At 38.4% G+C, this 231,679-nt stretch overlaps 3 protein-coding genes, 2 long non-coding RNA genes and 1 other non-coding gene across 29 annotated transcripts; 3 read left to right on the top strand and 3 right to left on the bottom strand.

Moving 5' to 3' along the window:
- Positions 1 to 46,652: 46,652 nt before the first annotated feature.
- On the bottom strand, positions 46,653 to 191,004 carry ANKRD12 (ankyrin repeat domain 12). 24 transcript variants are annotated; one of them, XM_055238302.2, is made up of 13 exons: positions 190,694 to 190,908; positions 151,030 to 151,167; positions 138,558 to 138,705; positions 129,437 to 129,505; positions 125,186 to 125,332; positions 122,185 to 122,385; positions 117,080 to 117,222; positions 111,981 to 112,128; positions 74,751 to 79,471; positions 69,499 to 69,597; positions 57,303 to 57,446; positions 53,654 to 53,749; positions 46,653 to 49,480 (listed from the first exon to the last, which is right to left on the bottom strand). In XM_055238302.2, the coding sequence occupies exons 2-13, from the start codon at positions 151,114 to 151,116 to the stop codon at positions 49,424 to 49,426; spliced, it is 6,060 nt and encodes a 2,019-aa protein (XP_055094277.2). In that variant the 5' UTR covers positions 151,117 to 151,167; positions 190,694 to 190,908; the 3' UTR covers positions 46,653 to 49,423. The 24 variants fall into 24 exon arrangements, 23 of the variants coding, with proteins under 23 accessions (XP_055094277.2, XP_055094246.2, XP_055094265.2 ...); XM_055238271.2 differs by lacking the exon at positions 46,653 to 49,480 and adding an exon at positions 49,528 to 52,382; XM_055238290.2 differs by lacking the exon at positions 46,653 to 49,480 and adding an exon at positions 49,528 to 52,382 and having other exon boundaries at positions 125,192 to 125,332; positions 190,694 to 190,835.
- Positions 55,209 to 55,309, bottom strand: LOC129461712 (small nucleolar RNA U13). Its single transcript, XR_008650668.1, has one exon. It is a non-coding gene; the product is annotated as a small nucleolar RNA U13 (small nucleolar RNA).
- LOC129488332 (serine/arginine repetitive matrix protein 3-like) lies at positions 177,394 to 192,210 on the top strand. The gene is made up of 5 exons (XM_055290383.2): positions 177,394 to 177,417; positions 179,808 to 179,834; positions 185,857 to 185,889; positions 190,085 to 190,287; positions 190,619 to 192,210. Exons 1-5 carry the CDS (start codon positions 177,394 to 177,396, stop codon positions 190,947 to 190,949), a joined length of 618 nt encoding a protein of 205 aa, XP_055146358.1. The 3' UTR covers positions 190,950 to 192,210.
- Positions 192,211 to 193,313: 1,103 nt separating this feature from the next.
- NDUFV2 (NADH:ubiquinone oxidoreductase core subunit V2) lies at positions 193,314 to 226,063 on the bottom strand. The gene is made up of 8 exons (XM_055238344.2): positions 225,838 to 226,063; positions 210,641 to 210,706; positions 208,858 to 208,920; positions 208,656 to 208,772; positions 205,556 to 205,724; positions 202,916 to 203,025; positions 201,017 to 201,093; positions 193,314 to 193,469 (listed from the first exon to the last, which is right to left on the bottom strand). Exons 1-8 carry the CDS (start codon positions 225,889 to 225,891, stop codon positions 193,376 to 193,378), a joined length of 750 nt encoding a protein of 249 aa, XP_055094319.1. The 5' UTR covers positions 225,892 to 226,063; the 3' UTR covers positions 193,314 to 193,375.
- LOC129460488 (uncharacterized) lies at positions 194,089 to 206,974 on the top strand. The gene is made up of 4 exons (XR_008650240.2): positions 194,089 to 194,264; positions 198,346 to 198,494; positions 205,315 to 205,441; positions 206,782 to 206,974. It is a non-coding gene; the product is annotated as an uncharacterized lncRNA (long non-coding RNA).
- A 47-nt stretch (positions 226,064 to 226,110) lies between the features above and the next one.
- Positions 226,111 to 229,532, top strand: LOC129489713 (uncharacterized). The gene is made up of 3 exons (XR_008660081.2): positions 226,111 to 226,232; positions 228,982 to 229,060; positions 229,349 to 229,532. It is a non-coding gene; the product is annotated as an uncharacterized lncRNA (long non-coding RNA).
- Positions 229,533 to 231,679: the final 2,147 nt, after the last annotated feature.

Here is a 231,679-nt window from a genome sequence, read left to right as displayed (position 1 = left end):
AACTCTGGGTTTTTTGTTGTTGTTGTTCTTTTGAGACAAGCTCTCACTCTGTCACCAGGCTGGAGGGCAGTGACAACATCAGGCTCGCTGCAGCCTCCACCTGCCAGGCTCAAGCAATCCTCCCGCCTCAGCCTCCCAAGTAGCTGGGGCTACGGGCGCGCACCACCACGCCCGGCTAATATTTTATTTTTTTGTAGATATGGAGGTCTCGCTATGTTGCCCAAGCTGGTTTCAAATTTCGGGGCTCAAGCGATCCTCCCACCGTGGCCTCCTAAATCGTTGGGATGACACGTGTGAACCATAGTGCCCGGCCAGAATTTGCTTTTTAAAGAAGATTCCAGGGTGATTAAGTTAGAGCCCACTAGACCAGACCGTCCATGGGGCACCTTCCCTTGGAAATGATGACCTAGTGTCAAACCCTTATGCTGGTAAATCGTAAATGCCTACCACCCACCTTTGTTGATTGGAAGGAAACAGAAAGAATGAAAACAGCTGATTGGCTGGGGGTGGATTGCATTACTGATGCTAGCCCACTTTTGTACAATATATACAGGTTTTAAAAATCATCCTTGAAAATTATCCTAGAGAAATAATTAAGGGTATACCCAAATTTAAGTATAAGAATCTTATTCTTGGCATTATATACTAGTTAAGTGAATTAGGAAACTTCCGATCAATGCACTAATTCAGCGATTAAAAAATGATACTGCAGACCAGAGGTTCTCAAACTTTTTGGTCTCGGAATCCCTTTACACTCTTGAAAATTATGGAGCATGCCAAAGAGGTTTTGTGTATGTGCGCTACATCTGTTAATACTTTCAAAATTAAAACAATTTGTTACATATTCATTATTTCATTTAAAAACAACAAACCCATTATATGGTAACAAATATTTTATGAAAAATAAGTATATATTTTAAAACAGTAGGAAGAACAGCGTGGTTTTAGATTTTTGCTATTGCCTTTAATATCAAACTTAATAGAAAGCCACTGTTTTTATATCTGCTTCTGTATTCAAACTGTTGCAGTATCATGTATTATGTAGTTTCTACTTGTGAGAGAATGAGGGTGAAAAAGTCAAATAATGCCTTAGAATTAAAATTAAAATAATTTTGAGCTCACAACCTCCTGAAAATGTCTTGGGATCCCTCCCTAGCAGCCCCAGATCACACTATGACAATTAGTGTTGCAGATGAATATTGCGACTAGAGATATTCATGATACATAAAAAATTTTAAAGCACTGCATAGTTTTTGAATAATTAATTAAGTTTGTTTGTTTTTGAGACGGAGTCTTGTACTGTCACCTGGGCAGGAGTGCAATGCCACCATCTCGGCTCACTGCAACCTCCGCCTCCCAAGTTCATGAGATTCTCCTGCCTCAGCCTCCCGAGTAGCTGGGATTACAGGCACCCACCACCACACCGGGCTAATTTTTTGTATTTTTAGTAGAGATGGGGTTTCACTATGTCGGCCAGGCTGGTCTTGAACTCCTGACCTGGTGATCTGCCCACCTCGGCCTCCCAAAGTGCTGTGATTACAGGCGCAAGCCACCGCGCCCGGACTAGAGTTATTTTTAAAGTGCTGGAAAGATAATGATGGTATTAGTGGTTATCTCAGTGAGATGGAGTGTTGTCTGTTGTTAATGATGTTTTTTTCTTTTTGCTTGCCTGCATTTTCTGATGTCTTTGCTTGTATTAATTTGATAATAAGAAAAGTAATACAGTTATTTTTCATTTAAATTAAAGATCCTCTTTGAAAGGACCTGGACGGTCAAATGGTAGTTGAGCCCTCAGGTGAATATCAAGTGGTTCCGGATCTCAAATTGTTGGCCATTTGGGAATCTGGGAGCCACGGGGGTCACTGCAGTGGCTATTTTATTTTACCAGAAGACTTTCTGATCATTGCAAGTGAGAGAGTCTGACAACAATGTGATAAAGCTTCTTAGAAGGGTTCGATGAAAAGGTCAAAGGATTCACTCCCAATCCTCAATCGGATACAGATGTGTCAGTGGGTGGAGTCTCTCAGCCAGCCACATTTGCTCTACCAAATTACCTCATGTTTAGTGGCTTAAAATAACACAAATTTGACAGGGCGAAGTGGCTCACACCTGTAATCCCAGCACTTTGGGAAACCAAGTCGGGAGGATGCCTTGAGCCTAGGAGTTCAAAACTAGCCAGGGCAACATGGTACATCTCCAACTCTACTAAAAAAAATTTAAAAATCAGGCAGGTGTGGTGGCATACACCAGTGGTCCCAGCTACTTGGGAGGCTGAGGTGGGAGGATCACTTGATCCTGGGAGGTTGATGCTGCAGTGGGGCTGTGATCACACCATTGCACTCCAACTTGAGCATGGGAGTGAGACCCTGTCTCAAAAAATAAAGAAAGAAAGAAAGAAAAGAAACAAATTTATTACTTTACAGTTCTGGAGGCCAGGAATTCTAAAATCAGGGTGTCAGCAGGGCTATGTTCCTTCTGTAAGCTCTAGGAGAGAACCCATTATCTTGCCTTTCTAGCTTCTAGAGGCCACCTGGAGTCCTTGGTTTGTGGTCCTTCCCTCCATTTCAAGGCCAGCAGCTTTAGCATTTTCAAATCAATACCTCCCTCCTCTTTTTCTCACTGTTTGTCTCAACTCTTCGAACACAGTCACACTCCCTCTACGACTCTGACCCTCCCACCCCCTCTTTACAATGCCTTGGGATTATGTCCAGCCCACTTGGATAATCCAGGATAATCTCCCTATCTCAAGATGCTTGGTTTAAACACATTTCCAAAGGCCCTTTTGCCATATAAGACAACATATTCACAGGTTAGGATACAGAAGTCTTTAGGGGTTGGTGGGACAGCATTATTCTGCCTGCCATGGGGTTATAACAAGGACAATTGTAGTTTGTGAACTTCTGATCTAGAACTCACTTCTCAGGGCTGGTGGATTACACCCTTTCAATTCTAGGCCTTCCTTTGCGCCAGCCAATCCACCCCAGAGAACAAGGAATGAAAAGAGGTTGAAGCACAGGTTAAGTGCTCCCATTGGTCTGTATTCCCCACTTCTAAGCTCCACATTGCTGGTTCTGTATGGAGGGAGGGCAGGCCCCAGCCCTAACCTGCATGAGTCAGGGTGAGGAGTGTAGGAAGGGAGGCTTTCCAGCATGATGCCCTGCAGCCCAGTAGAGGCAGGAAAATCACTGTTTCCCCTGAGTGATCAGCTGACTGTGGCAGGCTGGGATTCTGGTTTAGAATCCATATGCCCATTCTTATCTCTTTCCACTTGAGTGAGTCAACTGAGTTAGCTGATTTGGTTTTACAGATTTGGAATAAAGTGAGCTACACTTTCTCAGCCCGTGAGCCTGCTCTTGCGGGAGGGAAGATGTGCTGGGGGTGGAAGACTATATGAGGAGAAGCTTCCTCCCCTCCTCTGCTCTCCTCCCTCCTCCCTCCCTGCCTTGTTAGGGGAATTACTGCAAAGGGGTCAAAAGAATGAGGAAAGAAAAGGAATTACTTCCAAAGACCTCTACACTTTTCCTGTTTTAAACAAGAAGAAATACAGGAATTATCACGGAGGTTTTGGTTTGTTTTGTTTTGAATTGTGAAATCCCTGTACTTCCCTCTACAATTAAGGAGTTGTTAATCCACCAGGCAAAGGTAAGGTACAGGGGCTTGGGGGCTGTAGGATTCTGAGGTAGATCCTGGGAAAGGAAGCATGCAGGCCCCTCCATACTGCTCTTTCAGCAAAAGATATTTGCAAACGGTTATCAAGAGCTATTGAGATATTTATAAATGTTCTTAAAAACCCCTAAGGCTTTACAAAATCCAATATTTATATCTGGCTCATTGTTGCCTACCAAATTTGGTCCAAACTCTATAGCTTGTGTATTTAAAATATTTAGTAATTTTCATTTTAGCTCCCCCCCGCCCCATTACAGAAGAAATATATGCTTGGCTGGGGAAAATCCAAAAACTATGGAACTTCATAATGAGAACCCCATGCCATCACATCCCCTAGATATTACTCCTAGCAAGAGTTTCAGGTATATCCCTGCTTTCTTTCTTTAGTTACGTATCTTAAGATGTATTTGCAAAAAGAAATTGTCTTAAGCACACTGCACTGCAATTTGTTTTTTCCACTCCATACCATGGAGATATTGTGGGTTCAATTCCAGACCACTGCAATAAAGCTAATATTGCAATAAAGTGAGTCACATGAATTTTTCTGTGTCCCGGTGCATATAAAAGTTATGTTTACACAAGAATGTATTAAGTTTACAATAGCATTATGTTAAAAATGTATATACCTTAGTTAAAATATACTTTATTGCTAAAAAATAATGCTAAAGATCATCTGAGCCTTCAGAGGATTGTAATTTTTTTTGCTGGTGAAGGGTCTTGCTTGGATCTTGATAGCTGCTGACTGATCCAGGCGGTGGTTGCTGAAGATTGGGGTGGCTGTGGTAATTTCTTAAAATAAAACAACAATGAAGTTTACTATATTGAACAACTCTTCTTTTCATGAAAGGTTTCTCTGTAGCATGCAATGCTATCCTATAGCATTTTACCCAGAAAGAACTTCTTCCAAAACTTTGAGAGCCAATCCTTTCAAACCCTGCTGCTGTTTTATTAACTAAGTTTATCTGGTATTCTAAATCCTTTGTTGTCATTTCAATAATGTTCTAAGCATCTTCACCAGGAGTAGATTCCCTTTCAAGAAACTGCTTTCTTTGCTCATCCATAAGAAGCAACTTGTTATCCATTTAAGTTTGATCATGAGATTGCAGGCTCCATTTTTTCACGTTTCACTTATAATTCTTGTCCTTTTGCTATTTCTACCACATCTGTAGTGAAGTCTTGAGCCTCTCACAGTCATCCATGAGTGTTGTACTCAACTTCTTCCAAACTCCTGTAAATGTTGATATTTTAACCTCCTCCCATGAGTCACAAATGTTTTTAATGACATCTGGAATGGTGAATCCTTTCCAGGTTTTCATTTTACTTTGTCCAGACCCATCAGAGGAATCACTATGCATGGCAGTGATAGCCTTACTAAATGTATTTCTGAAATAATGACTTGAAAGTTGAAATGACTCCTTGATCCATGGGCTTCAGAATATATAGCATATTAGCAAGCATGAAAACATTAATTTCCTTGTACATCTCCATCAGAACTCTTGGATGACCAGGTGCATTGTCAATAATCAGTAATATTTTGAAAGTACTCTTTTTTTTTAGCAGTAGGTCTCAACAATGGGCTTAAAATATTCAGTAAACTATGCTATAAGCAAATGTGTGCTGTCATCAAGGTTTTGTTGTTGTTCGATTGTTAGAGCACAGCAGACTAGATTTAGTCTAAGTATTTTATTATTATTTTAATTTTTTTAGAGATAGATTCTCTCTCTGTCACCCAGGCTAGAGTGCAGTGGTACACAATCTCGGTTCACTGCAGCCTCCAATTCCTGGTCTCAGGCAATCCTCCCTCCTCAACCTCCTGAGTAGCTTAGACTACAGGAACACGCCACCATGCCTGGTTAATTTTTTAATTTTTTGCAGAGATATGGCCCTGCTATATTGCTCAGACTGGTCTTGAACTCCTGGCCTCAGGTGATCCTCCTACTTTGGCTTCCCAAAGTGTTAGGATTACAGGTGTGAGCCACTATGCCTGGCCTAAATTTAGCATAATTCTTAAGGACCCTAGAATTTCTGGAATGGTCAGTGAGCATTGGCTTCAACTTAAAGTCACCAGCTGCAATCCCCTAATAAGAGAGTCAGTCAGTCAGTCAAATTTCTTCACATTTTTCTTTTTGCTTGGGACAAGATTCTTACATTTTTCTGGCAACACAAATTCTACTCACTCTTTAAACTCTATTCAAATATCAAATATCATCTTCCATGAGCCGACACAGTGCCTGGCACATAGCAAGTGCTCAATCCATGGTTATTGAATGAATCAATTAACTGAAGGGCCCTCCCAGCTGAAGTCTCCAACAGCCTCTGAGCTCCTAAGCATGTATTTGCACTGGCCTTTCACTACTATTGTATATACGTTTTGTTTTTTTCAGCTAATTTGAGATGCTTCCTCAGAGCAGGAATTGTGTCATTCACATGTCATGTCACTGTGCGCAGGGATTGCTGAGGTACTTAGAGGATCCACAGAGACTAGGACTTGTGGTCTTCCCTGTATTGGCCAAGCAGTAGTCAAGAGGTGGAGGTAAAAGAATTCATGAAAAAAGAAGACTACATAGGCAGAGTCAAGAGCTTAATAGGTACTTTAAAAGATCAGGAAAAACAGAAATCAGTGAAGCTGGAATAATTAGGAAGGCTTCCTCGAGACATGCTTGATCTGAAGGGAAGGTTGAACTTGAAGGGGCAGAGGGGAAGGAGACATTGGAGTGGAGGTGAAGGAGGGGTAATGATGGAAGGATGTTTAGCTAGAAGGAGACCTGAGTTCCCTGCAGCAGGCCACCAGGGCAATCACAGTCCGTGATGGCAGAGCCACATTACTGTGCACAAGTGGGATCATGCAAGTGCTCAATAGACTTAATGCTCATTGTGTGCGCATGATTAAGTTTACATATCATAAAATTTACCATTCTAACCATTTAAAAGTATACAATTCAGTAGCAATTTAGTGGTTCAATTTAATACAGCCACAATGTTAACAACCATCATCACTATCAAATTCCAGGATGTGTTTATCATCCCAAAAGGAAACTCAGTACCCGTTGAACAGCACTCCGCATTCATTCCTCCTCCCCCATCCCTTGGCAACCACTAATCTGCTCTCTGTCTCTAGGGATTTGCGTATTCTGAACATTTCATGTAAATGGAATCATATAATATGTGGCTTTTTGTGTCTGGCTTCTTCACTTAGCACAATGTTTTCAAGATTCCTCCATGTTGTAGCATTTATCAAAATTTCATGCCTTTTAATAGCTGAATAATATTCCAGTGTTTATGTATACTACATTTTGTTTATCCACTCATCAGTTCATGGACATTTGAGTTGTTTCTGCCTTTTGGCAATTGTGAATAGTAGTGTGCTGTGAATGCTCATTTACAAGTTTTTGTTTGAACACCTATTTGGTTGTTTTTTTTTTTAACAGATCAAAGTATATGTATTTATCATGTACAACAAGATGTTTTGAAGTATATATACATTGTGGAGTAGTTAAATATAGCTAATTAGTGAATGCATTAACTACCTCACATAGCTATCATTTTTGTGGTGAGAATACTTAACATCTACCATCTTTGCATTTTTCAAGAGTACAATGTATTATCATTAACTATAGTCACACTGGATTTCTTGCCCTTATTCCTCCTACCTAACTATAATTATATATCCTTTGACCAACATCTTTGACCACGATTCTAGTTCTCTACTTTTTACTATTTTTTTTTTTTTTTTTTTTTTTGAGACAGAGTCTTGGTCTGTCACCTAGGCTGGAGTGCAATGGCATGATCTGGGCTCACTGCAATCTCTGCCTCCCAGGTTCAAGTAATTCTCCTGCCTCAGCCTTCCGAGTAGCTGGGACTACAGGCACATGCCACCAGGCCTGACTAATTTTTGTATTTTTAGTACAGATGGGGTTTCACCGTGTTGGCCAGGCTGGTCTGGAATTCCTGACCTCAGGTAATCCGCCTGCCTCGGCCTCCCAAAGTGCTGGGATTACAGGCATGAGCCACTGCCCCCGACAACTCCAGTCTCTACTTTATGAAACAAACTTTTTAGATTCCACATATGAAAAGATCATGTGGGATTTGTCTTCTGGACCCGGTTTATTTCACTTAACATAATGTCGTCCAGGTTCCTCCAAGTTGTTGCAAATGACAGGATTTAATTCTTTTTTATGTCTGAATAGTATTCCATTGTGTGTATATGTCACATTTTCTTTCTTTCTTTCTTTTCTTTTCTTTTCTTTCTTTCTTTTTTTTTTTTTAATTGAGACAGGGTCTCACTCTGTCATCCATACTGGAGTGCAGTGACACAATCATAGCTCACAGTGGCCTTGAACTCCTAGGTTCAAGTGATTCACCTGCCTCAGCCTCCTGAGTAGCTGGGACTACAGGTGCATGCCACCATGCGCAGCTAATTTTTGAAAATTTTTTGTAGAGACAGGGTCTCGAAATGTTTCCCAGGCTGGTCTAAAACTCCTGGGCTCATGCGATCCTCCCATCTAGGCCTTCCAAAGTACTGGGATTGCAGCATGAACCACTGCACCAAGCCGCATTTTTATTTTTATTTTTATTTTTTTAGAGAGAGGGTCCCGCCCAGGCTGGAGTGTAGTGGCTATTCACAGGCATGATCATGGCTCACTGTAACCTCAAATTCCACACTAACAGGAGTGAGGCAATATCTCATTGCGGTTTTGTTTTGCATTTCTTGAACACCTATTTTTAGTTTCTTTGGGTATATACCTAGGAGTAGGATTCCTGAGTCACATGGTAATTCTACGTTCAGCTTTTTGAGGAACTGCCAAACTGCTTTCCACAGCAGCTGCACCATTTTCCCATTCCCAGTGGCATCGTATGTAGTCTCCTCTCTGCATTCTTGCCAACATTTCTTATTTTTCTGTTTTTTTGTATTGTAGCCATCCTTGTGGGTGGATGTTTGTATCCTGCCTTATTCCATGAAGGATTGGAGAGGCTTACAAAAACACATACAATATAGAAAAGGCCAAGCAAGAAGGGAGCATAAGATTAAGATTCCCTTAATAAGATCTTAATAAGATTGAGGCACAGAGTGACTCATCCAGATGAGTGTAACATATTGGTTCTAAGTATCCTAGCAGTAAAGGCAAAGATAGAAAGCACAACATGTTATAATACACACAGTATTTGTAGGATAAAACTAGAAGTATTACTTTTCTTAATACTGATGTTTGAGAGAAATTTATCCCATGGGTTCCCATGAAAAAATGCATTGAATAATCCAACAAAAGTATATATTTGATCAATAGGTTGAAGATCTATTATATGCCAAGCACTATGTGTCAGGCACTGTCTATTGCTAGTGTGTAATTCTGGACAAGTAACCTAGCATCTCCATGCCTCAGTGTCCTCATTTGTAAAATGGAGATAATAATAGTATCTACTTGTTATGATTGTTTTGAGGATTAAATAAGATAATGTCAAGTGTCTGGCATAGAGTAGGCTCTCAAGAAATGTCAGCTGCTGCCATGGTAATGATGATGTTGGTCATGATAATAAAGAAGATGCTACCCGAACTTTGGAGCTTACATTTCAGTGTGTACTGGGGGAGGAGGGAGACAGATAATAAACAGATAGACAACTAAGCCTATAATTACAAAATAGGATGAGCTCTTTGAGGGAAGTTAACAGCATGCCAAGAGAGAGAATAACAGGGAGAGCCTCACTTAGATAGAGTGATAGGGAAGCAATCTGTGTGGAGACGACATGGAAGCAAGAGCCAGGGAGAGTTCCAGGCAGAGGGAACAGCATGGATTAAGTCTCTAAGATGAGAAAGAAGAAATGAGGTTAAAAAGATAGACAGGAGGCATCAGATCATGCAGACTCTGGAAGCCCTAGGAAGGATTCTATTTGCAACGTGAAGCTGCTGAAGGTTTTAAAGCAGGAAGTGGCATGTGTACATTTATGTTCTTAAAAGATTGACCCTGGCTATGATGTGGAAACTAGATTTGAAGTAGGTGAGGGTGGAGCAAGGAGACCAGTGAGGCTGTTGAGACAAGTCTGGTTTCAGCTGGAGTTATGGCTGTGAAGATGGACAGATATGATGTATATTTTGGAGTGGAAGTGAGACTAGGTAACAGACCAGAACCAGGAGGGTGTAAAGGAGAGAAAGAGGAAGGATTGAGGATGACTCCTAGGTTTCTGGGTTGAATTGCTGGTGGTGCCATTGAGTGAATTGGGGAAGAAGGGGAAAAAAGCAGGTTTCAGAGAGGAAATCAAGAGACTGGGTCATGGCAAGTTTGAGATGTTCATTAGGCGTCCACATGGAAGTGTCGATTAGTTTGCCACATATGGGGTTTGACACTCGGAGGAGAGATTTGGGCTGGTGACTTAAATTTAGGAATGCCTACAATGTCAGTGACACTGAAAGCCCTGGAAATGGGTGAGCTCCCCAAGTGAAAGAGTTATATAAAGAGAGAAGACAAGACAACTAAGCCTTGAGGAAGTCTCACGTGTAAAGATTTGGAAGTGGTCAGAGAAGTAGGAGGAAAACCAACTCTTGATCCCCTACATGGTGTAGGATATACTATCCTTAGCACTATGCTTAAAATAGGAAAGCATTCCTGAATAGAGATAGGGTACAATACGAGACATTTAGCTTTTCTATGAGGAACCAAAACAATGTGGCTCAATTTACTCAATTCTCTGCATTTGAGTTGTCCCCTTTCTAAAGGTCAGTTTCTCAGCTCATTGCAAGTTAATTATTTTTTTTGAAGCCCAGGTCTACATGGGGGAAAAAATGAAAAAGGCAATGGAATGGATATAAGCTGGTGCAAAGCAATGGAGACAGCTGCTTGGATTCACATTTTGCTTTTGTCACAGGTCTTATGTGGTGGCCCTCATTCTCCACGCATGGAGCAGACTCTAGGGTCTGCAGTTACTGTATGATGAGCCCTTCTGAGTATTTTGCTTGGTAAGTGCACACATGTCATGTCCCTGATTACAGCAATGTGATGTTGGACATTTTATCACCAAGAAAAGTGGGTGCGATTGTCTGGCTCCAATCCAAATGCTGGCGTTTGCCAACTAACAGTAGTTTCAACTGAAATTCATTTAACAGGGAAGAGAAGGAATGGCTTTGATGAGATTCCAAGTACAGCACAAACACCAGGCTGACCTGCAGGTTGGGCAAGGCAGGGTCAGAAGCAGCAGGAGAGCCTTGCTGGGACTCCCACTATCATCTAAACAAAACATAGCAGCAGGACCTTTCACAGAGAGTTCCCAACCATGTGAGAACTGTAAGAGCCTGTAGGGTCACACAGTCCTACCTCCTCATGGGGCAGCTGAGGAAGGGGAAGCCAGGGAAGCTGGGGGTTGCCCAGGGATGTGGGGGTATTTTGTAGTCAAAACTCTAAGACAGCAGTGGGGGTCAGGCCCCGAGTGTTGACATATTCATGGGGCAACAGCCACGTGTCCAGCATAGGGCTAGGCACTAAAGATATGTCAAACTTAAATAATGAGATTTAGAAAACATTAGTAAGTATATAGTTTATTTGAGCACAAAGCTTGAGAACAGCCACCCAGGGAAACAGACTCCAAATGAATGGGATCAGCATTCCAAAGTGGAGAAGTTAAAGTTTCACTTATGTAGGCAGAGACAAAGAAGTTTTAGCTGGATTATGACATTTTCCATATGAGACTAGTGCATACATCATAGCTATTTGATTGATTACAGATTGCTACCCTCCAAGGAAGGTTACTTTATTATTTCATGAGGAGGGATTATGGTCTCAGAGGGTCTTATCTCTGGCGCCATTTGATCTTCATAATTATTTACAGGAAAAAAGGGCGGAAGTTGCAGCTGCATGCCACATGACTCAGGCCACATGGCCACATTCCTCTCAAGGCTCAGAATAATCTAAAGTTCCAACAGCTTTAAGTTTCAATTATTAATTGCACAGATACAAAGAGGAGCAAGACCAAGAAGAGAGAGAGAGCTGTAAAGAAATAGCCATAAACAAATAACGAATGAAAGAATGTGACCAAGTTTTCCAACAAAGGTGTCAACACAGTGCTATGGGAACCAAGAGGCCAGCTGGCTGTAACTTTGTTTTTAAATCTAAATCAGAGGCAGACTGATAATTGCCATTTTTTACTACAAATTGAGGATACCGTGTTCTAATCAGTGCTTCGGGCTGAGATGGAATGATAGATAATGCTCCCAAACCTGTAGTGGCCTTGTTTTCTTTTTATCTCTAAGCCTGAGTCACTGTATAGACCAGAATAAAAACGTGATGATATTATACCCCATACTGGGAACTTGACCATTCATGGATAATAGAGCCTGGTGCCTGGCACAAAATAGGTGCTCAAGTATTTTAATTAATATCTCTACAAATAGATACATGAACACTGCTCAGCCCTGGAAAATAAGCTCATAAAAAAACAAACATTGGTAATAGAGCTAGTGATAAAGAAATTTGTAGCATTTCAACTTAAGTTAGATATAAATACTCTCTGCCCAGGTAGCACGTAGTCCTCTTTCTTTACCTTTCAAAATCATCTCAGAAAATTTCCTTGTACATATGTCTCATATTCCGGTTACTATTGCTACATAACAAATTACCCCAAAACTCAGTGGGCTACAACAACAACAATCATTTTCATTCTCTCATGTGTTTTGTGGGTCAGGAATTCAGGAAGGGCTTGGCTGAGTGGGTTTCTTCTCAGCATCTCTCATGCAAGTGCTGGTGGACAGAGGCTAGAGCTGGAAGGGGGAGGGCAGGTGTGCAGTTGCAGCAGCTGGTGATGGGCTGGGCATTGTTCTTGCTTCATGTAGTCTTGGGTCCTCTCAGGTGGTGGCTTGAATCATCTCCTTGGGCTTCCTCCCAATATGGTGGCTTCAGGGCAGGTTTTTTTCTGCTTATATGGCAGCTCAGGACTCATGAATGTCCCAGAAGAACCAGTTAGGAGCTTTTTTTTTTTTTTTAAGGTGGAGTCTCACTCTATTGCCCAGGCTGGAGTGCAGTGGCACAATCTTGGCTCACTGCAACCTCTGCTTCCTGGGTTCAAGCCATTCTCCTGTCTCAGCCCCCTGAGTACCTGGGATTACAGGAATGCACCACCACGCCCGGCTAACTTTTGTATTTTTAGCAGAGATGGGGTTTCGCCATGTTGCCCAGCTGGTCTTGAACCCCTGACCTCAGGCAATCTGCCCGCTTCGGCCTCCCAAAGTGCTGGGATTACAGGTGTGAACCACTGTGCCCAGCCTGAGCTATGTTACCTTTTATGACCTAACATTGGAAGTCACATAGTACCACTTCTGTTGTCCCAACCTCACCCAGATGAAAGGACTGTCATTGTAAGAAGAGTATGCGGAATGGAATTTATTGTCATGGCGAACTTTGGAAAATACAATCTATCACATCCCACAAAAACCGAGATTCTTGTAATGGTTCCTTTTTATTTGTTTTTGTTTTCATTAACTCAGCTCAGAGATAACTTAAAACTTGCCTTTGCAGTTGCCTGCTCTGGGTCTGGTCTGCCAGATAAGATGGCAATAATGAATCAGTGTGTCTCAAAAACTATTTTGTAGAACATAGTTTCAAGAGACCTGATTAGATGTTGCTTGAAAAAAGTTAGAAAAAAGAGGGATTGAATAGGTTTCTTTTTAATAGAACTTTTCAGAGCTCTTAATTTACTAATGAACCTTTTATTATAGATCATCTGTGGAGCACTTGCAGGACTAGAGTTCCAGCAACACTGGCCACTAATTATTTTTGGATGCTTTGCTGGATTCAACTATAATCGAACAATAAGTTTATTTATATTTCAGGGTGGAAAGTTTATGTGTCAGGTATGTGTATTTATAATTAAAATAAAATATTATGACATACGCTTTGCACCTGGCGAGGTAACATTGAGACTAGTTAATCTCTACACTGGAATCCATCTGGAAGACCACTCAATAACTCATCATTAACTGGACCTGGTGGTGCAAGCCTGGAGTCCCAGTTACCCGGAGGCTGAGGTGGGAATATCGCTTGAGACCAGGAGTTTGCGGCTGCAGTGAGCTGTGATTGTACCACTGCACTCCAGCATGGGTGACAGTGCAAGACCTCATCTCTTAAAAAAAACAAACAACTCAAAAAACCTCATCGTTGAGCACCTATGATGTGCCAGCAACTGTACTCAGTGGTGGAGACTCGAGGACAAACAAACCAGGGACGGGACCCTTGAGCAGTCACCATCTGACAAGTGACTGGGAAAGATTAATAATGCCCTTCACCAAGATTCTTCTCTGATCCATAAATTCAATTCCGATGTATTTGTTCACTGCTGTTAAATATTTTTAGTAGGTAATAAAGATATACCAATTTAAACACTCTTGACTTTTAACAATTTCTTTGTAAGTACTGTAATATTCTTCTTTTCCTTTAAAAAGAAAAAATACAAAAAGAAGGAAAGGGAAAATCTATTCAAAATAAAGTATTCCAGATATCTGACATTGCTGCATTGCTGTATCATTCATTAACATTCACAAAAAATAAAATGAGTACCTTCCATGTGTGTGCAGACATTGTTCTAGGCAAAGAAGATTTAGCATTAAACCAAAACTTCTGTTCTCATGGAACCTACCTACTAGCAGATCCAAGCCATGGTAGTTTGTTTGAGAACCTTCAGCTCTTTTCTGCTTTGTTGTCAAAGGCTTCTATAATTGGGTCCTCTCCTCCTTAGTTCTTCCTGACCCCTGACAGTGATCCTGTGCTTCAGTCAGGCTCCAATCCCAACCACCACCACCAAGAAAATCACAAGAAGACACCTAGGCTATTATTCTTAACCTGTTTCCCGGTTTCAATTTGTTAACCCCCTCTGGATTAGGCATTGTTGTCTTTGATCTTGACATGTGCCTCTGTGTGGAGAGGGTATTTTTGCTCACCAAGTTTTTACTCATTAAACTTTACCGGTGCTATGCTTGCTAACTTATTTCAGATAATTAGAGCTTTTGGATGCTTTCTCTAGGACAAACTGTTCCTTTCCCCATCCTCAGCCTTCCATGCTGTTAATGTACAAAACCAGATGATTTAAACACAAATCATCTTGAACTCTAGAATGACCTGGTCCCCTTAGGGAAAAACTGTGGGATTCAACACTACTCCTCAGTGATGATGGTAAGGCTATATGGGCAGTTGTTTAACCATTATCCCCAGGTGCCCTCACCCACAGCCAGCCTGCTCAAAGGACTATTTCCCATTCCAATAATAATGACAGAGCTAGGAGGGAGGCCATGACTAATAAAGATGTATAAGATGTTACTGCAAATTCTTTTTTCTGTCCATATGAATTATAAACTAACTAAAAAATATTGACAAATATTAGCAATTACATTGAAAGAAGGTGGTTGTCAAAAATAAAAACAATTGTTATATTTTATAAATGTTATTGAAGTCCACAGGAAATACATTAATTTGATGGGTGTAAAATTGGAAGAATTTTGAAAAATGTATGCAGTAGTGTAACCACAAACACAATCGTGATATTTCCATCCCTCCAGAGTTTCCTTATGTTCGTCCTCCCAATCTGTTTCCTGTCAACTAATTATCTGCTTTCTATCACTGTAATATTGCCTGTTCTAGGAAATTATATGAATGGAATTTTCTATTATGTGGTCTTTTGTGTCTGACTTCTTTCACTAATTATACTGACTTTGAGATTTATCCATGTTGTTGCATGTATCAGTAATTCATTCATTTTCATTGCTAAGTGGTATTGTATGAATACAGTTTATTTATCTGTTCATCAGTTGGTGGACGTTTGGGTTCATTCCAATTTTGAACTATTATAAATAAAGTTGCTATAAACAATATGCAAGTCCTTATGTTAACATAAGTTTTCCTTTCTTCTGGGTAAATTTCCTGGAGTAGAAATGCTGGGTCATATGGTAAGTATATGTTTAATATTGTAAGAAACTGTCAATGAATTTCCAAAGTGGCTGTACCATTTTACATTTTATCAGCAATGTATGAGCGTTCCAGTTTCTCCACACTCTCGCTGACAGTTGGTATTTTCAGTCTTCTTAATTTTAACCATTCTAGTGGGTATATAGTGGTATGTCACTGTGATTTTAATTTGCATTTCCCTAATGACCAATGATGTTGAGCATCTTTTTATGTGCTTGTTTGCCATGTATGCATCTTTTTAGGTAAAGTATGTTCAAATTTTGGCCCATTTATTGGTTTTTGTAGTTATAAGAATTTATGTATTCTGGAATCAAGTATTTTATCAGATACATGTTTTATAAATATTTTCTCTCAGTATGTGGCTTATATTTTTTATTTTCTTAACAGTGTCTTTGAAGAACATAAGTTTTTAATTTTAATGAAGCCCAATCTGTTAATTTTTCGTTTACAGTTTGTGCTTTTTCTATCCTACTTAAGGAAACTTTGTCTAACTTAATGTCACTAAGATTTTCTCCTGTTTTTGGCCAGGCACAGTGGCTCATGCCTGTAATCCCAGCACTTTGGGAGGCTGAGGTGGGTGGATCACCTGAGGTCGGGAGTTCGAGACCAGCCTGACCAACATAGAGAAACCCTGTCTCTACTAAAAATACAAAATTAGCCAGGCTTGGTGGTACAAGCCTATAATCCCAGCTACTCGGGAGGCTGAGGCAGGAGAATCACTTGAACCTGGGGGGCAGAGGTTGCAGTGAGCCGAGATTGTGCCATTGCACTCTAGTCTGGGCAACAAGAGTGAAACTCCATCTCAAAAAAACAAAACGAAACAAAACAAGATTTTCTCCTCTTTTATTTTCTTTTCCCTCACCTCCTTCCCTCCCCTCCCTTCCTGCCTCCCACCTCCCTCTCTCTCTCTCTCTCTCTCTCTCTTTCTTTCTTTCTTTTGTCTCACTCTGTGTCCAAGGTTGGAATGTTGTGGCCACAATCTCAGCTCACTGCAACCTCCACCTCCCAGGTTCAAGTGATTCTTGTGCCTCAGCCTCCCAAATAGCTGAGATTATAGGTGTATGCCACTGCGCCTGGCTAATTTTTATATTTTTAGTAGGGACAGGATTTCACAACATTGGCCTGGCTGGTCTCGAACTCCTGAGCTCAAGCAATCCACCCACCTTGGCCTCCCAAAATGTTGGGATTACAGACATGAGCCACCATTCCCAGCTGTTTCCTGTTTTCTTTTAGAAGCATTATTCTTTCAACCCTTACAACTGATATCTTGATCCATTTTAGGTTATGTCTTACATGTGGTGTAAAGTAAGGGTAAAGGTTTATATTTTTGCATATGGCTGTTCACTTGTTCCAGGACCATTTACTGAAAGCACTATCCCTCCCCCCATTGAATTTCATTGGCACTTTTGTTGAAAATCAATTGCCTCTACATATGTGGGTCCATTTCTGCATTTCTAGTCAGTTCCCCTAATATATGTGTCTATATTTGTGCCACTACCATACTCTTGATTACTGTTGCTTTTATAGGAAGTCTCAAAATTAGGTAATGTAAATACTCCAACCTTACCCTTTTGCAAAAATTTTAGGGTATTCTAGATTATTTGCATTTTCATATAAAGTTTAGAATCACCTTGTCAAATTCTACAAAAAAAAAAAACCCTGCTGGGATATTGATTTGATTTGTGTACAGACAACTTTCTATATTGATTGGAATTGTACAGTCAGACAACTTATGATTGATTGACATATTACCAATATTGAGTCTTTCAATCCATGAGTATGGTATATCTTTTTTTTTTTTTTTTTTGAGACAGAGTCTCGCTGTGTGCCATGTGCCATGGTGGTTTGCTGCACCCAGGCTGGAGTGCAGTGGCGCAATCTCACCTCACTACAACCTCCATCTCCCAGGTTCAAGTGATTCTCCTGCCTTGGCTTCCCAGGTAGCTAGGACTACAGGCGCGCACCACCACACCTGGCTAATGTTTTGTACTTTTAGTAGAGATGGGGTTTCACCATATTGGCCAGGCTGGTCTTGAACTCCTGACCTTGTGATCTGCCCACCTCAGCCTCCCAAAGTGCTGGAATTACAGGCGAGTATAGTATATCTTTCCATTTATTTCCAGATTTCTCTCAGCACTATTTTTTATGTTTCAGGATATAGAACTTGCACAGTTTTCTTGAGTTCATCTTTATTTCATATTCTTTTTTATTATTTTATTTTAAGTTCCAGGGTACATGTGCAGGACGTGCAGGTTTGTTACATAGGTAAGCATGTGCCATGGTGGTTTGCTGCACTGATAAACCCATCACCTACATATTTTGCCCAGTATGCATTAGCTATTTTTCCTGATGCTCTCCACATCTCTGCCCTCCCCCAACAAGCCCCAGTGTGTTTTGTTTCCCTCACTGTGTCCATGTGTTCTCATTGTCCAGCTCCCACTTATAAGTGAGAACATGCAGCATTTGGTTTTCTGTTCCTGCGTAGTTTGCTGAGGATAATGGCTTCCAGCTTCATCCACGTCCCTGCAAAGGACATGGTCTCGTTCCTTTTTATGGCTGCATAGTATTCCATGGTGTATATGTACCACATTTTCTTTATCCAGTCTATCATTGATGGGCATTTGGGTTGATTCCATGTCTTTGCTATTGTGAATAGTGCTGCAATGAACATACATGTGCATGTATCTTTATAATAGAATGATTTATATTCCTTTGGGTATACAGACCCAGTAATGGGATTGCTGGGCCAAATGGTACTTCCAGTTATAAATCTCTGAGGAATCACCACACTGTATCCCACAATGGTTGAACTAATTTACATTCCCACCAACAGGGTAAAAGCATTCCTATTTCTCCGAAACCTCACCAGGATCAGTTGTTTCTTGACTTTTTAATAATCACTGTTCTGACTGGCGTAAGATGGTATCTCACTGTGGCTTTGATTTGCGTTTCTCTGATGATCAGTGATGTTGAGATTTTTTTCATGTTTGTTGGCTGATGGAACAGAATAGAGAACTCAGAAATAAAACTGCCATCTACAATTATCTGATCTTCCACAAACCTGACAAAAACAAGCAATGGGGAAAGGATTCCCTATTTAATAAATGGTGCTGGGAGAACTGGCTAGCCATACGCAAAAAACTGAAACTGGACCCCTTCCTTACACCTTATACAAAAATTAACTCAAGATGGATTAAAGACTCAAATATAAAACCCAAAACTATAAAATCCCTAGAAGAAAATCTAGACAATACCATTCAGGACATAGGCATAGGCAAAGATTTTATGATGAAATTGCCAAAAACAATTATAACAAAAGCAAAAATTCACAAATGATATCTAATTAAACTAAAGAGCTTCTGCACAGCAGAAGAAACTATCATCAGAGTGAACAGACAACCTACAGAATGGGAGAAAATTTTTGCAATCTATCCATCTGACAAAGGTCTAATATCCAGCATCTACAAACAACTTAAGCAAATTTACAAGAAAAAAAAAACCATTGAAAAGTGGGCAAAGGACATGAATAGACACTTCCTATTTCATATTGTTGATGCTGTTTTCATTTGTAATTTACAAGAGTTCCTATCATATAGAAATACAATTGATTTTTGTATATTGACATTTTTGTATATTGGTTTTTGTATCCTGTGACTCTGCTAAACTCAGTTATTAGTTCTGATAGCTTTTTTGGTGGATTTCTTAGGATTTTTTTTTTTTTTTTTGAGAGGGACTCTCACTCTGTTACTCAGGCTTGAGTGCAGTGGCATGATCTTGGCTCACTGCAACCTCCACCTCCCAGGTTCAAGCAATTCTCCTGCGTCAGCCTCCCGAGTAGCCAGGATTACAGGTGCATGCCACCACCCCCAGCTAATTTTTGTATTTTTTTTTAGTAGAAATGAGGTTTCGCCACGTTGGCCAGGCTGACCTCAGCTGAACCACTTTAGCCTCCCAACGTGCTGAGATTACAGGTGTGAGCCACTGTGCCCAGCCAATTTCTAAGGATTTTCTATATAAGAGACATGTTATCTTTGAATAAAGATAATTTTATTCTTCTTTTAGGCCTGATGCTTGCTTTTTCTTCTTATTGCCTTATGGAACAAATTAGGATGTCCAGTTCAATGTTGAATACAACTTGTGAGAGCAGACATGCTTGCCTTGTTTCTGATATTAGAGAGAAAGCATACAGTGTTTCACTAATAAGTACAATGTAAGCTGTAGGTCATTTTTAGATGCCCTTTAGCAAGTTGAGGAAGTTACCTTGTATTTCTAGTTTGCTGAGTGATTTTATCATAAGTGATTTTTTAATTTTGTCAGGCACTTCCCTTCACCTCTTGTGGCATTTGCATTGTTTTACTTTTTGAGTCTTTTAATATGGTGAATTACATTGATTTTCAAATGTTAAACCAATCTTGCATTCCTGGGACAAACCCCGCCTTGCATTGATGTATTATAATTCTAATATGTTACTGGATTTGGTTTGCAAAATTTTTGTTAAGAATTTTTTTGACTATATTCATAATAAATGTTTTCTTTTCTTTTTTTTGAGACGGAGTCTTTCTCTGTTGCCCAGGCTGGAGTGTAGTGGTGTAATCTCGGCTCACCGCAACCTCCGCCTCCAGGTTCAAGCATTTCTCCTGCCTCAGCCTCCCAAGTAGCCAGGACTACAGTCATGTACCACCATACCCAGCTAATTTTTGTATTTTTAGTAGAGACGGTGTTTCACCATGTTGCCCAGGATGGTCTCGATTTCCTGAACTTGTGATCCACCCACCTCAGCCTCCCAAAGTGCTGGGATTACAAGCATGAGCCACCACGCCCAGCCAAGAAATGTTTTCTAGTTTTTTTTTTTTTTTTTTTTCTGGTTTTTGGTATAGGGTTTCTAGCCTGTTAACATGAGCTGGAAAGCATTTTTTTTCTTTTTTTTCCTCTGGATTTTTCTTCTATTTTCTAATTAGCATAGAATTGATATTGTTTATTCCTAAAATGTTTGGTAGAATTCACTACTTGGGACTGGAGATTCCTTTGTGCAAAGGATTTTAAATGCAAATTCACTTTTTAAAATAGATACAGGACTATTCAGGTTATCTATTTCTTCTTAAGATTTGGTAGATTGTGTCCTTCAAAGAATTTCTCCATTTCACTCAAATTACAGAATTTATGACAGAATTTATAAAATTCTTCATAATATTATGAGCCTTTCAATGACCATAGGATTTGCAGTGATGTCTACTCTTCTGTATATAATATTAATCATTTTTATCTTCTCTCTTTTTTTCCACCTGATCACTGGCTGGAGGCTTATTAATTTTATTAATCATTTTGAAAGACACGGGTTTTGGTTTCATGGATTTTCTGTATTGTTTTCCAGTTTTCTACCTTATTGATTTCAGCTCTTATCTTTATTACCTTTGTTCTGCTTACTTGTGTCTAATTAGCTCTTATTTTTCTAGTTTCTTAACATGGGAACCTAGATAATTGGTTTAAGTACTTTCTTTTCTAGTATTTTCCTTGAAGAAACTATCTTAGCTGCGTCATAAATTTTAATATGTCATGTTTTCATTTTGAGTCTGTTCCAAATACTGTATAATTTCCCTGTGTAATTTCTTCATTGATACAGTGATTATTTAGAAGTGTGATGTTTAATTTCTAAGTATTAGGAATTTTGTGTTATTAATTTCTAATTTAATTATTTTGTGGTTAGAGAATAAACATTGTATAATCCTTTCATTAACACATCCTGGCCGGGCACGGTGGCTCACGCCTGTAATCCCAGCACTTTGGGAGGCCAAGGCGGGCAGATCACGAGGTCAAGAGATCGAAACCATCCTGGCTAAGGCGGTGAAACCTCATGTCTACTAAAAATACAAAAAATTAGCCGGGCGTTGTGGCGGGCGCCTGTAGTCCCAGCTACTGGGGAGGCTGAGGCAGGAGAATGGCGTGAACCTGGGAGGCGGAGCTTGCAGTGAGCGGAGATCGCGCCACTGCACTCCAGCCTGGGCGACAGAGCAAGATTCTGTCTAAAAAAAAATACACATCCTATGGCCTCAAATATAGTCAATTTTGATAGATATTCTATGTGCACTTGAAAAGCATGTATATTTTGCTATTATTGGGCATGTTCTATAAATGTTAATTTGGGAAAATTGGGTTGACTTTGTCCATATCTTCTGTATCCTTACTGATTTTCTATTTAGTCTATAGAATTTTGAGGCCGGGCACGGTAGCTCACGCCTGTAATCCCAGTACTTTGGGATGCCAAGGCGGGCAGATAACTTGAGGCCAGGAGATCAAGACCAGCCTGGCTAATATGGTGAAACCCTGTCTCTACTAAAAATACAATTAGCTGGGCATGGTGGCACGTGTTTGTAATCCCAGCTACTTGGGAGGCTGAGGCATGAGAATCTCTTGAACCTGGGAGGTGGAGGTTGCAGTGAACTGAGATCACACCACTGCACTCCAGCCTGGGCAACAGTGAGCCTCCATCTCAAAAAAAAAAAAAAAAATTGAGATAGAATTGTTGAAATCTTGAACTACAATTGTGAATGATTCATTTCTCCTTTCAGTTTGCTCAATTTTGCCTCATATAATTTGAAACTTTTTTATTAGATACATAAAAATTTACTATTGTTATATCCTCTTAATGAATTGACTCTTCTGTCATTATGAAGTTACCCTTTTAGTGACTGGCAATATTTCTTGCTGTGAAATCTAGATTCGTGTATTAATAAAGCCACTGCATCTTTCAGTTAATTAATATTAGCATGTTATACATTTTTCCATCCTTTTACTTTTTAAAATATAGACTTTTTGGGCTGGGCGCAGTGGCTCATGCCTGTAATCCCAGCACTTTGGGAGGCCGAGACGGGCAGATCACGAGGTCAGGAGATCGAGACCATCCTGGCTAACATAGTGAAACCCCGTCTCCACTAAAAAAAAAAAAAAATTAGCCGGGTGTGGTGGTGGGCACCTGTAGTCCCAGCTACTCAGAAGGCTGAGGCAGGAGAATGGCGTGAACCCGGGAGGCGGAGTTGCAGTGAGCCGAGATCGCAACACTGCACTCCAGCCTGGGCGACAGAGCAAGACTCTGTCTCAAAAAAAAGAAAAAAAAATAGACTTTTTGGAGCAGTTCTATGTTACAGCAAAACTGAGTAGAAAGTACAGAGACTTACTATATACTCTTCCCAACACACCCCCACAGCCTTCCCAACTATCAGCATTCTGAACGAGTATATTCATTATTGTCAATGAACCAACATCCACACATCATTATCACCCAAAGTCCATAGTTTACATTAGGGTTTACTCTTCATATTGTACATTCTATGGGTTTTGACAAATAAGTAATGACATGTGTCCATCATTATAGTATCATACACAAGAATTTTACACCCTAAAAATCCCTCATGCTCTGCCTATGCCTGCTCATCCCTCCCCTTCCTCTAACCACTGGCAACCACTGATCCTTTTACTATAGTAGTTTTGCCTTTTCCAGAATATCAGAGATGAAATCACAGAGTATGAAGCCTTTTTAGTTTGGCTTCTTTCGTGTAGTAATAGGCATTTAAGGTATCTCCATGTTTTTTCATGACTTGATAACTAACTCCATTTTTTTTTTTTTTGAGACAGAGTCTCACTCTGTTGCCCAGGCTGGAGTGCAGTGGTGTGATCTCAGCTTACTGCAATCTCCGCCTCCCAGTTTCAAGCAATTCTCCTGCCTCAGCCTCCCTAGTAGCTGGGATTACAGGCATGCACCACCACGCCTGGCTAATTTTTTTGTATTTTTAGTAGAGATGAGATTTCACCATATTGGCCAGGCTGGTCTCAAACTCCTGACCTTGTGATCTGCCCACCTTGGCCTCCCAAAGTGCTGGGATTACAGGTGTGAGCTACCATGTCTGGCCGATAACTAATTTCTTTTTGGTGTTGAATAATATTCCATTGTTTAGGTATACCACAGTTTATCCATTTACTTACTGAAAAGCATCTTGGTTGCTTCCAAGTTTTGTCAACCATGAGTAAAGCTGTTATAAATATCCATGTGCGGCTTTTTGTGTGGACATAAGTTTTAATTCATTTGGGTGAATACCAAGGAGTATGGTGGCTGGATCATATTATAAGAGTATGTTTGGTTTTCTAAGAAACTGCCAAAGTATCTTTCAAAGTGGCTGTGCCATATTGCATTCATATCAGCAATGAATGAGAATTTCTGTTGCTCCATGTCATCACCAGCATTTGATACTGTCAGCATTTCAGATTTTGGCCATTCTAATAGGCAGGCAAGGTATCTCCTTGTTTTTAACCTTTTAACTTCTCTTTGCATTTTCATTTAAAGTGGGCTTCTTATAAATACCCTATAGTTAGGGCTTGCTTTTTAAAACACTCAATCTTTGCCTTTAAATATAAATTTACATTTAATGTGATCATCAATAGGGTTACATTTAAATTCACACTCTTGTTATTTCTTTTCTGTGCGTTCCCTCTGTTCTTTATTCCTTTTTCCTCATTTACTGCCTTGTTTTTAATAATTCCATTAATCTTCATTATTGTGTTATTAGCCATACAATTTTTTATTTTTTATTTTTCCATAAGTTATTGGGGTACATGTGGTGTTTGGTTACATGAGTAAGTTCTTTAGTGGCGATTAGTGAGATTTTGGTTCACCCATCACCCAAGCAGTATACACTGCACCCTATTTGTAGTCTTTTATCTCTTGCCCCCTCCCACACTTCCTTCCAAGTCCCCAAAGTCCATTGTATCATTCTTATGTTTTTGTGTCCTCACAGCTTAGCTCCCACGTATCAGTGAGAACATACAATGTTTGGTTTTCCGTTCCTGAGTTACTTTACTTAGAATAATGGTCTCCAATCTGGCTGGGCGCGGTGGCTCACACCTGTAATTAGCACTTAGGGAGGCTGAGGCGGGTAGGTCACCTGAGGTCAGGAGTTCGAGACCAGCCTGGCCAACATGGTGAAACCCCGTCTCTACTAAAAATACAAAAATTAGGTGGATCTGGTGGCGCATGCCTGTAATCCCAACTACTTGAGAAGCTGAGGCAGGAGAACTGCTTGAATCGGGAGGCGGAGGTTGCAGTGAGCCGAGATTGCACCGTTGTGCTCCAGCCTGTATTACCGATTTGGATGCCCTTTATTTCTTTCTTTTGTTTGATTGCTCTGGCTAGACTTCCAGTACTATGTTGAAGACAAGTGGTGAGAGTGGGCATCCTTGTCTTGTTCCAGCTCTCGGAGGGAATGCTTTCAACTTTTCCCCATTCAGTATTATGATGGCTGTGGGTTTGTCATAAATGGCTTAAATTACATTGAGGTATGTCCCTTGTGTGCCAATTTTGCTGAGAGTTTTAATCATAAAGCGATGCTGGATTTTGTTTAATGCTTTTTCTGCATCTATTGAGATGATCATGTGATTTTTGTTTTTAATTCTGTTTATGTGGTGTATCACATTTGTCGACTTGCATATATCAAAACCATCCCTGCATCCCTGGTATGAAACCCACTTGATCATGGTGGATTATCTTTTTGATATGTTGTTGGATTCAGTTACCTAGTATTTTGTTAAGGATTTAGCATCTATGTTCATCAAGGATATCGATCTGTAATTTTCTTTTTTGGTTATGTCCTTTCCTGGTTTTGGTATTAGGGTGATTCTGGCTTCATAGAATGAATTAAGGAGTGTTCCCTCTTTCTCTATCTTGTGCAATAGTGTCAAAAGGATTGGTACCAATTCATCTTTGAATGTCTGGTAGAATTCTGTTGTGAATCTGTCTGGTCCTGGGCTTTTCTTTTGTGGGTAATTTTTAAATTACCATTTCAATCTTGTTATTGATCTGTTCAGGGTATCTAATTCTTCCTGATTTAAGCTAGGAGGGTTATATTTTTCCAGGAATTTATAAAATTCTTTTAGGTCTTCTAGTTTATGTGCTTAAAGGTGTTCATAGTAGCTTTGAATGATCTTTTGTATTTCTGTGGTGTCAGTTGTAATATCTCTCATTTCGTTTCTTAGTGGGGTTATTTGGATTTTCTCTCTTCTTTTCTTGGTTAATCTTGCTAATGGTCTATCAATTTTATCTTTTCAAAGAATCAGCTTTTCATTTCATTTATCTTTTGTATTTTTTTTTGTTTCAATTTCATTTAGTTCGGCTCTGATTTTGGTTATTTCCTTTCTTCTGCTGGGTTTGGGTTTGGTTTGTTCTTGTTTCTCTAGTTCTTTGAGGTGTGACCTTAGAGTATCAGTTTGTGCTCTTTCAGTCTTTTTGATGTAGGCATTTAGGGCTATGAATTTTCCTCTTAGCACTGCCTTTGCTGTATCCCAGAGGTTTTGATAGATTGTGTCACTATTATCTTTCAATTTGAATAATTTTTAAATTTCCATCTTCATTTCATTTTTAATCCAGTGATGATTCAGGAGCAGGTTATTTAATTTCCATGTATTTGCATGGTTTTGAAGGTTCCTTTTGGAGTTGATTACGAGCTTTATTACACTGTGGTCTGACAGAGTGCTTGACATAACTTCAATTTTCTTAAATTTATTGAGGCTCGTTTTGTGCCATATAATATGGTCTATCTTGGAGAAAGTTCCATGCACTATTGAATAGAATGTGTATTCTGTGGTTGCTGGATGGCATGTTCTGTATAAATCTGTTAAGTCCATTTGTTCCAAGGTATAAAGTACATTGTTTCTTTGTTGACTTTCTGTTTTGGTGACGTGTCTAGTGCTATCAGTGGAATATCGAGGTCCCCTACTATTATTGTGTTGCTGTCTATCTCATTTCTTAGGTCTGTTAGTAATTGTTTTGTAAATTTGGGAGCTCCAGTGTCAGATGCATATATGTTTAGGATCGTAATATTTTCTTGTTGGACAAGGCCTTTTACCATTACATAATGTCCCTCTTTGTCTTTTTTAACTGCCGTTGCTTTAAAGCTTGTTTTGTCTGATATAAGAATAGCTACCTCTGCTCACCTTTGGTGTCCATTTGCATTAAATGCATTCTTCCACCCCTTTACTTTAAGTTTATGTGAGTCCTTATGTGTTAGGTGAGTCTCCTGAAGGCAGCAGATATTTGGTTGGTGAATTCTTATCCATTCTGCAATTCTGTATTTTTTAAGTGGGGCATTTAGGCCATTTACATTCAATGTTAGTATTGAGATGTGAGGTACCTTTCCATTCATCATGCTATTTGTTGCCCATGTACTTTTTTTTTTGTTTTTTGTTTTTGCTTTTTAAATTGTGTTTTTGTTTTATAGGTCCTGTGAAATTTATGCTTTAAAGAGGTTCTGTTTTGATGTATTTCCAGCATTTGTTTCAAGATTTAGAGTTCCTTTTAGCTGTTCTTATAGTGGTGGCTTGGTAGTGGCAAATTCTCTCAGCATTTGTTTGTCTGAAAAATATTGTATCTTTTTTTTTTTTTTTTTTGAGACAGAGTCTCACAGTGTCTCCCCGGCTGGAGTGCAGTGGCGTGATCTTGGCTCACTGCAACCTCCACCTCCTGGGTTCAAGAGATTCTCCTGCCTCAGCCTCCCAAGTAGCTGGAATTACAGGCAGCTGCCACCACGCCCAGCTAATTTTTTTGTATTTTTAGTAGAGACGGAGTTTCACTATGTTGGCCAGGTTGGTCTCAAACTCCTGACCATTTGATCTGCCTGCCTTGGCCTCCCAAAGTGCTGGGATTACAGGCTTGAGCCACCACACCTGGCCAAGACTGTATCTTTCCTTCATATATGATGCTTAGTTTCACTGAATAAAAAATTCTTGACTGATAATTGTTTTGTTTGAGGAGTCTGAAGATAGAGTCCCAATCCCTTCTAGCTTGTAGGGTTTCTGCTGAGAAATCTGCTGTTAATCTGATAGATTTTCCTTTATAGGTTACCTGGTGCTTTTTTCCCACAGCTGTTGGATACAGTGAGTTCTAGATTTCTCTTCAAAGAATCAGTATGTCAGTATGTTCAGTTCTTTATCCTCTATTTTAGAGTTTAACTTCCTTGTAGTTTCAGTTAACAGCCTTTTCCATCAGTTTTAATCCGTAGTTCACATCTGTTCCCCTGGTCACCTGCTTCATCCTCACTCATCCCAGTCACCTGCTTTGACCTGAGTCACCCCGGTCACCTGCTCTGATTTAAGTCACCTTTAGTTACCTGTTCCTAACTGTCCTTCCTGCCAAATTACTCACCCTGCCACTCTGCTCCCTTTAAAATAGCCAATTGGAATTAGCTTAGACTTTGCGGTCCAACCCTAGCCAATAGGGGAATGACACAGCAGTAGGAACCACCTGCGTCAGGAATAAGAACCCCTTCCCCTCCCTTGTTCAGGTGTGCTGTCACTATTACTCCATTCGTGAGTCATACCCTTCTATAAAAGTAAAAATTGCCTTGCTGAGAAAATTAAATTTGTTTGAGTGCTATTTCGTTGTGGCACTGAGGAACAAGCATTTTGTTTCTAACACAGCTCTTAAGGTTATTTCCTTCATCTTAACTTTAGATAACCTGATGACAATGTGCCTAGGTGATGTTTTTTTTTTTAATGAAACTTCCAGGTGTTCTTTGTTCTTCTTGTATTTGGATGTCTAGGTCTCTAGCAAGGCCAGAGAAGTTTTCCTCAATTCTTCCCCCAAATATGTTTTCCAAGCTTTTAGATTTCTTTTCTTCCTCAGAAGCACCAATTATTCTTAGGTCTGGTCATTTAACATAATCCCAGACTTCTTGGAGGCTTTGTTCATATTTTCATATTCTTTTTTCTTTGTCTTTGTTGGATCAGATTGATTTGAAGACCTTGTCTTCAAGCTCTGAATTTCTTTCTTCTACTTGTTCAATTCAATTGCTGAGATTTCCAGAGCATTTTGCATTTCTATTAGTGTGTCCAATGTTTCCTGAAGTTTTGATTGTTCTTCCTTTATGCTATCTATTATCTTGAATATTTCTCCCTTCACTTCTTGTATCATTTTTTGGATTTCCTTGCATTGGGCTTTGCCTTTCTCTGGTGCCTCCCTGATTAGCTTAATAACTAACCTCCTGAATTCTATTTCAGGTAAATCAGGGGTCCCTTCTTAGTTTGGATACATTGCTGGTGAGCTAGTGTGATTTTTTGGAGGTGTTAAAGAGCCTTGTTTTGTCATATTACCAGAGTTGGTTTTCTGGTTCCTTCTCATTTGGGTAGGCTCTGTCAGAGAGGAAGGTCTAGGGCTGAAGGCCGTTGTTCAGATTATTTTGTCCAAAGTGGTGTTCCCTTGATGTAGTACTCTCCCCCTTTTCCTATGGCTGTGGCTTTCTGAGAGCCAAGCTGTAGTGATTATTATTTCTCTTCTGGGTCTAGCCACCCAGCAAGTGTACCAGGCTCCAGGGTGGTACTGGGGATTGTCAGCACAGAGTCCTGTGATGTGAACACAAAGAACACAAAGACATAAGAATGGTACAATGGACTTTGGGGACATGGGGGGAAGGATGGGAGGGGGCAAGAGATAAAAGACTACAAATAGGATGCAGTGTATACTGCTTGGGTGATGGGTGAACCAAAATCTCACTAATCGCCACTAAAGAACTTACTCATGTAACCAAACACCACATGTACCCCAATAACTTATGGAAAAATAGAAAATAAAAAATTGTATGGCTAATAACACAACAATGAAAATTAATGCTATTATTAAAAATAAGGCAGGAAATGAGGAAAAAAGAATGAAGAACAGAGGGAACACATAGAAAAGAAATGCCTTGTGAATTTAAACTTAATCCTATAGATGATCACATTAAATGTAAATTTATATTTAAAGGCAAAGATTGAGTGTATTAAAAAGCAAGTCCCAACCATATGGTGTCTCTCAGCCATGGATAACAGTATAGTATTTGGAGTGTCTCCTGGGTCCTGCAAGAGCAGTCCACTTCCTTCAGAGGGTCTGTGGGTCCTCTCGGGATTCCTAATTTATTGCTGCAGTCATTCTGGAGGTAAAATTCATGATGGATGCCTCCACACGCTGCTCTGTCTGTCCGAGTCGGGGCTGCAATCTAGTCCTGTTTGATCCCCAAGGCCTTTTTTTCAGAATCCGTAATATTTGGCCTCGTCCACTTTAACATGCCCAAGACGCTTGGAGGGGTCAGTGGGAAGAGGAACTAAGCCTTTCCAAGTAGCTGATCTCTGTCGCCATCCTGCTACTTTCCCCTGCTCTTCAGGTAAATGCAATTTATTACATCTGACAGCTGGCTCTGCAGCTGTGGTGCAAGCAAGCCATCTCTTCTTTCATCTCAGCTATATATTTTTTTCTTGAGTGACTGCTCTAACATTTATAGTATACATCTTACAACTTACCACAATGTACCTTCAACTAATATCATACTACTTCCTGCATTTTATAAGGACATACAACAGTATACTTCCTTTTCCCTCCCCCAGACTTTGTACCATTGTTGTCATACATTTTGTTTCTATACACAGTATAATCCTTACAGTATTTTTTGCTGTTTGGGTACTTCTCATTCCTTTGTGTAGGTGCAAATTTTTATCTTTCCACTTTTGTAAAAATTACTTATTTTGCTTTTATTATGAAAGATGTTTTTGGTAGATACAAATTCTTAGTTGATAGTTTTTTTCCCAGACATTATTTCTTGAAATCTTTTTTATTGCCCCTTCTTTTCCTCTCCTTCTGGGATTCTAAGTACGTGTATGAGGCCAGGCCACTTGATATTGTCTTATAGCTTACTGGTTCTCTGTTCTTTTTTTTTCAGTCTTTTATCTGTTTTACATTTTGGATAATTTTTTATTGCTAAGTTTTAAAACCCACTGGTCTTTACTTTTGCAGTGTCTAATCTGTTTATCTCATCTAGTGTGTTTTTCATTTCAGATATTGTATTTTTTTATTTCTCCAGAAGTTTGATTTGGGATTTTAAAAATTTGTCTCTCATTCTTTTCTCATTATGTTTGCTTTCCTCTACTTTCTGTACATACACAGAATATTTATAATAGCTCTATTAACAGGTTTGCTCATCTCTTTTTAGTTCTGTTTCTATTAATTAATTTTATTCTCATGGATCATAATTCCTGCTTCTTTGCCATGCCTGATTTTTTTTTTTTTTTTTGAGGCAGGGTCTCTGTCACCTAGGCTGGAGTGCAGTGGTGTGATCATGACTCACTGTAACCTTGAACTCCTGGGCTCAAGCAATCCCGACGCAGCCTCCTGAGTAGCGAGGACTGCACACACTGCTATGCCTGGCTAAATATTTTTATTTTGTAAAGATGAGGTCCTGCTTTGCTGCCCAGGCTGTTCTTGAGCTCCCATCCTCAAGAAATTCTCCTGCATCAGCCTCCCAAAGTGTTGGGATTATAGGTGTGAGCCACCATGCCTGGCCCCAGATTACATTTGATTAGAATGTATACTTTGTGAATTCCCATTATTAGTTGTGGTATTGTGCTGTATTTCTTTAACTAGTGGTGAATCTGTTGTTGCCATGCAGTTAAGTTAGTTGGAATCATTTTGATCCTTTGAAGCTTACTTTTACTTTTTAGGGTAGATTCAGGGTTGATTTGACCCCACTACTAACGCAGTAGCCTTCTGAGTACTCTATTCAATGTCCTGTGTAGTAGGAATCTTTCCTTCCTGGCTGATGGGAACAGGGACTAGATTGTTGTGCTACTTCATCCTGGATGGAAATGGAAGTTTGTAAGTATTACATTTAGCATGTAAACAGAATAAGCCAAATGTGCCTCTGTCAAAAGTATGGCATAAAGTAATTACTCTTATATAGAGCTAATAGAGAAAGGGCTGTGGGTTATAATGGAAAGAAACTCTTGAAGTAAGGGCATTAACAAGCTTCCACTAAAACCTGCAACCTGTTTTTTTTGTTTTTGGTTTTGTTTGTTTTTTTTTTGAGATGGAGTCTCACTCTATCACCCAGGCTGGAGTGCAATGGCGCGATCTTGGCTCACTGCGACCTCCACCTTCCAGGTTCAAGTGATCCTCCTGCCTCAGCCTTCCAAGTAGCTGGGATTACAGATGTGTGCCACCACACCCAGCTGATTTTTGTATTTTTAGTAGAGATGGGGTTTCACCATGTTGGCCAGGCTGGCCTTGAACTCCTGACCTTGGGTGATCCACCCACCTTGGCCTCCCAAAGTACTGGGATTACAGGGGTGAACCACCGCACCTGGCCCTGCTTTTTATAAATTGTAGATTAGGGAAAAATATTGGTGCCATCATGTAATGTTGTTCAAAGTGGATGCACAGAGGGGACAGTTTGCTTCAGTAATTTTTTTTTTTTAAGTAATTATTTTTGTTCATGATTAGGAGCCTCAAGATTGGAAAGTTAAACGTATAACCCACTGGGAATATGTTGTATAGTAAAAGATTGTATGGACAGTGTAAATAATCAACAAACCATACTAAACCCCAAGAATTAGAACACTTATACCCTTAGAAGCATGTCTTTTCTAATTTAAGGTCATCAATCTGATTCTTAGGCAATAATTTTCTTCCAGAGTTCAGAGTTTTACATGTGAACTCCAGCTGATCTTCACTATGTATTACTCCCATGGTGGAGAATTTGGGAAAATCTGTTACTGTGGATCATTCCTGTTGGCTAGGGCAGTTTTGTGGATAACACAGGAATATCAAGTTTCCCATGCAGAAAAATCTAATGGCTGTGGGATTCTGAATAAAATTAGATGCATAAGCCTATTCTAAAGTGATCAGTTCAGGTTAGAGTTGTGAAGTTTAGTTGTGTCACTATTTACTCCTAGGGCTGGACTGAAACTATGTTATCCTCTTCATGAAGCTAGCTGAGGAGACTATTTGAGAAGGCTTTTGCACCATGGTATAAAAGAGCTTTTCAGTACCAGATGTTCATTTTCCTTTTAGGGAAAGGCAGCAAAAGCATAACTGCTGAGATGATAATACAATTTTAGCATCAAAAAGTTTATCTCAGTGCTGAATGTTCACTCATCTTTTTTTTCTTCTTCTCTCCTCCTTCTTCTTCTTTTTTTTTTTTTTTTTTTTTTCTAGACAGGATCTGGCTCTGTCACCCAGGCTAGAGTGCAATGGTATGATCTTGGCTCACTGCAGCCTCTGCCTTCTAGGCTCAAGCCATCCTCCCACCTCAGCCTCCTGAGTAGTTGGGACCACAGGTATGTGCCACCATGCTTGGCTAATTTTTGTAGAGACGAGGTCTCAGTTTTTTGCCTAGGCTGGTCTTGAACTCCTGAGCTCAAGTGATCGGCTCACCTGGGCCTCCTAAAGTACTGGGATTATAGGCATGAGCCACCATGCCTGGCCACTAAACATCTTTTCTTTTTGTTTTGAGCAGAGTTTCACTCTGTTGCCAGGCTGGAATGCAGTGATGCAATTACAGATCACAGCAGCCTCGACCTCCTGGGTGCAAGCAATCCTCCTGCCTCAGCCTTTCGAGTAGCTGGGACTACAGGTGCAAGCCACTATGACCGCTAATTTTGTACTTTTTGTAGAGATGAGGTTTCACCATGTTGCCTAGGCTGGTCGCAAACTCCTGAGCTCCAGTGATCCATCCACCTCGACCTCCCAAAGTGTGGGATTACAGGTGTGAGTCACCATGCCTGGCCACATCTTTCTTTAATAATAAAACTTTAGGCTGGGCACAGTGGCTCATGCTTGTAATCCCAGCACTTTGGGAAGCCAAGGCAGGAGGATCACTTGAGGCCAGGAATTCAAGACCAGCCTGGGCAACATATTTGAGACTCCATCTTTACAAAAAATTTAAAAATCACCCAGGCATGGTGAGACATACCTACAGTCCTTGCTGCTCAGGAGGCTGAGGTGGGAGAATCTCTTGAGCCCAGAAATTTGAGGTTATAGTGAGCTGTGGTCACACCACTCTAGGCAAAAGAGTGAGACTTTGTCTCAAAAAACATTTTTTTAATAAAATATCTAAATGTCCAGGAGAGGACTGATTAAATAAATTATGGTACAGTCATAGGATGAATATTTAAGGAAATCAGTAAGTTATTTTGCTACTGAGGCAAGTGAAAAAAATTATAGCAATTTTACTTTTGTAAATTTTTTAAAAAGTATGCCTCTGTGTGTGTGTGTCTGTGTCTGTGTGTGTTTCAGATACTACTAGCTGCCTAACTGATATATACTTCCCACTAGTCCTATACTAACAGAACCTGATTTTGAGTGAGGTGCCTAGGCTATACATATTCACTTGCCCAGACTCTCTTGCTGCAATGTGCCAAGGAATCCAGTTGTGACCAATGAAACAAAGGCAAAGTTGCTGTGTTGGGCTTCTGGGAAAGTTTTAAAAAAGAAAATGAATGCAATGTCGGAGAATGCAGTAATTATTTTGTGTTCTTGAAGATAATAGCCAAATACCAGCGATGATTACTAGAAAGAAATAGCCTGGGTTTTTTGGTTTGTTTGTGTTTGTTTTAGTTTTAAGAACATCCCTGAACAGTTGAATCATCCTTTGACTGTCTACAGAAATGCACAAAGAATAAAATAAAACCATCTGTAATGTCTACCTTCATAAATATCTGCTGATGACTTTTTTTTTGTTGTCTATTTTTTTGAGACAGGGTCTCGCTCTGTTGCCCAGGCAAAAGTACAGTGGTGCAATCTTGGCTCACTGCAACCTCCGCCTCCTGGGCTCAAGCTATCCTCTCACCTCAGCCTCCTGAGTAGCTGGGACTACAGGCCTACACCACTATGTCCAGATAATTTTTGTAGAAATGGGGTTTCACCATGTTGCCCAGGCTGGTCTCAAACTCCTGAACTCAAGGTATCCATCTGCCTTAGCCTCCCAAAGTACTGGGATTATAGGCATAAGCCACTGCACCCAGCCCTGCTGATGACTTTTTAAATTTTTTATTTGATTTTATCTGTATTTAATAGAAGAAAAGGAATTTAATGTTAAGCTGAAGGAATTACAAAGATTTTGGTAAGTATCCATTGAAAATAGGAATTATAAAAAAAAGGTTCGTTCCTAAAATTTTACTCTAAATTTAAAATGGCAGTATGAAAATCACGTGGCTAGAATTACATATTTTTAAATGAATGTTTTAAAGTGAACATAGATGGCCGGGCTCAGTGGCTCACGCTTGTAATCCCAGCACTTTGGGAGGCCGAGGCGGGCAGATCACGAGATCAGGAGATCGAGACCACGGTGAAACCCCGTCTCTACTAAAAATACAAAAAATTAGCCAGGTGTGGTGGCAGGTGCCTGTAGTCCCAGCTACTCGGAGAGGCTGAGGCAGGAGAATGGCGTGAACCTGGGAGGCGGAGCTTGCTGTGAGCCAAGACTGCGCCAGTGCACTCCAGCCTGGGCAACAGAGCAAGACTCTGTCTCAAAAAAAAATAAATAAATAAAAAATAAAATGAGCATAGATGTAGGCTTCCAGTTAGTAAAAATTGCTCAACTGTCTCATAATAATCAGAAAATACCATTGATGTGAGAACAACCTGCTTTTGTAAATTAAGAAAATGAAATAAAGGTTAAAAAATACTAGTCTAGGCCAAGCGCAGTGGCTCATTCCTGTAATCCCAGCATTTTGGGAGGTCGAGGCAGGCAATTGCTTGAGCTCAGAAGTTTGAGACCAGCTTGGGCAACATGGTGGAGCCCAATCTCTGCAAAATCTACAAAAGTTATCTGCGTGTGGTGGTGGCTGCTTGTAATCCCAGCTACTTGGGAGGCTGAGATGAGAGAATCACTTGAACCAGGGAGGTGGAGGTTGCAGTGAGCTGAGGTCGCATCACCACCCTCCAGCCTGGGCAACAGAGGCTCTGTCAGAAAAAGAAGAAAAAAAAAAGCCTTATTTAAGAATAATTCGCTAAGATAAATTTAAAAGAAATTGTCAATCTTTTTTTAGCCTAATTTAAAAATAATTTGCTAAGATAAATTTAAAAGAAATTGTCAATCTTTTTTTTTTTGAGATGGAGTCTCGCTCTATCACCCAGGCTGCCAAGCTGGAGTTCTGCTGCCTCAGCCTCCCAAGTAGCTGGGACTACAAGTGCCCGCCACCATACCCGGCTAATTTTGTTTCTGTATTTTTAGTAGAGATGGGGTTTCACCGTGTTAGCCAGGATGGTCTCGATCTCCTGACCTCATGATCCGCCCGCCTTGGCCTCCCAAAGTGCTGGGATTACAGGCGTGAGCCACCGTGCCCGGCCAGAAATTGTCAATCCTTAAGCAAAATGTCAACTCTCTTTTAGGGGACAAAGCAAGTATGCACACCAGAGAAAATGATTCTCAGCAGTACTATTATACATTTAAAAATTAAAAGTATACATGTGTGAATTCAAAGCATCACATTTGTCTTCTCATCTGAATGAATTACTTTAAGCAATAGAGGTTTGACTTTAGTTTCAAAGTCATTGTTTCTTATATTCCACCTGTTACTTGAAATTGCACCTGCTTTCTCCGTATTTGCAACACAAACAGGACATTTTACTTTACCAGACATGTGCCTTTAGCACAGCCATTGTCTCTTCCAGTTCCTTCCTGAGCTGTGAGTACAATACATATCTGCTGTCTTTTGGAAGCCATTATCATTCACAGACCCTCTCCACTTTTTTTCTTTTTCATTTTTTGCTATAACACATTCTTAAATTTTGTTTTCCAGGAAGGCCACATGGATTTATATGTTGCCAAAAAAAAAGAGGAGAAGATCTGAATTTTAAGGGGAATAGGATTTCAGTTTCACAATGCAGTAAGCAGAATTCTAAAGTGACCTTTCCCCATGTGTGATCTCATCCTTTGAACCTGGGCGGGTCCTGTGAAGATGATGAGATATCGCTCTGTCACTATAGTAAAGGAAGTTTTGCAGATGTAATTACTTGATCTTAAGATAGTGAGATTGTCTGATAGGCCTGGCCTAATCACAGGAGCCTCTCACAGAGATTATGGAAGTCAGAGATTTAATGCATGAGAATGGCCTGAAAATGGAGGAGGCCTTGTGTCAAGTACACAGGTGACCTTTAGGAGCCGAGAGTAACCCTAGCTAACAGGCAGCCAGGCAACAGTGACTTCAGTCCTACAACTGCAAGGAACTGAATTCTGCTAACAAGAATGAGGTTGGAAGTGGAGTTTTCCTAGCTAGGTGGACTCCTTGATTCCAGTCTCAAGATTCCTGAGAGATCCCAGAGAACACAGCCATGCTGTGCCAGACTTTGGCCTCCAGAACAGTTTTTTTTTTAATTGAGACAGGGTCTCACTCTGTCACCCAGGCTGGAGTGCAGTGGTGAAATCACAGCTCATTGCAGCCTCAACCTCCTGGGCTCAAGCAATCCTCCCACCTCAGCCTCCCGAGTAGCTGGGACTATCAGCATGCACCACCAAGTCCAGCTAATTTTTGTATTTTTGTAGAGACAGGGTTTTGCCATGTTGCCCAGGCTGGTCTTGAACTCCTGGGCTCAAGCAATCCACCTTGAGCCATCTGCCTTTGCCTCCCAAAATGCTGGTGTGTCTGGAATTGGTGGGGTCTTGGTCTCGCTGACTTCAAGAATGAAGACGCGGACCCTCCCGGTGAGTGTTACAGTTCTTAAACATGATGTGTTTGGACTTTGTTCCTTCAGACGTTCACATGTGTCTGGAGTTCCTTCCTTCTGGTGGGTTCGTGGTCTCACTGGCTTCAGGAGTGAAGCTGCAGACCTTCGCAGTGAGTGTTACAGTTCTTAAAGGCGGACGTCTGGAGTTGTTAGTCCCTCCCAGTGGGTTCATGGTTTCGCTGGCTTCAGGAGTGAAGCTGCAGACCTTCGCGGTGAGTGTTACAGCTTATAAACGCGGTGCAGACCCAAAGAGTGAGCAGCAGCAGCAAGATTTAGTGCAAACAGCAAAAGAATTAAGCATCCACAGTGTGGAAAGAGACCCGACCAGGTTGCCAGTGGGGCTGGGGCAGCCTGCTTTTATTCCCTTATCTGGCCCCACCCACATCCTGCTGATTGGTCCATTTTACAGAGAGCTGATTGATCCGTTTTACAGAGAGCTGATTGGTCCGTTTTGACAGGGTGCTGATTGGTGCGTTTACAATCCTCTAGCTAGACACAGAGTGTTGATTGGTGTATTTACAATCCTCTAGCTAGACATTAAAGTTCTCCAAGTCCCCACTAGATTAGCTAGACACAGAGCACCGATTGGTGTGTTTACAAACCTTTAGCTAGACACAGAGTGCTGATTGGTGCATTTACAATCCTCTAGCTAGACATAAAAGTTCTCCAAGTCCCCACCAGATTAGCTAGATACAGAGTGCTGATTGATGCATTCACAAACCCTGAGCTAGACACAGAGTACTGATTGGTGCATATACAATCCTCCCACTAGACATAAAAGTTCTCCAAGTCCCCACCCTACTCAGGAGCCCAGCTGGCTTCCCCTAGTGGATCACGTGCCCGCCAGGGCTGCGGGCAGAGCAATCCGCCAGTCCCGTGCCTCGTGCCTGCACTCCTCAGCCCTTGGGTGGTCAATGGGACGGGTCCGTGGAGCAGGGGGTGGCACCCGTCGGGGAGGCTCAGGCTGTGAGGGAGCCCACGGGGCAGGGGTTGGGGGGGCTCGGGCATGTCGGGCTGCAGGTCCTGAGCCCTGCCCCACGGGGAGGCAGCTGAGGCCTGGTGAGAATTCCAAAGCAGCACGGGCCGGCAGGCAGTGCTGGGGAAACCGGCACACCGTCTGCAGCTGCTGGCCCGGGTGCTAATCCCCTCGCTGCCCAGGGCCAGCGGCACCAGCCAGCTGCTCTGAGTATGGGGCCCGCAGAGCCCGCGGCAGATCCCGGAGAAGCTGGCAGGAGCCCCGAGGAGAGTTTTCTTTGTGAAGGGCAGGACGCCCTGGAATGGGCTCACGAGCCAGTGCCCGCCCAGAACTTGCGCTGGCCCACGAGTGCCACACGCAGTGCTGGTTCCCGCCCGCGCCTCTCCCTCCACACCTCCCTGCAAGCAGAGGGAACCAGCTGTGGCCGCGGCCAGCCCAGAGAGGGGCTCCCACAGTACAGCAGCAAGCTGACGGGCTCCTCGAGCGTGTCAAGGAGGGCTGAGGGCTGGGACTATAGGCATGAGCCACTGCGCCAGACCCAGGGTGTTGTTTTAATCTGCTAAATTTATAGTAATTTGTTATTAGTAATTTTTGTTTGTTTGTTTTTGTTTAGAGACTTGCTGTGTTGCCCAGGCTGGTCTCAAATTTCTGACTTCAAGCAATACTCCCATCTCGGCCTTCCAAGTAGCTAGAATTACAGGCTCATGCCACTATGCCCAGTTTATTAGTAATTTGATATGTAGTAATTTGATACTAGTGTAGCAGCAATAGAAATCTAATACAAAAAGCCTTTCAGAACTTTGAAGACTTTCCACTAGAGGCCATAGAGCATAGTTATTATCACACACTCTGGAGCCAGACTGCCTGTGTTTGAATCTAACTCAGCCACTTTTTAGCTGGGTAATGTGTACTCTTCCACAGGCTATTTAACCCCTTTGTGCCTCAGTTTCTTCAACTGTAAAAGGGGCATGATAATAAGAGTAATCCTATCTCATAGGTTTGTTGTAAGGATAAAATAAGTTAATATAATAAAGTGCTTATAATGGTGCTGATGGATATAACAGCAACCACATACATATAGATATGCTTGCTATTTTTTCTTTTTCTTTTTTTTTTTTTTGAGACTGAGTCTCACTCTGTCTCCCAGGCTGGAGTGCAGTGGTGCGATCTCAGCTCACTGCAACCTCCGCTTCCCAGGTTCAAGTGATTCTCCTGCCTCAGCCTCCCGAGTAGCTGGGATTACAGACATGTGCCACCACGCCCAGTTAATTTTTGTATTTTTAGTAGAGGCGGGGTTTCACCATGTTTGCCAGGCTGTCTTGAACTCCCGACCTCAGGTGATCTGCCCACCTCAGCCTCCCAAAGTGCTGGGATTACATGCATGAACCACTGTGCCAGACTCACTTGCTATTATTATTCCATTGCCTTTTAGCATTCTGTTTTAGATGAGAAGTCTATGAGCTGATTTCATGCTCATTCTTTGTAGTTTATCTGCTCTTTCTCCCCAGATGCTTTTAGAATTTTATTTTTCTTTTTAGGGTTTAGAAATGTCATCAGGGTGAGCCTAGCTAGGTATATGTCTTTGCATTATTTCCATTTGCCATTAAGCCCTGTAGACCTGAACACTCAGATATTTATTAAGCTAATAATTATTTTATCTTTGTCTGTGTGTGTGTGTGTGTGTGTGTGTGTGTGTGTGTTTGACAAAGAGTCTCATTCTGTCACCAAGGCTGGAGTGTAGTGGTGTGATCACAGCTCACTGCAGTTTCGACCTCCTGGGCTGAAGTGATTCTCGTACCTCAGCCTCCTGAGTAGGTGGGAATACAGGTGTACACCATCATGCTCATCTAATTTTTAAAATTTTTTGGTAGAGATAGGGTTTTGCCACATCACTCATGCTGGTCGAACTCCTGAGCCCAAGTGATCCACCCACCTCAGCCTCCCAAGGTACCGAGATTATAGGCGTGAGTCACCATGGCTGGCCTTTTGTCTCCTTTAAAAAAAAATTATCCTTTCCCTGTTTCTATGCACAGTCTCTGTAATGACTATTTATAATGGAACTCCTGGTTCACTTATTTATGTTTTCTTTCTTTCTTCCTTCCTTTCTTTCTTTCTCTTTCTTTCTTTCTTTCTTTCTTTCTTTCTTTCTTTCTTTCTTTCTTTCTTTCTTTCTTTCTTTCAAGACAGAGTTTCACTCTTGCTGCCCAGGCTGGAGTGCAATGGCATGATCTCGGCTCACTGTGACCTCCACCTCCCAGGTTCAAGCAACTCTTCTGCCTCAGCCTCCCAAGTAGCTGGGATTATAGGCATGTGCCACCACGCCCAGCTAATTTTGTATTTTTAATAGAGACGGGGTTTCTCCATGTTGGTCAGGTTGGTCTCAAACTCCCAACCTCAGGTGATCCACCTGCCTCAGTCTTCCAAAGTGCTGGGATTACAAGCGTGAGCCACTGCGCCAGGCCTTATGTTTTCTTAATTTTCCATTTAAAATTTACATTTCTTTTGTAGGAGATGGCAAGTGCCCATGGACTCTCATGGATGCTTCAAACAATCCTAATGTACTTTGTTTTTTTGTTGTTGTTGTTGTTTTTTAATTTGAACAAGTTGATGTAAAATTTTGACTGAAGACTGAATATTTAGGAACAGGCATGAGATTTTTTTTTTAAAAAGGATAGTATTGAACTGACATATAAAAGAGTAATAAAAATGATTTCATATTGGTATCAAACAAATAGATTAAATAGAGAGAATCCTAAAACACATTCATATCTATTTAACTTTAATACCATGCTAGAATCAGTATTTCAGATTGGTGAATTTGTGCAAAAAGCAGATGGATTCCCAGATATCCTCCTAATCCAGACTGTGTAGCAATGGAAGTCTCTTTTCCCTATCCTGACAGATAGAGTTTTCTAATAGCTCTTGATTTTCAGAGTAAAAATAGAGTAAAATTATAATATGGCCCCCCAATAGATTCATTTTGCCCACTGCCCATATACAGCCAATTTATCAAGACAGGAGAATTGCTACAGAGAAAGAGTTTAATTCACACAGAGATGGCTGCATGAATTATTAAACTCTTTATGGGATACCAGAGTTTTATTATGACTCAAATCAGCCTCTCTGAATTCAGAGGCTAGGGTTTTTCAATGATAGTTTGGCAGGCAAGGGAATGAGTGCTGCTGACTGGTTGGGGATGCAGTTGCAAGGGTGTGGAAAATGGTTCTCATGTGCTGAGTCTACTTCTGGGTGGGGCTGCAGGGCCAGTTGGTAGATCCAGGTGGAGCCATCAGTTGTCAGAAATGCAAAAACTTGGCCAGGTGTGGTGGCTCACACCTTTAATCCCAGCAATTTGGGAGACTGAGCTGGGTGGATCACCTGAGATCAGGAGTTCAAGACCAACCTGGCCAAAATGGCGAAGCCCTGTCTCCACTAAAAACACAAAAAATTAGCCGGATGTGGTGGTGCACGCCTGTAGTCCCAGCTACTCAGGAGGTTGAGGCAGGAGAATTGCTTGATCCTGGGCGGCAGATGTTGCAGTGAGCCGAGATCATGCCACTGCACTGCACTACAGCCTGGGCAACAGAGCAAGACTCTGCCTCAAAAAAAAAAAGTGCAAAAACCTGAAAAGACATCCCAAAAGGCCAATGTTAAGTTCTATAACAGTGATGTTATCTGCAGGAGTAATTAGGAAAGTTGCAAACTTGTGAGATCTATAATAATGGCTGGTCATTTGTGGCTACCCCTTAGCAGAATTCAGGCTCCTCTCGTTCTCCTAACCTGGTGGTCTTTCATTAGTTTTACAAAGGCAGTTTAGTTTTGGGGAAGAGCTATTATCATTTAAACTATAATCCAAATTTCTCCCAAAGTTAGGTTAGCCCAAGCCCAGGAATGACTAAGGGCAGTTTGGAGGTTAAAATCAAGATGAGGCTTGATGAGATCAGATCTCTTTCACTGTCATAATTTTCTCACTGTTATAATTTTTACAAAGGCAGTTTCAATGGAGTACAAGTCTCTATGATGTTTCCCTTCTCTTCTCACTGCCAGCTCTGTTCTGCACCTCAAGGACCCTTGCATGAATGTCACCTTGTTTGAATGTCACCTTGAATGAATGACACCTTGCATGAATGTCATCTTCCATGAATGATGATCCTGTGAGGACCTCGCATGAATGTCATCTTGCAAGGATGTTGCCTTGTGGGAATGACACCTTCCATGAATTATGTCTTCAGTGAATGACACCTTGTCTGAATGTCACCTTGCATGAACATCCCCTCGCATGAATGTTGCCTTCCATGAATTACACCTGTGAATGACACTTTGCATGAATGTTGCTTTGCATGAATGATGCCTTCCATGAATTACGCCTTCCATGAATGTTGCCTTGCATGGATATCATCTTGCATGAATGTCCCAATACTGTGCACACTCTTCAAAACAGCAGCACCTTGGCCACCACTTGGGTATTCACACCTCCAGAGAAATTCACCCTCAGAGAACAGATCCAGAGGAAGGAACCATATGGACCCTGAAAGTAGCTTCAGGGTTAACTGGGTAGGGAATTAGAGTCCAGGAAACTTGTAGCGTGGTCAAGAAAGGGGCTAGGGAAATGCGTGTGGAGTCAGTGAGCATGTTCCCTTGCCTGGCAGATATCCCATCCTGTGAGGACCTCTAAAGCACAAAGTCTAGGGCAGGTGCCCCTCCTGGTTGGGGCTAAGGCAGCTCTGCCCACACGGTCCAGTTTGCCCCAAACAGACTCTATTTACACCTACTCTCATGATGTACTTTTTAATAGAGCTTCCTTTCACTCATTAAAAATGTCCCAGTTTGGATGACAAATTCTATAGTCACTCTGCATATGTAGACTTCAGCTCTATGAAGGCAGGAACAACATCTATTTGGTGCCTAGCATAACATCTGGCACATAGTCAGGGCTAAAAAACAAAAAAAAGCTGCTGAATGAACAGTTTATCTTTCATCCATATTGCTGACAAAAAGAGTCAAACTCTCCCTTAAAATATTTAAAGAGATTTATTCTGAGCCAAATATAAGTGATGAATGGCCTGTGACACAGCCTTCAGGAGATCCTGAGAACGTGTGCCCAAGGTGGTTGGCCTACAGCTTGGTTTTAAATATTTTGGCGAGACATGAGACATCAATCAATACGTGTAAGATGTATGGTCTAGAAAGGAAGGACAACTCGAAGCAGGGGCTTCAGGTCATAGGTAAAAGATTTTCTGACTGGCAGTTGGTTGAAAGAGTAGTTATTGCCTAACGACCTAGAACCAATAGATGGGAATGTCTGGGTTAAGATAAGCGGTTGTGGAAACTAACTTCCCATGATGTAGAGGAAGCCTCTGGTAGCAGGCTTTAGAGAGAATAGATTGTAAATGTGTCTTGTTTTGTTTGTTTTTGTTTTTGTTTTTTTTGAGACAGAGTCTCACTCTGTCGCCAGGCTGGAGTGCGGTGGTGTGATCTCAGCTCACTGCAATCTCTGCCTCCCGGGTTCAAGCGATTCTCTTGCCTCAGCCTCCAGAGTAGCTGGGATTACAAGTGCATGCCACCACACCCAGCTAATTTTTGTATTTTTAGTAGAGATGGGTTTCACCATGTTGGTCAGTATGGTCTCAATCTCCTGACCTCGTGATCTGCCTGCCTTGGCCTCCCAAAGTGCTGGGATTACAGGCATGAGCCACTGTGCCTAGCCTTTTTTTTTGAGACAGCATTTTGCTCTTATTGCCCAGCTGGAGGGCAATGGCACGATCTCAGCTCACTGTAACCTCCACCTCCTGTGTTCAAGCTATTCTCCCGCCTCAGCCTCCCAAGTAGCTGGAATTACAGGTGTGTGCCACCACGCCTGGCTAATTTTTTTTGTGTAGTTTTAGTAGAGATGGGGTTTCACCATGTTGGCCAGGCTGATCTTGAACTCCTGACCTCAGGTGATCCAGCTGCCTCAGCCTCCCAAAGTGCTGGGATTATAGGCATGAGCCACTGCACCCAGCCTGTAAATGTGTCTTATCAGAGCTGATTCTCTTTCAGATCAGGAAAAAGGCCTGGGAAAGCAACAGGATTCTGTTCAGAATGTAGATTTTCCCCACAAGAGACAGCTTTGCAAGGCTACTTCAAGATATGGCAAAGAAACATAATATGGGGTAAAACACTTCAATTTCTTTCAGGGCCTGTGATCTGTCATGTAATACTATCCTAAAGTCAGGCTGGAATTTGGTATCTTATTGTTACAGAGTCTTCTTTGTCAGTCTTAAGACCTGTTTTAGTGTTAGTGCTGGTCAGCTAGGCCTGACTTCCAAAAGGGAGGAGGGTATAATGATGGGTGTCCAACTCCACTTCCCACCATGGCCTGAACTAGTTTTTCAGGTTATCTTTGGAATGCCCTTGGCCAACAGGGAGGGGTCCATTCAGATGGTTGGGAGGCTTGGAATTTTATTTTTGATTTACAATATGAAGTTATATTTGAATTTGTCATGAAGTAGGGATCTATCATTTTATGTCCTCCAACTGACCCAGTACCATATGTAATCATTATTGTCTGTTACACACCAATTGGAAATACTGCCTATATCATGGTACAAAAGTTCAATATATATGAATCTGTTTCAGGATTCTCTCAATTTGATCTATTTGTTCTGCACTAGTATCATATTTTTTTGTTTAGCCCATTAGAGAATGTATATTTAAACCATTATTATTTATATTATCTGTTTATATAACACATCTGTAGAATATTTTTCTTATCAGAAGTGTTGTTCCAGAGGGCAGTCGTGTCAACATGAGATGGGGGTTGAGGCTCTGGAGGAAAGAGTTTTCTAATAGCCACAGCTGTTTAGAAATAAACAACAGGCTGGGCATGGTGGCACATGCCTATAGGCATGTCCCAGCTATTCGGGAGGTTGAGGTGAAAGAATCACTTAAGCCCAAGAGTTTGCTGCTGTAGTGAGCTGAGATCAGGCCATTGCACTCCAGCCTGGGTGACAGAGTGAGACCCCATCTCTAACAACAAAACAAATTAAAAAAAAAAAAAGACTTAGAAAAGTGTGCCTACAGTGTAAAGCATTAAAGCAAAGTGTCAGATCTCCAACTCAGGAAGCCACGGGGGAATTTAATTCTTATATAGCACCAGCAGCCATCAAGGAATTGGTGTGGGGGTAAATTTAGGTTTCCATTTAAATTTGGCAAAAACCAATCAGCCAACCACATAAGTCTAGTTCCTTTCCCTTCTGTTTTATTTACACAGTAACTCATTGTGCAAATTTATAATATATTTTTAGCTCACCTTTATTTTATAGAAGTGCTAAGTCAGCAGTTCTGAAAGTGTAGTCTACAGACTTTTGAATGATAGGAAAACATTCTTTATTATTCTCAATTGTTAAGTGTTGCCATTTGTACTAAAACAATGGTACATGAAACTGTTGGTGCCTTAGCACAAACTGAGGCAGCTGCAGCCCACTGTACCAGTAATTATTGCATTCTCCATTGCCAAGCTCTCATTGTTAAAAGCAAAAACCAAAACCAAAAAACAAACAAACAAAAAAACACCACCAAATTAGCTGGGAGTGGTGGCACGTGCCTGTAGTCCCAGCTGAGATGGGAGGACCCAAAGAGCCCAAGAATACAAGGTTATAGTGAGCAGTGATTGTGGCACTGCACTCCAGCCTGGGTGACACAGCAAGACACTGTCTAAAAAAAAAAAAAAAATTAAAAACCCAACTTTTGTTGTTGTTGTTGTTGTTGTTGTTGGAGACGTCGTTTCACCTTGTTGCCCAGGCTGGAGTGCAGTGGCATGATCTTGGCTCACTGCAACCTGCACCTCCTGGGTTCAAGCAATTCTCCTGCCTCAGCCTCCCAAGTAGCTAGGATTACAGGCATGCGCCACCACGTCCAGCTAATTTTGTATTTTTAGTAGAGACGGAGTTTCTCCATGTTGGTCAGGCTCTTTAATCACCAGAGAAATGCAAATTAAAACCACAAGATACCACTACACATCTAGGAGAGTAGCTGAAATTGAAGACTGACAATACCAAATATTGATGGGGATTCAGAGTAACTGGGCCTCCTACTGGTTGCTGGTAGGGGTATAAAATGATACAACTGCTGTTGAGAACTGTTTTTTTCTTTTCTTTTCTTTCTTTCCATTTTTTTTTTTTTTTTTTTTTTTTGAGACGGAGTCTTGTTCTGTTGCCCAGGCTGGAGTGCAGTGGCATGATCTTGTCTCGGCTCACTGCAACCTCTGCCTCCCAGGTTCAAGCGATTCTCGTGCCTCAACCTCCCAAGTAGCTGGGACTACAGGCACGCACCACCATACCCAGCTAATTTTTGTATTGTAGAGACGGGGTTTCACCGTGTTGATCAGGCTGGTCTGGAACCCCAGACCTCAAGTGATCCACCCGCCTTGGCTTCCCCAAGTGCTGGAATCACAGGCGTGAGCCACTGCGCCCAGCCGATAACTGTCAGTTTCTAATAAAGTGAAACATGCACCTACTCTATGACCTAGTGTTTGTACTTCATGGTATGTACCGAAGAGAAATGAAAAAATATGTCCACAAAATAGGCTTGCAGATTCACAGGTTTATTAAAACAATAGTCCCAAACTGGAAACAATCCAAATACCAACAAGAGAACGAATAAACAAATTTGTACAATACACTACTACTCATTAATAAATTACGACTCATTACTGTTAGGTGCAACATGGATGAATTTCAAAACGTCATGTTGAGAGAAACAAGGCAGACACAAGAAAGTATGTATGACTCTATTTCTATGAAGTTCAAGGCTAGGTACAACTAATGTATGGTGATGGGAAATCAGCACAGTGGCTGCCTCAGGGATAGTGATTGGAGAGAGGCATGAGTGAACTTTCTAGAGTAATGAAAATGTTTTACAATTATCTTAATTTGGGTGATGGTAACATGAGTGTTTACATTTGTCAGGATTTATCAAACTGCCTAGTTAAGATCTGGGTAATTTTACTGAATATAGACTATAACAATAAAAAAAACTGAGAAAGTTACTGATATTCTCTTGAGTGATGGGTGCACAGGTAGTGCCTTTTAAACTTGTAAACACATGCTACATACGTGATATACTTTTTTTTTTTTTTGGAGACAGAGTTTCACTCGTTGCCCAGGCTGGGGTGCAATGGCGTGAGCTTACTGCAACCTCCACCTCCAGGGTTCAGGCGATTCTCCTGTCTCAACCTCCCAAGTAACTGGGATTACAGGTACCTGCCACCACGCTTGGCTAATTTTTGTATTTTTAGTAGAGACGGAGTTTCACCATATTGGTCAGGCTGGACTCGAACTCCTGACCTCAGGTGATCCGTCTGCCTCGGCCTCCCAAAGAGCTGGGATTACAGGCATAAGCCACCTCGCCTGGCCTGTAATATACTTTTTTAAAAAAAGGTGAGAAAGAAAACATGGCTGCCTGAAAGCTTTATATCTAGTACTAGTCCAATACGTGGATTTGGAATCCAACTTTTAAGAAATGCATTTAAAAACTCATCAATAGAATAAATAAACATACTTTATATATTTGTTCAGTTCTCTGAGTAACTAATGGACCTAATAAAACTGAATCCCCATGCAAGCAAAGATTGCATTCATTTTTAGGTTAAAAATTTTAGGCTGGGCACAGTGTCTCATGCCTGTAATCCCAGGACTTTGGGAGGCCAGGGTGGGAGGATCACTTGAGCCCAAGTTTGAAGCCAGCCATGATTGTGCCACTGCACTCCACCCTAGATGACAGAGTAAGACCCTGTCTTAGAAAAAAAAAATTTATATACTGTTTTTTTTGGAGATGGAGTCTCACTCTGTCGCCCAGGCTGGCACCATCTTGGCTCACTGCAACCTCCACCTTCCAAGCTCAAGCAATTCTCCTGCCTCACCTCCCAAGTAGCTAGGACTACAGGCAGGCACCATCACGCCTGGCTAATTTTTGTATTTTTAGTAGAGAAAGGGTTTCACCATGTTGGCCTATTTTCTTTTTTTTTTTTTTTTTTGAGACAGAGTCTTGCTCTGTCGCCCAGGCTGGAGTGCAGTGGAGCGATCTCGGCTCACTGCAAGCTCCGCCTCCCGGGTTCACGCCATTCTCCTGCCTCAGCCACCCGAATAGCTGGGACTACAGGCGCCCGCCACCACGCCCGGCTTGTTTTTTGTATTTTGTTTAGTAGAGACGGGGTTTCACCGTGTTAGCCAGGATGGTCTTGATCTCCTGATCTCGTGATGCGCCCGCCTTGGCCTCCCAAAGTGCTGGGATTACAGGCGTGAGCCACCGCGCACAGCCTGGTCTATTTTATAAGGATGCTGTCCATATGCAAAAAAACTTTTATTTGCAGTTATTATATAGCATTTAACCACTGGGAAAACCCAACCATTTTTTTTTAGTTGTGCTTTTTGCTATTTTTATACTTAATTTGTTTAAAGCCATTTTGATTAATGGAATTGTTTTAATTTGCCTCAGTTTCTTCTATGAATTCTGCTTTTACTGACTGGAAATACTTTGGGTGACTATCTCTGTGGAGGCTTTAAAAAAACCTCCATTTTAGGTACAAAGACGACTCCCAAGAAGCCACTTAAATAATGAATTACAAGACATTTTAACCACTAAACTCACACAAGCTTTTCCATTACTATCTAACAATAATTTTGCCCTAAATATTTAAAAACAATTTTTACAAATGGTGAAAATGCTTCCTTTAAACTTAAAAAGAGGACTATTTCATTGAGTTTTACAGAGTCAATTTCTTCTATAGAAAAATTTGGGTTTTTATGTTTTAAGATATCAGAGACAGTAATTTTCTTTTTGGAAAAGTATGTATTTAGGTCTGCACTCAATTTCTAGAATAACTGTCTAATTGTTAAGTCTCATTCAAATAAGCTTCATGGGGTCTTTGAGATGTTTCCAGTTATGAAGTTTGTAGCATGTCTAATACAGGCAATCCTGTTTTATTGTGCTTTGCTTTATTGTGCTTTGTACATATTGGCGTTTTTTACAAATTGAAGGTTTGCAGCAACCCTGCTTCAAGCAAGTCTATTGGTGCTCTTTTTCCAACAGCATGTGCTCACTTTGTTACCATTTTTTAGCAATAAAATATTTTTAAACTTATGTACTATTTTTAGACATAATGCTATTGCACACTTAATATAGTATAAACAAAACTTTTATATGCACTGGGAAACCAAAAAATTCCTCCTGACTCGCTTTGTTGTGGTATTTGCTTTACTGAGATGGTCTGGAACCTAAAGTATGCCTGAGGTATGCCTGTACTTAAAAATTCACTTGTGAGACTTATTATTAAATAGGTTTGAACTTGAAAGGCTAATTCTTCAAAGGCTGTTTGTTTTCCCAGGATGAGTATTTCTGCAATTTTGCTAGCTGCCCAAGTAAAATTAAGTAAAAAAACAGCACACATTTCACTCTTATTTTTTCTATAAAAATATAACTCTTTATTAAATAACATGCACAAATATCAACTAGTCATTAAACAGATATTTAGAACAAATTGTAAAGAAATACAAATCCTTAGGTACAATTTAGTATCTTGTTCATGATATTTGAAGAGTTGAAAAAGAATCACTGATTAAACTAACCATCCTTTATTTTTCTTTCTGAATCCAAAACCTTTTCAGGCATATACTCCATTCCAAATTTTTTTCTAGCATTTCAGAGCTTCAGAATATCTTTAATACCAAAAGCCCTTAACTACTTATTTGATTATACATTTCCAATGAGAAGGCATTAACTTTTCTTTTAAGCTATCATTAGCTTTGAGTCTCTTTACAAAAGAAATTTGTAGAAGCATAATCATGGCAGAGAGGCTCCAGCTTTTTGAGGTACCATTGAAGAGAGTGAGAACTGTGGTTAAGACTAAAAAGCTGGGATGACTAAAATTCACCAGATTCCTTCTTGTCGCTTTTATCTTCCAAAAGCTTGTTCTGTTTGGGCCAACAGTGCTATTTCCCAGACCTCTGGTTGAACCATCAGAACAAAACGCCCTATAAACTTACCCCTCTCTGATTTTCTGTAACTTCAAAGTTCAATTATCTGGTTTTTTATTTTTATGATTTGCCACAGTATCCCATCCAATTTCCTTTTTAGGCAAAAGTATAAACAAACTTTGCAGTAAGTTTTCATATTTAAAAAGTATTGCTTTTATAAATTAGCTTTTCATGTTCCCAGGCTTAATAAACTTAACTTCAACAGAACCAGTGCTTCAAAATCTACCCTGCCTTTCTGGCCCAATTTATACAATAAAAAAGGCCAAAATCTCTCACCTAAATTTCTAAAGAAAACTACATCCAACCTTTATAATAAAGTCCTTGCACTGTATTTTTTTTTTTTTTACATGTGCTGCTTTATTGCGCATGCCAAGTACAGTAAGAATTAAAATATAAATTGACTAAAAATTCAAAAATCCCTAAGCTTAATATGTACCTTTGCACTCAAAAACATTTACATTCTCTCCTATTAGCTGGAATTTCCAGCTTGCACTAGATCACTTCATTCCTCACATATTTGCTTCACTTTTCTCTATCGGAACAGAAAACATTCAGTATTATAATTCAAGAAAGTACTGTGGAAAGTTTTGCAAATTTTACCTCATATACTTATGATAAATTGTACGCTAACCTAATTTTCCTTTCAAAAATGTCTAACAAGTTCAGCAGCAGATTTCAGACCTGAAATATTCCTGAATATTTAATTTGCATCATGTTATAGGAGAAACTGGATTTTTTTCTAAGTATATTGCTAATTTATTATAAAACAGCATACCAAGTTTTATTTCAATTATAAAATTTTGCAAATTATGTTTTGCATCTTGATACAAGGAAAGAAATACAACATATTAACCTGTTTTTCATAAACATTTCAGAGATTGACTGGAATATTCCTATATTTCTTTTACTTATTTTGACTACCAAATATCTTTTTTTGATTTGCATACTTGGTTTTTATTTTAAAAGTGCAAAGGCTATTAAGCTTAAAACATTAAGCAATGTAAAAAAGTTTTACAATGATTTAACATGACCAATAAAATTTATTAAACATATTTACATATATTCACAGATTCTTTCATAGGTGAATATTAAAATAGACATTTACAATTTCAGAATTTTCATTCAAAGGCATTTATTTTTTTCCTGGGGAAATAGGCTCTACTGTGAGATGAAAAAAGAGCTAAGTTTCTTTGTATGACTAAGTCTAGATAGTATGTCCAACACAGTAAGTCACAGGTCTACTAGAGGAGACTAGTGTGAAACGCCTTACACTACTGCAGGCATCAATTATGGAGAGTTAAATTATAGGAAGCATGCACTACAACTAAGCCACATCTTCGCAGTTATGGTGATGAAAACAAGCTAACTGAAACACCTGCATGCCATATTTAAAAGTTTTCTACCTGTACACACTACTACTACACTCCATACAAACCACAACTTTGGTCCAATAAAACATGAGACAAAACAGTTTTACAGGTATTTCTTTGTACATGTTTTGACTACCAATCCCTTTGTATACAGTTTGACCATTAATTACAAGATATACATCTGCACAATATGTATAAAATAAGTTATTAAAAAGGAAGACAATATTAAAACTTTCAAAAAGAAAACTGTACAATTAATTTACAGATAATAAACTGAAGAAATTTTGTGCCAAGTTTTTCTCCCACATTAGAAACTATTTGGTAGGAATTGAACCTTTTAGTTTATTGATACAGATTTTTTAATAAAACCTGAAAGAGATTTGAATACTAGTGGTTATCTTATTACTCAGAGTGCTAACAACTTCCAGCGCTGTTAGCAGATTCTCCACTTTTTAAATATCTACCAGTCTGCCAACATGCTCTAATGCAATAGTTACCTTTCCCAATATAAATAATAGTTTTCTATTAGAAACTGTGTTTGGATCTAAGATCCAAAATAATTCTCATTTTTTATAAAATGACAGTGTTTACTACATAACCAACTATAATCGAACTTTACTAACAATTGTAAAGGCATGAGTATTTTTGTCAAAAGGCAGTATTCCACAGTATAATGCTTGAGCATCACCAGTTTAGGACAATACCGTCAGGAAGTACTGACTGCTATATAGGAGTCAATTCAAAGTCGTCATTAACATCAACAAGGGGAACATAAAACTCCTGAATTTCGTAAATGCTGATAGATTTATAGGTGGCAGGATCAAGTTCCTGGAGTTTGAGCTGCCATTCTAATCTCTGGACAGCATTTAAAGCCGCAGCTTCGTGTTGTTGCCTCATTAAAAGACAGGTCTATTTAAAAGAAGAGAAGAGTTACTTGATTATTCTGTTAACTTTGCTTTGTTTAAAAATTAATCTCATCCAGTTTCTTTAGGGACTAAAATGGACACATCAGGAGCATAAAAAGCATTTGAATTACAAGTCCATTTCTTTCTCTTTTTTTGAGACAGTCTCGCTCTGTCTCCCAGGCTGGAGTGCAGTGGCGAGCTCTGGGCTCGCTGCAACCTCCGTCTCCTGGGTTCAAGCGAATCTCCTGTTTCAGCCTCCCAAGTAGCTGAGACTACAGGCACGTGCCACCACGCCCAGCTAATTTTTGTATTTTTGTTAGAGATGGGGTTTCACCATGTTGGCCAGGCTGGTTTTGAACTCCTGACCTCAGTCTGCCCACGTAGGCCTTCCAAAGTTCTGGGATTACAGGTGTGAACTGCCACACCCAGCCTACAAATCCATTTCTGTTTTATCCTGTTTGTACACACATACCAACTATTTGTGGATCTGCAACTTCATTTTCATCCTATACAGCACGGGTCCCCAATTCCCGGGTCACGGACTGGTACCGATCCATGGCCTGTTCAGAACTGGGCCACACCGCAGGAGGTGAGTGGTGGTGAGCAAGCATTACCACCTGAGCTCAGCCTCCTGTTAGATCAGCGACAGCATTAGATTCTCATAGCAGCTCAAACCCTATTGTGAACTGCACACAAGAGAGTTCTAGGTTGCATGCTCCTTATGATAATCTAATGCCTGATGATCTGAGGTGAAAGTTTCATCCCCAAACCATCCTCCCACCCCAACCCATGGAAAAACTGTCTTCCATGAAACTGGTCCCCGGTGCCAAAAAGGTTGGGACTGCTGTTATAGATTTTAATTTGGAAATATTACTTCAAATTATGAGATTTCAAATTATCAAAAGAAACAAGAAAATATGGGGGGGAAAGACTTCTGAAATGATTCAAAATCTCAAATCAAATAATTTACAGATTTGAAAGTTATATTCCTTTTCTTACCATTCTCCTATTCTTTTGTATGTTCAAGCTATAACCAGACAGGTACACTGGATAATAAGCATTTTCTGTGGCAGTTTCCTCTTTCATGCTACAACTAGTCCTTAAAATGGACTTGTGGTCTTTATCTTTCCAACTGTGGCCCAGTGTGAGGATTCATGACTAACCAGTATTTCCCCTCCTAATTATTTCTCCCTAATACAGCTGTAGAGTTTTTTTTTTTTTTTTTTTTAAAGAAGGGGGAAGCATTCATTTAAACTGACTTCCAAACATACATACCTTTAATTTGTCAAATTTATCATCCACGTCTTGTAACCAAGACATGAATTGTCTTGCATTAAAGCGATCCCTCACAGAAGTTTTACTGTCATCAGACTAAAAGAGAAAAGTTGAATATTATAAAATACAATAAATCACTTTAAAATCTATATGCCATTATAGTATTTTTATGGTATATGCCCCTTTCTTAGTAATGATGAAAATATATTTTGAAAAATATATAAATTGAATACTATTGAAGTTGGTAAAACTTTTATTTCCATATTGTGTAGACAGATTGGTTATTAGAATTCTTGGGATGGTAGGTTTAATTATTAACTAAAATAGATTCCTATTGCTCTAAGTCAAAGACATTTCTCAAAAAGGCATGTTACATTAAGTACTGTACCTGTGACATTATTACTGTATAACCAATTACAGATTTAATTTTAATGTTACAGTTTACTATCTGTAGGGACAAAAAGTATCCAGGTGGGAGAGAGCTGCCTTTGAGGCCAAAATTTCTTCCAGAACCAGTATCTGGGGTGCTCATGAAGAAATTCTTTATCAACACTTAAGAATACCAGTTTTGGAATTAACAGACTATATTCAAATTTCAGCTCTGTATCTTACTACGTGATCTTGAACTAATTATACAGTTTCAGTCTTATACTCTGTAAAATGTGGTAACCTCTCTTCAGCTTGTTTTGAGAATGAAAAGTGTCTATGAAGCCCTCATCATAATGCTTAGGTACACAGGAAGCACTCAATGCAGCACTCACTCCATTACTACCGCTCCCAGTGCTGTCAAAGTGACACCCAGGCAGCAGGTAGCTCCCACACTCACATTTTTTTTTTTTTTTTTTTGAGACGGAGTCTCTCTCTGTTACCCAGGCTGGAGTATAATGGTGCGATCTTGAGTCACTGCAATCTCCACCTCCCAGGTTCAGGTGATTCTCCTGCCTCAGCCTCCCAGGTAGCTGGGATTACAGGCATCTGCCACTATGCCTGGTTAATTTTTGTATTTTTACTAGAGACATGGTTTCACCATATTGCCCAGGCTGGCTCGGACTCCTGATCTGCCCACCTCGGCCTCCCAAAGTGCTGGGATTACAGGCGTAAGCCACCGTGCCCAGCCACTACTTACATTTTTAGCAGTTATAATTTCTTCATTGGTCCCCCAAGTTAGACGTTTTGACTATTTAAAATGTTATTGTCGACTCTTTTAAATATTACAAGTTTATTTATTTATTTTTCTTTACCACATTTCAGGTGCTCAAACAAGTTTATTTTGAAAAGGAAGAAGTGATAAGAGAGTAGACTAATGGACGATCCGAGCCTCTACCCAAAGAAAAGTAGACTTTTTTCCCTTTAGTTCCTTCCAAGGCTACTCCCATAGGAAATATGCATGCTACGTGAGACCTTCTACTCTAAAGCCAGCTGTAAAAGAGTGGATAACAGTTCCATATTTAAGTAAGTCACCAAAAATGCAGAAATGTTTTTAGCATAAGTTTCTCTCTGTCAAGAGAATGCACCTCACATTTTGGTATCTCATCAAGCTGAATTTCTTCCCCCATGTCAGACAGGTAATGTGTGCACGATGCAACAAGGTGTGAGAGAGGCCTGTCTCACACAGTGTGAAAACCCAATCATCAGGCTTATGATCCACAAAAGGATCCTAGCAAGCTTAATTTAATCTAAAGTCAGGTGGTCTGAATCATTAGGAAAATCTGGGGCAGGGTAAAATGAATTACTCAAGTTATCAAAATCTCTTTATAACTGAAAATTTATACAGTTCTAGGAAAATGCATTTATTTTTAAAATTCTCTTTTTAACTTATATGATACTGGGCATTCCTCAACTCTGCTGTATTTGATTACCAATATGTTTTCATCTATTTTAAATCTTATCAGAAATTTCTTAATGTTTTTGTCTAACAGTTTCCCACATCAATTTCCAGCTCTGCTATGAATTTGTTTTTATTTTTAATAAATTTAATTAATTACTTTACTTTTAAGAAACAGGGTGTTGCTCTGTCATCCAGGTTGGAGTGCAGCGGGCGCAATCACACCTCACTGCAGGCTTGAACTCCTTGGCTTAATCGATCTTCCCACCTTAACCACCTGGGGTAGCTGGGGCTACAGGCATGCGCCACCATGCCAGGCTTTGAAATTTTTATGTCTTTTGTCATTTCAATGAGTTTTGGGAGAAAGAAGAAATCAACAGGTATGTATATATTTACTCAACCATTCTGAGCTAGAAATCAAGGGACTTTTCATTGTAGCTCAATTATAAACCTCAATTTATATTGCTCTAAAACTGATTTCATTACTCTCTGATTGCTCAAAACTTAAAAAGACCTCAAGATACCACTGTTTAGTCCAGCCTATAAGAACATGGTTAAACTGTTAATTGCAGTTATTAAAAACCATCCATTCTTCCCTTTAAACATCTTTAAATATGAAAGTTCTAGAAAGTCCCTCAGTGGCCTCTCCAGTGCCTATTTCTTTAGTCACACAGTTCTTTCTGAAGAGATACAATTATTCATGTTAATAGCGTCCTCAGATATCTCTGAACACTTTCAAATAAAAGTTGGTGCCTTAAAGTTTTTTTTCTTTTTTTGAGACACGGTCTCACTCTGTTGCCCAGGCTCGAGTGCAGTCATGCAATCCAGCTCACTGCAGCCGTGGCCTCCCAGGCTCAAAAGATCCTCCTACCTCAGCCTCCCTGGTAGCTGGGACTACATGTGTGCCCCACCACACCTGGTTAATTTTTATATATTTTTTGTAAAGACGGGGTTTCACCATGTTTCCCAGGCTGGTCTTGAACTCCTGAGCTCAAGTGATTCCCCACTTTGGCCTCCCAAAGTGCTGGGATTACAGGCATGAGCCACCACGCCCATTCAGTGTCTTAAGTTTGAAACCTACCTATCTAGTTCAATCTTGATTTTTTTATAGATGAGAAAAATAAAGCTCAGAAGAGTCTAAAAATATTTTTCTGTGATATACCCTATTATCCTTTGTATTACTAGCTTACTTCCTTTAAAACAGCATTTCCTAGTCTGTTTTCAGGTGATAATCCTTCACTGTTTATTACAAAAATTTTAATCTTTAAATTTTTTCTTTTCTGGTTTATGAGCCATAAAAAAATTCTGAAAACTAATATGACTGGTTCTGAGTTCATGTAATTTATATGTGGCAGTAAACTTTTATTGAAGATATTTCTCCAGTCTTCCACAATTCATGTATTCCACCACCATTCAAAGTCAAACCAGAAGACTCACTCTGTTTTTAGGACTGTCACAACCTAGAGGTGCCATCTAGCTGCACTATTTTTCAGTGTACAGTAGCTTTCTAACTGCCTGAAGGTCAGAACTAAAGGTATAAACATTCACTTTAGAAACAAATTACGTGTACCTGTAAGGGCACTATCCTAAATGTACAGGTGTTTTGTGATCATCTGCTTTTACAATAGAAACCTAATGTTTACAGTGTTTTAGAAAATGGAGGACCAGTTGATCTGGAAGTACTCTGGCGTGAAAGAGTTTTTTTTCTTCTTTGACCTTTAATGATTGTTGAATTCAAATTCTTTCTATGGAAATAGATTCTAAAAATAGCCAAGTTGCATTTTTTCAGAGCATTCCTTATAAATGTGTCAAAAAACATTTTACCTGAGAGTCCAATGGTACATTGTATACTTCGGCATCCAGCAAAACAGTACAAGCACTAAATGGCAGTGTTTGATTTGCCAATGTTCTTGCAGCTCTGTAATGAACTCGCAAAACTTCTTGTTCGTTGGATACAATGAGTTTTTCCTAGTTGAATAAAGAATTAAAAAAAAGAAATTCTTCAACAAATTTTTGTTTAAGAACAGTCTTACTCTCTCGCCTAGGCTGGAGTGCAGTGGTGTGATCACAGCTCACTGCAGCCTTGACCTCCTGGGCTCAAGCAATCCTCCCACCTCAGCCTCCCTAGTAGCTGGGACTACAGGCGTGTACCATGAAGCACAGCTAATTAAAAAAATATGTACTTTTTACAGACAAAGTCTCACTATGTTGCCCAAACTGGTTTCAAAATCCTGGGCTCAAGTGATCCTCCCACCTCAGCTTCTCAAAGTGCTGAGATTACAGGCCTGAGCCACTGTGCCTGGCCTCTTCTCACTCTGTCACTCAGGCTGGTGTGTAGGCATGATCATAGTTCACTGTAATCTCGAAATCCTGGGCTCAAGCCATCTTTCCACCTCAGCCTTCTGAGTAGCTAGTACTATAGGTGTGGACCACCACACTTGGCTAATTATTATTTTAAATTCTTTTGTAGAAACAGGGGTCTCATTATGTTGCCCAGGCTGGTCACCATCTTCTGGGCTCAAGAGATCCTCCCCTCTCGGCCTCCCAAAGTGCTGGGATTACAGGTGTAACCCACATACCTGGCCAGCATATTTTAAGTGATTTTATTTTATTTCAAAAACAATTTGTTAGGCCAGCCATAGTGGCAAGACCCCATCTCTACAAACAAACAAGCTAAATAACCCAAATTTCAGAGTAGTCTTTTCTTCACAGTAGGCTTGAGAAATTTGAGAACTCCCAGTGTTCCAAAAGTAGAAACACATTTTCTCTCTCCCAAACTACCAGTTTCTCTATTTTAAAATTATTTTTCCAAGTATGGTAGTATAAAATAGTGGCTTTTAATGTATTTACCAAGATGTTCCACCATCACCAGAACATTTCCATCACTCCAAAAAGAAACCTGCTACCCATCAGCAGTCATTCCTTATTCCCTGCACCCCCTTCCTCTATGCTCCTAGTAACCACCAATCTAACTTTTGTCTCTATGAATTACCTATCTTGAACATTTAATATACATGGAATCATACAATACGCAATGTGTGGTCTTTTGTGATTGGCTTCTTTCACTTGGCGTAATGATTTCAAGGTTCATCCATGTTGTAGCATGCATCAGTACTTTATCCCATTTTATGGCTGAAAAATATATTCTACTGCATGGGTATACCACATTTATTCATCAGTTGATAGACATTTGGACTTGAAGGGTGGCAGAAAATGTTACCCCAAAGTATGCCACTTTGGCATAAGCATTATTTTGAGCTAAAGGCAATCTGAAGTCAGCAGGCTCAAGAGTGCTCTGACCTCCCCTTTTCTACCTGAAAGCCAGAGATAAAACTCCCATGGGAAAGATGCTCTCCTGAAACTAGGAGGAAAGAAACATTCTTGTGACCAGTGACAGGAGTCAAGGCCAAGAGAATTCTGTACAAACAGACCTTGTTAAAGTAACTTTCATCTTCCTTTAGCTGTCCAGTAGATTTTAGTTACTTTTCCACAGATGCCTTTCTTTCTTCAACCTAGCATAAAATCACTCAGGTTTTGCCACGTCTTTGGCTCCCATGTGACATAAATCTTAAATAAATCTGCACATTTTTCTCCTGTTAATCTATGTCAGATGAGGTAAGATAAAAATCACTTAAAATATGCTGGCCAGGCACAGTGGCTTTTGCCTGTAATCTCAATGCTTTGGGAGGCTGAGGTGACCTTAACGCCCAGCTGGAGACCTTAAGATGGTGGAGGTTAACTTTTGCCTCCCCTACAGGCTGTTTCCACTTTGAGGCTAATATTTAAAATGCTGCTATAAACGTTCACACTCAAGTTTTTGTTTGGATGCATGTTTTCATTTCTCTTGGTAAATAAGTAGGAGTGGAACTGCTGGGTCATCTGGTGACTCTGTTTAACTTGTTGAGGAACCACCAAACTGTTCCATAGTAGCTGTATCATTTCACATTCCTATCAGCAATGGGAGGGCTCTAATTTCTTCATATCCTCACCAGCACTTGTTACATCTGTCTTTTTGATTACAGCCATTCTACTGGGTGTGAAGTGGTATGCCCCTTGTGTTGGCACTTTTTTATAATGAATATTTTTATAGAAATAAACATACTGTATGATGACTTCAACTACTTGTAAACCTCTGACACACACAATAAAATCCTGTATTAAGTGGGGCCCAAAATTATTATGTAATATGCAGAGTCATTCTACCACAAGGTTCATAATATGATCTAGGCAATCTTCTGCATTTAGCAAACTGAGAATTACTAGGGTCCAGCTGCAGATTCCAACCCATCCTAATCTTTGCTACGGACTTGTGCCATCTGGTCCTAACTATATTATTTGGCCTAAATATCAATGGGGATAACCCTGGGACCTGTGGCTAGCTAGAACTTCATGGAGAGGTAAAGCGAGTCCAGGAACTCACCAGTTTAATAACATACATCATTTTATTGGCCCTGTATGGAAGGCTGGGCTGGGAGAATACAAAGAATGTGCCTAGTCTTCTCCTCCCCACCATGTTTCCCATTCTCTCCTCTCCTCAACTCCCAGGAACTTTGGTCTTCTCCTGATGGAGAAAACAGGCCACATTATATCCAAAAATGTATTATTGCAGAGTTTAAATGTTTTTATAAATTCATGAAAAAAACAAACATAGTCCTAATTAACTTTTTAACTCTTTTATGACAAACGATATTCAAAGAGGTAGGCCTAACACTTTTGATTAATTACAATTTAAAGTGCAACTTGAAGTAATACATATCCAAAACCTTGACGCAAAATTAAAAATAGCTAGATGTGTCTTCCTAAAAAGCTGGTTGTAGTCCTGTAGAGATTAAGAGCAACAGCCAAAAATCCCTCAAAAGCAAACACCATGTGAAAAATAACTTTTTCTTTTTCTTTTTTTTTCTTTTTTTGAGATGGAGTCCCACTCTGTCGTCCAGGCTGGAGTGCAATGGTGTGATCTCAGATCACTGCAACCTCCACCTTCTGGGTTCAAGCGATTCTCCTGCCTCAGCCTCCAGAGTAGCTGGGATTACAGGTGCCCACCACCACGCCTAGCTAATTTTTGTATTTTTAGTAGAGATGAGATTTCACCATGTTGGCCAGGCTGGTCTTGAACTCCTGACCTTAGGTGATCCACCTGCCTCGGCCTCCCAAAATGCTGGGATAACAGGTGTGAGCCACCGTGCCCGGCCAAGAAATACATTTTCTGAAGTCAGAGCCTCTCTCCCTTAAAATAATTGAGATGTTATTTTATTATAAATGTTGCTTACCTGACAATCTAAATAGTACACTTTCGATCAGCATTCTTAATTTTGTGTTTTTAAGCCCCTAGAGCAGAGCCTCTCAAACAGTGTCCTCTAAGGATAGGTTATGGGTGTGCCAATGTATTATTGCTTCCTCTTAGTTTCTTGGGTGATAAAAGAGTGCAGCATGGGGAAGTTCTGAGGAAATGGGCCAGGGACTCTGGCTGTAAACTTTGTTTGTTCATTTAGTACAGCATTCAAATGTTACCATTTTCTGTGGGGAAAATGACCCTTGAACAGTGTAGCTCTTAACTTGAGGTCCTCACACCCTCAAGAAACCTGAGGATGGAATAGGGGTAGGGTAGTCTGTGAACTTGGATTGGAAAAAATTACATCTTTATTTTCACTAACTTCCAACTGGCATTTCTTTCAATCATAAATATGTCTACAAACCACAGCAGAATCTTAAGTATCTGTAGCTTTGTCATTCATAGAAATCACAAACATTTCTAAATTATTAATATATTATAGATGTACTGATATCCTCCCAAATTTTTATACTAATTTCTTCTTCAAAATTCCAGCAGTGGCTGGCAACGATGGCTCATGCCTATAATCCCAGCACTTTGGGAGGCTAAGGCAGGAGGATCGCTTGAGCCCAGGAATTTGAGACCAGCCTGGGCAACACAGTGGGACCCCAACTCTATAAAAAAAAATTTTTTTTTTTTTGAGACGGAGTCTCACGCTCTGTCCCCCGGGCTGGAGTACAGTGGCATGATCTCGGCTCACTGCAACCTCCACCTCCTGGGTTCACGCCATTCTCCTGCCTCAGCCTCCCGAGTTGCTACAGGCGTGTGCCACCACGCCCGTCTAATTTTTTGTATTTTTAGTAGAGATGGGGTTTCACCATGTTAGCCAGGATGGTCTCGATCTCCTTACCTGCCTCAGCCTCCCAAAGTGCTGGGATTACAGGCATGAGCCACCACGCCTGGCAAAAATTTTTTTTAAAAATTAGCTGGGTGTGGTGGTGCATGCTTGTAGTCCAAGCTATTTGGGAGGCTGAGGCAAAAGGATGGTTTGAGCCTGGAAGGTTGAGGCTGCAGTGAGCCATGATGATCACACCACTGCCACCCTGGGAGACAGAGTGAGACTGTCTCAAAAAAACAGAACAAAACAAAATCCCTGCAGTTGTGAGATCTGCTGCTATATGACAACTAACTGCAGTTCTGTGTAGAGATACTTGTATGACACAGCTGGCCAATAACAAGCAATTTTGCAGCTAGTAGTTACTAAGCCACCACACAGTAAAGCTGTTTGTTCTCATATCAGTCAGACATTTAAAGTTGCCCTCGAGTATTCTGCAATTCTAAATTGTTTATTGGTCAAATACAAGCAAGATGTATCATTTTGTTATTTGTTAAAGTTCTACAAATTGCACAATTCAAATAAGAATTTTTAAATGTTTTTTATTATACTTTAAGTTTTAGGGTACATGTGGACAACGTGCAGGTTAGTTACATATGTATACATGTGCCATGTTGGTGTGCTGCACCTGTTAACTCGTCATTTAACATTAGGTATCTCTCCTAATGCTATCCCTCCCCCCGTCCCCCCACCCCACAACAGGCCCCGGTGTGTGATGTTCCCCTTCCTGTGTCCATGTGTTCTCATTGTTCAATTCCCACCTGTGAGTGAGAACATGCGGTGTTTGGTTTATCGTCCTTGCGATAGTTTGCTGAGAATGATGGTTTCCAGCTTCATCCACGTCCCTACAAAGGACATGAACTCGTAATTTTTTATGGCCGCATAGTATTCCACGGTGTATATATGCCACATTTTCTTAATCCAGTCTATCATTGTTGGACTTTTGGGTTGGTTCCAAGTATTTGCTACTGTGAATAGTGCCGCAATAAACATACGTGTGCATGTGTCTTTATAGCAGCATGATTTATAATCCTTTGGGTATATACCCAGTAATGGGATGGCTGGGTCAAATGGTATTTCTAGTTCTAGATCCCTGAGGAATCGCCACACTGACTTCCACAATGGTTGAACTAGTTTACAGTCCCACCAACAGTGTAAAAGTGTTCCTATTTCTCCACATTCTCTCCAGCACCTGTTTCCTGACTTTTTAACGATCGCCATTCTAACTGGTGTGAGATGGTATCTCATTGTGGTTTTGATTTGCATTTCTCTGATGGCCAGTGATGATGAGCATTTTTTCATGTGTCTGTTGGCTGCATAAATGTCTTCTTTTGAGAAGTGTCTGTTCATATCCTTCACCCACTTGTTGATGGGGTTTTTTCTTGTAAATCTGTTTGAGTTCATTGTAGATTCTGGATATTAGCCCTTTGTCAGATGAGTAGGTAACAAAAATTTTCTTCCACTCTGTAGGTTGCCTGTTCACTCTGATGGTAGTTTCTTTTGCTGTGCAGAAGCTCTTTAGTTTAATTAGATCCCATCCGTCAATTTTGGCTTTTGTTCCCATTGCTTTTGGTGTTTCAGACATGAAGTCCTTGCCCATGCGTATGTCCTGAATGGTATTGCCCAGGTTTTCTTCTAAGGTTTTTATGGTTTTAGGTCTAACATTTAAGTCTTTAATCCATCTTGAATTAATCTTTGTATAAGGTGTAAGGAAGGAATCCAGTTTAGCTTTCTACATATGGCTAGCCAGTCTTCCCAGCACCATTTATTTTATTTATTTTTTTTAGTAGAGACGGGGTTTCACCATGTTAGTCAGGATGGTCTGGATCTCCTGATCTTGTGATCCGCCCACCTCTGCCTCCCAAAGTGCTGGGATTACAGGCACGAGCCACCGTGCCCGGTCTTGTTTTTTTTTTTTTTTTTTTTTTGGAGACGGAGTCTCGCTCTGTTACCCAGACTGGAGTGCAGTGGCACAATCTTAGCTCACTGTAACCTCCACTTCCCCGGTTCAAGTGATTCTCCTGCCTCAGGCTCCCGAGTAACTGGGACTACAGGCATGTGCCACCACGCCTGGCTAATTTTTTGTATTTTTAGTAGAGACAGGGTTTCACTGTGTTAGCCAGGATGGTCTCGATCTCCTGACCTCATGATCCACCCGCCTTGGCCTCCCAAAGTGCTGGGATTACAGGCATGAGCCACCGTGCCTGGCCCCCAGCACCATTTATTCAATAGGGAATCCTTTCCCCATTGCTTGTTTTTGTCAGGTTTGTCAAAGATCAGATAGTTGTAGATACGCAGCATTATTTCTGAGGGCTCTGTTCTGTTCCATTGGTCTATATGTCTGTTTTGGTAACAGTACCATGATGTTCTGGTTACTGTAGCCTTGTAGTATAGTTTGAAGTCGGGTAGCGTGATGCTTCCAGCTTTGTTCTTTTGGCTTAGGATTGACTTGGCCATGCGGGCTCTTTTTTGGTTCCATATAAACTTTAAAGTAGTTTTTTCCAATTCTGTGAAGAAAGTCATTGGTAGCTTGATGGGGATGGCATTGAATCTATAAATTACCTTGGGCAGTATGGCCATTTTCACAATATTGATTCTTCCTACCCATGAGCATGGAATGTTCTTCTATTTGTTTGTATCGTCTTTTATTTCACTGAGCAGTGGTTTGTAGTCCTCCTTGAAGAGGTCCTTCACATCCCTTGTAAGTTGGATTCCTAGGTATTTTATTCTCTTTGAAGCAATTGTGAATGGGAGTTCACTCATGATTTGGCTCTCTGTTATTGGTGTATAAGAATGCTTGTGATTTTTGTACATTGATTTTGTATCCTGAGACTTTGCTGAAGTTGCCTACCAGCTTAAGGAGACTTTGGGCTGAGACGATGGGGTTTTCTAGATATACAATCATGTCATCTGCAAACAGGGACAATTTGACTTCCTCTTTTCCTAATTGAATACCCTTTATTTCCTTCTCCTGCCTGATTGCCCTGGCCAGAACTTCCAACACTATGTTGAATAGAAGTGGTGAGAGAGGGCATCCCAGTCTTGTGCCAGTTTTCAAAGGGAATGCTTCCAGTTTTTGCCCATTCAGTATGATATTGGCTGTGGGCTTGTCACAGATAGCTCTTATTATTTTGAGATACGTCCCATGAATACCTAATTTATTGAGAGTTTTTAGCACAAAGCGTTGTTGAATTTTGTGAAAGGCCTTTTCTGCATCTATTGAGATAATCATACGGTTTTTGCCGTTGGTTCTGTTTATATGCTGGATTACGTTTATTGATTTGCGTATGCTGAACCAGTCTTGCATCCCAGGGATGAAGCCCACTTGATCATGGTGGATAAGCTTCTTGATGTGCTGCTGGATTCGGTTTGCTAGTATTTTATTGAGGATTTTTGCATCGATGTTCATCAAGGATATTGGTCTAAAATTCTTTTTTTTGTTGTTGTGTCTCTGCCAGGCTTTGGTATCAGGATGATGCTGGCCTCATAAAATGAGTTAGGGAGGATTCCCTCTTTTTCTATTGATTGGAATAGTTTCAGAAGGAATGGTACCAGCTCCTCCTTGTACCTCTGGTAGAATTCGGCTGTGAATCCATCTGGTCCTGGACTTTTTTTGGTTGGTAAGCTATTAATTATCGCCTCAATTTCAGAGCCTGTTATTGGTCTATTCAGAGATTCAACTTCTTCCTGGTTTAGTCATGGGAGGGTGTATGTGTTGAGGAATTTATCCATTTCTTCTAGATAATTCGTTTATTTGCATAGAGGTGTTTATAGTATTCTCTGATGGCAGTTTGTATTTCTGTGGGATCGGTGGTGATATCCCCTTTGTCATTTTTTATTGCGTCTATTTGATTCTTCTCTCTTTTCTTCTTTATTAGTCTTGCTAGCAGTCTATCAATTTTGTTGATATTTCCAAAAAACCAGCTTCTGGATTCATTGATTTTTTGAAGGGCTTTTTGTGTGTCTATTTCCTTGAGTTCTGCTCTGATCTTAGTTATTTATTGCTTCTGCTAGCTTTTGGATGTGTTTGCTCTTGCTTCTCTAGTTCTTTTAATTGTGATGTTAGGGTGTCAATTTTAGATCTTTCCTGCTTTCTCTTGTGGGCATTTAGTGCTATAAATTTCCCTCTACATACTGCTTTGAATGTGTCCCAGAGACTCTGGTATGTTCTGTCTTTGTTCTTGTTGGTTTCAAAGAACATCTTTCTTTCTGCCTTCATTTCATTATGTACCCAGTAGTCATCCAGGAGCAGGTTGTTCAGTTTCCATGTAGTTCAGCAGTTTTGAGTGAGTTTCTTAATCCTGAGTTCTAGTTTGATTGCACTGCGGTCTGAGAGACAGTTTGTTGTAATTTCTGTTCTTTTGCATTTGCTGAGGAGTGCTTTACTTCCAACCACGTGGTCAATTTTGGAATAAGTGTGGTGTGGTGCTGGGAAGAATGTATATTCTGTTGATTTGGGGTGGAGAGTTCTGTAGATGTCTATTAGGTCCGCTTGGTGCAGAGCTGAGTTCAATTCCTGGATATCCTTGTTAACTTTCTCTCGGTGATCTGTCTAATGTTGACAGTGGAGTGTTAAAGTCTCCCATTATTATTATTGTGTGGGAGTCTAAGTCTCTTTCTAGGTCTCTAAGGACTTGCTTTATGAATCTGGGTGCTCCTCTATTGGGTGCATATATATTTAGGATAGTTAGCTCTTCTTGTTGAATTGATCCCTTTACCATTATGTAATGGCCTTGTCTCTTTTGATCTTTGTTGGTTTAAAGTCTGTTTTATCAGAGACTAGGATTGCAACCCCTGCCTTTTTTTGTTTTCCATTTGCTTGGTAGATCTTCCTCCATCCCTTTATTTTGAGCCTATGTGTGCCTCTGCATGTGAGATGGGTTTCCTGAATACAGCACACTGATGGATCTTGACTTTTTATCCAATTTGCCAGTCTGTGTCTTTTAATTGGAGCATTTAGCCCATTTACATTTAAGGTTAATATTGTTATGTGTGAATTTGATCCTGTCATGATGTTAGCTGGTTATTTTGCTCGTTAGTTGATGCAGTTTCTTCCTAGCATTGATGGTCTTTACAATTTGGCTTGTTTTTGCAGTGGCTGGTACCAGTTGTTCCTTTCTACGTTTAGTGCTTCCTTCAGGAGCTCTTTTAGGGCAGCCTGGTGGTGACAAAATCTCTCAGCATTTGCTTGTCTGTAAAGGATTTCATTTCTCCTTCACTTATGAAGCTTAGTTTGGCTGGGTATAAAATTCTGTGTTGAAAATTCTTTTCTTTAAGAATGTTGAATATTGGCCCCCACTCTCTTCTGGCTTGTAGAGTTTCTGCCAAGAGATCAGCTGTTAGTCTGATAGGCTTCCTTTTGTGGGTAACCCGACCTTTCTCTCTGGCTGCCCTTAACATTTTTTCCTTCATTTCAACTTTGGTGAATCTGACAATTATGTGTCTTGGAGTTGCCCTTCTCGAGGCGTATCTTTGTGGCATTCTTTGTATTTCCTAAATTTGAATGGTGGCCTGCCTTGCTAGATTGGGGAAGTTCTCCTGGATAATATTCTGCAGAGTGTTTTCCAACTTGGTTCCATTCTCCCCGTCACTTTCAGGTACACCAATCAGACGTAGATTTGGTCTTTTCACATAGTCCTATATTTCTTGGAGGCTTTGTTCATTTCCTTTTATTCTTTTTAATCTAAACTTCTCTTCTCGCTTCATTTCATTCATTTGATCTTCCATCACTGACACCCTTTCTTCTGTAGATCGAATCGGCTACTGAGGCTTCTGCATTCGTCATGTAGTTCTCGTGCCATGGTTTTCAGCTCCGTCAGGTCAAGGACTTCTCTGCATTGGTTATTCTAGTTAGCCATTCGTCTAATCTTTTTTCAAGGTTTTTAACTTCTTTGCCATGGGTTCGAACTTCCTCCTTTATCTTGGAGTAGTTTGATCGTCTGAAGCCATCTTCTCTCAACTCGTCAAAGTCATTCTCCGTCCAGCTTTGTTCCATTGCTGGTGAGGAGCTGCGCTCCTTTGGAGGAGGAGAGGTGCTCTGATTTTTAGAGTTTCCAGCTTTTCTGCTTTTTCCCCATCTTTGTGGTTTTATCTACCTTTGGTCTTTGATGATGGTGATGCACAGATGGGGTTTTGGTGTGGATGTCCTTTCTGTTTGTTAGTTTTCCTTTTAACAGACAGGACCCTCAGCTGCAGGTCTGTTGGAGTTTGCTGGAGGTCCACTCCAGACCGTTTGCCTGGGTATCAGCAGCGAAGACTGCAGAACAGCGGATATTGGTGAATAGCAAATGCTGCTGCCTGATTGTTCCTCTGGAAGTTTTGTCTCAGGGGAGTATCCGGCCGTGTGAGGTGTCAGTCTGCCCCTACTGGGGGATGCCTCCCAGTTAGGCTACTCGGGGGTCAGGGACCTACTTGAGGAGGCAGTCTGTCCATTCTCAGATCTCCAGCTGCGTGCTGGGAGAACCACTACTCTCTTCAAAGCTGTCAGACAGGGACATTTAAGTCTGCAGAGGATTCTGCTGCCTTTTGTTTGGCTGTGCCCTGCTCCCAGAGGTGGAGTCTACAGAGGCAGGCCGGCCTCCTTGATCTTCAGTGGGCTCCACCCAGTTCGAGCATCCTGGCCACTTTGTTTACCTACTCAAGCCTAGGCAATGGTGGGCGCCCCTCCCCTTGCCTCGCTGCCACCTTGCAGTTTGATCTCAGACTGCTGTGCTAGCAATGAGCGAGGCTCCGTGGGCGTAGGACACTCCGAGCCAGGCGCGGGATATAATCTCCTGGCGTGCTGTTTGCTCAGTTGGAAATGCAGAAATCACTCGTCTTCTGCGTCGCTCATGCTGGGAGCTGTAGACTGGAGCTGTTCCTATTTGGCCATCTTGGCTCCACCCCTCAAGAATTCTTAACTGTAAGGTGGCAAGACTTTCTGTAACCTGGACAGGTACACAGATAAATATATACTAGGTGGTTTCAAACGTCTTATAGTTGAAATAGCTATTGATGTGTGTTATATTACCTAACTTCTTATTGCTAACAAATTGCTCATTGTCAATGGGTCATGCAATGTTGTAAATTCTGTATTGTGCTTCTTTATTTGTTGCTTCTCTTTGTAATTCTATGATTTTTTTAAATTTAAAAACATTCTGAGAAGAGGTTCCAAATTTCCTAGACTGTTACAGAAGTCCACAGTAGGAAAAAAGTTAAGAACCTGTGCCAGGAAAATCAATCATGTATGAACCAAAGAAATTATGTATAAATTTTGTTTGCATATGAGTATGTATATATTTCTGTGAAGAAGGATTACAGTTTACACCACATTTTCAGAGGTCCTCAACCCTCCCCAAAGATTAAACACACTATATTTTTGTAAATCCAAGTGAAATGACTTATAATTCTTATAAATGACCTGATAAAGGTTTTCCTTCCTGTAATTTCATGCCAAGACTAACCATTGGAAGGCACATACTAAGGCAGACCTACATGGACAAATAAGCATAGCCTTTCTAAGTATTTTGCCCTTTTGCCTTAAAATAGCTGGTACTAAGCAATGATTCTAAAACTTGGAAATCCAAATGTTCCACTAGGCATCTCCTCCTACAGTTCTACAAATTCAACAAATAACAAGAAGTTATTAGAGACTTACATATTAAAAATATACTCAACATAAATTATAATATGGGAGCAGCTATCCCAAAATAGGCTTAAAATTTTTCCATCTAATTAAACACAAGATAAAACCAAACCACTTCTCAAAATGGTTCTAAATTTTAAAAATCCACTAATAAAAAATATAGGCCATTTTAATTTATTGCTAAAAACCAGTTATTTTTAGCATAAGTGTACATTTAAAAATTTCTTACCCTTTCAATACTGTGTTGCAAACGTAGTTTCATCCTTACAACTTCCTGTTGTCGAAAAAGCTCTTTAAGTGGATCTGACAGTGAAGGTGGTGGTGTAATCTAATTAAAAAGATATATATAGTTTAAAATATTAGGTTTTATTTACAACAATGGGCTATTCTTTTAAAATTAAACCCTTTTAGTGCATAAAAAAATCAAATTCTTATGTCCTGTGAATTAAATAATACAGCACTAATTATAGAACTGGTTGTTACTTCCGTTTGAAACACTGAGCACAGTTTACATGTTTTGATTCTAAGGCCACAACAAATTTCAAACAGCAAATTAGAAGGACTATGGAAGTTATTCCAGCGAGACACATTTTAGATCATCAGTAAGTGACAGCTCACAGACAAGGAGGGAAGGAAGGAGGAGTCATGAAACCAGAAAAGCTGGTATAAACATGGAGGAAACACCTCCTAAAGATTAAAGCAGTTCAATTCTATCTATATAGTGAGGTCTGTCTGCAGACATTATAAATATAGTATCAAACACTAAAGTCCTGAGTGTTACATTTAATTCTTTTATAAAATCAGATGAAATGGTCTAAGGAATTTTTTTCAAACTTAATTACATGTAATATCCCAATGACTTTGTCTATCCATACTTCAAAAAGCTTCTGGTTCATCTCTAATTTGATATTGTAGTGTAGTATCAAATTACACTACAAACCCAGAAGAGAGGTGTTTTCTGGTAGATGCTGGAGGTTAAGGAAGCTGATTCAATCTATGCGTGTAACTGCACTGTTACAATAAGATATACTGGCCGGGCATGGTGGTTCACACCTGGAATCCCAGCACTTTGGGAGGCCAAGATGGGCGGATCACGAGGTTAGGAGTTTGAGACCAGCCTGATTAAATGGTGAAGTCCTGTCTCTACGAAAAATACAAAAACTAGCCGGGTGTGGTGGCACATGCCTGTAATCCTAACTTCTTCTCAGGTGGCTGAGGCAGGAAAATCGCTTGAACTCAGGAGATGGAAGTTCCAGTGAGTTGAATCATGCCACTGCATTCCAGCCTGGGTGACAGTGAGACTCCGTCTCAAAAAAAAAAAAAAAAAAAGGGACATCTTGGCTGGGCATGGTGGCTCTCACCTGTAATCCCATCACTTTGGGAGGCTGAAGTAGGAGGATTGCTTGAGACCAGGAGTTTGAGACCAGCCTGGGCAACATATTGAGACCCCATCTCAAAAAAAAAACTTAAAAATTAGCTGGATGTGGCGGTGTCTGCCTGTAGCCTCAGCAACTCAGGAGGCTGAGATAGGAGGATAGCTTGAGTCCAGAAGTTTGAGGCTGCAGTAAACTATGATTGCACCACTGCACTCCAGCCTGGGCAACACAGGGAGGCCCTGTCTCTTAAGTTAAAAACAAAACAAAACAAAAGATACCCAAAAGATGGCAATAACCATCTGTGATCCCTAAATACTCTTTTTCTACCCCTTGGAGAATTTGTATTTTCCCCCTCTTATTCTTGCTTATAATTACTACCAGCATATTACGGCAAAGTAAGATAGTATGTTTTGGCAAGTTATAACAATTCTGGTTTAACCATCAATTCCACATGAAAGTGGGACAACCAGATACTTTCCACTTCTTTTTTTTTTTTTTTTTTTTTTTTTTTGAGATGGAGTCTCGCTGTATCGCCCAGGCTGGAGTGCAATGGCGCAATCTCGGCTCACTGCAAGCTCCGCCTCCCGGGTTCACGCCATTCTCCTGCCTCAGCCTCTCCGAGTAGCTGGGACTACAGGCGCCCGCCACCACGCCCGGCTAATTTTTTGTATTTTTAGTAGAGACGGGGTTTCACTGTGGTCTCGATCTCTTGACCTCGTGATCCGCCCGCCTCGGCCTCCCAAAGTGCTGGGATTACAAGCGTGAGCCACCGCGCCCGGCCCACTTTCCACTTCTTGATGTAGTGCCACAGGAATCATATAACACCATATATGAAAAGTTCTTGACAAAAATCACACCGGGCTCTACAAAGACTCTATAATCAGCATTATGAGAGACTGAAAACATGTTAAGTAACATCACAAAATCTCAATCAGTTGAATCACAATGTGGAAAATTCTACAGACAAATAACTTACTGGAACTGATCATTTCTCAGGCCTCTAATTGCAGTAATTCATTTGTTTAATTTCTGCGTCCTGTGAACTGCTTTAAATTTAGCATGAGTTGTAGGTAGTTTGGTGCTGTTTTAGTTTTGGAAAACCATATAGGCCTCTAGTTATTTCAAGGAATGTAGAGGACGAATATCTACTGTCTGACACTGAGGTGCCAGAGAAGCTTCCTCAAGAGGGTAAATACCTGACCTGCATCTTAAAGGAACAGCCAGAGTTAGAGTTACTGAAACAAGTCATGTGGGAAGAAAGGAAAAGGAGGGAGGGAGATAATTCCCAAAGGAGAGGATGGCGTGCAAAAACAAACAGAATGGTATCTGAAGACAACTCTAGGTTGGTGCAAAAGTAATTGCGGCTTTGCCATTACTCTCGTCATCCTCATTTCACACCATTTTGTCAAATTTGATGTTCTAAAAACTTAAGACCGCAGAACAGATCAGCAGGGGCAAAATGATGCAGGCTGCAGTCTACTCTGCAAATGTGCCTTTCTTAAAGTATGTTCCACACAAGATTGGGCCCACAATTTCTCTTACAATTCTTTACAATCTTACAATTCTGTAAAGATCTACAAAAATGCTTCCAAGAACAAGTTTGGAAAACACTGTATACTTGTATAAATGCACCCACTTAGAAAACTCCCAATACATCAAAGGTTCTGGTAAGTTCTGCAGTGAACCTATTTTTTAGATTAATAGTGCTTCCCAAACTTATTTGACCATGAATGCCTCCCCCATTTGCATAGGAGGTATTTAAATAACATGCTGTGGAAGAGGTATTATGTAGAATATGTTAGGGTTAAGTAATAGAGAACCATTAAAGGTCTGACAGCTTGCTGCTGTGTGTGAATAGACACTATGGGGACAAGATTGTAGGCAGGGAATTGAGTAAGCAGATTACTATCGTGTTGGTGTGAGATGGAGGAGGGAGTGAAGGAAATGGGTTCGAAAAATACTAGTGACTGGCCCAATAAACATAAACAAGAGGGAACACCTCAGAAGGACTTGAGACTTAGTGTGAGAACGGGAGGGTGGTAAGAGACCACAGGAGGGAACAGGAAAGGAGAAAGAGAAGCAGGTTATTGGGTAATTTCAGCTCAGTGCTGACTTACTGAGTTTCTGAAGCTTATGGACATTCAGGTGGAGCTATGCAGTTACAAAAAAGAAGCCAAGGAGAGATATCTGGGCAGGATATTTAAATGTGGCAATCATTAACATAGATCACATATAGAAGAAAGGGAAAATCACCAAAGAGACATGGAGGATTTCTGAGGAAACTTTCCCTCTGCTGTTTTCCTCATCTATCTTTTAAGTAAATCATGCTTGGAGATTTTGTCTTTCAATATCTGGGTCCCAGGAGTCTTGAGAATACTCACTCCCCTGACAGCTTCTCACGGATGCACTTTCCTTTTATCACCCACTCTTGGAACCCCTCCAAGATTTCTGTAGTGTGTAATCAGTGGCCACAGTAGAGACTAGGTTGTAACAAATCTCGTTTTCCTCCCTGTTCATTTGATTTTGGAGATTTGACCTGCAGTTTTACTCCACTTGATTTCCTCTGGAAAAATGGCAGCATTTTGGTTAAATGATGATTAAAGTCCTGGAAGGATAAACAAACTGACTCTGGGTATGTTTTACCACATTTACTTTTTATTTTTGTAGACATCTTGTTGGTCTTGAACTCGTGGCCTCAAGTGGTCTTTCCACCTTGGCCTCCTAAAATATTGGGATTACAGTTATTGTCATCAGGCCTGGCCTCCACTTTACAATTTCTAATGGGTTCTATAACTGGATTACATAAATGTGAGGAAAGATTACTCTCATAAAATGGCAATTAGTTGGCTGGGAGGAAACAACAATATGGATAAAGCCATATTGGAAAGCAAGAAAAAGAATGTAGTGCCCACAAGATTTTTGTTATTCTGGTCTTTATTATTTTTCAAACTAAATTTTCAACAAATGAGTTTCAGTCCAGTAAACTCACACACACAGCATTTTATGTACAAAGTCTGGAGTTCTTATTATTAGCTTGAATAAATATGACCCTTACAGCGATTTGCAGCTGTATAAAACAACAGCAACCACCTTAAATCTCTATAGTGTTTTAAAGTTTTAATGGACTTTGGCATATACTATTTCAACCTGATTTGAGGTAGGGTAGACATTTATTCTTGTTTTACAGATATGAAAACTAAAGATCAGAGATGGGAAATGAATTATTTAAGATCACACAGTGGGTCTGCAGCAAAATCCAGACTGCAGTAATATATGGGAATTGGAAATCTACAGTGCTTTCTATTATATTGTGCTGTGTTTTGCTACTTTAGTAATTCTCATTAAAATAAAAAATAAAAAAAATTTCCCACTACATCCAGGAATATTTCTCACCTCTGCTTTTAGTCCCTTTTAGAACAATATTTGATATAACTAAACTTCTAAAATAACTAGACATATCCCGAGAATTGTTTCAAGGAAGTCACATCACCTTTGCAAGAGTAAGAAAAGGTGACAGTACGAATATAACATACACACATTTATGTGTTTAACTATACAGTCTGCATATGTATTGTCAACACATAAATGTGTATGTTAAACACGTGTTTGTGTTATATTAAACACATAAATGTGTTTGTGTTAAACACGTTTGTGTTTTATTAAACACATAAAAGTGTTTGTTACATTAAACACATAAATGTGTTTAACATAAATGTGTATAAATTCCTCGATGAATTTATACAATAAATGTATACATATATAAATTCAACAGATTGATTTAAGGCAGCAACCTAATATGGTTCACCTGAAATGATTTTTACTGAAATAGTTTATACAAAGTTCTAATTTAAATTTGTTCTTTATAGTTATACCTATATTTCAAGCCTATGTTACTACATATTTCGGCTAAGATTTCTTACTCTTTAAGGGAAAATAAAGTTGGGGAATGAAAGAAACAAGAACGTTACTAGCTTTATATCTCTTGACTCATTAACATGATTTTGCTGAAATTATCTAATAGAAAACTTCAAATTACGTATGTGGCTAGCATTATACTTCTATTGGGCAGTGTTACAGGTGTATAGCAAGTGATGACGTTACTTACTGTGGGAATACAAATCTTGCTTAAGGGGTTTCCATCCAGGAGATATGATCCGTTAAATGTTACATATTCGTCATAATACTGAGGTGCTTGAGGAATCACACTACACAGTAATTTGCGTTTTTCTTCTATTTTTTTCCTTATGTGCAAGTATTCAAAATATGGATTTGCTCTCTCTGAACTGTATGGCTGAATCTCATCTAGTTTTAGAGAATCTACAATGGCTGCCAGAGATTGCTGAGCTTTCTCTTTTGCTTGTAGTAAAGAGGGACTCACTTGCACAGGCTGAGGTACACGTGACACTTTCCTTTTCCTTGGATGGTGAATTTGAGGATCATCATCTTCAGTTAATCTTATTCTTCCTCTAGGAGATGAGGATTCACTGTCTTTTTCTGATAATAGTGTACAGCTTGCAAGAATCTGTTTGCTTTGATTTGCCATTGTATTTGCTTTGTTTCTAGTCATTCTTTGAGGGATTTGGTTTTCAGTTTTATCATCTTCAGCATTTTCTTCTAATTCTACTTTAACTAACTGGCCATATTTATGTATTTCTGGTTGAGCTGACTGTTGTGAATGGTTTTCCAGACTTGATAAAATGCTTTGTTGAGATTCTTCATCTTCTATGGAAAGCAAACACTTTTCACTTTCAGGACAATGTTTTGGATCTTGTTCATTTAGGTTTCCTTTTGGCATCCCTGCATTCATTTCACATAAATCAGAATCACACCTATTCAAATGAGTTAAAACCAAACTCTCCAGTTTGTTTTCTTTTTCATGTGAAATGACCTGAATATCAGTTGTGCTATCCTCAACTTCATGGCCACTGGAAGACTTGTAAGTTAGTTTGCTAAATGCATAATGTGTATTTAGCTGGGTAGAGGCATCACTTCCATTAAAGTCCTTTTCTGATGATAACACAGGTAAAGTATAAGCTTTCTCAAAGTTTGGTGATGCTTCTTGAATAGTGCTGTCAGAGTATACTGGGACAAAGGCATCTGTTTTTTGAACATCTCCTAGGACAAAAGTATTTTCTGTATCTTTTGTAGATTCATTATCAGTATCCAAAGCAGAACTAATAATCTGAACTGGATTTTTTGGTTGTAAAATACCCGGCTCTTGATTGGCAACATATGACAAAGACATATGTTTAGAAATTGATTCAGCATCTGAAAGTGATTGGCTGGGGAAAGAGCAAGGCTGCTGTGAAGGCATAAAGGATGCCGGATCCTGAGCGCAAGAGTTTCCTGGCAGTTCAGTCTGGTGCAGGGATAAAAAATCAGCATTTTCTTTCAATATTTTATTTTCAGAATTACAAAAACTCTGAAGAGAGGATTCTTGATCAGGTGTGTTAGAATTTGGGCAGATAAAGTCTCTGGTGCTTAATGTCTCTAGTCTATCAACAGGCATCTCCCATGATTTATTCTGGATCACACCAACCTGACTAGATGGCTCTAAATGCACTGGACTGTCCATTACAGTGCTCACTGGGGCAGTATTCTTGATGAGATTTCTATCAGCTGAAACATATTTGCTGTTTGAAGCTCCAGTTGGAGAAGCTGCAAAACTGGAATGTATGTTAGACACATTTGAAAGGTCTCTTTCAGGCACATTTGAGAATACCTCAGGTTTGGGAGAAGGACTAGTATCTCTTGGCACAGTTAATAAGCTACCTTGATTGCTCTCTTCTGATATTGTTTGGAATTGTTTTGTATGTTCACAAATGACAGAAGGCATGCTACATCTTCGAACTTCTACGGTAGGTCTCCCCTCGCTTATAATTAGTTTAACATCTTCTACAGAAGATGACCTAAGATGGGATGTTGAAAGTCTGTTTGCATATGGTGGTTTAATCCGCTCTGGCAAGTCAGCCAGGCTGTCCAATTCCCTTTCATGAAGGGCAGGAGATTTGGCAACTGACAAAAAAGGTGACTGGGAAAAGGACATTTGGGATTCTGAACTCTCTAACATAAAGTCAGAGTCATACTCAACTGGAGGCCTTGGGGTTGTCACTGTAGTATGGCAGGAATCTTCTGAACTAGCAACAGAAATCATGGATACAGATCTGGAGCTGAGACCCGGCTTTTCATTTTCTGATCTAGGAGACCTGTTTAAGCTATTATCTGAAACAAAAGATGACTTCCCTAAAGTCATTACATTTTTGGTGTCAACAGATTGTGATCTGTTACTTACAGCATCTTTAGGTTGTTTCTCCTTGGTATATGCATCAGTCACTTCTGAACTCTTTGACCTAGTAAGTTCTTTATTTTTGGATTCAGTTGGTGTATGCTTTATTTTTTCTTTATCTTTTATTTTAAGCTCTAAACAGTTACGGTTTCTCAACCGTTCCTTTTCTTTTTGCTTAATTTTTTCCTTATGTTTTTTATGCCACTGTTCTATTTCTAGGTCTTTAAGGCTTAGCATTCGTTCAAAACTTGTCTGCATTAAATCATCATTCACTAACCTCTTTTCTTTAGGCCGGGTATCTTTTGATGCTGGTGATGACTTAGGTTTAGGCTTATCTGCTTCAGATTTTAGTTTGAGTAAGCTATTTAGTTGAATTTTATCTTTATGTTTGTCTCGTTCTTTGTATCTATCTATATCTTTATCTTTTTTATCTTTTTCTTTTCCATCTGGAGTTTTCAAAGGTTCATCTTTTGTTTTTTCTTTAAAGGATAAGGGTTTGTCATGTTGTGCTTTATTACCGTCTACTATACTTGATTTTTTTTCTTCCTGTATGTGTTTGTAGTTAGTTATATTTATACTTTCTTTATCTCTAGATTTTTCCCTTTTATCTAGCTCCCTGTCTTTTTCTTTATTTTTGCCTTTTTCTGATTTACCATAATCACTATTATCTGATTGTTTATTTTTTTTCTCCATCAAGTGCTTTTCTTTGCTTTCTGCTAGATGCCTCTCTTTTTCAGGCTTTTCTTTGTCATGTTTCCTATCCATCTTTTCTCTACTCTTCTCTCTGTCATCAGTTTTTTTAATAGCAGCAGTATTTTTGCTCTTCTCACCTTCTTTATGGCATTTTTCTGTGTGATGCGAATATAGCTTGTCCTTTTCTTTTATTTTATCGACACATTCACTAAGATCTAATTTGTCTTTTTCTGACTTATGCTCATGTTTTATCTTCTTTTCTTTTTCAGAGTTTTTTCTTTCCATCTTCTCAATGTCCTTTTCTTTAGTCTGAGATCGCTTCTCAGGTTTTTCTTTACTTTCCTTTATATGCTTTTCTTGTTTTTCAATGTCTACTTCCTTTTCCACTAAATGAAGCCCTATAGATTCCTCAATGGCACTCATACCCAAAGAAGTAAATTCTGAGTCTTTATCTGTGGGTATGTTTTCTCTCTCTTCTTTTAGATCTTTTATTTTTTCCTCCCTAAAAGATTTCTCGCTTTCCTTTTTAATCTTGTCTCGTTCCTCTTTAAAGTTCCTCTCTTTTGAGACATGCTTTTCCTTGGTTGATTTATCATCTTTGATGTTTTTTTCTAATTTTGATTTTTTTTCTAACGTTAAGGATTCATGTTCCATATTTAAAAAGAGATCTTCAGTTTCATCACTTTTAAAAAAATTCTCTTTCCAAAATTCTCTATCAAATTCCACACTCCTCTGCAGTTCTTTGGCACTATCCTTGGTTTTGTATTTTTCCTTTTCACCTTCGATTTCTTTTTTATGCTTTTCTTTTTCCCTCTCTTTATGCTTCAATTTATGTTTTTTTAACGTTTTACCTTCTTTATCCATTTTTTTCAGTGTGCAATCTGAATTTTCAAATGTTGGACTATGATCTTCATCCTTTATTTTGGCATTTGATTTTTCACCAAATTCTAAGTGAAAATCTTTCTGATGTTTGCTTTTTTCCTTATGCTTACAAGATTTTACACTTGAACTTTCTGGCAAGAATTCAGATTCTGTATTATCATACCGAACAAGATCAGGCTGTAATGACATTTCAGAACTTCCTGGTGATAAACATGTTTTAGTATGTTCTTGTTTTAGTGGTGTTGACTGTTTTTCACTTAATCCACAAGAATGTTTGGGAGATTTACCAGTGGAAATATGAAATAAATGTAATGAAGTATCATCTTTTGGGCTAAAAGATTTCCTAAAGTTCCCCTCCTCTCTGGTCTTTTCTGAAGAATCTAGTCCAGTATTTACTGTCAAGTTTGTTATTCTTGTATTTTCTTTTCCTTCCTTTTCTTGCTTTAGCTCTTGGTTCTCTTTATTTTTATTCTGATTTTTCAATTTTCTTTTAACTTTGCCTTTCTGTTTGTGTTCACCTGAAACTACATATTCCTTTTTGGTTTGTATATCAGAATTTGATGTTTCAGGGATGACAGAACATGAAGTAGAAATCTTTTTATTCTGAAGAGCTTCTTCATCAGAACTTTCGGTACTTGAATACAAGACCCTAGATGGCTTTTGTTTTTTACTTTTAAATGATTTAGGATAGAAGGCTTTCTCCTGTTTTGCAAATAAATGAGTTTTTTCTGCTTCAGGTTCATTTTCTTTTCGTTGTTCTTTTCTAAGAATATGCCTATCATCAATCATCTTATTAATTTCTTCATCATCATCATCTTTGAACTCATACTCATCAAGGGCAGATGGAAGAGGTGTTTTACTGGGAAGTATCTGTTTACTTTCACAGATGAGAGAGTCTTTCTCTGTTTCAGAGTCAATATTTTCATCAACACTAGAAGGATTTACAGATTGAGCCTCTTCGGAATCTAGAATAAAAAAAAGAAAACGTGGTGTGGGTAAAAACACAACTGCCAGAAAAATAAATTTTTTTTCTGAGAAAAAGATACAGCTTACACAATAAATATTTCAAACAATTAATAATCACTTCAGATTTATACAGAAATAATGTAATGGCAGTATGTAAGAACTCTGATAGTGTTGTAGAACAGCTTTTCTAGAGAATATGCTTTAGCCGGGCGCGGTGGCTCATGCCTGTAATCCCAGCACTTTGGGAGGCCGAGACGGGCGGATCACGAGGTCAGGAGATCGAGACCATCTTGGCTAACACGGTGAAACCCCGTTTCTACTAAAAATACAAAAAATTAGCCGGGCATGTTGGCGGGCGCCTGTAGTCCCAGCTACTCGGGAGGCTGAGGCAGGAGAATGGCGTGAACCCAGGAGACGGAGCTTGCAGTGAGCTGAGATCGCGCCACTGCATTCCAGCCTGGGGGACACAGCGGGACTCCGTCTCAAAAGAAAAAAAAAAAAAAAAAAAAAGAGAATATGCTTTATGGTGAGGCTCCTTTTGACACTTCTAAAAGCACAGTGTATGTTAAAATCACAATATATAATATAAAAATATAGTCCTGCAGTCAACATAGAAGCGTGTTATCTCTTTGATATACTGATTTCCTTTCTTTTGGGTGTGTACCCAGCTGAATCATATGGTAGCTCTATTTGTAGTTTTTTGAGGAACCTCCAAACTGTTCTCCAAAGTGGCTGTTTCTCACCAACAGTGTACAAGGGTTCCCCTTTCTCCACATTTATGCCAGTATTCATTATTGCCTATCTTTTGGATAAAAGCCATTTCAAATGGGGTGAGAGGAAATTAGTATACTGAAGAGATAACCTGCACTCCCATGTTTACTGCAACACTATTCACAATAGCCAAGAGATGGAATCAATCTAAGTGTCCATCAACAGATGAATGGATAAAGAAAATGTGGTTCATATACACAGTGGAATATTATTCAGCCATAGAAAAGAATGAAATTCTATCATTTGCCACAACATGGATGGAACTGGAGGACAGTACTTTAAGTGAAATAAGCCAGACACACTAAGACAAATATAGTACGTTCTCACTCGTATGTGGGAGCGAAAAATTAAACTCATGGAAATAGTAGAATGACAGCTATCAAAGACTGGGAAGGGTTGTGGAAAGGGGGAGATGAGAGTTAATGGGTACAAAAATACAGTTAGATAGAATAAATTACATCTAGTGTTCGGTAGCACAATAGACCAACTGTAGTTAATTATTTATTCCCTATTTCACCATAACTAAGAGAGGAATTAGAATGCCCTTACCACAAATAAATGATAAATGCTTGAGGTAAACCAATTACCTTGGTTTTTTACACATTGTATACTTGTAGCAAAATACCACACACACCCCACATATTATGTACAACTATTATGTATCCATAATTATTAAAAATTTAAAAAATTGACCAAAAATATATTTATATATACATTTATATACATACGCATTTATATATATAATTACCCAGGGGTCTCAAGGGGAAACATTAGCTAGCAAAATGTTATATAAATTCTGCACATATGCACTTTTTTAGGAGAGAGAATATTTAACTCGAATAAGATCCTTTAATCCAAAACTGACTAAAGCACACTAACTTATAGGGTTTAATTATATAAACATCACAAATTATGTGTTTCAGAATATTTTTTGTATTTTTGGTAGAAATGGAGTTTCACAAATTGCCCAGGCTGGTCTTGAACACCTGAGCTCAACTGATCCACTCGCCTTGGGATCCCAAAGTGCTGGGAATACAGGCACGAGCCACTGCACCCAGCACCCAGCCCTGTAAATTCTCTTAAGGGAGTTAAACATAAACTGAGAGATCCATGGTTTGTCATTTGTGTTCCTGATTCAATTTGAAGCAATGCACTCCTATTCAGATATGCCTTTTTTTCTAATGGTTCCTTTAAAAGATGCCTACTTTTTTTTAAAAGGAAAGAATGTAAATTCTAACGTAAGTAAGTTATCCTGATACTAATGTCCATGATGAAAGCCGAGAAATTTCTACAGGTGAATGACCCTCACCTGGCTCTGGATCCTGGGCCACACACGCTCATCAGACTCATCTCTCTGCACACTGGTTTCTCAGTGCCATCTGCAGTGACCCTGTGCTGCTCAACCAGAGGCTGGCCAGCCTGTGGGCCTCAGCAAAGACCACTACACCTCCATGATGCCATTTCACTTGCACACCACCTCCCTTTCTTTGCCTAAGCAGTCCCCAATTTTTAAATTTAATCACTCAAGAACATAGATCAACCTGTTCCTGGACTCTAGTGAGGCAGTAACTCTTCAAAAAATGTTTGTTCTGCCTTTCTTAGTAGATGACTGCTATGGTGAGAAAATCACCTAAAATCTGCAAATCCTCAAGTTCCCTTAAGTAAAAAATGGCCATGTTTATCATACTAGTTATTTTCCATTTTTCCAATTTTTAAAGTCTCTGCTATCTATAACTAAATTTAAACGTGTATTTAATAAAACATTTTATATAATTATTTCTAACAAAATGCTCTTTAAAAATTTTTAATGTTGATCATTTCAATTTATTCTCAACAGTTTATTCTTATTTGGGAAACTAGGAAGGAAAGTGAGAAATAGGTTAAGCAACTGTTAAAACATTTTATTAACATTTTTATTAAGGCTTTTTCCTTTTTTCTTTTTTTTTTGAGATGGAGTCTCGCTCCGTCACCCAGGTGGAGTGCAGTGGCGCGACCGTGGCTCACTGCAACCTCCACCTCCTGGGTTCAAGCAGTTCTCCTGTCTCAGCCTCCCAAGTAGCTGGGACTACAGGCGCCTGCCACCACACTTGGCTAATTTTTGTATTTTCAGTAGAGACAGGGTTTCACCATGTTGATCAGACTGGTCTCGAACTCCCGACCTCAGGCGATCCACCCACCTTGGCCTCCCAAAGTGCTGGGATTGCAGGTGTGAGCCACCATGCCCAGCCAACATTTTTCTTCTCCGTGAAAAAAAATTAAGCCCCATCTTATTATTTAAATGCATTTAAATACATTTAAAAGTTCTTGTACATCTCAAGGCGACTTCAGACATTTCCAACTAAGACTGTAACATTTAAAGAATGGTGAAAATGTATTTGAATTCTCTATTATCCTTAGGCTTAACTGTTCCCCTGAACCATCGATTTCCATCTTTTCTTGTATCCAAATGGAACAGCAACCAAACGAAGCAGATGTGGCTGATGCGGGGAGATAACAGTATATAGTGTAAATCCCTCCCTCAAAATCTCTTAAAAAAGTAATAGGCAGAGAGGTGTTGACACATGACATCTATTCTCATGTTGACATTTGACAAAGTAATTACATTTCACATGCCTAATAAGAGACGATTTTAAAACATCTGAATTGTACTAATTATATATTTTTAGAAAATATGTTACTGTCACATATATTTCAGGGGTAGGTGATCATGATACAAAACTAAATATACCATAACTAAAAAAAAAAAAAAACTTCTAGTCATAAGCCCCAGTCTTTACTTCCAATCTTTCCTCTGAAATTCAACTAACCTGGATATTCCTGGACTCCTTACAACTACCTCAAAAACAAGACTGAAAACATTCAACTCATTACTTTTCCTTCCATAACTGCTTCCTCTTACTGCTTAAAGTCAGTATTCCTCACTTCCGTGGCACACCAACCAATCCAGCTATTCAAATTTTAAAATCTCAGAGCCATTTCAAACTCTCTCAATTCCTCCAACTTCCAAATTCAACCATTCAGAGTTTTGATTTCTGGACTCTCTTGTTTTTTGAGAGACAGGATCTTATTCTGTTGCCCAGGCTGGAATGCAGTGGTACAATCATAGCTCACTGCAGCCTCCTACCTGGGCTCAAATGATCTTCCTGCCTCGACCTCCCCAGTAGCTAGAACTATGGGTGTGCGCCACCATACCCGACTAGTTTTTGGTTTTTTTTTTTTGTGGAGATGAGGACTCACTATGTTGCCCAGGGTGGTCTCGAATTCCTGGCCTCAAGCAATCCTCCCACCTCAGCCTCCCAAAGTGCTGGGAATACAGGTGTGCACCACTGCACCCAGCCTGGACTCTCTCTTAAATCCATTTTCTCTCTATTCCCACTACTGCTGTCTCAGCTCAGGGTCTTATCATTCCTTGGCTAGATCACCTTAAACAACAATGTGACCAGCACTATCTATCATTTCTCTTCCCACCTGAGGTCTCCCCACTGTAGGATAACATAAAAACTCCAACAATGATAAAGAACTCTCAAAATCTGTACCACCATCTCCACTATTACCACCATTTTCTTTTAAGGCTAGTCAAGTGAAATAGTGGGAGTGGAGAAGCAACAAAGACATCTGTAACTAGTTGTAATCAATTAGTTGTAAACACCAATGGACTCAGAACAGCCACTACCACTATTTATTAAGCCCTATTATTAGCCGAGCAAGTAATATTTGGTCTTTACAACGGGTGTTATTACCCCCATTTAAGAGACAAACCAAGCCACTAAGTAGTTTTTCCAAGGCCACCTACTAAGAGATGCAGCCCAGAGTATTTTTGTCTGATTTCACAGTGTGTTATACCATGATTCCCCTCTTTCATTGCTTCTTGCTACACACATTAGCCTTAATAGTAGAGTACTTCCTCTTCCCCAAAATTCCATGCATATTTATGTGGGTTCTAATCAGTTTCTCTTTATTGTTTTCCAACTTTTTAGGAGATATTCAGATTAATGGTCAGGGAGAGGAGCAGTTCAGGAATTTATACCTATGTTAGTCCAAGTGCAATGGTGTTTACAACTAATTGATCACAGCCAGTTACAGATTTATTCTTTTCCTGCTCCCACTGCTTCATTTGACTAGCCTTTTAAGAAAATGTATATATAGGAAGGGATTAGGGTAGTACTCTGTTGTGGGAAGCAAGACGGGAAGTAGACTGTCTTGAGAGTGTATTTGCATTGTAATTTACTTAGATTATGTTTATTTGAAGTGGTTTGGAAGGAGGTATAAAGTTAACCTCCCAAGCACTCCTTGGGAACATCACTGGTTTAGAATCATTTCAAAGGTGTGCATTTCTACCACAATATCCCCTATGTATTCTAGATGAGTAAGTGCTTAAACACACACATTATTTAGCTTTCTGTAAGCTTATCAAAGCATCACTTTATTAAGAGCACCATTTATAGCACCCAGGGAATGAGAAACTTTTGTATGTTATATATGTTCGGTGAAGGATGAGAGGGGTGAGAGTGTGGTTACTGAGGGAAAAAAGGCCCATTTACGGAATTTGGAAGTCTTCTGTAGAGAAGGTAACATCATTATGGTGGCTGTAAATTTCTCCTTTTGTTTTCCACATTATTCAAAAGTTACTTCAAATATAAGCCTGTGATCTATACAGAGGGACTTTCGTAATGTCTAGCACACAGTAGGTGCTTAATGTTAAATGTACAATGAGTTTTAGAACTGTATTAAGACATCAAGAAATTAAGTGGGGGTGCTTATGGCGGGATAAGAGAGAAGTGTAGAAAGAGATACAAACATCAAATACAAATATATTCACTACATAATTTTGTGTAGTACCTAGGTGGCAACTACTGTCTGGAAAATTCACTGATGTTTCCTCTAAACTCAGCAATTTGAAGAGGTGCCAAACATTTCATCCATACGCCATGACTTCCCATACTAACTGCCATGCAGAGCACAGATATGCTATTGGATTTGCTTCCCATGCCATCTATAGCTACCATATAGCTTGCGCTTTCACACATGTACTGACTTGCCTGTCTTCCTACACCGAGCTCCTGGTTTTCTCAGCTGTTGAACATTTTTGTCAAACAAAACTTATTTTATACAATGGAACCATGTTTATATAGTGGTGTTTGTATAATTATTTGAATGTGTACTTTATGAATATAAAATAACTCAGACACAAGTAATAATACAATTAAGATAAAGGAGGAAATGATTAGGTAAAATGAATCTTTAGCCTCCTTCAGAAGCTCACTGAAAGACTGTTCAATTGTGAAGCAAAGGAAAATTAAAGAACGTATATGAAATACTTATTTCACTTAGAGAGACTGAGACACAGAGAGTCACTAAGTCTGTCAACATTTTGAGAAACAGCAATGAAAAATAAGGTTTTAAAATTATGGGCAAAATCATTATGTAAATGATTTTAATAATTCTACAGCAAGTTTATGTGAATATTGAGCGCCACGTTTCAAAAGAAGTCCGATGTTCATGTCAGTCTTGACAAAAATTAACAGAATTGATCAGAACCATTAAAATTACGATCTCCTGTTAAACCCCAGCAAAATCTCCACAAGCAAGTTCTTCCCAACATTGAAATCACTACAGGTAAACTGTAAAAATTTGAAATAAAGTAAGAAAACACTTGAAAAAATGTGTTTTAAAAGAAACTATGGGTTGGGCACGGTGGCTCATGCCTGTAATCCCAGCACTTTGGGAGGGCGATGTGGACCGATCACCTGAGGTCAGAAGTTCGAGACCAGCCTGGCCAATGTGGTGAAACCCTGTCTCTACTAAAAATACAAAAATTAGGCAGGCGAGGTGGGGGGCGCCCGTAATCCCAGCTACTTGGGTGGCTAAGGCAGGAGAATCGCTTGAACCCAGGAGGTGGAGTTTGCACCACTGCACTCCAGCCTAGGCGACAAGAATGAAACTCCAACTCAAGAAAACAAAACAAAACAAAACACAAAAAACCCAAAACTATGGAGATGCAATACTCAACATCCAGACTGGGAAAATTTATCAGGGAGATTTATCAGGTTATTTCAACAGAAAATTGCAAAAACATAGGAAAGAAAGGAGGGGGAATATCTAAAGATACTCAGATATATCAACCAATAGTTTTTTAGAACACATATTTTATGAGGCAATTAGAACAGTAACTAGATATTTTAAGATAATAAAAATTAATTAGCCTAGATATGGTAATATTGTAGTACACTTAATCACAATAAGAAGCAGCCCTATAATTTAAATTTTTTTAGATAGATCTCTGTCCGTTGCCCAGGCTAGAGTGCAGTGGTACGATCACAGCTCACTGTAACCTTGAGCTCCTGGGCTCATACGATCCTCCTGCCTCAGCCCCTCAAGTAGCTAGGACTACAGGTACACACCACCACATCCAGGCTTTTTTTTTTGGTAGAGATGAGGTTGGCTGTTGCCCAGGTTAGTCTCAAACTCGAGGCCTCAAGCGATCCTCCTGCCTCTGCCTACTAAAGTGTTGGGATTACAGGCATGAGCCCGAAGATCTTTATAGTAGGCTCTATGGCAAAACAAACAAACAAACAAACAAAATCATTAATTTATTTCATTTTCAGCATCATTTTTGCCCAACAGAAAGTGTAACAGTCAAACACAATGAAGAACTGTCTTGGCACACTTCAAAATAGGTGTAATTAAATCAAATAAATGTATACAAAATTCATATTCCAGTTACATGCTAACAGCAGGCTCATCTGACTGAACTTCCTATACTCAGTAACAATCAGCCTCGTATAGTGCAAAGTCACATTGGTTCTGGCATTAGCCCTAGGTTCAAATCTTTGCTCTGCCATGTAAAAGGTCAGTAATATAGTATTAGGAATTAATACTCACAGGACTGTTGTAAGGATTAACTAATTTATGTAAAGTGCCTGACGTATACCTGGCACATATACCATGCATGTGATAAATAGTAACTCACTGCCTACAAAAAAGAATGTATCATGTAAATTAAAAACTTGTAAATAACATACTTTTGACATCAAATACTGCCAAATTCAATAAAGCACATATGTCAATCTTAAAAGGCCAAAGTCTAATCCTTTCTTTGTTTAACGATGTACCATAAGATTGAAGACAAAAGATTCAAGCTTGCTCCGGGCACTTATTTCACTTATTACAGGGCTACAATGGAAATATGTGGTCCTTTAGAATAAGGACAATGGAAACCATCAGTCTTTCAAATAAACAATGGAAATATGTAGATATAAACTTTTCATGGGCAGGGAGGGAGAGGTGCAGGGAGGCGTGAGGGGAAAGAAGCAGCAGAGTGAACCAAGAAACTTATTTATCTCATATTTCATGTATTAGTGTTTGCTGGAATTTATACTTTTATTATACAAGTACTAGTCATAATTGACAGTTATTTGTGTAAAATATTTTCTAGCACTCCTTAGAAGGGAAAGGAAATGGAGTGGAGACAGCAAACAGGGGAGGGATACAATAATATCAACTTTGTTGCATTTGCTAACTACAATTTAATGCCAGTATATAAGTTTTAAAAGTTTCTACAGCTAAGTAGAGAACTTTTCACTGAAAATAAGCCTTAGTAAAAGGTTAAAATACTGTATTTATGCAATTCTATAAATTGTCTCATTCATCTATGTCCATCTTACATGTCTAGAATACCACTATGTAATGCTAATACATCTGTCAAGACCATAAAACTAGTAAGTGGCAGAGTTATGTCTTCAAATCCAAGTTTCTATGACTCCAAAATTGGTACAACCATCAAGCTATGTTACTTCCTAGTATATAAAAGACACCAAATATAGGTAAGACAACTGTATAAACATCCAATAAAATGATGCCATACTTTGTGACCTTTCTGTAAGTACTTGAATATCTTCTATCTTTATTTCATGATTGAGTATATTGACAAAACAACCCTGCCACAAAAATCTAGGCTCTAGAACAAAGTATTATTTTAAATGAGATTTACTATTATTGATTTACATAAGTGTTTGAGTTTTAAGTTAAGAAAACAAAATGCTGTGAAACATACTCACCTGAGATTAAAATTGAATTTCAAATATGATTTGTGTTTGTCTATTCTTTACCTGATTCTGATATTCACAACTCAGACATAAATATTTTGATTTACATATAAACTATTAATATAGTTTATAAAGAAAAAAGTCATGCCTTGACCTTAAACAATTACAAACTGGTGATTATAAACTGGTCTTTTTATTTTTTTGAGACAGGGTCTAGCTCTGTAGCCCCGGCTGGAGTGTGGTGGTGTGATCACAGTGTTCACAGCTCACTGTAGCCTCAACTTCCTAGGCTCAAGCGATTCTCCCACCTCAGCTCCCTAAGTAGCTGGTACTACATGCGTGCCACACCAAGCTTGGCTATTTTTTTTTTTTTTTTGTAGAAATGGGGTTTTGCCATGTTGCCCAGGCTGGTTTCGAACTCCTGGGCTCAAGTAATCTGCCTGCTTTGGCCTCCCAAAGGGCTAGGATTCCAGGTGTAAGCCACATCTGGCCAGGTATTCTTTTAACAGTAGGATTATTACTAAGAAAAAACTATCTTTACATTGGGAACGGTATTTGTTTATATGGCTTTTTTTATTCAGATGGGCTAAGTGCATAAAAAAGTCCTAAGCTATATTTTAGTGGTATTTTATTTTAAAACAACATTTATTGTGCTTTTTTTAATAAAACTTCATGTTAGAAAGTCAACAAAAACAGAGGGATGGGTAAAAGAAAAGAATAAACGCTAGCTACAAAATAATCCCACCACCCAGGAGAAACATTTTTAATAGCTTAAAGTATTACACTTGATTTTATCTGAATTTAATTAACTTGGAAATAATAAAGAGAACTTTTAAACCTTAGGCTTGTCCTCTTCGCCCTTTTAAATTATCTAATCTACCACTGTCATTTCAGAAAGCATGCTTATACTCCATGAGGAGTCCAAAATCATGCTATTGTTTTAGCCTGCGTCATACTTACTGGAATTTTTGTCTCTGTTCTTGTTCATCAGCACAAAATGCCATCATATCATCAACAGCATGACACAATGAACTCTCAGAATCGAAATCACACAATACGAGTACTAGGAACTACTCTTTTCCTGATAACATTCTTCACAAAGTTCTCTGAAATTTTGTTCTAAAATATGTCAATTGCTTGTTGCTGTCATTCTGGATTTTTTTAAATCAAAATCTTGAGTTAGAGCTGGGCAAAGTAGCACACATCTATAGTCCCAGCTACTCAGGAAGCTTCGACAAGGGGATCTCTTGAACCCATCAGTTCAAGACCAGCCTGGGCAATATAGCAAGACCTAATCTCAAAAAAAAAAAAAAAAAAAAAAAAAAAAGAGTTAAGTCTCCATGTCGTTTAGTTTTATCTTTTGTGTCACTAAAAAGCAATATATTTGAGTAATTTTCCAGAAAAAGAATAGAAAGTATATCCAAGGATGTTTTTAGCCTTTTTACCTGATTGATGGTTGGCTGATGACAGCATTCTAGGTTTAAAATAATTCCCTTTGATCTAAAAGTAAGTCTTTCTTCAGTTAAGAGACACTTTCATTCATTCTTTTGAGACGGAATTTCGCTCTTGCTGTCCAGGCTGGAGTGCAGTGGTGCGACCTCGGCTCACCGTAACCTCCGCCTCCCAGGTTCAAGTGATTCTCCTGCCTCAGCCTCCCAAGTAGCTGAGATTATAGGAGCCTGGCCAATTTTTCTTCGTATTTATTAGTAGAGACAGAAACCGGTTTCACCATGTTTGTCAGGCTGGTCTTGAACTCCTGACCTCAGGAGGTCCACCCTCCTCAGCCTCCCCAAAGTGCTGGTATTAAAGGCGTGTGCCAATGAACCCATCTCAAGACACTTTGTTCAATTTAGAAAACTATCTTCCTAACATTTTCATTTTGTAAGATAAATAATGTATGTTTTGTCTATTTTTTAAAAACCATTTTCCTCATATTTCCAACATCTTTGTTTTCTACATGCTTCATATGTCATCAAATTAGATCTTCAGCAATGTCTAGTCTATTCTTTAGTCCTTGATAGAATATTTACTTTAGTAATCATATATTATCTTGAATTCCAAGGACTTTCTTGGTCTCTGATTACCCTTTTTCACTACAGCTTTTTGTTATGGTTGGTGGATCCACTGCCCTCTGTAACCTCCGAGGATACTAGGAACTTAACCTTTCTGCTTCCTACATTATTTATGTTCGAGGATCAACGGTTCTGTTTGTTCATTCTGTCCCTTCTTATCTGTCATTCACTTGATTTTCCTCAAATCTCTGGATTTCTTTTCATATTGATACAGGGAAAAACTCATTTTTCAGCAATTTTGTGGAGTCTCCTCTGAGTGAGAGTCCTGTCAGCAGTGATCTCAGCTGAGTCTGGTTCCCTGAACCAGCTGACTCTGAATTTCAGAGATTCTCTGGGACATCATTGGGAGGAACATTTCACATCTGCAGCAGGACTCTATGTCTCCTATTGAGTGGTTCCTTTGTTACACAAACAGCTCACTAACTAAAACTAATGTATTCAAGAATTATGTACATGTAACTGTTATTTATGTTGCCTGAACAAGTAACAGAAAAATGCACTTGCACTTTGGGAAACAAGTCTTTACAGCTTTCACATCCCCAAACTGATTGAGCCAGGTAGCTTAGAGACAGGAAAATAAAATATGAGGTAATTTTACATAGTCTCTTCTAAATTTCCATTTCTACATCTCAATTTTCTAAAGTAAAGGTTATGAATTTTAATTCTACTTTACAAAAGAAAAGTAGTCATACACATCTGTTCAGAGATAAGTATGCCAGATAAGAACTTATTTTCATTGTATTACTATAGTATTACATATTGGTAAGAGAATTACAGTTAAGACTTTGTGAGATGGGGAAGGAAGAGAATATAATCAATAGCTGAAAATATCTAAGTCTAAAAGCAAAATCTACATACAAAATAAAATCAAGTACCACAGCACTCTATGTACTCCCCTCAATCATACAACGCCTTTCTACTAAATTGTCAGTAAAATATAATTTGATTCTATAAATACTCAAGGATTTTTCGTCTGAAAATAAGACTTGTATCACTACAAAAATTTTGATGTCGCTAAAGAAAACTGACAAAATTACCCAGTCTCGGCTATTCCATCATAAATATATACATTACATGGAGGTCCTTTTAACCTACGGCTAGATAAAACATTTTTCTGCAGACAGGATGAGATAGCTAAAGCTGAACTCATTTGTTTTGTATGCATATATAATATTTTTAAGCCAAAGGTCATTTTTTGGTGTTCTGCCCAAATGTACCCTTTATGGAGAGTTTTAGTCATATATTCAGCAATCTCACTACTATAATTATGTGACAGACTCACTTTAAGTTGCTAGGCACTGGTAGAAATTCAGCTTCTAAGGAAAACACATCAAGTTAATATTCTAAATAAAAAAACCTATTAGCTTTGGTATTTGCAATAAATAACTACATTTTTTGGGCAAATACATTTGAAATTTGTCTACTATATTTATATGAACTTCAAAGAAAGATACTTAATAGTCTTATGTACCCTAAAGTTTAAAGACCTACATTAATTTGCAGCCATCCAGAAACCCTGCAGCTGCAAGCACAATTTGCCATTTATTTTTCTGATATGTGTGTGTATGTGTGTGTATATACATATGTGCAAGACAAAGATATTTTGACTTACAGACACTGCTAAAAGTGATTTCTTACAGTGTATGTTAATTTAGGTATTTGCAATTTCTTTCCTTTTTTCCTCTAGGTAACATTGACATATATTTTTCTTTTGAAAAAAAAAATCTACCTGGAATTTAAAACTCTTAGGCTTTGGAGCTAGGCTGATATAATTAATTTATATCTGTATGTGTTCTGTTTGCTTAAGACAGAGGTAGAAGCAAGTTGGTGATATATACATTTAAAAAGTTTAAAAAACTAAGATTCAGAAATCTGTGGGTAAAGCACACCACATACGTTACAAAGCAGAGGAGGAAAACTAAAGCATGCAAAACACTTGAAGTGTTCACTGAAGAATACCTCATGCCTATCATGCTGTATGCTCAGCCCTCTGCACATAATAGATACCTAAGTGCCTATTTAATTTTTCTAAGCACTCACATCACAGGGATACGTGACAAAGGTGCTGAACACCAAACATGATGCTTGCTGCTATTCAACAACCTCAGAAATAGGCTTAATCAAGGAGGTAGCTAACAGTCCTGGTTAAATAAAACAAGGTTCTTGATTTACAAATGGATTGCAATTTTTTTGTATGAGGCTTGAACTATTATCTAATAAATACACTGGAAGCTACTAAGACGTCATTTAGAAAGGACAAAAATAAAATACTATTTACATTTTAACTACATGTTAAATGAAAAATCTTTTATTATAGGTATACTCATATGCAAACTACTCTATAAAATGCTCTATCAAGTCTAGATTCCCGATGATCAAATTTGTTGATATATATATTTGGACATACTAAAAACACCCGATGTAACCTCTTCTTGTAGTCTTTATGCTTCTAGGTTAAAAAAATTTACTTTAAAATTTCCTAAGCTAACGCTTCTCCCTACTTATGGTGAACTGTTAACATCACATAATCCATTTGATAAAAAATTCTGGTACATTTTGACCTAAATAATTTTTTTTGGATCTCTTGATTTATTAACTATTAGAACTCCATTGTAAGTATGTACCAACAGTTGTATTTTCATAGTTCCTGAAATATAAAACTGAGGAAATAAGTTGTACAAATTATGACAATATATTTATAATAGTACAATTTACTGTTATAACACTGAGAAAAGTAGGCTTCAAAGTCTTGGTCATTTTATTTTATGACACAGAAACACACTCAGTAAACCAGTGGGTAACAACATATTACTGTAATTTCAAGTCTCCTAATCTGTCTTCAGTAAGCTCTAATAGTAGCTTGTCTATTTATTAATGGAGCATTTTTCTTGATTAAGTTGAAGTATGCAAGTGAGGAGCGTTTATAGGAGCCACTTAATAAAGCCAGTTTACTGACAAGGTAAGGTAGAAAATGGTGAATAGCTCTTTTGACAACGACTGGCATTTTAAACTTTGTTCATTAGACACTCTAAGTAATAAAACCAGTGTCTGGCAAAGTTGTTAACAAAACCTCTACTTTGGCAATTAATGAGTGTCAGTAAGTATGCGGGAGGGGTGTTATGTGACAAGTTACCCACTTCTCCATTTCCATGATTATGGTTTATGAGCAAGATCTGGTTTTCTGAATATGACTGAGTTCTCGCACCGTAGCAAGAAGCAATCATTTGTAGCAAACACTATTGCTGGACAGAATTTCTATACAGAATTTCTAACATGGACTTAGACTAAGGGAAAAAGGCAGAAGTTAGGGGAAAAAAGACTAAAGAATTATGCAAATCTAAAAGTGCCAAACATTTATACACAAATAAGCTGTATTAACCAGGACATGTATTCCTGAAACAATATCGTCTGATACACATGACATAAAACTGCTACTCAAAGTGTGGTCCATAAAGACAGGACAACCTGCAAATTGTTTATTACTAAACCATCAAAAAATAAGGAGCTGGTACCAAACATGCAAATCAATTACATCACAAAGCACACTACTTATTTTAGTGGACATTTTTTTCCATAGTATTTTTTCCTTTCTGATTAAGGAAGCAATGCACTGACAGACATTCTGGCACAAGCTCCTTATCTTGAGGGCTGGTAACAAAGTTAATGGAAAGGCTACTCTGAGTAGCACTGGCATAAAGCACAATGACTAATGGAATAAACCACATTTAGAATGCTACATACATGATACCCTCTTAGTTACTCCAAATTTATTAAGTTCTGAAATTAATAATCTTGGTTATTCTTTAACTTTCAACACTTAAAGTGTATCTGTCACATAGATGATGTGCTATATTATTAGATAATACTATCCGGCTTCATATATACAAACATCTATGGGCAGTTATATGATTATATATTAGTATGTTCTGAATTTAGACTGGATGAAGTTTGGTACAGTTAAATCTAACAAGGACCTCATGTTAATTAAGTAATAAATTTTGGGTATTTTCATCAGTCTTTTTCAGCAACTCCAAAATCTTTATATGATACTTACTGATGATTTTTGTATCATTCCTTGAGGGACTTTGACCAAGCAATAATTCAGGCACATTCACCATGTGGAAAATAAATATTCTGAAAAATCAATACATAGCTGATGAACACATGAAACCATCAAGATCAGTGAAAATCAAAAGGGTTCTAGAAGGTGTGTTCTGCACTAATCAAACATGTAAGTTCAAATAAAATATCTCCCTTCCTCCGTGGGAAAATTTGTTGCAGCACTTCTTTCTAAAAGCAAGTTTATAACAAAGCTGCTTTTCATAGCTACAATTTTCAGAAGCAACAGCAATTAAAAAAATTAGTAGCGATTTTTGAGATTTCTTAATATCCAGAGGGCAGCCAAATATGTAATATTTAGAATAACATAACAGTTAACATACCATATAAACATTTTTTACCTTTAAAATCTTATTTTCTTTCCTTTGAGACAGGGTCTCACTCTGTTGTCCAGGTTGGAGTACAGTGGCGCAAACACAGCTCATGGCAGCCTCGACCTCCCAAGCTCAAGTGAACCTCCTACCTCAGCCCCATCCCGAATAGCTGGGACTCCTGGTGTGTGCCACCATGCCCTGCTAATTTTTGTATTTTCTGTAAAGATGGGGTTTCACCATGTTGCCTGGGATGGTCTTGAACTCCTGGACTCAAGTGATTCACCCGTCTCGGCCTCCCAAAGTGCTGGGATTACAGGCGTGAGCCACTGCACCCAGCCTTAAAATATTACTCTCTTACTTTCTCATGGAAGTTAATGCAATTTCAGCTATTATAATCTTTATTCCAGTTTAGACTGGATGAAAATGTTCAAAGAACTCTCAGCTTTTAGCTGGAAGATGGACTTAAAAATATTTTGAAAGCTGAAATTGACAGGAGTCAATTATGTTTTATGTTTTCTCCATTTTCTTAATCAGCTGTATCCTCAGTACCTAAGCAATGCCTAATCTATAATGAGTGCTCAAAAATAGCTGTTGAATAATTCAAAGAAGGAAAAGGAAAAAGAGGAGTTTAGATGACTCTCGAGTGTATGACTTATATGTGCAGATGAATGATGTTACACTAATTAAGACAGAACACGAAGAGGAGGGTAATGGTGGGGGTATGCTGATTTTTACGATTTTGCTGAGGAAATCCAGGTGGAAATATTCAGAGAGCAGCCAAATATGTAAGTTTGAAGCTTAAGAGAAATGTCTGAGATAGATGTATTTTAAAATCATTATATAAATGATAGTAAAAATTCTAAGTGTGGGTGAAATTTATTTGAGAGAGTATGCAGCATGAGAAGAGGGTCCAGAAAGTAAAAATCTTGGGAAAACCAACACAGGGGTGTTTATGGAAAGGAAATGAGAAAGCTACGAAGACAAGAATCTAGGAGGAAACTGAGAAGGAATAGTCTGGGGAGCTGGACGAAAGCCAAGGAGAACTTTGTCCCAGGAACCAAGGCAAGAGAATTTTAGGAAGAATATGGTCAACAATGTCAAATTCTATGGAGGATAAGGACTGAAATACCACTGAGGGATCTGGCAGTGACAGCATGTGCAATCTTAGCAAAACTAGGTTCCATGTAGGAGAGTCAGTCTAAATATACCTTAAGAGGCTTAGTTGTAAAGGGAAGGGCATAAATGATTAAATAAACAGGGATGCAGGGCAGGAGAAGATTTTGTTGAGTCTTGTAAATATGTGTGTAAAAAAATTATCAGTGACTGTGTCCAACTGTACTTTGACCTTTCCATCCATCCAAATCATCTCCTCTGCCACTAGCTACCTAAGACACGTCTCCTTAATGGTCCGGTATACATCCTTCCAAATTTTGCTCCATGCTAATAAAATTTTACATGAACATGTACATACATAAACATACAGATTTTAAAAACACTTCATTTTACAAAAATGAGATATAACTATTCTTGATTTTTTGAACTCAACAATACCTTATAAAAATGTCTTCAAGTAACCCTACAACTCCAAGCATGGCACTGACATGTTTTTTCATGGCGGTGCAATAGTTCATGGTGAGGCTATACATTGATTTAATCAACCAATCCCCTAGTGATGGCTTTTTTGCCCCTAAAAAGAATGTTACATTCAACATAGGATACTCCCACAAGTTCGACTGCTAGATCATGAAGCATGAGTATTTTTAAGAGCATTTTTGTGATGGTAAATTTTGTACTTACACAAAAGTGGACAGAATGTTATAGAGACAATTTGTCTCAGCTCCAGTGACCATCAATCTTTGACCAATTCACACCTCCATTCGCCCCATCCCTGTATCATTTTGAAGGTCTTGTTCATATCCTATCATTTCATTGATAGATATTTCAAGTATGTATCTCTAGGACTCTTGAGTTTTGTTAGCTGTTGCCAGACTGTTTTTCAAAAAGATGGTAAAATTTGCATAACCTCCCTTTTTAACTCTTTCCTTATTAGGTAACTACTTTATAAGTTGTTGGTTTATTCTCCCACTTTTTCTTAAAATGTGTAAGAAAATATATGTATGTATATGCTTTTAAAATCTTTAAATGTTTGCATCCTTTTACCCTGACAGGTGAGTAGTATCTCAGCCAGGTACAGGATTCTTATGTTGCAGTTCTTTTCTCTCAGTAGTCTATCTTCCACTATTGCAAATCTGAAGTCCAGTGCCAACCTGACAGTATTTCTTTGCCCATAACTTGTCACTTCACAGCTAAAGAATTTGGCCAATGTATGTCAAGGGGTATGTATGTGTTTTCATCAAATCAATCTGAAGCTCAGTGAACTTCAAAACTGACAGGCTTTTTCGGCTCAGAAAAATTTTCTTCTATTATTTGCATAAATATTATCTATCTTCCATCTGTTTTTCTCCTTTTTAAATTCCTATAAATAACTATTATTCACTTGTTAGCTCTGTTATGTCTCCTGGATCTATTCCTTAAGTCTTTTACCTTTTCTTTCATGATTCTCTTTGTATTTTTGCTCTATGTTTTGAAGATTTATCTTACTTTATTTTTCCAGTCTAATAACTGAAGTCTCCAGTTGAATAATTTAAGTTCTCCACAGTGACCATCCCCCACTTCATCAACTGAGTTTTAAGCTCAGAAAAGGATTTTTATGCTGTACTTGAATTTTCTTAAGTGCCTATTTTTGTTGTTGTTGAAGCTGTTTCCTCTAATAGTTTCACTTAGGTGGGTTAACATTCTGTTTGTTTAAATTTATCATTCTCTCACTTTTCTAGACAATCGTGGAGGGTTGGTAAGCTCGCTTATTTTTACTGGATAGTGAAGAGGTGAAAATAGATACTAAAAGCAAAGTTGCCACCTTCACAATTTTTTCTATAGTTTTAGCTCCATTCATTATTTCCTTCAAATATTGATGTCAATCCTTTACCATTGTTATATTTTTCTTCTTCATTCCCCACTTTCCCAGTCTCCTCTTCCTAAGTTAGTTCCACTTTTGGATGGGTGATCGTTTAGTGGAAGCTGTGATTGTTTCCTAAGTTAAACAAAAGAACTATCACTATTGCTGGTCCCTTCTCAAAAGCATGGAAAACATATAAGGCTTTTCCCTTAACATATAATCTTAAAAATTTCTTAGTACTAAAAAAAAAAAAAAAAAGTCCCTCAATATCTAGATATTATATACGCCATTTATCTTACCTGAGTTTTCTATAAGATTTTCCCAGAGAAGAATAAATCAACTATTAAACACATATTTCTCAGTCTTGCCCATTAAAAGTCTGATGTGCCTTTTAAATCATTTTTATTTTTTCTACATGGTCTTCTTCTGTTTCTTTTCCACAGAAAATATCTGTTAAAGAACCAAGGCTGTTTGGCTTTCTCACAATCTGGAATTTGCTGATTGCATACTCTTGGTATAGTTCAACTTGCTCCGCTGAGCTTGGCATTTCCTGCAAATTGGTAGCTGGATCCTGAGGATGAAGAGACTAAGGTTTGATCCCTTTGATAAGGCCATAGCAGGAGTACAGTATATTCTTTCATCAGGTGTGCAAGAATATAGTATATTCTTTTTCTCTTTATTTAGTGTTAGCAACTGTTGATATTCAATGCTTAGAGATATATTAACTATGGCAAACTAGTCATATTTTAACTTTTTTCTTTTTAGCTCAATTAATATTATAAAGATACTTCTTACCTATGATGAAATTATCCAGTGACAGAGTTCATATAACTAAGGCAAGATAAATGATTTTTTTCTCTTCCTATTCCATTTTTGTTTTTGTTAACAGGCATGATCTTTCTATGTTGCCCAGGCTGGCCTCAAGGGATCTTCCCACCTCAGCCTCCTAAGTAACTAAGACTTCAGGTATGCATCATTATGCCTAGCTATTGGCTTATTTTTTAAGATGACAAACTGGCTCTCTATCATCCTCTTATGATGATGAATTAATTTTTTAACTTATCATAAAGAATTAAGCAAGATGGCAGACTAGAGATATCAGACACCCACCCTCTCCAGAGTGAGCCAAAATTGCAAATAGGTAATCATACCTTGAATAGGGTATCTAGGAAGAGAACATTAAAGTCCAACAGAGAAGTCACAGGAAACACTTGAGGCAGAGAAGGGGAAGGAACCAAGCAGCCTACTTGTCTGAGATCTGCTGGCAGCCATGAGGGGCTCAATATTGGGGCAGGGGAAAGAGTAGGTGAGAACTTTAGTAGTCCACAACCCCATCACAAACTGCTGCAATCTGAACCACAGGAGAGCTCCTCTACCCACACCAACCCTGAAACTAGTGTGGGCAGTGATTTGGAGACCCTGTACAAGCATTGCACCAGACAAGGAACTTGCACTGGGTCACTACCCCCTCTTCCCGCCTCTGGTACCTAAGCAGCTGGAGCTGGGCACCACCGCAAGAGCCCAGCTGTCATGGAACTTCATCCTGCCCTGGGAACCATAGCCCCCATATCTCCACATCCCAGGAGCTTCCACTGACATTCCCCCAGTCTCCACCCAGAGGGCTATAGTGGCACAGTGTTGGCTGGACCCAAAGGTGCTATGGGGTTTCTGGTACTCTAACTCAAGAGAGTATTCTCCAGGGAAATAATGGTGCACTGTACCAAAAACGAAGCCTGTGGGACAAAGGAAACTAAAGCACCAGCTTTCTAGAGCCCAGAGCTCCCTGCATACAGCTGTGAAAAGTGACCCCACCACCAGCAGCAGCACAAACTGTGTGCTCAGCCTTGTGAGAGTGAGACCCCCCCCCCGCCACCGCCCCCCACTGGTGGAGCAGCTTCTGTGCCTGGGCTCACATGTAGAGTGGGATCCTTTCTCCCGCTCCAAACACCATTACAGGCACAGCTGCTGCTGCTGCTGCTACCAGTGGAGGTGGGGGTGAGCGAAACAGAGAGCTGCCTGTCTAGGCCTGTGAGTGGTGACTGTGCCCCTACTGGTGGCATGGCCTTTGTGCTGGGGCTTGTGTACAAAGGGTGGATTCCTTCTCCATTCTGTGCAGCTCTGCTGAAGAGAGTGAGAAAGCCTGAGAGTTGTGTCTGGGGCTGTGTGGTAACCCTGCACCACAGCCACTGCCAACACCAGCATTCACTACTTAGAATCCAGGGGATCATCCGACCACTGGCACTGCCCATACCACGCTGGGACCTGAGGACCTGCTCACCTGCCCGGCCCACTGTGCCATTACTGGCATCTAAGTAAGCTACCTGGACATCTAAGAATTGACCCACCTGGTCCTGCTAACACCAGTGCCAGAATATGATGGGCTGGGACTCAGAATAAGGCATGTTCAGCCCACCACTGCCACCACTGGGGCCAAAGACTGGCCCACCTGACATGTCTATCCCTAGCAAAACTTCACCATAAACTCCACTAACTGCACCCTAAACAACCAAGGAAATCACAGATACCAATGACATTGTTTATAGCCAAAGAAATCATACAGATTACACTACACTATCATGCGCACCCAGAATCAAAGCCAAAGGGCCCTATCCAACTAAACACCATTGATATAATCTTTGGGAAGAAGCTCTCCCTTATGAAAGCAAATTCAAAAAGCTGGAAGAAGTGACTATTACACCAGATACATAGGTATGAACGTAGGACAAAAGGAAACATGAAAAAAGAAGGAAATATGACACCCCACAGTAATTCCCAAGCAACAGATCCCAATCAGAAAGAAATTCAAGAATCTTGAGGCAAAAAATTCAAAACTATGATACTAAGGAATCTCAGTGAGATATAAGATAATTCCAAAGACAATACAAAGAAATCAGAAAAACCATTCAAGATAGGAATGAGAAATTTACCAGAAAGATATCATAAAAAAGAACCAAACAAAAATTCTGGAACTGAAGAACTCCTTGAATGAAATACAAAATACACTAAAAAACTTCAACAACAGACTAGACCAAGCAGAAGAAACAATCTCAGAACTTTAAAACAGGTCTTGGCCAGGCACAGTGGCTCACATCTGTATTCCCAGCACTTTGGGAGGCCGAGGTGGATGGATCACCTGAGGCCAGAAGTTCAAGACCAGCCTGGCCAACATGGTGAAACCCCCATCTCTTTAAAAAACGCAAGAAATTATCCAGGCGTGGTGGTGCACAACAGTAATCCCAGCTACTCAGGAGGCTGAGGCACAAGAATTGCCTGGACCTGGGCGGCAGAGGTTGCAGTGAACCGAGATCACACCACTGCACCCCAACCTGGGCAACAGAGCCAGATTCTGTCTCAAACAACAACAACAATAACAACAAAATCAGGTCTATAAAACTACCCAGACAAAAATAAAGAAAAAAAAAAGAATGAACAAAGTCTTTGTGATATATGGGATACTATAAGCAACCAAATACATGAATTACTGGTATCCCCAAAGGTGAGATGAGAACAAAAGGGATGAAAAACCTATTTATCAAAATAGCAGATGAAAACTTCCCAAGTCTAGCAAGAGATTCAGACATCCAGATGCAGGAGGCCCAGTGATCCCCAATGCAAAAAGGTTTCCACAGCACATTACAGTCCAACTGTCTGAAGTCAATAACAGGGAGAAAATTCTAAAACACTAAGAGAAAAGTATCCAGTCACCTACAGAGAGGCCTCCCCTCAACACCATCAGACTAACAGCAGACTTCTCAGCAGAAACCTTATAGGCCAGGATATAATAGGAAAATAAGTGCTGAGAGAAAGAAAATGTCACCCAAAGATACTACATCCAACAAAATTATCCTTCATAGACGAAGGAGAAATAGAATCTCTCCTAGACAAGCAAATACTGAGAATTCATCACCACTAGACCTGCCTTACCAGAAATGCTCAAGGGAGTCCTAAACTTGGCAGTGAAAGAACAACAGTTACTACCATGAAAACACCTGAAAATATAAAACTTACTGGTAAAGCAAATACACAAATGAGGAAGAGAAAATAATCAAATGGTAGTACCACAGAAAATCAGCACGCAACAAGGACAACCAAGACAAAACGGAACAAAGAATAATATACAAAAAAACCTGAAAACAACAATACAACAGAAACAAATCTTCACATATCAATAAAATTGAATGTAAATGGGTTAAATTCTCCACTTAATAGATACAGACTGGCTGAATGGGTAAAAAAAAAAAAAAATGATCCAACTATATGTTGCCTATAAGAAATGTATCTTACCTGTGAGGACACATATAGATTGAAAATAAGGGGATGGAAAAAGATATTCCACACAAATGGAAACCAAAAGCAAGCAAGAGTAGCTATAATTATATCGGATAAAATATCTTTTTTTTTTTTTGAGACAGAGTCTTGCAATCTGTTGCCCAGGTTGGAGTGCAGTGGCACGATCTCAGCCCCCTGCAACCTCCGCTTCCCAGGTTCATGCTATCCTCCTGCCTCAGCCTCCCAAGTAGCTGGGACTACAGGAGCCCGCCGCCACGCCCGGCTAATTTTTTGTATTTTTAGTAGAGACAGGGTTTCACCGTGTTAGCAAGGATGGTTTTGATCTCCTGACCTCGTGATCCACCCACCTCAGTCTCCCAAAGTGCTGGGATTACAGGCTTGAGCCACCGTGCCCGGCCCGGATAAAATATCTTTAAGTCAAAAAAAGTTTAAAAAAAGACAAAGAAGGTAACCATATAATGATAAAGAGATCATTACAGCAAGAGAATATAACAGTTCAAAATAATATATGAACCCAACACTGCAGTACCCAGATTTACAAAGCAAATACTCCTAGATACAAAGAAAGACTCCAACACAATAGTAATGGGGGACTTCAACACACCACAGTCAGCATTAGACAGATCATCTAGATAGAAAATAAAGAAACACTGGACTTATACTGGACTTCAGACCAAAGGACCTAACAGACACTTTCAGAACATTTTATCCAACAACTGCAGAATACACATTCTTCTCATCAGCACGTGGAACATGACCATGTTAGGCCACAAAACTAGTCTCAACAAATTTTTAAAACTTGAAATCACTGTATTCCACAATGGAATAAAACTAGAAATCAATACCAAGACAAACTTTGAACACTATACAAATACACAAAAATTAAACAATATGCTCATGAACGACCACTAGATCAATGAAGAAATTAGATGGAAATAAAAAAAATTCTTGAAACAAATGGAAGTGGAGGCTGGGCATGGTGGCTCACACCTGTAATCCTAGCACTTTGGGAAGCCGAAGCGGGCAGATCACTTGAGGTCAGGAGTTCAAGACCAGTCTGGCCAACATGGTGAAACCCCACCTCTACTTAAAAAAAAAAAAAAAAAAATACAAAAGTTATCCAGGTGTGGTGGCATGCATCTGTAGTCCTAGCTGCTCGGGAGGCTGAGGCAGGAGAATCTCTTGAGCCTGGGAGGCAAAGGTTGCAATGAGCCGAGATCATGCCAGTGCACTCAAGCCTGGGCAACAGAGCTAGACTCTTGTCTCGAAGAAGAAAAAAAAAAAGAAGAAGAAAGTAGAAACACAATATACCAAAACCTGGCGACACAGCAAAAGCAATGCTAAAAAAGAGGTTTATAGCAATAAACACAAATAAATATTTTAAATAAACACTATAGTGATACACACCTCAAGGTACTAAAAAAAGCAAAAACAAACTAAACCTCATGCTAGCAGAAGAAATAATAAAGATCACAGCAGAACTAAACAAAATACAGAGACTTAAAAAAAATGCAAAGGATCTATGGAATGAAAAATCAGTTCTCTGAAAAGATAAACTGCTAACTAGACTAACCAAGAAGAGAGGAGATCCAAACAAAATCAGAAATAAAAAAGGGGACATTACAACTGATATCACAGAAATACCGAAAATCACCAGAGACTATTATGAACTATATGCAACGAACTGAAAAACCTAGAGGAAACGGATACAGCCCTGGAAATATACAACCTGCCAAAATCAAACCAGAAAGTAATAGAAAATCTGAATAGACCAATTCAGTAATAAAAAGTCTCCTAACAAAGAAAAGCTGGGGACCAGATGGACTCACTGCAGAATTCTACCAAAGTATTAACACAAAGAAGTACAAAGAATTACAAATTAGTACAAAGAAGAACTAACACCAATCCTCCTGCAACTATTCCAAAAAATTGAAGAGGAGGGGATTCTCCCTAACTCATTCTACAAAGCCAGCATCACCCTGATTCCAAAACCAGACAAGGACACAACAAAAAAAGAAAACTACAGGCCAACATCCCTGATGAACAGATGTAAAAATCCTCAACAAAATATTAGCAAACTAAATCCAATGGCACATCAAAAAGATAATACAACATGATCAAATGGAATTTACACCAGGGATGCAAGGATGGTTCAAAATATGCAAGTCAATAAACGTCATACATCACATAAACAGAATGAAGGACAAAAACCATATAATAATTTCAACATAAGCAGAAAACACATTTGACTAGCAACTGATAATCAAATTCAGTAACGTTGCAGGATACAAAGTCAAAATACAAAAATGAGTAGCATTTTTATACACCAATAATGAAACAGCTGAAAAAGAAATCAAGAAGGCAATCTCATTTACAATAGCTATCAAAAAAAAAAAAAAACAACTAGGAATAACTTTAATCAAGGAGGTGAAAGATCTCTACAAGGAAAACTACAAAACGCTGATGAAAGAAACTGAAGCAGACACAAACAAATGGAAAAACCTCCCATGCTCATGGATCAGAAGAATTAACGTCATTACAGTGACCAGGCTGCCCAAAGCAGTCTACAGACTCAATGTAATCCCTATCAAAATATCAACGTCATTTTTCACAGAAATAGAAAAAACAATCCATAAACATGTATGGAAACAAAAAAGAGCCTGAATAGCCAAAGCAATCCTGAGCAAATAGAACAAAGCTGGAGGAATCACTTCAAAATACATTACAGGGACTGAGAGAGCACAGTATTGGTATAAAAATAGACATAGAGACCAATGAAACAGAATAGAGAACCCAGAAATAAATCTGCATATATACAGCCAAATGATCTTTGATAAAGCCACCAACAACATACATTGAGGGAAGCATACCCTCTTCAATAAATGGTGCTGGGAAGACTGGATAACCATATGCAGAAGAATGAAACTGGATCCCTATTTCTCACCACATATGAAAGTCAACTCAAAATGAATTAAAGACTTCAATGTGAGACTCAAAATTATAAAACTAGTAAAAGAAAGCACATGGAAAACTCTTTAGGACATTGGTCTAGGCAAAGATTTTAGAGCTAAGACCTCAAATGTACAGGAAACAAAAACAAAAACAAAAGTAGACAAATGGGGCTATCAAACTATAAAGCTCCTCCATAGCAAAAAGAATCAAGAGGGTGAAGAGACAACCCTTGAATGACAGAAAATATTTGCAAATTACTCATCTGACAAAGGACTAATATCCAGAATATACAAGAAATTCAAGTATCTCAACAGTAAAGAAAACTCCAAATAATCCCATTAAAAAATGGGCAAAGGACTTGAAGACATTTCTCAAAAAAGATACAAATGGCTAATACATGAAAAAATTCTCGACATCACTAATCATCAGGGAAATGCATCAAAATCACAATGAGATACCATCTCACCCCGGTTAGAATGGCTATTATCACGAAGACAAAAAATAACAGTTACTGGTGAGGGTGTGGAGAAAAGGGAACCTCTCTTACACTGTTAGTGGGAATGTAAATTAGTACAACTGCTATGGAAAACAGTTTGGAGATTTCTCAGAAAATTAAAAATGGAATACAATCTAGCAATCCCACTACCAAGTATCCATCTAAAAGAAAGGAAATCAGTACATCAAAGGGATACCTGCACCTACAAGTTTATTGCAGCTCTGTTCCGGACAGCAAAGACATGGAATCAACCTAAATGCCCATCAACGGATGAATGGATAAAGAAAATGTGGCGCATATATACACTAGAGTACTATTCAGCCATACAAAGGAATGAAATCATGTCATTTGCAGCTACATGGATGTCATTTGCGGCAACATGGATGGAATTAGTGAAGTCAGTCAGGCACAGAAAGACAAAGACAGCATGTTCTCTCACTCATATGTGGAAGCTAAGAAACTTAATCTCACGGACATAGAGACTAGAATGACAGATACCAGAGAAAGGGAGGAGAATGGTGGGGGAGAGTGGGGAAGCAGTGGATGTGGATACAAACATAGGGTTAGATGAAATAAGTTCTAATGTTTGATAGCAGATTAAGGTGATTATACTTAGCAACAGTATTATGTATATTTCAAAGTAACTAGAAGAGATGACTTGAGATGATACCAACACATAAAAATAACACTTAAGGTGATGGATACCTCAATTACCCTCATTTGATCATTACACATTCTTTGCATGTAAGAAACTCACATGTACCCCATAAATATGCAAATGATTATATAGCAATAAAAGGGGAAAATCATCATAAAAAACTCATGGGTTTCAACATATTTGATGGGTTTCAAACCACAGCAATTTATTCTGTTCTTGAAGCTCACACTGTCCCATCTTTGGTCAATACAAAACTGCTCCAAATTGTCTCCTAACACCTTCCGGTAAGATCCTATATTAGTCTTTGATAGCTTCCCTGAAATCTGGAATTTTAAGATATTCCAAGCTCAAATATTTCCTGCCCCAGACCTGGAATCATCTTCTACGAAATCTTGGTTTTCCTTTTGTAGAAAACATTTTAAGATCATAACCTGGGAGGCAGGAATGATAACTGCTATTTTGGTCATTCCTTTTAGTTATTTGTGTGTGTGTGTGTGTGTGTGTATATACATATATATATATATATATATATAATTTTATTCAGAAATAATTTCACACAAGTTAGAGAAATAAAAAAATACTGAACACTATATATCTGTAACCCAGATTTATCCAGTTAATGTTTTACCTCTTTATAACTTGTTTTCTTTCTATATATATGTATATATATTACACATCTTTTTCTAAAGTATATGAGTGTAAATTAAATGCATCATGGCCCTAAACCATATATATTTTAGTATTTCCTAAGACACAAGAATATTCTCTTCTGTCACCACAGTAATCAACTTCATAAATTCACACTGATATGACACCAATCTACTGTCCATTTCCTTGTTAAATGATCTAATAATGTCCTTTATAATCATTTTTCCCCTCCAGTACAGGATCCAGTCTAGGAGCAGGTATTGCCTTTAATTACCATCTCTGCGGATAATCTGGCATATTTCTACTGCCTTTATTGGTCTCTTATGAAAATTGCCATTTCTTAATCTTTCATGACATAAAACTGGCTTTTTTTTAAAAAAAGAGCACTTCTCATGATGATGCATTCTCAGCTGTAATACTAAAAAAGTGATGTTATATCCCTTTTAGGTATCACATCTGGAGGTAGATATGGCCGTATCTCCTTCCTTTGATGATGTAAACAGAGTTCACACAGTCTAGGTGCTGCTGGACTTCTCTACTATATAATCACTGGTTTGTTTTTCCTCCACCCACCCTTTCTGATGTGAAAAGGGTATGTAAAAATCCTGCTTCTCAGTAAAAATCCACCCCCCCAAGTTTATCAGCCATTAGTCATTATTGTCTAATCATGTTGATCATGATGGGTATAAAATGATCAGTGGAAGGGGCAGGAACTGACTACAAAGGGGCATCAAGGAATTTTCAGGAGTGATGGGAAATTTTTTTTTTTTTTTTTTTTTGAGACAGAGCATCACTCTTGTTGCCCAGGCTGGAGTGTAATGGTGCGAACTTGGCTTACTGCAACTTCTGCCTCCCAGGTTTAAGTGATTCTCCTGCCTCAGCCTCCTGAGTAGCTGGGACTATAGGCACGCACCACCACACCCAGCTAATTTTTTGTACTTTTAGTAGAGATGGAGTTTCATCATGTTGCCCAGGCTAGTCTTGAACTCCTGAACTCAGGTGATCCACCCACCTCAGCCTCCCAAAGCCCTTGGATTACAGGCGTGAGCCACTGTGCCTGGCCTTGGAAATATTCTGTATCTTGATGGTGTCAGATTACACAGGTGGAGGCATTTCAAAAACTCATATATCTCATATATACATTATATTTAAGAATTATATCACAACCGTGAATATTGCAAAAAAATTTAAACTCTAGTTAATGAAATGCATACTTAAGTACTTAGGAATGTCTTCAACTTATAAAACATATCAAAAAATAATACGGATTGATGGATAGATATGTGATAGTGTAATAAAGGAAACAGACCAAAAGGTTAACAACTGTTAAATGTAGTTAGTGGGTACAGGATGTTCATTATACAATTCTTTGAGCTTTGCTACATGTTTGAATATTTTCATAATAATGTATGGGGATTTTTTAAAAAGTACTGTAAGTGGTTATGTTATAAAAAGCACAAATTGTAAGTGGGTAATTTGGGATAAATTTTCCTATGGCATCATATTTGGATTTCAAAAGTATTCAGCATCTTAAGTTTGTGGACAGAGAAGTTAAGATGGAAAATCATTAGTGGCTAAAAGGTGGTTCTGGTGATGATGAAAACATTGATGTCAAAATATGTGAACAGTTTTTACAAAATCATTTCAGGACAGAGTAGGGGGAAAAATTAATATTTCTACATTAATACGTATGTTATCTCAAATGTATAAATTTGAATACTTTTTTTTTTTTTAAAGATAGTCTGGCTCTGTCACCCAGGCTGGAGTGCAATGGCACGACCTCAGCTCCTTGCAACCTCTGCCTCCTGGGCTCAGGCCATTCTCCAACCTCAGCCTCCCAAGTAGCTGGTACTACAGACGCACGCCACCATGCCTGGCTAATTTTTGTATTTTTTGTAGAGATGGGGTTTCACCATGTTGCCCAGGCTGGTCTCGAACTCCTGGGCTCAAGTGATCTGTCCGCCTCGACTTCCCAAAAGTGCTGGGATTACAGGCATAAGTCACTGTTCCTGGACAAATTAATACTTTAAATAGATGACTATTTTATCCCTATATTGTTTATTTATTCAAATAGTTCACAAGCCTTTTGTCTTTTTAAAATTCTTTATTTCCATCTGTTGTCTCTCTTAATTACTGAAGAGGTGTTCTTTTTTTTGGAGGCAGGAGCTTGCTCTAATGCCCAGGCTAGTCTCAAACTCCTGGGTTCAGCTCCTGGAATAGCTGGAATTGCAGGCACATGCCACCACGTCCAGCCCACAAGACTTTTTAATTTTTTAATTCTTACTGGAGGAAAATGTAGATTATCTTATCTTTTGGTATATACTGTATATAGAAGATACTTAACCATATCATTAGAAAAATTTACAAACACAATGGCTACACAAGATACATAAACTTTAAAAATTATTTCTCTGCCCATTTTGGGGCATTTGAGTCATTCTAAATTTTCAGTACTATAAGCACTAATATGTTAACAGCTTTACATACATATATATAGTCAGCACTTCTGGTTATATCTTTTTGAATTTTTCACACTTATTAACAAATTGTTTTCAAGAAAGCACTCTCAACAACAGTGTATGATGCCAGCTTCACTCCAAGCTCACCAACATCCGAATACTATTTTAAAAAAATCTTTACCAATTTTATCGGGCAGTTTTTATTCAAGCACTTCTGTATGTTAATCACTGTGTTAAACTGAAGACTGTTCTGCGGTTTTCTAGTTATAGTCTTCCCTTCTCAAAGTATCAGGATTTTGCTGGCTTAAAAAAAAAAAAGCCGCAGCTGTTTCTACTTTTATACCATTAGACAGTTTTAACAGTATGGCAACCTGAGTGTGCCTGCACCTACCCCTTTCTGTCTTCCAATCTTTCTCCTTTCATATCCCTCTTTCAGTCTGTGTTTCTGTCTGCTCTGTGTTTATCATTTTTAAATTTTTTTTGGTAAGATCTATATACAGTATTCTGTTAAAGTCTGAAAAAAATTTTTATAACTTTTGTGGTTCTATCCATTTTCTTACTCATCAGTGATGTTTATGGATTTCCACTCACTTTTCCTTAATTAGATTTGCCAGATGTTCTAGTTAATCTTGTCAGAAAAGCAACTCCTGGTTTCATTCTGCTATATCGTCTAGAAATATTAGGACATTTGTTTCTTTATATAATACTTAGAAAATCTGTTTTCCAGTCATTATTATTTTGCTTTTCTCTGTGGATCTGCTTTTATTTCCTCTTCTTGATTTCTTAAGTTCACTTATTTTCATTCTTACCTAGTTTAATGAAGATAACTATGAACTTTTACTGAACACAGAACAACTCTGGTCTCATCACATAAGTACTAATGGTTATGTATACAATGTCTACAATTGAGACTTTCTACTTAATAAGAAACTGCATGTGCTGAAAAAAACTTAAAAGTTTCCAACTAGTATTCTGTTTCTGGTTAATTTTATCTTGTATTTCTAACAACTTTTGCTTTATATATTTTGACAGTGTTATCTAGTGCTTAAGGCAGTACATTTTTCTTATTTTTTTTCCCACAACAAAAGCTACATTCAATTAAGAAGGCAATACACCTTTATCTTTGCTTTGTTCATATGCTTTCATTATCACAAAATTATCTTTTGCCATGCACTATTTCCTGACTTCAATTCTTTGTCTAAGGTCAATACTGAAATTCTTAGTCTTCAAAAGCATTTTTTATTGTTGTTTTTTTTTTTTTTTGTATTTTTCGTAGAGACGGGGTAAAAAACAATATTAGCCAGGCATGGTGGCATGCGCCTGTAGTCCCAGCTACTCAGGAGAGGCTGAGGCAGGAGAATGGCATGAACCCAGGAGGCGGAGCTTGCAGTGAGCTGAGACCACGCCACTGCACTCCAGCCAGGGCGACAGAGCAAGACTCTGCCTCAAAAAAAAAAAAAAAAAGAGAGAGAAAGAGAGAGAGATGGGGTTTCACCATGTTGGCCAGGCTGGTCTTGAACTCCTGGCCTCAAGTGATCTGGCCCAGGCTGGCCTCCCAAAGTGCTGGGATTACAGGCGTGAGCCACCATGCCCAATCCTGAGTTTACTATACTTTTATCATCACCTCTCAAATGTTGTTGTTGGTTTTAATTTTGTATTTAAATTTCAGATAATTAAATTTTTTCATTTTTCCCTTTTCAAGTATGATCTGATATTTACATTCAATTTGACAATATTTACCACAGTTATTTAATCATCTTGTCTGTAATCAGTGCTCACTGCCAAAAGTTTTTATTCCATGACTTCATTTTGTTTATAATTTGGCAGCATCTCTTAATCAGTTGGAGTATATTTATAATTTTTGTTCAACAAGTAAAATGTTATATTCAGAAGGTGTGTTCTTTCAATTGCCTTTCCATGTGAAAGATAATTTAACTATATTACATGAAAATAAAGGGTAGAACTTTCTGCCTCAAAACTATAAATGATCCATTGCCTTCTGGCAATGGCTGACATTAAATGAGTAAAGTATGGTTTTTATTCTCTCATGTGTAATATAAAAGTAACATTACCTAATTACTTATACGAATTCTTTAAGATTTTATGAGGAAACAGCCATTTGTAAAACTGATGAAACTCTTTTTCACTGAATTTTGCCTGAAATATGGTAAACCCCTTTTATATAAAGACGACTTTCTTCAACACAGTACAGGTTTTTTTGTTATCTTTAAAAAAAAAATTGTGTGTTTAAAAAAAAAAAAAAGAAATTGTCCTTCCCTGCAACAATGATCAGAATTCAACCATCTAAATCACAAAAGTAAAATCACAGAGATGACTCGTTAACACCAGGACGCCGGAAAAAGACATGAAGTGTTTCGTTAGTAGCTCTGTAATTCATAACAGAATGAAAAGAAGTCAGAGTAGCAGTGGTGGTAGCTCTGCATGGGGAGAGGTTCTGCAGCAGGCTTAAAAGTAATAATGAGTAGTTCAGCAATTTATAGAAAACAGAAATGGGGCAATGGCATTATGACTCCATTCACACAGGGTGTATGTAGCAAACACCTAGGTTACTAACTTCATCATTCTTAGCTAGTTAGCTAAGCATTATTCTAGCTAGCCAGCATTATTCTAAAGTATTCAAACATTTTGTGTATTACAAATGAATCCAGAATGTTCTATCAAATATCATGTCAAACGAACAGACGAATGTAGATTATGTGAAACAAACCTGTGTAACTTTCATCATCATCAGATAAAGGCACCTCTCTTTTTAGTAGCAACTCCAACTCCTCTGTTTCTGCTACATCCACTGGACGCTCCCCATGTTTATTAGCTTGAAATGGATTTCCACCATGACGAAGTAACAGCTTTACTATCTGCAACAATAAAAAGCAGGAAGACTTAGTCCGTTCACAGATTGTATCACTGCACCCATTCTCTTGATAATACTCATAGTATCCTTCTGAGTGTTACCTCATTTACTCTGCATCCATTCTTCACCATCTACTCTAAATCGTTATTCTCTTCAAGATCCATTTTCACTGACACTCCCCTATCTGATGACCTCAACTACTACAAAAAAATTTCCTCCTTAAAATTTAAACTGGGTTATTTTAGCAATTAATCTCATCATTTTTTCACCCTGTTCCATCATAAAGTCAAATATTTATTGAGAACCTATAATAACTACACTTCCAAGTTCTGCTAATAAACCCATGAACAAGAATAACAAGTTCCCTGGCCTCTTGAAATGTGTATCTTAGAAAAAGTTTCAAAGAAGTATTTCCCTTCTGCTTTAGGCTAATATCACTGTCAATGCTCTTATCTTACTCCGTTTCCCATAGCCCAGGAATTTTAAGTATAACTCCAAAGATTAAACTTCAAGACCCTTCACTTTCATGGGTCCTTTACAGAAGGATGCTGTATCTCATTTTGTAGTCATCACTTTGAAAGGCCTTCTCTCCTCTAACGAATTAACATAAGCTTCAAGTTCCACATAACCAGGTTCTGCCCTGTTAGTTATTATTTGTTTTTTCTTCATATCCTCTTCCTTTCATAGTTTTAACCTCTTTTTGGTTGGCTCCTTTTTAGAAGCCAATCTTTCCACAGTTCATATTTCTTGCACCTTAAAAAAATAATGGCATTAAAGAAATGAAACACGGACAAAACAAAGAAACTTTGTTGAAACCTATATCGTTCTACCCTAGGCTAACCTTTCTTCTTCACTGTCTCCTGAAAAAGAGATCTGCCCTTGCAGCTGTTACGTATTGGCCCTTCACTCTTTCATCTACAACTCTGCTACCATCAATCTTATGGAATGGCTCTTTTAAGACCTGAAAAGATCTAAACCAATGATGGTTTCCCTATGACTCTGTCCTTGATATACTCTCTCATGTTCTAATATATATCATCTCTTTGGAGAACTTATCCACTCTGAATGTGATGACAATTATGCAATCCATCCATTCATTCTCTTGTCTGCTTTCTCTCTCAGCCCTCTTGAGCTCCAAACCCAAACATTCAAATACTCACTGGATACATCCAACTGACTGTATGTATATTTTAATACAAAAGCATAAAACCAACAGGACCTAAATGGAATTCAGTAAACTTGTACTATTATCTTTTATCTATTTCCATTCTCAGTAACTGGTACCAAAATTTACCCAGTCACTGAAGCCTTGAAGCCAGAATTTGGGAGTCAACGTTAATTCTTTTTCACTCATACACATCAAGGAGGTAGCCAGCTGTTACTGATTCTGCCTCCTTACCATCTCTTTGTTTTGATATTTTGTATATTTCCATTAACACTGGTGTGTTCTATCATACATAAACCTATACTACAATTCATTAACACACTTCCCCCCTTGGACTACAGGCTTCATATAAAATCAAGTCTCTATTCATCTCTGTATTCCGAGGACATAACTATGGTGTTTTCTGGTACTTAGAAAATATATCACACTTTAAAAAATACTTAAATGAATAACATGAAACAGATGAATATTAACTGCATTTACCATCAAAGGAACAATTTAAAACAAGATGCTGAAATCAGAAATTTGTAATAAATTACTTAAGAATGATTCACAATGTATAAAGAAAAAAATTTTTCTAGATTACTGCAGAAAATCTGAAATGTAATAATGTATAAAGAAAACTTACTCATGATACCAACTATTAACTGTTTAATTTTTATCGAATTACACATGCTTATGATTTTAAAAGATCAACTAGGTTTCCAAGTCTGCTGGTGAAGAACAATTGTCCCTGACACTTATCTCCATATTCCAGTCATCTACCCAGGGTGAGAGAGGAGCAATTACTGGGCTGTGTAAGATTGGGGAGAGGATGTGAGAGCTAAAAAAACCTTTGATCTAATAGTCGTTTCCAGTCATATCTTAAGAAGCACTTCCAGAGGTCATTGGTACTATCAATTCCTAAGCTTTTCTTTTTTCTTTTCTTTCTACGATTCCGTGTTGTAACAGCTTTGGTTTCAATTTTCTTGTCTCTCTTAAATCAGAGGTGGGCAAATTATGACCTACGGGCCAATCTGGTCTGCCAGCTAAGAATAGTTTTTATATTTTTAAGGGACTGTTGAAGGAGAAGAGAATAGGAGAGAGGGGAGGCAAGAGGAGGTGAAGGAGGGAGTATGTGGCCTGCAAAGCCTAAAATATTTACTATTTGGCCCTATATTGAAAAAAATTGTCAAACCCTGTTCTACATCAGTAACTGCTCATTTCTCCAATTTCTATCTTCCAAAATATTTGTTTCTTCTGTTCTTTGCCCTTGTGGGTCTATGTCCTTTGAAACTGCCCCTTACTGTCATTTTAGGGATTGGAGAAAGTAAATGAAATAAAAATCTTCTAGTCATTATAAATAATACTGTAGTGGATATCTTTATGAGTTGAAATTTTTCCAATTTTAGGCTTATTTCCTTAGACTAGAGCCCTAGAATGAGAAAACAGAATAAAGAATTTTGATATTGCTGAAAGCTTTCTATCCCCATCAGGAATACATCAATAAATACTTATTACATGACTATACAGAATCAGGTACAGCTGGTTCATTCACATATTACAAACACCCTAAATCAAATAATCGAGATTTTACAGATCATCCTCAAATGCAAATAATTGTTCTTAAAGTTGCTTAAAACATACAGTCAACAAATTAGAAGTAGGTAAAAATGATGACAAAAGATGATACGTATCTAAAATAGAACTAGAAATAAGGCTAGTATTAAAATGTGTATTATCGTGAGGTGCAGTGGCTGACACCCGTAATCCCAACACTTTGGGAGCCTGAGGCAGGAGGATTGCTTGAGTTCATGAGTTCAAGACCAGCCTGAACAACACACGGTCTCTACAAAAAAAAAAATTTAAAATTAGCCTAGCATGGTGGTGCGTGCTTATAGTCCAGCTACTTGGGAAGCTAAAGCAGGAGGATCACTTGAGCCCAGGAGGTTGAGGCTGCAGTAATCTGTTATTGCACCACTACACTCTAGTGTGGGTGATACAGCAAGATGCTGTCTCAAAAAAAAAAAAAAAAAGAAAAAAGAAAAAAAAGTGTTTTAGGAATTACTACACATTTACAAACAAGTCAAAAATTAGGTTCTTAGTAAGCTATGTTAATCCTCTCTATAATAATTTAGACCTGGCTACAGAACCGTTATATTTCTGCTTTTCCCATCTTAAAAATGCATTATGGATGGCTGAAGTTGTCATGACTATTACTGAAAGAAATCTAATTATTTGGGAGTAGCTCAGAATACCCATTATGGATATACAGAAATGAATTTTTGGTGGCTCTCATTCTTCCTCCTAAGGCACAAGTAAAAGGAACAAGGAGAAAATAGCTCTCAATAGCTCTTCAGTGGTGACTCCTACTATCCTAGGCATGTCGGCAGGAGGAAAAGCAAAGGTCCCTCCCTCTGGGAAGAGACTGGAAATAGTGTGAGTCCTTGTAAGTACATGAGCTCAAAAGGTCAGCTTCTGGAAATATGCTGCAGCTATGTGCATATTTAGAAACGTGTGTTCACAGAAACCATGTCTTAGTCACGGCATAATTCTTTAAAATTACACTTAGAAATTGGGAAACCTTTATTATCATATTCAAAGGAAAATCATTCATTCTTGGTAAACTATCAGTAATATTTTTTAAAAGGGCAATATTTAAAATATCAAAGCCAGAAAATTAAGTCAGTTTCCAATAAATTCAAAGGAAAGGGCAATGTACCCTACATGTTGTCAGGCCTGATGGATTAAGTTTTTGTCATTCTGCCTATCCTCAGTCAGTTATCCATTCATCTACCTATCCATCTGTCTACAAGTGCATCCATGATGGATTTGCTGAACATTTCTAGGTGACAAGCAGTTCCAGAGTAAATAACAGAAAACAACACAAAATGCCAGTATGCATGGTAGTATTTGCAGTCTAGTGCAGGAAACATGACACTAGACAAGATTATCAGTAAAAAATAAGGTAGTAAATGCTATGATATAGGTTTGTACAAATTGCCAAAGGAGCACAGAGAAAAGAGTAGACCACTGGTAAGCAAGAATCAGTTTAGAAAAATTATTTATAGGCTACATTTTTCTTCATTCAAAATAAGACTTCTTTGCTGAGAAACAAGGAAAAATGTCTTATAAAAATGTAATTGAGAAAAAAATAGCATTTTTAATTTCTGAATTTTAGGTGTATTTGACTGCACCCACAAAGGTAGCTTTTTAATCTTTTACCCCTGATATTTCTAGACCATCTTAAATTTCAATGTGCATTTACATGTAGTGTCTTTTTTTCCTTCGAAATATCAATTTTAGATAGGTATTATTTATCATATAATTTAAAGATGAGGAAACGGAGGTTCCGAGGAGGGAAGTAACCTGTTCAAGATTACACAGCTAGTAAACTGGCCAGGCCAGAACTGCACTTGTATCTATCTTTACTCCAAATTCTATTTTTGTCTCAACTAAAATAAAATGCCTTTCAAAAAGATAGGCACTTCAACACTGTATAATTTTTACTATATATAAAGACTACTTTCATACATCCAATTGTCTTATAAAGAATGCCTTGAAATAAAAATTTTGCCAAATTATTTAATCAACTGTCAAATTAAATGGGTTTTATGAAAAGAAAATGCTAAATCTGACTATGAACTAATACTTAGAAAGTAGAAAAAAGGGAAAACAAAATATAGATGAGTTGATCAAGCAATGAGTGGAATATGACACAGATCATATGACTAAGAAGTGAATGAAATTACTCTGGGTTGAATTTATATTTTAAAAATGTGTATTATTGATTTTTTTCTATCATACTTACATCTCTGTGCCCACTACTAGCAGAATCATGGAGTGGAGTGTCATCATCTAATCCTTGTGTGTTAACATCTGCTCCAGCTGCTATAAGTATCTTAGCAACATCATAATATCCAACATTGCAAGCTTCATGCAGTGGTGTCCAACCTAAAGTTAGATTATTAATTTAACATGATTCACTTGCGCTACTTCAAAATATATGCTTTTCATATACATACCTATGTGTGACGTATCAATTCTAAAATTGCACATTGTGCAAAAGAAAAAAGGAGTGATGAAGAAGCTACTAAAAATAATTAAGAACAATATCAATTTACTGAAGGTTCATTCAAGATAATATTACAGTTGACCCTTGAACAAGGTGAAGGTTAGGGGTGTTAACCCCCATGCGGTCAAAAATCTACATATAACTTTTGACTCCCCAAAACTTAACTACTAATAGCCTACTGTTAGCTGGAAGCCCTACCAGTAACATGAATACTTTGACTAACACATACTTTGTATATGTATTACATACCGTACTCTTACAATAAAGCAAACTAGAAAAAAAATGTTATTTAACAAAATAGTAAGAAAAATCTATTATTCATTAAGTAGAAGTAGATCATCAAAAAGGTCATCTTCATCATCTTCACGGTGAGTAGGCTGAGGAGAAGGGAGAACAGGGGTTGGTCTTGCTGTCTCAGAGGCGGCAGAGGGAGAAGAAGTAAAAGTAAAGGTGGCAGAGGCAGGCACATTTGGTGTAACTTCACAAAAATACATCGTAATTTCTGTCTCACTTTTTTGCTTTTTCATTTCTCTAAAAATGTTTTAATATAGTACCACCCTCCTTCTTCCACTGTGTGCTTTAGTTTCAGTGCCTGGATCATACAAGGGCTTGTGTTTAAAAAAAAAATAAAAAAGTAAAAGCAGCCTTAAATTATTGGAACCCTCTAAGGTCAATCTGTTTTCTGGCATGGCTTCTTCTGTCTTCTTCCTCATCACTTGCAACTGTTTTGGAAGCACTCAGCTCCATCAAGTCACCTATTAATACCTCTGATGTGGTATCTACTAGCTCCTCAATTTCTCCAAGATCCATATTTTGAAACTTCTCACCCCCTACCTTTTTTGCCATATCCACAATCTCTTTCATGATTTCCTTGACTTGTTCTGTGGTAAATCCTGTGACGTCATGTACAACATCTGGACACAGTTTTCTCCAGGAGGAGAGCTTTCACAGCTTTTTCTTTAACAATCACGGCATCTTCAACGGTGTAATCATTCCAGACTTTCATGACATTCGATCGGAGTTCTCTTCTACAGCGTTGACAATCCTTTCCCTGGAGTACTGTGTGTAATGAGCCTTAAAGTTCCTTATGACCCTCTAATTAGAGGCTGGTTTAGAAACACCGTGTTTGTACACCACTTTAATGCCTTTGGTATTGAAATCATAGGGTTCTGGGAGGCCAGAGGACACTAAAAGACAGCCTCCTTCCTGGCAAAGTACTTTCTGACTTCAGGAAGAAATTGATGACATCAATCCAGAAGAGTTCTCATTGTCCAGGCCTTTGTGTTACACAACCAAAAGACTGGCAGCTGGGTTTATCTTTTCCCTTCAGGATTCAGGGGGCAGTCCTGATCATAAACCCAACTGTATTTACATAAAACAGGAGAGTTGGCTAATCCCTTCCTGCCCTAAATCTTGGTGCTTGTTTTTCTTCCTTACTAATAAATGTCCTTTGTGGATTTTTCTTTTTCCCAGAATAGGGTACTTTTGTCCACATTAAAAAACTGTTCAGGCAGATATCCCTTCTCCTCACTGATTTTCTTAATGGTATCTGGGAATTCATCTGCTGCCTATCAGTGGACAGAAGCCACTTCTCCTGTTATCTTGACATTTTTTTAAACGAAACCTTGTTCTAAAATCATTAAACCATCCTTTGCTGGCATTAAATTCCCCAGCTTTAGATCCTTCACACCTTCCTTAAAATTGTTGTATAATGACTTCACGTTTTCTTCAATCTAATCTGTAGGTACGCCTTTTTAATAGCAATCTTGCATCCACATAAAAGCTGCATGAGATGAAAGAATGTTTTACAAAAAAGTGCAAGGTTTTCAAACCCACTAGCATAGCTGCATCAATGGCTTCACAAATTTCCTTTCCTTTTTTCCACTGGTCCTTATGCGGGATTCATTCATCTTCAAATGGCAGGTAACCACAGCTGCAGACCTCAATTTATAGTACATTATCAAGTAATTCAATTTTTTCTTTTAATGTCATAACTTTTCTGTTTCTTAGGAGCACTTCTAGTATCACTAGGAGCACTTAAAATGGGTCCCCTGGTGTTATTTAAGGCTTACAGTATTCTACTAAACACGATGAAAAATATGCAAGAATCACACGTTTCACTGTGGCATGCAACTTACTGGAGAGACGAACTGCTTATGTGGAGATGATTTGTGTCAGTCACATGGTGTTTTAAGCAGATAGTCCCAACATTTGAGCTCACCACAATGGCAACAGGAGGTAGCTATACAATTATTACAGGAGTACAATATGTACTACAGTAAATTTTATGCAGTTATGATTTAATACTGCATCTTTATGTTTGCTTACATTTCTCCTGATTCTGAACGGTGCTATGTATAGCCTATGTTTGAATGCATATGTTTTAACTTTTTAGAACAGATTTGTGTATATTTTATGGTAGTAATGATAGAATAGACTAGTATCTAGGTATCTTTTATGCACTTCTAATGTATTTAATTTTTTCCTATTTTCAATATTTCTAGGCTATGCAGTTCATCTATGAGTTTTTCCAAATTGTTCCAAATCTCAAAAAAAATTTCAAATATATTTACTGAAAAAAATCCACACATAAGTAGACCTACATAGTTCAAGGGTCAACAGTATTTCCACTGTGCTAAATTATTTGACAAAAGTATTAAATATTTAAGCTTTCCAATAAATATAAGCTTGATATAATTTTTAATAATCATTTAAACTATGAAAAAAGAATTTTAAAGAGGCAAAATATTAGTAAGCTTGATTAGAGTCTTTCAGTAAACAAAAATCCTGATGTCTTAAGGGCTTTATTCTGTTGATACAGTATTTTCTGGACATAATACTTATTTTAACTAAAACAAACTTAATTACTTTTGTAATTAAAAAGTTACATGTTCACAAAAGAAATATTAGATAACTTAAAAATACAAAGAAAATAAACACCGTCCATAATCTCACCACCCAGATATAATAATTTGAAGACTCCAACATATCTACTAGCTCTCCCACATATTTATAAAACTTAGATGAATAACAACCTGCTTCCTCTACTTACTCAAGTGAAAATAATTCCCTATGTCATTATACTTTTCTACAACATAGTATTGTACTAATCAAATATACCATAATTTCCTTCAACAAGTTCCTATTACTAAGGATACAGATTATTGCTAGTTTTTAATTAGAAACAATGCTGTAACAAGTATCCTTACAACTAAATCTTCATGTCCATCCATGATTAACTATTTAAAATAAATCCCTGGAAGTGGAATCGTCAGATGAAAGAAATATTTTTTAGGTTTCTAACAAATAATGTCAAGTTTTCCTCTAGAATAAATGCCATGCATTTTAAGTCTCACTCTTTAAGGCAGATACTGTATATCACACCGTTCCCCACTCACACCAAATAAAGACAGAAATTCCAGGTGTATTATAATAGGGCTACATGTAAAAACAAAACAGAAACAAAATTTGAAAAACAGAAAATATAGGAATAGTTTTATGATACACAGAAAGAGAAGGCCTTCTTAAATAAAATACCAAACCAAGAACCCATAAAGCTCAATTGATATGATACAGAAAAGATGAAAACTTTAGTACAATAAACACTGTAATGAGTGTATTCAACCTAAGCCACAGATTGTGAAAACCTTTACATATTTGATAGAGAAAATCTAGACTAACGGCTCTTGTAGGTTAAAAACAGTACTAAACCAAAAGAAAATGAGCAAAGGAATGGATCTAACAATTCACAAAATACACACAAATTTATAATAAACATAAGAAATGTTTACCATCACTTCTGATCATGAAAATCCAAATTAAGATTTTTTTCATTCATCAGATTGTTAATAATTAAGTTGATAATATCCAGTTTTAGTGAAGATATGAGGAAAATGGCTCTTTCATATACTCTTGATGGTAGTATGAATTGATACAGAATTTTGGGGGAGCAATTTCCATTATTTCAAAAATTTAAAACATGTATCTCCGTTGATTTAGCAATTTCACTTCTACTGAAATACTTCTATAAATATACACAAAGATGTTTCTATATAGGTATTTACTACAGTGTAGCCTATGGAATGCTATACCAGAAAATATTATGCAGCTATTAAAAATTAATGGAGTAGGCAGGCCTACCTATATATACTGATAGAAGTATCTGTAAGACATTAAGGCAGGTTGCAGAACTACAGATTAATACAGATGGAATAATTTCATTTTAAAAAGCCAATATATAAGTATTTGCTTTATACATATATAATAAAAATGAACTGAATGAGTAACCTCCTAAGCGTTAACAATAGTTCTGTGGAAGAGAAAGAACCTGCGTGGGAGGGAGGGCAGGGTTGTGCAGTATGTGAAATTAAAGAAAATTTTTGAATTGTTCTCTACATACTTTTACTGTTGAATTATTTACAGCAAGAATGTACTGGTATGCTACTTGAATAATGAAAATGAAAGTAATAACACCACACTCTTACAGTCCTCATGGTTCAAGTTAATAAATGTTCTTAAAATACTTATGAATCAATCAACTACTTTGAAAACATGTAACTCAAATTCATCTAGGGCAAAACCTAACTTGGATAAAGAACTATACAGCAAGTAATATGTCAACTAAAGTATAAGTTTAGTATGTAAAAATATGAGTAATTATTGACATGGAATTGTAGTAGAGATCAGGGGTTTTATTTACAAACTCCAAAGTTCTGTAATAAAGAATATTTTTAGAACTCTTTCATTTCAGCAAAAGGAATAAAAGAATGTAGATTAAATTGTAACCAGGATCTGTTTAAATTTTAGTGCCTGAATAGTAGGTATTGAATTACTAGTCTTACCTGCAAAATCTTTCACATTCACATTTGCCCCTAAACTTATTAATTCTTTAACTTGTTTCACATCTCCTCGAATAGCAGCCATGTGTAAAGGAGTTTCACCACGTTCATTTCTTTTATTAACTTTATCTTTCTGTCGAGATGAAGAACTGGGAGTTTTCTTTTGGGCAGGCGTTGTTTGTGATGGATGATTTGGTGTGGAATCTGTAAGAAAGAAGAAAGTTAGCAGAAGTTCTAGGCTAAATATTTTGTATACTTATTTAAATGTTTTTATTGGTAATATGCTAATCTCCTGAAACACAAGGAATGCCTTCTCACCCTAACAACCTAAACCTTGACTTGGATGATACGTTGATGACCCAAATACACAGAGATCCTCCCTTAGGGTTATCAAATATCATGAGCCGATTAAAAAAAATGTTTTGTCAATTCATAAAATTGGTTTAAAATGATAAAGTACCAAATATGTACTCTAAAATGTTTCCTTAATGAATGATGTGATGAACTACGAAACATTTTTCCTAGGTATGTTATGCTATTATTCTAAGACCTAGAGGAAGTGAAATTGAAGGCTGGAGTCCACACCCCTGACTCAGACAAAGCATTGGAGTTCTTCTGTTCTTATATTACGTGCAAATCAAGGTCATAACGATTTTACTATGAAAATGAAAGAGAAGAGCTACAAAAAATAAGTGCAGTCTGGAAAAGGGCCTTTAAAAACTCTGCTTTGCCTTGATTCTCATATTTTGATATTTGTTCTAGTTTCTATATTTAAAAAAACAAGTTAAATTAGATGATGCCCAAAGTCTCCTCTCCAATTTCAAAACTACAAAAAAAACAAAAACTGGTTTCTTAATTAAGGATTCAAGACATATATACAGTGTTAATTAATTCTGAAAATTTACAACAATATAAAAGAAACCGCTCTAAGAGAAAAGAAATCTATGGAAAATAACTTTTTACCAGTTTAAAACCTGACATGATTAGAGCTCTAAGGCAATACCATCCTTTCCTCAATAAGAAAAAAAAAAAAAAAAAAAAAGTGTAAGGTTCATCTTTTGGATTTTTTTTTTTTTTTTTTTTTTTTTGAGACAGAGTCTCAGTCTGTTGCCCAGGCTGGAGTGTGGTAGTTTGATCTCGGCTCACTGCAACCTCCACCTCCTGGGTTCAAGAAATGAAATTCTTCTACCTCAGCCTCCCGAGTGGCTGATTACGGGCGTGTGCCACCATGCCCAGCTGATTTTTGTATTTTTTAGTAGAGACAGGGTTTCACCATGTTGGCCAAGCTGGTCTCAAACTCCTGGCCTCAAGTGATCCACCTACCTCAGCCTCCCAAAGTGCTGGGATTACAGGCTCAAGCCACCATGCCCAGCCCTACCTTTTGGATTTTAAAGTACACTGTCTCAGTAATAGTTTCCTACAGAAGTTTTTCTAGAAATTTACACTCCCTAAGAAAAGGGCCTTATCTATCTTACTCATCACTGCTTGGAAGACTTCTTATATACCACAGTGGTATTCAAGAAATATTTGTTGAATGAATAAATTTTAATATAATCCTTATAGTCAAATTATTTGTCAAGAGAATTTGCTTGCTGAATTTCTTAAAATCTAAAGACTTATCTAATGAATAAAACAATTAACCATAAACTCCAAGTATATCTGTATGATGGCAAACCGCTTGATATTTCAAAAAGTTTTCCATTCTAATTCTATACATATTAATAGAGTTGACTAAGAATCACCCTTAAAAGGACCAACTGCAGAACAGTATTATAGTATACTATTTATACTAAAAAAAAAAAAAATTAACCCATAACAAAAGATACGTATTTGTATGTTTATGCCTAGAAAAGCCACATAAATAAAGATAAGAAACTGTTAACAGTAGTCACCTCTTGAGGGGAGGTGACTGGAGATGAAAGACTTTTACTTTTTGTCTGTTGGTCTTTTAATTTATTCTAAGAAGGACAAAAGTTCACGTTATTTTAAAAAATCAGTTTTAACAAATGTCTTTCCATTTAACTATTAAATCAGACTTAAAGTCAAAGTCAAAATTTTACAGGAACAGTCAAAGTTTTTACATGGTAAAATGTCTTTAATTTGGTCACAGACTTTCCCATGTTGGAGGTGGAAAAGGTAGGAGTAACCACAACGTACTCTATTTTTAAAAGCAGGAAGCCCTAAAACATTTTTTTAGCAGTGACAGATATTAGATACACTCATGCTTTGAAATTATAATATTTAGAAACTCTTAAGAATTTAACCATGTCATCCCATTTTTTAAAAAGAGGCAATACAGGAAAAACTCACTGAAAAAATTATCCTTCTCAATGCATTTCAACATGGTCTGTTATGTAACCCAGAGTCTTACATAAAATTGCTTTGAATTCAGGGCCAAAAGAAATTTTCTCCAGACAAAAGTGATTTACTTTCTTGAATCAGTCAATGAGAACTATGTAACTCAAAATTTTTCTTTTGTTCTTTTAGCTGCCAGAATGTGAATAGTAATAACTATCTCAGGCCAGTTGTCTGGATTTTATCTACCTTTTTAGCTCCCTTTTATAAATTAGCATGTTGTTTGTTTTGTTCCCTTTTTGTTTTTGTCCTGCTGGTAAGTCATCATCAATTATTTTTGGAGCACACACCATATAAATAAACATACATACATGTGGCACAACACCTTAGCTGGAAATGGACATGAAATATAAAATGAATGTTAATATACTGCTGACATTTTTCCTTATAAAAAAATTTAGATCTTAATAAAATATGGATCACACATGGTGTAAAGAGCCCTACTCTTGTATAGCTTCTACTTTAGCAGAGGATACAGATGATAAACTGTCACACAAATAATCATAAAATTACCACTGACTTACAAGTAATTCTGATTAAATCCAAGAAAGAATAAAAATGAAAAATAGTTAAAATAATTGTTAAGACAAGACTACAGTTGCCTGAAGAAAACTAAGGAACACATTAACTCAATGATGGTAGGTATCACCTGGACTGTTGTCTCTTGCTGTCATCTGCATAAGAAGTGCCATCTGTTTTCGCTCAGAGAGTGGATAACCAAAAAGAATGCTAACTGGTGTCGATTTCTTATTTCCAGCTTCCTTTTTTGTCTTCTTCTTTTCTGGACCTTCTTTCTCTGGAATTATTAACAAATACGTAAGAATTTGAAACAAATCCAAGTACTCAAAAAAAGCAAGTTTAAGATGATTTTCTTGATATGCTGCACACATATATGAGAAATGTGTACAATATATTAACTAGTAGTAGCCAGACAAAAGCACAATGGGTTTTATATTATATAAACAATTTTCTTCCTGACTGCTTTGAAAAAAATATATTCTTAATTCTACTGTTTTCAGAAAATTAGTAATACTTGGGAAATTTATTACTAGTAAAATTTTACCTTAATGACTTGTTCTAGTAAAATTTAATTTGATAACAGTGCAGACATTCTTTAGTATTACATCTTTGAAACCTCTTTTATTCACTATAATTTTATTCGTAATTGCTGATAAGCCTATATAGCAATGCTCCTTCAAATTACTTCCTTAATTCCAGCAACGATTTATACAATCTTCCAATGAGCTAAATATTTAAGACAAGTCTTATCACACAGAATAACTACTGAAAAAAAGTTCCAAATCATTTTATTCCAATCATAGGATAGCTGAACATGAAATGACGTTAGCCAAAGCCAAGAATGCGCAAATTAAAGATTCTGTGTGGCTATAGGTTAACAGATATTGCAAAGATCCAAAAATTTTCAAGGACCTTTTCAAAGAGATCTGATCCATCACCAAGTTAGCGCTCAGATTTAACTATCTGGGAAACCCATTAGCAATGCAGCCTGCATTCCCCATTAAGTGTCAGCAAATTCAGACTGAACTGAATTCTGTAAGTAAGAGATACAGATGTTGTCTTTTCTTAAGACTTCTTTGGGAGTTAAGGCAGGTGCTCTGTGCAACCAAATGCAGAGGTCTGGCTATTACCTGTCCAGGCATCTATTTCTTGGGAAACCCTATACAAATATCTGGAATTTACTGATCCAGGTTTGAGGGTACCTGCAAAGAGGAGCTGCAAAAACAAATAAGTAAAATAAAGAATATTTAAAAATAGCAAAAATGGGAAAAGGAAAGTCTTAGTAGTCAAAATAGTGTCTTTTTTTCAAGCAGATATGAAGAGCAGCTAAAATACTCTAAAAGAAAAGCATGTTTTAATCTAGCAAGTTTAAAAAAACTAATTAAAACCTGGTATTATTAGCAGGCATAAGAAATTAATAATTCTTCCAGTGTGCCACTTAATCAGGATACTCTGTTACCTTTATGGCTGAGAAAAATCAGAGGTCCTAATTTTAAAAACTCTGCTGTCCACAAATCTTTCAAAATTAAACATTTCCTAAAAAGTCCATTTTCTTGAATATTTGGTTTTGCATTAAAACAAAATTTCAAGACTTATTTAAATCAACTTTTTTTCCAGTGTAATCTTTTGTTTCATTTTTTATTTCATGATCATTAATGATCCAATTTAGTATAAATCCAATCTTAGCACAGTACTTTTCCTAACTTACGCTGCATTATAAAGCCCTAAACAGATCTTTGGAGAAGCCAATTTTTTCCTGAAGCATATATGGATTTTTTCTCTTAATTTTCTGCATATCTTGGTTCTCTAGTATTTAATAAGGAACCACAAGTGTTGTTGTTTTAATAGTTTTCCATTTGAATAACAAATCTTTAACTATAAAGAATGTATTTCTCTCCTAAAATAAATATATTTAACATGTGAAAATTTTATAGAAAATAGAAGAGATGTTTCAAAGACAAGAAATAAAATCTAGTAATTAGAGGAAACAAAAATACTTAGCATCTACCCTCAAAATATTTTCTAAATATTGGGGAAAATTTTGCATTTCTGTTTGTAAAACAACTGCCTTTTTTATTTTGACTGCATTTTAACACAAGGTTTTAAAAAAGCCAGTCTAACATGATAAAGTAATATATACCCAGACAACAGTAAAAAGATACTTATATATGCATCATTAGAATGCCATGCTGCCAAATAAAGATGTAATTATTTTGGAAAGAAATAAACAAATTGGATATATTCCAAATATTTAAAACAAAATTCGAATCAGATGCTAGCATCCAATATAAACTCTATTTTCTTTCAGTTACCATAGTCATATGTCTGAGTTCATATTCTGCATGAGATAGGAAAGTAAGAAAACAGCAGCTGGCACAGACAACTATACTGTGTGTCAAAACTGTGTTAGACTAGTATGTCCCAAAGTATGCATTTTCAAGTTAAAAGCAGTCAACAAGACTATCTGGGATTTGTCCTGTAAAGAATTTGTTTCCTCTGACCCATCATAAGTAAAAAATGATAATATATTATATATCTTATAAAGAGTTAGCTACTTCTCTTGTCAGGAAGCTGATTAAATAACACTTAAAAAAAGAGTTAGCTACTTCTCAAGATTCAGTACCTGAAAAATGTATTTATTTGCCCTAATAATAGACAAGGACTTTGAAGTTTAAATGTAAGTATACTGACAAATGTGTTCATTTAGCACAGTCTACTATAAACTTAAGTTCCATTCAGACAGCCTAGGAATTTTTTAAGAAAATATACATGAGATTCACTTAAGACTATTCAAAGCAAACAGAGAAATGGACTTTTCAACGCTCCAACATTCTTTCAAGGTTTAGAGGATCTTCAGATATACAAAGATGTTCCAGTTTTATAATGCTGAAAATTAATGCTTTCTTTTTATGTCTTGTCAGAATAAATAGAAAGCTCAACATCATCACATCCCAATTAAGTATTAAGGACTTATTAAGTAGAAGAGACAAAATTGTTTTTCTTAGGGAACTTGGTTCATAAACCTATTAGTGTCTCAAAAATTAAAGAATACAACATCTTCCCACAAAGTAGTCACTATAAGAATCAAACAATGGAATCACGACTCAAATATAGATGAACATAATTAAATCAATCCTGTTTGCAATGTACATACTTCAATTCTGAAAAAAAAAAAAAAAACTGCCATTACTCTCTGGTTCTAAAATATCTATATGAATCTCTAACTGAATGTCTGCATCTTTTGATTTCCGGCAATGATACTCAGATTACAGATGGCTTCATATACATACAGCTCTTTCAGGGGCACTTTGGGTACTCAGAAGTCACCTTTTAGAAAAGCATGCCTAATTCCACAGTAACTGACTGTAAATATGCCCCATCCCCACAATTTTGGTTACCAGGCACTATTGATTTATCAGCTCAATTAAAACTTTAGGGATAATTTTAAGAATAATTATTTGGTTCTTCCACTGCCCCTACCCAACCCCACAAATGTATAAAATAAATAAAAAATGTATAAAAACAGGTTTACTTTAGTTTTTATAGCTAAATGTCATATCTGAAAACTAGACACTTAAGACACCCAGGGACTAAAAAAACATCATATTTTTATTTAAGTTCAGAGATAACAATGTGAGCCAATTTAAAAAAAGACAATCAAAAAACATTTAACTAATTAGCTTTCACATACTAGAGAATACATTTACTCTTTATTTTAAGAGGACACAGTACTTGTATATCCTCTTGTATTCTATCTGGAACAATTACGAATCATTAACATTATAATAACAGGTGCCATAGCTTAATAGAGAGGTTGCAACACAGTGGTAATGGCATTTCTCTAGGTGACCTAGTATTTTAATTCAGTTATAGTTAAATTTAACCTAGGCAACAAAGTCAATAAAGGCTAATGAGTTCAATGGAAAAAAATTGTATTAAATGTGTTTTTTAAAAAACATCACATGACTAAAGGGTAAGATGACACTGTCTATTGAAATCAGCACACTTGGTATACCTTGTGAAGGGTATACAACAAAACACTTGGGTATCTTCCCATAGTAGTCACTACACTATGCAACACCAGGGGTTGACTTTCACACTGTTTTCTACATGAATGGTGTTCCCCACATTGTGCTGTAAAAAATTGGAGTGGAGGTATATGGCAGTCCTGCTACAAGGTTCACACATAGCTTGTGTTAGATATGATACACTGAGTACCTCGGAGCAAAAATGGGAAAATGTGGTGTCACCCATGTAGTTCATTTATTTAACCAAAGATATCTATATACTGGTTTGAAAGTAAGTTACTTATAGTACAATAATTAATTGTAAATGTGACAGAAACCACTGGCTAAACAGGAACACCTGATAATCTAATTACCTGAGTATGTCCTGTAAGAAGATATAAGTCTCTCCCCCCAATTTTCACTTGTATGTCCTGGATCTGAATCTACAGAATGAGAAGAGACAGGAGAAGAGAAAAAAGCACACGGAGGGAAATGCAGAATTCAACAAACCAACATTTTTCAAAAGACCACCAGTTAATAAGCTATCATTGTTTTGCCAAAAGAATATTTTTAAAGTAAAGCCAAAATTATATTTAAAACACAGGTTTGGTCAACACCTAATATTTCAAATTCTTCAACAAAAATATCTTAAAGTTGGGAAATTCAACCATGCAGTTTCAATAACAGGTATTACTGATGTTGTATATTAAAACATACTATCTTTTTTGAGGCTATATACTTTTTCAACTTCTGAATAACAGTAAATGAGCCAGTACTCTATCACTGGTTTTCTGTTTAGAACTTGTCTTATGCTTTTTGTTCTATGAGTGCCAACACGACTCCGGAGACAGTAAAACACTTTGGACTGCACCATCATCCTACACCACAGACCTTTCTACAAATCATATACACTTCAAATGGTATAAATTACTACAGTGATTACTACTGAAGACCGTCTGGAAAGAAAGTAACCTAAATCAAAACAAAGTTTATCAGTTAAGAATATGGAATTCTGGCTGGGTGCAGTGGCTCACGCCTGTAATCCCAGCACTTCGGGAGGCCAAGGTGGGTGGGTTACCTGTGGTCAGAAGTTCAAGACCAGTCTGGTCAACATGGTGAAACCCCATCTCTACTAAAAATACAAAAATTAGACAGGTGTGGTGGTGTATGCCTGTAATCCCACCTATTTGGGAGGCTGAGGCCAGAGAATCACTTGAACCCAGGAGGCGGGGGTTGCAGTGAGCTGAGATCATGCCATTGTACTCCAGCCTGGGTGACAGAGTGAGACTCTGCATTTAAAAAAAAAAAATATATATATATATATATATATATATATATATATATATATATGTGGAATTCTGCCTAACAATTCATGACAGAGAAATATGAATATGGAGAACTGACTTTGGCAATATGGCCAGAGCAGGTATTTTTACTTATAAACATATTTTGACTTACAAATACCATTTCAACTCACAATATTATTGTGTTCTTCATATCCTTAATTGACAAACTTTTTTCCAGGATCACTGTTACACAGTATTCATGATTTTATTTAGGTATAAGTAACCAAGTGTTCAAAAAAAACAACTTAGAGAACAAGTAACCTCTAAGCACTGCATTTGAAAATTTTACAGATAAGCCTAAAAGTTTAGTGATGACAAGATTCACTCAACTGAAAGAGGAATCATCAATAACATTTAGACCAACTCTAAAGTAAACAGGTAAATGGGCTGAATGGTAAAACTTTCAATGAACACATATTTCAAAATGGAATACATTAAGTTAGCAACTACAAAAATTTCATGAAAAATAATATTTGACAAAGACAAGCAAAAAAATTTAAATAACCACCATAGATTGCAAAGCAAACCAGCAACCATTAAATTGTGCCAATTGGATTAAATGAATTATTGAAAGCAGATATTATTTTAATAGCTTAAACCATAGTGAATAAACTAAGCTTTCAATTATATTAATGTAGTTTACCAGTTTATCCAAATCTTCCTTTGGAAGTAAGCAACCACTCTGACCCCACACACTCTTTGGCTTTTACTCAAACAAGTATGTTTCTATTGGGGCCATCTGAATAGTCTATAAAGCTTTAACTCAGGCACTGGAAAATTAAAGCTTCTATTAACATATCCCTGTCCCTTTCCTCAACGACTTCCTTTTATGCTGTACTGAGACTAGGCTGTATGAGATTACCACTGTTTATGAGATTGAGATTGATGCAAAACACTGAGTGCTAAACAGAGCCATTCTCTGTCCCCCATATGTTCTTCGTAACGAGGCAAAACAAGTGACACTTGTATTTTAAAACCCATCCTTTTAAGTTAATATTTTGCTTGGGTTGCAAGGAAATAAGAGAAAAATACCAAAAATAATTTTAAAAGCCTGTACTGTATGTTTGAAACTTTTATAACGAAATATTGGGAAGGGGGCAGAGGTAAATCTATCATGAATAACTGCCACGAAAAAATCACCAAAGGTGATTATTCTTACTATGCAAAGCACTAATTTTATCTATTTTAATATAGTTCCTAGAAAAATTATATCTGTTTTCTTTTTAAAAGAAGCTCCTCTCCTCAAATTTGACTGAGTCACATTATAATATGGTAAACCCTTAAATGGCATCTAAAGTCTTAGGAAAATAGAACTAAGGCTGGCTGGCAGAGATTTTGTTAAGAAAATTTCAACATATTCTACAACTGCCTCTGTAGACTTTGTGAACACATCATACTGTGTTCTCTGAATTTTCTCATAACACATTATCTTTTTAAAATGCCAAAAAAGGCTGGGCGCGGTTGCTCACGCCTGTAATCCCAGCACTTTGGGAGGCCGAGGTGGGTGGATCAATTAAGGTCAGGAGTTTGAGACCAGCTTGGCCAACATGGTGAAGCCCCATCTCTACTAAAAACACAAAAATTAGCTGGGTGTGGTGGCGCACGCCTGTAATCCCAGCTACTGAGGAGGCTGAGACAGGAGAATTGCTTGAACCCAGGAGGCGGAGGTTTCAGTGAGCCGAGACTGTGCCACTGCACTCCAGCCTGGGTGAAAGAGTGACACTCTGTATCACCTAAAAAAAAAAAAAAAAAAAAAAAAAGCCAAAAAAACTAGTAAACTATTTGCTTACTAATAATGCTAAGAGGAAACAATTATTCAAAGAAAAAAAGTGAAAGACATTCAATCTTTCTGATTATTTAAACATGCAAACTAAAATGACAAAGGACTACTGGTTTATCTCTATAGAACATCAGATTTATCAACCTAAAGAAAAACATGTCCCCCAATGCTATTTGAAGTTAAAGAACATTCATATACTGCTGGAGGCTTTCTAACTAGGTATAATTATTTTGGAGAAACATGAAGAATCACAGAAATGTTTAACCCTTATAACACTGTAACCCTACTCCTGGGAATGAATAAAGAAATAATTCAGGGTATGACAAACATCACAATCTGCAACGATGTCTTGATGGCATTATTCATAACGAAAGAATTGTAAATTAAGTTTGAGAGCCAAGAAGAGAGTCTCTCATATGTAGCCTCAAGACAGCTGTTTAACACTTTCACATTAAGAGATTTTGGCTTTCCCTTGGACACCATAAGACTAGGAAAGAAATTAAGTATGATTTTGTGACTGATAATACAGGAATAAAGTTCACTTAGGTGGAAACTTTATTAATTATTAAAGATAACAAAAGTTATCAGTTATTGATTACACTTTATATATGGTGGCAGATATTATACGATACCTATACAATATTCATTCTCCTTTTCTTACCAGGAATACCCCAGTTTTGATCAGGCAAACAATATGCCCAGCTAAAAGTATGATTTTTCAGACTCCCCTGCAACTAGAATAGCCTAACCAATCAGATGCAGAAACAAAAAGGCCAAATCTCACTGGGAAAAAGATACTTCTGTCCTTGGTCTTTTCCCTCCTACTTTCTACCCAGGAAGAAGCAATAATCTTGTGATTATAAGGCAAAATGATTAAGGACAAAGCCCATGTATGAGCTAAGAGTGGCAGAGCATTAAGATGAAAAGAGATCAGTGCCTGATGGCATTATTGAACTGCTATGCCAACCCTGTACTGCCTATGCCTGGCCTTCTTACTGCATTAAATTGTAAAATTCCTATGTATTTAAACCAGTGTTAGTTTTTGGTTATGTTTAATTTAGTTTTACAGCTAAATTTACATGCTATGTCACTTGAAGGTCACAATTCTCTGAAACTGATACTATTGTATGTACTTTTACAGATAAGGAAGCTGGGACTTACAAAGAAGTCAAATTACTGGGCCAGTGCTTGCAGGGGGCTGAGGGTCAACACTAGTCAGATTCCAAAGTCTTCAATAGTAAACACTGCCATGATTTACCTCTGTTACAACTACAAAATTTATCCTGTCAATTCTAGAGTAGGAGAGAATGAAAGGAAAAGGTAAAAATTAGTGATAAAGCAAGCCTGATGTAGGTATAAGAAATATCTTTTAGATAAGCAGTTGCTTTTTGCTTCCATAGGTTCAATGGGTCACTGTATATATATTGGCTTAATATTCCACAGGACAAAATTTATGGGAATTCTTTGACAGAGTAAGACAATATGTTAGTGATTTGTTTAAATAAATTAATTCAGAATAAATATAGTACTATGATAGAGCTACAAGGACCCACTGGCCTGATTTCAAATTATGTTGTAATTCATTTCCTAATTTTTTCTGTCTAGCCAAGCACTTACTTTTCTAGAAAGTGTTTTCTTTTTTAAAAAAATTAGTAAGTACTAAATAATTGAGAATTAGGAAGTTTAAGACACATTATGGTACCTTGCAAAATGAAGGCTAGGAATCTCTCATTCAGTAGACAGCATTACTGCTAATTTCGGGTGCCAGTAGGCTTTCTTTGGACAATGTTATAAATACCTCTTTTAAAAAGTAGTGACTTAGGCCGGGCGCAGTGGCTCACGCCTGTAATCCCAGCACTTTGGGAGGCCGAGGCAGGCGGATCACCTGAGGTCAGGAGTTTGAGACCAGCCTGGCTAACACGGTGAAACCCCGTCTCTACTAAAAACACAAAAAATTAGCCGGGCGTAGTGGCGGGCACCTGTAGTCCCAGCTACTCAGGAGGCTGAGGCAGGAGAATGGTGTGAACCCGAGAGGCGGAGCTTGCAGTGAGCCAAGATCGCGCCACTGCACTCCAGCCTGGGCGAAAGAGCGAGACTCTGTCTCAAAAAAAAAAAAAAAGCAGTGACTTTATAAAAGTAACATATGATCATTATTTCAAGAATTCAAGCCATACAAAAAGGACCAAGAAGGAAGTAATAAATATCCCACATCCATGAAATAAAGTGTTAACCTCTGGCAAGCATCATTCCCAGCATCCCTCTAAATACATATAACAACAAAGGAACTAGCAGAGACAGTAATAAATTTATGTAAGAACAAGAAAATAACATACATATGCTGTTTTGAAATAAAAGGCTTAAAGATTAATTTTAATCCAACATTAAAAAAAAACTAAAGGCATTGCTTCTTCTTTATAAAAGACACTGTCTACTATAAAATATAAACAAAAATATAAAGGAATTTTAAATACAGGAACATTAAAAAGTTTATATAATCATTTTAAGAAACTATATACTTGTTTAGATAATATCAGTTAATCCCTTGCTTACAAGAGATAAGATGATATGCTTTCTCTTTATTCCCTACCCTTTTTTCTGTTATTTCCTTATGTCAAGGTTTGTAACATTTATATTTTGTTCTGTACCCAAAACACATCCAACAGGTAGTTCCTACAGTGAAAAAAGTCTTATATTTAGACAGTCTTAATCTTTCCATGTGTTAATATACATCATGTGTGCACGTATATACACACAATAAATGTAAACACACAAATTACAATTTTAATGCAAATAGCACATACTGTTTCATAATCTAATTTTTTACTTCCAATATCATGATCACCTTCCCATATTATGTATTCTTCTACAGCTGGAGTACAGTGGCATGATCACAGCTCACTGTAGCCTCGACTTACCAGGCCAAGCAATACTCATGCATCAGCATCCCAAGTAGCTGGGATTACAGGTGCATACCACCAAGCCTGACTCATTTTTTAATTTTCTTGTAGATACAGGGTCTCACTCTGTTGGCCAATCTGGTCTCAAACTCCTGGACTCAAGTGATCCTCTGGCCTTGGCCTTCCAAAATGCTGGGATTTCAGGTGTGAGCCACCATGCCCAGCCTTTTTATTTTTAAGGGTGAAAAATCTATTTCTTCATTGAATTTATCATAATTTAACAAATTCTATATTACTCAACACAATTTTCCTGTTTTTTTTTTGCTATTATAAAGAAAGCTGAGATAAACATTCTTAAAGATAAATGCTCTAATCAGTAATTATTTATTAGAGGCCAGGCATGGTGGCTCACTCCTGTAATCCCAGCACTTTGGGAGGCTGAGGCTGGCAGATCACTTGAGGTCGGGAGTTAACAGCCTGGCCAACATGGTGAAACTCCGTCTCTCCTAAAAATATGAAAATTAGCCAGGCGTCGTGGCAGGTGCCTGTAATCCCAGCTACTCGGAAGGCTGAGGCAGAAGAACCACTTGAACCCAGGAAGCAGAGGTTGCAGTGAGCTGAGATAGCACCACTGCACTCCAGCCTGGGCGACAGGAACTCTGTCTCAAAATAATAATGGTTATCATTATTATAATAAATGCCCAAAGAAAAAATTAGTCAAATGTTAAGAAACAACTTTTTATATACACTGCCCTATTTACCTTAAACAAAGTATTTCTATAATTTAGACCCACTAAAGCAAATTCCTATGTCCAATCCATAACCACTGGGTGATTCAGACCAAAAACAATTTTGTCATTTACCATAAATTGTATTTCTTTGATTACTATTGATGTATTTTTTCATGTATTTCTTTGCCAACTATAATTGTTGTTCTGAACTGCTTGTATTTTTTGGTCCATTTTCCCATTTTTGAGTTTCCTTTTCACACTTACGAGATCTTTAAATACTACATATATTAAGGGTTTTGATATATGCTGTAAATGTTTCTCCCCTCTGTATCTTTATCTTCACAGTTTCAGCTAATAGTTTAAAATATAGAATACTACATAAAAAAGATCAATGTCAGATATGAAGTCTGATGCTGTATCTTTCATATGGGAAATATCACTTAATGGTACTGAATTCTACCTTTTTAAAAAAATTATATAAAAGACACTTGAATCGTAAATAACACATTTTGTACTGGGACTAGGGAAATTCTCCTTAATGTTTTCACTGTGTGTGATACGTTAAACCAAAGACGTCATCTATTACTTACTAAAATTTATAAATAAAGCCTACCAAAAATATAAATACAATTGACCTTGAACCACCTGATTTTGAACTGCACAGATCCACTTACACAGGAATTTTCTTCTGCCTCCCTGCATCCCTGAGACAGCAAGATCAACCCCTCCTCTTCCTCAGTCTACTCAATGTGAAGACAAGGAGGATGAAGATCTTTATAATGATACATTTCCATTTAATGAACAGTAAATATATTTTCTATTCTTTATGATTTTCTTAACATTTTTTTCTCTAGCTTAAAGAGTACAGTATATAATAATATAACATGTCATCTCAGATAAGACTTAGTAAAGAAAAAAATAACATAACACACAAAAGATGTGTTAACTGACTGTTTATGTTATTGGTAAGGCTTTGGTCAACAGCAGGCTGTTAGTAGTTAGGTACTTGGGGAGTCAAAAGATACACAGATTTGACTGTGTGAAGGGGGAAAAAAGGGGTTGGCGCCCCTAGTCCCCACACCGTTCAAGGGTCAATTGTGTTTTAAATCCATCAAAATTTCGTTTGGTGACAACATGTAACTTTTCAAATGGAAGAATAAGTGTTATGAAACAGTCTTACAGAGAGCTGCGATATCCCAACTAAAGTCCAATAGTAGAAAAAATGTAAGGGGGAAAGTGTATATAACCCAATTTTAGACAATGAATTAGGTTACATTTATTCAATGCCTAAATTTCTTACCTTCCTAACATTTTCTCCTCAATTTTATTCTAAATAAAAGAAAAACAATCCATCTGATCCAATGACAAAGGCTCTCATGAAAAGATTATCTTGAAACTTTATTCCTTAAAAATATTAATATTCTTTGAATTTATCAAAATCCATTTTTCGAACAGCTATCAGAAATATACTCTCATTGGAAAACAAAATCCAAGTAATGTAAGTAATTTAAAAATGACTAGCTAAGAAACTTTTAACAAGAATATGCGAGAAGAGTTCCATCTTAAATAGCTATCCAAAGGCACATAAGCACCTTCTTCTCAGCTAAGCGACCTAGTAATAGCTTGAGAGTATCACTTAGGATGCTTCGGGGGGAAAAAAAAAGATTCTGAATCTCTCAAAGAAACCAGTGTAGCTTAAAATGAAAAAGCACGTGATTTCGTAATCACTGCAAGAATGATCAATCTTCAAAGTTTAAAAATGTCATCAGTGTTTAAGAACAATTTTTAATTCACACAACAGCAGTGGCAAAATACACAAAAGGAGACCTGGCTACCAAAAGCGTATACTACACGATTTTCTAAAACTATGTTAGCACAGAATGTTTCAAAAATCTTTATGAGTGTTTTCAGTTTCCGGAGTCAAGATCATTTCTGAACTGACAATTAAAATGATTAGAAAGATATAGGCAGAATATAATCTATGTACATAAACTCAGAATGGAATACTTTCTCTGAGGCTAAAACATTTTTAAGAACAGTTCATTATTAATATTTCATGCAATGACTAAAACTACAGTAAATACATACATTCAAGTTTATATTAGTTTCAAAAATCGGTTAGTTCAGGGCTAAAACACAACCTAGTAATTTATTAGATAGCAGTAACAAGAATCTCATCCGTTATGAATAACTGGGATTGGCTGATTTCAAGTATCAATTTCTGGTATATAGGAGTTTTGGGAAACAAAAATTCTATGAAAAGCACTGAGGTAGTTAGCCTCAATTTGTGTGTGTGTGTGTGTGTGTGTGTGTGTGTATGTATGTGTGTGTGATGCATGTTTCTAATTTATTTCTGAATCTAAAGTGCCTAAACTTCTTTGGGGTGTGACTATATGTTCACAAAAGCTCAATAACCTTTTCTCAAATCTGCATATCCCAATGCTTCCTTATCACTGAGTAATTTTTATTCATTTGAATGCTCCTCCTAAAATTAATTTCTTGATAAAGAAATTCACAATAAACATTCAAAGAGTAAGGAATAAAGAATATTGTTTTTATCTCTGATCAGAAATCACACTTGGCATGATAGATTAATTTCTGCCCCAAAATGATAAATCTGAAATAGTGAAATACAAATATTTCTCTATAAACTGGGGTGTCAAGAGGAGTAGTGTACAAGAAACAAAAGTCAGAATTAAAGAATGAGCAAGATTTTACCAGAGAACAGCAAATTATTCTACCTGTGTCTGAATCTCGTTCTTCATTTCTTGATGGGCTAATGGTAAAAGGAAGTTTACGTTTCATGGATGATTTCTCTTTCATCTCCTTGCTCACATCACTTCGTTCAATTTTTGGAGTTTTGCTGTAGGATGCAATCTTGTCTTTACTCTATTAAAAAGTCAAAAAGAGTAAAGTTATATCAATATTAGCTAAGCAATACAGTATAGAAACCCCTCCTAAGGAAAATTTCAAACATACACAAAAATAGAGACAGTATTACATATCACTGTATTCAATATACTCAAGACCCAGCTTCAAAAAGTATATTTTTCCCTGTTTCATATTTCCCTACTCTTATTTAATAACATAAATTTTATATTTATTTTTAAATATTTTACGTTCGAGGTACCTGTGCAGGTTTGTTATGTAAGTAAATTGCATGTCACTGGGGTTTGGTGTAAAGATTATTTCATTACCCAGGTAATAAGCATAGTAACATGACAGGCAGTTTTTTGATCCTCTCCCTCCTCCCACCCTCCACTGTCAAGTAAGCCCCAGTGTCTGCTGTTCCCTTCATGACCATGTGTACTCAATGTTTAGCTCCCACTTATGAGATCATGTGGTATTTGGTGATTTTCTATTCCTGTATTACTTCGCTTAGGATTATGGCCTCCAGCTCCATCCATGTTGCTGTGCAAAAAACATGATCTCATTCTTTTTAATGGCTGCATAGCGTTCCATGGTGTGTATATACCACATTTTCTTTATCCAGTCTGCTGCTGATGCGCATTTAGGTTAATTCCATGATTTGCTACTGTGAGTAGTGCTGCAATGAACATATGCATGTATGTGTCTTTTTAATAGGACAATTTATATTCTTTTGGGTAAACAAAAATGGGATTGCTGGGTTGAATAGTACTTCTAATAACAATTTTAAAACAACAGTAAAACAAAATATTTTGAATAGAACCATTATATCTAGATGTAGTGCCAATGAATATGTAAATTTTAAAAAGCAATTCTGAATTGAATCAAACTGATAGTATTTTATTTAAAAAATAAAATTGGCTGGGTGTGGTGGCCTGTTAATCTCAGCACTGTGGGAGGCCACGGTGGGGGTATCACCTGAGGTCAGGAGTTCGAGACCAGCCTGGCCAACATGGTGAAATCCTGTCTCTACTAAAAATACAAAAAATTAGCCAGGTGTGGTGGCAGGTGCCTATAATCCCAACTACTCAGGAGGCTGAGGCAGGAGAATTGCTTGAATCTGGGAGGCAGGGGCTTCAGTGAGCTAAGATCATACCATTGCACTCCAGCCTGGGCAAGAAGAGCAAAACTCTGTCTCAATAAATAAATAAATAAAATTATCTATATCAGTAGTTCTCAAATGGCTTCCTGACTAGCAGTATCAGCATCACCTAAAAACTTACTAGAAATGCGAAATCTCAGGCATCCTCTCAGACCTACTGAATCAGAATCTCTGGGGCTAGGGCCTAATGATCTGTTTTAATAGTCCTGCCACATGATTTTGATGCACAGTAAAGTCTGAGAACCACTATTATTTACCAATAAAGAAGAAAATATGTAAGGATCACAGGAACCAAAGAATAATCTATCCAGGCCAGTAGATTACAACTCTATTTCTTAAATCAGAAAACCAGAAATGGATTTATAAATCATTTTAGAAAAAGAATGACATACGAAATAAAAACACTGTGTACTCGCCCAATCAGGTGAAGTGACCTATAGGTATTATGAAGTTCACTCCTATAATCAAACATCCAAACTGATACGGCACATCTAAAACCGGGATATGACAACTCCTTTGTGAGAAATGTGCTTTATACTGAGAACTAAGCCACATTGCCTTAGCAGGATATCTTAAAAGAACATTCTCCAAGCTATGATAATAACTTATCATGATTGTAGAAATTCTCAAAAGCAAATGAAAAGTAGATTCAGACTATAAAAGATACCAGTTTTCAACCCAAGATGAAAAATAAAGGAGGGATGAGGAGGAAAAAAGGGCGTAACAAATTAATGTCATTTTTTTAAAAGTATCAATAAAACCAAAAGATGACTCTAAAAGAGCAAATGAATAAACAAACCTTTGGTGAACCTAATAATGAAAATCAGAGAAAAGACAAAAAAAAAACCACTGAGATTGAGCCTGAATACAACTAGAGAGGGAATATTAAAAACTTATGAAAGAACGCTGTTGGCTGGGCATGGTGGCTCATGCCTGTAATCCTAGCACTTTGGGAGGCCGAGGTGGATGGATTACTTAAGCCTAGGAGTTTGAGACCAGCCTGGGCCACACAGGGGGACCTTGACCCTGTCTCCATAAAAAAATTTAAAAATTAGCCAGGCATGGTGGCATGCACCTGTGTTCCTAGCTACTTGGGAGGCTGAGGCAGGAGGATTGCTTGAGCTGGGAGGATTGAGGCTATAGTGAGCCATGTTCTCAACACTGTGCTCCAGGCTGGACAAGAGAGTGAGATCCTGTATCCAAAAAAAAAAAAAAATGCTGTATTCAATTTTATACTATTAAAAAACTTACAGTCTGTAAAAATGGGTAATTTCCTTGGAATATACGGATTACTAAAAACTGGCTCATGACAGGATGACAGGAAGGGAAAACCAAAATAGACCAATTACCATAGAAAACAGTAAATCGGGCTGGGTGCAGTGGCTACAATCTGTAATCCCAATGCTCTGGGAGGCTGAGGCGGATGGATCACTTGAGGACAGGAGTTTGAAACCAGCCTGGGCAACGTAGTAAGACCTCATCGCCATAAAAAATTTTTAAAAACTAGCTGGGCACAGTGGCACACACCTGTAGTCCCAGCTACTCGGGAGGCTGAGGCAGAAGGCTGCAGTGACCTATAATCATGCCATTGCATTCCGGGCTGAGTGACAGAGAAAGACCCTGTCTCTAAAAGAAAAAGGAGGAAAAAAAGATAAATCCATAGTGAAATGTATGTTTAAAAAGGCACCTACTCCAGAAGATTTTACAATAGAGTTTTAACCAAAAAAACAAAAATTCAAGAAACAGGTATTTCCCACGTCTTATAAATACCAGAGCACAGAAAGATTAGAAGTTACCCAATTCATTTTAAAAGTCTAAAATGAAATTGATACCAAAAAACAGCACAAGATACAAAATTATAGACAAAAATCCACTTATGAACATAATAAATGCATAAGTCCTAAACAGACTATCAAGCCAAATTCAATTCTTAGAATATATTATAATCAAGCAGGGCTCATCTAGAGAATGCAAGGATAGTTCACTGATAGAAAACCTCTTAACTCATTGTATCAAAAGATGAAAGAAAACCCTATGATGGCAAGAACAAAGTGACAAGAATAACATCAATAAATTCTACATTCATTCTTCATCAATTTCCAAGCTTTCAAGTAAAATCCTCGAGCTATTTTTTCACTTCTGCCAATGAAATGGAGCTTCAAAGACAAGGTGTTTTGCTTATAAGGTTATTTAAAATGTAGGTTTTATTATATAGTGAGACCAACAAATCAGGATATTACTGCTATGGAAAAGATTGTTACTTACAGTCCCAAGGGGTGGGGGGCACGCCATGCCACATCATGCCACTCCAGACCACACAGGGTGGTACCAGGGTGGTTGGTCAAGAGGTAAAAGAAGAAAGGTGAAATGTGAGCAAGAGCCTTTATTGTAGTTTCCACAGGAAAGAAAGTGTGAAGCAGGGTAAGCAGGCTTGGGATTGGCTACCTTGAATAATTTCAGTGGGCTCTGGGGTATAGGAGCTGTTTCTCTAATTGGTACCTGGTTCTGGGGTGATTAGGACAGATGGCCAGTGGCCCAGAGTGTGAGAGCCCAGCAAAGTTGGGGGTTTGGATGTGGTGTCTAGATAGGTCAGTCTGAGAGTGAAAGATTTGCTCACAGTGAGTTTATTATCTCTAGGAACTAGCTAGCCCTGGAAGACATAGTCTCTCAATGGTCAGCAAGGCCTCAGAAGTCAAAGCATCAGAAATACAGAAAAAGGCACAGCTAATACACAGGTTAACCAACAAAACTCCAGTTAACTTGCCTTAGAAAATGACTCATTGTTATGAATAAAAGATTTAAGAATCACTTAAAAATCCCTTCTCCCTTGCAGCTACGTAAGATACAGGTCTGTGCCACAAAATGAGTTAAAAAAAACCTATGTGATATCATGTTGAAAGAAAACAGCACAACAGTATATGGAATATGTTCTCCTGTGCAATACGGTGATAAGTGTAACTATTCATAACTGCTATTTGTTATGTCTTCTATAAAACTGTCCTTCAAGGCGTATTTGAACAAAGGGTTTCTTTTCTTTCAAAAGAAATATTTTTGATAGTCTTGAAATTTCTGTATTACCAAAGAGTAGAAATTATCAAATTCAAGAGAGGCTCATTAGCACATCCTAGGCCCATAACTCTGTTAGGTTTATTACCTTAAAATATTTCTAGAGTCTTTTTCATTTAACATTATTTTCCCAATAACTGGCAACAGCCATCACACATAATAATGAAAGCATCAATGGTAAGAAAGATCTTCTATTAATTCTGCTATTAAACAATGTATTGATAGCCTCTGTCATCTCAGTAAGATAGAAAAGATGGTAAAAAATGTATCCAGAAAACAAGAATATATATACACACGTGCAAATACATACACAGAAAACTCGGGAACAATATCAAGGCATACCTTGGAGATATGGCAGGTTCAGTTCCAGACCTCCATGATAAAGCAATTATAATGACAAAACAAGTCACACAAATTTTTTGGTTTCCCAGTACAAAAATTATGTTTACACTATGATGCAGTCTAGTAAGCGTGCAATACTATTATGCCTAAAATACATATATACCTATTTTAATTTTAAAGTACTAAATATACTAAAATATGCTAAAGATTGCATGGGCCATCGGTGAGTTGTAATCTTTTTGCTGGTGGAGGGTCTTGCCTTAGGTTGATGGCTGTTTGCTGATCAGGACAGTAGTTTTTGATGGTTGGGGTGGCTATTACAATTTCTTAAGACAACAATGAAGTTTGCCATGTGAATTGACTTTCTCTCACAAGAGATCTCTCTGCAGCATGCAATGCTGCTGACGGCACTTACCCACAGAACTTCTTTTCAAACTGGAGTCAATCTTATTTAACTCTGCTGCTGTTTTATCAACTAAGTTTATGTAATATACTAAATCCTTTGCTGTCATTTCAACAATGTTTATAGCATCTTCACCAAGAGTAGATTCCAACTCAAGAAATACTTTATTTGCTCATCCATAAGAAAGATGAGCTATTTTTCTCTTCTGCCAATGAAATGGAGCTTCAAAGACAAATGTTTTGCTTATAAGATTGTTTTAAAAGTAGGTTTCAAGTTTGATCATGAGATTTCAGCAATTCAGTCACATCTTCAGGCTCCACTTAATTCTCATTCTCTTGCTTTTTCCAATCCCATCTACGGTTAGTTCCTCCACTAAAGTCTTGAACCTCTCAGTCATCCACGACTGTTAGAATCAACTTTTCCAAACTCTGGTTAATATTGGTATTCTGACTTCCTCTCAAGAATCACAAATGTTTTTAATGGCATCTAAAATGGTTAATCCTTTCAAGATGGTTTTCAATTTACTTTGCCCAAATCCATCAGAGGAATCACTCTCTATGGCAGCTACAGCCTTACAAAGCATATTTCTTTAATAAGACTTGTTTAAAAAGTTAAAATTATTCCTTGACCTATGGGCTGCAGAATGGATTGCATGTCAGCAGCCATGAAAACAACATTATCCTCTTTGTATGTCTCTGTCGGAGCTCTTGGGTGACAGCTCATTGACATGTCGTCAATGAGCAGTAATATTTTGAAAATAATCCTTTTTTCTTAGTCTCAACAGTAGGCTTAAGCTATTCAGGAAACCACGCTGTGAACAGATGTGCTGTCATCAGGCACTGTTTTTCCATTGATAAGGTACAGGCAGAGTAGATTTCACATAATTCTTACATATCTTGGCGTTTTTGCAATGGAAAATGAGCACTGGCTTTAACTTAATAGTTGTCAGCTGCATTTGTCCCTAACAAGACAGTCAGCCTGTCCTCTGAAGCTTTGAAGCCAGGGATTGACTTCTCCTCTCTAGCTTTCAAAGTCCTAGATGGTATCTTTCCAATAGAAGGCTATTTCATCTATACTGAAATCTGTAGTTTAGTGTAGCCATTTTCATCAAAGATCATACCTAGATCTTCTGGATAACTTGCTGTAGCTTCCACATTAGCACTTGGTGCTTCACCTTGCACTTTTATGTTATGGAGACAGCTTCTTTCCTTAAACCTCATGAACCAACTTATGCTAGCTTCAGACTTTTCTTCTGCAGCTTCCAAACCTCTCTCAGGCTTCACAGAATTGAGGAAAGGACCTTGCTCTGGATTGAACTTTGGTTTAAGGGGATGTTGTAGCTGGTTTCATCTTCTATCTAGACCACTCCAAACTTCCTCCACATCAGCAATAAGACTGTTTTGCTTTCTTATGGTGTGTTCACTTTAACAGCACTTTTAATGTTCTTCAAGAACTTTTCCCTGGCATTCCTCTCTTGGTTAACTGGCACAAGAGGCCTAGCTTTTGACCTCTCTCAGCTTTTGACATACCTTCCTCACTAAGCTTAATCATTTAGAGCTTTCGACTTAAAATGAGAGACATTCCACTCTTCACTTGAATACTTACAGACCACTGAAACACAACAATTTCAAATTGTTTCAGGAAATAGGAAGGCCCAAGGAGGGACAGAGTTGGGAGAAGAGCCAGTAAGTGGAGCAGTAGAACACATACAACACTAAGCTTGCCATCTTTTCTGCATACAGTCTGTGGTGCCCACAAAACAATTACAATAGTAACAAAGATCACTAATCATCATCATGATACTGAAAAAGTTGGAAATATGAGAATTATCAAGATGTGACACAGAGACAAGTGAGTACATGCTGTTGGAAAAATGTTGCCAATAAACTTGCTCAACACAGGGTTGCCACTAACCTTCAATTTGTAAAAAGCACAATTATCTGCAAAGCACAATAAAGTGAAGTGCAATAAAATGAGGTATGCCTGTAAACCAAAATGTTAATAGCTATCTGTAGGTGGTGCCATTACAGCTGTGTTGGGACATAATTCTCCATGTCTCTCTTGCATTTTTGCACATCTTGCAAGCAGACACACTAATTTCCTTTGTCCTGGACTATCTTTTCATGGGTATTTGCATGATAAACAGCCTCGAAAGACAGAGGTAGTGTCTCCCTCTAAAGCAAAGGACATACCTGTTTGCTGTCCAGTGTAATAACGTCTCCTTCTAGGGAAAAGTTCAGGCAGACTTACTGCCCATCATAAAAGATTTGGGGTTCCTACCCTGTAATACAACCCGCTGCATATGCAGTTGTCATCTGCCCATCACTGCATCCCCCATGTGAGAAGTGAGGCTCAGGGAATAGGCACAAACAATGATACTCCGGCTACTGCTATTGCTGAGTAGCAAATATTCCGTCATCACTGACCTAGGAGTTGTGTCTTCTGCCAGCATCCATGAAGCTAATTAGCTTACAAGTAGGGTAAAATCTCAGAACCTTCACAGTTGTTGACAGGTAATTGGTAATTCCTATTTTCATTATTCTTATAGGTATTTTCTAATTTTTCACAACAAACATGTATTATAATACTTGGATAATAAAAGAAAAAAATTCTCAATAGTCACTTGGAGAGGAAATAATGAATGTCTGAACTACAGTGGTGACGAAAAGGATACGACAGAACTATTCAGGTGGTTAAAATAATTAATATCCCCTCTCTCACATTTTATGAATTTAATCAGGTTTTAGATTATCTTAACAAATTTTATAAAAGATTCTGCTTTGCAAATTTTAAATACTGATTTATAGCTAAAAGAGTAGTGGAGAAATTTCTAAACTAAACTAGAATCAATGGGGGGAAAAGACCACAGATGAGCAGTGAAAGGTGTGAACATTCTTGTCAAAATCCTAACTATTTTAATATTTAATGAGAGGACTTTACATAAAAATTAAATTGCTATAAAATACAATTATTTAAGTTATGCTCTACTTAAATGAATTTAAGGAGTGAAATTTTGGTTTATTAATTTAGGACCTCATAACAGCAATATTCTGTCATATTAAACTGTAAATGGGGTCTCTACTTACGTAAGCGAACTGTTAAAAAAAAAAATCAAAAATGAATAGAGATAAACAGGGTCCTGCTCTCTTGCCCAGGCTGGAATGCAGTGGCACAAGCATAGCTCTCTGTAGCTTAAAGCAATCCTACTTCGGCCTCCCCAGTAGCTAGGAACACAGCTGTATATCAATATATCCAGCTAATTTTTTTTTGGTAGAGATGGGGGTTTTGCCTAGGCTAGTCTTGAACTCCTGGCCTCAAGCAATTCTCCTGCCTTGGTCTCCCCAAAGCACATATTATAGGCATGAGCCACCATGCCCAGCCTCATTTCTAAAAATGTTATGGAGAAAAACAACTTAGCAGAACCCAGTTGACTTCAATGCCACTCACTATGAAAAGACAATCAGCCAGGCGCAGTGGCTCACACCTGTAATCCCAGCACTTTGGGAGGCCGAGGTGGGCGGATCACGAGGTCGGGAGATCGAGACAATCCTGGCTAACACGGTGAAATCCCGTCTTTACTAAAAATACAAAAAATTAGCTGGGCACGGTGGCAGGCGCCTGTAGTCCCAGCAACTCGGGAGGCTGAGGCAGGAGAATGGCGTGAACCCGGGAGGCGGAGCTTGCAGTGAGCCGAGATCGCGCCACTGCACTCCAGCCTGGGCGACAGAGCAAGACTCCGTCTCAAAAAAAAAAAAAAAAAAAAATTCACACTTTTAGGAGGGCAATATTCAGGCACTACTTACTTAGTGACAACTTTCAAAAGATACATGAAAAGTACACAGGAACAATTAAAGCTTCATTAAGTTTAGCTTTATAAATTCAAATCCAAAAAGTGGCATCAAACAGCCCAGATGAATTTCCACAAATGTAACCTTCACTATACTTAAACATGCAGAAATAAAAGTTATAATGCTTTCTTCAAATCTAACATTGTATTCTGTCCCCACATCTCCACACAAACTACTTTCATCAAGGTCATTTAAAATGTTTCAATGGCCTCATCTTTCCTCTTAACCTCTCTGTTGCATTTGGCAATGCAGACTCTCTCCTCCCTTTAGCCATTCTCTGTGGAACCTCCCTTGGTTCTCTCTCTGTCCTCCTCTTTCCTTGTCTCTTTACTCCTCCTAAAATATTTGAATTCCTCAGGGTCTATCCTCCTCCATTCTTGTGCCACTTTATACACTCTTTGTACACCCTTTTCCATACTTACTTTCTACAAATCCTCATGTTTATTTCCAATCTAGACTTGTTTTGAGTTCTTACACTCATATGTAACTGCCTAATAAACATTTCTACTTGAATGTTCCCAGGGCCAACTCAGTTCAGCAAGTACAAAGCAAACTTATTCAAAACAACCTGTTCTTTCTCTTGAATTTCCTTTCAGGAAATGGCCCAATCATTAACCTAGTAATGGAAACAAACCTCAGAATGGACCCAGACTATTTTTTCTCCATACACAAGTTTAATTCATTCAACAGCTTTTCGATCTGCCAACTTCTCTTCATCCCAAAAGCCACTGCCCACGCTGCCTCCTTATATTTTATTAAACAGCACTCTGACTGGTTCTTTCTATGACCCTTCCCTCCTGACTCACCGACCACAGAATAAGTTCCAAGATCCTTCACAAGGCACACAAGGCTATAATGAACTGCTCCTTGTCTAGTGCTAGACTCACCTCCTATCCTCCATCCTCCATAGGCTATATCCCAACTCAAGTTTGTTTTTCCTATGCTGTTTCTTTCACTTACACTACCCTTTACTTTCACTTTCCTTCTGGTTAAATACGGATTCATCCTTGAGAACCCAGATTAAGTACCTAATTCTACTATTAGGATATCGCTGAACCTGTTAAGTAGCATTCTCTCCTCTTTTCCTCCCATCACTATACACTCAGTAGTTTCATTAATGAGCTTATTACAGTGGTATAGCAGTTCTCAAATTATGGTCCGTGAGATCAACTGAGGAGATCTGCAAGGTCAGTATCTTCATAATAACATTTAAGATGTTATTTTTATCTTTCTCATTCTCTCAAGAGTATATAGTGGGGTGAAACTTCTAAAATTGATTGTGGTTGTGACTATACAACTCTGTAAATATAAAAACAACTGAATTGTATACTTTAAATGTATGGTATGTGAATTATATCTCAATAAAGCTACTTATTAAAAATGGCAAAATCAGCCAGGGCGTGGTGGCTCACACTTGTAATCCCAGCACTTTGGGAGGCTGAGGCAGGTGGCTCACTTGAGGCCAGGAGTTTGAGACTAGACTGGGCGACATGATGAAACCCTATCTCTGGGCACAGTGGTGTGCACCTGTGGTCTCGGCTACTCAGGAGGCTGAGGTGGAAGGATTGCTTGAGCCTGGGAGGTCAAGGCTGCAGCGAGCTGAGATCACACCACTGCACTCTCCAGCCTGGGCAAGAGAGCAAAATTCTGTCTCAAAAAGGAAAAAAAAATGGCAATATCAAGATATTCCTACCTAGATCAAAAAAAGACAGAAACCATGGCTGAAGACTTGCCTTATAGTAAGTACTAAGGAAAATTCTTACACCAGACAGTAACTTAAATCCATAGGAAGAAATTAAGAACACCAAAATCAGTAAATTTGTGGGGAAATCTGAAACTATATAAACATAGATTTCTCTTATTTCTTTAAAAGATAACATTTTGTATCAAACAATTATTCTTTTGTTGGGTTAATAACATATCTAGATGTAAGTGATGTTATATAAATAACACAAAGGAAGAAAATGGAGCTATATTGAAGCAAAGCTGCTATATTTTACTAGAATTGAGTCAATAACAACTTGTAAGTAGACTGTGATCAGGATGTGTATTACAATCTCTAGGATAAACATCTAAAATAATAAATCAAAAAAAGTTTAAAAAAATCAGAGAAATTAAAATTGTACACTGAAAAATATTTAAAGCCAAAAATGGCAACATAAAAGAGGTAACAAAAAAGACATGAAATATATAATAAAGAGCAAAACTGCACATATAAATTATCATCAGATATAAGTCATAGCAATAATTACATTAAATGTAAGTGGACTAAGTACTGTAATTAAGAAGACTTTGCCAGTGCAATCAGGGGGGAAATAAGGAGTGGGGGAATAAAGGTAATCAAGCAAAAAAAGAAATATCCAGACTGGAAAAGAAGTAAAATTATCTTTATTCACAAATAATATGATTCCATATGTAGAAAGTCCTAAGGAATTACAAATTGTTAGAACTAATAATTGAGTAAGATCACAGGATACAAAGATAACTACATCAAAAATCAATTATATTTCTGTACTAGCAATAAAGAACCCAAAATAAAATTATCCATAGTAGCACTGAGAGAATAAGACACTTACAAATAATTTAACAATAGAATGCAACACTTTTACACTGAAAACTACAAAACACTACTGAGACAAACTGAAGATCTAAGTAAATGAAGAGATATTCCATGTTCATGATTGGAAGACAATATTAAGATGGCAGTACAACTCAAAGTGATCTACAGATTCAATGAAAAAATTCAATAAAATTCCTTCAAAATCCCAGCAGGTATTTTTGTAGAAACTGACAAGCTGATCCTAAAATTTATATGAAATCATGAAGGACTCAAAACGATTCTGAAAAGAATACAGTTTGAAAACTTACACTTCCTGATTTTGAAAGCAGATTTGGGGTTGCCTGGAGGGTTTAGGGTTGCAGTGGAGACTGACTACAAATAGGCGACAAAGACCTTTCCACAATGACAGCAATGTTCTAAAACCTTATTGTGATGATGGTTGCGCAACTGTGTTAGCTAAAAATGTCTGGAAACACCTCAGACATCTTTCCATAAGAAAATGGCTTTTAAAAAGACTTAAAAACGTAAACAGAAAAAATATTCAAAGACAAAGTATAAAACCAGAGATAAGGAGAGACTAGGGATAGCAAGACCAGTTAGGAGACAATTGCAGGAGTCCAAACGAAGGTTCTGAGGGTCTAAATTAAGTAGGAATGAAAAAGGATCGATATAAAAAGAATTACAGGTCACTGACAATGACTAATAATAAAAATTTTTCCCTCTCAATCATTATTTCTTAATTGCACAATCTTAGTAACTGTGTTTTACTTAGTAGTTGTCTGTTCACCTTAGGGAATGATAATCACTTCCCCAGGAATCCAATTTATTTCTAAAGGGCATAAACGGTTTGGATTTATCTGGCATCCATATTGGTTTTTATCTTGTGAGAAATTACTAAAAATACTTAATTGGGAGTCTTTTTCCCAGTTTGAAAAGTCAACAAATCTTTAATATAATCATATACCTTTCTTCCATATGGTTTCTCTACCATATTGCTGTCACTGTCAGAATTTTCACTCTGAACTGGTTTTGTGAACCCAGATTTGGGCATTTTATAGCTGTTCAGCTAGCTGCTTCTTTTATCAGTCTTCTCATCCTGGATCTGTAAAGAATGGATATATAAGGGTTATTTGAATACATACACAATAGAACCTACTTGAAGTTTATGCACCACAATTAGTCCAATTTGTTTTCTCTCTGTCTTTATAAGATACCTTATTTTCTCAGAGAGGCTATCCTAAGCTAAAATAAGTTTTCACCTTATTTTAGCTTCTGGTTCTCTTAGTCAAGTCCACTCAGCTTGTCACCAAAAAGAGAATTACTTTTATAAATTTCTTCCCATATTCTCGAGACAAGTAACATCTCTAGCTTTGGGTAAGCAGAAGCAGTGAAAGTGGAACCAGTGACAAAACGTTTCTCTTTTCAGTAGGAATCCATAATGCGAGCTCCTAATCGATGCCCTTGTAGTTTCGTGTTGGTTTGGAAGTCATTTCTGAAGACCCAACCAAGAACCTGTTAGGTTTGATCAGTAATTTTACAACACCTAATTCCCTACATTAAATCTTTCCCATTTAAAATCCCTAGAGTAGTTTATTTTCTTTACTGAACATCTTCAGCCATTTAGTCACTTTATCAAACCACTCACTGATATACTTCTATTGTACTGTAATCACCACTGTATACATTATTTTATTTCCAATTTGTTCAGCCTTCTCTTTCCTATTCTACAAGCTTAATAGGTCAAAGATTCTCCCAAGAGCTTATGATTATGACAAGTTTATGTCTGAACGATCCAGAAAAAAATTCCAAGGGGTTTTACATGTTAAAGAGGAACCTACGAGGCTACACTATGTTGCTGTCAGATAATCTATTACCTACATGTGGCAATTTTAAATTAATTAAAATGAAATTAAACTAGCCACTGCACTATACAGCGTAGATATACATTTATGTAATCACAGAAAGGTCTACTGCACAGCACTGGGCTAGATTGAGGCTGCTGGCCAAGGGGAGCATTACTTGGGCTACAACAAGAAGCAGAATGACTGACAAGATTACTTTGAACTTTCATGCTATAAATCTCCTACAGATGGATATCATAGATCTAAGTTAGCTGTCATTCTAGTACCTATGTAAATTATTAAAACTCAGACACCTTGAACAGAGTATTAGTAAAATCTGCTGTCCCGTTGGTGCTTTAACATTTCTTTTGACAGAAACAAAACTAAAAATCCCTTAAATAAACTGAGCTAATTTGTAAATTATCAAAACCATATTAATCTGGAAATAATTAAATTAGAATACATTACAACACAAAAAACTACCAAAGAAAAATGGTTCAAATCTTTCATTTTATAGAGGAGGAAACAAACTTGAAGAAATTAAGAAACTCTTTTGACATTACACTCAAGAAGCAGAACTTACCTTGGGGCCATTTAACCGTTTCATTAACATATAAACAGTAATTTAAACATAGCACTGTCCTCAAAGCTAGCCACTGGTAAAGCTTATGGAGTTAAAGTTATGAGCCACATAAAAACAAAAAGACTGGCTCAAAAGCAAACCTGAGCTATATAATACATATAAACATCAGCCTAAGTGAGACTATGAAGATAAAACAATGTCTCCTTTGTAGATGAAGCAAAGCACGTTATTAGTGAACTAAAGGAGTGTCAAATATTTTTTGAGAAAATTCTACAGGGCAATATTATATTAAATAGATTCTATGTAAGGAAAAGCTTACATCATTTTTCAATAACTATTTAGAAAAATGCCAGCAGTAACAATAAAAATCATGATTCCAAAAATATTCCTTCAATCAACTAATATTAAGCATTTAATATTGAGTTAGCTTCTGGGTGCAAGATGTATACTGTAATCCCTAAAGCAATCACTACATAAGAACTATACAAAAAGTAACACAAATCACACTAGGTAAATTAAAATGGAATATTAAAAAATGTACAAAGAATCCAATGAAAGGCAGGAAAAGAAAAATTGAGCAATGAAAAACAGAAAGAACAAAATTATAAAATGATACAGACCTAACCCCAAATATTAATAATAATGTAAAACACAAATGGCTTAAACACACCAAAAGACAGAGAATGCCAGAAAGTGGGAAAAAACCCAACAAGAAGTTCGCTTCAAATATCATAATAGGTAGGGTAAAATAAAAGAATGGAAAAAGAACCCATGGAAGTACTTGAGTTTCCAAGTGCTTAGAAAGAAAGCAAGCCTGAGTGGCTATATTAACAACATCAACAAAACAGACTTCAGAATGAAGAGGGACATTATATACGACATATTGATAAAGGGGTCAATACACTAAGACAATATACCAATCTCACATATGTATACAACCAACAACAGAGCTTCAAAATACATGAAACAAAAACTGCCAACTGATAGACAAAATAGATAAATTCATAATTACAGCTGGAGGCTTCAACTATTATACTTCTTATTGACAGAACATCAGCAAGGATTATGTAAGAACAGAAAAACGCCATTAATCAGTTGGTTCTAACTGATGTTTACAGAAATATCTGCTCAACAACAGAATACTCCTTCAAGGGCACACAGAATATTCCCCAAGATAGGCCACATTCTGTGTCATGAAACAAACTTTAACAAATTTAATTAAAGCCATATAAAGTTTGCTCGTAGACAATAAAGGAATTAAACCAGGCCAAGTATGGGAGCTCACACCTGTAATCCCAGCACTTTGGGAGGCCAAGGTGGGCAGACAGCTTGAGCCCAAAAGTTCAAGACCAGCCTGAGGTTGACAACATGGCGAAACACCACCTCTACTAAAAATACAAAAATTAGCTGGGCATGGTGGTCCGTGCAGGTGGTCCCAGCTACTCAGGAGGCTGAGGTGGGAGGACTGCTTGAGCCCAGGAGGTCAAGGCTGCAGTGAGCCATGATCACGCCACTGCACTCCAGCCTGGGTGACAGAATGAGGCCCTGCCCCTGCCCCCCTCAAAAACATCAAACTATGTAATTTAGTGTATTAATTCGAACCATAAAAATATATGATCATCTCAACAGGTAAGAGAAAATGAGTTAGCTAACATTCAATATCCATTAATAATAAACAACTTTCAGCAAACCAGAATTAGAAGGGAACTTGAATACTTTCTCTTCTAAGATCGACGGGCATGGATGCTGAGTTAGCTTTTACCATTCCTATTCAACACTGTACTACTTACTGGTGGTCCTATGTAGTTCAATAAGGCAAGAAAAAAAGGCATACAGCTTGGAAAGTGGTAAAATAGGCCATATTTCCAGATACCATGATAATCTATGTAGACAAGCAAAGGTATCTACAAAGAAGCTATTAGAACTAATACATGCATATAGGAAGGACACAGAATACATGGTCAATATATAAAAATTATTTCTACATATTAGCAATAAGTAATTAGAAATTAAAATTAAAAATACAACCTACAACAGCATCAGAAATACTAAATTCTTAGGGATAATATAACAAAATATGTGTAAGAATACATGGTGAATATGTGAAAAATTTTTTCTACATACTAGCAATAAGCAATTAGAAATTAAAATTTAAAATATAACCTACGATGGCATCAAAACCACTAAATTCTCAGGGATAAATATAACAAAATGTATATAAGACTATGCAATGACAAATACAAAACACTTTGGAAAGCAGTGAAAAAAAGATCTAAATATATGGAAAGACATGCCATGCTCATGAATCAGAAGATGCAATGTCATTAAAATGTCAGTCTCTCCAAATTGCTCTATAAATTCAAGGCAATCCTAGTCAAATTTCCAGGATCTATTTTTGTTTTTTTGGAAACTGACAAGTTGTTTCTATAATGTATATGAAAATGTTAAGAACCTAGAAAAGTCCAAATAATGTTGGGAAAAAATGTGGTAGACTCACATTACTTGACTTCCATAGTTACTAACAAAGATACAGTAAGCAAGACAGTGTTTACTAATGTAAAGATAGACTTATAGTTTAACGGAACAGAATGGAAAGTCCAGAAACAGATCTACACATATACATCCAATCCAACAGATTTTCAACAAATCTGTCAATGTAATTCACTGGGAAAAGGATATATTCCTTTCAATAAATGGTCTTGGAAAAACTGTATATCCAAATGCAAAAAAAAAAAGAGAGAGAGAGAGAGAGAGAGAGAGAGAGAGAGAGAACCTTGACCCTTACCTCACTCCACAGAGAAAAATTACCTCAAAATGCATCATAAACCTAAATTTATGAGCTAAAACTACACCATTTCTAGCAGAAAACAGAGTATTTTAGTGGCCTTGTATTAGACAAAGATTTCTTAAATAGGCAATGAAAAGCAGAAATTATGAAAGCAAAAAATGGATAAATTAGACTTCACAAAAACTTCTGTTCTTTAAATTACCGTTAAGGCGTTAAGAAAATGAAAAGCCAGCCATACTGGGAGAAAATACTTGCAAATCACTTCTTTATAAAGGACTTACACCCAGATTATATAATTCTAAAGGACTTATATCCGGAACATATAAATAACTCTTATGAATCAATAAGATAAACAACCCAATTTAAAAGTGAGTAAAAGATTTTAACAGTTCAGCAAATAACATATAATGAATGGCAAATAAGCACAGGAAAAGATGCGCAACCTCATTAGTCACCAGGAAAATTAATAATGAGATGTTCTCACTCATATGTGAGAGCTAAAAAAAGTTGATCTCACGAAGGTAGAGAGAATGATAGATAACAGAGGCTAGGAAGGGTACGTGTGGAGGGTGGGGGATGAAGAGAGGTTGATTAAAGGGTACAAACATAAATAGAAGAAATAAGTTCTAATGTTTGACAGCACAGTACGGTGACTATAATTAACAATAATAGGTTATATATTTCAAAATAGCTAGTAGACAGGACCTGACATGTTCCCAATGCAGAACTGACAAATACTCAGTGATGAATATCCTAAATAATCTGACTTGATCATTACATGTTTTATGCACAGAACAAAACATCAGATGTACCCCCTAAATATGTACAAATATTATGGGTCAATTAAACGATTAAAATTTTAAAATAATAAAAATGAGATGTCACCCACCAGAATGGTTAAAATTAAAGACTAAGAAGACCAAATGTTGGTGAGAAACTGGAACTCTCGTATGTGGCTGGAGGGTGAGAGGGGACGGGCAATGATGCATAGCGGTATGGCCACTTGCTAAATGAAAATATTTGGTGTTATCTTCATATGGCTAAGAAGAGTCCTTCATATTCCCTCCATTCTCCGTATAACAATCTTGGTGGCTATTACACTGCTTGCACTTCAATTTCCATGCCCTAAGGGCTGCACAGAGTATATTAATACTTGTTCAGGGCTACTTTCCTGTTTAAGCCAAACAGCTGCAAGCTCTACTGTCGACTTTGTTATCCAATGGCTAAATGATGCAGTTTATAGATTCTATTCTGCCTTCGAAGATGTTTCTTCCCTTAAAATTGGTATGTTCTTGCTCCTTATAGACCAAAGAGTCTATGTATCGAACAGCAACTGACTTCCAGGATTAACATTCTCTAAATGTATGCTATAAGACAGTTTTCCACTCTAATTTACAGCAGTAAAACATATCTTCTTCTAAAACAAAATAACCCAGTATTCTCTTGGTGTTTTTTTTTTTTTTTAATGGCATTACTACTTGGGATCACTCAAGGGATACTAAAAATATATTGTTTAATACCACTGCTATTTCTAAATAATTTTGTTTATAATGAAGGCAAAACATTCTAGTTGCTATTCTGAGGTACCAAGATACACGTACATCAAAAACTCTAGTGTAAACTAAACATCATTTGGGTTAAGATGATGTATAGATGCCTTTTTTTTCTTTTTTTTTTTAAGTATAAGCACCTTAAGAACCGAGTTTGGGCTGGGCACAGAGGTTCACACTGGTAATCCCAGCACTTTGGGAGGCTGCTTGAGCTCAGGAGTTTGAGAGCAGTCTGGGCAACATGGTGAAAGCCTGCCTCTACAAAAAATTAAAAAATTAGCTGGCCATGGTGGTATGTGCCTGTAGTCCCAGCTACTGGGGAGGCTGAGGTGGGAGGACTCCATGAGCCTGGGAGGCAGAGGTTGCAGTAAGGTGAGGTTGCACCACTGCACTCTGGCCTGGGCGACAGAGCTACTCCAACCTGGGTAACAGAGCCAGACTCAGTCTCAAAAAAAATAGAACGGTGTTTGTCTGTTTTCTAACACAGTCAAAATTATAACCAAAACTAAAATTTTCTATCATTCAAAGATATTAGGCAAACAAAAATGTTCACCTGTGACTCCTCACAGATAACCAATGTCATTATCTTAGCAACATCACTAAACTAATGCTAAGTTATAATAACAAGACCAGCAGACTCAAAAAACACAACTCAAGACAACAGCAATGATACACAGATAAACATCCTTCTTGAAAGCTGAGGTAACTGCAATACAACAAGTCTTGTTTGACAGACTTCTTAGTACAGTAACTAAATTGACTCTTCAGGAAACAAATTGACTCTTCAGGAAACACACAAAAAAAGTTTTTTTTGTTCATAAATTGTCCTTTATCCTAAGGCTAACAATTTGGAGAAAATTTTATCTTAGCAGAGAACACAAAATCACCTACAGGATGAGGCTGAACTTTGTCAAAAAGAGGTTTTGGCTGGGTGTGGTGGCTCACACCTGTAATTCTAGCACTTTGGGAGGCCAAGGCAGGCAGACTGCCTGGGCTCAGGAGTGCAAGACCAGCCTGGGCAACATGGTGAAACCCCATCTCTACTAAAATACAAAAAATTAGCTGGGCATAGTGGCACGTGCTTACAGTCCCAGCTACTCACGAGGCTAAGGCTTGAGAACTGCTTGAACCAGCAAGGCAGAATTTGCAGTGAGCCGAGATAGTGCCACTGCACTCCAGCCTGCGTGACAGAGACTGTCTCAAAGAAAAAAAAAAAAAAAGAGGAGCCTTTGAAAAATTGATCAAGTGATCAAAAAGGAAAGAAGCCTTGGGACCATTTCTGTGGAGGAAAAACTGCTGAACACTGACAAAAGGAGGGAAAATCGGGGAGAAAATCCAGTAACAGAGAAAGACAACTCAGACTATTTACGAGATAGGGCTGACAGAAAAAAACACCTCTAGTTGCCAATGTGGCCTAAAGGACTATGGGGAACAGAAATAATAGAATTTGCATATCTGAATGCTACAGACATGGAGATTGCACACGTATAATACAAGTGAATATCTACAGAAGTGTTCCAACCACAGAAAGTCTATTTTGAGATCACTTTATAGTCTGGCAGCATTAAGTGAGTTCTAGGCCCTTAGAATCAATGCTTTAAATGCTTTGGTCATACAAAAAATTACGCAGGAGTGGTGACGCACGCCTGTATTCCCAGCTACTCTGGAGGCTTAGGCAGGAGAGTTGCTTGAACCTGGGTGGAGGAGGTTGCAGTGAGTTGAGATCACACCACTGCACTCCAGTCTGGGCAACAGAGCAAGACTCTGTCTCAGGAATGAACAAATTAAATAAATAAATAAATAAATGCTTTGGTCTGTTTGCTGTAGTCACTATCTCCCAACTTAAGTTTGACTTGAAAATTCTTCATAGCAGTTTCACAAAGCACTGGGATTATTCCTCAGTTTCCACCTGTAAGACAAGAAGGGGGCAGGAGGGGCCAAGATGGCCGATTAGAAACAAGATGGCTCTCATAGAGAAGAATGACAACAGCAAGTGAATTCAGCACCTTCAACTTAAATGTCCAGGTTCTCACACTGGGGCTGACTAGTAGGATGGCATGACCCACAGACAACAAAAAAAAGCAAGGTGTGGCAATGGTCCACCCAGGAGCACTGGGGAGCCAAAGGAACCCCCACCTCCAGCCAAGGGAAGCGGTGAGTGATTGTGTAACCCCACTCAGGAAATCACACTTCTCCTACGGATCTTTGCAACCATGGATAAGGAGATCCCCTCATGAACCCAGGTCACCAGGGCCTTAGGTCCAATATACAGAGCTGTGTGGAGTCTTGGCAGAGCAGTTGCTTAGGCTCACATGGAAACCCAGGAGTTTTACAGACTCCACCCTTGGGAATCCCAGCAAGTTGAGAAATCCATCCGTACACTCCCCCTAGGAAGAGGGTCGAATCCTGGGAACCAAGCAGTGTCATTCTGTGGGCCTCACTTCCATGGCACCTCAACCCACTGGCTTGGAATTCTAGCCAGCCAGTGCAACAGGCTAGAGACTGCCTAAAATGGATGAGTTCCCAGGGGGAGGGGCGGCTGCCATTTCTGCAGTTCAGTTGACCCAGCTGTTCTAGCCTGCTCCCAAGAATCCAGGTGGTCCTGATGAGGAGGAGTCCCTCACAGGGCAGCACAGTTGCTGTGCTAGATTGTGGCCAGACTCCTTTTTTAAGTGGGACCCCAATCCATCCCTCCTCACTGGGTGGGGCCTCCCTGTGGGAATTTCAGCAACTCCAGCTAGGGTTATATGAACAGTACTCTGATCTCTCCCTGGGACAAGCCCCTAGCGGGAGGAGTGGCCAATGTCTCTGCGGTTCAGCTGACTAAGCCTTTCTTGTTTTTTTTGTTTGTTTGTTTGTTTTTACTTTAAGTTTTAGAGTACATGAATGACTCAGCCTGGCTCTGGAGAGTCCAGGCAGTCTGGGCAAGGAACGGTTACCTCCAATGCAGCGCACCTAATCTACCAAAAAGCAACCAGACTGCTTCTTTAAGCAGGTCCTTGATCCTGTCCCTCCTGACTGGGTTAGATCTCCTAACAGGGATCTCCAGACACCTTCTACAGCAGCGTCCAGGCTGGCAACAGGTCAGTACTGCACCCCCCTACCCCCCCGACCACCCCACCGGGATAGAGCTCCCAGGGGAAGGAGCAGGCTGCCATCTTAGCTGTTTCACAGCCTTCACTGGTGATATACCTACAGGTAAGGGAAAGACCAAGGCAACTAGGGTCTGGAGTGATCCCCCAGCAAACTACAGCAGCCCTATAGAAAAGTGCAGACTGTTAAAAGAAAAACAGAAAACAACAACAGCATCAACAAAAAAGACACCATAAAAACCCCATTTAAAGGTCAGCAACTGGCCAGGCATGGTGGCTCATGCCTGTAATCTCAGCACTTTGGAAGGCCGAGGAGGGCGGATCACCTGAGATCAGAAGTTTGAGACCAGCCTGGCCAACATGGTGAAGCCCCGTCTCTACTAAAAATACAAAAATTAGCCGGGCATGGTGGCAGGCACCTGTAATCCCAGCTACTCTGGAGGCTGAGGCATGAGAATGGCTTGAACCCGGGAGGTGGAGGTTGCAGTGAGCCAAGATTGTGCCACTGCACTCCAGCCTGGGCGACAGAGCTAAACTCAGTCTCAAAAAAAAAAAAAAAACACAGCAACCTCGTCTGGGCAGAGTGGCTCACGCCTATAATCCCAACACTTTGGGAGACTGAAATGGGCAGATCACGAGGTTGAGGCTGCAGTAAGCCGAGATCGTGCCACTGTACTCTAGCCTGGGCAACAGGGCAAGACTCCATCTTAAAAAGCAAACAAACAAACAAACAAACAAGAAGATCAGCAACCTCAAAAATCAAAGGTAGATAAGCCCACAAAGATGAGAAATAACGCAAAAAACACTGAAAACTCAGAAAGCCAGAGTGCCTCTTCTCTAAATGACCCCAACACCTCTTCAGCAAGGGCACAGAACTGGGCTGAGGCTGAGATGGCTGAACTGATAGAAGTAGGCTTCAGAAGGTGGGTGATAATGAACTTGGCTGAGCTAAAGGAGCATGTTGCAACCCAATGCAAAGAAGCTAAGAATCATGATAAAATGGAGGAGCTTCTAAACAGTATAGCCAGTTTAGAGAGGAGCATAACTGACCTGATGGAGCTGAGAAACACAACATGAGAAATTCACAATGCAACCACAAGTATCAATAGCAGAATAGACCAAGCAGAGAAAAGAATCTCCGGGCTTGAAAACTGTCTTTCTGAAATAAGATAGGCAGACAAGAATAGAGAAAAAAGAATGAAAAGGAATGAACAAAACCTCGAGAAATATGGGACTATGTAAAAAGACCAAACCTAGGACTGGGGTGCCTGAAAGAGATGAGAAGAATGGAACCAAATTGGAAAACATACTTCAGGATATCATCCAGGAGAACTTCCCCAACCTAGCAAGAAGGGCCAACATTCAAATTCAGGAAATCCAGAGAACCCCAGTAAGAAGATCAATCCCAAGACACATAATCACCAGATTCTCCACGGTCAAAATGAAAGAAAAAATGTTAAGGGCAGCCAGAAAGAAAGGCCAGGCCACCTACAAAGGGAAACACATCAGACTAACAGCAGACCTCTCAGTGGAAACCCTACTAGCCAAAAAAGATTGGGGACCAATATTCAACATTCTTTTTTTTTTTTTCTGAGGTGGAGCTTCATTTCACTCTTCCTGCCCAGCATAGAGTACAATGGTGCGATCCCAGCTCACTGCAACCTCCACCTCCTGGGTTCAAGTGATTCTCCTGCCTCAGCCTCCCAAGTAGCTGGGTTTACAGGTGTATGCCACCACACCCGGCCAATTTTTGCATTTTTAGTAGAGATGGGGTTTTGCCATGTTGGCCGGGCTGGTCTCAAACTCCTGACCTCGGGTGATCTACCCACCTCGGCCTCCCAAAGTGATGGGATTATAGGCATGAGTCACTGCACCTGGCCTCAACATTCTTAAAGAATTTTCAACCCAGAATTTCATATCCAGCCAAACTAAGCTTAATAAGCAAAGGAGAAACAAGATTCTTTTCAGACAAGCAAATGCTGAGGGTATTCATCGTCTTGAAAGAGCTCCTGAAAGAAGCACTAAATACGGAAAGGAAAAACTTTCCTTTTCACTGCCAGCCACTACAAAACACACTGAAGTACACAGATGAGTGACACTATGAAGCAACCACATAAACAAGTCTAACAAATAACCAGCTAGCATCATGATGACAGGATCAAATTCACACATAACAATATTCACCTTAAATGTAAATGGGCTAAATGCCCCAATTAAAAGACACAGAATGGCAAAATGTATAGAGTCAAGACCCATCAGTATGCTGTCTTCAAGAAATCCATTTCACATGCAAAGACACACATAGGCTCAAAATAAAGGGATGGTGGAAAACTTACCAAGTAATGGAAAACAGAAAAAAGCAGGAGTTGCAATCCTAGTTTCTGACAAAATAGACTTTAAAAGAACAAAGATCAAAAAAAGATGAAGGGCATCACATAATGGTAAAAGGTTCAATTCAACCAGAAGAGCTAACTATCTTAAATACATATGCAACCAATACAGGAGCACCTACATTCATAAAGCAAGTTCTTAAAGACCTACAAAGAGACTCAGACTCACACATAATAACAGTGGGAGACTTTAACACCCCACTGACAATATCAGACAAATCATAGAGACAGAAAATTAACAAAGATACTCAGGACCTAAATTCAGCTCTGGATCAAGCAGACCTGACAGATATCTACAGAACTCTCCGCTCGAAAACAACAGATAATATATTCTTCTCATTGCCACATGGCACTTACTCTAAATTTGATTACATAATCACAATTATTAATAAAACACTCCTGAGCAAATGCAAAAGGACTGAAATTATAACAAACTCTCTTAGAACACAGCACAATCAAATTAGAACTCAAGACTAAGAAATTCACTCAAAACCACATAACTACATGTAAACTGAACAACCTGCTCCTGAATGACTCCTGCGCGAATAAAATTAAGGCAGAAATCAAGAAGTTCTTGGAAACTAATGCAAAGAAACAACGTACTAGAATCTCTGGGATGCAGCTAAAACAGTGTTAAGAAGGAAATTTATAGCACTAAATGCCCGCATCAAAAAGCTAGGAAGATACCAAATTAACAACCTAATGTCACAACTAAAAGAGAACCAAGAGCAAACAAACACCAAAGCTAGCAGAAGGCAAGAAATAACCAAGATCAGAGCTGAACTGAAGGAGACACAGACACAAAAAAATCAAGTTGGTTTCATCCCCAGCATGCAAGGTTGGTTCAACATACACAAATCAATAAATGTAATTCATCACATAAACAGAACTAAAGACAGAAACCACATGATTATCTCAACAGATGCAGAAAAGGCCTTCATAAAATTCAACATCCCTTCACGTTAAAAACTCTCAATAAACTAGGTACTGAAGGAACACACCTCAAAATAATAAGAGCCATATATGACAAACCCACAGCTATTATCATACTAAATGGCAAAAGCTGGAAGCATTTCCCTTGAAAACCAGCACAAGACAAAGATGCCCTGTCTCACCATTTCTATTCAACACAGTATTGGAAGTTCTGGCCAGGGTAATCAGGCAAGAGAAAGAAATAAAGTGTATTCCAACAAGAAGAGAGGAAGTCAAATTACCTTTGTTTGCAAAAGACATGATCCTGTATCTAGAAAATCACATTGTCTCGGCCCAAAAGCATCTTAAGCTGTTAAGCAACTTCAGCAAAATCTCAGGATACAAAATCCATGTGCAATAATCACTACCATTCCTATACAGCAACAACAGGCAAGCAGAGAGCAAATCATGAATGAATTCCCATTCATAATTGCTACAAAGAGAATAAAACACCTAGGAACACAACTAACAAGGGAAGTGAAGGACCTCTTCAAGAAGTACAATCACTGGTCAAGAAAATAAGAGAGGACACAAACAAATGGAAAAACATTCCATGCTCATGGATAGGAAGAATCAATATTGTGAAAATGGCTATACTGCCCAAAGTAATTTATAGATTCAACGCTATTCCAATTAAACCACCACTGACATTCTTCACAGAATTAGAAAAAACGACTTTAAAATTCATATGGTACCAAAAAACAGCCCGTATAGCCAAGACAATCCTAAGGAAAACGAACAAAGCTAGAGGCATCATGTTACCAGACTACAGGGCTACAGTAACCAAAACAGCATGGTACTGGTACAAAAACAGACACACAAACCAATGGAACAAAACAGAGAACTCAGAAATAAGACGGCACACCCACAATCATCCGATCTTTGACAAACCTGACAAAAACAAGCAATGAAGAAAGGATTCCCTATTTAATAAATGGTGTTAGGAAAGCTGGGTAGCCATATGCAGAAAATTGAAACTGGATCCCTTCCTTACAATTTATACAAAAATTAACTCAAGATGGATTAAAGACTTCAATGTAAAACCCAAAACTATAAAAATCCTAGAAGAAAATCTAGGCAATACCATTCCAGACATAGGCACAGGCAAAGATTTCACGATGAAAACACCAAAAACAATTGCAATGAAAGCAAAAATTGACAAATGGGATCTAATTAAGGAGCTTCTGCACAGCAAAAGAAACTATCATCAGAGTGAACAGACGCTACAGAATTGGAGAAAATTTTTGCAATCTGTGCATCTGACAAACGTTTAATATCCAGAGTCTACAAGGAACTTAAATTTATATAAAAAAAACCAACCCCATTAAAAAGTGGGCAAAGAACATGAACAGACACTTTTCGAAAAAAGAATTCATGCAGCCAACAAACATGAAAATAAGCTCAACATCACTGATTAGAGAAATGCAAATCAAAACCACAGTGAGATACCATCTCATGCCAGTCAGAATGGTGATTATTAAAAAGTCCAGAAACAGATGCTGGCGAGGTTGTGGAGAAAAAGAAATGCTTTTACACTGTTAGTGGGAATGTAAATTAGTTCAACTATTGTGGAAGACAGTGTGGCAATTCCTCAAAGATCTAGAGGCAGAAATACCATTTGATCCAGCCATCTCATTACTAGGTATATACCCAAAGGAATATAAATTATTCTATTACAAAGATACATGCATGTGTATCTTCACCACAGCACTATTCACAATAGCAAAGACATGGAATCAACCCCAATGCCCATCAATGATAGACTGGATAAAGAAAATGTGGTAAATATACACCACAGAATACTATGCAGCCATAAAAAGGAAAGAGATCACGTCCTTTGCAGAGACATGGATGGAGCTGGAAGCTGTTATCCCCAGACAACTAACACAGGAAAAGAAAACCAAACACCACATGTTCTCACTTGTAAATGTGAGCTCAACAGTGAGAACACATGGACATATTGGGGTGGGGGTGGGAGGACACACACACTGGGGCCTTTAGGAGGGAGGGGTTGCGGGAGGGATAGCATCAGGAAGAATAGCTAATGGATGCTGGGCTTAATACCAAGGTGATGGGTTGATCTGTGCAGCAAACCACCACGGCATATGTTTACCTATGTAACAAACCTGCACATCCTGCATATGTACCCCGTAACTTAAAAGTTGAAGGAAAAAAAATTAGCTGGGTGTAGTGGCATGCCCCTGTAGTCGCAGCTATTCAGGAGGCTAGAGCGGGAGGATGGCTTGCACCCAGGAGTCTAAAGCTGCAGTGAGCTATGATTGTGTCATTGCACTCCAGCCTGGCAACAGAGTGAGAACCTGTCTCTAAAAAAAATTATAAATAAATAGTGTATGTAAATGTTCTCACTGCAACAAAATATGTAAGTATGAGAGATAATGAATGTGTTAATTAGCTTGGTATAATCATTCCATATATATATTTTATATACATACACACACACACACACCAACACATCACATAGTACCCTGTAACTATACACAATTCTTTTTTCAATTAAAAATAGAAACAGAGGCCAGGCGCCGTGGCTCACGCCTGTAATCCCAGGACTTTGGGAGGCCAAGGCAGGCAGATCACAAGGTCAGCAGATCGAGACCATCCTGGTCTAACTCAGTGAAACCCCGCTCTACTAAAAATACAAAAAATTAGCCGGGCATGGTGGCGGGCACCTGTGGTCCCAGCTACTCGGGAGGCTGAGGCAGGAGAATGGCGTGAACCCGGGAGGCGGAGCTTGCAGTGAGCCGAGATCGCGCCACTGCACTCCAGCCTGGGCAACAGAGCGAGACTCCGTCTCAAAAAAAACATTAAAAAATAAAAACAAAAATTGAAAAAAAAAAAAAAGGACAAAAAGGGATCAAAGTTAAAGTCTGTCTACAAATCTTTGACAACTAAGTTTTCAGATATACTTAGCTTTACCATGGCTACATACTGGGCAATAAGTACTCACTCTTTTTTAAGAGCTCAGTTTTACTAAGGTATTGGAGGTCATGGAGAAGGATAGCTTCCCTCTGACTGAACTAAGGTAAGCAGGAGTTTTTTAAAAATTTAAGGAAAACAACAACAACAAAAACAACACACACACAAAGGCCAAGGCAAGAGGACTGCTTGAGCCCAGGAGTTCAAAACTAGCCTAAGCAACATAGTAAGACCTCATCTCTACAAAAACAAAAAACAAAAACTCGGGGAAATCAAGGAGAACAAAATACACCAAAACTGAGTGATGGATGAATACTGACTACAGATTAAATTCACCTGAAATCTAAACACAGATGCAACAAGCTAACAGTTTATAAAATGATTTCCTTCTCTCATTTCAACCCTATCTAAGCTGACTTTTAAAGACAATCAAATTGTGTTGGCACTGTTTTCAGCTTTGATTAGGTGCTCCTTGATTCATATTAACTGCTTCTAGAACATTACAATTTACTCTCAAATTTAATAAGCTGTTCTTTTAGGCTCATAACACTTGATAATGCAAACTTGCCTGGTTACCAGAAGCAAGAAGAATACTTTTTAAAAAAGATACAGATCCCTAGCTTCATTTTCAGAGCTACTGAATCGGAGTATCTGAGTAGAGTGATAAAAAAAGCTTTTTAGAAAGCTCCATCAGTGCTTGCCAGGGGACTGGGAAAACATGGAGTGACTGCTTAATGGTTACAAGGGTTTCTTTTGGGTGATGACAAGTGCTCTGGAATCAGGCAGTGACAATAGTTGCACATCACTGTGAATATACTAAAAAAACCACTGGATTGTATACTTAAAATAGTTTAAACTGGGCACAGAAGTTCATGCCTATAATCCTAGCACTTTGGAAGGCCAAGGTAGGAGGATCACTTGAGGCCAGGAGTTTGAGACCAGCCTGAGCTGGTGAGAATCCATCTCTAAAAAAATTGTTTTTTAATTAGCCAGGTGTCTCAGCACAGCCTGTGGTCCCAGCTACTCAGAAGGCTGAAGTGGGAGGATCACCTGAGTCCAGGTAACTGAGGTTGCAGTGAGCTGTGATCATGCCTCAGCCTCCCAAGTAGCTGGGACCACAGACCCATGCCACCACACCCAGCTAATATTTTGTATTTTTGGTAGAGACACGGTTTTACCATGTTGCCCAGGCTGGTCTCAAACTTCTGAGCTCAAGTGATCTGCCCACCTTGGACTCCCAAATTGCGGGGATTACAGGCATGAGCCACCAGGCAACAGTAAAAAATATTTTAAAATGAGCTGCGTGTGGTGGTGGACATCTGTAGTCCCAGCTACTTGGGAGGCTGAGAAAGGAGGATCACTTGGGCCCAGGGGTTCAAGGCTGTGGTAAGCTATGGTCATGCCATTGTACCCTAGCCTGGGTGACAGAGCAAGACTCTGTCTCAAATAATTAAAAAAAAAAAATCTGAAACTACTATACACGTATAAAGAAAATGAACAATTAAATATTAATAAATGGATGGTGAAGGGCCGAGCGCAGTGGCTCACGCCTGTAATCCCAGCACTTTGGGAGGCCGAGGCGGGCGGATCACGAGGTCAGGAGATCGAGACCATCCTGGCTAACACGGTGAAACCCCATCTCTACTAAAAATATATATTAAAAAAAAAAAATTAGCCAGGCGTGGTGGCAGGCGCCTGTAGTCTCAGCTACCCGGGAGGCTGAGGCAGGAGAATGGCATGAACCCGGGAGGCGGAGCTTCCAGTGAGCCGAGATCATGCCACTGCACCCCAGCCTGGGCGACAGAGCGAGACTCCATCTCAAAAAATAAAAATAAAAAAGTAAAAAAATAAATGGATGGTGAATAGAAGCCAGATTTCTTGCTGTTGGAGTGGGAGGTTACAGATAGACAAGTCAGGAGAAGGCTAGAATGTGGTAATGGATTACAGCTGGAAATACGAATATAAACTCATGTTTAGTTTAATACAGATACAAAGTTACATATAGAATTATAAATATGTATATAGAATTAGTAATATACACATATATTTCCTTACTATGTCAGCTGGAGAGAATCCACAAGCTGCAACACCCCAGTAGCAAGCAGCACACCTAAAATGCAGATCTTGGTTATTAACCTTTCTCAGTAAAAGGAGAAATGGCTGATCCTAGGCCAAGGGAGGAAACAAAAGATGAGTCTGGATAATCTTGCACTCCCAGAAAGGAAGTACTCAATAAGTATACGTAAATAATAGTGATATGTCAAAGGCATACAGGTGCAAAGTGAAAGGGGTCCCAACAGACAATGCCAGAAAAAAATTGAGAAACAGAATATAGTAGTGTTGGATTATAACCCAAGGTATCAACATCTACAAGTCCACACTGATTAGTCAATTGAATAAATGAGAGAGATTGAGTAAGTCTTCCATTAAGAACTAAATGAGAGAGAATGAATAAGTCTTCCATGAAGAACTGCAGACAGTTTATGTAGACATCTCCTCTCAAGGAGGAAGAGCATGTAAATGTGGCCTGGGCAGTGACTTTCTTCCAAAGAATACAGCATGGAAAGAGGACAAAAAAAGAGAAACTGTACTGTAGAGAAACCTGACAAATACTATTATCAGCCAGGTGATCAAGGTTAACAATAATAGTGCTAAGTCATGTTCATAGTATGTACTCTTGATTAAGATGTCATAAAAATGACATTTTACCTCTGTGATCCTCTTCCTCAAAGCCATAATCCCAGCCTAATCATGAGAAAAACTTAAGGCAAATTCTAATAGTGGAGCATCCTACACTTACCTCACTGTACTCCTTAACACTGTCAAGTTCATCAAAAACAAGGAAAGTCTCAGAAACTGTCATGCCAAGAGAAGGCTAAGGAGACATGATAACTAAATGTAATGTGGTATCCTGGATGGGACCTTGGAACAGAAAAAGGACATTCAGTGAAAACTACGGAAATCTGAATAAAGTACGAACTTTAGTTAAACAATCATTTATTAATATTGGTTTTTTATTTGGGACAAATGTATCATCCCAATGTAAGATGTTAATAGAAGCAACTCATATAAAGGTATACAAGAAACCTATGTACTATCTTCATAGTTTTTCTGTAAATCTAAAACCACTCTACTAAAGCAAAAAGTTTATTTTAAAAAGTTTCTCAGGTAACTTTGATGGTTTGGAAGCCATTAAGCAATAACTCCATCCTTTTCAGAGAAAGCATCTACATCTTTAGTTACTTTACCTCATACCGACTTTGTGTCACTCACAGCCTTTATCTCTACCTCAAATCCTGCCCCCATCCTGGTTTCATGTATATATCCCATCTCAGTCTGACCACTTAAGTTCTTTGACTTCTCATGATTAAAAACCTTTTGTACTCTACTTAAGCCACTTACTTTATTTTTGTTTTTCAGAATTTTTGTTAATATCTTTGGTCATTTTTCTGCTGTGGCAATCATTTTCCTATCGATTTGTAAGAGGAAAACCGATGCTGTCATTTTTGTTGCATATTTTTTAAAACTGTGATTAAATATACATAACATACTGAGGCAAAAGAATCGCTTGAACCTGGAGGCAGAGGTTGCAGTGAGTCGAGATCACGCCACTGCACTCCAGCCTGGGAGACAGAGCAAGACTCCATTTCAAAAAAAAAAAAAAAAAAAAAAAAAATATATATATATATATACACGTATATGTATACATATACGTGTGTGTATATATATGTGTATATATATACACATACACACATATATACGTATATATACACACACATATATACGTATATACACACATATATACGTATATATATAGCTATATATATACGTATATATATATACACATACATGCACACACACACACCATAAAATTTACCATTTTAACTATATTTAAATACAGATGGTCTTCAACTTACAATGGTTTGACTTACAATATTCGGACTTTATAAATGGTGCAAAAGTCATACATATTCACTAGAAACAGTACTTTGATTTTTGAATTCTTATCTTTTCCTAGGCTATTGGTATGTGGTATCATACTCTTTTGTGATGCTGGGCAGCTCGCAGTCAGCCACACGATGACAGGGGTAAACCACCATGAGATGATCAACACTTTATTATAAAATAGGCTTCATGTTATTTTGTTCAACTGTAGGCTACCGTTAAGTCTGCTGAGTACATTTACAGAGGCTAGTCTAAGCTATGATGTTCAGTAGACTAGGTGTATTAAATGCATTTTTAACTTACAGTATTTTCAACTATTGTTTAGTTGGGATGTAACGCCATTCTAAGTCTAGAAGCCCTGTTCAGAGTTCTGTGGCACTGAGTAACATCCACACTGTCATGCAATCATCACTACCATTTATCTCTAGAACTTGATCATCTTCTGTAACTGAAACCCATTTAACAATAACAACTCATTTCCCACTTTTCCCAGCTCGTGGTAATCACCCATTCTTTCTGTCTCTATGAATCTGCTCTAGGCACTTCATGCAAGTGCAATCATGTGATATTTTTCCTTTTGTGTGACTAGATTATTTCACTTAGCATACTGACTTCAAAGTTCTGACACATGCTGTAGCATGTGTCACAATTTTTTTCAATGCTCTCTACACAGTCAATACTTTTCCTTTTTAAAGCTGAGTAATATTCCATTTACGTATATGCCACATTTTGCTGAGTGGATATTGGGTTGTTTCTACCTTCTGGCTATTGTGAATAATGCTGCTATAAACATGGGTAAACAATGCAAATACATTTTTGATGCCTGTAGTTTTCTTGATAAATCCTTCCTTTGCTTTTAGATATAAAGCTTCTCTAGCAGAAGATCAGAATACATTCAATCTTATTTCAACTACTTTTGATGTTTAACTCTTTTCATCCACTTATCTATAATGCCAATTTTTATTTTTAAACCACACTCTTACTCCTTTATATGTTAATAACTAAATCTCTTTTCAGGCTTTCTAGTCTGTTCCACCAACATCTGTCTTTCCATTCTTGTATCAATACTGTATTGTTTTTATCGTACAGCTTTCTAATACTAATTTTACTCCCTCCTGTTTTTCTTTTTCAAAATTATCTTAATTCTCACCAAATGAATTTCAGAATTAATTCTGATAAGGTAAAAATGTTGGTATCTGGGACAAAAAAATATAAAAATTAAACCATATAAGTGTTAGGGGGAAAAAAATCCTTGGATAGAGAAAGCGTTTCCAAAATATGATATAAAAGTCAAAAGTCTTTTTCTTTTTTTTTTGAGACAGAGTCTCACTCTGTTGCCCAGACTGGAGTGCAGTGGCGTGATCTTGGCTCACCACAACCTCCACCTCCCAGGTTCAATCGGCGATTCTCCTGCCTTAGCCTCCCAAGTAGCTGGGATTACAAGCATGCAACACCACGCCCAGCTAATTTTTGCATTTTTAGTAGAGATTCGGTTTCATCATGTTGGCCAGGCTGCTTTGGAATTCCTGGCCTCAAGTGATCCGCCCACCTCAGCCTCCCATAGTGCTAGGATTACAGGCGTAAGCCACCATGCCCAGCCTTAAAAGCCATTTTTTTAGTCCTAAATAAAAATTTAAAATTTCTACAATGTAAACATCATAAACAGAAATCAGAAAACAAGTGAAAACATTTGCAACACATATGAAAAAGAACAATCCAAGAGTACAACAAATCAGTGAAAAACAGAAAAATTACAAAAAAGTATTAGAAGACATAAAGAACAAAGAACAAAAAACACAAAAGTAAACATAGAGAAGTATGCAAACTCATTCACAGTTTTGAAACTATAAAATAATGAATGACATGACTTCTCACTTAAAAGTCTGACCAAGATTAAAACTGTTGGCAAGGGTTCGGGAAAACCAGCATTTTAATCCACTGCTGATGGGGATAAAAACTGGGATATATTCTCTTTGGAGAGTATTTGACAGAAACCATAAAAATTTAAACGCACAGCCTTCTCTTCTAGTAATTCTACTTCTGGGATTATCCTACAGGTGTACTTACACAAATATGTAAAGATAATATAAAAAGACATTCAAGGAAGTGTTACTAGTATGCCCAAAACACTGGAGGGGAAATCTACATATCCATTTATACCTGGTTGAACAAATTATGGCGCATTTTTATCCTGAAAATTATCTTCAAGCATTTATCCTTTGTGTTACAAACAACCCAATTATACTCTTTTAGTTACTTAAAAATGTACAATTAAATTATTTTTGACTATAGTCACTCTGCTGTGACAGCAAATACTAGGTCTTATTGATTCTTTCTACTTTTTGTACCCACTTACCCTCCCCACTTCTCCAAAAAGCAGCTTTCTTATTTTTTTATCTCTTCTTTTCTGAAGAACCTGTAAATATTAGGAGTGCCTCAGCATTTGAGGCTAGGTCTCTTTTTATTCACTAACCCATGCTACCTAAATCTGTGAAGTTAGAAAACCTAATCCAGTCTCATGGCTTTGAATACCACTAATAAGCCACTGATTTCCAACTCTGTATTTCTAATCTTAGACCTTCTCTAAAACTCCAGATTTGTATATGTAAATACCCACTTGACATCTTCACATGGATATCTAATAAGCATAACCAAACCAAAAAGGGCTACAGAGAACTCTTTTCTGTTAATCTTCTCCATTCCAATAAATGCCACCAACATCCATCCATCACTTAAGCCAGATATTCAGAAATGCTGATTCCATCTCTAAAATATACCACAAATTAAATTCATGTCTTCCCATCTCACTTGCTACCATCCTAATCCAAGCCACCATCATCTCTTGAATAGACTATTGCAAACACTTCCCAAATGATCTTCCTGCTTACATTCTTGTCACCACCTCCGCCTTATACACACCCCCATCTTCTACAGGCAGTAGCCAGAGTGTGTGTTGTTGTTGTTGTTGTTTTTTAAGAGACGAGTTTCACTATGTTGCCCAGGCTGGCCTTAAGCTCCTGGGCTCAAGCGATCCGCCCATCTCGGTCGCCCAAGCAGCTAGGAGTACAGGTGTGTGCTTCTGCACCTGACTTGGAATAATCATTCATTCACTCATTTATTGAGACAGGATCTTGTTCTGTAGCTCAGATTGGAGTGCAGTGGCATGATCATGGCGCACTGCAGTCTCAAGTGATCAATCCTCCCACCTGAGCCTCCCAAGTAGCTGAGACTGCAGGCACATGTTACCACATCCTTCTAATTTTTGTATTTTTTGTAGAGACAGGGTTTTGCCATGTTGCCAAGACTGGTCTTGAACTGCTGGGCTCAAGTCATCCTCCCACCTCGGCCTCCCAAAGGGCTGGGGGATTACAGGCTTGAATCACTCTGCCCAGCCGCAGAGTAATCTTTTAAAACTAAAAATCAAATTATATCACTGCCCTGCTTGAACTTTTTTATTGGTTTCCCATTCAAACTAAACTATGTATACAAAGCAGAATTAATGGAAAAGACACATGAAGAATTTTCAAAACATTTAAAATCCTCTTAGAGCTAGAAGATTGATAACATGCAGAACTAAGTAGTCACAAAAAAGAACCAATACAGAGTATGAACATACATGGGTTGAAATAAAGAACTCTTCATATTAGGTATATAATAGATAAGCCAAAGAATGAATTAGTGAGCTAAAAGAACAAGTAGAGAAGACAGTCCCAGAAGACATCAGGAAGGGATTAGAAAAAAACAAAATATTAAAAGTTAAGAAACATACAGAAACTAGAAGTGACAAAATCCATAAAACAGAATTCCCATAAAGAGAAAATGAAGAAAACAAAGTATCTGAAAAAATGACCAATAATTTTTCCATAAAGAGAAGAAAATGGAGAAAACAAAATATCTGAAAAAACGACCAGTAATTTCCCCCAAATAAGAAAAGGTGAAAGAACTCAGATTAAATTGTCTGGAATACATCCTGGGACAGACAGTAGGCTCCCAACAAATTCAGTATTTGGTAAATGAGTGAGTAAACATGAATCCAAGGGCCAAACCAGGAAAATGAACTATACACAGACACATTACAACAAAACTGAAAAAGACAAAGGATTTCAAAATGTTCTAGAGAGGAAAAGAAATCAAAGTGACATCAGAACTTCCCCCAAAGTAACATCAGAAGATAAGAAAACAGTGTAGTAATATTCTCAAAATGTTAAAGGGAAAGTATTTAAAACCAAAATCATTACTCAAACTAAGCTTTTGGTGATAGTAAGCTATCAGCTATACGTGAGGGTTAACTAAAAATATTTTCAGACATCAAAAGGCTTTAGAAGGACATATAAATATCCTGTTTGAAAATCTACTTTTGAGTAGGCACTCAAATAATAGAAATAAATCTATGGGCTGGGTACAGTGGCTCACGTCTGTAATTCCAACACTTTGTAAGAGGACTGCATGAGGTCAGGAGTTGGAGACCAGCCTGGGCAACATTGTGAGACCTGTCTCTACAAAAAAAAAATTAAAAAAAAAAAGAAATATATGAGGACATTATGTAACATACGGGAGTAAGAGTGAGTTTATAATCTAGTAAGTCTATTTCATACAAAAAGAAAAAGGACAAATATGTAAAAGAATACCCCTATCAATCAACATGGCTTTTGGGAAAGGGTAGGGGTCAAGGAGAGGGAAAAAGCCCACAGGAAAGTGAAAAAGTACTTAAAGGACTTATCTGGCTTAGAGGGAAAATATACATTAAAATTAAAAAACTGTAGAAAATGAATAGAAATATAGGTCTCAATAAATCAAATGGATGCCTTTGAAAACAAATGAACATTCAATCTATGTGACAGAAGGCAGAAAAAAGAATTTTTAAGTGTCGTAAACAGAATGTAAATAATGTCCAATATATATGTTACTACAATAAATGAAACTCACTAATCAAGAGTAAGAGTGGATAAACAGAATCCAGCAATATACTTTAAAAAAAAAAAAAAAAAAGCAGACCATGAAAGAAGACCAAAAACGGTGAAAATAAAAAGACAGGAAGAAGATATACCTGGAAATATAAACCCAGGCTGGTAGATGGCCTTTCTGTTTTTTAAGGACCTATTTATGAATAATTGAGCGTCCTCCTGGTCTGGACTTTTACTCAAAGAGCCCAGTCTTGGCTTCCTGCCATTCCTGGGCCAATGGATTCCACTACTACATTAAAGCTCACACACTAAAGGTATCTTTTTATTTTCCCTATAGGACAAAGCTTCAACTTCAGTTCTCTGTTATGACTGTGTTCTTTTTCATTTCAGGCACCTGCAGATTCCCCTTTCTTTAAATGTTTTATTTTTATCTAGCATTTCCATATTTGAAAAAGAAGGGGGCATCTCCAGTCTAGCCTTTTGTCCAGAAGTCCCTAAAACATGTACTTCAGATTAAATACAACTGAGAGCAAAGTCCAAATTATTTTTTTCTTTTTGTTTTTTAAGTGTTGAGACCGGGTCTTGCTTTGTCGCCTAGGCTAGCCACAAACTCATGGCCTCAAGCAATCCTCCTGCTTCGGCCTCTCAAAAGTGCTGGGATGACGGGCATGAACCAATGCACCTGGCCTAAATTACTTAATTTCATCATCTATATTATGAAATGATAAAGTTCAATAAAAAGGCTATGAGAACTAAAATTATACCTTAGCATAGACCTCGGTGCATATAAAATATTCAAATTTACCACCCACTTTGTATTCTACCTAGAGAAAGTAAAGAGAGAACTCTGAGCATGGAATGCAAGTTCCTAACTTCATTTCAGTTCCAGCTTCCACTGAGCTGCAGCCGCTTTCAGGGCAAAAATGCTTTCTTCAAAATTGATTTGAGAAAAAAAGACAACTAGTAAAGGACCATATCACAGTACACAATTTTGAATGGTCCTTAAGGGTCATTCAGTTAGGAAAGTGACCATCACTTTTTATGTAGTGTGATCTGGGAGCTTGAGGTCCAAGATTCTATTCTGAGATCTACCAAAGACTTTTTGGTTGACCTTCATCAGTTCTCAATATTTCTGTTTCTTCTTGAAAGGAAAATTAGATTAGATGACATTTAAGATCCTCTCGTTCCAAAATTCTGATTCTTGAATAAGAGGTTTAGAATGATTTCACTCCAAATGCTAGTATTTTTTCTATGAATGCAAAATGATACCTTAAATTATTAGATATACTTACTGCTGTTTTCCTCACATGCAAAAAATAAACCATTAGACATAAACACTAAGTAATTCCCACTTAAACCAAGCAAGCAGCTTAATTCCCTCACATTTTTTAAAGTGGTTTTGAAAAAAATACTGGAAAAAGCCTCGAAACAAATAGTCATGCTTCTGAGATATTAACTGGACTTCCCTCCCTGCCTTAACTAAGCCATTCAAGTGAGAATTCAGTCTATAAAAAGGGAACATGCTCTCTTTATCATATTTTCCTAAAGTAAGTAATGGTTAATTTTCACCACAATGTTTTCTGGCAGTTATTCCATAACATTTTCCCACAAAAAGCTAACGGCTGCATTCCAGATCAAGAAATTAGCATGATTTTTTTTTTTTTAATCACAAAATTGACCGGGCGCGATGGCTCATGCCTGTAATGCCAGCACTCTGGGAGGCCAAGGCAGGCGGATCACAAGGTCAGGAGATCGAGACCATCCTGGCTAACATGGTGAAATCCCGTTTCTACTGAAAATACAAAAAATTAGCCAGGTGTAGTGGCAGGTACCTGTAGTTCCAGCTACTCGGGAGGCTGAGGGAGGAGAATGGCTTGAACCCGGGAGGCAGACCTTGCAGTGAGCCGAAATCACACCACTGCACTCTAGCCTGGGCAACAGAGCGAGACTCTGTCTCAAAAAAAATAATAATAATAATAAATAAAAACAAATTTTAAAAAATCACAAAATCACAAAATTTAACCACCAACAGCATGCAAAAGATGAAGAAAAAAGTACAGGCACCTACAGTCTTTTACAATAAACTGTCCTCAACAATGTCCTTAAAACAATGTTCTTAAAAGTCCTTAAGGAATTTTTATGGTCTATTTTATAAAGTTCTCTAAAGTTACTTTAGAATGGACATGTATTGCTTTTATCAGCAAACAAAAATTCTTTCAAAATAATAACATAGGTCCATTTCTACTTGGTTTCCTCTGGAGTCCTACAGCGTTCTGGGTAGAACTCAAGAGGAATACATGAGATGGCAGGTAACTGAGTGCTTCAGACAATGGTAGATGAAAAGAGACAAAAGGTACTTACATGTTTTCTAACTCTAAAACCAGAATAGGGAAAGAAGCAAAGGATTTAGGACACAAGCTCAATCCAGTAAATATAGGATTCATTTTTTATTGGTGCTGCTAAATATTATACCTTTCGGGAATCTGAGCATGAGAGAGAATTCAGAAGACTATACAAAATAAACACATTACAGGCCAGGCACGATGGTTCACTCCTGTATTCCCAGCACTTTGTGAGGCCGAGGCGAGATCACCCGAGGTCAGGAGGTCGAGACCAGCCTGGCCAACATGGTGAAACCCTGTCTCTACCAAAAATACAAAAATTAGCCGGGCGTGGTGGGCACGTGCCTGTAGTCCCACTCAGCAGGCTGAAGCAGCAGAATGGCTTGAACCCAGGAGGCAGAGGTTGCAGTGAGCCCAGATTGCACCACTATACTCCAGCCTGGGTGACAGAGTGAGACTCCGTCTCAAAAAAATAAAAATAAAAATAAAAATAAATAAATGAATAAATCCTTACAAACAGTCAGTTTGCTTTAGCTATATGTCTATTATTACTTTCAAAATTCCACAAAGGTAAACCTATAGGATAGAGTTGTATTTAGATAGTCCAATTGCCTGAAATAATAAACAACGGGTATCTACTAATCCTAGCCAAATCTAGGTAAAATACATTAGAAGGAAATTAGGAAAGCAAAAATAAGCACTATAAGACTTGGGTTCTAACTGTAACTTGAAATTCTAGTAAACTCTTTGGCTTTCAGTTTCCTCATTTTAAAATGATGTCCATTCCAATTCTAAAATTCTACCATTCTTTATCTCCCCCAACCATCACTTTCCTTAATACAGACATCATGAAAAGTATGTTCAATAAACAGTAGTCTAAATGAACTACTCCTCCTTAAAACGTCAACAAAAATGAATTAAGTCTGTGATGTTAACTTATTTAAGTGTGGGTATTTCCTTTAGCTATCATATCCTAGTTTGCTCACGCAATTATTCTATCACTTAGCATTTACTAAACACTTACATGTCACATAATGGAACTAAGATGAACAAAACACAATCCTAGCCTGAAGGGAACTGACAGTTTTTAATAGGAAAAAGACAATTTAATTACCATGCAGAATAATAAATGCTATGTAAGCAAGCACCCAGTTTGGGTGCGTGTGTACAGAGGTAGGGGTGGGGAATTTCAAGAAGAGGGAACACTAAAATAGACTGTTGAGGATGACTCAGAGGCAGGTAGATATAGATGGGGCTGGTGTGGGAGAAGGATAAGCATACGCACAGGTGTACACACATGCCCACACACAAAAACAGACCACAATGAAGGAAAAGCAAAAAACTGAAGCAGAATGGGATAGAAAATGAGGCTGAAGAAAGCAGGAAGCGATCTCATCATGAAGCCCCTTGTCATTGTGTAGTCTGTTCTTTATGGTAACAAAAAAGGCTTCTAAAAAAGTAGTGACATAATTCGAGTAGTGTGTTCAGAAAGGTGCCCTTGGTGAAACTCTGGAAGATGGACTTAAGAGGAATTAGCTAAGACACAAGGAGACCACTTAAAGCACAATGACCAGATTGTGGCGGGGGTAGGGTCACATGGGACAGGGGTGGAAGAGTAAACAAGAACAAGAAGCCTAGAATGAAACCTAAGTTTCCGGCTCCAGCAATAAATAAGAAGTAAAACTGCTTTGGAAATAATTTAAATAAGCAATTAGCATTTATCTGTTGTATTTATCTTCTGATAGTAATAAATAAATACCTCAAATTTTAAAAAAATAAAATTCTCATTACTTCATTAAATATTTATAAGACATTAAAGAGATGTTTTTGACAACGTGAAACATCTGATTATAAAAGATCACATTCTAACAATACATTTAGAGTTTGCAAATAAATATGGGCAGTTATATTTACAATTATCTATTTGCCTAGGGTATTTTATACATACATACATACACACACACATATACGTATGTGTGTGTATGTATGTGTGTGTGTGTATATATATATTTCCCTCCCTCCAGAATTGTTAAGGTAGGTATATAAAATATTCATCTGCAATTGAGAGGTTTGGCACAGATGACTTCTAAAGGTCTGAGATTTTTTGAATGAGTTGCTGAGTTTACTGACCTTCTGGCCCTAATAGGTTCTAAATTGCTGCAACTTCCATAAACCAGTAGAGGGCTGCAACAGCTCAGAGAAAATGGTTAGGCAGCTTTACTTGCATTTCTGGCACTGGGAGCAGAAAACACTACCAATGCTGAAAAGTAGAAATCTAATAGCCACTGTATTCACTTCACTGTCAATAGGGAAAAAGCTTACAGGTTCTAAAAGGATTCTAAAACCCTGAAAACTAGAAACATCCATAATTAAGAATTCTGCCATCTCCTTTCTCTTCTAGCAAAATGGTAAACTGTTTGAAGGCCAAGTAAAATTTCACAGAGTAAGAACGGTGAAAAAGCCAATCAAAATGAGTTGGCAATTCACCACTTCCTTTTAGACCTATTGCTCCACACAACTGATCTTCCTAAAATAATTATTTTGTTTGGTTCCTCTCAAATCTATACTTTATCAGTTTTGTTCTGCATATAGTGAAATGCTGAAGTTTAGCTTTCACTAGATTTCTAGGTACATTTCTACCACATACATAAATCTTATTTTCAACTCCTCTAGTCACACTGCTCTCACTACTATATACAATGTGCGAAAGACTTAAGATGGAAGAGGTCAGGCTTCACTGAATAGGTCACAGTTGAGATGAACCATGAAGAAATAAAAGGATTTAAATAGGTCTAGAGAAAAGGGAAAATTCATCATGCTATTTTTTGTACCTTTTAAATTATCTAAAATATTCTAAATAAATTTTGTATTTTATTTTTGCCCCCTCTGCAGCTCCCCCTCCAAAAGATAGGCTATTGCAGCCAATCTTCGCAACATATCATAACAATTATAAATAAGGCTGGTGCTACTCTTAAGTATTACTCACACAGCTTAACCCCCAAAAGTGCCCTATCTCACTTTTACTGCTTTCTATAAAAATGATAGGCACATACTTTAGCCTTAAATAAAAGGATTCTTAACTACTTAAATAATGGATATAGTTTTAACAGTGGTACATAAGACAAATGAGATTGGGATAGGTCATTAAGAAACCAGAATAGTTTACAATAATCACTGCTTCTGCAATATAAGCCTGAGATCCTAAAAACTACACCCAAATTCTTGATGCAGTTGTGGAGAGCTGAAATCAGTCCCTACAAGACAGCAATCCAAGTAATAAATAAAGTATTTCTAACTTACATACAACATCATTTCCACCCTGATCCAATAATATGATGGGTAATAACACTGCTAAAATTACAGATTAAAATTGTCACTTCCATGACTATACCAGGACTGAATTGTTTGGGCCTTTTAGTCTTGAACTGCTACGTTTTTCTTTATCCTGCTCACTCTTCAACATAAACCTACCTCTTATACACTAGATTTCAGAACAACTGTATATTCCAGGGCATTCAAAGGAAAACACACTTTAAACTGGTTTAATGTAGAAGTATATGTCACTGGTAGCTCTTCTGACCAAAGTCATTTAGAATTATAAACTGTTTTCCCTGCCAAAGCATGTTGATGAGAAGGAGGAGAAATATGGTAATGAGGGACCAGAACAGAGTTATTTTTCACTGTATTCTAATAGCTGAAAGAAAGTAATGTGAAAAGACTAGTACTCTGAAAACTCCAATATCAATGCAAAAGAATAAGCGTGTATTTGGTTGGTTTTTAAATTTTTTTTTTTTTATTTTTATGGAGATGAGTCTCACTATGTTGGCCAGGCTACTTTCAAACTCCTGGCCTCAAGCAATCCTCTCACCTCTGCCTTCCACAGTGATGGGATTACAGGTGTGTGCCACTGTGCCCAGCCAAAACTCCTTTTTTTGTAGATGGAGTCTCACTATTTTGGCCCAGGCTGGGCTCAAACTCATGTTCCTCCCACCTCAACCTCCTGGAGTAGCTGGGATTACAGGCATGTGCCACTGTGCCAGGCTTGGTTTTATTTTTAAAATAGAACACTTTCTGACATATAACCACACAAATGTTTTTGAATCAGGGGAAAAAAAGGCAAATGTCACTGATGGTGCAAATGTTACGCAGGTTTACAAAAGGAATTATATTATAAAAAATGACACCTAAAAAAGAAATTAAGGGCTCTTTAAGAATCTAAGAGTTTTACAGCAAAAACTGAACCTACATTTCAGTGATTCTTGGCCTTTTTGAAGAGACCTATTTCAGTGCCTAAAACACACAGGTCCTTTTCCCTGAACTCATATTCACCAAAAAATCTACAACTTCAGAATATACACAGAACCTCTTCCTAATTATGCATCTTGGTTTTAGGTAATTACCTCTTCTTGCTAGATTTTAAGTTGCCCATAAACAGAGAATGCCTTCTTCAGATATGTGCTTACAATTGGGGTCTAAAACCTTAAGAATCTTTCTAAATAGTTATCTCCTATTTAAATTCTACACTTCTAGAATTACTTTCTAAGAAAATGTGTATTATATCATTTCCCACCTTGCAAATTAATTTTTATTAAGCCCCTCATCCTAGTAATTGTGGCTGTCGTCAACTGCTACCCACTTTTAGTCCCAGTTCATCCTCTTATGCCAGTCAGACCACCCTCTTGCCATTGGCACTAAGGTGATTCTCATTCATTCAATAAATATATTCTAACCACTTACAACATGATGGAATAGAGAACAAGACAGAATGATTCGTGTCTTTACATGGCTTACCATGTTCCTTTCCACATCAACTAGAAAGCAATTTGGATGATTAAGGAATAATACTATCCTCCTATGTGATTATGTGTGTATTTTGTTTCCTGAGTGTGAATTCTTAAAAAGACACATACTATAATATTGCCTTCACTTGTATCTTCCCAAATCCCTGCCTCAACAATGCTAAATGTAGTGCTGTACCTAGAGACATTCCTTTAAAAACTGTTAATTATGTGAATGTTTAAAACTTCACTACATCCAGAGTCTGGCATAGTGGCCTATGCCTGCAATCCCAGCTACAAGACAGGCTGGAACAGGAGGATTCCTTGAGCCCAGAAGTTTGAGGCTGTAGTGAGCTATGATGGCACCACTGCACTCCAGCCTGGGCAACAGAGCAAGAACCCATATCTAAAAATAAAACTAACAAAAACTTCATTATATCTACGATACTTGTTCATTGTGGTAAAACTGGAAAATTCAGAAATAAAAAGATAAAAATTCCAAATACTTTCAAATTCAAGAACCCATTACATTTTCAGACTGAATACTTCATGAATTTTCACTTTTTACTCCTTGTAAAAGTCCATAATCATAATACAAATTACATATTTTCCCCTAAAGTTTCTAAATTTATCATTTTATCTTTTCTTTTAATATCATCATCTTTGAAGGTACAGTTTTGAAAGGAAGCAATATAGTCACCATCACTTACTAGGTATGTGTAACTTTAAATGATTTAACTTGAACCTTAGGTGCAAAATGGGAATAAGATAAACCTCATAAGATTTTTGCAAGTATATGTGGAGAAGCTATGATCAACTATGGCGTAGTTTTAATTATACCTCTGCCAGTCTATTAGCACTTCATAATGAATATGACTCAAGTGTGAGACTACATGTTTCCCCCTATGCTCAAAAGATTCTGTTTTCTGCTACTCCCACCCTAACATCTGAGTATACAAAAGCTATAGGGAGGGGAAATTCTTAGACTAGGAGTGTGAATGGAATAATAAAAGAGCATAAAGAGTAATCACCCCAACAAGGTAGTGGTACTTTAGAGAGAGCCTATTTCTTCTGGGGTTTTTGAAGGGGCAATGGTGCTATAAAATAATATCTGTAACATATATAGGAAGATTAATAATTACTAACATATAAAGATTATGCAAAAGGAGGTTGGAAAATTAATAACCTTCTTATTATAGTCTCTAAACAATAGCATACAATAATTGCATGCTGTAAAACCCTAATAAAAATGTTAAAATATTATTTGTTTAAATTACTGATTGCTACTCCTAGAAGTTTTGAGTAAGAAAAAAAGAGAAAAATGGCCAAAGGATATGATGTGTCAAGTCACAGTAGAGAAAATGCAAATGATTATTTCCTCATGCATTAGCTAATGTAAAACGAAAGTGGTAATATAATTAAGTTTAATAACACAAATATAGGTATGTAAGTATCTATATAAGTAGAGATTAATTTTCAATGGGGCTTTCCAAGAAAGAGCACTAGTTCCTGAAGGAAGAGGAAGAGCTTCAAAGGGTGAAAAAGGACAAAGGAAAGAATGAGTAAGCCAATTTGCTGTCAACCATTCTTGCTTACTTTCAATAACATGACGACAAACAGAAACACAGTAAAGAGGGTGGTGGTGGTGGTGGTGTTTGGTCAAATTCAACTGCAGCTTAAAGAGAATGCTCCGCAGAGAGTGGTGGCTCACGCCTGTAATCCCAACACTTTGGGAGGCCAAGGTGGGCGGATCACGAGGTCAGGAGTTCGAAACCAGCCTAGCCAACATAGTGAAACCCCATCTCTACTAAAAATGCAAAAAATTAGCCAAGCGTGGTGGCAGGCGCCTGTAATCCCAGCTACTCGGGAAGCTGGGGCAGGAGAATCGCTTGAACCCGGGAGGCAGAAGTTGCATTGCACTCCAGCCTGGGCGACAGTGTGAGACTCCGTCTCAAAAAAAAAAAAAAAAAAAAAAAAGAATGCTCTTCACTCCTGAGATGTTTTTACAAATCCTGGAAGATAAGCATAATTTCTGAAGGCTGAATAACCACTACTGGATGATCACGTCAACTATAAATATACTAGTGAATTGGACTGATCTTAATCAAGAAAAAATTTCTCAAAGTAACAGACTTACATTTATATAACTTAAAAATTTCAACTTAAGTTCTTGAGTAAAAAAGACCCAGTTAGAGATATTCTGGCAACAACTTTTTGAAGTGTTTTCTTAACTCGATATTTAAGATATCTACACTTACATGTAACATATATGAAAGTATCTAATAGTATCTAGTGTACAGAAGCTCAATAGAAGTTATTTTCCTTGATTACCAAGTAACTTCCAAGTAGTGAGAATTAAACTCTGGTAGAAAGGATTTATTTTAACTCAGAGGTTCCAAGACTACTATGGAACACTGGAATGCAAGCCAAGGCTTTATTCCTAGTTACAATATTCTTGTGCAAATTATGGTAGGAAATGTGTTATGAAATTTTAATTTTCTTATCTAATTGTCTTTATCATCATTAACCATTAAAAGTAATTTTTTTTTTTTTTTTGAGACAGTATCACTCTGTCTCCCAGGCTGGAGTGCAGTGGCTCAATTTTGGCTCACTGCAACCTCCACCTCCTGGGTTCAAGCAATTCTCCTGCCTCAGCCTCCCAAGTAGCTGGGATTACAGGGGTGCGCCACCAAGCCCAGCTAATTTTTTGTATTTTTTAGTAGAAAGGGGGTTTCACCATGTTAGTCAGGCTGGTCTCAAAGTCCTGACCTCAGGTGATCTGCCGGCCTCAGGCTCCCAAAGTGCTGGGATTACAAGAGTGAGCTACTGCACCTGGCCCATTACCACTAATTATTAAAGCTGTATAAGGAATGTTTTTAATGTTTACCTCTACTCTGTTTCAGAACAGGTAAACAGAATAGGAAGTTGTGTACAATATGAATTTGGTCGGAGAAAATAAAAGTGCATGTCTCTCCTTTTTCTTTAGGTTTGCTAATACTTCTCTTTCATGAGTGAGTTTCAAAGGAATCTAGTATTACTCCAGATACTTTTAACCTGGATTCAATCCATGGCTCAATATCATCAGATTAGCTGACAATCCTTGTTTTGCCTACTGAGCTGTGAGGTTCAAAAGAGAATCAGATGTAAAAAGCACTGTGTGAACTACAAAGCACTATCATTTTTAAGGTACTATTTTTCTTTTGAGAGTCAATATAGCTATTTCTAGGCAGAAAAGAGAGCCACAAATGGTTTTTGGTCTCTATTATAAGTCAGAATGCTGACAAAACTCCTATGTAGGAGGAACAATCTGAAATCTGAGAAGCTATAGAGCTCTATTGTAACTCTTTGCTATTGTTACAATAAGAGACTATATAGCAAGGTAAGGTGGCTAAGACCTGTAATCCCAGCTACTAGGGAGGGTGAAGCAGGAGGACTGCTTGAGGTCAGGAGTTCAAGACCAAGACCAGTCTGAGCAACATAGTGAGACCTTGGCTCCAAAACAAAACAAAACAAAACAAAAACAAAAACCCACTATTTATTTTAAAAGGTTAACAATTCCCCAATCTATGCATATTATTAGAGATTAATCTTATATTGTCAAAATAAGATAGTTACCAGATATAAGGTAGTTAAAAATGTACTTACTGCTAACATTTGTGTTATTTTTCCCAGTCATGGCCTGAATACACGTTGATAACCAGAAAGGTAAACTATTACATATTTTGAAACAATTTTATCCCAATAAACAGATGTTAAGGAATTGGCCAAAGATGACACAATTTTTAAATTTTTAGAAGTTTTTTTAAAGCCAAAGAAAAAGAAATGACTTCCACCCTGTAACTTGCAGCTTCATAATCTACTTCCTTTAAGTTGGAAGCGTCTCCATGTTACAACTGAATTTTCTAAGGACTTATGTTTGAATTTAAGTTTCTTAGAATTTTGGAGGATCGCACTAATCAGAAAACGTGGTCTTGGATACTGTTTTCTAAGCTGGACAAACTCAGCAAATTTTCTATTGCTGGATCTACTCCGTTATGAAAGTCCTAAATGAGTTTGGTTAGTTTTTTCTTCAGTCACTGTGATGAAAGAATGTCTCTTTAGAAGAATGATATCAATAGCAAAGTGAAATTTGTTAGGATAGCCTCATATTATATGAGCAACCATGGCTCTTTCTAGTAGCTGGTAAGAATAATGTGCTCTGACAACTAATATAAAACCACCATCACAGCAACAAGTTTATCAGCATCTCATAAAAAGGGTTGCTGGCCTATGTTCTATGAGTCCCATAAGGTACTTCTTTTCTTTTTTGACCACCCAGAAGGCAGAATAGCTGGCCCCAAACATTTTTCATGAAATCTGATATTTAAGAATCCCAGCCTTAAAACTCTTCAAAAACCAACACTCTTAATTAGAGGCAGAGCAGAGAAATGGTTAAAACAGGACAATGAAATCTATTATTCAGTGTGTAAAATCTACACATCACGTAACTGTTCACAGCCTGTTTTCTCTCCGTTTTACAAGATTATGAAAATTACCTGAAATGTTTCACTTAAAATAGAAATTTGCATATTCTAAGTGTTCAGCAAATATTATCTATGATTATTAGTACCTTTATTTTCAAGACTATAAAAACTCCGATAATCTATGTAATACTACAATACTGATGTTGGTTTCCAGGATTATCAATTTAAAGCACTAAGAGGTTTCAAACTTAACAGCGAAGGCAAACAAAAACTGTTTTAACATTTCTAAATATTTCAGATATACCAGATAACCTTAACACGAACCATTCAAAGCTGAGTTTTTAAAGGAAATCTCCTGCTTTTGCGTATCTGAAAGCTAGCAAGAGTCAAATAAATTAACATTGCTAAGATTACTTTCACTATTACTTTTAAAAAGCCACTGTGTTACAGAAACAGATTATGAATGCATGAGTATATATAAGAATATTTTCAAATGCTAAAGAAACTTCATATTCTCCAGGGAAAGTCAGACTAATAACTGCAATATTTAAAATGTTCATAAGCAGCTTAACTAAGGTTAGAACTAACTGGGGATCAGAAAATGTATCTACAGGAGTTATAATCTGTAAAACAGCAGAAGATGAAAACAATAAAGCTAGGGCTATGCAAAAATCCAGGGATCTGAACACCTTGTACGCAAAAATCCAAGGATCTGAACACCTTGTTACGCTTTAAGAATTGTATTTTCTTTAAAAATAACATCACCACGTTGTATAGAAGTTTACAGTATACAATGTGCTTTCTAAAGTATTCTCATTTGTTCCACACGAAAACATTAAATTATGCAGGAAAATTACTTTTGCAGGATAAGAAGACAAGGTTATTATTTTTGTATTTTTAAAGTTGCAGCTGATAGAAGGCAAGGTTCTGAAAGTTAATGCGATATGTCAAAAACCATTGTTAGGAAGGGAGGAAGTGATAAATCAAGAATTTAAACCCAGGCCTTCTCACTTACATTTCAATGTTCTTTCCACAACTCCGTAAAACTTCTAAAGAAAGAGGCAAATTAGCATCTTCACAGAAAGAAACCTCTCGGCCAAACCACAGACTAGTTTTTAACTAGCTGCAGACTACCTTTAAGTCTTTTCACCTTTAATTTCTCATGTGTAAAAATAAAGGAAATGAATAAAGAAAATCAGAGGTCCCTTCCTGTCCCAAGGATAAATCTCAACACTGCACCCTTTACAAGGCACAGGCATTTTACAAATACATGTTTTTAGCAACAAATTCCAAGTCAGAAAGCAGTGTCAACAGCTCTTAAGCAACCTACAGCAATTATTAGACAAATTCTTCATGCCCATCTGCTACACGTTACTTTAACGTGACTAAGTCTATATACAGAGAGCAGTAGAAACCTCTTATGAACTATGATGGAAATGACTCCATTAACCATCCTCTTTTTGGACTGAAATAATGCTCCTAAAACGTAAGAATGGTTTAAAGAAAAGTTTACGTGTCAGCTAATAGCAAGAAATCAAAATGATATTTTTAAAATCACTCTTAAATTTTTTTTAAGAATAAAAACCTCTTCTCCAACGAAGTGTTTTCCAAATATCCTACCATTTCTCCAATCTACTTCAAAAGAGTAGCAGTCACGTTTTTCAACTTCCATAGGGGAAAAAGTAGTATCGACAGCTTGATAAAAACATCTTCCTTTTAAACTCATTCTACCAGCTAGACACTAGTCTGCAAATAAAATTCAGGCTTTTTTCCCCCTTGGGTATTAACAAACCAGTGTAAGTCTGCACGATGTATTTTCAGCTAAATTCTTTCCTCGTCTGAATATTTTTGTTCTCTTCACTCCTCCTCAAATATTCTTCATGGAATACACACCCAGAGATTTCCACTTTCCCAGTTCTGCGTAGTTCATAAAACTATTCCGATAACTAATTCTTACCAACTACTATGAAAACTATGAGATTATGAAAACTATACAAGATTAAGAACATTAAAAGTATCCTACATAAGTACACTTAACACTCATTTTCCTTCCATTTTAACACCTCGTCTATCTCTAAACTAAAACACATAAAGAGTTAAACTTGACCTTAGCCAAGATGCCTGTAGAGCTTCAGAAATTTATTCAGTGACTATCAAATATAAAAGATCCTTAAGTAGTAAAACTTTTCTCCCCTTGTCTATAATCTCCAGGGGTAAACATCTCAAATTTTTAAAGGCTTCTGCTCTTAACCCAAAGTAAAGATTTTTCTCAACAAGACTGTTAATATAACCACTTCATCTTACACAGTGGACACTATCCCATTTTGCTTTTAAGCCACTTGGCACCAATAGAGCATATGTTCTGCCAGTTCTGAGCTAATCTCCAGGAAAGGCTTTGTATAACGATTGAAGAAACTCAGATCAGTGCCCAAGATTTTTAACGGCCTACTTGAGCATATGTTTTTGTTTTTTGTGTTTTTTTGGTATGTTTTTGAGACGGAGTTTCGCTCTCGTGGCCCAGGCTGGAGTGCAGTGGCACGATCTCGGCTCACTGCAACCTCTGCCACCCGGGTTCAAGCGATTCCCCTGCCTCAGCTTCCCAAGTAGCTGGGATTACAGACATGTGCCACCACGCCTGGCTAATTTTGTATATTTAGTAGAGGCGGGGTTTCACTATATTGGTCAGGCTGGTCTCGAACTCCTGACCTCAGGTATCTACTCACCTCGGCCTCCCAAAGTGCTGGGATTATAGGCATGAGCCACCGCGCCCGGCCGTGCATGTTTTTAATACACAGTTAATTTACGTTAAAATAGCTATTTCACTATCCTTTATAATTTACATAAACCATTCTAAAATGAAAACGAAATACATGACTGAAGATGCAGGCTCATTTCAACTTTAGGATTAGAGATAATTCCGAACCATTACATACACAGCACTGGATCTGCAAAACACTTCACCTTAGTTCGCAGTTTAACCACGGGTGTCCAGTGGAAATTACAATCCCGGTGACTACACTGCTTTAAATGTTTCCTAAGGTTTCAACGAGTGCAACAGTAACTTCTTATCCCAGACACCGTCTTACTGTTATTAGTAAAACAGCTGTCAGCTAAGCTGCGGATAGCTCTTTGTACAACCGTTTATTCAACGCTTTGGGATCTGTAAGGATGCGTCATTCCACATCACTCTTCAAAACGCGACAGAAGAACCTGACATGCTCCACGGGTCTTGAAGCATCACAAGTGGGCACTTGAAAAACGATGAAGGGAACTGCCCGTCCAATGCGGCAAGGTTAGATTACACTGGCATTTAAGACAGAACTGTAGAGTGGCTGCTCTTTCCCCGGACACTACTAAAGCAGCAATTTCCTCTTCCTGCTTTCATCCACCTCTCCCAGGACCCGGGTACCTCCTCCCGGCCCGAGCGGCCGCGGTAGACTCCCCGGCGTCGGCGCACGCTCGGCGGCTGGCGGCGGGAACGCGCGGCGGGCCGGGCGCGCCCGCGCCCCCGCCCCCGCGGGTCCGACCGCCGCACGCCAGCGGCGCCCTCTCGGCCGCGCACACTCACACTCGCACGCACACGCTCCTCCGGCCCCGCCATGTTCCGGGAGGCGGCGGCAGCCCAGCCCCGACAGCCGCGGTGAGGGGCGCCCGCGCCAAGGCCAGCTCGCGGCCCTCCGCCCGGCCCCCGCCCCGCCCCGCGCGGCGCCCCCGCCCAGTTGGCGGCTCCCACCTGCGCCGCGGCTCCTCGGGACGCCGGGAGGGGCGGCGGCGGCAGCTGCGGCGGGCGGGGCCCCGGCGGACCCGCGCCGGGGGGCACTAACGGCCTGTCACTGTCAGGCGAGCTACGGCTCGGGCCAGGACGGGCGGGCGGCGCGTCAGGGCCGGGTAGGGCGGGCAGGGAGCGTCCCCTACCTTGCTCTGGGCAGGGGGAACGGGAGCAGCGCAAAACTGAGGGGGTCTCCTCCCAGGCGCCGGGGACAAGCTCGAAACCGCGCCCCTCCTTCCTCCTTTCCTGTCGCCACGCCCCCCTCACCCGTACGGACCCGAGGCAAGGCCGGCGCAGGAGGCTTCACCCCCGGAACGAGTGCCTCGGCGTGGCCGTCGCTGTCGTTGTCTTCGTCGCCGCTGCAACCGCCTGTAACGCCGCCGGAGCCGGGCTTGAAAACATCTCCGGTCTCGGTCCGTCTCTCACCACAGCCTCCTCGCTCCCAGGACAGCGTCGCCCCGCAATTGGCTGCGACGCGAGCACGTGACACCCGCGGACACGTGACTACCGCGGGCACGGGACGGGCGGCGTGACCGCCCCGCCCCCCGGCGCCCGCCCCTCCTGCTGCTCAGCCAGGCTCCGCGAGCCGCAGGGCGGGGAAGCGAGACGTACCAAGCGGCAGGCGGCGGAGGGTTGCGGGCCGGAACTCCGCCCTTCGTGCTGGTCGGTCTCCACGCCCCACTCGGGCTAGTGTCACCGCCTCCCCGCCGCAGACAGCATCCGACAAAGGAGGGGGAAATCAAAGGCTGGGCGAAGAGGTAGGGCAGGCGCCGCTGACGCTGCTGGGCAAGCGGGCTCTGCAGTAGCATTTGTGGCGACCGTGGCAGTGGCTGTGACTGGAAGCTTCTGGAAATGGCGGCGGCGATGAAGACCCCCACATAGGGTATTCACCTGTTATTTTTACACGGGGTGGGTGGACGAGCGTGATCCAACTCAGGCAAAATGACGCTGCGACCGCAGCCCGAGTACTAGGCGAAGTTCCCCCGCTCAGCCGGCGGCGGCCGCCTGGCCCCGCACCAAGCCGGAGAAGCTGTACCTGCGCCCAGAGCCCGCGGCCTCCTGCCTCAGGTGGGGCCCTGGGCCCTGCCCCGAAAGCGCGGTAGCGTGCACCTGCCCTGGGACCTGAGGATCTAGAGCGCGTCCCCTCCCAGCCACGCCTTCCAGTGGCCTTTTTAGAGGAATTCAGTGCACTTTCCCACACGTAGTGTTGGGGATTTGAGAGGGAGCTGTTGAGGTACTAGGAAGGGTGCCTGAGGAAAATTGACCGTCGCAGCGTGGCAGCAGCGTGTACTCACTCCCTTCTGGGCGCGTGTTATTTACGTAGAGGTTAATCTGCAACAACAGCGTCTGTTTATGACTTAGTGCATGCAGTTACAAACTTATGTTACACTGTCCTTTAACATCTTGATGAACTGAGGGTTCAGGTGTGATCATAGCAGATGAAGTGACATTCAGACCTGACAGGGACGGCGAGGTCCCATCAAATTACTATATAAAGCATAAACCTGCATTAAAGATCAGGAGTTTTTCCTTTCCTGGGTTCCTGATTTCTCCCACCTACAAATCTTTAGGGTCAAAAAGACTAGAAAAAGAGCACCTTACGGCTAGAGGTGGAATAGTGTTACATTTAATTTGGTTATTTATGATGTGAAATACAAAGAAAAAAATAGTCGCCTATGAGAAAGTCAGGAGAGCTCCAGGGTAGGACATTTTCATTGTTACTTTTTTGTGCCACTTGGAAAATTAACTGTTGTTTACCTTCTCTCAATTAAAAAAAAAATTCTTAAAGACATACTTAAAACTAATCGTTATAGCCGAGCGCAGTGGCTCACGCCTCTAATCCCAGCAATTTGGGAGGGTGAGGCGGGCAGACGGTTTGAGACCAGCCAGGGCAACATAGTAAGACCCTGTCTCTAAAAAAAATATATGAAAATTAACCAGGCTGGTGGTGCCTGCCTGTGCTCCCAGCTACTCAGGAGGCTGAGGCCAGAGTATTGCAGTGAGCCATGATCACACCACTGCACTTAAGCCTGGGGACACAGCCTGTCTCAAAAAAAAAAAAAGCATAATTACTAGTGAATAGTCTGTTTCAAGTACAGGTGACTTTGAGAAATCAAGGATTAGATTAATATATTCATGCATTAAAGCTGGCTAATGCAAAACTAATGTACTACAGCTAGTTTCTTAAAGTAATACACAAAAGGTTTTATCCTTTTTTCTAAGTTGTAATATCCATATTGCTGCAGAGTACATAATCATACTTCCAATCCCTTCACCCAATTATTTTTTGTATACTTGCAGTGTCAGAATAGCTAAGGATAATGTCAAGTGTTTTGGACCTTTCTTTTTTAAAAATGGTAATGCTTAAGCCGGGCGCAGTGGCTCACGCCTGTAATGCTTGCAGTGAGCCGAGATCCTGCCACTGCACTCCAGCTTGGCAGACAGCAAGACTCCGTCTCAAAAAAAAAAAAAAAAAGGTAATGCTTCTTGAGACAACTACCATATCCTCCTTAAACCTACAGTGTGCTTGAGGTCTTACCAGTTGGAAATACAGTAACAATTATGTGTTGTAAATAATGTTTAAAGGGAGCACTGACAAAGTTTATAGAAAGATCATATTAACTTAAAACTTGGCTGTGACTAAAGATGGGAAAGCAAAACATTTGAAATTTAACCAAATTTTTACTTCACAGTAACCTGATCTTGATAAAAGCGATCTGGAAATTGAAAATGGGTGACACTAGAGTAACTGTTAACTAGATTATGTAATGATGTCTTCACAGCCATACATAGAAGACTTCAAAATGGTCCTCTGTCATTATGACGTAATACTTAGAGCTGCAAGTTGCTACGGTTACCACGAGGATGTACACAGAGCAGAATAAACAAATAAGAAGTTTATGTAGACTGGAAGTCCATATTTTATTTCTCTAGTGACATATTTACAGTTCAATATAAATTAAAGGCCTGCTTGTACACCAAATCCAGGTCCCTTGGGTGGTTCAGTCAAAGAGGTAAGACCTCCAGCTGGCTCACAAGAGAAGCGTCCACTCCTGAAATGAAAAGTAATATTAAACTACTAATGATTAACATTTGTAAATTTTTACTTAAATTGTAATGGTTACCTCACAAGAGCCCAGTTAAGTAACTATTTTTACCCTAAGAACTAGCATGGATTATTTAATTCAAACATTTCAACTGATGCAAGATTTTCTCTTCCTAAAGTTAAATATGGAAAAACATCAGACTTCACCATAAACATAAAAAATACAAAAGTAGCACTAATAATAGTTCCTATTTACTGAGCAGTATGCATACATTAGCTCATTGAATCCTTATAATGCCACAAGACAAGTGATACTGGCTTTATTTTACAGATAGAGAAACCAAATTTGGGAGATTCAGCATCTACCCAAGAATCAAAGCAAAGAACTATGGCAAAAATACCCAACCCCAGAGAACATTTTTAAAAACCATGTTTTAATAAACTAGAGCACTGTATTTCTTTTTATAGTTGAATTTTATTTAGATCGAGATCCACAGTCACAGTGAATAGAGGGAATACACACACTTATACATTGTATTTGGAAATAGAAACTGGATTCCTTGAGGAAATATGATTTGGGACAATGTCCCTTAGAAGCAGTGAAGTCAAAATCAGTTTGTATTTATGTATCATAAAGACTATATTAGTAGTAGTAATTTTCTGAAAAAAGTTTCCAAACCAGGATGGCCACAGCAGCCACAAAAGGAAGTAAACAAGAACAAATCCTGATGGAGCAATTTATGAAGACAGGCAGCACAGAGGGAGAAGAACCTGTCTGTCAACCCCACACAAGCTTTCCCAGGTAATTGCTCACCTCTGCCCTGTCTGACCTCTGTTTCTAGAACCCAGCTCAGCACTTACTGTATGTCACCCCTCCACCACTATTCCCTGGCTTTGCTAATTTACCTGTTCCTGCCACAGATTTACCTAAAGAAAGAACTTGATCAGTTTATATCTTTTCAACCCCCTCTGGCTTTGCCCTTCACATTGTGTCATCAATCCTTTAAGTCTGTTCTTTAGAGCCCTAGGGAATCATTTTTTATTGGAGCCAGGAAAGTGACACCACATAATATTTATAAGATCTTTCAAGATGTCACAGCATATAATACAAGTTACTAAGTAGTGAACAATTATGTACAAAGTCAGAAATCAGTTAATATATTTGGATTATAGGTCTTGTTCACTACAAAAACAGATCAAAAAGCAGTCATTGTATACTGTAAGAGCCTGAAACTTGTAGAGTAAGCAGCGAAATGATAATTTTAAAAAAAAGACAACAGTATTATATTTTGCAATTTTTAAATTTTATTTATTATTTTTGAGACCGGGTCCCACTTTGTCACCCAGGTTGGGCTGCAGTGATGCGATAATGGCTCACTGCAGTCTTGACCTTCCAGGCTCAGGTGATTCTGTCACCTCAGCCTCCCAAGTAGCTGGGACTACAGGTGTGCATCACCGTGCCTGGCTAATTTTTGTATTTTTTGTAGAGACAAGACCTCACCATGTTGCCCCGGCTGGTCTTGAATTTGTGGGCTCAAACAATCTGCCCACCTCAACCTCCCAAAGTGCTGGGATTACAGGTGAGCCACTGTGCCCGGCCTGTAATTTTTTATGTTACCTATTGATAGGCACCACTGCTGCCCTTTAAATGCCAATGAAATTATTTTGGAGAAACTTTCTGCACCTTTACTAAGTTTCTTCTTACGGTTTAAGCTCAGCTACCTCTTTTCTTTTCTGCCTAAAACTTTTCTCTTGATCAAATATCAGAATGGAATACGATTTAAAAGTTTCATTTTAGACGTCTCCTGAAAGCTAAGCATATGGTATCTTAAAGCCTCTTACCAGTTTGGATGGATACGGATCTTCTAAAATTAATAAACTCCTTAATATCGACACTGTTTATCAACACAAAGGATCAATTTAGGAAGATTATAAAAACTGAAGTTTCCGGAACAATAAATGGGAGAATTAATCATAAGTACTTCCTGAGTTCTTCATAGGATTATAGAATTTTACATATGGAAGTAATTTTTAAAATAATCTGGTCTAGAGTTTCCTAAAGTTTGTTCCATAAAATTACAATCCCATGGCATTGTATAGAAAAATGGGAGTCCCAGTGATCCAGTATGTCTGGCTGTAAACCTCCCTTCCTCGCCATTCACACAGTGTACCTTAAAATACTACAAAGGCTACAAAATCCTCCAATAAAGCCTATAATTCTGTTTAATCTACTAAAAATGTAACCCCCCCTTTCATCTGTAAACTTGCCTCAGAACACTCAAGAGGCAGTGAGCTAGCCCTATCCACTCACCTGACAGCCACAATTTACACTAGTGTTTTTCACTTACTAAACAAAAAATGATTTTCCTGATATGCTTAAAATGCCATCTAATAATTACGTCTTCACTAAAATTTAAAAAGTATGGTTCGTCAGTCATTCCAACACTATACGTACGTGTACCATTTTAACTTATTTGCATTCTAGAAAACTTGGCCTTTCTGTAGACTTTCATGGCTTAAAGTACTTTATATAGACAAATTACTTTATGAAAGTTTAGTGCTTATCTTTTTACTATCGCTGAGATATATCCAGCACTGTCCCTACTTTTAGTATAAAAAACCAAAAGTGATGCTATTGTCTAGAGTCATCTACCAACCGCATTGGAACTGTAGCCTAGCTCTAAATATGAAGAATTAAAATTGGATTTAAAATGAGTTATAAACTAATCCACACTAAAAAATTTCTACCTATTAGTAACCTGAAAACAAGTTTAGAATTTTTCAGTACTTTAAATTCATTGAAAATAAGAACAATCTCAGCACAAAAATATTTAGTAATGTCAAGATTAAGAGACTACAGCTGACCCTTGAACAACAGGTTTGAACTGCGTGGGTTCACTTGTACATGGATTTTCTTAAGCCTCTGCCACCTCTGAGACAGCAAGGCCAACCCCTCCTCTTCCTCAGCCTATACAACATGAAAATAATGATAAGACTTGTATTATGATCCACTTAATGAAGAGTAAATATATTTTCATTATGATTTTAATAACATTTTCTTTTCTCTAGATTATGGTAAGAATACAGTCACTATATAATACACACAACATGTAAAATATGTGCTATGTTATTCATTAAGGCCTCCAGACAACAGCAGGCTATCAGTAAAGTTTTGGAGGAGTCAAAAGTTACACACAGATCTTCAACTGCATGAGCAATCAATGTCCCTAACGCCCATGGTGTTCAAGAGTCAACTGTATTATCTTACCACTGCTTTAATATTTTCAGTGGTCATTCACCAACGATAATACAAAAGCAGTTTTGAACCACATATAGACATCAGTCTTTTACTAATTTTGGCCAGGGTAAGACCTGGCAGTGGTACTCAGGAATCAGTTACTATTGAACCAGTTTAATTCCTCTCGGTTTTTCATTACAGAGATGCACAATTAGTACCTCTTTCAAAGAGCAGAGATATTTATTATTAAAATACCAATAAAAAAGAATTAGACAGCTTTGGTTAATTTAGAGTAACTATAACTATATTATGGTTATTGCTATCCCAGTCTCTGTCATTATCCAAGATATTGGGTAAGTAAAGTGAAAAGTTCTTGTTTTCATGTGCTGACGTGACATTCTAGTATTGCTATGTCCAAATACAAGCTTTATATAATACAGCATTGGTGGATGCTTGCAATTATTGAAACCTAAGTAGACTTTTGTCTGCTTTTTAAATAAGAGGTAGTAAGTAAAAAATAAAAATAGATTCAGACACTAATAATTTTAAAGTATTTGGCTCAAATCCAGAACACTGTCAAGAAAATCTCAGCAAAAAACTATTCATGATTACTGGTAAGTAACATTCCTATTAATTAATGCTTAACTGAGTACTTAGTTCCTGCTTATTGTTAAAATACAATGTTACAGTACCTCGTATCACAAATAACAACAGATTTTAATTTCACCCCGATAATGTCATCCAGATTTATAACTTTAAATACTACCCTTAGTAACTGATGAATTCCCAATTTGCATTTCCAGCCCTAACCTATTCCCTATATTCCAGGTTCATATCTACCTATCAGCATCATACCATGGATGTCTAACAGGCATCTCAAACTTACTATGTCTAAAACAAAATTTGACTTTTCTTCCCCAAACTTGCCCTACCACAAATCTTCTCCATTTTCGGTAAAGGAACCTCAGAGATGCTTAAGCCAAAAAGCTGGAAATCACTCATAAATCCTTAGTCCCACACATCTACTAAATTCTAATCTCCACATAGCAACTATGACAGTATTTTTTAAGATTGCTCATTTCATTCCCTACTGAAAACATTCCAACAACAGTTTTTATTATATTTAAGATTCAGCCCAGATTACTTATCTGGGCCCTTATCTCCTCTGACCCCTTCCACTGCTTTCTTTCTTGAGCACCTCACTGCAGCCATACTGTTACCTTACTTTTCTTCCAGGACCTTGATACATCCTCTTTCCCCTCCCTGGAACATTGTTCCTTTGGCTCTTTACATGGCTCCCTCTAGCTCTTCATTCAGGTCATGGCTCAAATATTACCACCTCTAAGAGGCCTCTCCTCACAAAATTTACTCCCCTAACCCTGCTACATTTTATTGTGTAGCCTTTTTATCATTCACATATTACGCTAGTCATCTGTCTCCATCACTAGAAGATATATGAGAACTTTATCTTGTTCATAATTGTATTCGCAACCTAAAATAATGCCTGACACACAGCAGTCACTCAAAAAAATTTGTGAAAAAAACGACTGTTGAGTATGTAATGTAATGTGACATAATAAAGTAGACAAAGCAACTATCAATCTGTGGCAGGAGAGTAATACTGGATTAATGTTATGAACCATAGATCCCACAGTTCACAAGAAGCAAAACAGAAGATTCTAAACACCAAAGTGGCCGAGCGTGGTGGCTCAAGCCTGTAATCCCAGCACCGTGGGAGGCCAAGGCAGGCAGATCACTTGAGGTCAGGAGTTTGAGACCACCCTGGCCAACATGGTAAAACCCCGTCTCTACTAAAAATACAAAAATTAGCTGGGCATGGTGGTGGCATGTGCCTATAGTCCCAGCTGCTTGGGAGACTGAGGCAGGAGAATTGCTTGAGCCTAGGAGGCAGAAGTTGCAGTGAGCCAAGATCACACCACTGCACTCTAGCCTAAGTGACAGAGCAAGACTCCATCTGGGCGGGGGGGAGCCCAACACCAAAGTTATGACTATAGAATTCAAAACATCTAATCAGAAGAGAGGGGCCATCTAAAGAACCCAAGTGGATTTCACAAGGAAATCTGCACTTGAGATATTCTTTAGAGTACCCAAAAGGTGAAAGAAGTTATGGATTGAAGTACAAACCTAAGAATAGCATGAATTTATTTTAAAATACCTGAATCCTAAAAAGCAGATGAAGCTTGTGGAAAATATTATGAAATTTGTACTTTTGGGGGGGACAGTGTCTATTTAAAGCAAGAATAAGTAAGGGATAGGAGCACTAGCTAAGAAAGATACTGTAATGTTAGATGACTAAAGTTTTACTTCAGTTGCCTCCATAAAGGAGAATGATTTTCACCAGGGAAATGATTTACCTCCTAAAAAAAGGGGGTATACCCAAGAAAGTGAGGAATTAGGAAGAAAATGCCAAAACTCTTTAAGCAAATTGAATTCTATAGGCTCAGGTTAAGAACAGTATACGTCGGCCGGGCGCAGTGGCTCACGCTTGTAATCCCAGCACTTTGGGAGGCCGAGACGGGCAGATCACGAGGTCAGGAGATCGAGACCACGGTGAAACCCCGTCTCTACTAAAAATACAAAAAATTAGCCGGGCGTGGTGGCGGGCGCCTGTAGTCCCAGCTACTCGGAGAGGCTGAGGCAGGAGAATGGCGTGAACCCAGAAGGCGGAGCTTGCAGTGAGCTGAGATTGCGCCACTGCACTCCAGCCTGGGCGACAGAGCGAGACTCCGTCTCAAAAAAAAAAAAAAAAAAAAAGAACAGTATACGTTTCTTAGAAAACAAAGTAATGGTCAACAGGGGCCAGCTAGCATCTACTAAACTTAAGTTATCCTGAACTGACCTCATTTTCTCATTAAGTAGGGTATTATTAGTAGTTTTAGAGCACAAACTCTAGAACCACTCATACCCTCTTAGTAATTCTATTTCAAGGAATTGTTCTTTATAATAAAGCTTAAGAAAAATATTTTAAAATGGGAATAAGAGCACATCACAGCTGTTTTAAAACATTAGAATACCGTATGGACATCAAAACCTCCAAATGTACTGAAGGAAGAAAAAATTTATATATATAAACAAAAAATTTGAGGGATTATGACTAAAACCATGCAAACATTTGCTAGTATTAAGAGAGAATTTTGAGTGATTGGACACATATATGGAATAAAGGTTTGTTTAAAAGTAAAAGTCCAAGTTCATAACTGAAAGGAAAGTAATTAATATAACAGAAGTATGGGATGGGAGCAACCTGGATAAACAGTGAATAGAAAAAGATCTAGGTATTATGAAGTACAGTTAATTGTGTAATGTCTCTGAAGTAGGAGTTGATGTAATTAGGCAGAATTATTACAAGCATAATGTCTCGAACAAAGGAGGCAGTCTCACAATGCTCTGTGCTGCTCAGTATGTATCTCAAAATACTATGATTAGACCGGGCACAGTGGCTCACGCCTGTAATCCCAGCACTTTGGGAGTCCGAAGCGGACAGATCACGAGGTCAGGAGATCGGAGACCATCCTGGCTAATACGGTGAAACCCCGTCTCTACTAAAAATACAAAAAATTAGCCGGGCGTGGTGGCAGGCGCCTGTAATCCCAGCTACTCAGGAGGCTGAGGCAGGGGAATCGCTTTTACCTGGGAGGCGGAGCTTGCAGTGAGCTGAGATTGCGCCACTGCACCATTGTACTCCAGACTGGGTGACAGAGTGAGACTCTGTCTCAAAATATAAATAAATAAAAAAGACAGAAAACCATGATTAGTTTAAGCATCACATTAAAGCATTAAATAGTCACTAGCCAACTAGAAAACCCACAGAGGAGGGAGACCAAAGCTATGTCATATGAGAAAAACAATGAAACAATTGTGGATATTCCATCTGAGAAAAAGATAAGGGGAAGACAGGGTAGCTATTTCAAGTAATTGAAGAGCTGTCATTTGGAAGAGGTACTAAAATTATCTTTTGTTGATTCAAAGGGCAGAATTGGATTTTTAGGTAGAAATTGGAGGGAGATGGTCTTTGGGTCAATCTTCTATCAGTATGAACTTTTAAATATTGGAATAGATTTCTATTTGTAGTAAAATTTCCTTCTCTATAAATATTCAGGTAGGTGTCAGATGATTATCAGACAGGGTTTTAGAAAAAAATTATTCTTGCTCTAAATGAGATTCATATAGATAATACTATCCAAAGCTCCTGCCAATTCCTATGAACTTAAGGTATAAAATTTTTAAAATCAAGTTTATGTGAAAGATTAATTTAGGTGAGCCACTAAAACTTCCTATATATAAATAAAGCATACCTTGGCCCAGGTTTTGGGATTTTGCCAGCCTTGAGCTCATCAATAATTTCTTCAATATCCTTAGGTGTCAAATCCTCCTGGAAAAAAAATTAACAGTAGTCATATTGAAATTACTTTCTTTTATATCGATATATTTATAGAGACAAGGTCTCACTATGTTGCCCAGGCTGGTCTCCAACTCCTGGGCTTAAGCAATCCTCCTGCCTCAGCCTCCCAAACTGCTGGGATTACAGGTATGAACCACCACGCCTGGCACAAAATTACTTTCTACTGCTGAAATCTGTAAATCCCTAATGCCAGTGATTTTATTGTCTGTCTCAGCTCACAAGATAGTTACCAAGGCATCAACAATTAAGTAACTCCTATATATAGTACACACTGCTAAATATAATATGCAACAAGAGCTGCAGCTGAAGAGGCAATACAGAATATTGCTTTGAACTGAAACATATTTGCATTTGAGTTCTGGCTCTATCACTTACTAGCTAGTAATCTTGGACAAGTTACCCAGTCTCCCCAAGTTTGTTTGTTTGTTTATTTGTAAACCTAATTTGGCATGTTTTTGAGGATTAATGAGAACAATGTTAACGTACATACTAAATAAATGTTGTATTATTGAAGAAACAGTAAGGTACAAAGTAGCTGTAGTAACTTGTTAAGTAGATGCCTAATATCTATCCCTAAAGATCTAACTACTGCTAACTGAAAGAATATCTATCTCAAACAAATCCATCTACAGGCTACTATATTTAGACTTAACAATGCTTCACACAAAGCCTTGACTGTCTAATTCCTATTTAAATCAAGAAATAAGTACCCAGATGCCAAATTCTCAAGGAAAACCAAAGAAAAAAAGTGGAACATCAAGCAAACTTGGCTTCAGAGTTTCAAAGCGTAGAGGGGCAAGGGGCAAGGGACCCAGCCAGCCCCAGAGAGTCTAACAAGAGACCATGTAAGCTACACAAAGTTAAGGTCCCCAAAAGCTTTAACCTCAGTATAAGAGTAAACTGTCCCTCAAAGAAAACTGCTAGTCTGGAACCTTTCACACCGGAGGAACAGAGGCCTAGGGTATAAGGAGAGGGGCTTTTCTGGAGCCAGCAGTACTGCCAGGAGCAAGAGAGAAACAAAGCAAATCCCTTCTTAAAGAAAATCTACCGTAAGTACAGTCCCTCCAAAATTTCCATAAACAAATTTCTAAGAAATATGAGCTAACAAGGTATCTTGAATGAAAATGGTGATATAATTAGGGTACCAAGCAATTTTTAAAGAAATAACTAGAAAACGCCATATATATGGATATTAAGAACATTTTTAGAAACTTACAAGTCAAAGAAATCAAAATGAAAAACTTAAAAAAGAAATAGAAACGCTCAATCAAAAACAAAAAAGACTGCGATCCAGCTGCAGTACTTAGAGGTATGATACCATCTCTATGAAATTTTTTTAAAAAGCCATATAACATATTACTATAGCTGCATACATATATAGACCCAATTTATGATAATGGTTATCTCTAGGGATAAAAGGAAGAGAAAAAGATTTGGGATGGAGTATTTCACCTGTATCTGTAGCTTATTTCTACAAATGATGATGATGATGACAGTATCTGAAGTAAAATGTGGCAAAATATTACTCTCAGTTAAGTCCTGATAGTTGGCTACACTAGGATTATTTTCTGTATTTATATCCAAATTATTAAATTTTTCATAATCTAAAGTTTTAAAATGTGTCTTCTGAAGTTAAATGCAAAAATGTTTAAAGAATTTTTTAAAACCTGGATATTTATGGTAAACAAATGAGTAATTCAGAAACCAACATCTAAGGACACAAAATCAAATATTTAAAATGTTTTAAATATGACATCATACAACTTTAACTTGTATTACATGAAATACTCACATAGTAATTGTCATTTATTTGAACCATTGGTGCGTTCACACAGGCCCCTAAACATTCCACTTCTATAAGAGTGAAAAGTTTGTCAGGTGTAGTCTCCCCAACCTTTATTCCTAAAAATACAAATAAACACTCTAAGGACCAGGTTATATTTTAATAGTGATTTGGTTTAAAAAAAAAAAGAATTTTTATAGAGGTATATTAAAAGTTTAAGACTATTAAGTTTTTTTAAAAAGAGGCCAGGCGCGGTGGCTCACGCCTGTAATCCCAGCACGTTGGGAGGCCAAGGTGGGCGTATCACAAGGTCAGGAGATCTGTATCATCCTGGCTAACATGGTGAAACCCTGTCTCTACTGAAAATACAAAAAATTAGCCAGGTATGGTGGCGGGCGCTTGTAGTCCCAGCTACTTAGGAGGCTGAGGCAGGAGAATGGCGTGAACCCGGAAGGCAGAGCTTGCAGTGAGCCGAGATCGCGCCACTGCACTCCAGCCTGGGTGACGGAGCGAGACTCCATCTCCAAAAAAAAAAAAAGTTTTTTAAAAAGAAAAAATCCTAGGCCAGGTGCAGTGAGTGGCTCAATCCTATAATCCCAGCAGTTTGGGAGGCCGTGGTGCGAGGATGGCTTGAGCCCAGGAATTTGAGACCAGTCTGGGCAACATAGGGAGACCCAGCTCTACAAAAAAATTAAAAATTAGCTGGGTGTGGTGCACCACCACACCCAGCTGGTCTGTAGTCCCAGCTACTCAAGAAGCTGAGGCAGGAGTATTGCTTGAGCCCGGGAGGTCGAGGCTACAGTGCGTCATGATTGTGCTACTGTACTCCAGCCTGGGTGACAGAGCAAGGCTCTCTCAAAAAAAAACTATGTAATTTTAACATTCAAGGAAGTTTTTAGTGGACTTGTTCCTTTAAAAGCAATCAAATTTCAGAGGACTCATCGCCAGTGTTTGTTGTTATACAGCAGTGCATCAGGCTGTATTATTTTCATTTTGATTGTAATAATTAAACTACTAAAATCACAGTCACATTATCAGATTTGGCAAAGACTCAGAAAACTCCTAACGCCAAAGATTATTAAGCGATGTGAAGAAAATGGGTAGTCTCATACATTTAGGAAAAATACGGTAAAGTCTGACCCTACAATTCTACTTCTTATAAACAATCTCAGCATACAACAGGATAAGTATGCAAAGATGTGTGTACATCAAAGTAACTGTTTGTAACAGAAAAACGAGGCAGGCCAAGCATGGTGGCTCACACCTGTGATCCCAGCACTTGGGAGGTCAAGGTAGGACGACTGCTTGAGGCCAGGATTTCACAACCAGCCTGGACAACATAGCAAGACCCCTCTCTACAAAAACAAACAAAAATCAATTAGCTGGGCTTGGCAGCATGCACCCATAGCCCCAGCTACTTGGAAGGGTGAGGTAGAAAAGATCACTTGAGCCCAGGAATTGGAGGCTGCAGTGAGCCATGATCGAGCCACTGCATTCCAGCCTGGTGACAAAGTGAGACCTCAACTCAAAAAAACCAGAAAAAAAAAAATGAGGCAGACATATATATTGTGCTGTAGAAATACAGCCAAAATAAAGTCTAAAAAGCAAGCATACATACAGTACATTTATATATTTAATAATTAAAATGATAGGCCGGGCGCGGTGGCTCACGCTTGGAATCCCAGCACTTTGGGAGGCCGAGGCGGGCGCATCATGAGGTCAGGAGATCGAGACCACGGTGAAACCCCGTCTCTACTAAAAATACAAAAAATTAGCCGGGCGTAGTGGCGGGCGCCTGTAGTCCCAGCTACTCGGAGAGGCTGAGGCAGGAGAATGGCATGAACCCGGGAGGCGGAGCTTGCAGTGAGCCGAGATCGTGCCACTGCACTCCAGCCTGGGCGACAGAGCGAGACTCCGTCTCAAAAAAAAAAAAAAAAAAAAAAAGATATAAAATCTACAACTAATATATCCAATTGTCATCAGGATTTATACCTTGATGGTGTTGGGGGTGGGGGGTTTGAAACAACTTCAGCTTTCTGTTTTATGTGTTTCAATACCACCCAGCTATTTTTACAACATGCACGTATTATATTCAATAACAAAATATTACTTCATTTGACATATATAGTTAGAAGTGTAGCAATGGCAGTTTTGTAGGGGAAAATGCCCATTTACTTTTAAAATGCTAATTTACTTTTCAAATGTTACTATAATAACATGTTTCAAATTTCCCTTCCCAAAGCATTCTTACTATGCTTGTATCTTATTTGTTCCATGACTTCTTTAGAAGAATATACAGACAATAATGGGTCACTTTTTAATATACCACATGCCGTCACAGAATAGTAAGTGAAACAATTTTCTAAGTGAAACAATCTTCTAAACAACGAATATTTTATAACTTCTAGAAGCATTTCAAACATACTGATTAAAAAAGAAAAATTAAAAACTCAGCTTTAACACTAAGAACTGAGGAAGAATACCAAATAGGAAGAAATAAAGATGTGGAAACACAGTAACACAAAATATTACTGGGTAAGTACAGATCCAATAAGATGGCAGAAGTTGGAAATTTTAGATAGAAATGTATCAAATCTAGAGAGACAATTCTACTTTTTATCAATGTTACAAATATCATGTATTCCCTACCAAGCTTTTTCTGAATGGCCTCCAGTATGCTGTCAGAGTTTCGAAGCATGCAGGGTGTAGTAGTGCAGACCTGAATGTGATACTTTCCAACTGGCTTTCGATTATACATTGTATAAAAAGTTGCTACTTCATATACTCTCATTGGAGGTACTTGTAAAACTTCTGCAACCTAAAATATTAGGACATTTAAAAATAAGATAATTACAGTGTTAGTAATGGAGCTTTAATTATGTTGTACAAAGTATAATTTCAATATTGTCTCAATTTGGTAAAAACAGAAAAGTTCTTCAAGAGCAGAAAACATACTTGTCTTGGATAACTGGGAGATATAAACTCTTCAATTTTTGCAGACAATGTACTTACACTTAAACCATACAGAGCCCAAAAGTTAATGGAGTTAACAGCACTTCCTCCTTCTACCCTACTTCTCACCTCTGTAAAAGGATATTCTTTTTCTCTAAATCTTTAAGTCTTTCACTATTAAGAATTTCTACTTTGATCATGTCAACTCACATTTTATAATCTGTCTAAATGGCAAAAAATTGATGGCCAAACCCCAATAAAGGAAGCAATTGGATTTTTTAAACCCTCACCAATTTTTTCCAAAAAGCCTACATACAAATGGTACAGCAACAGAAAAAAAGGTTGAAAATCAAAGCTCACTATTGGCCCATATTTTAAATATGTAAACTCAAAATTTTATTATCTCTACATATATGTATACACATATTATCATACACAATCACACACTCCTCTCCCAGAATCCAACACACTACTTCTATTTCATATCACAATACTCTTTGAAAGTTGAATCATATAGTGTAGTACTTTCTAACCCTTCACGTCAAGACATTAATAGAAAACAATTGTTTTGACATTCTGGTGTTCAATACTAAGGGGATCACTAACTCAGCATGCTTTTCTTAGGGCAAGTCTGTTAGAGAATACAAGGCTTTCCAGCTATTTGCCAGGGCTGGTCCTTGTCTGTCATGATTTATAATTCTGTCTACAACTTTCTAGGTGACCTATTATCATTAAGACTTACTATCTGGCATTCTTAAAAATTATACATATATCCATATTCTAATATAAAAGAAGAGCAGGCATTTCAGACAAGTATGTTAACTTTCTCATATTAGGAATTCTAAAGGAAATGTATTCTCAAAAGACGTCTAATCATGGCTCACTTGTGACAGATAAAGTAATTGTGCTATTTCATTCGGCAGTTCTAAACCAAGGATGTATCCCTGAATCTGGGGAGCTCTCTTATCAAAATACACATGCTGGAACCCTACCAAAGGAATAATAAATCTGGAATGAAGCCCTGACTGTCTAATTAGGAAAAGACTCCTTCCTGGAATTCTGCACATCTCCCTACACCTTAGTGACGGTTAAATAAATAATTATTAAGCTTCTGGATATTTTTTGTTGTAAGTTTAGGTGTTTCATGGGTTGGGGGGAGGGGCAGTAACATTAAAATAAAGTCCCAAATGTAAAGTGCAAAGAATCTTGAGTCTATTCCCTATAACCTACACTTCCTACCTTTCCCCCACACAAATCCAACCCTAAATATAATAGGACAATATATAAATACATATTTTTTAAGAGATGGGGTCTCACCATCTTGCCCAGGCTGGTCTTAAGCTCAAGCAATCCTCCCACGTCAACATCCCGAGTACCTGGGACTACAGGCATGCACCACCATGCCTGTCTTATTTTTTTAATGTTTTCACTTTCAGTTTCTTACTTATTTTTATTTTGCTCTGCTAACGTGCCACTCAGCAAGATTTCCAACAGGCTTACCATTACTAAAAATATGATTTTTTCAAAATAATAACATTATAATTAGAAACATATACCTAAATAATTATAAAGTTGGCTATTTTAATTTAAAAAAAATGTTAAGTAACTTCCCAAGAAATACATATTTATCAAAGAAATAACCACCTATGTTTACTCAGGACACTAACTCACTAAACTTGCTTTATAATATTTTTCATAGGGAAAAAATACCAGTGTTACAGTACTATACAATGCAAATAAAATAAAATATCGATAAACTAAATCTAAAATTTCCATTTAGGACTCTATTAGATAAATTGAGGACATTCCTATTCTCGCAGAAAGATCGTCTAGCCTAACAGTTATAACCAAATTAAGTTTAGAAAGTGGTAAGAATGAAGTACAACAAAATCTCTGTTACAGTCATTCAAGTAGAAAATGCACTGATTTAGAAATGAATTCAGTCCTAGCACTACCGCTCAGAAATCGTAACTTAATAAATGGAAGAGATCTACCTAGTTCAAAACTTTCATTGCCAATGAGGAAGTTCAGAGAAAAATCAGGTGTCTTAGTTCTAAATCAAATGTATTTTCCATTATATAACATGGCTTAATGGTTATGTGATTCTCATCAGAATCAAATAGTATGTGGTTTGTGTATGGCACTTTATAAATGATATGCTGTAATACATCACCACACAAATGTAGTTATTTGTATTAATAGGATACGAATAAACTTGAAATTTGTATTACTGCTCAAAACTATTAGAAAAAATGAATCTTATATGAATAGAGTAACTTCGTATAAAATGGGTCATCCATAGCATTTCTATAGGTCATTGATTCCAAATTAGCATAATCAAATTGTATAAATATCACATATTATACAGATTTTTCTTACAGCCTACAGCCAAAGGTGTAAAATATTAAAAATTTTCATACTAGTGAGCAGATCTTTTTTTCTGTAATTCTAGTGTTTAAATATTACATTAATTTTCAGAATATCTTGACACTAAGTTATACACATTTGGAATCTTTTATCCTTCCTTTGACTATTTCCTTCAAAAGGAAAAAAAAAAAAAACATATACCCTCTTTCACCATAATGCCTTCCCTGTTTCCTGTAAGGTTAGAAATCACCTCTATGCATTAAGGGAATGAACAAAAACACAAAGACAATTCAAAGAAACGTACAAATGGCTAAAGGGCTCCAAAATCCTACATTCTGACACTGGAGATGATCAGAGTAATTTCTATAAAAGGAAATTATCATACACAATCTCTTGTCTTTTAGAACTAAAGCAAAAATGAATCCAGTACCTTGTTCATAGCAGAGATGGGCAACCACCCATTCTGCCTTTGGGCTAAATCCAGGATTGGAAGAACAGCTGCTGCTTTATGGCCTTCTGGATAGTTTTTTACAATTGCCTCTATCCTCTGTATAAAAGAAAGAACATCATTTTATACATCTAGAAAATATTACCTTTTTGATAAATTAATTATAATGTTAATTTAGCCATACCTTATAGTTTTCTGGTGTGAAATCAAATGGAGTATCCGGGTTATTCTCAGGAGTATCTCTGTGCTACACAACAAAAAAAGTTTTTCAGAATTATCCAAATTCTCTCAAGTGTGAATAACACTGTACATTACTATACTATTACTTATTGTTTAATCTCTCCATTTTAATTCCAACATGATATATACCACCCTATCCTTCCATCAAAAAGAATGTCTAAACACACATTTGATGAGTATGATTACCAAAGTAAAGTTAGCAGAATTTAAAAATTTACAAACAACCATTTAAAGAATAAGAGAAGTACCTTTAAGACCAAAAAACCCCAAACAACAGAAAGTGTTATCCAGCTTCATTAGAGAATAAGATCTTTTGATAGAATTACCAAAACATGGCCGGGCGCGGTGGCTCACGCCTGTAATCCCAGCACTTTGGGAGGCCGAGGCGGGTGGATCACGAGGTCAGGAGATCGAGACCATCCTGGCTAACACGGTGAAACCCTGTCTCTACTAAAAATACAAAAAGCCGGGCGAGGTGGCGGGTGCCTATAGTCCCAGCTACGCAGGAGGCTGAGGCAGGAGAATGGCATGAACCCTGGGGGACAGAGCCTGCAGTGAGCCGAGATCGCGCCACTGCACTCCAGCCTGGGTGGAAGAGCGAGATTCCTTCTCAAAAAAAAAAAAAAAGAATTACCAAAACATTACCAATTATTGGAAGCCTTTATGAAATTAAAACACAAAATTTTAAATGTGAACATATGTGTATTTTCCCAAGAGCTAGGGTATCAGATTGTCAAAGGGATCTGGGATCCAAAAGGGTTAAGACCCATTACTTTAGGAGGGTACAAAAGGACCATCTCAAAAAAAGGAGAAAAAACAGCACCATCCCTTTCCCACGTTTTCCATAATAGCCAACAGCAAGAAGCTTTATTTCTTCTTAAAAGAGCAGAAGCAGGCCCTCTTCAAAAACTGACAAGAAATGGCACGTCAACAGGAAATCAAATGAGTCACACTGAGATTAACACTTACGATCAATTAATGTTATGTATGTGTGGTGAATACAGAAATGAATCTCTTGATATGTTAACTCTCAAGAGTTCTGCTTTTTAAAGGACATATGACAAAAGAGGAAAGAAAACAGAAACTCTGGACAATTATCTCAAATATGTGGCCAATTTGATGCTTGATGTGTAGCAGGAAGCTACTTCTTACACCACTAACTCTAAATCATCACACAAGTCCACTATATTGCCTTTATACTAGATTAATTCCTGAAAACTGCACCTTGTCAGAAAAGGGAGCTATATCTTATCCTTTCCAAATTGTGCAACTAATCTGGGGAGTTCATAGACTTCTATCTATAGTTAAAACTCCAGAAACTAAAAATATAAAGACCAGCTGCTAATCTAGTTACTACACTGCTAAAATCCATGAGTTTCAAACTAGTGTCATTTTGGGATTCAACAAGTTACAATCTCCGAACCCTCAGTAAGCCAACATGACTGAGAACCCAAAGTGTGATGAGAATCGGGTTAGGGCTCACACAGTAATTTCACTGGAAATAAATTCTTATTCTCAGAGTTTTCCTGGTACTAATTTAAACTCATGAGGTTCAACTGGAACCAACATCTTTTGAAATGTAGTAAATTCAATTAGCTACATGTAAATTCCCACGATGACCATCATATATCAAAGACAATAGTATTTAAGATATTTTGGATTTTTACGATGGATTTATCCCAATTTCCAAGTCTTTTCTTTCCAAAGAAATCTAAGTAATTACTTACCACAAATAAAGCTCCTCCAGCTCCATTTTGCATAGCTGTTTTATGCAAACTCCTTACATGTCTTCCCTAAAATTTAAAATTGTAAGAAAGTTTAGTAAATCATAGCCTTAAAAAATTTTTCATAAAGAAATACTTTAGGATTCATAATTTACAACAATGGAATCAACTTATAAAAGATCTTAAGAAATATGGTATTCTACCCTATCCATCCCTATGTTAGGAGTTATTTTACAAATGGAGATTCAAAGCCAAGATTCACCCACCTAACATCACACACGAGTCAACAGTAGAACCAGGACAACCCAGATCTGCTGAGTTGTGTACCTTCCTGCCATGCTCTGCCGGCATGCATTTGGAGAATTAATGTACTATTAACTTCTTGACTTTCACTTTTGTCTGAATCAAGTTGGATGCCAGCTTTCACTTAGTGTGAACCTTCATAAACATGTTTTCATTCTGTACAAATGAGTCATACACTCTGTACAAATGAGTCAACTGTATCCTCCTTTTCAATCCTTTACTAAATTAGTTCTGAAACTCCAGCCATAAAAAGTAGTTTCTGGCTAGGCGTGGTGGCGCACGCTGGTAGTCCCAGCTACTCGGGAGGCTGAGGCAGGAGAATTGCCTGAACCTGGGAGGCAGAGGTTGCAGTGAGCCGAGATCGCGCCACCGCACTCCAGCCTGGCAGCCTGAGCAACAGAGCAAGGCTCCGTCTCAAAAAAAAAAAAAAAGTAGTTTCAGAAAGCTATTTATGATGCTATGCAGACTGACAATGTTCACTTACTTTGGAAGGAATCTGATTATTCTCTCAGCTGCATTTCATTTCTCTTTGCCCTCTTGCTCCTACCCTCCACTCCTACCCTGTCCCCTGCCCCCAAGTATTTCAACTACTGTTCTGGATTCCTCCAATTTCTGAGTTCTACTAACCGCAGACGGTGGAACACTGGGTTAAACCAAGCATGGAACTAGCAAAGAGTTGGACAATTCAAAGGCAAACATAGAAGAAAGTAAACAGAGTAATATAACACAATAGTATATTTAACTTTACCCTAGGTCCAAATGATATTTCGGTTGAAGAAATATTAATAAGTAAGTTTACATGGAACATCTGCTTTAATTAACAAGAAAAGACTAAGGTACAGGATGTGAGACAGGTACAAAAGATGGGAGTGATAATTATCAATTTCAGGATAGTTGGGAGGCAGGGAGGGATACAGTCAGAGGTGCACAAGGGGGCTTCGATTGTGTTGCTTTTGTTTTGAAAAATTAACTGAAACTAAAATTTAGAAGACAGTCACTGTCATCTTAGCTCAGAAAATTTTTTTAATCCAATAACAATTTTTGAGTAACATCAGTGAGTTACTTAACTAAAACCTGAGAGAAAAGACTGTATATTTATAATACAAGAAGGATTAATTTTAAGAGTAGGGAAAGTATTCAATCTTCTCTTAATTTCTGAACACTAACATTTTCTGTTTATTGGCTTTTTATCCACTCCTTGCAGGTTGTCCTCAGGGCTCAGTTCACACTCCTATTTTCTGTTCTCTATAAAGCCTTTGCCTCTGAGAACTCATCCGTTAACTTGACAGTGATGAGTCCTAAATCTTACACATGTTTGATGACAAGAGGCTAATAGCCTGAAGAGATCATAAATGCATTTAAAAAATGAGTAAAGATCATGAACAAAAGTTTCACAGAATTCAAATTGCTTACTAGTAACTAAAAACATGCAATTTAACATAACATTACTAGCTATCAAACTACCAAGTATCTTTTTTCTTTTAAGATGGCATTCCATTCTGTTGAGCACATAAACAAGCACACTTAAAAATTCATATAGCCTTTTAGAAAGCAAATTACCATGATATATGGAAAGCCTAAATAAGTGTCTTTTTTTTTTGGAGACGGAGTTTTGCTCTTGTTGCCCAGGCTGGAGTTCAATGGCATGATCTCGGCTCACTGCAACCTCTGCCTCCCGGGTTCAAGCGATTCTCCTACCTCAGCCTCCCAAGTAGCTAGGATTACAGGCATGTGCCACTATGCCTGGATAATTTTTTGTATTTTTAGTAGAGACGGGGTTTCTCCATGTTGGTCAGGCTGGTCTTGAACTCCCGACGTCAGGTGATCTGCCCACCTCAGCCTCCCAAAGTAGTGGGATTACAGGCGTGAGCCACTGCACCCGGCCCCAAGTGTCCACTTTTGAATTTAGTAATTCTAACTTAGGTATTTTTCCTACAGTACAAAATGAGGATAAAGCTTTACATGAAAAAATGTTGTTCCTATCATGTTTATTGCAGCAAAAACACAACCTAAAAACCCAATCTGAGCAGGTTTTAACTAAATACTAATAATTCTGACACTAGAACATTATGTAGCTAACAAAAGTATTTCGTAAAAATAATCACGTAGAAACTGGAATCAGGGTTAAACAAAACAAAAAAAACAAAAATGCATAAATTATCATCCCAATTACATTAAATACAGACACTGATTAAAAGACTAGAAGGCCATAAATAATTAAAAGTGCTTATCTCTTATGATGTTAATGAAATAAGGGACTCTTATTTTACATTTTTTAGATTTTTCTCTATTTTCCAAATTTCCTATTAGCATGGATTAACTGGCCAAAAAAATCCTACTTAAAATAAAACACTCATCAGGTATAAGAAAAAATTATCTCTACCGTAAAACCCATTTCTCCTTCTAACCTCCTTGTATATCAAATTAAATACCACCAAATGTCTAAATTAAAATAGCTTCCATTTTGGATTAATGTTTGATCCCTTTCTCATTAATCCAGGATCTGTCATGTACTTTTACTTAAAATAAAAATATAGAGATAATCTTGAAAATTATTCTTTAGGCTTACGTTGCTACATATTGGAAAATCTATTCTGAGGCATTCTCTTGCTGACTGGTAAAGCTCTGGATATGCACATGAGTTCACAGACATATTTCGAAAAGTGGTTTGAAGTCCAAATCGTTGAAGACAGACTACTGATTGAGAAGGGTCAGGATAAAGTAGCTAAACTCTAGGAAAAAAACAGACTTTCAGATTTTTTGTAGTTGTTGTTGAGGCCTCAGGTTTAGATTACCATTCTGCCACTTGCTAACATCTGACCTTGCACAACTCAATTTTTTTTAAGCCTCAATTTCTGTACCTATAAAACAGGGTTATCTTCTTATTGGACTATTTTGAGATTTAAGTAAAGTTTCTCTGAAAGTACCATATAACCTGTAAAGCATTGTCAACTGCTTAACTGACAGAAGGATAAAACATTTAATAACTAAAAAAAAAAAAAAGATCCAAACAACTACATTTTAAAACTACACCTGTTTTTAAAAAATTGTGCTGTTAGTTGACTTTATCAAAGAGTTACTGTCAAGCACAACATACTGCCATACTGCCGATATTCTTGCATTTGCACATAATTATTTTTTCTTTATATCCATATGTATAAGGCTTATCATTTTTCTAGTAAAATTATAATGTATTTCACGGTTAAAAAACCATCTACTTCTCCACTGAAATTAACTTATAAATTTCTCTTTTAGTTAAAGAAAGTGGGGAAGGAGGAAGAAATAGGCTGGTAGAAAGATTTCCATGGGTCTTAGGTTTGTGCATTTTGTGAGCAGAAGCACTGAACGGCTTTTGCTTCAGACCATCTTTTCAATTATTTTTGTACAGAATATCTTCTCCTGGGGCAAAAGTTGAGTGAGTTTTCTTACAGACAGGGTTTCCCAAGCTCAAGGTCCCTTAGCTGTGATGCACAGCACTCACCTGGGCTGTTCCATGTCACTCCTGCTGTAGCAGGACAAGCCGCAGACAAAACCCGATACTGAGAAGGAAAGGCTTTATTCAGCCGGGAGCTTCGGCAAGACTCATGTCTCCAACAACCGAGCTCCCCGAGTGAGCAATTCCTGTCCCTTTCAGGGGCTCACAGCTCTAAGGGGGTCCACTTGGGAGGGTCGTAATTGATTCAGCAAGCAGGGGGTAGAATGGAACAGAACAGGACAGGGATTTTCACAGTGCTTTTCTATACAATGTCTGTAATCTATAGATAACCGATTAGGTCAGGGGTCAATCTTTACCAGGCTCAGGGTGTGGCACCGGGCTATCTGCTTGTGGATTTCATTTCTGCCTTTTAGTTTTTACTTCTTCTTTCTTTGGAGGCAGAAACTGGGCATAAGACAATATGAGGGGTGGTCTCCTCCCTTACCGTGAGATATGAATGTCAAGGGGAACCAACATGAAGTTCATGCTGCCTACTGACCCAGGATGCTGCCTCCTGCCAGCATCCATGAAACTGAGGCAGGTTAACTTGTTAGCTTACAAATGGGGTAAAATTTCAGATCTGTCAAAGTTCTTAAGAAAGTCAACAAAATCTAGAAATGTGCCAGTTTCCATTTTTTACTGCTTTTTCTATCAAAATATCTCAACAGAGACATCATAAAAGAAACCAGTAACAGCTGCTGTCTCTAAGGAGAGGAATCAAGATCTGGAGTGGGAAGAAAATTTAGTCTTTACTGCCAGGCAGAATATTAAGCACTTTACATGAAATACATCTCTTAATGCTCTCAAGAACCCTATGAAGTACATACCGTTACTATTCTGTTTTTACAAATGAGGAAACAGGCTCTGGAGCTGAGCTTTTAACTGTTTTGTTATATTGTCTCTCCACATGTAGAGTATTTATGGAATATTAGATAACAGTGATACATCCCACTTTCAGAGGTGTTAGAATGTGGAAAGTTAGAAGGTGGGATGTATCATGGGTTAACATACATAACATATGCAACATATATTTTTTATCATAATACATATTCTTGTATCCCTACTCTGTACTGTTATGTATATATACTATAATATGTAGCCTTGCTTACTGTTTGAATTTTTTGCCATTATATGTATTACATTTAAACTTTTTTTTTTTTTTTTTTTTTGAGACGGAGTCTCGCTCTGTCACCCAGGTTGGAGTGCAGTGGCGCGATCTCGGCTCACTGCAAGCTCCGCCTCCCGGGTTCACACCATTGTCCTGCCTCAGCCTCTCCGAGTAGCTGGGACGACAGGCGCCCGCCACCACGCCCGGCTAATTTTTTTTTTTTGTATTTTTAGTAGAGACGGAGTTTCACCGTGGTCTCGATCTCCTGACCTCGTGATCCGCCCGCCTCGGCCTCCCAAAGTGCTGGGATTACAAGCGTGAGCCACCGCGCCCGGCCGACATTTAAACTTTTAAAAACCAGTGAAGGGCCAGGTACAGTGGCTCATGCCTGTAATCCCAGCACTTTGGGAGGCCAAGGCAAGCGTATCACTTGAGGTCAGGAGTTCAAGACCAGCCCGGCCAACGTGATGAAACTGCATCTCTACCAAAAAATACAAAAATTAGCCGGGTGTGGTGGTGCACACCTGTAGTCCCAGCTACTCAGGAGGCTGAGGTGGGAGAATCGCCTGAACCTAGGAGGTGAAGGTTGCAGTGAGCTGAGATTGCACCACTGCACTCCAGTCTGGGTGACAAAGTGAGACCCTGTGTCAAAACAAAAACAAACAGAAAAACCCAATGAAGTCTTTAGTTCTTTCCCTGTCTTACTATCACCACTATTTCAGACATTATTTCATGTCTGTGCATTACTGTAAGTCTTCTAGCTGATCCCTTTTTCTCAATCCAAAACATCCTGTCTAATATCACCAAACTAATTTTAAAAATACCATCCTTCTGGTCAGGCGCAGTGGCTCATGTCTATAATCCCAGCACTTTGGGAGGCCAAGGTGGGCGGATCACAAGGTCAGGAGTTCAAGATCAGCCTGGCCAATATGGTGAAACCCCATCTCTACTAAAAATACAAAAATTCACTGCGTGTGGTGGCACACACCTGTAGTCCCAGCTACTTGGGAGGCTGAGGCAGGAGAATTGCTTGAACCCAGGAGGTGGAGGTTGTAGTGAGCTGAGATTGAGCCACTGCACTCCCACCTGGGCGACAGAGCGAGATTCTCTATCAAAAAGAAAAAAAAAAGACCTTCTGATGTTGAGTGTGGTGTAAAAGACGACCAACACCAAACACATTCTAGTATACAAAATGTCAATTTCATCATTTCTAAAAAACACATTTTCCACATTCTAGCACCTCTGAAGGTGGGATGTATCACTGTTATCTAATATTCCATAAATACCCTATATATGGAGAGACAATATAGCAAAATGGCTAAAAGCTCAGCTCTAGAGCCTGTTTCCTCATTTATAAAAACAGAAAAATAACGGCATGTACTTCATAGGGTTCTTGAGAGCAATAAAAGATGTACTTCAGGGCAGGCACAGTGGCTCACGCCTGTAATCCCATCACTTTAGAAGGCTGAGGCGGATGGATCACCTGAGGTCATGAGTTCGAGACCAGCCTAGCCAACGTGATGAGACCACTGTCCCTACTAAAAATACAAAAGTTAGCTGGATGTGGTGACACGTGCTTGTAATCCCAGCTAACCGGGAGGCTGAGGCAGGAGAATTGCTTGAACTCAGGAGGCAGAGGTTGCAGCGAGCCCTGCTTGCGCCACAGCACTCCAGCCTGGGCAACAGAGTGAGACTCCGTCTCGGGGGGAAAGAAAGATGTACTTCATGTAAAGTGCTTAATATTCTGCTTGGCAGATGGTAAGTACTGTATTAGTGTTGGCTATCATTAGCTATTATTATTAGAAGTACTATGTGTCAGGCACTAAGCTTTTTACACATTATTTAATTCTTAAAGTTTCCTGCAAGGTGGGTATTATTTCCAGAAATTTAAACGAGTTATGAAAACTTCTCAAGGTTAGGTCACATCACTAATTATTGGCAGAAATTATGTCAGATCCTAGGCCCACATGACTACAAAGGCCATGACCTTATTATTAGCCACCTGACTATTTGATGACATCGAAGCTTTAAAAGAACATAGTAGGTCTAAGAAACCAAGGAGTTTAAGGAAGAAAATCAGGCCTCCATATATACAGGCAGGCAGATAAGAAATGAAAAGCCCTGCCTCCTTGGCTTACAATGCTCCTGTTAAGAGAGAAAGATCCAAGTTATTTAATCTTTTTTTAATCCTTGCCACCCTTCTATTCTTGCAAAAAACCTGAATGTATACACACTAGCATAACATTTGAGCAACTTAATTTCAAAGTCTGAAGTCGACCTCTTCAAAATTGTATAAGAAGGGCTGAGATAATGTTTATAAAATAAAAGAAGCTGGCCAGACACGGTGGCTCACACCTATAATCCCAGAACTTTGGAAAGCCAAGCCCCATAGATCGCTTGAAGCCAGGGGTTTGATATCAGCCTGGGCAACATGGTGAAACCCTGTCTCTACAAAAAATACAAAAATTAGCTAGGCATGGTGGCACACGCCTGTAGTCCCAGCTACTTGAGAGGCTGAGGTGGGAGCATCACTTGAGCCCAAGAGGTTGAGGATGCAGCGAGCCATGATCATGCCACTGCACTCAAGCCTGGGAGACAAAGTGAGACCCTGTCTCAAAAAAGTAGTAAGTAAACAAACAATAAAAGAAGCAAACTAAATAGTGAAGATAAACTGATAAATCTTAGCCCTCAGTTTTTTTCAACTGGCATAAACTGTTATTCATCCCTATCAAGTTACAGGAGGCCTGAAAATGGCTTTGAAAATTGTTTTTTGGTGTGTTTAAAGAATATCACCTATTTTACATTCATTGTAATGTCTGTGTCAGACACTTTCAATAAAAGAATAAAACATTAAAAGTTCTCATTAACATCTTTACACTACTTACTGGGCCATTTCAATTTTGTTTCACTTTGAAATAAAGAGGCATTCCAGAACCAGGCTTAAAACTGGAAAAAACAACTTAGCTAGGCTGGAATGATTCAAAGAATAAGCTGAGTTCCCACCCATCCTCTTCTTTGACTACAGTCTAGTCTTTTCTCTAGAATCTAGCTTCTCATTAGACTCTGAAATGTCTATACCTCAAGAAATTCCAATGGAGTCCAATTGAAAATCTAAGTAACTTCCTTTTTTAAGAAGAAAAGCATGCAACGAAGTAACTTTTTTAAGTAAATAAGATTATAACCTAATATACAGCTCAAAATTAACAGTGGGTTTGAATTCTAGCTTTTTTTTTTTTTTTCAGTGTTTCAGAAGGAACAGAGAAGATTTAAGCAGGCCAAAACAGTGGCTGCCTTTTCACTAGAGTCAAGTAAACTTGAGTGCCTCTGTGTTAAGCTCTTCTACATACTTTTTTTCATCGATTCCTAAAAAATCTGTAGTGAGTCATTATTTCCATTTGACATTTAGAGAAACTAAGGCTCAAAGACAGTAACTTGCCCCATACCGCACAATTAGTGACAGAGCTGGATTTTGAGCCCAGGCTCTTTGAATCTAAGGACCTTATACTCTTTCTACCAGCCTTTCCCTTTTACTGTCACTGGCAATACCAATAGCTCAAAACGACAAAAATTAAAGTTTTATATTCTCCCCAATAGGATTCCTTAATTGTCTTTTCATGGGCCCTACTCTTTTTCTGAATTTCTTCTGTTGTTCAAACAATACTACCATCCAACGAAGCTCACTTTCCAGTTCTATCAGACATTTGTATTATAAATGCATCCAGCTAAGAGAAGTTAATAAGAGACTAAGAAGCTGTAACACAAAACTGACAGAAGCAGTAATTTAATTAGAAAGACAAGACTAAGGTCAGGCAATTCAAAAACCCTTCTTTTTTCCTTTACTAGAGGCCAACTAAGGCAAGGAATATACCTTTTAGACGATCCCTAATATTTACAGATTAAATCCACCAAGATGTCTATTTGCCTGTGCAAGAGTCACAGTGCACACGTGAAACATCTCTAGTGAATCCAAAGTAGTCTGAGGTCCCTCCGTGCCTTCCTCTCACTGTTCACAACATCTGCTGACTTGTTACCTACAGCCTCCCCCATTGCCAGCTCAAGCAAGAAAACTGAAACCTCCTCAAAAAGTCAGGGTCTGCAATACATTCATTCAGACTAGGTAATTTTACATTTAAAAAAAAATCCTTGAGGCTGGGTGCAGTGGCTCATGCCTGTAATCCCAGCACTTTGAGAGCCGAGGCAGGTGGATCACCAGAGGTCAGGAGTTTGAGACCAGCCTGGCCAACATGGTGAAACCCCATCTCTCCTAAAAGTACAAAAATTAGCCGGGCGTGGTGGCATGCACTTTTAATCCCAGCTACTTGGGAGGCTGAGGCAGGAGAATCGCTTGAACCCAGGAGGCGGAGGTTGCAGTGAGCTAAAATCACGCCACTCAACTCCAGCCTGGGCGACAGAGTAAGACTCTGTCTCAAAAAAAAAAAAAAAAAAAAATCCATGAAAAACAAAAGTTTTTAAGTGCATTTTATTTTAACAAAGTTGATGCTGGGTTAATAATTGTGAGATCTATTTCAAGGATAATCATAAATACAAATGCTTAGTCTATGTCAGATCTCATGCTATAAACTACAAATCTACACTATAATTCATTTATTCCTCCCAGCAAGCCTACCAAGTAGGTATTATTATCTTGTTTTACAGGTGAGAAAATTAAGGCTCAAAGAAGGGGGAAAAACTTTCCCTAGATCACACAGCTAAATAAATGAAATGCCACATACAGATTTTCCTGACTTCAGTACATGCCTTAACCACTAAAATTTAAGTGTTGATGTATTTTCAGATAGACATAGGAGGACTTTTACAAACATCCTCCAAATAAAGTTCCATCAGTAATTTAGCTAAAAATGTTAATTCAGGTTAAAATGTAAGTAATTTTTACCATACTATGAGAGAATTAACTAATGTAGTTTGGCTAAATTTTATATTATAGAAAAGCTGCATGAACAGCCCAGGTATTACAGGCACTGTGCATTACAGATTAAGATAACAACATTAATGATTCCAGCCATCTTGACCATACATTAAAGAAAACATTTAGATATCTAAAATCCCACATGGATATAAGCAACAACCAATTGTTCTAAGGACAAGAATAATTTATAGAAATGAAATGCCCATCCAGTAGACCCGGGGTTCAGTCTCATCTCATGCACTTCACTGTCTGTATATGTAGCTAGCTATACCTACAGCATTATCTCAACTTACACCTTCCACTCATCCATCATGACCAAGGTTAACCTCCTCCTCTTACTCCTTTAAAGCCCCTAAACCTCCATCTCTTTTCCCTAAGCAAAGTGAAATCATTTCCCTAGTCTGCTTACACTGGTACACCTTTTATTAGTAGAGTGCCTATTAAATTTAAATCTTCACCATACCTAGTGATTTCCCTTAGCAACTTCAATTGTTTGAGCAACTTCAGAAAGGTAGATTAAAAACAAAACAAACAGGACTTGCAAATAAACCCAGCCCTTACTACTGTGTGATCTTGGGCATTTATTTGTCCAGCAATCTACATATAACTCACATATAAAATGGGGTAACACCCAGCAAAATATCCCACAGATAAAGCCACCTTCCCCCTAACCAAAATGTGTGTAAACTGTCTTTAATGTTTTGTTGAATGAACGACATTTTCTACAACTGATATATAACATGCTTCGTGAACTGATTCAAAAACTAGTGACAAGGTTCCCCATTGGAAAATCGGACTGTCACTCAATAGGTTATACAGCATGGTCTATAGACCTGTAATTTATTACTCAATGTACTGAGCTCTAAGGTACTAAACAGTGCCCAAAGAGAAGGGAAAGTCAACTTTTTATAACTTTGAAATGGAAACTGAGTTCAAGTCTCTAATGAAAAGATCCGAGTCTGCAGTTTGCAATAGTGGCCTACTGAACCTCACTGCATAAACTAAAGTTTGTTCATTCTCTCTCTCCTTAAACTGCTAATTTATGGCTATAGCAGGCAGAATAATGGTCTCCCAAAGATAACCACATCCTAATCCTGGAAACCTGTGAATATTAGTTTACACAACAAAAGAGAATTAAGGCTGCTAATCAGCCGACCTTAAAATAGGGAGATTATCCTAGATTATCTAGGTGGGCCCAATGTCATCAATCACAGGGTTCTTACAAAGTGGAAGAGGAAGGAGAGGAAAGGATATGTGATGAATGCCAGAAGTAGGGTCGAAGTGATGTCATATAAGAACTAGACCTGCCTTTGCTGGCTTTGGAGATGAAAGAAGGGGTCAAGAGCAGCCTCTAGGAGCTGGAAAAGATTCACCTCTAGAGCCTCCAAAAAGGAATGAAGCTCAGGCTACACTTTAATTTTAGCCGACTGAGACCTGTGTCACTTTTAACCTACAGAACTGTAAGGTTAAAAATATAATGTTTTATGCCACAAAGTTTGTGGAAATTTGTTACAGCTGGAATAAAAAACTAAATGTTTCAGGGTGTTTTTCCTACATTAACTTCTTTAGAGTTCTTTGAGTCACAATGGAGATACACTGGGACATTACAAAATCAAGTTTAAGAATCTCTAATGGAATGGGGAAAACATTTCATTGTTTAAAACTTAAAATTTGGAAGGGAAAGTACCACCACACAAGATGGCATACTTCTAGCATGGCTAAGTAGACACTGTCAGGGTAAACCACTGAACAGTAACTATAAACTCAGGACAAAATATTTTATAAAAACAAAAGCTTTCTGAAGGCGCTGGGGAACAACCAAACAGGCAGACACAGAAGGGCAGTCTACATTCATAAAAAGCCAATGAGGTTTTTGTTTTTTCTTTACATCTTTTAGCCTGAAGGCAGGCCTCAGTGAGAGTTTGGAACAACAACAGACATGGTAAAGTGGGAAATCCCAGAAAAGGAAGAGCCAGAAAGGGGGAGGGAGCCCTATACATTCTGTATATAAATTCTACGGAAATCTCTGGCTGAACCCTGAACCATGCATGTACATGCTGCAGACTCCAAGGAGCCTAGCTAAAAGAACGGAACCAATATTTGATCTGCTGCCCACGAGGGAAATAGATAGCAACAACAAAACACACTATTTGGAGGAATAAAACAGGATCTAGAGCCTCTACAACATATCATTCACAAAATTCAGCATACAATTCAAAATCGTTCAACATATGGGAAACAAACAAAAAAGGAAAACACATTTTCAAGAAAAAAAATCAACTAAGATTACCAGACACAAACTTCAGGACAGCTATAATCATGCTTAAAGACATAAAGGAAAATACCCTCAATGAATGAAAAAATACACAATACAGAAGGTCGCTGACTTACAATGGCCTGTCTTGCAATTTCCCAACTTTACAATTCTGTGAAAATGATAAGTATTCAGTATGCTCCTCGATTAAGTCCAGATAACCCCACTGTAAGTTGAAATTTACATACTTTCAATTTACAATGGGTTTAATCAGGATGTCATCTCATTGTAAGTAAAGGAGCATCTGTAATTGAAAATGCCATCACAACCCTCTCACCTTCCAAACTACAATAACAGCTTGGGAATGAGGCAGTGATAAGTTCTAAAGTGGCATCAACATTACAGAAAAACCACGGGCAATTACTGAAGGGAATAAACTTATTCTGATTATCTATTACTCCATAATTTATAACTTTTAGTCAATTACTACAATCACCTATGAGGTATTATCTCACTTAACAGAAAAGAAAAATGAGGCTCAAAGAGATTAAGATGGCTCAAGGTCACACAAACTAATACTTAATTCTGGCCATATTTTAAGCAATGATGAGCTTTGAAAAGCCTCTTCAAGAGAATGGCAGCTAGCAAAGCAGAAATTAGAATAGGCAATTTCTTTGAAAGCATAAATAATCTTTAAAGGTTTCTCATTTAGAAAAGGAACTTAGGTAGACCTTTCTCGTACTTTTCTTGATACTTGGTCGGTTTAATGTGAAATCCCGCTACTTGTGAAAGGTTAGAAGGGCCTGGTTATATAAGTAATAGAACATCCTCACAATGGAATGCTATGTGGCATTAAAATGACAGTATAGATAAGGAAAGCTGTTCAGAATACATTAGAAAAAAGCAGGCTACCAAACAGTATAAATATCTTCCCATTTTTGTAAAAACAAATTGTCTGTAAGGTCTGTTAAGTGTAGACATCAAAATGTTAACAATGGTAATTTCCAGATTGACAAGACAATGGATAATTTTTATTTTTTGAGCTTACTATTTGCTAGTCTCAATATTGTTTTTCCTACACACGTATGACGTGTGTAATAAAAATTAAACTTATTCATCAACTCAAATATTTATTGTGTACATAGTGCATATCAGGTACTATCTGTTTAAAAAGGGGGAGGGGGGAATGGGAGAGGGAGAGAGGGAGTGAGGGAGGGAGGGAGGGATGGAGACACAGAGGGAGAGAGAGTTGCAGAAACATTAAACCTGGATTAAAATGGTCCCTCCACTACCTCAAATTGTTCTTTTTCATTGTTAAAACTGCTTTTCAATTTATACTTCTAGCCCCTTTGCCTCAAAAACCCAAGAAACAAAATCTACAAGCACTCTTATTTCTTTTCTTTCTACCATGTCTGATCCTCATCATCTTTCACCTAGCATTCTGCAAGAGCGTCTTATCTACTTAAGTCTCCCCGTTTCTGGGTCCAAATCAAACCCATTCCATCCTCAGTCCTATCCAGTGACCCATCCAAAACAGAAACCAGATCTTATTTCTCTACTCTAAAACCTTTCACTGACTCCTGACGGCCTCTAAGATAAAATCAAATTCTTTAGTATGGCACGCAAGGAGCTCCAATATCTGGCCCCTGTCTCTCCCTTATTTCGTTTGGGAACACACCTTACCTCCAACAGCAGAGGTGGCTTCTCAAACATACCGATCTTTTTCTTGCCAACAACACTTTAAGTTGTCCTTTCCACCTAGAATACCCTCTGACCCCATGCCCAATCTCTTAGTATTACCTTCAGGAAAAATCTTACGCACCTTGAAACCACATTGGATGACCCTATTCATATCTATAACACTGTACTTTTACATTGTCTCAACCTTATCAATTCCAAAAGAATGGGAACTGTCTAAGTCTTTTCCTTATTTGTAATATGAGGAAAAATTAATACCAACCTCAAAAATGAGACGTGGAATGTAGATATTTAACTCAGTGCTTGGCATACAGAAAACAGTTATCAAATGACTATCATTATCATCCACACTGTTAACTAGAGCTCAGCAGTGCATGACCTACAGTAAGACTTCAAATGTTTATTGAAAGACTGAACTCTGCAAAAAGGAATATTCCCATTTTACAACTGAAGAAACTGAGAAAGATTGGCAGCACAAAGTCATAGAGCCACAAAAGGCAGTTAAGCTACCATCCAAACTCGACTCTAACTCTAAAGCCCTGAATTCATTCTCAACGAATACACACTATATATCCCTCTTGCTGAGAACTGCCTTAACTATTCTACTCTTAGAAAACAAACAAAACTAAGGCTTCTTTCCAGTATTACTTGTGTAACAGGCCCTGTTGTTATAATCGACATTTCTGGAAATCTGCATTTTTAGATTAACGTGAAGGAGTGTTTCAACTTCTCTACAATTCAATTTCCTTGCCTACCATGAGATGTACCTGGATCTCAAAAAGACCATTTAACCTCTAAAATCCTGTGGTTCTTTAATTGGGTGCTGTTATTTGCGGCGCCGTTCTTTCAGAGTTAGTTTGATACCATTTATTTACCCAGCATTTCCGATATGCAAAGCACAACTGCAGTAAATCAAACATTGGCCACCTTTTTCCAGCCCTAAGGAAGTTCTCCCTAAGCCTTCACGAAGCAAGCCAGAGCTCTCCAGTATGCTGCAACCTAACAGCATCGAGGTCACTAAGCTTGAAATGCGAGGTGCCTCCTTCGGGGCGGGGGTCTTCGAAACTGATCTGGCCAGGGCAGGCCTAGATTCTGCGTCACAGCGAAATAGCAAGAAAAAAAAAAATTATATATATATATGTGTGTGTATATATATATATATATATATATATATATATATCACCAAGCAGCCTCTCTTTTCTGTCCTCCTCGACCAAACTAGGAGTACACTTCCCAGTCTGGCAACCCTCCCTCGGGGCTTCTCACTCACGGTGGGGCTGCAGCGGCCTCCCTAAGAGGGCTAAGGCCGCAGTGTCCTTGCCGCCGCCTGCAGGCCCTTGCAGAGCCCAGGGCTCTCCTGCGCCCAAAACTAAGGGAGACAAGGAGAGCAAAAGAAGGGCGGCGGCAGCGCCGGGCTCAGCTCGAGCCTCCTTACCCAGTGGGCGATGAGGCCAGCCGCCCGGGCCCGGAGCGCCGCGGAGAAGAACATGGCTGGCCACACTGTTCACCTTTCCCCGGCCGCGCCAGGCGAGAATCCCGAGCGCGCCTAGGACGCACAGCGTGCGCGCTCCCGACCCCAGGCCTAGGCGTCCCGGACGACACGCCGCTCCCTGCGCCGAGGGGCGGTGGTTGACGGGAGGGAGCGAGGGCGCGCGGGGACTGCTGGGGCCCTGTGGGCGGAGACTTCCCGGGGGAGGGGCGGGGACCAGTCCGTGCTCGGAAAGGGAGGTGTCCTACGGGTCGCTGCAGGGGTCCCGGCCTTGAAAAGAAGTGTCCCCGAGCTGCGCCTTGGGCTCCTGGGTAACGAAGCGCCCGCCTGGATTTATAGGGGTGAGCTTCCCTCATGGAGAGCCTTGTGAGGATTAGCCACCTCCTCTTATATTGCGGTTAAAAATAAAGTCGGGTTGCAACCCACTATAAATCTTATTCTACATGTTATGAATTCAAGACACAGAGGGCTGCTATCCAGTATGCTAGCCACAGACACCAAATGTCTTGGTTCCCATTCTTTTGCATTAGAGATATGTGCGACATATTTAGGGGTTGAATGGTATGATGTCTGGAATTTGCTTGAGAATAGTGGGGGGTGGGAGGTGAAAAATAAAGCAAGTTGGCCGTAAGTAAGGCCATAGAAGTTGCAGCATGGTCGTTCTTATTTAGTATTCTCGGTACTCTTTTTTTTTTTTTTTTTTTGAGACGGAGTCTCGTTCTGTCGCCCAGGCTGGAGTGCAGTGGCGCAATCTCGGCTCACTGCAAGCTCCGCCTCCCGGGTTCAAGCCATTCTCCTGCCTCAGCCTCTCCGAGTAGCTGGGACTACAGGCGCCCGCCACCACGCCAGGCTAATTTTTTTTTTTTTTTTTTTTTTTTTTTGAGACGGAGTCTCGCTCTGTTGCCCAGGCTGGAGTGCAGTGGCGCGATCTCGGCTCACTGCAAGCTCCGGCTGCCGGGTTCACGCCATTCTCCTGCCTCAGCCTCCCGAGTAGCTGGGACTACAGGCGCCCGCCAACACGCCCGGCTAATTTTTTGTATTTTTTTAGTAGAGACGGGGTTTCACCGTGTTAGCCAGGATGGTGTCGATCTCCTGACCTCGTGATCCGCCCGCCTCGGCCTCCCAAAGTGCTGGGATTACAGGCTTGAGCCACCGCGCCCGGCCTACGCCCGGCTAATTTTTTGTATTTTTAGTAGAGACGGGGTTTCACCGCGGTCTCGATCTCCTGACCTCGTGATTCGCCCGCCTCGGCCTCCCAAAGTGCTGGGATTCCAAGCGTGAGCCACCGCGCCCGGCCTACTTAGATGTTTTCCATAATAAAGCTGGGAAAAAAAAAAAAAAAAACCCACTTCCTTCTTCATGTTTGTTTGGTTATCTCTGGAAATTCCAACAAGTATTTATTCAGTAACAGCTCTAATGTGCACAGCACTATTTCCTGGTGTGGACTTCCTCTTGATTTTTTACGTCACTGCCTTCTTTTCTGGAGTGTCACGTCCTGTACCCACCCCCTTCCTTTTGCCCATTTTCTTTGCTGTAATAAACTTGTGAATAATTTCTAGAACATTCACAGCAGCACAGGGATTTTAAAAATTTATCCCTCATTAGTTTAAAAACTCAGAAATATTCCATTGCAACCCCTATGAATCATATTTCGCAAATCACAGAATTCAAGACACGGAGGACTGCTGCCCAGTGGGCTAGAAATAGATACCAAATGCCTTGGTTCCCACTCCTTTGCCTTATGTTTTATGTTAGTTTGCCTCTCCTAAACCAGCTTCAGTATTTCCCTTTAAAAGGGAAAGACAGTCTGGCCCTTAATGTAAATGTATTTTGTTATAAAGTTACCTAAATACTTATACACCTGGCCGGGCGCGTGGCTCACGCCTGTAATCCCAGCACTTTGGGAGGCCGAGGCGGGCGGATCACGAGGTCAGGAGCTCGAGACCATCCTGGCTAACACGGTGAAACCCTGTCTCTACTGAAAATACAAGAAATTAGCCAGGCACGGTGGCGGGCGCCTCTAGTCCCGGCTACTCGGGAGGCTGAGGCAGGAGAATGGCGTGAACCCGGCAGCCGGAGCTTGCAGTGAGCCGAGATCGCGCCACTGCACTCCAGCCTGGGCGACGGAGCGAGACTCCGTCTCAAAAATAAAAAATAAAAATACTTATACACCTAACACTATTGTGCACATAATAGTTCTTACTGTTCTTATACAACTAAAACCAAAACATGTCACAAATACTTGATGGATGAGACAGACATTATATGGATTCTTTTTGAATCTGTAATGCATGCTTTTACTGGATTTTATTAGGGCATTCTCTGACTCCCAATCCAGATGAGTCCTCAAGATACCGTCCCAAAATATGCCTGCCCGCACTTTCACTACTACATTTACGACCAGATTATAACCTCCATGGGTGGAGAAACCTGCCCTTCCCATATTGTTTGGTTCAGCAACTTGCACTATATCTGGCAAATGGAAGGCATTCAATAAATATTTGTTGTCTGAATGAAAATCTTGCCCATAGTGCAAATATTTTGACTACCTAAAAGGGTTAGAATTGTGCTCGTTTCTATTTGTCTTAGGTCAGAATTATGCTTGTTTCTATGTGTATCGGTGAGAGTGCTTTTTGCCACAGGTAACAGGAGCTCTAACAAGTAGATTAAAGGATACTGGGTTCATTTGCTCACACGAAAAACAATTCCAGAGGTAGAGTAGTTCCAAGGTTAGTTAATTCAACCTTGCCCAAGGATGTCTTCAAAATGTTTAGTGGCTTCCATCTTTTTACTCCAACATACTCAGCCGTGACTCCTATTATAGACACAAGATATCTGCAGCAGTTCCAAGTATCATGTGCACATTACAACATTCCAAAGAAGAAAAAGAACTCTTACCTCTAAAGTGTCCCAGATGTTCCTCCAGCAGCCTTCTTGTCTCATTGGCTTACAAGACATAGTGGTTAAGAGGGAATGCTCTAGAATCAGACTATGGGGGTTCAGCTGCTGCTTTCCAGCTGCGTGACTTTAGGCAAGTTGGTCTCTCTGGGCTTTGGTTTAATAATGGTACCCTCCTCATGGCTTTATTAGGAGAATGTGAATGGAAAATAAATCTCGGGACCCCCAAATCACTAAGCCGAGGGAAAAGACAAGCTGAGAACTATGTCAGGTAAACCTACCTCCCATTTTTTTTCCTAAATAGGATAGCTACAAAGATAAAAAGCTACATACCTCCCTCACAATTTGCCCACAAGAAAATTCCTTATGGACAAAGGACAGACAGATTTTGATGTCATCCCTCTGAGGCTCGCCTGAGACAAGAGCATATCTGATTGCTTTCTCTGCCCTATTGTTCATGTAAAAATGCAAATGCACTGAGCCAGACTACATTTTGTATTCAGTGGAGAGCTGATCAAGGACTCAAAAGAATGCAACCTTCTGTCTCTTATCTACTTAGGATTTGGAAGCTCTCCCTCAAGTTGTCTCGCCTTACCGAAGTGAACCAATATTCATCTTACACATATTGATTGATGTCTCATGTCTCCCTAAAATGTATAAAAGCAAGATGTACCCCAACCACCTTGGGCACAGGTCGGCAGGACCTCCTGAGGCTATGTCAGGGTGTGTCCTTAACCTTGGCAAAATAAACTTTCTGAATTGATTAAGAACTATCTCTTTTGGTTTACAAGAATTAAATTGAAGTGGCATCACCGTGTGGGGTAAATATCCAGGGTTCGGCATCTCTCACCAAGAGGATTAAGGAAAGGGACACGTGGGTGGGTTAAGGAGCGGAAAGTTTAATAGGCAGAAGAAAGGGGAGAGGAGAGCAGCTCCTTGTAAGACGTCCAAAAAAAGGGGCATGGGCAGACCACAGCAGATTTTATAAGCAGGCTTGAGGAGGCAGTGTCTGATTTATGTAGGGCTCACAGATTTGTTTGACCAGGTGTGATGTTTACGTAACATGGGGAAGGCTGGTCTCCCAACCCTAATCTTATTATACAAATGGGCTTTCCACTTGGGCAGTGCCACCTAGTCTGCTCCTTACTGTACACGTGGCTGGCAAAAAGAGAAGATGGGGCCGCCACTTTGAACATGCCTCATCCCAGGTAGTATATTCCTATGGGCACAACTGCCAGAATTCACCTGTGCAAGCTTCTAGTTTGCTTGTCTGTCTGCAGCTCGATTTTACAGGCTGCTCTTTGTTAGAAAAGAAAACGATTGGGGGCTGCTTTTTATTAAAAGGAAGACCTTACTGAGGACTCCCATACCCTGACTATCTGCCTAAGCAATTTCTTCTTAACTCCTGTATCGAAATGAGTTGATACCTTTTAAAGTTCTTTAAAAAGTACCTAGCACAGAGTGAATGCTTAGTGTTAGCCTTCATCATCATCATCACCATCATCAGAATAGAACATTACAATATTAAGATAAGCCACTAATTAGAAAGGAGAATGGAAGGGCTAGTTTGGGGCCCATTAGCTCCTGAACAAAATAGCTCTGCCAGCAAGGAAGGGGCTGAAGAAGTAAATCTAGGTAGGCAACTAACAGGATCATCCACAGTAGACCACCCTCTTTTTGAGTTCATGACCTATAGAGAAAGTGTATATCCCATTGGTGCCTGACACTAATCAAGGACTTACCAGGTGCCCCCAATTTCTGTTACCTGGGAACAGAACCAAAAAGTGCAAAGAGTAATGTTTAAAACATTAAGGACGTGTGCTAAGGGAGTGTCTAACCTGTTAACACCTTGAAGATGTTACAGAAAGTAAGATGCTTTTAGTTCAATCCAACTTTATTTCAATTCAACTGCCAGTAAGTGTGGCACCACACTGTTCACCAAGTCAAAAGACTTGTTAATGTCCAGGATGACTTTGGCTTATCCTTAGCCCAAATATTTATTAAGTGAGAATGTCAGGATGGATATCTTTTACACCCAGTAACGTAAGTTAATTTCTGGAGCCACTCCACTTATAAAGTAACCTCGTGCAATCAGCTATTCTCAGAGTCCTTAGGATAGCATTGTGGGGGCTGTCTGGAAAATTCCTCTTCTTCCTCCTACTATCAAAGTCATTATTTCTGGGCACAGACGAGCATGGACATCGATGATTTCAAGTTACTGACCTAACCCTACAAGCTTGATTGAAATTGGCTTGATTATGTAATGAACCCGTAATGAACATCATGGCTGCCTGGTTTGATATATTCCACTATTCTAAGTTGGCACTAGTACCATAAGCCCAGGGAAATTGGCCCTAACTATAGTAGTCAAGCCATTAAATAAAGAATGCATGGATGTTGGGGGTGGGGAGTGAGGGACTGGAGGCTGGGGGAGCTAGAATAAAGTCTAGAGGGATGACCAAATGTGGGAACTTTGACTCTCTCATTCCCGATTTCTTTGCCATTTAAACCATCACACATAGGCACTATCAAGGACGTGGTATAATGAAAATCATGAGCTTTGTAATTGGATTTGAATTCTGACCTCGTCACTCACTTTTGTGAAGCTTTGGTTCTCAGTTTCTGAAAGTATAATTAGAACATTAAATCATTCAGTTTATGGAAAATGATGAACATTGTTCCTGGTACACAGTAAGGGTTCAGAAAAGCTTTGGGTTTTTGTTTTTGTTTTTGTTTTTTTCAGTATCCAACAAGTTGTCCGCTCCATCTATGGAACACTTTAGTCAGGCTTTCTAAATTGTGATTATCTCCTAAGTCACATCCTACTTATTAAAGCAGCCACAGGTAGATTGTGCACTCTGGCTCTCAGCATGCCCTCACATAACAATAC

This window comes from Symphalangus syndactylus, chromosome 1 (assembly GCF_028878055.3).
Source record: "Symphalangus syndactylus isolate Jambi chromosome 1, NHGRI_mSymSyn1-v2.1_pri, whole genome shotgun sequence".
Classification (NCBI taxonomy): Eukaryota; Metazoa; Chordata; class Mammalia; order Primates; family Hylobatidae; genus Symphalangus; species Symphalangus syndactylus.
This window is presented reverse-complemented; position numbering and strand designations above follow the sequence as displayed.

Bases quoted from the DNA above. Each gene is read 5' to 3' on its own strand.
- NDUFV2 (XM_055238344.2), bottom strand. From the start codon at position 225,891: ATGTTCTTCTCCGCGGCGCTCCGGGCCCGGGCGGCTGGCCTCATCGCC. The intron at 203,026-205,555 runs GTAGGGAATACA...TTGTATTTTTAG, and splicing joins GGCCATTCAGAAAAAGCTTG to GAATAAAGGTTGGGGAGACT. The intron at 193,470-201,016 runs GTATGCTTTATT...TTTTCATTTCAG, and splicing joins ATCCCAAAACCTGGGCCAAG to GAGTGGACGCTTCTCTTGTG.
- ANKRD12 (XM_055238271.2), bottom strand. From the start codon at position 151,116: ATGCCCAAATCTGGGTTCACAAAACCAGTTCAGAGTGAAAATTCTGAC. The intron at 125,333-129,436 runs GTAATTAGATTA...TAATAATTCCAG, and splicing joins TTCTTACAGGACATACTCAG to AGAAAGAAGGTCCAGAAAAG. The intron at 57,447-69,498 runs GTAAGAAATTTT...TTATTCAACTAG, and splicing joins TGCAACACAGTATTGAAAGG to GAAAAACTCATTGTATCCAA.
- LOC129488332 (XM_055290383.2), top strand. From the start codon at position 177,394: ATGGTAGATGAAAAGAGACAAAAG. The intron at 177,418-179,807 runs GTACTTACATGT...TTTCTCTTCTAG, and splicing joins TAGATGAAAAGAGACAAAAG to CAAAATGGTAAACTGTTTGA. The intron at 190,288-190,618 runs GTGAGGGGCGCC...GTCTCCTCCCAG, and splicing joins GCCCAGCCCCGACAGCCGCG to GCGCCGGGGACAAGCTCGAA.